The sequence below is a fragment of the Peromyscus californicus genome, unplaced genomic scaffold (genome assembly GCF_007827085.1).
Source record: "Peromyscus californicus insignis strain IS unplaced genomic scaffold, ASM782708v3 Scaffold_22__1_contigs__length_63687245, whole genome shotgun sequence".
In the NCBI taxonomy this organism is placed as follows: Eukaryota; Metazoa; Chordata; class Mammalia; order Rodentia; family Cricetidae; genus Peromyscus; species Peromyscus californicus.
Genome location: NW_026294525.1, coordinates 44,562,895 through 44,851,252, shown reverse-complemented (window position 1 = coordinate 44,851,252; position 288,358 = coordinate 44,562,895). Strand labels below are relative to the sequence as shown.

The 288,358-nt window shown below is 40.6% G+C and overlaps 3 protein-coding genes and 1 pseudogene across 5 annotated transcripts in view; 2 read left to right on the top strand and 2 right to left on the bottom strand.

Annotated features, from left to right (window-relative positions):
• The window catches only part of Slc35f1 (solute carrier family 35 member F1), a 415,476-nt gene extending 392,854 nt beyond the window's left edge, over nt 1-22,622 (top strand). Inside the window, exon 8 of the mRNA XM_052751337.1 lies at nt 21,002-22,622. Coding sequence (XP_052607297.1) covers nt 21,002-21,226 — 225 coding nt within the window. The 3' untranslated portion in view covers nt 21,227-22,622. The remainder of the gene's footprint in view (nt 1-21,001) is intronic.
• Nucleotides 22,623-144,703: 122,081 nt separating this feature from the next.
• Cep85l (centrosomal protein 85 like) lies at nt 144,704-264,363 on the bottom strand. 3 transcript variants are annotated; one of them, XM_052751334.1, is made up of 13 exons: nt 264,254-264,363; nt 244,881-245,039; nt 225,781-226,568; nt 183,878-183,999; nt 175,742-175,859; nt 170,110-170,289; nt 167,837-167,989; nt 165,875-166,029; nt 162,175-162,292; nt 161,675-161,725; nt 154,950-155,057; nt 152,569-152,800; nt 144,704-149,345 (listed from the first exon to the last, which is right to left on the bottom strand). In XM_052751334.1, exons 1-13 carry the CDS (start codon nt 264,288-264,290, stop codon nt 149,182-149,184), a joined length of 2,385 nt encoding a protein of 794 aa, XP_052607294.1. In that variant the 5' UTR covers nt 264,291-264,363; the 3' UTR covers nt 144,704-149,181. The 3 variants fall into 3 exon arrangements, with proteins under 3 accessions (XP_052607294.1, XP_052607293.1, XP_052607295.1); XM_052751333.1 differs by lacking the exon at nt 264,254-264,363 and adding an exon at nt 263,041-263,441; XM_052751335.1 differs by lacking the exons at nt 154,950-155,057; nt 264,254-264,363 and adding an exon at nt 263,041-263,441.
• Pln (phospholamban) lies at nt 210,633-221,173 on the top strand. The gene is made up of 2 exons (XM_052751336.1): nt 210,633-210,732; nt 220,221-221,173. The coding sequence occupies exon 2, from the start codon at nt 220,327-220,329 to the stop codon at nt 220,483-220,485; it is 159 nt and encodes a 52-aa protein (XP_052607296.1). The 5' UTR covers nt 210,633-210,732; nt 220,221-220,326; the 3' UTR covers nt 220,486-221,173.
• Nucleotides 264,364-270,452: 6,089 nt separating the features above from the next.
• Nucleotides 270,453-270,908, bottom strand: LOC128118594 (60S acidic ribosomal protein P1-like; annotated as a pseudogene).
• Between the last annotated feature and the right edge of the window lie 17,450 nt (nt 270,909-288,358).

Sequence of the window (288,358 nt, the reverse complement as noted above, 5' to 3'; positions counted from 1 at the left end):
CGAGTGCCACAGAACTGCTGCAATAATTAACATTTAAAGGAATTTCATAAGAAGATGCTGACATCACAGTTTGGATAGCATACTCTAGAAACTGATAGAGGAAAATTAACACCATAAACACTCTTCTAGTCTCCATCAAGCACTGTACTTAGGTCATCAGCTCATATGAGTCTTCACATAAAACATCAGGAAGCTACAACACCCGCCCTGCCAGAAGAGCAGTACCTTAGGATTATAAGATCTCTAAAAAACTTTATTCTTGCATCGAATGTATTTACCATCCAAATATTCACTAGTTAACAGGTGAAAGATAGTTTTTAATATGATGTATCCAAAAAAGTGACCTCAGCTGTTCTGCATAAAGTAATGGATGTCCATGTCATAGAATTTCATCTGTTTTCATTAGGAATCATTCAGAATATTTTTGTCTAAACCTTGTATGAGATAACTTATCTCCAAGACTTATAAAGCCATCAGAAAAGTGTCTTAATATAACCACTATGCTAATACCCCAGGTTGGATCCCTCAAGGTCAGGGACAGAGCTCTGTGACATCCTGACCCTCCCTTCAACCACGAGTGTTACAGCTACATGTCACCTTCCCTTTTAGTTTCACTGTAATTGGAAGAGATCTGGCACGTGAAATTTAATAACTCTGAGCATGATTCACTTTAATGATATATTATCATGCGTTAAATTTAAGACAGCTTCATCCCACAAATATTTATCCTGTGCCTGCTATGGGCAGTTGCTGCTTTGTGATTTGCCATCTTGTTGACAGACAAAGTTAACAGAAGCACTAAAAATCACCAGGCAGATTAATGCAAAAGATGAGATTCCAAACCCCAGAAACTCAAGTCGGCCAGCAATTTCCAATGTCCTTAGCATCTGAGTGCCCACGCCAGATAGATTGCAGGGATGGGACCTTTTCATTAAGAGTGGAATCTTTCATTAGACATAGGTCAAAACCCTGAGCTGTGTAGCCTAGTTGATCTTCTGTGGCAGTGAGCAATTTCAGTAATATGCCTAGTCTTTAGAAGCCAGGGCACACCAATTCTTCCCTTGACAACTGATAAGCATTAGGGCAATTCTTCACATTGTATGTATAAAAATACTCTCCCTCATATGCATTCCATTATGTTTCTTTTTGTAAAGAAAAGAAGAGAGATGGAGAGAGAGACAGACAGACAGACAGAGACAGAGACAGAAAGTAATGGATTTTAAGCTCATCATGGCCAAACATAAATTGAGAATATGAGATTTGAAAATTAATACTTAGCTTTTAATGACTATCTTAGGTACATTATGAGCTTGTCAGGTGCATAAAGAACTAAAAAAATTCATATCCCAGGTCAAAAGCATTTCACATGAATCACCACATAGAATGATGAAGCATTTTAACTTGGCTTCTCTGTGTCCAGTACCCCCAGCACAGCCTGTTCTGAGACTTCTTTCTTCTGGGAGGAGTTGGGGTGAGTGTTGCTGGCTTTAAGCATTGGGTTTCACTGCTCCCATGTAGTCACTCAGGTGTCCAGGTCTCATCCATCATCTGCCATCCTTTAGTGCAAGGATCAAAAATGACTTGTAAGCCATACACCGGCTCTTATAAATAAAGTTCTACTGAGGCACAGACTTGGCCTCTTTATACACCAACCATGTTGATTTGTGTGTAGTAGCGATGTTGATTTTAATTTACTAGCTAGGGGCTGGAAAATGTCTCAGTGGTTAAGAGCACAACTGCTCTTCCAGAGGATCTGGATTTAATCCCCAGCATCCACAGGGCAGCTCATAACTGTTTGTGACTCCAGTCCCAGGGATTCCAATACCTTCTTTTGGCTTCTGAGGACGTTGCATGCATGTGGTGTACAAACAAATATGCAGACAAAACACCCATACACACAAAGTAATAAGATAAAATAAAAATATTTACTAGGTATAAGAAATTTATTGATATCTGGGCTAGGCCTTCAGTGGGTATCTCTTGTGAGACAGACTCCACGTATGGCTGTGAATACCAAGTGTCTTTAACCTCGTCCCCATTCTATTGGTCAGAACTCAGCCACATAGCCACAGCGAGGTTGAAAATGTAGTCAAGCCATTTATGTAAGAAGAAAGGAAAATAGGTTTGGTTAACAAACATCCATCTCCTACCATATTAAAAATTCCCATTTACCAAATATTCTGGAAGGAATAGAAAAGTTGGGGACACATTGTGAAGCATTCCCAGAGTGACAGAGAGCAGTCAAAATTCCTTCTTCTTAAGTCTATTATAAACTCCATATCACAAAGATATTTAAAACTTGTTAACACAATAACAAATTTTGAGGGGAAATGACCAGGTTAGAGGTACTGTAGACACAATCAAAGGAAAGGCCTGCATTTGGATTGGCTATAGCAGAGAATAAACAGCACTAGTTATCTCCTGAGAGGATGTGGGGGGGGGGGGTGTTTATCATCAAAATGCATGTTCTGGCCCTATCCCTTACACTGAGATGCCTAATTTTCACAGCAACCTGTAAAGATTTATCTCCCATAGTCTAGGATATGAGTGAGCCAAGTTTACAGAAATCGTAGCATCCTTTATACTAAGATAAAGAACAAAGATTGGCTCCAACATAAAGGCTGAAACAAAGCATGACTTATGGCCTATCCCATTTTTAGAGGAACAGCCCCTTTGTCCCTGGAGCTGCTGGCCCAATGTCCCACAGAGCCCAGTAAATGGAAGCCCCAGTGACCGCATGCCTTCCCAAGAAACAGAGAATGGAGCTGAAGAGTTTCCACTCCTGAGGATGCTTCTTCACGTCCCTCGAGTTTGCATAACCACTACTCTATCAAGTCCCTCCACGTTGGAGAGACCTGCAAGGACCAGTGAGCCAGTACCTTCTTCCCTGAGTACCTTTCATAGTGAGTGTTAGGTTTACAACAGTAATGATTCATGCTGGAATCTTCTAGACTCTCCATTGACTACTGCTTGTCCAAGTATACGGATATTCAGTTTTATCCCTGCCCTTGAATAGTACTTTCATTTTTTCCCCCATTGGCTTTTCACTGAAGCACGGAGAAATTCTACAGTCCTGCTTCCTTCTGACCTCTTTACTAAGAAACAACTTTATTGGAATATTTAAACACATGCAGATGTGCAAGCAATCATGTGTCCATGTGCACACATCTGAAAGGATGTCTAGCTAGAGTTTTCCTGCCTGGCCCACAGTCAGGACAAATCTCTCTCACCTGCCAGTCCCACAGCCACTCAGACCCAACCAAGTAAACACAGAGACTTATATTGCTTACAAACTGTATGGCCATGCCAGGCTTCTTGCTAACTGTTCTTATATCTTAAATTAATCCATTTCTATAAATCTATACCTTGCCACGTGGCTCATGGCTTACTGGCATCTTCACATGCTGCTTGTCATGGCAGAGGCTGGCAGTGTCTTCCTTCTACCTTCCTGTTCTCTCAATTCTTCTCTCTGTTAGTCCTGCCTATACTTCCTGCCTGGCCACTGGCCAATCAGTGATTTATTTATTGACCAATCAGCAACACATTTGACATACAGACCATCCCACAGCAAGAACGTCCACCAAAAGATGAGCAAAGCTCAGCCAGAATGGCAATCACAAGCCTGAGCCTAGTAGAAAGTTCCAGCTCCACGACCTGCTCCTGGAAAGCTCCTATTTCCCTCCAGTGGATCCACTTGGCATTCTAATGATGCCCAAAGACCGCTTTTCACAATGTTTTGAGATTCATAAATAAGATGAATAGGACTACAAGACTAACTTATTAAAGCTATCAAAATATCGTTTGTTTGTTTGTTTGTTTGTTTGTTTGTTTGTTTGTTTATAGATGGGATTTCTTTATAGCCCTGGCTGTCCTGGTACTTACTATGTAGACCAGGGTGGACTTGAACTCACAGAGATCTGCCTGCTTCTGCCTCCCAAGTGCTGGGGTTAAAGGCATACATCACTACACTCACATATGTGTATTGGTTTTTGAGACAGCCAAAATATTTTTTAATGTGATAATATAGTAACGTATGAACCACAAGATCTAGACAGAGACCTAATAGTGGTTGTCATTTCAAAGCAGTGATGAGAAGAAGCAATATTTGAGGAGATCTGTGACATGAACATGTCACCATTATATTGGTCAAAAATCTCAAATACTGTTAAGGATGATGTAACATTAATGTTTAAGTAAATGCTAAATGTCAGTTTGAGGGAAATAAGAATAAAGGTCAAGGTTTCCCATCCAGGTCACAGACTTTTTTACATTAGAGCAAAGATCCCTGGGTAAGAGTCTCTGGTGTGTTCCCAGGCATGGTGACAGGTCCCTGAAAGTCCAGTACTTGGGAAGCAGGAGGGGGGATGCAGGGTTTGAGAGCAGCTGAGTTACATGCAGAGATTCTATTTCAAAATGCAGAAACAAAGAGAAAAGTTTATGATTTGCTTATAACAACCTTGAGCAGAAATTATTTCTCTTAGTGTCCGTTTTTGCATTAGAAAAATGTTGGTGATACTTACTTCCTAAGGATAGTTTGAGGAGTAAATGAAATGGTACATGCCTTTAGCATCAGGACCCAAGTATTTCCCCCAAAAAATGTGTTCTTAATAAGGTCTCTAAAAAGTAAAATAAATAAATAAGAAACATACTTACTATGTTACATAGTTATTTATGTTCAGACCTCTTTTCAAAGCTAACTGGAACTATTTTCACCCCATTTCAGAATACATAGAATGTCTGCCCTGTATTGGAGTTTTTGGCGGCATCTAAGGCTTTGTAATAAGGGTAGAGTGAGATGTCTTCAGCTCAGTCATTTATGGGTTTCATTTTGTATAAAGGAATGAAGGAGAATCAATGTGAACCAGCCACCCTGAACTGAGATGGGAAGGAAGAGACATTAAAGCCATATTTTACACCAGATAATGAACGATGGGTGAAGACAGGGCAAGCAGAGACAGGGAGAGCACTCCAAACAATACCTCTGGTGCAAGCCGGGAGCTGTGCTATCCGGCAATAATCACGTACACACATTAACTTGTCCAGAAAAAGAAAGCATTATCCACACTGCCTACTTGACAATAAATGTCCTTTCTGTGTTACAGGTATCTTATGATACTTTGTCATTCCCATCTATCTCTCTTTCAAAAATGGAGAGAGACGGGGGGGGGGGGGAGTCAGACAGATGGTTATGTATATATTGGTTCATGGGTGTTAAATTTAGAAGATACTTGTAGATTTTTGGAGAAAAGTTGTCTAATACTAGTAGTAGAAGAACACAAAATTCCATTTGAACTTTAGTCTTAAGAAATGAACTAGTTCTATTTTTATAAGAGTTCCAAAGTTTCATTTAAAATGTAAGAATTCTACCAGTGTTATTGAGTATCTCACATTATTACAGTACTCCAGAGATTTCAAAGATTAAACAGCCCTATGTAACTCAATAATTGTGGCATATAAGATTTTATTGAAATAATCCAAGTTTCTGCACCCAGAACTGATGCCCAGAGCCTGTATATATCTCTATTTTTAATTTTAAAGTGGATATTGAGGATTATTTAGTAGATAACGGCTATGTATCAGGAACCAAACTGCTATTTAGAAATAAAATAGCTGTTAAAACTATAATGTAATTTGTTCCTTGAACAGCTCCACACCAAAATTTTCTTTACTCATAAATTACTCATCCATTTATTTCATTCTTCTGTCCTTCTTGCTATTATCAGACACAGCAAAGAGAAGAAATAAAGAATCCCAGTGCGGCTGGAGGAAGTTATGTGTCACTTTGTCAAGAACTCTGCTCCTCCAGCTATCATCATAACATCCCTTAGCCATTGATCATTTCCATAAATTGAGAAAGAATGGCTTCCGTGTTCATCAATAACTCATACAGATGTTAAATGAAAGCTGAGTTCTCCCACTGTTCAATAGCAGTGTGTATGTGCCTACAAGCTTGAGCATAGAGAACAAAGAAAAAAATGTCTTTGTAGTACAGTCCACTAAGCAGCAGCTAGATGCCGAGCAGAAGAACAGACTTCAGCCAAGGGTCAGGGTCTGCAGGCACCATGTTATCTGTCACCGCTGAGCTTGCAGCATGCCCCATTTCCTGAGCATCAGGATGCTGGCGGTAATCTATGCTCCCCTGGAGGACTTTCCTTCCCCAACTAAATGAGATATATACAAGAGATATTTTGGATGAGGCTGACTGCAGTTTTGTTTGCTAAGGTTTGCATGCCTAATTTCGAAACCTTTGCTGTACTCTTCTGAATGCCATTTTCCTACGACATTTTCAGACTACTGGAAAGAGATTAATTAAATAATGAAAGAACTTTATGGGATAAATATTAGTAGGAATTATACCCTGAATAATACATAGCTTATGCTAGCAATGTAGAAGATAAATGTAAATCCTCAATGATTAAAGGGATCACATGTCCTCTAGGTGAATAAATACATTGTGAAAAATGCACTAAAGAATCATACTTGGCATCCAGAGGTAGCTCAGTCAGTAAGGTTCTTGCCTTTTAGGCGTGAGGACCTGAGTTCAATCCAAAGAACCTATGTCATAGGGGCCAGAAGTGCTATCATGCTCTTGTAATCTTAACACTGGCAGGCAGAGACAGGAAGAGACATCTGGGGCTCACTGGCCAGCCAGCCTAGCCTACTTGAGTTCTAGAACAGTGAGAGACCCTGTCTCAAAAAATAAATGGGAACAGCTCCTAAATAATGACAGCTAAAGTTTTCCTTTGGCCCTCACGTGCAAATGTGTGTGCATGCACACATTCATGCTCACATGTACACACACACACACACACACACACACACACACACACACACTCACAGACACAGAATCATATTTCCCAGAAGTAGTCTCCTTTGGTAACTGATCTCAATATCAACTTTTCTCTTTTTCATCTCCCACATTTCATCTGTCTACATCTAAAGTGGATTTTCCTCTTCTGCCACCATGAGTCCCAACCACACTAGACCATAGACTGGCATCTTGATCTCCCTTCTTCCTCCCACTTCTTCCTTCCTATAGTTCATCTTCCACCAGTTGCCAGAGCAATCCTTTTCAATTACAAATTAGATTATGCTCATCTGCTAAGCACCTAGTGACACTTCTTTCTCATTGCATTTGAGTAAAATGTAAATATTCAGCTAACTTCTGAACATTGCCCCTGTCTATGGCTCCAACATCTAACCTAAACCATTCCATGCCTCATGGTATTTCTCTTAGAAAAGAAGATATAATAATAATTTCCTTTTGGGATATTAAAAATGTGGATGGGTATAGTATAAATGTGTGTCTTGGAGTCACCATTAAATATTAGACTTGAACAACACTGGCTCTTCTTAGGTTCTTCATCTATGTAGGCCCCTGTGCTCCTTGGGAATTTTGTTCTCAATGTCCCTCTTTCAGGGCGTTCTTCCTCCAGATCCTAACAAGGATACCCCTCTGGTTCTTCTTAACATTTCCCTGTATTACAAATCAACCCCTAAAACTTATTTTCAGTCTCTGGAAACTAGAGTTATACCCACTCTACTTATCACCATAGTCCAAGCATTGTGTTTATTGAATTCAATTGTGTTTATTGAACTGATGGGTGGGTAGGTAGTATCCAGGGTCTTAGCTAACAGTTAATGCTCAATAAGTGAGTGAATGACTACTTACCAACCCTCTTCATTTCATACAGCCACTGGAATAGACTACCACAAATATGGTGGCTTAAAACAACATGGAAACTTATTCTCTCACAGTTTGGATACCAGGAGTCTAAACTGAATTTCACTGATCAAAGCTTAGGTTCAAGGGAGCTATGCACTGTCCTATGGCTCTGGGTGAGAATCTGTTCCTCTCCAACTTCTGTGGCTGCATTATTCCTTTGCAGGTCATTATCTTTAGTCTCCAGAGGACTCAGACTATCGTTCCAGAAGGGTCTGAGTCACTGGAGTCCTTTCTAGCTAGGGTTGTTGTAGTTTTTCATTGACTTTAATCACAGGATTAAAGAGGCATTCATAGTGATCCTCATCCCAGAAAAACTCCACATTACCTCCCTGTTCAGGTTTCTCACAGCAATCAGGATTAATCTCTGAGCCAGCCAACTCCCTTCTTTTCCTGTTGATTCAAAAGTAGAAGTCCAAAGTGGCCATGTGACAATCTCCATTTCCAGTTCAATGTAACTATTGTTCTGCTTCCTGAGCAGAGCTTGCTTCTCCTGGAACTAAAACTTAAGCCAGTGGGTCACCAGGTCAAATAGTAAGTAGTGGCACTTCTGTGTCTATCCCTTGATTCCACTGAAGTGGACAGTTGATCTTTTGGATGTGTGACCTGGAACACACATCTACAAACAAAATAGCCTTCACCAGTTTTCACATTTAATCACCTCCTAAATCACTCCAGCCCTGGGTATGTCTTCTGTTATGCTGAGGGAAAGAGATGTGTTGTGATGCAGGAACTCCAGTGGTGTGAAGGCCACTGCTCAATACATCTCCCACACATATGTAATCCCATCTTGGCTGCAGAGTGATATAAGAAGGGTTCATGGGAAAGGGTTGTAAATGAGCCATTGAGCACCCTTGGTTGAAACTGAGCCTATAATTAAACATTCCCACAGAGTAAGCCCCTTGACTACTATAGTCTTTTTTTTTTTTTTTTTTTTTTTTTTTTTTTTACTGGACTCTAGGAAATGGAAATCTACATGAACGGGGCTTTCTATCAATTCATCAAGCCAAGTGGAAATGTCTGTTTGTCATATAAAAGATAATGGCAGAAATCCATTTTTAGCTCTCTATTGCTGCACTCATGTGTGAAATTACCCACAGGGGAGGATATTTGCCTGGAAAGGAGCTTTATAGGGACTGGCTGCACAAACTGTAATACCAAATGAACTGGTTTTGCAAACCAAACGGAAGGCCTCATAAACCAAATGGGAACTGCGGTCCAGACAAAGGCTGCCCGTGGGTGACAGCGTTAGGCATGGGGAGAGGCTGGAAACCTCGTGGCCACTTCACTCCTTTCCAACAAGGTTGATTCCCAGAAGATAAATCATTTTCTGAACAGTAAATCTTAATAACACCTTGGTTTTCCAATTTGAATAGACAAGCCATTTGGCATTCTCCCTAAGGTACTTGGTCTTTTCCTTTCTGCCCTGATAGTATTAGCATGGATTTGGGTTTTAAATTTTCCAGAAAAAAAGGATAGCTGAAGGGCATTAGGAGGAAGTCTTCATGGTCTCTAGAAACAACTGATTTGGGTGGCGATTAGAAGATGGTGTGCAGTGTCCCCATTTGGTATCTTTCAAGGTATTTATAGAAGAAAGAAGTATTGCAACATTGAACTAGCAAGAGTAAGCTCTTTTGTTTTTCTAACAAAAAGTAAGAGAACGGAAAGAGGGAAAATAAGGCGAGATAACAATAGGGTACCACCTGGGGAGCTGGAAAGCACTTGACAAAAAAGCTTGTCTCTCACCAGATCATTTATTTCCATTTAGTAAACCCAGAAGTCAAACTTTAATATTTTTAATAGAGTTAATAATAACAAAGATGGTTTTGTTAGTTTAGTGCACAGACAAAATTAGACAGACCCACACCAGCGTGTTTGTGTTTGTGTTTCTCTGGAGCCGGGTCTGTCTGGCTTCCTTGGCTCAAATAGCAATTGGCACAGACCAGAGTGGTAGCAGATCAGGTCCAGGCAGAGCCTTTCATCAGAGGATTGCAAGCAGATCACAGCTTCCAGCATGCCCAGAACTGGCCACCAGCCTCTCATGGATCGGTACCCATCAACTGTCCCCTGAGCCCACTGAGAAACACATGGCTGCAGATGACTCCCATTGCTGAGCCAATTTCTCCCTCCAACCCCAGGACACACAGTAGATTGCCTATTTCCCTTTGAAGTGGACTCTCTTCACAAGGTGTCCACCTTTAATCCCTGTGTAAAGTAGGAGCTCAACAGACTAAGGACTCACCTTTAGCTGGCCTTCCCTAGAACAGCATCACATTCAATTAACAAGTCACATTTCATTGGCATTTTGTTTTACTTACTCATTGACGTGTCTTTATTCTACGCTAATACTCAAGACCAAATTAGCAATCATCCTTTACTTAAAAATACTTACATTTATTTATTTTGGAAGATGCACATGCCACAGCACATGTTTGGAGGTCAGAAGACAACTTTCAGGAATCAGTTCTCTCTTCCACCGTGTGGGTTCCAGGGATTGGACTTGAGTCTTCACGGTTAGTAGTGAGCTCCCTTACTGACGGAACCATCTCACTGCCCCCTCAACTTCCTTTTTAAAAGAATTCATATAAATATACTGAAAACAATTTCATCTACTCATTCTTCAAAATTAGACACGCGAGCATGAAAAAAGAACACAATATATTTGAGCATTGGTGAAGATTTACTTCTGTCTGCCATCCTAGTCATAGAAGATGCTGCCAGATCAGGAATGTCTTTTAAAAATAATATTTGTATTAACTCTTGAGAATGTTATACTTGTGTACAATGTATTTTGATCATACTAACTTCCTATATTTCTCCCTCGAACTTTCTCTAGTCATCCCAATTCCCTTCTCAACTTGATGTCCACTTCCTTTATTTTTTATATCCCATTAGTGCTGCCCATATGTGCATAGAACATAGGTGTGAGATTATCTGTTGAAGCATGGCAACCTACCAGTGGCCACATACCCAAGAAAAATGAGTCTTCCTCCCTTACAGCCGTCAACTTCCAATAGCTACTCAGCTCGGGGTAGGACCGAATGAGCTCTCTCCATCTATGCTAAGGTTTTCGTGATTCATGAGCCATTTTTCTTGAGACTTTCATACATGACTACACTATATTTATATCATTTCCACTCATCCCTCTCCCTATTTCAGCTCCTCCCAACTCTCCCCTGCCAGAGCCCCCTCTCAAATTCATGGCCTCCTCTTTTGTAATTGCCTGTTAAAATTACCAGGTGGTGGCGCACGCCTTTAATCCCAGCACTCGGGAGGCAGAGCCAGGCGGATCTCTGTGAGTTCGAGACCAGCCTGGGCTACCAAGTGAGTTCCAGGAAAGGCGCAAAGCTACACAGAGAAACCCTGTCTCAAAACAACCAAAAAAAAAAAAAAAAATTACCAGGTCCATCTATGAGAATAGCAGAATGTCGTTAGGAATCATTTTATTGACTCTCCTGCCCCCAGTTTTGTTTGGTTCTATCCTAGGTTTCTGGGGTATGCTGTCTCTGGGTCTTGGCCCTCAGAGGTGAGCTCCCTCTCAGGGTATGGGTCTCCAGCTGGGCTCATCATTAGCTGGTCAGTCTCACAATCACTGTGCCATCTTTAACCCCAGCACATCTTGTAGGCTGGACAAATTGTAGGTTGAAAGATTTGGGGTTGGGTTGGTGTCCCAGTCCCTCCACTGGAAATCTAGCCTAATTGTCATCAGAGAGACTTTACCCAGCAACTGATGGAAACAAATGCAGAGACCCATAGCCAAACATCAGGTGGAGCTCAGGGAATCCTGCAGAAGAGAGGGAGGAAGGATTGTAGGAGCCAGAGGGGTCAAGAGCACCACAAGAAAACCCACAGAATCAGCTAACCGGGGCTCATGGGGCTCACAGAGACTGAACTAACAACCAGGGAGCCTGTTTGGGCCTCACCTAGGCCCTCTGCATGCATGTTATAGTTGTGTAACGTGGTCTTCTTGTGAGACCCCCTAACAGTGAGAGAAGGGCCTGTCTCTGACTCTGATGCCTGTTTTGGGGACTCATTCCTTTTACTGGATGGCCTCATCTAGCCTAAATAGAAGAGGAGGAGCCCAATCTCACTGCAACTTGATATACCATGGCTGGATGATATACATGAGAAGCCCACCTGTGTATGAAAAGAAACAGTAGAAGAGGAGTGGATTGGGGGGAGGGAGTAGGAGGGAGGTGGAGGCAAGGAACTGGGAAAAGGAGAGGGAGGGCAAACTGTGGTTGGGAGGTAAAAACAAAAATAAATAAATAAATAAATAACAAATAAAAAATTTAGCAAGTCAACTTCCCTATATGAAAATGCTTATCAGCAGATCGTGAATTCACAGTAACAGCCTAGGATGCACAACCTTGGGAAGGAGCAGTCTCTGATATTTATTGCTCTTCTTACTCATGCTAGTGCTGTTTCCCGAAGCATCTGTGAAGCGAGCAGTTTCCCAGGTGCTACCCTCTTAGATGTTAAAAATATGAGGAGAGTATTCTTTTAAAAGGGTGAACTGGACCGTAACAAGAAAGTATATCATTATTGCCGTCACAGATCTACCACATAGGTAAAAGCATCAGAAGACGTATCTAAAAAGATTAATAAATGTCACTGATTTCAGTTTTGTGCAGCATTTTTACGTGGCCCCAAAGGGTGCTTCCTTGAACAGCATGCTCAGATCAGCCAGAACTCCAAAAGGCAGCCTGTCTTTTGAACTTTAACAGTATCCTTGAGCCACAGTGTAAAGATACTTGAAATGTCCTTCTTCTACTTCTCTATAGACAGCCTGGGGAGTACCTGGGGACTGGAAGCAGCATCGAGACAGGACAGTCTCCTCTCAAAAGGAGGCAGATCTCATCAGGTCAACAGCAGGGATATGCAGGTGTGCGTGTGCGTGTGCGTGTGTGTCTGTGTATGTGTGTGTGTGTGTGTGTGTGTGTGTGTGTGTGTGTGTGTATGTGTGTGTGTGCGTCTGTGTATTAGAGAAAGAGATAGACTGTAAATCAAATACATGTTGACTTAATTTAGATAAAACAATATTGTCTTTTATCCAGTTCTGCTGTCTCCTTTTCCTCTTAGCTATTGAGAAATTTTAAATACCTTTTCCTTTTTTAAAAATTTAACCTGATTTGTCTCCCTCCTTCCAAGTGCGTTATCCTGTGCTTCCTTGACCCCTGTGTGGGACATAAATCTCTCTTGTGTCTTCCTCATCTAGATCTTTTAAGACAGGGTGCCCAGGAGGACCTTGTTTGTCTTCACACCCCTATGCATTTCTATGTGTTGAACCCCGGGGTTCAAGCATCCTAGGCAAGCACTGAGCAAGTGAGCTCTATCCCCAGGCTCTCTCCTTCTTTGTCCTCCTCCTCATCAGTGTTATTGTCCTCCTCTTCCTCTGTTTCTTTATATCTATCCAAGAGCTCTACTCTATCTTAATTCCCTTTAGGACCTTTTGATGCTTGCCCAGAAAATCAGTAGAGGTCATCAAAGGAGAACATGGGCAGTCCTCAGAGGGGAATAAAGTGTAAGAGACTGCTTTAAGACCCACATTTCCTAAGTGTATGACGGTTTTCATATTCAAAATGATTGTTACTCATGAGGGAAGAAGGGGGATTGGAAAATAATCCATGCCCATGTTCTCCTTTGCTGACCTCTACTGATTTTCTGGGCAAGCATCAAAAGCAAAGCTATTTCTCCCTTCCTCACTACATTGATTGTAGTCGGTGTAGAATGTATACCACAAAGCATTTCACTATGCCTTATTTGGGTTTGTGGTGGGGGTTTTGTTGTTTTGTTTTGGACAGCGTCACACTATGTAGTCCCAGCTGGCTGGGAACTCACTACTTAGACCAGGCTAGCTGGAGCTCTACCTCTGCCCCTGCTTCCTGAGTTCTGGGACTAAAGGAGTGGACCATCATGCCTGACTCATTATGACATTTTGAGATGCATATATTATAAATATGATATAGTATATTATATGTCATATGTAGACTATGCTAGCCATCCCACTCTCTCTCTTGCCCCCATCTCACTAGACCACTTCCTCTTCCCAACTGTCCCCCTTCTACTTCCGTGTCTTTTTAAGGTCTGGATTTCTATATGATAGAAAATGAGTAATATTTATCTGAGTCCAGCTTATTATCTTAACATGACAACTCCCAGTTCTATCCATTTTTCTGAAAATTACATGATTTTTCTGTCTTTTTAATAGTTTAATAATGCTCCATATGTGTGTAACACACAGATGAATAGTATAGCTTGGTCATGCAGTAATTCTAGTTTTAATTTCATAAGAAATCTCTATATTTATTTTTATAGTTATGGTACTAATTTATATCCCCACTGACAGTGAATGAGAATTCTTTCCCTCAACATATATACCCTTGCGGCAGCATTTAGCATTTGCATTCTCTCTCTCTCTCTCTCTCTCTCTCTCTCTCTCTCTCTCTCTCTCTCTCTCTCTCTCTCTCCTGTGTGTGTATGTGCGTGCGTGCATGCGTGTGTGTGTGTGTGTGTGTGTGTGTGTGTGTGTGTGTGTATGTTCAAAGTCCACATGTCTATTTTATCTGTAATTTCTCTTATTGTTGATTTCTAGTTTTGTTCCACTGTAAGATAATTATTTTATTTCAGTAAGATTTGCTTTATGGTCTAAGGTATGGTTAAGGGAAGTACAATTAACTTTCAGAATTTAAATTATATCAGTCTATGCTCTCTGCTTGCCTGGTCTTTAGGGTTTCTTCGGGGGTCTATTGTCACTTAGATTTTCTTTATGAGTAATTTGACACTTCTCTCTTGCAACTTTCTGTGTTTTTTTCTTTATTCTATATTCTTACCACATTAACTCTAACAGCACTTGGGAAGACAACATCCTGGTCTTGTCTGTTTGGGGCTCTAAATGTCTCTCACAGTTGGCTGTCTGTTTCTCTACCTGGAGTAGGGAAATTTTCTACAATTTTTAGGGTGTGTTATGTATGCTTCTTACTTTGCATCTTAGTTTCCTTTTTCTGTATCACAGATTTGTAGGTTTGGTCTCTTACTTGTGTCTTGAAGATTTAAATATTGTTGTCAGGGCCTTTTTCTTCATTGCTATATCAATGCAGTTCCTCTTGTTTCCAATGCCTGTTATTGTGTCTCCCACCTGGCCCTGTCTATTCATGATGCTTTTCACTAGTCAATTGATTTATCGGACTTTTTAGTTCAAAACTCTGTTTTCCCTTGAATCTCGATTTTCACTTTGAATCTCTCACTCAAACTTCTGGATTCTTCATCTCCAGAGTTTTAAATTGGCTTATTTGCTTCGTTCATCTTTTCACTTGAATCCTTGTTGAGGACCCTGGTCATCTTTAAAAGCAGACTCTTAAAAGTTTATGTTCAGCATTTCAGCCATTTTAATACATTTGCATTCCGTTATTGAGGATTGTGAGGATTATGGAGTCTGCTGTTAGCTGGCTTTCTTACATTCCTTGTGTTCCCATGTTGTGACTTCTGTGCCTCTTGTGTCTTGTCTGGATTTGTTTGTGGATCTTCCTCGAGAGCAGCTTTCTCTTGAGGCCCCAACACCCAACACTGCCTAGTGAGGAGCAAAAAAAACTCTTGTACCAGCAACACCACCAAAGCAAAGTAGACTCTGTAGATATTTTTCTATCAGTGTAACAAAATTAAATTATTTTTTAAATTTATTTTTATTTATGTATATGAATGTATTGCTCACATGTGTATATGTGCAACCCATATGTGCCAGGTGCATGAAGAGGTCAGAAGAGAGTGTCAGATGTCCTGGAACTGGAGTTAGAGATGAGCAACCATGTGGCTGCTGCGAACCGAACCCAGGTCCTCTGTAGGAATAACAAGTACTCTTAACCACTGAGCCATCTCTCCAGCCCCCATAAAAATAAATTGAAGAAAGCTGATAAACCACCAATAATCATAGAATAGGAAGTGACAAAAATAATCTAAAATAAAGTAAGAAGCTAAAAATTAATAAGATAACAATAAAAATGAAATAGTGTGTCATAGAAATAAAAAAATGGGCGGGCGGTGGTGGCGCACGCCTTTAATCCTAGCACTCGGGAGGCAGAGCCAGGTGGATCTCTGTGAGTTCGAGGCCAGCCTGGGCTACTGAGTGAGTTCCAGGAAAGGCACAAAGCTACACAGAGAAACCCTGTCTCAAAAAAAACAAAACAAAACAACAAAAAAAAAAAAGAAGTAAAAAATGAAGCAAATTCAAATAAAGAAAAAGAAACAGAAGAACAGAAAGGAAGAGGACAAGAAAGGAGCAAGAAACTGTAAAAAATCAGAATACAAAACGAAAAACTCCATAGATGAAATTTGGTAAGAATATGAAGAGGACTAAAAATTAAAACATAATATTTTTAAAGATTAAATTTAAAAATACTAAGAATGATAGTACAAAGAAAAAAGTTTTCTTTTAATTTGAGGTGCTTATTTTTGTATCCTCTAATACTGGAATCTGCCGAGTCCAGGGGTGAGTGTGGTTCCTGCCTGTTCCCGCTCTATACATGGGTGCAGTATGTGGGCTGAAAGCTAGGCTGGTAAGAAGCGTTGTCCGGGTAGGTCATTTTAGACACTTTATGTTTAAGGAGCTGCTGTGAGTCTGTGGCTTGTGGTGACTTCCCCCACCCACGCCCTGGAAGCGGGGGCGGGCTGAACACTGGGGGCCAGCAAATCTCCAAGTCAGTGCATCAGAGAGGTGAGAAGGCAGAACATCTAATTCTCCCCTGAAGGAAGAGTGTTGAGGAAAGCCAGCTCTCTGCCTGCTGGTCTCAATGTTTTCAAATCCTGCTCAGCAGTAAACTCGCCGGAAGATAGGAGCAGTCTTCGAGATCTGGACTTATAGCATTCTGGGTCCCGCCCAGCAGCAAACCTCCTGTGGCAAGGAGGCAATTTCCAAGACCACATGGCCCACCAGCCAGAACTCTTAGTCACCGCAGTAACCTACAGATGGTAGGCTAGCTCCCTAGAGGGTCAGGCCGCTGTCAGGGGAACTCTTCAAAGTCCGAGTTCCCCACAGCTCAACTTCTCTTGGGGGTCTCTGTCAGGCTCTTCTCTTTACAAAAGCCTCCCATAGCTGTTGTAAGCCTTCCAGACTTTGTTGCAGGGTGAATCCAAGCCTCCTGACTTGAGGTTGTTACTTTTTTTCAGGGCCCAAAAGTAGTTGTGTCTCAAACAGCAGGTCCTCTCTCAGGGCGGTAACTGATAACAGCCCTCTGAGTCATGGGATGATGGAACGGATTTCTTTACAGTGCTGCCCTGGTCCACGGGAAAAGTCGATGCCAATGGGATTTGGTTAAAATCCCACTGGTTTAATGCTGGCAAGGACCATGGCTTTCCTGTGGTTAGGACGGTGAGTCTTGTCCTCGGGGTCACCTGCAATCATGGTTTACCTGTGGGGGTGATTTCATCTACTCTTTCCCCTGGGAAGCTATGGGCTGCTTTCTACATCATTATCTTTCTGTTTGTCCTTTCTTGTCATCCTTTTCTTCCTAGTTCTCAATCTCTCTCTCCCTCCTTCCTCTCTTCCCTCCATTCCTCTTTCTTAGAATACAAACTTTCTTTTGTTATCCCAGCTCTTCTCATTCACAGAATTTCATGGTGAAAACTCATAATTCACCACCTTACTCCAGAAACCCTGATATATTTATCGGTGGACTCTGGGGTTTTGAAATCTTTCTATCTGTGGAGGTTGAAGTCTATTGAATTTGTGGGTTTATTAAAATTCAACTTATACGTCTGATGCCAAAAATGAAGTGAAAATTTGTTCTGTCCTTAGCGGTGTTCTGAATGCCACATTAATTAAATACAACCATATGTTGGCTCTCTAAAGTCTGGATTTAGTGCCTAGCCCTAGAGGCTTCTTATCAGCCATGCTGAGTACTCCGTCACAAGGACTTGTACTGAGCAGTACAGGGGTATTCTCACCACACACAGGGCTTTCCAGACCTGTTCACAGAGATCTGTCAGGATAGAAACAGTGTGAAAGCCTTGGGAACTCTACTGCCAAGACAGGGCTTGTCCCTCTTCGCTTCTGTAAGCCACAGGACAAGTAAAATACTGGCTATCTGTCCTACCACAGAACACACAGGCCAATCTAAGGGTCTCCGTTGAGTAAGGAGATGACCACACAGCACACACAGGCAGTCCTGTTCCTCAGTGGAGACAAGCCTCTGCCTGGGATTCACCCTGCCTGTAGTGCTGAAAGCTCTTAGCCTCACTTGGTCCGGGGAAGTTCCTGTTGTGTTTGCTTCCAGAACAGAAAGTACACACAATTTGCAATTAGTAAGTTAGGCACCCTAGACCACATGGAAGTTTTGTTTGCCTGATTAGTTGTTGAAGCAAACGCTCTGTAAATGTGATGTCTGGACTATGGGTTGTCTCTTTAGGTACCTACATCGAAATTCTTACTATTTTTCTATGAGGCTAAAAAGACAGGAGAAAATGAAACATCTTGCCTTTTGAAAAATAAGTTAAATTTTTCTGTCGCCATTTGTGACATCCAGTATTTATCCCGATTAATCCCAATGCTTGCCTGGCTGCTCCCTTTTGGAGGAAATGGAAACTTTCTCTACTACCTATTAATAAAACTTCTTAGATGACTTCTAACATGATTCTATTATATAGAATTCCATGCTATCCATCTTTTGAAAAAAATTAGAGTGAGTTCTGGATGGATTAAGTAGAAATGAATTGGACATACACTATGTGCTGGCATTCAGAAGCTGTTCTCTGTTGTAGACTTAGGGCTCAATCTTATATTTCCACATCCAGAAGAGGGTTGGCCCTTATGAATGATATAACAGTGGCAATGAAACTAATATGAATTGAATGTCTGTTGCAAGGTGTCTGTTCCAAGTGTTTTGATGTTTGATCTAATATGACTTTTAGAGTTGTCATACACTGTACAGGCACTGATTGATGTAGAAGTGTGGACTGGAAAAGTACAAGAAATTTGCCAAGAATTATAGCTCTTCAGGGATAGAGCTAAGACTTAAATCTGGTTTGAGAGTTAGAAGGTAGCAGTAACTACAAAGTCCCATTGTTGGCCTCCCTATTTTCATGTGCAGCAAGAGCAGTAGGCACCTAAGACCACGACACAGTCTTCACTTGAAACAAAAACACATGAACAGAGTAGCAAAAGTCATTCATAAAATATTCAAACTGGTGACAATGTTAGAAGCAAAGCCATTTGATGCACTAAGGGTGAGCTGAAGGATGAGATTCTTGGATATGGATTTCAGGAGGTGAGTCTAGAGGTGAGCAGGCTCTCTGAGATCATGAAGAATAGCCCTGGGATGCTCATCTTTCCCTGGTTTTTTTTTTTAATTGTGACTCAAAGAACAAGGCACATTTATTTTCATTAAGGAAAACCTAATTAATTATTTCAAGTTAATTAAGTGGATCTGCTCCAAGTTGAGTTTAGTATATAAATCCACATTCAAACGTGTTACCATCTGGCCTGAATGTGAAAAATGAAGGGATTGGGGAGCAGAGTGAAGAGTGCTGTAGAAAGAAAATCAGAGCGTAGCCTTTAGTCTTAGCTCCCTTGGTCCTGCAGAAAGAAAAAGGTGGAGGGAAAAGTACATTATAGCAAGACTTTTAGCCACAAGGGCATTTTTTTTTCTGTGTGTCATTACCAAGATCGTCTTTTCCATTGTTGAACCAGCAACCTTTCAGCTTGTTTACAATCGCCAGGTAACTTACCTCCAAGCTCTCTGGATAACTGTGCTATCTTCTGCTCTTCTAGCCTTGGTACGTCTTGGTTTGTTTACCAGTTGCTACTTCTTCTAGAGTATGAGCCTAAAAAATAGACACTAAAACTAAAGCAGCTCTCTTCTGTAATAGATGGAAGATGTGGTGGGTTAGTGACTTTCCGTTGCTGTGATAAGACACTATGACCAAGGCAACATATAAAAGAAAGCATTTATTTGGGTCTTACAGTTGTAGAGAGGGAGTTCATGATCATCATGGTGGAAAGCATCGCAGCAGGCAGGCAGGCATGGCGCTGAAGCAGGGCCTGGGAACTCTCACATCTTGAGACAACACCCACGAAGTAGAGATAGCTAACTGGGAATGGCGTGGGCTTTTGAAACCTCAGAGCCTGACTGAAGTGACACACTTCCTCCAAGAAGGCCACACCTCCTAGTCCTTCCCAAATTGGGGACCAGGTATTCAAATACATGAGCCTATGGAAGCCATTCTCATTCAAACCATCACAGTGGCCAAGACTGAGTTGATAGGAATTGACTGAAATGAGGTCTGGTGTGCCCCAATTGTGTTGTATTGCTTTGGTCTCTCTGTACCTGGTAAGTCTCTGATGGGAAGAGCAAGACTTTTTTTTCCCATTTCTATTTCCTTTGTACATAATTGCATGTTTCAGGCACAGGAGATATTGTAAGAAACCATGAAGGAGTGAGCAAGTGAGTAAATGAATAAAGAATAAAGGAGTGAAAGTGGGTAACTGTCTTTTAACCTTATTCTCTTCTGATACACTACCCAATGAAACTCCTCAAGAAGGTCCAAGGTCGTAATTTTTCAAAAGTATTCCTGACATTATAAATCTGTACCAACCACTCTTCACACACACACACACACACACACACACACACACACACACACACACACACACACCGAAGTAACAAAACAACCAACAAAATGAAAAACTCTCTGAGTTGTCAAGCAAATTGTTGGTTTGCTTTTTGACGAGTAGGGCAGGAACGCCATGTTTTTACCACTTTTCTCTGTTCAAGGATAGCCTAATCTTGCCGCGATAGTTACTGAAGTCAATAACAGTTCTTACAGGGGAGACAAATCATGTCTGCATTGGATTACGGTGAAACGCAGTGCCCTGCCGCTGCTGTCAGTGAGGGCTTCTTTGTTTGTGGCTTCATTATGCCCTTAAATGAAATATCTATATTTCTTCTGGGTTTAATGAGGCCACAGACAACCGACTCTTTATGGAGTGATGTTGGAGATTTTTTGCTTTGAATTTGATATATTCTAATTTGTGCTTAACTACCCTTCCCAAGCAATTCAGGTTCTCAGATGGGCATTTTAGGGACAATTAGCTAACTGTTCCTCTCATTAGCCACGGAGCCTAGAAAAAGACAAAGGGAATCAATAAGACAAAGCCAGTTTAAGAGAACATTCACTTTTCATCATGAGGACCAGCTCCCTCATCAGGTTGCGTGTTCCTGCAGGAGACATCATTAATCTGTCAGTGGCTACACTTGGCTGCTCAATCACCTTTCTGTTGTGTTTTAGTTTTCAGGACTTTACCTCCTGTCTTACTTCACCATCCTCATCGGGCTGGTGCTCTACTCCTCCACCTCCACGTACATAGCCCAGGACCCCCGAGTGTACAAGCAATTCCGTAATCCTTCAGGACCGGTTGTGGACTTACCCAGCACAGCTCAGGTGGAGCCTTCAGTCACCTATACCAGCCTGGGCCAGGAGACAGAAGAAGAGCCCCACGTACGTGTGGCCTAGGGTGAAGCCCACCCTGCCCACTGAGGACAACTCAGAGGCCACGTGTTCGCTCATCATCTCTGTATTGTACATAGAGAAAGGTATTTAGTAGGTGCAGTTTCACCGGTGGACTGCAAGGTAGCTAACCCTCCTTTTGTAAAAGGAAGCAAGCTGAAGACCACTGGAAACACAGGCTTCAATCCACCTGACTCAGAGAGAGGCTTTGATAGTATGTACCCTGACCCCACCCCCACCCCTGCATTAATTACTGTGAAATTTTTTGAATCAAAAGCAAGTATGATTGTTACTATGATTTTTATTAGTGTTGTTACTGTTATTACACCAACTTTGAGAAGGAGGTTTTGTATTCCTGATGGGAATTATTGCCAGACCCTCGCGTAGTCAACTTACATCCCACTTTTCTATGGCAAGTCACTTTTTTGAGAATCATACTTCTTGTTTTGTTGTGCACAGACTACATGAGTGATGCATGCCACAGAAGCTCTACCCCTCAGAAGTCCCCTCATCCTGGTGACCTTGTGGCTAATGGTTTCCTCTGTCACCTGTTGGATTGCCTGCTCAATGAGGATTTTTTGTGCTATGACCCTTATGGGGAGGGGAAACTGACCATATAATTCTCTATTCTAGGAATAGATATAAAACAAACATTTTAGCCTTTTTATATTTCATTTTCTGCTTACTCCAGGCCACTGGCTTTCTTTTGGGCCAGGAGATTCGTCTAATTAAGCCCTGTGACTACAGGATAAGGATTCTCCCATTTTTGTGGCTTACAGGAAACACTCTAAAGAAAATCACTTATGTTTAGGGTTGTGTTTTTTAAACTTTTTCTGCCTTTCCCTATATCTCTCTCCTAAAAAATTAGTTTCTGTTTTAATTTTTTAATAATGTCATGGAAATTAATCAAAGTACTGGAAAAGCCATGGCCTCTGCCCTCTTAGTTATAAAGTACCTTTCTCAGAGGATGCCAACATGGACACTCTCTTTATTATGGGGCACCATTGTTTATACCACCTCTTGGAGCAAGGTACTGATGTGGAACAATCTCAGTTAGTAGCTCATGTTCTGGTCACTTAGTAGTGGGAAGGATGTCACCACTGAAAAGTCTGGCATTTTGGTCACAGTTGATACCCATCTAATAGTAGAATATAAGGATAAACATTCATACAGATAGAAGATGCTACATTATCCCAACAAAGCTTGATACATCATTAGTTTAATCAGTTCTATTATCTCAAGAATGTCTCTCTTAGCCGGGCGGTGGTGGCGCACGCCTTTAATCCCAGCACTCGGGAGGCAGAGCCAGGCGGATCTCTGTGAGTTCGAGGCCAGCCTGGTCTCCAAAGCAAGTTCCAGGAAAGGCGAAAAGCTACACAGAGAAACCCTGTCTCGAAAACCCCCCCCCAAAAAAAAAGTCTCTCTTTCCACCACTACCCCCGCAACATAGGAAATTGAGAAACACCATCAACCTTTATAATTTAGAATAGATTCCATGTGTCAGCTTGGCTGACTTCAATATCGTTCAAAAGGATCCTTGATGGAGTTACAAGCTTTATATAAATGTTCATGAAATTTGAGACAATTCAAGTCAATATTCTTTAATTAAGCAAGCAAAACAAAACACTAGCGGGGGTCTCATAAAGTAATAACAAATTGCAAAGTAAGGCCTAAGCATGGCAGGCAGAAGCTCCCATGCTGTCCACCAGCAGGCCTCTGGCCTCTTTGCCTGCCTTCTTCTGTGAAGAGTCATCATGGTCCACTTTGACAAATCTCATACGAACAACACATGTCCAAAATAAGTAATGTGCTTGAACACTGTAACTCAGTTAAAAATCTTTTTCGTTGGAAAATATAACATTTCTTCTAAAGTATTTTTGAATCCTGATCTAGGAGAAAGGAAGAAAGGTTGTTTTCTGATATGTATATTTCATGTCAGATTTCCCCATGGAAATAAGTTCTCTTTGCTGGGGTGTGGTGGGCATGGGGGAGAAAGGTTTGAGCTAAAGCTACATATCACATTCTACAACCTTGCCAATATCTGCTCTCTGCTACCTTTTAAGCCAATTAAATACCTTTCTCTGAATATTTTGTCCATTCAGCTCTGAAGACCTTTAAAGACTGTGCTTTTATTTTTGTGTTTACATTCCTTTGGTTTGCATAATTTACTTGATTTGTTGCATTTTTTTAGTATTTATTTTAAGCCAAATGTCTTTGTCTTTTTGATTCATTCTTACGACACGAATTTGTAGACACTCGGTCAACTCTTATGAGAAACAAGTGACTGAAATTGTTTTCAAGTCCACTCAGTGGGCTAGGAACATTTTCACATTTAAAGTTTGAAAAGGTTTGCAATTAACTGATGGCTGAAGGTTGCAGTCTAGACCACTTTATAGGATGTTTTAATTGACTCCATTGTATGGAAACCAAGTGTGACTATAAGATGAACGCACTGTATACTTTTTGTCATTGGATGTCCTTGTGATCAGACATTCATGCCACAGGGTTACTTCACCTGTGTTGGTTTATCTCCATGTATAAAGCTGGTAACATTGGCTGTCCAAGATCAATTTAGAATTGACCCTTAAGGAAAAACAAAGGCGAAAAGTTTCAAAGAACCATGTTTTCAGTGTGAAAACATTGGGGGTTTCAGAATGTGGGGTGGGAAGTGGGAAAAAGGGTAACATTAACTGTAGCAGTTTTAATTTCTGAGATTCTGTAACCTCAGTAGATACCAGGAAGAATATCAACGTCTTAATCCACCACTCTTCTCTCCTCAATGAATGAGAACAGCCCTTTGTATGGATGTTGACGAAGAGCAAACCACAGCTCTCTTCAACCTTGCCAGAGACGGGTAGTGGTTTTCACTTCCTCACTGGAAACTCTCACTGGGGACAGAGCTTGCCTTGGTCAGATCTCCCCACAGCTTCAAACACACATCCAGGTAGACCAAGCAATGGACAACTCTGCACCACTGTGTCCCATCCAAACGTTTCAATGTTTAGTTTAGGTATGGCTAACTTGTGCTATTAACCTTTTGACAAGCTTGTAGTCTTGTTTGTTTGGGATTTATTTTTGATTTGTAACCATTTAGTAGTTCCCAGCTAGCTATCAGTACAGATTTTACCCCATGGGTAGGAGTCTATCTTCATACCACATAACAAAGCACACTAATCCTGACACCACCATGGAAAATATGAACCCAAATATAAACAAAAAGGAAAGAAAAAGAAAAAGAAAAAAAAAGACCTTTACACTGGGAAGCTGAACAAGCAATCCACATTTTCTATTTGCATGCTCCCCCATGGACTGGCTGTGGCAATGTAACACCTGTACAATGTTTTCAAATAAAAATCAATGCTTTATGAAAGCACCCCGTTTCGGGCTCTCTTGTGTGTCTGTCTGCACGATGACAACCATGACAGCAGCTCCCTTGAGATGGTAGAAATAGCAACAACAGCAGAGAACCAGCACACGTCAAAATAAAAACCAGAGAGAAAATAGCTCCAAATTAGGTATGGCTTAGTCTCTGAACTGTAGTCTCAAGAAGTCGAATTAAACACATTTGTAATTTGCTTCAGGGTACTAAAAAAGGATGTTGGGATACAGCCTGCAAGTCCATATGGGAAATTCATTCAGGATAATGGAAACCTACCCCTGAGAAATGGTTTGTTATGAGGAAGAAAATTCTGGGTACACTGTCCTGGACATAGCAGCAGACCTAAACATGAGCATTCTTTCAGACTAGGACATTTATGAAGCAGAGGATACTCAGGTTCCTTGCTCAGGGCGCACGCCTTTAATCCCAGAACTCGGGAGGCAGAGGCAGTCGGATCTCTGTGAGTTCAAGGCTAGGCTGGTCTACAAAGCAAGTTCCAGTAAAGGCGCAAAGCTACACAGAGAAACCCTGTCTCAAAAAACCAAAAAAAACAAAAAAAACAAAACACTTTTTACAAAGTGCAAACTAACAGCAGTTAGTTAACACACATAAATAATTTGCTTCCAAAATACTTTTCCTTGTAAACCTTTCTCTGGAAACTATTTCATTTTATTTAAAAAGCTCCTTGATCAAAAATGAAGTGAAGTTGAACTTCAGCCCAGCCCTGTGTCAAAAGTTTCAAAAGACTGGGTCCAAATTATCACAGACAATTAATGTGTGTTATGTTCCATCTGTTTGCCCAATCAATCCTCATTTTCTTAAGAGAGAACCTGGTTTCCTCAATACTCCAGTGCTCCTGCAACAGCAAGACAAGGAAGCATCAGAATTTCGTAACTATTCATAAGATGGAAAACAAAACAAACAAATAACATTAAAATTCACAGGCCAGCTGTCATTGATTAGATTGTCTTTATGCCCTACAAGAAAATGAACTGTAATATGTGATAGAATAGCCCAACACAGATCCAGCTAATCTGTTCAGTGCCCAGCAAAACACCTGGCTCATGGTAGTTATTTATACATCTTATTTTCCAGAATCTACCTTCAAAACTATAAATATAAGGCATAAACATAAGCAATTCTATTACAAAATGTTGCCTTTCTTCTCTTAGCTCTTTTATTCCAATAAAATTCTCATTCTTGGCATTGAAAAGAATCAACACGTCCACTCAAGTTCCTGCTTCTGGGGAACTTTGAAAAAAAAAAGTCACTTGTAATGTTTAAAGTCATTCAGGTTCAGGGCTAAGGTAGGAAACAGCAAAATTCTTTCCTTTCAAATAGCATTTTATATTTATATTATACCTTCTTAATTGTGCATACCAATCACACTTTTTCATTCTTCATTTTGTCTTTGACATCCCCCGCCTTCTCATTTCTACAACCAGAGGGCTCACTAGGGCCACCCATGTATGAAGCGTTTAAAAAAAAATCTGTTGTAACTGAAAAGCCCTGTCAATTCCAGATGGCCTGTATTGAGGCTCAAGAAGACAAGACATTGAGTGTCACTCTTCAGACAGATGGACAAGTATCCTCCAAACATGGCAACGTGGTGAACAGGGCCAACAAATGATTGGAGGGAGTCAATCTCATGAAATAGGCTACAATATTAGCACCATCCATCTCAATGGACAAAAGGCTGGTGTGGGCAAGGAAAAAGTCTGTAGACACATGAAAATGAGCTTGTTCATTAAGTATTAGCAATGGGGCTAGGGAAGCCCCCCAAACTGAAGGGTCATTTCACAACAGGAAAGATAAATACTACTTTACATACTCTAAAGCAATCTTCCTGAACTCTTTATCTCTAACTGCTGGTGCAAGTTGAAATGTACCCCCTATCGATGCATGTTCTATAAAAGTATTAAGTAGGCTGACCACTTGATTCATTATATAATCTATTAACACTTTCAATACAAAGGCCGACATTGGTGGTTCTACATAGAAATCAGGTGCAGATCTGGTCTGTGCCAGTCAATCTGAGAATATAGTCACACTGACTTTAAGACAAATTGGTTTTATCCCTACCTACACAAGTTGGCAGCACAGCATATAGCCATGTCTTCCTGTCACTAGATGGCATTGAGTTAGAACAAGAGGACAAAGTGGCCCACCTGCTCACCATGGTACTCTGTTAGTGAGTTCTCTTTAGTGTCCCTAATCTTGTGTAGGTCCCCTGTGAGTAATCACAGCTGCTGGAAGCTCAAGAGAGCAATGGCCATCATGTCACGCCTGTGAATAGGGATCCAAAACAACTCTAAAATATTTTACTGCTGTTAGAGGCTAGCCCTTACTACTGATCTTGAAACCAAACCCTATTTTCTATAATGGGATCCAGGAGGGCATGTCTGGCCTGGGCTCTCATCTGACTATTCAGGTATCTGTAGTCAGAAGTGGTAGGAAAAAAAAGAGAGGCATTCCAATGGCAACAACGGCAAGAGCATCACTACTGTTTCATTGCTCAAGTGTGAGCCTAAAGAAGGATGCTTTGCTGGAGTTATTCAGAAGCAAAGTACAGCAGCGACTGACACACCCATACACTTCAAGAAGTGTGGAATGATGAATGAGCATGTGCATAAATGAATGCATGCTCCACGTGGGAAAGAGGTCAATTCCTGTAGGCCAAAAAATAGACAGTGGACCCAAACCACTCCTCACTTAATGTTTTCCAAACAATGCACACAAATACTATTTCTAGGACTTCAAGCTCAGATTGAAGCATGGGTGATAATATCTATTTTGTGAAAGGGGTGGGAGGTGTCTTCTTGCCTTGCTAGGTCATATCTCTGCAGGCAGGAATTACTCCCATGGTACCTGAAGAGGTTCAATAAATTTTGAGTAACAGCAATAATTGCAGTTTTACAGACGGTTGGCTACTTGCCAGTTTCCCGGCAAACTAGAAAGGCAATAAAAACATCTACTTGTTCTTAAAGTGACGACTGTTCTAAATGAAATTACTAGAGAGAGAGGAAATGGCCTAATCACTCGAGTAATCAAACCAGTCTCATTATGGGGCTCCCTGAGAGCTTTTGTTTGAATTTTCTAATGTAGTTTTTGGCATTAAATGGGATTTTAAAAGCTAAATAGGTCACACATGCATACAAATGGTTGAGTGAATCACATAACAGCTTTATGTTCCCAAGATTTTGCCTATGAGGCTCCTTTTTAATTAAAAGGGGAAATTGTCAGGGATAGCAGACAACTTAATGTGGGAAATTTAGCAGTCATGGGGGAAGAGTGATGACAGTTCGATTAATAATCCTAACTTCTGCCACACCATCGATACTGGGCCCTCACTGGGACCCTCCCTGGACATCCTGTTATTGCCATGTCACAGAGATCCTGCAGCTTTGGATCTGCAGGTCTGGGCCCCTCACGCACTCCAGCAATTCATAGATGTGAGTTGAAACTTACAAGTCCCTTCATGGCATGAGCTTATAATTAGAAGGGGAGCTATTTAGCCCTCGTAACCTAAAGCTGTATAGCCAATGGCAACATTCTACAGATAACAGAACCATCTAGAATCATGCATTCCTCAGCTAGACACCAGCATCTACAAGCTAGATGCAGAGCCTTCTTGTAAAGAGGCTAGGGCAGCTTCTAACGTTGTAGGTACTTCTAAGGTCCCTAAGAGATACTTAGGGAGAAGCTTGTAACCAACCAACCACTGAAGTGTAATCCCACAGAAGAAAGAACTCTTTTGGCCTGGACTGACTTTCTCTGGGAGAACCTGCAGAAAGGAAACTCCCTCGGGTGTGCTGACCCAACATGCAGCGTGAGAGAGGTCTCAGAACTGTCCTTGGCCAGAGGATCCTCCAGAATGAGCACACTTCTAAGCTTCAGCATTTGGTCTGTAAGCTTTGTCAGGAGACTCCTCACCTGTGCCATGTACTTGCAGTCACTGACTGCATTCACCAGGGACCTATGATGTTGGTGTCCATCAATTGCCTCCGGCTCAGCTGTCAATGAATGAAGGTCAATGACCCTAATGCAAAGGAGTCATATTCTCCTTAGAAGTATTGGAGCAAACTGAACCAAGACAAGTGGCCCCTGAAGGGTAAGGATGTGGGAAATCAAAACCCATGAGCATGGGATTGCTACCACTGAGTCACTCTGGAAGTTGCAAATGTGGGTAAATGAACAAGATTTCCAGGTGAGGGTGAATGTCAATCTCAGCAAGGGACCTCAGCATTTCTCTTTCTTTGATATTATTTGATCATTGTGAATCTGGAGCACACTGGCTCAGATTTCAGTTATTACACCTTAAAATGTTCTAATTGATCTTTATAATGTGGGGGGAGGGGGAACGTATGTTTGCCATAGGCTGTGTGTGGAGCTAAGAGGACAACGTTGTGGACTCATTTCTCTCCTTCCACCTTTATATGGATTTCAGGGATTGAACTTGGGTTTTCCAGGCTAGAACAGAGAGCACTTTACTGTCTGAGCCATGTCACCTGTACCAGCTAACAGAATTAAAATCATTGCCAATTGTGTGGTTGTAGCTATAGTTAGCATCATTTATTCTCTGTGCACAGCACTGGCCTAACTATTAGAAGAATGGTACCATTTAACCCTCAAAGCACAGGAAGAGTCATACAGTGAGAGCTCTTTTATTGATCAGTGAGTGGAAGCATCAATTGGTTACATAAAATGGCCAAAGTTGCACATGCAGCCAGTGACGAGGCCAGGACCCAAATCCAGTGTGTCTGCTTCAAAGACATTTAAGTACACAGCAGCACAAAATGTCTCATGGAAGTTCAAAAGAGCGGTTACATTAACAAAACCTTTGAGGGGCTGTGCATAAGAATCCTGTTCTTTTGGGTTTTTTTGTTTGTTTGTTTTATTGTTTTTAATGTAGGAAAAGCACAAACTTGACTATGTCCAAGTAGAAAAATTAGTCCTATTAAACCAGCCAGCATAAGAAACCTGAACTAACCACATTCATGGCTCATCACTGATGAAAGAACGGGGTGGCAGGCAAACTCATTTCTTTGCAGAACTGACAGAAGCAGTAGGTCATCAGTCAAGAGATGACATATCAACCTGCTCAGCTAATAGGAAGGAGTGGCCAGGGCAGTGTCCCGAGTTCTCCTATGGGCTCTATGTCTGCCTACGGAGGATGATCTCCTCCAGTATGCCTCTTGTGTTATCTGTGCCACACTCTGTGATTATTTCTGTCCCTCTCTCTGCTTAGCCTCACAGGAGCACGTGGCACACCTGAACCTTCCCTCTTTCCTCAAACAGCTCTTCTGAAGCTTCTAGAACCCCTTTTCCCTTGGTGTCCTGCCAGGAAACCCCCTCCTATATCTATGGCTATTTCTTCTTTTGCTTCTATGACTAAATGATAGAGCTGATTCGTGTCTTTGTCTTCCTCTCAAATCTCCTTCATGTCCATGCTCATTCCTGCTGCCTCACACACCAGCTTCATGTTGGTGCCCCACACTCAGGATACACCAGCATAGATCTCTCTGCCTGTTCATCGTGTCACGCTTGAACATCTAACAAGCCTCTCATATAAAACTATCCAAAAATATAACTCATGATCCCCACCAAACCCTGTCTTTCTTCCAGCCCTCCCCATCTCACTTCCTAGCACCACGATACTTGGTGACTTGGACCAAATGCCTGAGGTTCACCCTGGACACGTTCTTTGCATCAGCATCCACATTCTCTCCACCGGCAAATGACTGGTCTGATCTGATTCCCGGGAACAGACGATTCTGCCTGCTTTCATGCCAAATCTTCCCCTCCATCCTCAACTGCCTCCTACACACTCTCCACATCTGCCTCTGTACTTGCCATTCTCCACAGAGTGATCTTTTTAAAAATGTAAATTACATCCTGTCATTTCACTGCACAGAGATCTCAGTGTCCTTTTTCAGTATTAGAATAAAAATCAAACACCTCACCATGACTCTCAAGACCCAGCAGACCTGGATCCTGTCTTTCTTAGCAACTACATTTGTCTCCTTTTCTCATTAAGTTACCTCTGACACCTTAGTTCATTCCTCCTCATGGCCCTTGGAGCCATCAGCCAGGGATGCTCACACAGGTCATCCCATCTACTGACTCCACAAAGGGACTTCTTTCACTGTCCTTAACATAGTCACACTCTTCCATTAGCCTCTTCTAGTTTCTTCACGACACTTCCTGCCATTGAAATAATATTTATTTTTGTGAACACATAGGTAAAGCTGCCTTCCACTATAATATGTCTGCAGAGATTGTGTGCTGCTCATTCCTGTGCCTTCAGCACTGGGAATAGTTCCTGACACGTGGTTGGTCCATCCTTCAGCACCGGGAATAGTTCCTGACACGTGGTTGGTCCATCCTTCAGCACCGGGAATAGTTCCTGACACGTGGTTGGTCCATCCTTCAGCACCGGGAATAGTTCCTGACACGTGGTTGGTCCATCCTTCAGCACTGGGAATAGTTCCTGACACGTGGTTGGTCCATAGTAAAATGAGTTTAAGAGATGGCATCCAAACTTGGAGGACTGGTTAAGGCTCTAGAATAAGATAGTTAAGTACTAAGGCTCAATTCCTACTATTCCTAATCAATTCCTACAATCCATACAATGGATTCCAGGTAGTAGCCTAGTGCTTAAGGGAGGTATTGGGAGCAGGAAGTCTTCTTCTACAGGCTTTGAAATTCATACCAGCTAGGACAGCGGCTCTCAACATTCCTAAGGTAGTGACCCTTTAATAAAGTTCCTCATGTAGTGGTGATCCCCAACCACAAAATTATTTCCTTGGTACTTCATAACTGTAATTTTGCTACTGTTATGAATATTTACTGATGTAAATATCTGATATACTGGATATCTGATATGTGACCCCTGTGAAAGAGTCCTTCGACCCACAAAGGGGTTGCAACCCACAGGTTGAGAACCACTGAGCTAGGAAGACACACAATATATAAATGACCTTGGCTTGGCTATACATAAACAGACCAGAGATTTTTCTTAATTTCTATTAAAATTTATCCTTCAGCAACCTTAAAGAGAGAACATACAGTACAAAGTTTGAGTCACTGGCAAGTACTAAAGGCCTGATAGGTGAGTCCCCAGAAATAAAAGCATGTGATTTTTCTCTTTAGAGATATTCCCCATTTAGGCTATTCCCCTGCCTCCCAAGCTGAGGCTCTGCCTGCCTTCTTTAAATAATTGCCTTGACTCCTCAACAATATGTCCTCAGCAACCAACTACAGCACCTTCCTGGACCATTCTACGGACAATCAAGGTGAGCTTAGAAACTCATCAAGCCTCCAAATCTCCCTCTACATCGCACTGGCTGCTTAATCCTCCCACGGACAAGTGAAGGAGTGCTAAGTCCAAAGCACAGACGAAATCATATCCACAGATCACTTCCCTGAACGTGGAGTCAAGATGAGGAAAACAAAAAAAATGCCGATAGCCAAATGTGACCCGAGGGTAAGCAGCCACCTTCGATTTGACAACAACGGAGGAGGACCCCTATGAAGAGGTAACATTTCCAATCACCAGTGACTGATCACCTACTGTCTACCGAGCACGGATCAATGAGGATAACGGCAGTGGGGGAAGGAAACAAGGGTTTATGTTCTAGTGGAGGAAGATTAAAATAACAAGAGCGGTATCGATAAAAACAGTGCTATGAGGGAAATGAGTGATGAGCCAGCAGACGGCTCAATGGGTAAAGGTGCTCGCCAGCCAAACCAGACAACCTACTTGATCCCCAGGATCCATATGAGGGAAAAAGAGAGTCAATTCCCACAGGTTGTCCTCTGACCTCCACATGTATTTTGTGACATGTGCACACATAATTTTTTAACCATTTAATCATTTTTGAAAAAACACTGTTATGTGCACGCATGTTTTGCTGGCACGTATGTCTGTGGACTGCGTGTGGGCCTGGTGCGGGTGGAGTCCAGAAGAAGGAGTCTGATTCCCCAGACGCAGAATTAGAGAGTTGTGAGCCACTGTGTGGGTGCTAGGAACCAAACCCAGGTCCTCCGGGAGGGCAGCCAGTGCTCTTAACTGCTGAGCCATCTCTCCAAGCACTGTAATAAACTGTGTTTGAAAAGGAATGAAGTGGGGAGGTAGAGGATGGTGAGAGAAAGTGATGGGGAATGTCTACTTTGGCTTAGTGATGCAAGGAGGAAAGACCAGAAGGACGAGATACAGAAGAAGAGAACATAAACAGAGTCAACAGCACGTGCGGAGACATTTTAGGCAGAGGTCTGCAGGACACAGCCGCGCCACCCCCACGTCCAGCAGGATCAGCTCCGCTGGCCGCGCCACCCCCACGTCCAGCAGGATCAGCTCCGCTGGACCCGACGGCAGAATATCTTACAAGCGCTAGCACTCGTGTCTTAGAATTCAGTGTCATAACTGGTTAGGCACACGGGCAGACACTCCATCTCTCTACTTTGGGCAAGTTACTTAACAGGCCTGGACATGGGTTCCTCATACGTAAAAGGTTAAGCTGTCATCCTGACAGAGTTACCTCGCAGATTAAATGAGAAGACATATACCGCGGAACATGTCAAAGGTCGTAGCAAGGGTTCAAATGGTTCCACTGCCACCCTAAATTCTACAAGATTAGCTTTCTCCCTACTTGTAAATAAAGAATCCAAGTGCCAACACACATACCTTATGTTTAAATGTATCATTCGGCCACCAAAAGCTGTGGCCTTTGACCACTTTCTCTCCTCTCTCTCTCTCTCTCTCTCTCTCTCTCTCTCTCTCTCTCTCTCTCTCTCTCTCTCTCTCTCCCTCTCTCTCCCTCCCCTTTTCTCTCTTTCTCTCCCTCTCCCTCTCTCTTTCTCTCTCTCTCTCTCTCTCTCTCTCTCTCTCTCTCTCTCTCTCTCTCCCTCTCTCTCTCCATTTTGTTGTTGCTTTTGACTTGTTTGTACTTTTGAGGCAGAGTCTCATTATGTAGTCCTTGGCCCTAAACTCACGATCCTGCTGTTTAGCTTCCTGGGCATTTGGATGACAGGTCTATCTATGCCTCTGCTTCATGCCGTGCTGAGGTTTTCCACTGGTTCTGACCCCAGAGCTCATTCCCAGACTCTGCGTGGGAAGCCATCGCTGATGCCAAGATGCTGCCACCGGCATGATACAGAACTCCCGCCCCAGCATAAATGATCCCAAACAGGAAAATTTAAAAAAAAAAAAAAAAAAAGATCCTGCTGTTGCTGCAGCCCTGACACTGAGCTTTTCCCAGCCTCTGCCCCTAGGCAGGAAGATAAACATCTGTGTCAGTTAGAAAGCTCTACCCATAAATAAAGACCCTGTGCTGGGAATTTCATTTTTATTTAAAGTTCTGTTGACATGAGGTCAGAAAGGCCAACTTCTATTTCCGTAACATCCCAACAGCAATTATAAAAATACATACTTAATAAATATTTTTATTCACAAAAAAATGTTTGGATGAAGCCTTTTTGCAGACTTTCTAGTCAAACACACAGGGCCTTTAAATGAATAGTAATGTTTGTTTCTTCATTATACAACCAGGCACGGTTGATTTACCTCCCCAAATGTCACTGAGTCTGTCCCCATTTCCTCAAGCTGAACTCCTTGATTTTGATTTAGCTCATCCTATCTTTCACCTACCACCTGCTTCTCCTCAGCCCCCCTCTGATTCCTTCTCTACTCAGCATCTAAAACACTGCTCTGACCCTGCCATTGTCCCGGTCTCCGTCTTTCCCTGGCTCTCTATGGCACACTCTGCAGGAGACCATTCACATTTCTTCAGATCTGAATCAAGCGGACTGCACTCATAGGTCAGTGTCTTGCTCAGCCATCATCAGAGAAGCTTCCTTCTGCAGGAGATGGGAACAGATACAGAGACCCACAGTTAGACGATGTGCAGAGAGTGAGAGACCTTGGAATGCTCGGTTTTAAATGGAATGTCTCCATCAGATTCATCCCCTTGGTGCTCAGGGAACTCTGAAGAAGAGGAGAAAAAAAGATTATGAGTCAGAAGGGATGGAGGACACCAAGGAAACAAGGCCTTCTGTCCTGGCTAGTTTTATGTCCACTTGACACAAGCTACAGTCAGCAGAGAGGAGGGAGCCTCAATTGAGAAAATGCCTCCATATGATCAGGCTATAGACAAGCCTGGGGGCATTTTCTTAACTAGTGACTGATGGGGGAGGGCCCAGCCCACTGTGGGTGGGGCCATCCCTGGGCTTATGGCCCTGTGTTCTATAAGAAAGCAGGCTGAGCAAGTCATGGAGAGCAAGCCAATAAGCAGCACCCTCCACAGCCTCTGCATCAGCTCCTGCCTTCAGGTTCCTGCCCTGCTTGCATTCCTGTCCTGACTTCCTCTGATGATGAATAGTGAGTACCGTGGAAATGTAAGCCAACTCAACCCCTTCCTCCCCAAGTTGCTTTGGTCATGGTGTTTTGTCACAACAATAAAAAACCCTAAGACACCTTCTAAATACATCAGGACTGACCCACATGAACTCACAGATACTGTGGCAGCGTGCACAGCCCCTGCATGGGTCTAAGCCAGATGGGTCCGGTGCCCCATCTACATCTACAGCTGATGACCACTTACAAAGGAAAAATCAGTTTTCTCTTGTGTCGTCCGTCTCACTGGATATGCACACACAGACCCCATGCCCAGCAGTACATTGCTAACATAAAACCAACTCAAAGGTAATTTTGAAGGTTCCTTGTCTCATAATGTATTGTCTGGCATTATTTTTATTCTTTTTTCTTTTTTTTTTCTTTTCAGGTCTCTTGAGTATATATTATAATTTCCGGTGTTGTATTTTTATATAATTTATTATGTATGCAAGCGCGTGTGTCTCTGCATCTATATGTATTTCTTATGCCTTTTCTTTAACTCATCTCTCCTGGGAGACTGTCTGCTTCGTCCTGTTCTGATTTGTTTTTCTTTTATCTTACATTATTTAATTATTCTTATTTTGACGACTGTTTGTGTTCTAATGACAGAGAAAAAAGAAATGGTATGGACTTGGGTGGGAGTGGAGTCAGGATCTGGAAGGAGCTGGGGGAGGGGAAATCAATCAGAATAATCTATTTTCACAACAAACAAACAAACAAACAAAAAAGATCTAACTCTCAGCTCTTCCGATATTTCCATTCCATTTCCTTCTCTCTGTCATTTTCTGACAGATTATACTTTTCATTGGTTCATGTTTCATGTTTCTTGCCCAACTTGAAAGCTTTTGTTTTAGTGGGACAAGAATCTTGTTCATTTTCTCCCTCCTTATACCCCCAGAACACAAAGGATCTTCACCAAGTGAAGGATCTTCAGCAAGTGGGTTCATTCACATGGTCTACAAGAGGTCAGAATGGTGGAACCCTACCCTGTTCTCCAGCCTCATGCTTTGTCTCTCCACTAGGCTTTTGGATTTCAGAAAAACTGACTTCTGTTTAGTGACCCAGCTCCTTCCATCTCCAACAACCTGCTTTGGGCTTTCTTCTCTCCTGGATGTCTTGCCCCCTCTTCAGTCTAGGTGAGTCCCACTCATCCCGCAAGGCTCAGACGCAGCATTAGTCTACAGAAACAGCCCCCTGACTCCCAGAGGATGCCTTGCTTCTGTGGCTCTCCTTTTCCTTAGTGATTATTTTTCTCCAGTGACTGACTCATGCCAACATCCTCCCTCCAGATCCTGGGGGGAAAGCAATCCATTAGGTAAGCATTGGCACTTAGTAATAATCACTGAGATTGTTGAATGAAGAATGAGGACTTACTAATAATTGAGACACAAGTAATTGTATAAAATGACATGACCACTCCATGGTATGGTTAAGAGGAAGATTTTTACTGTAGATATGAGAGAACAGCTAGAGGCATCTGAAAGAGTCCAGAGCAGAGAGAGAGAGAAATTAATAGACTGCACATGGCCAGAAGATTGGACCTGGCCATGAGAGAAGCAGGAGCAGTGTGTGGGGGTGGGGGAAGGTAGAGAGAGGGAGATCACAGGAGAATAGAAAGGGGAGAGGAGACAGACAGACAGACAGACAGACACACACACACACACACAAGGGGAGGGGCTGAGAGCGCATAACTAAAATAGCAAGGTTATAAAGAGAATGAGTAGCTGGCGGGAGGGAAGGAAGCCCATGAGCTGGGGAAGTTTAGGGTAGGGGAGGAGGTTAGAAGAGCTAGGATGGACTTTGATGCCCTGGCCAGCGGGGTCTTCAACGGGGACCTAAAGGGAGGGCTGGCGAATGAGAGGGACAAGAGACACAAAGAATGAGAGCAAGACAGGACGTCTGATCAAGCTCCAAAATTTTATTTTTCTCTCAAGGCATATATAGGTAGGCAAAGGGAGTTGCAAGCAGGAAGGGACTTAACTATGGGGGTTGCAAGCAGGAAGGGACCTAATTATGGGCTATTTGGCCAGCAGGGAATGTTGCTCTGAAGGTTATCTATCTACCCTTGTCTAACTGCCTAATTGCTTGAATGCAGCTCATTCACCTGATATCTGAGAAGAGGTTCTGGTATCTGTGAGAAGAGGTTCTGGTGCTATGGAGACTTAAGCAAGGCCTCGATCTAAGAAAAGAGGAGAGCAGCCCAAGTATGGCAGCATGTGTGCCAAGGGTCGCTCAGGCTTGTGGCTCCCGTCACTTTGACACATGTAACAAGTACTTGTGATATTGAGGAGCCTGAAGGACATTCGCTGATATGCTAATAGGCACTACAGATACTCATTTGTCTGTCTGCCTTTTGGAATTTGGGGAATGGAGTTTCCTTTGAGCAAAAAGGAGGGAATTTCCAGGGTATGAAACTCAACCCATATGACCAGCTACCTAGTTCTTTCAGCTCTCAGCCAGCATGGGAGCCAACAGACAGTGGGTTCACATCAGCCAAATGATGCTGCAGTGGGTGAACAACGATATATTCTTAAACAATATATCCATCTGAAACTTGTAAATGTGATGTCTTTTGGAAAATAGTGTTTTTACAGATATAGTTAAATAGAGGATCTCAAAATCTCCTGGGCTACCTGGGCAAAGCCTAAGTCCAGTGACAATGTCATTATAAGAAACAAGAGAAGAGGCACATACCAACAGAGGAGAAGCCCATATGAATTTGGAGCCCTTGATTTGAGTGACGCAGTCATAAACCATATTTGTAAAACAGTACATACTTACTAGTTCAAATCCAAGTTGATGTTTAGGAGAATAATGCTTCCACCATCACAGTTTTAAAGTCAATCATCTGGATATGATTATTAGTATCTTGTCACCACCCCAAGAGTTTCCTCGTGACTAGTAGGTGCAAAGTCACTGAAATATTCTGGAAAGGAGTCTCTCACCCAGTGGCTCTCAAGGACTATCTTTAATATGGACTCTGATTCTTGATTATTTGATTCACTTCTGGAGCTCTACAGATAGAGAACTCTCAAGCTAGCTTCAGAGTAGAAGCTATCTAACTTTATTAAGTTGCCTAAATTAATGAGTTAATAACCAACAAAACATTCCATCTAAAGTGTTTTTGTCCAGTGTATTATGGTTAGGCACAGTAGGGATGCTGATTTCGTGATTAACCCTGCACCATCACTGACCTCTGTATCATTTCCTAGAGAAAATGGAACATAACTAAAGTGACCTTTTCTCTAGTTGTTTTATTTATTTATTTATTTCAAGAGAAAGACTCTGTTATGGACTGTATTATCACAATTCTTTATTGCAACCTGATTAGAGAGAATGGAAAAGAAAGGAAGACAAACATGAAAAGAAAATTGGCTGGAAAGAGGGCCCTGAGCAAACGGGCACTTGATGAGCAAGCCTGGTGACCCAAGGTACATCTTCAGAACCCACATGAAGGCGAAAGGACATAATCAGCTCGACAGAATTGTCCTCTGACTTCGGCACGTGCACCGTGGCGTGCAAACCACCCCACACTCATCATGTGCACATACATACCCACATGGTAACAACATAAAAGGAAGTATAGTATCAGAAAAAATGCTGGTTAACTCAGAAGACTCAAGAATCGGTTTCATAAAACCACAAACCCCACGGTAAAGACATAGTTTTTAACGTCACTTATTTTCTGTGTTTTGGTGACAAAGGCAACTTAAGGAAGGGTTAGTTTTGTCTCACAATTTATAGTTATAGTTAGTCATCGTTTGGAAGGGCTGGCAGTGGGAACACAAGGCCGCTCACTGGTCACAATGTGTCTACAATCAGGAAGCAGAGAGAGATGAATGCGGATAGGCAGCTCTCATCCCCTCTTCTTCCATTTTGGTTCACTACAAGACCCCAGCCTGTGGGATGCCGCCACTCCATTCATGGTGGGGTTTCCTTCCTGAGCTAATCCTCTGGAATCACCCTCACGGATGTGCCCAGAGGTGTCACACCTGGACTATTCCAAATGATGTCAAGTGAACAATAAAAATCATCACAGCTACACAGGAAGGAGCTGATGATACTGGCAAATACTCCCCTAGCCACTAACTGAGCTGTGGTAGGATGCTGTCACTAGCTGTAGTGACTAATATACCACCATTAAAAACACTGAGAAGGATCTGTACCTCATGTAAGTTAGAATGAATGAGTGGATGAACACTTGACTAAGGCATGTACAAGGAAAGGACAAGCCTTCCCAACTCACAACTTCCCCATTTGTTCCTATCATACAGTACTCTCACTATGAGGTTTCTTCACACTCAAATATATACAGCACTCAAAATCATTTCAAATGAGCTAGCTAATCTTCATTCCATGAATATACTGGTTATTTCTGCTGGTCTAAAATAGAACCTAAACCATAATGTTGGTTATATTGAGATGAAGGGTTGGAAAAAATTGCTTCATGATAGATTGGGTAAAGAATGTCCTAAAAATAATAAAAGCATGTGATCTGGTTCACCTCCTCTAACTTCTGCTTAATACCAACATTGAGGAGGAAGATATTTCACAGCACTATGCTTTTTTATTTATCTGAACAAAACTTAACATTCTCTTATATAGAGGAGGTTTGCCTTCATCCTCACAAGCTGTACTCGAATCCTGCTATCACATGTAGACCATGAACACTGTGACACACACTACTTATAAATGGTTGTTGGGATGCAAGTGTTCAACATGAGGTTGTAGAAGGTCTTTCTAGCTCTCTGAGGCCACTTCAAGGACTATGGAGAGAAAGATTTAGTTTACTCAAGACCCTCCAAATCTTTTTTTGGATTAGAGTGAGTTAGCAGATTACTGAGAATATAAAATGTGTTACTTTTACTGAGCTGAACTTTTAGACATTGCTACTAGTTTGTGTTGAAGGCAGTTAATGAGATACTGTGTAAAGATTCACTACTGTGAATCAGGTTGTATGGATGGATGTACAGGTTGAATGGATGGATGTTCACTAGAGCACACAGTATCCGCTCAAATACAACCCACAAGAGAACTTTCATCCTGGCTTTAATACCAAGAAAAGCTATGATATTGATATTTTATGTTATGTCATGGTCACAGTACTAGGAATCTTGTAACGGCTCTTATTTCCTTGCTCTTGCAGAGCCAAAATAAAATTGGAAGCCTTTCTCTAAAGTGCTTATGAGGTTCTTAGAAAGGCTTCCTCTGTACCAATCTAGCATGTTTGGTTATTTATTTATCTTCTTCAACATGTTTCTATTTATTTCACCCTTGTTATATTATTTTCTTAAACCACCTTTAACCATTATAGCAACACAGTAGAGATGGAAAGAACTGAGAAGGGGGAACAAGAATTGAAATAAAGAAAGTTGACTACCTTAACATACTAGAGCTATTCTATTACATCTATTTGTTTGGCCAGTCTCACCCAGTAGATAAGCTCCAAGAAAATGACATAACCCATTTTAATATACTCAAGCATATAGCTCTACAGAAATTAAATTATGGATTAAAAGTATTACAGTATGATTATATTTAATGCTACTGGATTATGTTCTTGAAAATGAATAAAATTATGTTATACATGTAAACTATGTTATATAAATTTTATATGTCATATAAACTTACATATTTATTATATAAAATTTTATATGCTATATAAATTTTACCACAAAAAAATCTAACCATTCTATTAAGATACCAAAATATTCAGTAGCCCTAAGTCTGAGGCATCTTAAAAAACTGTCTGATCTTTATGACATTTTTTTAACCCAAGTAGGACTTAGAACAATAAAATATAAATCTACTATTTGTTCTGTTTCTTGAATCAAATTCCAAGAACATATATATGTAGACATTATACACTGGCAATTGCTCACGTGCATGTGACTTGGGGTTCCCAAAGTTGCAAATTCAAATACATCTCTATCGTTTTTAATAACTGAACTCCCTACTGTTTCTTTGTGTTAAATACATACAAAAGACAGATATCCCAAGATTAGAACGTTTTTAATGCACTGCTGTTCAGGTCATTTGAGTTAGTAGGCATCAATCCAAAAACTTTGGACACGCTAGTTTGGATGACTGTTCTATGAGACAGCATGTGAGTGGCCCTCAATGCATTGTTTCTTAAACTGTCTAGCTAAGAATATGGGCTGGAAAACAGATACATTTGGGTGGAGGTAGGAGGCGAAATAGAGATAGTATTTCAAGCAGGATACACTATAGAATAAAATAAGGCTGGAAGGCCTGGTGAGGGAGGATTCACAAGGTGCTGTAGAAAGCAAAAAGCTTCCAGAAGGCACAAACAGTATGTAACCCCACGGAAAGACACTCTGAAAGATGGGGAAAGGGTGGTGAAATTTTAAAGAGTATTTTCATGAAGATGAAGACCCTGTTGCGATAGCCAATCTTGAACAGTTTGATTAGATTGAGAATTCCCAAGCAAACACACATCCGGGCATGTTCATGAAGGTATTTCTGGGGTGAGTTAATGGACTTGTGCTGCCTCTCACCAGGAAAAGTCTGTTCCATAACATCATTTAACCCCCATCTGTCCTGTGCTATTTCAATGCCTCCACAGGCAAGGTGCCAACAATTGTCTTAAGCCATAATACCCAGCCTCACCTGCTCCACCCACAGCTTAGCTTTAGAGCAGTTTCTAAATAGACATCAGAGTCTGCAGATGGGGCTGGATCCTCATGTTAAATGAATGGTTCCAGCCACATTCCAAGGTAGGATATTCTTCCTTCCCTAAATATCTCAGCTTTCCCTCTTTCCCTTGTGAGACGATGCATACCCATCTTCAGCACTAGAAGTCTGAGTTTATAGAAGAGTCTATACAAATAAAAACAGTCAAAACTACCAAATGCTTAGTATAAAATAGACACTGTTCTTAGATAAGGATCTAGACAATCATCTGAGGCAGGTATTTGTTATCCCTACTGTGCAGAGAGAAAAATGGAAACACATAAAGGCCATGGAACTTCCCAGGGCTTCATCACCAGCCAATGGGCATCTGAAGTCTGGCTCCAGGGCTAGAACCCATGCCCACCAAGGAAGGCACTGTAGGTGCTGCTTGGTTAAGTCTACCTTAACCCCACCTTGCCTACTGGCTCTCAGTACCTACTGCTGAGTCCCAGGGTTAGAAGACATTATTTACTCTTCCCCTCCCCGTCATCTTTTGTTTTGTTTTTTGAGATGCTGGGTATTAAACTTTGCACATGCTAAGCAAGCAGTCCACTGATGAGCTACATGCCTACCCCTTTCCCCTCAGTCACTCATGACTCTCCGCAATTACAAGTCATCCACCAATGGCTACCACTGTTATTTATTAAGTGGTGCAATGTTATTCATTAAGTGGCACTGTTTACCGTGCAAGAAAAGCCACTGGGTACAACAAAACCCACTATAAGAGTTTATTAAGGGAGGGGAACAGAAGGGGTGTGCATAGGCCTATGGATGACCGTGCAGGAAGAGAGGGAAGGAATAGGTGAAACCTGCTTTTATAGATTCCCCCACACACATACACATATGGGCTTACATAGCTATGCCACGCATGCTCATAGATCATGTGACCACGCAGCACACAGATTACATAGAATGTAAGGCCCTGGGATGATGAAGCATCTTGCCAGCGCATGTGCAGTCATGGGGGCGTGGCTAGGAATTCTAACAACCACCTTCTGAGAACCTGGAGAAAGACTGGGAATGTGAGGCCGATGGTATTTCAGGCTTCCTTTGTGCCATTTCTGTCACTCAGTGTATCCTGAGTCACTAGGCGTCTATGACTGAAAGATCCGGAAGTAGTGTCCTCAGAACTCACTTATTAACTATTGATTAACTTCTACCTTAGAAGTCAAATAAGAGATATTCTCTCTCTCTCTCTCTCTCTCTCTCTCTCTCTCTCTCTCTCTCTCTCTCTCTCTCTGTCTCTGTCTCTGTCTCTCTGTCTCTGTCTCTCTGTCTCTGTCTCTCTGTCTCTCTGTCTCTCTCTCTGTCTCTCTCTCTGTCTCTCTCTCTCTCTCTCTCTCTCTCTCTCCCTCTTTCCCCCTCTGCCCCCCTGCCCCCAGTTTGTGATTGTATTTTCCTTTTCAAATACCCTAGATATATGTTCTTCTTTAGGGGAATATTAACTACAATAGTCATTTCAAAAGTAGTATTTCACTTGGTCGCTATTTAGGCCATAACATTTGTAAGTGAACTCTATGGAGATGATTTTAATTAAATATTAAACGGCCAATTCAATTGTCCTAGTATTGAATTTGACTGAGGAAATGCGTCTTCTGTGAGCTGGGGAAATGAAGATTAGAAAGAGCTTTGGGGAAGATTACTCAGAGCCATCTGATAGTGAGCTGCCATATGCCTCACCAAGAAAATGAAAGTATCAAGCCAACTTCACATTTGTTCACGTTCTTTTCCTCTTAGGCAAAATATCTGAACTATGTTCATTCCCCAAGGGAAACAGGGTGAAAGCAACCTCATTATTCCTGAAGATTCCATCACTGAAACAGTGCATTGAGAAGAGAACTGATCATAAAGGGGGGAGGGATTTTCTGGACCTTTAAGTATGTAATTTTGCCCCAACTACCCTCCATCCATCATGATTGTTGGGATAATGTGTGATCCCAAATCCTCCATGTAAGAATGAGTGAGTCCTCTAAAACAAAGTAGAGTCCCAGAGATATTTCACTCACACTCTTCTTACGTATTCTATTTGTACAGTAGTAACAGGTTTTAATGCTAAAATTTCTAGATTTCATCAATGGAATAAAAAGAGAAATGCCACATGGATGGCCATCATGGATCAGAAAGTGATTTTAAAAAAACATCCATGTTAGCCAGGCATGGTGGTACATCCATGCCTGTAATTCCAGCCAGAAGACCACTAGCTCAAGGTTTAGACTATGCTACATAGTGGGATCCTGTCTAAAAAACACAAAGGAACAGAAGAAAAAAGAGGAGAAGGAGAACATTCACATCAAACTCCATGTTTTTAAAAAAAAAAAAAAAACAATGGGCATGTGTCTATATGTATATGTGGGGGGAGCGTTGCATTAGTGTAGGTGCCCATGAGGCCAGAGGCATCAGATCCTTCCAGAGCTGGAGTTATAGGCAGTTGTGACCTGCCTGATGTAGATGCTGGAAACTGAACTCAGGTCCTCTGCAAGAAGAGTATGTGCTCTTAACCACTGAGCTATCTCTCCCTCCTCAAGAGGTGATTCTCTTCCCTGTGATGAAATATGTAACACATCACCACATTTACCATTTTAGGTGTATTATTCTGTTACATTCACCACATTCATATTATTATACAACCACAGTCAGTTGCCAAAATGTTTTCATCATTCCAAAGAATAATTGTTCACTCAACAGTAACCTCCCATTCTCACAACCCCCAAGTCCCAATCACCTCTGCCTGTCTCTATTAATATGCCTACTGTCATATACCTGGACCTCATGTACATGGGCTCAGATGATGTTTGTCCATTTATGCCTGATTTGGTTAGTACCATGTTCTCTGAGTTCTGTTGGAATATGTACTAGATTTTTGCTCCTTTTCAAGACTAAATTGTACCTCATTGTTTCTGTACTCTTTCGGGCTGCAAGAATATATTACAGAGATTTAACTGTATATTAAAGCAATACTTTGACCAACCAAGGGTCCGTCAAATGGGAAGCCATTTATCACAGAATATTTGGTGTTATACAGCCTTAATATTCAGCTGCGCCTTGCTATGAGTTTCTTGTGGGCCCATATATTACCAGATGGTTTGGCAAACAGCTCAGCTTCTCAGACCTGCTGAACTTCTAGGTAACTAACTCCACTGCTGAGCCTAGGAGACAAGCAGACTCTTAGATGCATATCTTTGTTTCTTGTGAAAATGAAGCTCAGACCATCCCCTTCTAGGCCTAGGGGCATGGCAGATAGATTGACTGAGGACAATAGGGCTTTTTGCGTAACCAGGTGCAGTAAGGAACCCCAGAGGCAGACAGAACTGCATGGACAAAGAGAAGAGAGGAAGACAGAGATTCGGTAGAGGGTAAGGCAGATCTCTTGTAGAGTTTTCTGAGAGCCTGGAGTAAGGAGCTAGGAAGGCAAGATGGAGGATGAAGGGACAGAGGACGAAGATGAGGCCAAAAGCATGGGAGCTTACTGAAACTATGAGGACAGGAAAAGTGGGCACCGAGAGCAGCTGAATGCGAAGACAGAGCTGAAGCTGTATAAATAGAATTTTGTCATAGAGGAATAAAGTAAACGGACAAAAAAGCCTGGTGTATGTAGATTCTTTTCCCTCAGATAACCCCACACTGGATGTAGCATCTTTCCCAGGACTCTGGGAAGAATTTTCTCAGGGCTGGAACTTGGAAAAATTCTGTTCTCTTTACTGTACCACATGCCATTTATTCAACTCTTGAGCATTTTGGTTGTCTCTACCCTGAGCTATTGTGAATAACACTGCTGTGAGCATGTTTATCTGCTGGAGCATTTTAAACAAAAGAATAATATAGTAAGACTCATATTTCAAGGGGGAAAAAGTCCCTTATATCAGCATTATTTCTGCCCCTATAGCAAGGGGCAGAAACCATACCAGTGATTCACAGAGACAGTTCTTACCAAGTTAAATGAGAAGGCAAAAAAGAGAACAATACATCATCACAGAGATGGGAATGTCAGAAAGCAGCTACTGCCTGAGGGCTGCAGAAAAGTTAGAATCAAGCATTGAACCCCAGGGGAGGTGGCCGGGGAGCCAATGCTCATGCACTGGAGAACAGGACACAGAATGGAGGTGTTCTGTCTTTGCATTCAAAGGAAAAGACCCTTGCATCAGGAGTCTCCGCACTCCAAAATAGGCATCGCCTGTCTGCTACTGGTGCTGATGTCTGAGTGCATGTAAAAGCACTGTTTCTGTGAGCATTGAAAAGACTGGAAATTAATTCAAATGCTTCTAATGGAATGAAGTAGTGAGCAAAGAATGGACAGAGGTAATACAAAGACAGGAAGCTGCAAGATGGAGCAAGTTCCTTCCCACCCCCTTTCCTGTGGGCTTCATCCAGTGCTTGCCCCACTGGAGTAGATGTGGGCTGCGGAGTCCCAAATCACAATAGAGAAGGATGGGTTCAAAGATGCGATACAACTCACTGCTAGAATAGTTCTAGAGATGTGTGAGAAAAGAAAGGCAGAGATGAGCCTGGAGTCTGAATAAAGTGCAAGTTGGGCTTCTTCTCAGGAGACATTCCATGGCGGTGACCCTGAGTTTGATGTCCCTATTTGGGATTAGTCATTAGCTATCCCTGTCCTATGTGACAGTAGCTGATTAACCCACTGAACTCACTTGATTCAAGCAACATTCAGATTGTCTTTCTGTGCTTTGAAATTTTTAAAAGATGCATAAAATGTGGAGACCATTAGAGTTGGGGTCAAGTAAATGGATCTGCAGACACCTGCTGCAGAGGTCATTAGAGCTGACCTTTCCCCTGAGCTAATCAGAATGACCACCCACCACTTCATGTGTTATCTACACTCCCAGAGCTTACATTTCAGGGACATTGCAGGCGCTTTAGCAAATGCCACCACTCAGGAGTGCTAAGTGTTGTCAAAGAAGGAAGTAGAGTGGGTGAACTGTGGGTACCACACAGCAGGGGCACTCGGGTATGAACTGTGGGTACCACACAGCAGGGGCACTCGGGTATGAACTGTGGGTACCACACAGCAGGGGCACTCGGGTCTTTGGGTTGGGACCAAACGTGGAGAAGCAGGGAAAGGGTAACTATGGGGGAGAGCCAAGCATTCCAGATGCTGATCAGTTTGGAGACCCAGAGGCAAAAGATGTGAATTTTGAGGAAATGAAAGCCATCTAGCAAGGCTAACATAAAGAAGGGGGTGGGAGTTGGACTAGGTGCTGGCTAGATTTGTGTCAACTTGACACAAACTATAGTCATCTGAGAGGAGAAGACCTCGATTGAGAAAATGCCTCCAGAAGATCGGGATGTCAGCCAGTCTATAGAGGATTTTCTTAATTAGTGATTGAAGGGGAAGGGCTTAACCCACTGTGGGTGGGGCCACCCTAAGGGCTTGTGGTCCTGGGTTCTCTAAGAAAGCAGGCTAAGCAAGCCATGAGGACCAAGCCAGTAAGCAGCACTCTTCCATGGCCTCTGCATCAGCTTCTGCCTCCAGGTTCCTGGCCTGTTTGAGTTCCCATCCTGACATCCTTCGATAATAAACAGTCCTATGGAAGTGTAAGCCCAATACATCTTTTCCTTCCCAGCTTGCTTTTTGGTCATGGTGTTTCATCACAACAATAGACACCCTAATTAAGACAAGTTGGTACCAAAAGTGGGGTATTGCTGTGATAGATCTGACCGTGTTTTAGGGCAAGATTGTGGAAGGACTTGGGAACTTTGGGATAGAAAAGCCATTGAGTGTTGAGAGTTCAGTGGGATGTTATGTTGGAGCTTAGAAGGCAAGAAAGTTGAGAGCAGAACAGAAGATGGAGTCCTGGCTTGTTTCAGAGAGAAGCTTAAAGACTCTATTGGGGCATTTTCTATTCTTGAATTAAGATTCTGTCTTTCTGGTCAGCTGGGCTGAAGGATCGGTGTGATTAACAGGAGACTGGCACAATTGAAGTGAAACCTTTGCATTATTGGGACGATTGATGTTGGTTAGTTGCAGCTAAGAAATAACGGTGATGAAAAAGAAGCAGCATAGTTGAGGTGAATTCTGGGAAGTGTTTCTTAAGAGTCAGCACACAGGGGCTGTGTTCCAGAGGTGACCAAGGTTGTATCTCCCAGTGACAGCCAAACTTAGTAGTGTAAAAGTCATGCAGGTGATGTTGGTTTTGAAGGCATACAGGGGTCGTGGAGAGCACTGAGGCTCGGCACTGTGAAATGGAGGAGAGGCCACTGGTGAAGGTGCAGCCTTGGTTGCAGTTGAAGACCCAGGATTGAAGGGGTCGTGCAGAGACACTGAGGCTTGGCACCATGAAGAGAGCCTGTGAAAAGCTACTAATGAAAGTGCAGTCCAGGTGCAGCAGAGGACCCCAGCATCTTAGAGATGCCAGGACCAAGGGATGACCACCGAGAACAGCAGCAGCAGTGAAGTGGAGCCAGCCAGAGCCTAGAAGACAAGCTCTGTGTGCTGCAGAGGGCAAAGCTGGAGAAGCGACCCAAGCCCTTTGGAGGAGCCCAGAAGATTGTGAATAGATCCCAGATACTGGACATTCTGTATTTACACTGTTGCCAGTTTGGTTTTTGCTTAGTTCAGATGGTGACTGTGCCTTGATTCTTTCCTCTTGAAGCGAGAATGTATTTAATTTAGTTTTAATTTTTACATAAACCCACAGCTGAAAGACTTTGAACTTTTCAAAAGAGATCTTGGATTTTTAGAGAGATTGTATATTTTAAAGAGACTAAAATTTTAGCTTGTTTGAATGTGCAAAGATTGTGGGACCTTTAAAGTTATTTATGTTTTTAATGTGAAAACTTGGGGATTAACAACAAAGGAAAGATTGTGACTTAACAGCAATGTGTTTGTGTAAAGTTGACAAGGGTTCAGTTGTGCTGGCTAGATTTATATCAACATGACACAAACTATGGGTATCTGAGAGAAGAAGACCTTGACTGAGAAAATGCCCTCATAAGATTGGGCTGTGGGCCAGCCTATAGAGCATTTTCTTAATGATCAATAGGGGAGGGCCCAGACCACTGTGAATGGTGCCATCTATGGACTGGTGGTCCTGTGTTCTATAAGAAAGTAGGCTGAGCAAGCCAGGAGGAGAAAGCCAGTAGGCAACCCCTCCCCCCCCCGCCTCGGCTCCCCTGCCAATGTATCAGTTCCTGCCTCCAGGTTCCTGTCCTATTTGAGTTCCTGGCCTGACTTTGACGATGAACATCAATGTGGAAGAGTGAGTCAAATAAACCCTTTCCTGCCCTACTTGCTTTTTGATCATGATATGGTATCACAGCAAAAGAAACCCAAACTAAGACAGATTGTGTAGGGACAATGGTTCATTTCTTGAGGGTTTGCATGCCAGGCACCACTCTAAATCATCACAGGGAGTGAGAGATTCATCCTCACAGCAATCCAAAGGCATAGGTAATATGGTTGGGAGACATCGCTCCACAGTTGTCTTAAATTTCTGCACATTTCATGAGCAAAAGCACTAGCAGTTTTTCTTCCAGGTTGTTTTTTCCAAGGACATTGGGATTACAGACCTTCACAAAGATAATGCCTTCTTCCGAGCAGAGAGCAAACTTGTTTGCTGTCTATTCGAAAAATAATGTTTCCCGCTGGAGCAAAGTTCGTGCGTATTTGCTCATAGTCCATGTGAAAGAAGTTAGGAAGCCTAAGGTTGGGGTTTGCTAGCTGTGAAACAAGCGCACTGTCTGCAGGATATACCTGGCTTGCATCGCCCTGGAGATGTTGGAGGACTAGAAGAAACCATGTAAGCATGAAGCTGATGCTGTCTGCTGTCCTCTCGTATGAACTAGGAGCCTCCTGGCTTCTGCTTGCACCTGTGAAAGTGGTCAGCCGTCTCCCGGGTAGACTGAAACTTCAGACCTTCATGACTCTGAACAAAGGTTATCTCCTTTTACTAAGGGAGAAATGGAGACACAAAGAGGTTAAGCACTTGGCCCTCTAGGGAGGGAAGGATCTGAAGTCATTGTGGAACCGCTCTGGAGCCTGTGGACATAACCACAGCAGTGAGACTGGGGACCTCACAGGACCTCATCAGCCATATTTAAATGTAAAACCTGTCTTGAATAAAACAAAGAATTTAAAGTCTGTCTTGAATATAACAAAGCTACCAGAACCTCATCAGCTGGTACAGATTTTAAATTCTGTCCTAAAGATAACAAAGCTGCTTGCTATGGGCTGCCTAACTACTTGGACAATTAGGCCACCACATGTATATTGACCCAGACACAAGAGAAACTCACTCTCAGATCACACAATAGTTTGAAGCCAACTGGTCGGTTCCATGGGCAGCTTTCTTCCACAAGGAGACTCATGAGTTTAGGTTTCTTCCTCCTTACAGCTCCATCAATCTCACGAGACCTATCTGTTTCCAACAAGAAAACATGAGATGTCAGCATGAAAACCACACTTATTTCCTAAAAGTCACAGCATAAGTGGTGGTGGTGGGGGTGCCCTACACTGCTTTTGCTGTTATTGCTTCCACAAAGCTGCTCACACACTCAGGTCCAGAAACAAGGGGGTTGTAATGGTCTTGGTTGTCAACTTGACTGGATTGAGAGATGTCTCAGACTGGTGAAGCATAAGTTACAGGAGAAAGGTAGGTTGACTTCCAGAGAGGAGTGATACATGCGCCTGCCTTGCATGTGGCCAGCAACTTCTAGCAGGTTGGTAGCCTAGATAAAACAGGAAATCAGAGGAGAGCAGCTTGCAGTGCCCACAAGCCCCTTTCCAAGTGTGTGTGTGTGTGTGTGTGTGTGTGTGTGTGTGTGTGTGTGTGTGTGTGTCTTGCTGCTGCTGCTGCCTGCTCACGTCCAACTCCAGCTTCTTGGAACTTTTTCCTCTTTCTCCATGAATTCAATCCTTGAAGCTCTCCAAGGGGCTAGGCTTTCAAGGCCAGACTGGGACTGCTGGGATTTCCCGACTTCTAGATTGAAAATCTGGGTCTCTCCTTTTCCAACTGTTGAATGATCTACCCCTTAAGGTGTAAGCCAAGCCAACAAACCCCCTTTCATTAAACACACACATGCAAACACATACACACACACACACATACACACATGCATGCACACATGCACAGTATTGGTTAATCACTATAGAGTACCCTGCATAATACAAGGCACTTAGCAAAATGCAGTTACTGCTTTCTAAAGGTAGTTCTATGCAATAGAAAGAGAACATACATGTTGGTGGATAGCTTTCCAAATGTGGTGCAGGAATATGCTCAGGGATTTAAGCAGGCACAGTGAAATATGCCAGATTTCTACCACAGGTCACTGGCTGAAATATCAGGTCTGATGAGAGAGTAAGATAGGAGGCAGAACATAAGCCATGGATCTATTATAGTAACCTGGGTAAGAGAAGGAGTTAAACCAGGCAAGGGAAATGAAGCTGGGGATGGGAAAGTAGGGGAAGTCAAACAACATTCAGAAAAGAAAATCTTGAGGATGTTGTCTGTGCTGAACACATCCATTCTCCTAGATAACTGGGTATTTGTGGGCCTCTTGTGAGCCTGACCCTGACTGTATTTCTGTGTTTATCTTCACAGTAGAATAATACATCTTAAGATGGGCAAGATAGGAGCATGTAAAGGGTCTCAGAAGACACTTGAGATAAACATGCTTGAGGCTGAGATGAGGGAGCCTGAGTCGTGCTCAGTCAGCTCTCAACAGATGCAAACAGCACGTAACAATTTACTGATACAATTTGTACAACAATGTGTGGACCATATTTCACAGCATCTCTTATACTCTGATGTGAGTATGTGATAACTAGCCAATGGAGCATCTGGAGATGTAATATATGCCACATCTGTGGACATGACCTGCTGTTCTATATTGTCCAAGACTTGAGGTTTCCCTGGGTGTGGGTTTTTTCTATACTAATGTAGTATAATTCAAGAAAAATTAGGTCAAACTGGTCACTCTACTTCTTGCTATAACCCTTGAACAGATTTGCATACTGTGGTAATGTTTTGCATTTTGGGTTCTGTTTGTTTGTTTTTCCTCTCTTCCACCTCCTTAGATAGACACATCTCAATGGTTGCAAGCTGTGTTTTGAACATGGCAGAGCCCAATGCCGACCTCAGTGGCCACAGTAAAAAGCATCATGCTGTCACTCTAGTGGCAGCCATATCTACCCTGTACTTTACTTGAGTGAAAAATAACTTGGTGGCTACTGACTCCTTGTTTCTATTTTCTTGCCTTTATTCTGACTGAAACATACACTGCAGCATTAAACTAGATACATATTTTGCAAACTGTCCAAGTTAGGGTTACTGCTATTGTTGTGAGTGATGAAACACCATGACTGACAGAACTTGAGGAGGAAAAGGGTTATTTAGCTTACACATAGCTGTTCATCATCAGAATAGGAACTCCAAAAGGGACAGGAACCTGGAGGCAGGAGCTGATGCAGAGGCCATGGAGAAGCGATGACTCTAGCTCATGTTAAGATGTTATAAAGCCAACCAGAACACTAACCTCTTGTCAGCTTTAACACAAACACATCACTGTTAAACCATAACCTTTCCTTTCTTGTTCATCCCCAAGATCACACATTTATAAAGATAACACACTATAAAACATTTTACAGTCTTAACAAGTCCCAAAGCCTTTAAAAATTCAAACACTTAAAAATTCGGTCTTATTGGACGGTAGTGGCACACATCTTTGATCCCAGCACTCTGGAGGACGGAGCAGGAGGATCTCTGTGAATTCAAGGCCAGTCTGGTCTACAGAGTGAGTTCCAGGACAGGCTCCAAAGCTACACAGAGAAACCCTGTCTCAAAAAAAAATCAGTCTCTTTATAATATCCTGTCTCTTTTAAAATTCAAAGTCTTTTAAAATTCAAAGTCTCCCAACTGTGGGCTCCTGCAAAATCAAAAATAAATATCATCTTATGTCAAGAGGGAAGAACCAGGATGCAGTCACAACCAAAGCAAAGCAAAACCAAACTCCAATATAAATAACTCAATGCCCAATATCTGGGATGTATTCACCAATTTCTGGGCTCCTCCAAAGGGCTTGGGTCACTTCTCTGGCTCCACCCTCTGCAGCACACACAGCTTATCTTCTAGGTGCAGGCTGGCTACATCCACCACCACTGCTGTTCTTGGGGGTCATCTCATGGTACTAACATCTCCAAAATGCTGGAGTCTTCAGCAGCAACTGGGTTGCACTTTCACCAGTGGCCTCTCCTGGACTTTCTTCAGAAAAGTCTAGCCCTACCTCACAGTATGCCAACCCTCAGCTTCTCTCCATGACCCCTTCGTGCCTTCAAAACCAGTACCACCTGGATGACTCCTACAATACCAAGTTTGGCTGCCAATTGGAGGTACAACCTTGGCTGCTTCTGGAACACAGCTTCTGTGTGCTGACCCTGAGAAAACACTTCTCAGAGGACTTCACCTCAATGGCACTGGTCTCTGTTTAATCACAGCTGCTTCTTCGGTCCCCACAGACCAGCAAAAGCAAAGGTCTTACTTTAGCGGTTCTGGTTCTCTTATTAATCACATCCATTCTCCAGCTCCAGCTGACCAGACACCACAGATTTTTCACACAAATGGCACAGTAGAATCATTACTTCCCTCTGAAACTTCCCAAGCCAGATCTCCATCATCTGCACCACTCTCAATACTCAATGACTTTTCTAGCCCAAAGTTCCAAAGTCCTTCTACAATCCTCCCCAAAACACGGTTAGGACTTCCACAGCAATACCCCATTATCCTGGTACCAATTTGTCTTAGTTAGAGTTACCATTGCTACGTTGAAACACCATGACCAAAGCAGCATGCGGGGGTAGGGGGAGGGTTTATTTCACTCACCATCCCATGTAACAGTTCATCATCAAAAGCAGAGAGGGTAAGAACATAAGCAGGGCAAGAACCTGGAGGCAGGAGCTGATGCCGAGGCCATAGAGAAGTACTGCCTACTGGCTTGCTCACCATGGCTTGCTCAACTTTCTTATAGAACCCAAGACCACCAGCCCAAGGATGGTACCACCCATAATGGGCTGAGCCTTCCCCCATCAGTCACTAATTAAGAACATGCCCTACAGCCTGATCTTACGGAGGCATTTTCTCAATTTAGACTCCCTCCTCTCTGGTGACTCTAGCTTGTGCCAAGTTGACATAAAACCAGCCAGGACACAAACTAATACTAAGGCACATCGAAAACATACAGGCTGATTCACTGGGGAAGCTTTTATAAGGAAGAAGGAGTTTTAGAAGAAATGAACGACAGGGAAGAATGAAACCTCTAATAAACCTAGTTTAAGTCCACCACGAAATATTCTCAAGTCTACTCTCAAGATTCATAGTCTAATCATAAAATGCCCCATACAATCAGTCTGACATTGAAGAATGTTATGGAAGACAAAACAGGGAGTTAGAATTTAACACACATGGGAGCAACCAACTGCGCCAGAGCCGCTGAGTGAATGAGGACAGGCCAGTGACCTCTCTGGACCTCAGATCCCATCTGGAATGCAAAGGTTACCTTTATGTCTGATTGTGCAGAAATCTTCCACAGGCCAGTTCTAGGACGGCCACTGGATTTATTAGATCAACTTACCCAACACGTGCCAGGTAGTCCAACAATTTCTCTCTGCACTCTGGAGAGGCTGAGAATCCCGGTAACTGTTCAGTAGTGCACGAGGCCAGCGCCGAAGGCGTGGAGGGTCGCTGGAGAGCTGCAGTCCAGCTGGCTTTCGGTGTCAGCAAAGGATGGCTGCACAGAGGCAGCAAGATGGATACATTCACAAGCAGTAGACAAAGGCACAAAAACTAAAACCAAGAGGTTGTTTTTTTTTTTTTTCCCTCTCCAATCTTCGTATACCTGGGCCACCAGATATTGCCCACTCTAGGGGACAGTCTTCCCCTTCGGTTAATCTCTCCAGGAAATCCTTGCACAGATTCACTCAGAGGCATATCTGTTAGTTGAGTACAGGTTCAATCAAATTGACAGCCATGATTAACCAACACGGTAGGATAGAGCTAGAATGTCTTAAAAGTAGATCATCAACTGAGGTCAAAGCAAGGGAAAAGGTGAAGGAAACTGTTTAGACAGCTCTTTGTGTTCACAGGCAAGAGCAAGCAAGTGAATGATCTTGTCAGATTGCCATCAGTAGAGTGCCAGAGAATGAGGCCACTATGCTATAAGAAGTGACATACGCTTCTCCAACAACCATTCAATTATTTATTCATTATTTACCATGTAGATTCAAGGCTAAGGAAGCTACTGTCTCCTAGTGCCTCATAGCTCAAGGGAACATGAAATAAATACATAATACAAAACGGAGTCCACGTAGCGACAAACAAGATGAACTTACAGATGTGAAGACATCTCTGCTGGGCAGAATTTACAGGCACTGGGGATTGTTTACATCTTGGGCACGTGCTAAAAGAACCTGAGACTCAAGAGGTACCGCTTATCCAGGGACTCAGAAGGTAAATAGCAAGCTTCAGCCATCAAAGGGCAGAGTAAAATGGAAAATTGAGTGGAAATTGAGTTCATCAAAAGCTGTGAAGATGAAGGACTAACTTAGTGATACCCTGCCGTCCAAGGAGACAGTCCTGGGAGTCCTGGTGACCTCGGGGAGGATGGCTTTACGGCAGGGGAAGGGGAGCGGGGAGAATCAACAGTGGAAGGAAGACTTTCACAACTCAACCACTATCTCTCAAATGCTTAGCAAGGACATTCGCCTTTACAAAGTGCAAAATGGTCCCGATATGGTCGACGCACAGGCCCCATGCTGGCTGACCGCCACAGCTGGTGAGGTTACGATTTGATTAAGTAGTTTAAAGGATAGTTTATATGAATTGGAGCCCTCTAGACTTCAGAGTCAGATGCACTTAAACTGTTCTGTTTCTTGTCAAAAGTTCACAGAATCATTCTCTGATCATTTATAATTGGAGGCTAAAATAAAAGGCTAGAGATATCATTTAACTGAATGAGAAAAGAAAAAATGTTAACTGTGTCTTAAGTATTCACCACCGTCCCTGGTAGTAAATGGCCATCCTTCCCTTTTCCTCATGTTCAGAAAATTATGAGGGAGTGGACTTGCAGCAGAAACTTGAGAACACAAATGACTTAGAGAATTTAACATGTCATTTGTAGTTATTTAAAAAAAAATTTTTTTTTTTATCGTACAGAAATGTGTCTCCCAAGTCAGAGGAAACCTGAATGTATAACATTCAAATTCTTTTACTAGAACAGAGCACTAAAGACACTCTTAGCTTTATGCAAGAGGTCAACTGACCTGCAGATGGCCATGCCATGGACAGAACAGCCCCCTGACACCACTACCATGGTGCAGAGGCTGGAGGGGTAGGGAGGGAGAAGAGGCCAGGCTCTGTTTTCATGTGAGTGGACTTCTGTCCCTAACTAGCCCATCAGCTTGGCCATATCACCCAGCCTCATTTGGCTTATGAACCACTCTTTACCTCACCAAAATGGCACAAATACTTCCTTATTAGGAAGAAATCTAACCACATACCTTTCCCCCAACTGGTCCATGTAATCTAAGTGATACACGTGTTGTTCCCTCTGGGGCTAGAAACTATTTGGCTTTGCTATAATTACTATTTAAAGTTAACAGATTCTACCAACAGAAGATGTTTATCTTACAACCGTTGGGAGGCCCTTTGGAATTCTGGTCCTGGTTGATCTACTCTTTGCTGTCACATCAAAATGTCATTAAATGAGTTGAAAATTCCTCTAGGGTGTTTCTTTAAGAAGACAAAGGAAGGTTCCTAGCCACAGGGAGATACTGCAAGGATTGCATTTTGGAAAATATGTGCTGCATCATAAACACAATCCATATATTTAGCCCCAGCTACTGCCCTGGACAAAGACCAGAAGGGCACATCCCAGATAAGAGGCTCCAGGAACCCATGGGGCAGGCAGGTTTATATTAGAAAATTCTGAGCACATGAGTTTTGTTTATCCTCATTTATAAAACTCATCCTGGCTGAGATACAAAAGCACATTAGGAATCTACAGGGCTCCCTCAGTTGTGAGCTGTGTTGCCTGGGTGCCAAAACAAAAGGCAGGTTTAATGACTATAAACAATCAACCAAATCTAATGTTTGACATCATATAAAACTATACAGTAGCATGTGTTCCAACAAAGGCAGAATCTGCCAGCTTTCCTCTTTTTCTTTCTTTTTTCCTTCTTTCTTTTTAAAAGAAAACTTATTTGGATACTATATAGATAATGGTCAGGGTCTAAAATTTTAGCTTCGTGTGTGTGTGTGTGTGTGTGTGTGTGTGTGTGTGTGTGTGTGTGTGTGTGTAGCAGAAAGAAAGATTTCTTTCATTTACTGCAAGGGGCAGTGGGTTGGGCAATAACCTCTAGCAGCCCTTCTGTGCTTTCGATAGGCTTTATAATTTGAGGTCTTTTACTTTTTATAAAGCTGTGGATTCAATTCTTGGTTGCAAAGGAGAGTCAGCAGTAACCATCTGAACACACAAGAAATCTCTTCAAGATTACTGGATATCTTTTCCAGAATCCATTTAAGCACACAGAAATGGGAATTGGTCCAAAGCTGCCAGGACCGATGGAGAGTGCTGAGCAGAAGGCACAGTGAGGCAATGCCCCTATAACCCGTTCCCTCTCACTGGGAAGTGGTTCCACTCTCATCTCCTTTAAAAAAGAAGACTTGAGTTCATTACAGAGTCCTAATTCAAGAAAGACTGGAATCTAGATTCTAACTCCTACATTAGGGAAGTGGGAACTCAATAGGATCCCTAAATATAGAAGAGCTAACTATTCAAAACACCACGGTCAACTAAAATATGACAGGTATTGCCACAACACTAGGAAGGATTTCTTCTACTTTACCTGTTTACAGGGATGAATAGAGTAGGGAACTGGCTGGTTTGGATTGACTAATGACCAGAGCGTGAACTCTAAATGCAAACAAATGCATGTGTCAGTAATAATCATCTGTTCAAGGCAGATATGAGGGCCAGCACGGATATAGTTTGAACGGCACTGCTAAATCAGCAGCTTAAAAATGGAAGAGGCCTTTCTCAGCTAGCATAGCATTTCATCTTGGTGACATCATATGGGACTTTATTCCAGATATAGGAGAAACCTTCTTTCTCAGTCAAATGGTTTATATTTCATGAAATATGCCTCTACTTGTATGACCCCTTTTTCCCATGTTAAAAAATAAGATTTTTTTAAAACTGTAGTCTAAAATCAAACCAGCCTATGAATCAGGAGGAAAGCATTCTATATATTTACATCCATCAGGTTTATAGCTGAAGTTTTCCTGTGTCCCAGCCTGCCGGTGGTCAAGACAAATCTCTCTCACCTGCCAGTCCCACAGCCGCTCGGACCCAAGTGAACACACAGAGATTTATATTATTTATGAACTGTATGGCCTAATGGTTCAGGCTTCTTGTTAGCTAGATCTTACATCTTAAATTAACCCATTTCTATAAATCTGTACCTTGCCATGTGGCTCATGGCTTACCGGTATCCTTACATCTTGCTTCTCATGGCGGTGGCTGGCAGCATCTCCTGATTCAGCCTTCCTGTTCCCAGAATTCTCTCCTCTGCTTGTCCCATCTATACTATACTTCCTGCTCGGCTACTGGCCAATCAGCATTTTATTTATCAACCAAATCAGAGCAACACATTCACAGCATACAGAGCGATATCCACAGCACAGGTTTGTAGATTAAACTACTATGAATTAATTATAACCGACTCTCCTTTGAGTGCTCCATGAAAATAGTCATGAATTAAAAACACAGCTGCATTAGTCCATGAGCCATCTATAGACTAGGTAGGACATCACTGGAAGAATTCCCATTAGTGTAAGGAATAAGAAAGGTACATCAATGTTCCATCACTACTCAACATTGTTTTGGGGGTTGAGCTCGGGGGAAACTAGGTAAAATACAGATGATAGAGTAGAGAAGTGAAAGAGGCTGGTGTGACAATGCACACCTTTGATCCCAGTACTTAGAAGGCAGAGGTAAGCAGACGTGTTCCAGGTTAGCTTGATGTACAGAGTGAGTTCTAGGCCAGCCAGGGCCATGTACTGAAATTGTGTTTCAAAAAATTTTTAAGTTCTAGAAAAAAAAATCAAATTCTAGGAAGAAAGAACCATCATTTCCTTATAGCACAATTCCATCCCACAAACCCGAGAAAAGAATAATTTTGTTAATAGTAAGAGAATTGAATAACATGACCAAGATTAATAAATTAATGATTTGGCAAGAAAACTGAGGGATGTCAGAGGGGGAAAGTTTTATTCATATAACAAAAGTAATGAGAACAACAAACATATTAAATAAAAAAATAGTATACACATAAAATTTACAAGAAAAAAATGTAAAGCCTCCTGGGATACAGGAAAGAAGACTATAAAAATGATGTATTTCTCTTTGTGAAAATTATTCATGAGTAAGTGAAAAATCGTGCCATTGCTTTGGTAATAGAGAAGTCAAGTCTCCTCAAATCTACTCACATTTAGAATGTTCCAAAAGGAAGATTTACCAGGATATCTTTTATCTAGATATCTATTCTAAGACATTCACATGCCAAAATATCCTGAGAAATTTCTGTAGCTATGAGTAATGGTAAGGTATAATTCTGTTAGAGTAAAAAGATAAAGATAAAAATGAGAGTTGATTCGAAACAGTGGAATCCTAAACATTATAAAGTAGTTGATAAATAAATATGACTCGATTTTTAGTAACAAAATATAGAAATATAAATAAATGCTTTCCTTTTTCTTATAAAAGGAAGACACATGTACAATGAAAATAATGACAGTGTGACCTGTAGCAGTGTGGTATTTTGCAGTTCTAAGTACTCACTAGGCAGAGTCTCATGCTGTTTCAGGAGCTTGATGAAGTAAGATATTTCTTGGAAAGTATATTCACCAATGTTGTATAGAAAAGCTGAACTGACCAATGACAAAGAATGAGCAGAAATGCTCCGAAGGATTACATTTCCAAAGTGTCCAGGCTATGATTAATTTCCAATGAACTCCTTTCAAATATCACAGCATCACAAATTCCCACCCTATATTTGGTACAGATAAAATGATGGTCATTTACTATATCATAAAATGAGCATATCAGTTTACACATAGTGAACTACATCCTGGGATTGATTTGGATTTTGAATATGAAAAATAATATACTATAAGTGAATTTGTTTCATATATAAGGATAAATTGCAGAAAAATAAACTCAAAATGTATTTAAAATATAATTGTTTATATGCTAAAATATAAAATGCTCAAGAAATCTACTAATACATTGTATAAGTAAGTGAAATATGAGAAAATGTAGTTTTAATTTTCTTAGGCATTCTAAATTGAGTAGTTAAATATCAATGTCAATGCCTTTTTTTAAAAGAATATAGGTACCAAGAAATAAAATTACTATCTTAAGATCACAGAATAAATAAATAAATGGGCAACACTATATGCACCTATAAAACATCAGAGGCATGGAATTAAAAATCAGAGATGAGCATCCTTGCCTAGATGGATATTTGAGCATGTTCTATTGACCTTCATCCACACAAAGAAAAGAGTAACCGAAATAAGTGGTTAAATGATTTAATATAAGGATATGACATCATAATTGCTTATAAATTGTGTGTGTAGATAATGACTCGGTCTGAGAAAATTCAATAAAACTATGTGAATTCATTAAAGATTTTTAGCAAAGCAGTTAAGTGCAAAAACAGCTTTTCTTTGTAACCGGAAGCAGGAAACACTATGTATCTGTGGAGCTGCCTCTACTTCTGTTAAAGGCACAGGAGCAATGCCTTAACTGTAAACATAGAAGACATATGTGACAAGAGCTATAAAACCTTTCATTGTAAGAACAATTCTCTAAGTTTGAAAAAATAAAAGCAAAATTAAAAAAACAGGAAGGATGAGTATTCCCACTTTTCCCCGGTCAATAAACACTTTTACACATAAAACTAAACTATAAGGGAAAAGATTGATATAATTTACTGTCTGAAAGTTTGAAATGTAAAAATTGTTAATAATTTAGCATGAAAGAAAGCCCATAAACAGTTAGGTGTGGTGGTCATTCATATAATACTAGCACTAGAGAAGCTGAGGCAGTGGAATTTCTTGAAGAAGTGTCTGGGCTGTATAAGAGAGCTCAAGGCCAGTCGGGACAACAGAGTGAGCTCTGTCTCAAATTAAACAAAAATACCATTAAACAAAATTGAAATATAACAGCACAAAGGAAAATACTTATAACATGTAACAGCTCTAGTTCTTATGAGCCATGAGACAAATGACCCAGGAGGAAAATGGGCAAAAGACGGGGGTGGGGTGGGGGTGGAAGTATACAAGAAAGACCAACACCACTGAAACAAAGACTTCAGTTTCTATAACAAATGATATGATTAACAACAAACATTTGCCATTAAGCAGGGACTCAAATACCTCTGACAAATGCAAAAATTTGCAGTAACGTCATTGAAAGAAATTCACAACTTTTTATGAATCTTGAAATAAAATCCATGCTGACTCATTTTGCTACTAATTGCATTTGCTGAGGAGTTACTTTTTAAATATATTCAACAATAATGTTCTATCTGTGCAAAAGAGAAAACAGATGGATGATAATATCAGGTATCTATGACAACCAGTTGCTGGGGGAAAGAGAGCCCATCCCTATGGAATTCATGATCAATCTATTTGGGAGGTACTGGAACAGGGGTAGGATGAGTGTCTGTTGATGACCCAGATTGGCTATGAAAGGACCAAGCAGAGCCATAACAGGCTGTCAGTCTTCTCTCAGAGATCAGGCCTCAATTTCAGTTTCCTGAAACTCAAGCAAGCAGTATCTGTGGGAGCCATGAACAAAAGACATAGTCCTTGCAGTAGCTCCCTTTCTGCATGTACTCTGACTGCTCAAGGTTTAACCAGTTGTTTACTGTTTGGCACACCTCACCAACTTAGAGCTATGTGCATGTGTGGGGCCAGCCAGCCTCCGTGTTATCAATAAACCCCTGGGTGTTTTGCATAGGGTATCAGCTCTGTGGTGGTCTTGCTCGGGGGTCTCATGACATGGGCACAACAGCTAGTGATTTCTTACAGTGGAAAAAGTACTAATGACATGGTAGATACTTTACACATTAAAAGCATAAGGTATTTACCAGTATAAATTCAAACAATAGAGGTAACAAAATCTGAACTTTGAACTGTTGCTCATTAACAAGAGAAATTAGTAGCAACAAGAAATGAAGCCCAGGCTGGGGCTGTAGCTCGGTGGTGGAGCAAGCTCCACTTTGCAGGCACAGCCCTTAGGCTTGATCTATACATCACAAAATAAACACAAATGAAAAGAAATAAAACCCCATTGCCAAGTAAGCATAGGCTCTAGACAACAACATCCCAGGTAGAGGCCAGCATAAAACTTTAAGAGGCTTGTTGGCATAGAGTTTAATGCAACTTTAAAAATAATTGCTACAATTAAGAGCTTAATTGTTCCCCATGGCCCCTTTCTTAAAGGCCTGGTCCCAGGATGGTGCTATGTGGAGATGATAGCACTGTGAAGATGGACTGCGGGAGGTATTTAGGTCATTGGGAGCTGCTTTTGAAGGGGACTCTCTGGTCTTCTCTTCTTCCTTCTGTTTCCAAGTCAAGAAGTGAGTGATTTTTCCTTGCTGTACACTCCTGCTGTTACATGTCTGCTGCCTACCCAAAAGCAACAGAACCAAACGAACATGAACCAGAACCTCCAAAATTGTGACTTGCGATAAACCTTTTCTCTCCATAAGTGCCTTCCCGTGGGTATTTTGTTAAAGTAACAGAAACCTGACTAATGTGGTAATGTTTCTGTTTCTCCTAATTATTATTAGTGGGGGGTAGTGTGGGAGCAACAGCATGTGTGTGGTGGGCAGTTAAAGGACACTTTTCAGGACTTGATTCTTTCCTTCCACCTTTACATGGGTCCTGCCAAAGGGTGGCAGGCCCTTTTACCCACAGAGCCACCCCTCCAGCTTGCAATGATCTTTTTTGTGCATTCTCCTGTAATTTCTTGACTAATGCTCCACCCTCCTAATCTGTTCTCTTTGACCCACCTATACAATCAAGTTCCATTGGTATCATCTGGTGTTGGGGGTGGAGTCTTGGTGGGGTGAGGAGATTGAGGGGTAGGGGATACGGTGCTGTTAAAAAGTACTGGTGCTAGGTCTCATTCTCAGAAGCCTGGTTTACTATGACTAGCATGTAGTCTTGGCACTTAAAAGTTTTTAAGTCCATCCTTTAGGTCATTCCAAAATGGCTGAATTTGAGAATCACTGTCCTATGTCCTAGATCTTACCACCTTGCTTTTTTTTTTTTTCTGTGTAACACTTTCCAGGCTACAACAGTTATGTGCTTGTTCATTTATTATTGAATGCTAACCACAAAAGTTGGGCTTATGCATCACCAAAAGTATTTGACAAGCAAATATATAATAGAATGGAAAATCTGTGTGAGCATTTCGTATTCTAGATTTAAAACACTAAAATAGCCCCCAAACAAAGCTGCTTTGAGAATAATGTGTCTGTGGATACCCCCTGGAGTCTTATTTAAATGTGGGTTCATATTCAGTTTGACTTGGAAGAGAGCTGACTCTAACTAGCACTCTTAACGAGCTTCCAAAGGAGAGATGGCAAGGGCCTCATGCAACATTTGACAGAGTCTCCTTAAAGCAAGAACCACCTGGGGCTTCCAACTGAAAGAGCAGATAATGGATGGGCTCCTACTTCAAAATCATGAGAACAGGATTTCCACAGAGGGAGTCTGGCAGTCCACATGCACAAAAAACATCAATAAGCTGGTATTTGATGTCTTCCTCCTGATCCATTCCATTGATGATACTTTCCACTGAACTTTTCACTCAACCGATTGTGTTGCTCACTTCCACCTCATTTCAGTTAAGATTTCTTCAGGATTTCTACATCTTTATTTAATTCTATTTTCATATGTTGAATTGACCTCCCTACTTCATTGAGCTGTTTGCTTGTGTTCTCTTAAGTGTTCATGTTCTCTTTGAAGTTTTTAAACATATATGTAAACATTCTTTTGAATTCTGTGTCCAGAATTTCACCTAAGTCATTTTCATGGTGGTCATAACTATGTATTGGTAATTTTTGGAGGAAGCAAGTGGTCTTGGTTTTTCATGTTATTGTGGCTTTGCACTAAGATCTGCCCATTTAGAGTTAAATTGTTGGTTAAGATTTTTGTTGTTCTTTTTATTTAGGTAGACTGTCTTCTTTCAGTGGAGGTGTTCACAGTTTTCAGAGAGACTGGATTGTAGTGAAGTTGTTCCTATGTTTCCTCCTATTAGATTGGTATTGCCGCACCAAAGTCTATCTCCAGTCTACTCCTGTTGGTTCATTAAAATCTGCAGCAACAGTCACTGTATTAGTTAGGGTTCTCTGTAGGAATAGAATTGATACATATACATATGTCAGATTTTACAGGCTGTGGTCCAGCTAGTTCAACAATGGCTATCTACCATCAGAAATTCCAAGAATCCAGTAATTGTTCAAGTCCATGAGGCTGGATGTCTCAGCTGGTCTTCAATAAATCCTGAAATCTCAAAGAAGTAGGCTCTAATACCAGTGAAATAATGGACTTGCCATGCAGAGTAAGGGCAAGCAGGCAAAGAGCAAATGTTTGCTTTTTCCACGTCTTTTATATAGGCTGTCACCAGATGTGGCCCACATTAAAAGTGGATCTTTCCACCTCAAAAAAAAATCCAGATTAAAGGTAGGAAGACCCATTTCAAATGATTTAATGAAGAAAAATCCCTAACAGGTGTGCCCAGCCACTTGGGTTTTAGTTCCATCCAGATGTACTCAAGTTGACAACCAAGAATAGCCATTACAGTCACTATCCAGTGGTTAACCTACTCATAACAGAGTAGCAGCTAACAACAAAATAAACACTTGCTGAGTGCCAATTCTTCTAGGGAGCAAAGGGACCCCAATAATGTGTATTGTGTATCCTAATATGGGAGATAATGTGGGTGTGGGTGAAAAGGGAAGAGTAGAAGAAAGTAAATAATCAGGCAGGACTCATGGTTAGTATGAGGTTGCTAGATGGGAGGTGGAGGAGATGGGCATATGTAGGAGTGGGAACAAGAGAGGCAAAGGGAAATATGGGGAGGAGATGTCCAAATCTTGGTTAAGGTAGACTAAAAAGAGGAAAGTAAAGTTATGTACTAAAATACCATACACTGGGTCAACCTTGTGGCTATGGGCAATGTAGTGTGAAAGGAAATGGCACAGTGAAAAAGAGAAAAGAAAAGGAGAACATATAGAACTCTAAAGGGGCACCCAGGATGGGACAGCACTGGGATGCTGCACTGACCTGGGTAAGATAAGGAAATCACTCCCCAGGTGGTGCTGGGTCTCAGACTCATCTTCCTACTGCTGGCCCAGACTCTAGTCCATGCTGATTCTCATCAATCTTGCTCTTCTCTTGTGGATTCCCAGCTCTCTTTCTGTGTGGAGTTTTCTTGTGGAGCCCTTTGGCTCTGTTCTGTCAACAGGGGACAGCTGAGTCAAACTGGCCAGCAGCAGTTGCTGGGATCCCACAGGGCCAGCACCAGGGGTAGCTGTCCAAAGCTCGTGCTTGACTCCAAAACTTTGGTGTTCTAGTTTCAGATGCTGATGGTGGTCCTGGCAGCAGGCACCAGAGACCTCTTCTGTAAAAATCCCTATCAGAGAAGCTTTTGTAGATTTCCTGAAAGAGATTTTTTAATCCAGTTTGCAGTCCACTCCTGGAGTCTGCCAGATCCTGCACCTGTACCATCCACTGTACCATGCACTGGCTGAATACTTACAGTGTGAAGCCTATGACAGAGCTTCCTTCCAGTGGAAGCCCCAATGTCCTTCTCCACATCAAGCCCTTGCTCCCTTGTCCCTGCATGTGGAGAGAGGATCTGACTATCCATATCACTGAAACACAGGGGAGTGGAAAGCTAAAAGCCAATATCCTGAGTAGGGTGGCCCAGACTCCTAAACAGATAAATAGTGACTTGTGCCCATTTAAGAATCTCAGAGAGGTGCAGAGTGCTGTCCAAAGAGAAAACAGTGCAGAAGTAAATGTATCCTGTGTGTGTTTGTGCCTACAGAAGGAAGGTTGGACTTGGGGAAAGATTTCCATGTTACTGACAATGACATTCTTAAACATAGAAGGGCAGTTGGAGACCTTTGAGTAATATTCTCCTTGACAATGAAATTGCTTGACTTGATTAAAGTTTAAAAGCAGGTGCTCTTAATGTCATGGTCCTCTCTAATTACCAATGCTTAGTTTGAAAACAATGTAGCATCTTTGTAAAATCCACTTAGATCGATGGGTATCTTCAAGAATTCTAAGTGGCAGGTCAACTCCACAAATCGTGGCCTTCAATACAAAGGGCGTGGCAGTGCCACGTGAACAGTTACAAGAGGGAGCAGCTCACTGAGAGCCTCTACCACCACTCCTGTTCTGGTCTCTCGGGTCTCCACTGATGCTCAGTATCCCTGAAGTACCTCCCACCCTCACTGAAGCCATTCTGAGGAGAAGGTTGAACTTCCTAAGAGCCAGGGACACCCTCAGGAACCAGACAGAGTAGAATCTTCTAGAACCTTCTTGATGCCCACCCCTACCTAGATGAAGAGCTACAGACAAGCAGGCCATAAATGACTCTGAAGAGGAAGACTCTGTTTTCTCCAGGGTTGAGCACAGATAGATTATCCAATGCCAAGGGGTCAGCCCTAAACATGTGCACATATGGACAATGAACTCAGTAGTGTGTGTGGTGTGGTGTGTGTGTGTGTGTGTGTGTGTGTGTGTGTGTGTGTGTGTGTGTTTCGATATAGATAGATAGATAGATAGATAGATAGATAGATAGATAGATGATAGATATTGATATAGATATTGATATATATGTATATTCATAGCTTTGAGAGGGAGTGGAGGGAGAGCATGAGAGGACTTGGAAGTGTGGAAGTGATATAAACTCATGTATGAAACTCTCAACAAAATAAATTTTTTAGAGTAAAAGCAGGATAAATATTATGTCTACTGGATAATGAATCATTTACTACTGCCTCTGAGCAGCCAAACATAATGGTCAGAGAAAAAGCAGGTGCTGTTCTGGTTTGATAGAAGTCGTTATCACATGCTATTTAGAGTGTGTAGAAGGGTTTCTTGGCTCTGCTGGAATCCTGGAATTCTGTTTCCAACAGGCTTTCAGCAGCCATGGCTCTGGATCACCTGTCTGGTGACCAGAAACCTGGATCCAACATCGTGTGCCTCCCCAGATAATGAGGTCAAATGTGCCAGATCTGCCAGGGGCCTGATAACTGGCTCATTAACATCATCTAAATGATAGTACTTTGATTAAACTTCACATCTCTGCCTGGTCCCCATCTTAGCCCTTCTAAAATTAGAGCTGGTATTTTGCTAATCATGCCCTTGCTTAAACTTTAGGCTGGTTCATGGGCAGTAGAAACTCATGATGTTCCTGCACTTTACTCCCAAGGACAGAGTTTTTCTGGATCATGAAACCTTAGGTTTTCATTCAAATGCTTCTAGCTAGTCATTTTCCTCCCTTGGAATATACTTGGGCGTTTAATGCCAACAAAATATCACATGAAGCTGGAGCTTTGAACACCAGAACTCTGTGACTTAATGATACTCCTGTCTCTAAACTAGATGCATAACAGTCACTGTGTTAGCATGGTACTGATGTTTTCCATCTAGTGTAAGGAACGAGTGTTACTCCTAAAACAAGTAGAAAGAACAAAAATATCAGGGTGGAAAACTTTGGATAGTAAGAGACCTATTCATGTATCTGAGCAGTATTATCATGATTATTATTCCCATCCCGATGTTCTGTTGCACAACAAGATTGTTCTGTTTGAGAATTTCAGTTACCAAAGTCACTTTGTCCTATTTTTATTTCAGTACTCAAAATATAAAATTTCATGAGACCTTGGACCTAGGAAATGAAGATCTTATCAGAAGGCAGATAGTTTTAGAGCCCCACACAAACTGACTGAGGAAAAGCCAAAGGGCAGACTACTGAAGACCAGAGGGCGCGTGAAGGAAGCTGAGAACAGGATGCCAGTGCCAGTGCCAGCAGGGAGACTCTGGAAATGAACATCTACTTGCTGAGGCCCAGGCTCCAGCCCTTGGTTACCTACAGGAGGACAGCGATGAGGCTACACAGGTGATGGGAGTGAAGATGTGAGGGAACTAGAAGACAGAAAATGAAGGCAGCATGCACTGGTGGACTTGAGATCTTGGAGACGGTGGTTATGTGAGCATTCATGTGGATTTTGAAAATGAGAGAAGAGAAGCAACGATGCTGAACCCCAGGAGGTTGAGAGTCGTGACTGCTGTCTTCACTGTCTGTGCACATTATGAGTAGGACCTCCCGAGATAAACGTGGGGCTCAGAAAGACAGGAAGGTCATGATGTGCTGAAAACTACACATTTGGGTCCTGGAAACCTGACTGGGGTCATGAGGGAATGAGGAAAAAAACAGACATACAGACATACAAATAGAAAAGCTGGGGTTAGATGGGCCATGTGCTCTAATGGATGCACACTAGTAGCAGTTTGGAAACTCAATATTTTTATTTTATACACTACACTTGATCTAAGAGGTGAGTTTATTGTTCACAGCTGAACCGGAAGGACGTGGGTTTGCTATCCCCGGTAGGAATTCTCTGTAGGGGGGCAGTTTCAGGTTGCAATCATCTAAGTGGAAGAAGTTATAGGCCATAGTTTCTGCACACACTGGTTTTAGCTAACGGTCAGTCATTTGTCAGCACTCACACTTGGACTACAGCAAGGCTCTGCCGTTCCTCCAGCCTGACCAGGGGGAGGCTTTTTTCCATGAAACTGAAGGAAAGAACCAAGCATTTAGAGAACTGAGATTGACTAGGAAGAGAAGGAAATATGAGAGTCTGAATGACAGGGATCTCTACCTAGGATAAGAAGGGTGTTGTCTGGGGTGTCAACTGTCCCGTTACTTCTTACCTTTTGTCCTCGTCACACCCTCAGACCTAGGACCAGACCTGGTAATGATGAAAAAAGATGAAGAAGCAGTTCCACTTCCTCCTGGAAAACCGGTGAGACTAGAGACCCTTTTACCAGATGATCCGAGGGCGACACAGGAAGAGGAAGTAGAAGGAATTGATCTGTGATGAGCATGCGCATGATGAGGACAGACAGGAACACATGTGGACTCCAGAGTGCTGGCAGCAGGGGCTGGGAGGGATGGCAGCCATGGAAAGATGAAAGGACATGCAGATGACAGCCCAGAGGCAAAGGTGTATCTTGCATTTGGGGCTGTCTAGGTAGCACAGGTGAGAAGCTGGGTGAAATGAAGCAGTTCTGAGTGGTTCTGAGTGGGACTCTAGGCAGGCTGAGACCTCAGGCCTTTTCATAGCTCCATAGACAATGTGAAAGGATGTGTTATGATGGAGACTAGCCCAGGAGCCCTCTCACATATAAGCCAGGAAGTGCGGCCTTTCCTGTGTCCTAAAGAAGTGGTATTTGCAGGTATCTTGACCTTTTTGCCCACTTGGGTAGGAGGCAGCTCCTGTGCCCTTCAGCCTACAAGTGGGCCTGCCAGCATTCCCTCTGAAGGGTGATAGCCTGAGCTCAGCTTTCAATTATCAAAGGCTAACAGAACACACGCCTTGTATTGCAACACCGAGTTCCTAAATTGCATAATGGTGTACATCGACGCTCATCCTCCTCCTGTCTCTGAAGCTCTGCTTTCTTCCTCCATTTCTTCCTATTACTGGTGACCTTGAAAAACTGTTAATAATCTAAACATGCAACAATGGAGAAGCTAAATAAATGATCACACATTCATGCTCTGGAGTACCAAGGGGCAGTTTTGAAAGGGGGTGGGCATGTATGCTGCGGTGGGAGGGGTTCTAGAGTAATAGATGGAATAGGATCTCAATGGGGACAAAGGAAGAAAGAAAAAGAGAGATGCACTAGGAAGAGAAGTGGGGACATTCATACTTTACATATATATATGTATATGAATATGTATATAGAGAGAGTGTGTATAGAGTTTTGTGAATAGAGATTTTTAAAAGATTCTGAACTGATAACTAGTTACTCCCAGGTGTGGGCCTGGGGTTGGGGTGAGAAGAGAGGATTGTGCAGTATCATTTCTATAACTCTTGAATGTTTTACAACCATTACTATGCATGACATTAGTCATCAAAGATACAAACAGCTCTATAAATGATTCCATGGAGAGCTGCCTGAGCTCCGGTGAGCATTAGAGTTTTATTAACTTTGGATTTGGGCCTGATAGAAGCAGGCAGCAAATGTTTGTTTACTCATTGAAGACCCATTGTTTGGGGCCAGGAGGACGGAAGCAATTTGCAAAACCGCTCAGCAGAAACAGAAGAATGTTGTCAATGAGTTGGAAAATTGTTCTGAACAATGCGTGATGAAGGTTAGCGGCTGAGCTGGAGCTGAGAAATTTGATCCTCCATTTGCAGTCTCCTGCTTGCAAATGAGAGTGAAATTATTAAAGTATAGAAGCAGCCAGTTTGCAGATTAGAAAGTATTATACCTAAAACCTACTCCATACGGATTTTGAGAGCAAATTCAGTTTTATTTTAAAATACTAAAAGGCAAAGATCTATAACTTTAATATTTTATTTGTTTTTACAATTTTCTACTCAAAGGCCAGGTACACGACCTTCCCACTTAATCACTCCAAACTGTTCAGGTTGATGCCTATGACTTCACTTTCCATTAGCTGCCGGTCTAAATATACCTCAGAACAAAGTGCTGCAGACAAGTCCAGTGTGAAACCTTCTCTCTCTCTCTCTCTCTCTCTCTCTCTCTCTCTCTCTCTCTCTCTCTTTCTCCTACAAACACCATCTTTCAAAGAGCGTGAGTGAGCTGCACTTGGGAATTCATCCCCTTGTGTGACTTTCCTGAATCAAGGACACTTCACTCAGTCTCTCTGGCTGGAGTCTCAAGGGGAATAAAAAAGAATGGCGGATGACCAAAGGAAATTCTCTTGCAGGTTTTCTCCCTGAAGCAGTCATCCCTGGAGGCTGGTCCTCTCTCTCCTGGGACTCCTGTTTTGTCTCACTCTGCAAGCACTGGATTTTTCACTCAGGATCAGTACCCAAATTCTCTATAAAACTGGGTAGAATATTTTAAAAAACCAGATCCAATGATACACACACACACACACACACACACACACACACACACACACACACACACTGGGCATTTTGCATTACAAGACAGTATGAAAAATAAATTCAATTTCCCTACTACTTTCAAATCAAATTCAATTCAGAATTTTCCAGTAAGCCATGTGACCAGCCCAGGCTAAAGGTTATTTTGTGGTCAATTTAATGCTAGACACAATGTCTATAGTTTTTTAGTGATATTCAAAACATGATTATATGGACTGCAGCAATGGCTCAGCAGTTCAGAGCACTTACTGCTCTTACAGGCGACCTGGATCCAGTTCCCAGCACCCACATGGAGGCTCACAATGGTCCATGACTCCAGTTTCAGGGGATCTGACACCCACTTCTGACTTTCGTGTGTACCAGGCATGCTGCACACATACTGTCTTTCTTAGGGTTTCTATTGCTGTGAAGAGACACGATGACCATGGCAACTCTTATAAAAGAAAACTTTTCATTGGAGCTGGTTATAGTTCAGAGGTTCAGTCCATTACCATCCTGGTGGGACATGGCAGCATCCAGGCAGACATGGTGCTAGAGAAGGAGCTGAGAGTTCTACATCTTGATCTGTAGGCAACAGGAAGTGAACTGTGTCACTGGGTGTAGCTTGAGCACAGGATACCTCAAAGCCCACCTCCACAGTGACACACTTCCTTCAATAAGGCCGTACCTGCTCTAACAAAGCCGTATCTTCTCATAGTGCCACTCCCCGTGGGGGCCATTTTCTTTCAAACCACCATACACATATACATACATAAAGATAGTATAAACAAATATTTAAAACACAATTATATATAAGAATGTGGAATATTCATGTAGCTTATTATAAATTACAACTTCTTGGTATCTATCTGGGTTGTTTTTGTTTTCTTCATACTAAGACTTAAGTATTCATCTATTCATTCAGCAAATATTGAATTCTTGTTACATTCTGAGCAGTGTTTGGGTGCTGACAAAGGTCAATGGAGATTTTCAAGAAAAGAAAAGTTATAAGCTGACTTACCACAATAAATGGCCAGTCTCATTGTTGTGTTAAAAATAGACCATGAGGAGGTGGACAGCAGGGAAAGGCGGAGGCAGGAAACTCAGTTAGAAGACTCTGCTATAAATACGAGCATGGTGGTGAGGGTCACGCTGGTAGGGGGGATTAGCGGCATTCTCAAGGAAGAGACAACCGGATTTACTAAATGCACTAGGTGGGACCAGAAGGGAAAATTATCAGAGGGGGTTGCAAAACATCTAGCTTCAGCAACTAAAAGAACAAAGCCGCCATTACTTGAAAAGGTGAACATCGAAGATAAGAAGTAGGGGATTAAAGAAAAGTCTAGAATCCTGCCTGGGGCATTTCGTGCCCTCAAACTCTGCAAGACATTCGGGAATGATATAAATATGTACGGATGGGCCCAGGAATGCAGAGTTCAGCGGAAGTGCTGGAGAGTTTCTAAGTCGGACTTGGGAGCTGGACTTGAGAGGTTTATTTGGAGCTCGCCACCCACATGGCCTGGAAGAAAGCATTTCACGGGGTGCTTGTAGCTGCTCCATTATCTTGATTCAATCCACTTCTTATTTATTTGGCAGCAGCTACTTTCCCAAATTCTGAGGGTCTAAAGTTGGGTATGGTCCACGTTCTGTGACTAAACCCAGAGGTGGAGACAGAAGACACACAACTTTTTAGCGCTATAAATGCTGCGAAAGCTTGCTGGAGCTGCTCATGAACACACAGATGCAGATATAAATAACGATAAGCAGGAAGAGCAGACAGAGTATTTGAAAAGTTATCTTGAGGGTTCAGAGTTCACTTGAGGGTAGTGACAGTCATCCCAGGCAATGTAAATAGACACAAATGAGGCAAAGAAGAAAAGAAAAAAAAAAAAAAAACGAAGAAGAGAACTCATTCTGGGAGCCACAGCTCAGGTAGTATGTAGAAGACATTAGAGACCCTGAGATAAAGAGAAATGGTGGTGTGAGGGGAGTGGCCCAGGTTGGGTTTGCTGGGTCCCTCTGCTGCCCCCTAAAGGAGGAGGATCACACTTGCAACAAATGCATAAGGACTCAAGGTGCTGTGTGTGTTAGTTATTTGCGGCGCTCTTACCCTGTAAGGAAATGTCACGAAACACGACAGAATCCTCTAATAAGAGTTTTATTGAAGATAAAGGGACAGAGAGTGCGCAGGCCTGTGGAAGAGACACGTGTGTGGAGAAGAAGAAGAACCGGGAACATGGCGCCGGTTTTTAAAGGCTGGGCGTGCACAGGTCGATGTCACTACTCCACGCATGTGCAGAGATCACATGGCTACGTTGCACGCCTACGTTGCCATGCGAAGTCACAGATCCTGGTCACTCGAGACGCCTTGACCTGGAACTGGCTGTCCTGACCTGGAACTGGCTAGGCGGAAGGTCCGCTGGGCATATGCAAACATGCCCCACCGTGGGGGCGCGTTGTGAACCTTTCAGTGTGGGCCCTTCTCTACTTTGCTGATCTTCTTCCTAGCAGCAGCTGAGGTGACCCTGCTGTCTGGGGATGAGAGATAGGTGCCAGGAGGTGAGCTTGGCTTGAAAGTGTGCCCTTCATTGTTTTCCTGCAGCTCCTAAGCTCTGCCAGCTGCACACTGTGCATGAAGACTGCTTCTGTCTGAGGGGACAGAGTCACGGGAGTCACAGGAGAGCCTTAACTCAGCGAGGCTCAGTGAGTTGTTCCTGAGAGGCTACCCCTTCCCTAGAGACTGACAGGGAATGATGCATCCACCAGAGTCATCTATCTCAGTTGGCACACAGACATGATGGCCCAGCAGCCCGTGCAGGGAATGCTGATGGAGACACACACCAGATCCTATCAGCTCCTTGTCTGCTGAAGTCGTGACTGAAACAGTGACTTCTGTGTGGCCTTAATCTTCAAGAGTCAAAAATGACATGTTTTTACTTAAGATATTTCAGAAGGAAAGAATGTCTGGATGCTTATCACCTCTGAACCACGTGGAAAAAAACCTCTCGCAAGGATCTAAACAACACGTGTGTATGATAGATATACACAGATTTTGACAACGAAACATAAAATGTTTAACGTGGTGTGTGTATATGTGTGCGCAGGGGGAGGTTGGCACTGGGGGCATCTAGAGGGAAAAATCTAGGATTATAAAAGAGGACATTCTGCCAGCTGTGATGACACACGCTGGTGGGAGATGGCAAAAAGACAGAGGCAAGAGGGTCTCAAATTTGAGCCCAGCCTGGGCTACACCTTCAGGTGCGGATGTAGCTCAGTGGTTGAGTGCTTGCCTAGGACATGTGGAGTCCTGAGGACAACACCACCATAACACACTAAGAAGAATCTGCAGTCTCTTATACAAGGTGAAATTTTTGATGTAGCTGTTTTTGCTTTTTAGAGAAAAGGAAGGCTGTAAAGAAACTAATATACAGCTGAAAAAATTTAAAAAGGCCATAAGCAACAGTGTGTAGGGGTTTTGAAAATGTGTTGCTCTGATTGGTTGATATAAAGCTGCATTGGCCTATGGCATGGTAGGATGGAGTCAGATGGGAAAATCCAAGAGATAATAAAAAGAGAAAGGAGAGTCAGGGGAGACGCCATCCTGCTGTCCAAGGAGCAACATGTAATGGGACTCAGGGAAAGCCACAGAACACGTGGCAATACATAGATTAATAGAAATGGGTTAATTTAAGATGAAAGAGCTAGCTGGCAAGAAGCCTACCATGCGCCATACAGTTGGTAATTAATATAAGCCTTTGAATGATTATTTGATAAGCGGCTATAGGACCGCGGGGCCAGGTAGGATTGGAGAAACTTTGCTACATACATGTTCACACATTTGTGTGTATGTGTGTGTGTATGTGTGTAGTCAGAGAGTCCTGTGTGTGCTTTAAGGTCTAGAGATAATACAGGCCAAGCATCTCAACTCTACAATTTACAGAAAGCCCAGTGCCCTTATCAAGGACAACCTAATTCTTTGTTGGAGACAGTGCTTTGACTAAGTTGTTTTGTTGGTAGCATCGGCAGCCCTACAAGTGGTAAGTCTGGTCCATGCCTTGTAAAACCATCCACGGGTTCGGTCACCAACCAAGCTACCCTACCCACAGTCCTCAGATGTGAAATTAATTTTACTACAGCATTGTGAGAGACAATGGGACGTTGTATCACAGAAATTAATACAATTGTATGTGTTTGTGCATGTGTTTGTGCATGCATGCCTGTGTGAGCGCATGTTCATGTGAGTGTACATACACATGTGTGTGAATGCCCGTAAAAGCCAGAGGTCAACCTTAGATATCTTTCCTCAAGGGTCACCCACCCTGTTTTTGGATGCAGTGTCTCCCGTTGCCCTGGGGCTCACTGAGCGGCTGGACTAGCTGGCCAGCGAGCCTGAGGGGTCTGCCCATCTGCCTTCCTAGCCCTGTAATCACTAGTGTGTGCCACCACTGTCAGTGTTCTTGTGTCGGTACCGGGGATCCAACTCAGGTCCTCATGCTTTCATGGCAAGCCCTGTACTGGCTGAGCCATCGCCCCAGCCTTGGCAACTTCCTGCCTTATGGCTGAAGAGTATTTCATGGTGGATAGATACAACTTTAAAGATAAACATCCTGTGGCCTCTCCATTGTGTTGCTCTTTCAGCTGATCCCTTCTCTCTCTTCCTTCCTTGCTCCTTCCCTTTTTAAAGGAAATTACCTTTAGATTTTTAAACACGTGAGAGAGTTTTCTTACATTCTGGAGAAGAACTGTAGATCCCCATCACAAGCTGCAGCACACTTAACTCTACCCCTGTTCCTTACTCTGAGACTCAGTTACCAAGGTCATCACTAATTTGAGCTAGAGGAGGCCCTGATGCCCAGGTATGACCTGGTCAACCCTGGATGACTGAGTCCATAGCTGAGACCTTCAGTTAGTAATGTCACAGGTCAATGCCATAGTCCTCTGCACTCACTCACACTTTTCAAAATTGTCAACCATGGTTTCTTGCAGGTAAAATAAGTAAACGAATACCTTTAAAATGTTTTGGTCTTTAAGGGGCTGACAAGGTATCCGATCCTGATGCCAAGGTTGATGGTCTGAGCTCTATTATACAGTACCCACTTAAAAACACAACCCATATTCCTAAGGCATGGGGAACTTAAAGGAAAAGGGAGCAGGAAGATTATAAAAGCTAGAGGACCAGGGAGCTTGCAAAGGAGAGTATCTTCTAGATATGACAGAGAAGGTGTATCCATGAAACCTCTGAGAGCTGAACGATTACACCACCAACTGACATATCAATGTATGGAGAAGCCTCACCCCAGATAAAGAGCTACAGGAATTACCAACTGCTGAGAGAGGAAGAATTAGTCTTTCTCAGGAATGAGCTCCCTAATTGATTATCCAATAGCCGTCACCTCTAAAAGCATATATACAAGCAATATTAAACAGACTCAGCAGTTGTGTTTACATATTTATTCATGTGTGTGTGTGTGTGTGTGTGTGTGTGTGTGTGTGTGTGTGTAATGACAATGATTGAATTAAAAAGGCCCTGAATGTGAGAGGGAGCAGGAAGAGGGTACATGGGAGAGCGTGGAGGAAGGAGGGTGAATGATGTATTTTAATTAAAAATAAAATAATTTTCAAAGCTTTTATAAGTATGAGTGTTTTGCCTGCATGGATGTCTGTGTACTGCGTATGTGTCTAATACCTGGAGAAGCCAGAAGAGCACATTAGATCACCTAGAACTCAAATTACAGACAGTTGTGAGCTGCCATGTGGGTGCTGAGAACCAAACCTGTGTCCTTTGTAGGAACAGCCAGTGCTCTTCACTGCTGAACCATTTCTTCAGCCCCACAAAATAAATGTTTTTAAAAGTGAATGGAGAGACCCAGTTCACAAGATTTTCCTCTGGTACACACACACACACACACACACACACACACACACACACACACACACACAAAATACACACAATATCATATTCTCTCTCTCTCTCTCTCTCTCTCTCTCTCTCTCTCTCTCTCTCTCTCTCTCTCTAAGATTTTATGTGTTGCACACTTCCCACAGGCCAGGTTACCTCTGCATTACTTCCTGTCACAGTTTACTGCTGTTAGATATGTTGAATTGAACCTGAAGAAACCAGGCTTCTTTGTGGTTGGAGGACAAATAAACACATATATTAAGAGTGCGACCTACTCTTTCTGGGAATAATAGTCAGCCATGTCATCACAGCTACACACCCCATCTTTATATCACAGCTACATACACTATATCACAGCCACCTACCTCATCTTTTATCAACAGAGGAACCATGAGCACTGAAAAACAGATCCTTCTTCTGGGAGTCAAAAATGGGAGAAGTCAGTAGAAAACTTCCAAAGTGTATAGGGGAACCCTTTAAAGCAAGAGCATGCTTATCATTAATTAAAGGTAATTTCCCATAGAGGCCTAAAACTAGGTCAGAAAAGGACGAGTTGCTGAAAAGAGTGTGAAGGAGGGCCCAGGTGTCAACTCCAACCCATACCTATGGGACCCAAAAGGGAACAAGGTTCCACAAAGAAAAAAGACATGCATCCTTCAACTTGTTTCCCAAAACTGGGTCAGCTTTGTCACATTTGTGACTGTGTTTTACAAAGCCAAGATGGTCCACCTGGGACAAACATTCTCTGAAAGAGAAACAGGTTCTGCATCCTCTTCCTTCTGCCTCATGACCTCTTTGTAGAACCTAAGGAGAGTCAGTACATTTCCTTGGATCTCACAGAAGCAGAGCCGAAGGGGAGGGAGTGATGTCTCACTCACAGAAGGAAGCCAACACTGTCTTTGAAGATGATTTCCTACATGGTGTGTTAGCTACTTTTTCATGGCCGTGGTAAAGATTTATTTCGCCCTGTGGTTTGAGGGTACAGTCCATCATGGTTCTGACATCATAATGGAGTTAATGGCAACAGGGGTGTGAGGCTGGGACTCCTCATTTCTTGGTAGACCAGGAAGCGGAAAGAGGTAGACCGAACCAGAGGTGGGATGTAACCCTCAAAGGAGTGGTCTATGTCAGTCATCAAGGCCTCATTTCCTAAAGGTTCCACAACCGTCCCACCACCACCTAGGAGGCAGGTGTCTAAACACATGAGTTGCGAGAGGTAGGGGGGCCTTCAGCCTCAAGCTGTAACACGAGGTAATAACCAGTGACAAGCTTTTGTTTTTGATAGTGGTCTTGGACTTTTGTTAGGAAATATACTCCTTTTCTTTACTCTGTGTGTGTGTGTGTGTGTGTGTGTGTGTGTGTGTGTGTGTGTGTGTGTGTTCAAAAGTTGTATTAAAAATAGCTTTATATAATCCTGTAAAATCAAGTAAATCGTATTGTGGCTGACCGAAGTAGGAGAGACCATTACAGGATGTAGGTGACAATGTGCTCAGAAAATCACCTGCTCATTTGGAGTCAGGAGTTATGATGAACAGACACACTTCCATCATCAGTGCTGATGTACCTTTTGGAGCATCCTAACAAGGAAGTAACTAGTTAGTCAGAAGGAAAACATGTCAAAACAAGTCAAATCGAGTGAGTTTACTGGGAAGAAAGATGAATGAAGTAAGGATAGACAATTATCCTTCTCAGCCAATAGGGTCAAAGACCTTGATCAATATTCATATTCCGATAATACATTCAGCTGATGGTTTCTGGAACAGTTTGGCATGTGGGTGAATGCAAAAATGAACCAACTGTTTAAACGCGTGAGTTTATTGGAGGCACTTTTCACTCTCAAACTATAACACATGGCAATGACAAGCTTTTGCTTTCAATATTAGTCTTGGACTTTTGTTGGGAAATACATTCTAGCCTTCATTTCCAGAAAAGAATATAGTGTGTCATGTCTCACCTGGCTCCCATATGCCCATCCATTTCCATGAGCAATTTCAAGGTAACGTACATTGACAGGTCAATCTATCTGGATGGCTGAAATCTCCTAAGTGTCAACAAAAAAACAATTTTGTCTATTTTTAGGAACCAAGACATTCCAGTCCACTCGCCTGCCTCTTGGGTTAAGATCATGTTTTGAGAGAGAAAGCTAATCTGTACTTTTATATCTTGTAAGCTTTAAGTCATCAGTATAGTTTAGTGACATTATTTCATGGTAAGTAAGAAACGAGATGAGAACATTCCTAAGCTGACCATACCTGTCAGGATACATTTGAAGCAGAGCACATTGGAAATCAGACCCTGTATTCAAGATCCATGACTAGATGGGCTTATCACAATTACACAGAACTGAAAAGGCCCTGTTTCGAAGCTGTGTTTGGCAAATGGAGAGGGCCTGCCAGGTGAAGGGGGTTCAGCCGGGCTCCCCACAGTGCCTCGGAAAAAGCTACAGAGCAAGCAATTCCAATCCCACTGTCTTCCCTCCTTACAGATCCTCTTAAATTCTGTTTCAACACCCTGTGTCATCTGCCCACACTCTGTGCCCTCTCCCTGTGTCTTTTTAAGAGTGCAACAGTGATACAAAGTCAGCTTAGATCCTGTGACCCAAGTACTTCCATTTATCAGATTTTTCTGGCTAAAGTGACAATTGGAGAGACAAGTGAATGAGGAAAATTTCTCCCGTCTGCTACTTTCCCTGGCCTTCTAAGCCACAGCAGGACTGAAAAGATGGCCCAGTCAGTGAGAGCCTGCCTCTCAATCATGACGACCGTGTTTGGATCCCCAGAACCCACATATAAAGTTAAACATGGTGGCTTGAGCCTGGAACCCAAGTACTGGGAGGAAGAGGCAGGGCAGAGCCCTGAAGCTCAATGGGTAGCTAATCTGGGTGAATCAGTGAGCTTCAGGCTCAGCAAGAGAAGACCCTGTTTCAAAAAGTAAAGTGGGTACTGATTAAGAAAAGATCCCCGATACCTCCCTCTCACCTCCACACACATACATATGCACATACCTACCCTAACAAGCACATACAATACACATGTACCACACATACCATGAAAAGAGGCATAGTAAGAACATGATAACAAATGTTATCTGTGTGGTGTGCTCTGCTTTAGGGGAAGGGCAGCGTCTAGCTCTAGAGATTTATTGTGTGTTTATAAAACATAACCATGGCCAGGGATTGTGATGCATACCATTAACATGGCACTTAGAAGGCCGAGACAAGAAGACTGAGGATCTGAGGGCCCGTCTCAGAGCAATCCTGTCTCAAAAACAAAACAGAAGAAACACAAGAAAGCGATCCACTTAGCCAAGGCTCTGAAGGCAGGAACGCACAATTGCTCTTCAACTGTGATCAAGTCTTTGAAGAAGCATTCTTTTTATTTACGTTGTATTTATTTCACTTTATGCATATGAATGTCTTGCCTGAACCTATGTATGGATGCTATGTGCCCACAGACATGAGAAGGTGGTATTGGCTCCCCTGGAACTGGAGTTACAAATGATTATGAACCACCATGTGAGTGGAGACAGGAGAAAATCCGGAAGCTTGCAAGCCAGCTAGCCTGGTGTCCACAGAAGGGGACAAAAAGAGACCCTCTCTTAAATTACATAAATGGTCAAAACCACACTTGAGTTGTCCTCTGATCTCTACTCATGAACACATGCATACGCACACAAACATACACAAACATGCACATGCACACAAACACACAAGATTTTTTTTTTTTTTTTTTTGGTTTTTCGAGACAGGGTTTCTCTGTGTAGCTTTGCGCCTTTCCTGGAACTCACTTGGTAGCCCAGGCTGGCCTCGAACTCACAGAGATCCGCCTGCCTCTGCCTCCCGAGTGCTGGGATTAAAGGCGTGCGCCACCACCACCCGGCAAGATTTTTTTTTTAAGGAGCTCCTTTGTTACCTTGAGAACTCAAGAAACCTCCAGCACTGAAAATGTTTAAGCAGATGGTGGTCTGAGCTGTAATCATCAGGGAAGGCTAAGCTGAAGTGACAGGTAAACATTAGAAGTTCACTGTCTCGAAGAACGAGTTCATTAGTCTGTTTCTGCTTCTGTCCAAGGCAAGTTCTCAGTCAGTGGTATGCTATGCCTGCCCCCACACACACACATCTTTTCAAGGAGGCATGCCAGAACTGTACTGGATATCACCATCTCAGTGCCATGAATGAGGAAAGAACACAAATCCACATAGAGAGGGTGTCATAGAGGAGGCCAGCAGGCCCGCCCCTGGCCCTTTCTGCACCACACTCATTGCTATGATGGTTACTGTAATTGTCACCGTGACAGAATCTAGGATCCCCTGGGAGATGGGTGTCTGGCCATGTGTGCTGGTTGGTTTTTGTTGTTGTTGCTTCAAACCTAGCTATGTATGGAAAGAGGAAATCTTAATCAAGAAAATGCTCCCCATAAGATTGGCTGGTAGGAAAATCTGTGGGATATTGTCTTGATTTAATGGCTAATGTTGGTCGGCAGCTCACTGTGGGCAGTGCCACCCCTGGGTAGGTGGTCCTGAGTTGTATAAGAAAGCAGGTTGAAAAGGCCAAAGGACCATGCCAGTAAATAGAATTCCTCCATGGCTTCTACCTCCAAGTTCCTGTCCTGACTTCTGGATGGTAGACTACAAGCTGTAAACTGAAACAAGCCCTTTCCTCCCTAGGCTGTTTTTGGAATTTTATCACACTAATAGAAACCCCAACCGAGACAGCATGCCTGTGGGGGAATATCTTGATTGTGTTAAGATGGAAAGACATACTCAGGATGGATGGGACCATTTCTTTGCTATAACTTTGGAGAGTCTAAGTGGAGAAAAGAAACTGGGTAGCAAAATCCTCAATCTCTGCCCCCTGGTTATGAAAGCAGTGTGACCAGCGCTTCCAGCTCCTGCCTCTTTGACTGCCCCATCATGACAGACTGTACCTTGAACTGTGAGCCAGAATAAGCCTTTTCTCCCTTAAGTTACTTTTGTCAGAGTATTTTATCATAGCAACAAGAAAATAAACTACAACTAGTGCATTGGTACAACTCAGCCTCGCGGCCCCAAACTAACAACAAAGAAGAGGAAGAAACATAGTCTACCCCATGACCTGGAGTAAGTGGTTTAGCATCTCAGTTACGTTTCCTTCCTCTGCAACCATCAGACTGTCTCAAGGGTTACTACCAATGAAGTGAAAAGACAGTCCACAGTGTGCATTGTAAGTATGATAAGGACTTATATCAAGATGATTATAATTCAACAATTTAAAAACAACTAAAAATGATAACTTTTCCCTTAAAAAGTATTTAAGTGATAAATGAGCACACGCAAACAGCAGCACTAGCCCCAGGGGACATGAAAAACAAAACCACAACGAAGTACTAATTCAATACCTACCTGGATGGCCAGAATCAAAAAGTCACACAATACTAAGTGTTGACAAGGGTGTAAAAAAATTGCACTCCTTCTGTATCGCTGGGGAGCATGTAAATTCTGGATGCTTTAAAATTAAAGTTGACAGGTGCTCAGAAAATTAAATATAGAGTTACCAGATGGTCCACTAATTCCACTCTTAGGTATAGAACCAAGAAGGATATAAGCAAGTGTCCATAGAATAGAAATACTTGCACACAAATTATTCTTAGCTGAATTATTCATAAAATATCCAAAATGTGGAAACAACACAAAACCCAAGTGACCGTCACTCATAAATGAATAAATAACTGTCAAATAAATATAATGGAATTAACTCTTGCCATGAGAAGGAATGAAATACTTATGTATGCATATATGTCATATATACATATATCATCATATATAAACACATATATAGATGAGACTTGAAAGCAATAGGCTGAGTTAAAGAAGCTAGACACAAAGAACTGCACTTTATATAATTTTGTTTGTAGAAAATATCTATAATAAATGTATCTGTAGAGAAAAATGGCATATTATTGGTTCCCAGATATGGAGACCAAAATATATATCTGATGATAGACACTGGGTTTCTTTTTGGGGTAACAAGAAGGTGATGGGTACATAACACTGTGGCTATACTAAATACATTGAATTATATAGTGTAAAAGGGCAAACTTGGTTGTACGTTAATTTAAGTAAGGAAGCCATATCATCAAAACAATACCTTCCAACATGAAGGTTACAAGTTATTAGCTCTTTAGAAATGAGATTATAGTTGACACATGCCTGCATTAACTAGATGGCTGTGAGATAAAGTCCCACCAATAAAAAATGCTGGAATGTCAGTAACTACGGGAATCATGGGAGCCAGATCATGTCAAAAACAGAGCCACTGCTACAGAGCCCAAGAGTATAGATGACATTTGGAGCTGTGCTCCAGATACTCAGAAACATTTCTAAACTATTACAGGAAAAACACACTTAAGCCAATCTATTTTGTTATAGAAGCTAGTGCTACTCTCATACTAAGGCAGACAAATGAGGTAATGTGCTATATAACAAAGATCTAATATATGTGGCATTGGCTTAACAGTCACATAGTGAATGGAAAGAAAACTGCTATTACAGATGAAAAAGTTAGAACATTTGTTTACCACTCTCCTCCTCCCCCCCCCCCCCCGCAACACACAAACATTCTCCTGAAATAACATGCCTACTGAGTCAGTAGCTCGAGGGAAAATACTTAAATAAAACTGAATATTTCTGTGTGCTGCCTACTCCTTGTTATTTTTAGCATGCCTTTATAAAACTGAGAACTCAGAAAAACATTGGTTGTTTTCCAACCAAAAAATGGAAAGAAATAGAAAAAGCCCAGAAAAGTATAGTTTTACATTTCTGTATTTGTTCATTCATTCAACAGATATGTTCCAAACACTTGAAATGCTTCAGTGAATAAAAACACAAATAATTTATATTCCATCTGGAAAGACACAGAACAAGCAATATGCATGCTAATATGTTATCTGTGTCACGAATAGGTTATGGACATTTGTCTTATGGCTCACTCCTGCAGTCCTGGCACTGGGGAGGTGGAAGCCGAAAGATCAGGAGTTCAAGATCAGCCTTTGTTATAGTGAGTTTGAGACCAAGGATACATGAAATCCTATTTCAAAAAAAATCAAACAAACAAAATGCTACAGAGAACAAATTCATGGGGCTGGGGTAGAACCCTTGCCTAAAATGTATGAGGGCTAGGTTCCATCTTCAGTACCGACCCCTCCCCCACAAAATCAGAGAGGATGGTAAGGACAAGAGAGGAAAATATTTATGATTCTGCATAAGGACGCCTTCATTGAAAAAAACAATAGCAATGATCTACCCAGGGTGGGCTAGATGTACAGATGATGTCTATGAAAACTGTGTACCAGGCAGAGGGATTCGAGGAGCGGTGCCTGAGATGCAGATGGGCCTAGCAAGTTCAAGGAGCATCAGAGAAGCCCGTGCAGCTAAAATCAACAAAGAGAATTACCAGTAAACATTAGTCATGGTGGAAAGGGGGCAGACTCCATGACAGTCTTGAATCCTGGGGAAAAGACAAGGCTTTCCAGGGTGCTCCAGAGTGGCAGTTTAAAGGACTCAACCTTGCTGTGAAGGGAAATGCCAAAACAGGTGGGTCAGGAGGTTCCAGCCACAGGCCATGCTGAGATGATAGCTACTCGCTATGAGATGGTACCACGGGGGCTAAGAGAAGAGGAAGGTTCGGGCTCATCTTGGGAGGGGCATCCTTATAGAAAGGATGGAGGTAGCATGTAAAAGGAAAGGAGGTATGACTGTTGGCTTGGATGAGAAATGTCCTGTATAAGCTCACGTATTTGAACACATGGTCCCCAGTTCATGGCACCGGTTGGAGAGGAACCTTTAGGAAGTACGTCACGGGGGGGGTGGACTTCCGGGTCACTCTCTGCTTGATGTGATCTCTTTGCTTCCTGTTCTACTGCTTGCATTCCATCCACCCCACCCCCCACCCCCACCGTGTAGCTGCCATTTTGGACTCTCCTTGTGAAAGCATTGGCAACATGAAATCTCTTCTTCTTAAATTGCCTGTGGCCATGGTATTTTATCACAGCAACGAAGAAGTAATTCCGAAGTCATTCGAAGAACATGGTAAAGTGATACCAATAAAAAGAAAAGAACAAAGCAAAGTGTAAACGAAATAATTAAGTTACCCATCAGGCACCACAGAGAACTTCCCATGGACTGTGTTAGAAGTGTGGCTTAGGTCTAGGTCAAAATAGAATTTCCTGGTACCTTCGAACACTACTGAGTTAAACCAGCTGTCCAAAAGCTGAACGATTTAGGGCTTGCTTTTTCTCCCTAATCCTGTTTCCGTGGGCCTCACTGAGAAGGGACTTTTTAGGGAGGGCTGGTTAGCACATAGAGATAGGGAGGGCCACTGGAGTCTAATGCCTTTGAAAACTTGTGAGCCAACAGAACAGGAGAGAGAGAGAGAGAGAGAGAGAGAGAGAGAGAGAGAGAGAGAGAGAGAGAGAGAGAGAGAACCTTTTTATACTTTGTTTTTTTGCAATGCCAGGAATTGAAATGAGGGCACCAAACATGCTAGGCAAGTACCCCGCCATTAAACTACATCTGCAGACCCCACTCACCTTGTATTGCACGAGCCTCCCCACAATAGCCTACCAGGCAGGGTGCCCTTGGCCCCTGTCCAGTGCCCACTTTCCTTCTGTGGGGAATGAGAACAAGGTATTAAAAAGAAGTCAGACGTTTTCCTTGGAAACATACAGAAAAAAAAACCCCAAGATATTAATTTTCCGCCATAATAATGAAGATTATTAAGCAATACACATAGAAAAATATTAAATCTTGAATCGAATAATTCTTCAGAAAAAAATGTCTTTAAAACATCACTTGAAAGTTCATCATAATGAACTAGGTCATTCTACTTTCACAAGGTGGCTTCTCAGCCAATGATTTTCTCCCAGAGGTAGCAATATGATAAAAGCAGTCTGCATTTAGGGGGAATTATTACTTAAATTAGTCCTAATCTCAGCCAATCCACCTGCCAGCTGTGTGGCTTGGAAAAAGCCACTAAAAAAATTTTAAATTCAATTGCTCTGAGAGAAGCTATGGTACTAGATAATGGAGATTGCACAGGGAAGGAAAATATTATAGGAACCATCCCACAGACAGCCCCAGCAGGGCTAGGTTCTCCTTCACATAGGAGGCTCCACAGCAGTGTGACAGCAGCTTCCTGAAGACCTGGGAAAGATCTCTCCAGTTTGCCAAAATCAAAGGGGGAAACTTTGTTTTCTATCCAGACGCTTTTGCTTCATTTGCGGGACATCTTCTGAAAGCTTGTTGACCCCAAGCACAGTGCTTTCAAAGAGGACCCATCTTCAAGAATTGGATAGAATGATGAGAAGAAACATCTTAGGAAAGAAATTATTCGTGTGATGTCTTCTGCTCTAGCTCAAAGTCTTACAGTTGCCAGTAGATCAAATAAATAAAGCCTGTGATAAAAATAACACGTCTGTGGAGGTTTGTTTGTAGAGTCCAACCTGTTCAGAGGCTACACTTCTCTGTGATTTTATGGTCTGATATTTCCATCGATGGCATTTCAGTTGCATGTAGTCAATTACAAGCTTTGCTAGCACCACAGCACTGGCTCAAAGTTCCTGCTAATTATAGGAGATGCTGTGGAGAATCATGATAAGGGGATTGCAAATGCTTTGATTAAAATGACATTTACAGAATTGACATTTAAATGGCTAATTTGGTTCCTCTTCCATGCTATAAGTTGATCCATCTTTCGTGGTGTTTATAAAAGATAGTTTGGAGAACTCTTGAAGCAAACTAGTGGCAGCAGCTGTCTATGAAATCAGAAAATCCTGTTGCTACTTAAGTGGTATGAACTTAATACTGGATGAGTAAATTGCCTTATAGCATTCTTGGACATATATCAGCATTTCTCCTTAGTAACCTCTACCTTTGCATAAAAAGGGGTTGAGAGAAAAGGAGTAGAATTTAGAATCTAATAAAGGTTCTTGCTTTTATTCTCAAATCAGCTGGTTGTTTGATCTTGCATATTGGAAAGAAACCTATTTTTCTCTCATGTAATTTGGGGATAATGCATAAGACTTCTCCAGGGTCTAACAAAACAAATGTTAGAAAATGTCTGTGTCGGGAGTAGTATCCAGTAGTCATTCAATAAATGGTCACTATTCTTTACATAAATAGCTATCATGATTCTTTTAATATTTAAAGATCTTGTCAAGGAGAATATGATGTGAGATATTTGTCAAATTACACACCTGTTGGAGAGAAATCTTTATATCTACGGGGGAAAGAGAAGCAAAAGAAAATGGAAGAGCCGGATGTCAACAACCAGCCATTTTTGGTGTTAGGAGATGCACTGAGACATTGACAAGTGGTCTCATTCAATGCTCACAATAACGTTTTTCCTTTTCTATGTCAATAGATAATTCATCCACCCAAAATGCGCCAGTTTGAATTATACAATTCAGTGATTTTTCAGTGAATCCACAAGACTGTGCAGCAACCATTACTATCTAATTCCAGTATGTTTTTCATCATGAAAAGTAACTACAAATCTATTAGCAGTCACACCCTACTTCCCGTCCCCCCAGCCTTTATGAACCACTATCTCTTCCAATTATGCTACAAAAAAAAAACACACACACACACAGACAAGGTAAATTTATAAATAATAGAAAATGCCAGTGTTAGGTAGCTCATGGAAGCCTTCGTGTTGAGTGTTTATATGATAGACAAGGTGGAAATGGGGCCTTCACTGAACTCTCACTGCTTAATCACGGCTCAAAGGACTTAGCTCTTAGGAGCACCTCACCAAGGATTAAGTTTCTCTGAAGGGGACACATTGAAACCATAGAAACTGCTGATCCGCTTTCTATCTCTATGGATTTGTCTGGTTTGGATTTTTATTTATAAATCATGCAATCTGCAGCCTTTTGTGTCTAGATTTTTTATTCAACATGTTTTCCAAAGTTCATCTGTATTATAGAATGTTCAGTATTAATTCCATTTTGTGGAGAAATAATGTTGTTTTATAGATACCCCACATTATTTGTTTTTCCATTAATGCAGGATAACAGTTTACAGTTGAGAATACATCCCTATGTGTTTTACTTTTTGTTCTACTGACATTTTAATGTCTTTATATTTTAGAGATTATTAACACAGATATTATTTTGACACTAACATTTTATTTTATTTTATTCATTATTAGTATGGGGGCAGACAAGGGATGCTGGTGTATGCCATGGCCCACTTGTAGAGGTCAAAAGAGAAAGTCAGGTTCTCCCCTTCTAGTGTGAGTTCCAAGAATAGAATTAGATTCTTTATGTTTCTAAAGCATCTAAGATTAACTGTGTATATGAAATGGTAAAAAGTTCTAATTTCATTTTTCTTTCAAACCTTATCCTACCTATGTATTTCATCGGAAGAGAAGCAATAGTCATTAAATATTGAAATGATATTTGACTTCATTAGTAATGGAGGAAATATAAATCCAGAGCACAGTATGACACCATATTAAGTTCTTTCAAATAGTAAACACATTTGAAAGCTTAACAATATTCAGCATTCAGAAGTCCATCTTGGGTTACTCCCTCCCTGCGCTGGCTAATTTTGTGTCAACTTGACACACGCTAGAGTCTTTTTGAAAGAAGGAACCTCAGCTAAGAAAATACCCCCCACTAGACTGGCATGTGGGCCAGCCTGTGTGGTGCCTTTTTAAATTAATGATTGATGTGGGAGGGCCAAGCTCATGGTGGGCAGTGCCACCATTGGGAAGGTGGTCCCAGGTGCTATAAGAAAGCAAGCTGGGCAAGCATCAGCAAGTCAGTAAGCAGTGTTCCTCCATGGCCTCTGAATCAGTTCCTGCCTTCAGGTTCCTGCCTTGAGTATCTTCCCGGGCCTCCCTCAGTGATGGAGTGTCACTTGAAAACTGTAAGTTGCAATAAATCCTTTTCTCCTCAAGCTGCTTTTGGTCATGGTGTTTTATCACAGCAATAGAAACTCTGACTAAGACGGCTCTCTACACTCTCCCTCATATCTTGTCTATAAATGGCCTCCATTCTGTTCAGACCATCACTGTAGGCCTTGGATTCAGAGAGAGTGGGCTCCTTTATCAAGTGGCAGTCCCCTACTCTTTTGCCATGTGGTCTCACTTCTGCCTTGGCGCTACCCTGCCTGCACCTGTTTTTATTCCCAGAGACCACTAAGTCCAACTTGAACTTCTCAGGGTGTAAAGCTCCCTTCTCCTGTTGCCAATGGCACCATTTCAGCCTCATTGTGCTTCCAGAACTGAAATCTGCAGACGCTGGGAGAGTCTGTTTCCACGTTTCAGCACTCAGAGCTGAGAAAGAAAAATTAGCTTCCATCCAGAAACTCTTGTGACTAAGAATCCAAGGAGTTGTATAATGATGGACTTCTGACCTCACAAAGAATCACCCTTTCTTCTTCACAATATCTTGTCTTCCCATAAATTTCTCACAACCTAGAATTAAGACCCAATAACGTACTGGACTTTAAAAATACACCTTGAGGGGGTTCAGAAATGAGTGTTATTGCACATATTTCTGAAGCAAAGTAGGTCATGTGAACATATCAAGTCAGTCGCTTCCTCGCCGAAGTACAGCAGCTCTCTTCTGGGGCATTTAAGAAGGATTTTCTTTTCTTTCTTTCTTTCTTTCTTTTTTTTTTTTTTTTTTTTTTGGTTTTTCAAGACAGGGTTTCTCTGTGTAGCTTTGCCCCTTTCCTGGATCTCACTCTGTAGACCAGACTGGCCTCGAACTCACAAAGATCCATCTGCCTCTGCCTCCCAAGTGCTGAGATTAAAGGTGTGCGCCACCACCGCCCGGCTAAGAAGGATTTTTTAATTTGTGAACTACTTCTTGATTTCTTTTGTCTTAAATGACATCACTAGGCTATCTTTATAACACCATCACCATTTCCCAAGCAACATCCTGAGCAGCAGTAAACTGAACGTTGGGGGACACTAAAGCCATAAAGTATAAGAATGTTGGTCAAATACTATATAATAAAAAATACTTACTGAAAAATAAAGGCAGGTGTTTCTGTTGCTTATAGACGACTCTACCGCATAGAGAACAAATGGTACAGATAACTCTTGACTCTCAAAATAATGTGATCGTATGTAATTTTTCCCACTACAAACATTCTCAGTTACAGATAGGAAACAACCCTACACTTGCTAGTTTACCCAGGAAAGTGACTGGCACCACTTGAGAATTGTAGAGATGTAAAGCGAAGGTTAAAACTAAGAGTTTTCTGCCAGACCAATGAGAGCTCATCCTCACTTTAACTTCCTTCCACACTCTTGGTTCTAACGCATATTAATTAAAAATAACTTACTTGGCAATACAAGCTCTTCTCTCTCTCTCAGACAACTTTTCTCACTTTTCCCTGAGCACTTTCAACCTATCCATGCGGGCTGCAAGGATTTGCAGAACATGTTGCCTCAAAGGTACTTCAAAAGAAAATGAAGTCTTTCTGGCCTCTTTTGGATCTCTTCATTGAAAGGGGGACAGGAGTTGTTTGCTAGCAAGATTTTGAACTTCTATGTGTCCTTTTCTCAAAATGTGGTCCCATAAAACGTTGCATTGATTCTTATTTTATCGTGATATCTATGTAGAATTCTTGTTTTTTAAAAAATACTGGCAATGTGACTTCATATTTTGTTCTTCTAAAGCCATATTTTATTCATTTAATGGAGTACAGTTTTTGTTCTATTTGTGGTCTCTGAAAATATCTTTTTATTGATTTTTAAAAAGCTTATCTAAAAGAAAATAAACAAGTGTCTCTCATTTTTCAGTGAATCTAACCCTACTGGTATCCTGCCCATCCCAAAGAGTTATGAATTAAGAAAATAACTCTTAGCTTTGCATTTAAAAATAGAAAAGGTAAAACATTTGGTTCCATAAAAAAAAAATCAAACTTCGATAATCCAAACTCTCTATGTCCAGACAGGTAAAGGTGGAAACTTCCTGAAGGAGGAAGTGACTGAAAGATTGTGGATTTGAACTCAGAGAAGCTAGGCAGTGAAAGCCGGTTTTCAGAACTGATCTTTAGAAGCATATGATATGAAACCCACAATTACATGCACCATACGAAAGCTAATGTAATACACACTCAGTCTTCACCAGCTCCTGGTTATTTCACCATCATCAACTTTCTGTGCCCTTGAGATGTGTAAACATTGCATCTGTGTGATTGAAATGCCATACAGTGATGTGTGCCTTACTGTACGTCTCTTCCTAGTTTCATGAGCACTGATGTGGAGTTAGCAGATTGAAATGGGCCAGCTTGGAATATTTACATCATGGAGTCTGGCAGATGACACAGATCAGGGAATTTTCTCCAGTCTTCCAATTTTTTCCCCAACATTTATCAGGGCATGGCTACTAAGCAAAACAAGAATCTCAATGTTTGAAGTGTTAAGTACACTGGAAAGACCTATGCTAGAGTGGACTACCAGGCTCACTTTTTGCCTTCCAGCATCCTTTCTGCCTTCATCTTTTACTATAATTCCTTCATCTACTAAATGAGCTCTTCCTCATTCCATTTGCTTGGGTCAAAGTCTAGGATTCCCACACCTTCCTTGCCTTAAGGGTAGGCTCAAGTCTCAAGGCTGACCAGTTGTCATACTTATCATTGATCAAAGCAGTTGGTTCAGACGTATACATATAGGCTGATCAGTTGTCATACTTATCATTGATCAAAGCAGTTGGTTCAGACGTATACATATAGGCTGACCAGTTGTCATACTTATCATTGATCAAAGCAGTTGGTTGAGGCATATACATATAAGCTAAATTAGAACAGGATTCTCACTAAGATAAAGTGGATGGTTGCTGGCTGAGATGAGGAGTTGCAGCTGTGGGCCTAAGCCACTGTTGGCTGTCTCCCCCAAATTTGATGATACATGAAGGGAAGTAAGACTCTGATGCCATAACTTGGAACTTGCTTAAAGCCAGATGCTGCTTAGACATCCCTTAAATAAGAGGCTTTGTGCCAACTGAGCCTACACTCGGCCACCTAACACTTTGTCAGTATATTCCCCCTTTTACATGACCAATAAGCATTTCATCCAGCCCTTCTTATACAAGCCATGTACTATTGACATATTCATATGGAGAGTATTGTTTCCTCATGCACCACGTTCACACAGACACATAAGACAGGCAAAGCTGATCTATATTGTGACCAGATCTACAGACTAATAAGATATTCTTTAAAATACCTCATTTTATATTTATTGGCTGAAATTTATATGAATTTATAAAAAATATTGTATCATAAAGACTTCATGTGAATAATTACTTGATACTTTGACGTTTATGGGTATTCATAAATTTTGTCTTACTATTATAAAATACCTTAAGTATATTATAAAGAAAGAAGTTTTGGGGCTGGGGATTTAGCTCAGTGGTAGAGCACTTGCCTAGCAAGCACAAGGCCCTGGGTTCGGTCCTCAGCTCCGGAAAAAAAGAAAGGTTTATTTAACTCACTTCTCTGAAAGGTCTAGTCAAGATTAAATGGACCCACTAGCTTGGGGGTGACAGATAGTAATAGTGGGGTACACATGGGAGGGAAACCCCACTTAATTGTATCATCTGGGAAGAAAAGGAGAATGAAAGAGGGAATGGGCCAGCCTCCCACTCCCCTTCCAGAGCACACCCCCAATGGCCCAATGATCTCCCATAAGGCTTCCTCTCTGAAGGGCTCAGCAATTCTTACCAGTATTTTCCTTGGGGATCGGGACTTCGACACATAGACTTTTGGAGAATGTTCACCATCCAAATTACAGAAGAAGGTTAGGGAAATGCAAAGCCTTTCACTATGTTCCCAGCATGTGCCGGCATCCTAAAGAACGAAGTGAACAACCTCTGAGGAAATGTCTGTAGACCTTCTGAGAAGCTGCCACCTAGAGGACCGTGCACTCATCAATGCCACAACAGTGACTCAACAGAGTATGGAACACTTCATAGCTTCCTTTGTGACAATGGCGTACAGACAACACCGTGTGACATGTGCCAGAGTAAACAGACCCAATAAACGGAGGCACTCTACTTTGTCTGCATGCTAATTGACCTTGAAAGACAAACTTGTTTCTGTCTAAGCCACATCTCCTGTTTCCAAGACTCTGAGCCCAAAGGAACCAAGAAAGAGAAACACCCCACCTTGCTTTATAATAAACTAAACAAAAGGTTAATCCATTGACTATTTACAAAGGAATCCAACAGCTGAAACAGGGCTTCCAGAGTTTTAAAAATAGTTTTCTAATATATTTTACATTTATCCACGCGACATTAGGTGAGGGAGCTTATGGTCCACACAAGAGGCCTGTTGGACGAACAATAGTCTCCCTTTTTCAAAGTCACATGGTACTGAAGGAATAGTATCAGAATAAATATCTCTAGATCCTCTTTCTAACCCTCTAGTCATTCTTCCTCACTGAAATAAAAACAAATCTGCTTGGGAAGACCGAGAACAATCTGACATGGATTTTCCATGCTGACTGGGATAGGGATGACAACACATTGAAAGGACAACTGTGTGCCACTCACTCTTGTGGATGGCCTCCCTGTCATAGCAGGCACCGGGATACAGAACAGCCATGCCACTCTGTGTGGTCCGCTGGGAAATGTATGTTCTCCAAAAAGAAAAAAAAAATCTCTCCCTGCAGGTGGGGGACACACCTAGACTGGGAGGAAGGGAGAAAATGGAAGTCCTCATTCCAAATATGTGTAAACTCAGTCATCTGATGCTGCTTTCTAGGGGCTACCAAGCCTACAAGGCTAAAACTCTGCGGCAAGGAGAATTGCATTGCCTTTGCTGAGTTCAATGTATTCAGAGCTCACAATGTTACTTAGGGTGATCAGTACCTCCGTCCTGAGGCTTTTGAATTTGGAAAAGCTATACCTAGTCAATGGAAGCAGCATTTGGTTGATGAAGAACTACCTGAGAGCCCAGTATCTTGATGCCTTTTTTGCCCTTGGGATGTTGGAATTTAATTGGCATGGCTCCACATGTGTTCAGGTTACTGTTAGTTACAGCTTTGCCTGATAATTTGAGACACAGACTTCAGTTTCTGTTTGTAATGAAAAGGATTCCTTTGGGGATCAAGATAGGTTTTTTCTAGAATCTAAAATGAAATAGACTCTTGCAAATTTAGAGATCCACATGTAGATCCAAGGGAGGGTCTTTTTGGAAATTGATTTTCTTTTGCTTTTTGTTTCTTTAGTTGGTTATGTTTTGTTTTTCGAGACAAGGTTTCTCTATGTAACAGTCCTGGCTATCCTGGAACTCACTCACTCTGTAGACCAGGCTGGCCTCGAACTCACAGAGATTCACCTGCCTCTGCCTCCTCAGTGCTAGGGTTAGAGGCATGTGCCACCACTGCTTTTAAAAAGAATGGTAACTTTATTCCTTTAGAAAGGGACTTGGGAGGACAAGGCCCCCACATCTTCTTGGTAAAGTCTGTATTCTAAAGACAGATGGAGGTAGAAAGAACAATTCTTGATTATTAATTATGGTTTTTTTTTCAAGAAAAAAGTCACTTGTTAATGAAGACTACAGCAAAAAATTGATGGGTTTCCATGACAAGGGGTGGAGACAAAACCTTAATGGAGCAAACTGAAACAACTTGACCTTAGATATCCAGGACCATCTCTGCTTAGTGACTTTAGTTGGATCTGAATTAATTGCCTATGTCCTGAGTATGATTTTCAACTTCCTGTTTAAAACACTGTAGTCAGGAAAAGTGTGTTATATATATATTTTTTTTAAAAAAAGACAAATAATTTCTTGGTAGTGCAGGATCTATATTAACTCTTTGAGTTGCAGTACAACAAAAATCTCGGTGGGCAATTGCATCAGGGGCAGGACATTTTGAAAACCTATGTGGGACCATTCCATCTCTAGGAAGGTTTTGTTTTGTTTTGTTTTCTAGACTTAAAAAGAAAGAATATCAGTGCAAAATATGGGTCTGAATCTTTACATAATCAGAGGGAAAAATGTGGAAAAATGATAACTCCCTTCAGTGAAAAGTTGCATTAGCAGAACCAAGGCTAGCAAGATGACTAGGATAGGGAAAAGAAAAATCCTTATGTCCCTGTCTACAACTGAGAATCTTTTTCATATGCTTCTAAAGATGAAACCAGGAAAGATGTGTGCTGTGATGAGCACAGTAAAAGCTGCCCTGTAGACATGTGAAAGTAGCTTAAGCAGGAACCCCACTATACCCAAGGTTGCACCTGATAACCAGAACCCGCCATCACTTATTCAGGATAACCAGACCGTCCTAGAACTCCGTGAAGTTCACTGGACAGTATGCGAGCAGAAACCAAGAGCAATGCTCTGCTCTGCACATCTTCAGGGCTGCTGGGGAGACACCACCTTGCTCTGTCCTGTGACTGGAGAGTCTCCCCTGGGATCCTGACCCTCAAACCTGGAGACTACTGTGAGAGACTGGACCCAGTCTTTGGCTAAGACATGTCACAAAGGTGAGCAGCCTTGGGAAAATAGGCTGAGGGCTGTAGTTAGGAACTTGTGTGATGACGCTCAGCATAACATAACTTTTGTTATAACACCTATGTACCTACCGTCTTGCTTGCAAATGGGCACTTTCCTTGGTAGATTGAGATCACATGTACATTCACAGTCTGCCCATTCACAGAGCTCTAGTTGCAGACCTCCGGTCCCCAGTCTTTCTGTGTTGCTGCTTCCAGTTCCTGACAATCCAGAGAAATCATTAGCAGAACCACCAAGCTGACCGCTTGGCCATCTCTCCTTCTAGATACAATGAATAAGTGGGTGTGCTCCTCAAAATCCCACTCTCTGGGCTGACTTTCTATTATTGTCCTTTAGGATCATCGCCTGCTGTAGTACAGACTTGAGTATCATCCTCAGCAGCACACAGACTTTTTCTTTAGTTTTGGTCATATTGCAGTTGGGAGAGATAGATACCATGAGTGGAGATCATGGAAGTTTGAAGTCATCATTCATGAAAATTATCTGGCTCTTTTGGACTTACATGAACCAGCTATAACGTTTCCATACAATGACTGAGTGCTACTATTCATGATAAACTTCATAGTTTCCTGGGTTAGAAAGTATCTAGTTCATGAGTGGCAGTCATGCACAGTGGTCTCGCAGCAATTTGGTGGTCCATGATCACAGGCATTCAGCATCTGCTGGTGCTCAGAGACAAGCCAACAACTGCTTCTCAAGAGAAAACAGTTATCAGGGCTGGAAAGGTGGCTCAGTGGTTAAGAGCACTGGTTGCTCTTCCAGAGGACCCTGATTCAATTCCCAGCACCTACATGGCAGGTTACAACTGTCTGTAACTCCAGTTCCAAAGAATCCAACACCCACACAGACATACACGTAGGCAACACACAAATGTACATAAAAATACGTTTTTAAAAAGAATACAAAAGAATTATGAGAGAGAAAGATATCTTCAGAGGATGTCATTCCTCAGCTCCACATTGTAATGATCTGGGTGGTCATCTACCTACAAATCTACAACTTAAAACTGTCTATTAAACTGTCAGATTAGGTGATCAGTGGTAGTGTACATCTTTAATCCCAGCACTCAGGAGGCAGAGGTAGGTGGATCTCTGTGAATTTGAGGCCAGCCTGGTCTACATAGCAAGTTCTAGGACAGCCAAGGCTACACAGAGAAACCCTGTCTCAAAAAACAAAAAACAAATATATATATATATATATAATTAAAAAAACAAACCTGTCAGATCTGCTGGATCATGCAATACTTTTACATGTGTGTAGTATTTATTGCTCAAACCATCTGTTACATGTATGCCTTTCCAGGATTTTTAGAGCAGTTGGTAGACTTGCTCACCAAATTCTATGAGCATACCATTAGTGTAATGGATTACCCTGGTATCCTGGGAAAAGGTGAAATGACAGGGGTCCCTATAGGGAAGATTGACACAGGACTGGGGAATTGATGTGGAGCAAAGGTAAAACGGGTGATAGCTGACTTAAAATGGCTTGATCTGCGAGTTTGGGGTTTTACAATGGTACAAAAGCAGTGTGTGATCAATAGAAACCTTAATTCAAAATTTGAGTTTAGTTCTTCTTCTGGATTAACAGTGTTATTCTCTTAAGTCGGGCTCAAGTAGTCATGGCTCCTTATCAGTGACACCAGCATGACAGTAAATCACCAGATTGCTCTGAGTTGCTAAGCTGTGATGGTCAGTAGGCTGAAAGAATTGTGATCGTTTCCATGTATTAAAACGTATCCCTACAGTAAGTGAGAAAGCTTCTTCTGTACATCGATAGTCCTGCCAATCGAACACAACATGATTGGACAGCTTTACTAATAGGCATTCACCAGATCAATAGCTGCTTTCCAGGTGCTTATGACATGTGTTGATTTGCTCCAGAATGGAAGGAACATCTGGAACCGTCACTATAATTTGCATCAACATCTGATTAAGTTTGTAATAATCAGCTCTCTTTCTCCAAGATCCATCTGTCTCATTCACAATCTTGATAGCAAATAGCAACTTACTAGGAATCGCCACTTGAGTTTTCTAAAACCTGGATGGTGGCAGTGACCTTGCCGTCCTTCCAAGGCTGCGGGATTACTGCTGGTTTAGCTAATTTTGGAAGGAGAGGTGGTCTTGATTACACCAGCCTCTCCTAGCATAACAGCTGTCGCTTCACAGAACACATAACTAATTTGAGGTTTCTCCTGTTGCTGAATATGTCTTTTCCAATATGGCATTCTGGAGTTGGATTGCCAGAGCCCCTGCCAAAAATTTGAGCTGAGAGAGGGAATCCAAATTTGTGGCTGATATCAACAAATTTTTTCCAAACAGTTATTTTTACCTCAAACCCAACCCTAAGGATCCAACCTCACAAATCAGCGATTCTCAACCTGTGGGTCACAACCCCTTTGGGGGTCAAATGACCTTTTCACAGGGGTCACCTAAGACCATCGTAAAACACAGATACTTACATTGCAATACATAACAGTAGCAAAATTATAGTTATGAAGTAGCAACAAAAATAATTTTGTGGTTGGGGGTCACCACAATATGTGGAACTGTGTGTTAGGAAGGTTGAGAACCACTGTCACACTGATTTCCAGGTTTCTGATCATATAAATTGTCAAAAAGAAAAATCCTTGCTTTTTTCCCTCCTGAAGATGTGAGTTATGCTTTAGTGTCTCCTCAGAGGGAAGTTTTTTTTTTTTTTAAATCTTACTATCTAGAGCCTGGATGAAATTGAGTCATATCATCAGGCGAGAAACAGTAGGATGTGGTAGAGTTATAGCCTAAAGGAAGATTAGGGGTCCCCTCAAACTCATTATGGCTTCTTTTAGCAAGGAGGCACTAGCTTTGTCAGATGAGAGAGGAAAGGCTAACTTCTGCAGGCACACAGGCTCAGCAAAACACAGGCATGTCAGGCTCCCATCTTGAATAGCATCTTCCTGTGTGCCCTCATCAGGGTTTCAGTCTCCACTCCCCCTTAACTTTAGTAGATCCAGAGCCTTCAATTCTAGTTTACAAATGAAATTTAAGCAACTGCTTTGCTATGGCATACCATGGCTTGCCAGTACTTCCTTGGCCACTTGATTATGGTTGATTAGGGTTGTTATACTGGTGTGTGTGTGTGTGTGTGTGTGTGTGTGTGTGTGTGTGTGTGTGTGTGTTCATGGAGGGGATGTAGGACTGGTGATTCATGGTCATGTATGAGCACTCACGTGGAGGCCAAAGGCCAACCCAAGACTCCGTTATCTTATTGTGAGTCAAGGTCTCTCCTTGGCCTGTAATTTGCCGATACAATACCATTCTGATACACCAGTAAGGCCCAGGGATCTGGTTGTCTTTGCCTCCCCAGGGCTGGAATTACAAGCATGTGCCTCTATGCCTGCCTTGCCTTTTCTTCACATGGATTCTGGGGATTGGACTCAGATCCTCAGTATAACAAGGCCTATTACCAACTGAGCTATCTCTCCTGACTGAACTATTACCCTTTGAAGTGTGACAGACTCGAGAAACTATTCAAGGCAACAGAACCAAATCGTAGAGGTTACCTATTAGTTCCTCCAGACTGGCCCAGCACCACTCAGGGTTTTATGAGTGGATGAGAACTATTCTGAATGGTGTAGTGTAAGAGAGTTGCCACAGGGAATGCACATGACTTCATGTTCAGTGATAGCCCCTGTAGTGCATATAGATCATCTTGCTGGTGGACAGAGAGGACAGTCAGGCACATGCAGGCTGCCTCAAAGCTAAACGTCCTCACCAACCCTTCCAGCATAGACATGGCTGGTTCTTTACCTGCACCCTGCCTTCCAAATGCATGCAAATTTCTTGCGCTGCTAAGCTCCATTGAAAACCATGCAAGAAGATGATTCAGGGACTTTTTTTTTTTTTTTTAAGCTGAGCTAGGTTGATTGAGGACCAAAGTTTTCTTTGGAGGTCATGATAGCATTGTGTGTGTGTGTGTGTGTGTGTGTGTGTGTGTGTGTGTGTGTGTGTGTGTGTGTCTTTTAGAAGCTGGATATGAGTCAGGGTTCCTCATATCTGGCTTTTAAATTGTTCATTGATCTACACATTTCTAATTTATGTGATTTAGTTATTACCCAAGTAATTTTTATATTTTAAAATGTTTCAAATAATTTACATTCTACCTATCTATAGGTAGATGTGTGTGTGTGTGTGTGTGTGTGTGTGTGTGTGTGTGTGTGTGTAGTTTTACAAGAGTTTGGGATAGCCCAGACTGGTCTTGAATTCCTGAACTTTCTGCATCAGCCCCTAAGAGACTGTAGCACAGAAGTAAATAACTTCTTAAAATATTTTTAATAGGTGCATATTTCTACTAGCCTTCATACTTCCAATGAGAGAAAAGAACATTTTTCTTACAATGCCAGGGGTTAAATTCTTAGAGAGTGTGGAGAAGTTCTCTTCCACCAACTTGCATGCTCTGCCTCCATGTAGAAGAGAGAAGTTCTGATCAGATCGACAGAGGAGAGACACTGTGTGGTCCCTCGGATGGGAAGACTGCTCATGTCCTAACCCTTCCCCTGGGGTTGATACCCAAAGCAAAGGCGAAGCAGAAGGAAGACACCTTTGCTCTGTCTGGCCTCAGCCTTTTGAGATACTTATGACCAGGTATGGAAGCACGTATTATGTTTCTAGACCTTGTGCTATAGGTCCCTGAGTTGGGCTCCCTGTTCTCTCACTGAAGGAGCATCCATTCCATGGTTTCTCAACCTGTGACTGAGGTACACAGTCAGGGCTCCTCTCCTTATTGGCCTGTCTATTTTCAGTTGAGGAGGGAAACGCAGAAAATTTTATCCTATATTGGTATCAGGTACAAGTCTTATTTTTTAATTCATCTTTAGCAGTTACAAGTTGAAATTTCAGGAGCCAGTTCAGACATTCCTGTATTTAAATTCTGTCATAGAACTCTGAAGTTTCTTCCAGCATTGGGGTCTAGGATTATTTTTAAACCTAAGATTCAGAGAAAGGAGACTCCAAGTGTTAGCAACATTTCAGTACCAATTTAGTCATAAAACAACTGGGACCAGATGGCAGGACTTATCTCCAATGAGCAACTGGGGAAGGGTTTTAAGGCTCATCATTTACTCCTTCTAACACCTGACTACAGTATACGCCAATATATCTAAGCCACATAGGGACCAGAATTGTCCTTCAAACATGCAGAGATCTTCTATAAACTCTGAGACATGGATCTCTGACTATAAAAGCTACATGGGAACACATCACATCTGTTGGGGCTTCAGTAGAACCCTATCTACTAAATCCAGATGTTAGAATCTGCGTACTCCCAGAGTAGCCTGAGGAGATGAGAACACATTTGAAGAACAAAATCTGAATCCTGTTGTCTCAGTGATTGCCGAGATCACTGCCTGGACCTTGGTTCAATCCAGGCCTGCTCCCTGATTGGACAGCAGTGGAAAAGGAACTCAGTTCTTTGGCCACAAAGTAGGGAGGTAATCAGTTGCCAGCTTCATCTCCTTTGGAAAAGAGGAGAAGAAAATAATAAAAAGAGACAACATTTCTAATCTAAGTACTCAGTTGGGTGAGAAGAAGGCTTTCCAATTAGTAATGAAGATATGGGACAAGAGTATGGGCTACAGAATGGTATGCTAGTTTAACATAACAGAATCAGAAACAAACAACCAACAAAAAAACAGGTTCAAGTGCTTAATTTACGTGGAAGAAATAAAGAAGTCCAGAATAAAATCCAGGCGTGCCCATGGTGATGGTATGCAAAGCTTATTGTGGCAGATCTAGGTAGGCTCTGACACTGCCCAGTGGGCTACTTATGAGACCTTCTGTACCAGAAGGAGGTAGGTAAGATGACATAGCCTGACCTCAGATAGGACGTGGATAAGTGTGCAGGTCATTAGGAAATGACATGTGAGCGCAGAGGCTATCACTGAGGACAACAGACGCAATTTCGAAGCAACTTCTAATCCAGGCAAATCCATTTCCTAAAGGACCTCCAGCCTTTCTGCCACAGTTTTTATTTATTTGTTTTATTTTTGAGTTTTCACATGTAGGGTCTAGGGCAATGGCTCATTAATTAAGAGCAGGTACTGATCTTCCAGAGGACCTGAGTTCAGTTCCCAGCACCGACATAAGGTGGCTCACAAACATCTGTAATTCCAGCTCCAGGGTAATCTGATGTCTCCAAGACACCTGTACTCATATGCACACACTCACATGCAGACACATAAGTAAAAAGAATAAAAATAAATCTTAACAAAACAACTATTTTTTTAAATTTCACATGTGTTTTGGCATCTTTTTAAAATAGAGATTGTATTTGTTTTTGTTTTATATATGTGTATTTTGCCTGCATGTGTCTTAACATTTACATATAGTGCCTGCAAAGACCAAAATAGGACATCTAATCCCCTGCAACAGGAGTTACAGATGGTTGTGAGCCACTATGTGGATGCTGAGAACTGACCCAGAATCCTTTGCAGGAGTAGCAATTAATCTTCACTGGTAAGCCATCTCCTCATCCTTTGTCGTGTTTTGTGTATGAAGCCCCTCTTGCATCTGAGACTTGGTTCCCAGCCAGTGGTGCTATTGAAGTGATAGCACAAGGATGATGGAGATAGATGGGTTTCAGGGGGAAGGGGGGTAGAACATAGGTGATATTGATGGAGTGCCAACCCTGTAAAGCAGGATTCTGACAAAGTTACAGATACTCTTGTTCAACCTTACTGGGTCATCCTAGAAAAGAGTATCTATTGGAACAGCCTGTCTCACTTTGGGTGGGCAACTGTGGGAAGGAGGGACTGAAGACAGGAAATGTGAGCTACGAGCTATATTCTAAGGCTCCTTACGCCGGCCCTATAAAGGGTTACAACCATCTTTTTTTGTCTGGCAGACAACTCAATGTCCTGCAGGAGAGAGTGTGCCCCTGACTATGTGCTCTACTATATAATTTTGTCCATTGAAGATAAAGCTTCTGTCTCTTTTTCTGACTCCTGTCCATTTGAGCTGCCCCAGAAATCTAGCATATGGTGCCAATACCCAGAAAGAGAATCGGGAGCCTACCAGAGGCCGGGCCCTTCCACTGATGAACCTCGCTTGCTTTCATCCAATCACAGCCCCAGCCTGAGTGGGCCTGGCAGGGCCACCTGTCTCTCTCAGGCCGCCATTTTTTTTTCACTCTGTCTCCACCCCTCTCTCCTTTCATTTTCTCTGTTTTATTCCGACAAAGCAGATTAGAGACCAGTCCTCTATTAGACAAGACCATGCATCCAATACAGCCAAAGGTCAGGACAAGGTAACTTGTGACCCCTAACAGGGAAGGAACCCAGTCAGGTCTCGGGGGCTCCAGGAATCCCTCCCCTTTCTGTCTTGCCTTGAGATTTACACAGCCTGGTGACCCCACAAGCCTCCACTGTCTCCCCACAAGACTAGTTTGGGACAACCCAGAAAGCTCTTGACTCCTGGAAATGTAGAAGTTTAGGGGTGCTTGCTCTTCTTTCCAGGCCTGTTTAGTCAATCCCAAATCCAAGGTATGCCTCCAAATGATTGGATTTGAACCCTGTTTTGACCTTGGTTCTGCACACACCATGGGTTCCAAATTGTCTGTTCCGAAGGAAGAGAACCTGTTTGCAACTACGCCTAGAACCAGAATGCCTGCAGTTTCTACTGGGTCTCCAAGCCTGCATCCCTCAACTGAGACAGGACAGTCTTACTGTTTCCCCAATGCAGTCATGGATCTCTTTGAAGCTCATGCTGAAACCTAGACTTTCTTTATTGCAAGATCTGTAAGATCATTGGGGGTTTGGTTTAAAAGGCTATAAAATCCCAAGCATAGAAAAGGTTAACTTAAAACCTGTAAGAAAAAAGTTAATAATTAAAGGTAATTACAGGCAATCTTAATTTGCTACAGCATGTGATATATGTAACTTGGATTCAACTCTTGTTTAGGAAAAGAGAAAGAAACAGAGTGGGTTTGAGGAAAAAATGTTTAAATGGATGTGGAATATAAGGTTATATTGGGGGGAAATAGAAGGTATAAAGGTCCACATATAATATGTGAGATATGTGGGTACCATAGGTACTTGTGCCTGAAGGGAGATGGGCTCATGTTATCAGGGAGCTTCTCTCACCATGAACAAAAAGTAGCCATGTGACTCATCACCATCTTGACCGATGACTTCATCAAGATAGAAGCAGCCATGTGACTTGGCCTCCATCTTTGCTAATGTGTCCATGTGTCTTCACTGCCATCTTGGCTAATGTGACCACATGGCATAAACCGACTTTGGCAGCACTCATAAAACGTTTTAGTCCTACTGAGCCCTCTGCTTATTATTATATCCCTTTTTTATTAGACTAAGGGGGCAACTCCAAGATATTTTGGACTAAGATGGATTTTTGTGTGATGTTTTATCTTAAGAGTGAAAAATAACAGATGAGGACAAAAACCAAGAACGAGGTTTACAAAAACAGGACTTAGGAACTACGTATGTTTGACAATTGATGTTTATAATGGTCTATTCATGCTAACAGAAACTGACTTAAATAAGTATGCTTAATCACTTATGTCTTTGCTAAATTTGTTAAGCTTTAGCTATTTGAAGAAACTGAGTCATAGAGAAAAAACTGTGATATTTTGTAAAAGCACACTATTAAAGGGTCAGGAGCATATCCTTCCACCCATTGCAGCCCCAGTTGCAGACCAGCAGGCAGGACTCCTATGGGCGGGCCTTCCCACCCCCACCCCCACATTGGATACTGCAATCGACAAGACCCACTCTATCTCCCAAACCCACCCATCCCCTGAGACCATAGCTGCTCCTTGAGACACAGACTCTGCTAGCTCAGACCGGATCAAGAGGTGAGTCGCTGTTCTCCCAGCTGGTCACCACAGTCCCTAGGCCCTAGACTCGGGGGCACAACCCCTGCCCCCTACCCCCACCCATTGCAGCCCCAGTTGCAGGCCAGTAGGCAAGACTTCTTTGGGCAGGCCTTCCCACCTGCACCCGCCACTGGACCCTGCAATCTTTAAGTCCCACTCTGTCCCCCAAACCTATCCATCCCCCCAAGACTCCAGCAGCTCCCTGAGACACAAACACCACCAGTGCTGATTGGACCAAGAGTGACTCTCTGAGACACAAATACTGTTTGAAGAAAGAGACTGGAGAAAGAGATAGGTAGATGCCAGTGCAAGAATACATTCAAGCTGGGTGGTGGTGGCACATGCCTTTAATCCCAGCACTCAGGAGGCACAGCCAGGCAGATCTCTGTGAGTTCAAGGCCAGCCTGGTCTACAAAGCAAGATCCAGGGCAGGCAACAAAAAAGCTACACAGAGAAACCCTGTCTTGAAAAACCAAAAAAAAAAAAAAATACATTCAACAACATAAAGAGCAATATGGCACCACCAGAACCTAGCAGTTCTGCTACAGCAAGACTTGAACATTCCAACATAGAAGAAGCAAAAGAAAACTACCTTAAAATGAGTTTATGAAGGTAATAGAGGTCTTTAAAGAAGAAATGAAAAATACCTTTAAAGAAATTGAGGAAAGGACAAACAAAAAATTGGAAGAAATCAACAAATCCCTTAAAGAAAACCAAGAAAAGGTCATTAAATAGGTGAAGGAAACAGTTCAAGACCTGAAAATTGAAACAGAGGCAATAAAGAAAACAAACTGAGGGAATGCTGGAACTGGAAAATCTGAGTAAATGAACAGGAACTACAGATGCAAACATGACCAACAGAATGCAAGAGATGGAAGAGAGAATCTCTAGCATTGAAGTCATAAGAGAGGAAATAGATTCAGTGGTCAAAGTAAACATTAATGCCAACAAAGTCATAACACAAAACATCCAGGAAATCTGGGACACCATGAAAAGGCTAACCCTAAAAATAATAGGTATAGAAGAAGGAGAAGAATACCAGCTCAAAAGAAAATATATTTAACAAAACCATAGAAGAAAACTTTCCCAATCTAAAGATGAAAATGCTTATGAAGATACAAGAAGCTTACAAAACACCAAATAGACTAGACCCCCACACAAAAAAAAGCCCCCTCACCACATAATAATCAAACCACTGAACATACAGAATAAAGAAAAAATATTAAGAGCTGCAAAGGAAAAAGTTAAGTAAAATATAAAGACAGGCCCATCAGAATAACACTTAACTTCACAATGGAGACTCTGAAAGCCAGAAAGTTGGATAGACATTATGCAGACACTAAGAGACCATGGATGTCAGCCCAGACTATTATACCCAGCAAAACTCTCAATCACCATAGATGGAGTAAACAAGATATTTCATAACAAAACCAGATTTAAACAATATCTATCCACAAATCCAGCCATACAGAAAGCACTAGAAGGAAAAATTCAACCTAAGGAAGCTAGATACACACAGGCAATAGATAATCCCACATCAGCAAATTCCAAAGAAGGGAAACACACACACTACCACCAAAAAAAAATAGCAAGAATTAATAATCACTGGTCATTAATATCCCTTAATATCAATGGACTCAATTCACCTATAAAAAGACACAAGCTAACAGAATTGATACTAAAACAGGATCTATCCTTCTGCTGCATACAGGAAATAAACCTCAACTTCAAAGACAGACGTTACCTCAGAGTAAAGCATTAGGAAAAGACATTTCAATCAAGTGGACTTAAGAAGCAAGCTGGTGTAGCTATCCTAATATCTAACAAAATAGACTTCAAACCAAAATTAATCAAAAGAGATCGAGAAGGACATTACATATTCATCACAGGAAAAATCCATCAAGATGAAGTCTCAATTGTGAACATTTTTGCCCCAAATACAAGAGCACCCACATTTGTAAAAGAAACATTACTAAAGCTTCAATCACACATCAAACCCCACACACTAATAGTGGGAGACTTCAGCACGGCACTCTCACCAATGGACAGGTCTGCCAGACAGAAACTTAACAGAGAAATAAGGGAACTAACATCGTATGGCTCAAATGGACTTAATAGATATGTACAGAACAATCCACCCTAACAAAAAAATAATATACCTTCTTCTCAGCACCCCATGGAATCTTCTCTAAAATTGACCACATACTCGGTCACAAAGCAAATCTCAACAGATACAAAAAAAAAATTGGGATAACCTCCTATATTTTAAAGGACCACCATGGCTTAAAGTTAGAATTCAACAACACCACAAATTACAAAAAGCTTACAAACTCATGGAAACTGAATAATGCTCAACTGAATCACCACTGGGTCAAGGAAGAAATAAAGAAAGACTTCTTAGAAGTCAATGAATATGAATGTAAGACATACCCAAACTTATGGGCCACTCTGAAAGCAGTGCATAAAGTTCATAGCACTAAGTGCCTACATAAAGAAGTTGGAGAAATCTCACACTAGTGACTTAACAGCACACCTGAAAGCTCTAGAACAAAAAGAAGCAAAATCACCCAGGAGGAGTAAATGCTAGGAAATAATCAAATTGAGGACTGAAATCAATAAAATAGAAACAAAGAGAACAGTACAAACAATCAATGAAACAAAGAGTTGGTTTTTTGAGAAAATCAACAAGATAGACAACTCTTATCCAAACTAAAAAAATGTAGGGAGAGAATATCCAAATTAACAAAATCAGAAATGAAAAGGGGGACATAAAAACAGACAACGAGAAAATCCAGAGACTCATCAGGTCATACTTTAAAAACCTGTACTCCACAAAATTGGAAAATCTAAAAGAAATGGACAATTTTCTAAATAGGTACCACATACCAAAATTAAATTAAGACCAGATAAACAATGTAAATATACTTATAACCCCTATGGAAATACAAAACCTCATTAAAAGTCTCCCAACCAAAAAAACCCAGGGCCAAATAGTTTCAGTGCAGAATTCTACCAGAATTTTAAAGAAAAGTTAATACCAATACTCCTCAAATTGTTTCACACAATAAAAACAGAAAGAACATTGCCAAACTCTTTCCATGAGATTACAGTTACCCTAATACCCAAACCACACAAAGATGCTACAAAGAAAGAGTTACAGACCAATCTCCCTCATGAACATTGATGAAAAATATTCAATAAAATACTGGCAAATGGAACCCAAAAATACTTCAAAAAAATCATCCACCATGGCCAGGTAGGTTTCATCCCAGAGATGCAGAGATGGTTCAATATATGAAAACCTATCAATGTAATCCACCATATAATCAAATTGAAAGACAAAAACCACATGATCATCTCATTAGATGCTGAAAAGCCTTTGACAAAATCCAACATTCCTTCATGATAAAGGTCTTGGAGAGCTCAGGAATACAAGGAACATACCTAAACATAATAAAGGCAATTTACAGCAAGCCGACAGCCAACATCAAATTAAATGGAGAGAAATTCAAGGTGATTCCACTAAAATCAGGAACAAGACAAGGCTGTCTACTCTCTCCATATCTATTCAATATAATACTTGAAGTTCTAGCTAGAGTAATAAGACAACAAAAGGAGATCAAGAAGATACAAATTGGAAAGGAAAAAGTCAAACTTTCACTATTTGCAGATAATATGATAGTATACATGAGTGACCCCAAAATTTATACCAGGGAATTCCTACAACTGATAAACACCTTCAGTAATGTGGCAGGATACAAGATGAACTAAAAAAAATCAGTAGCCCTCCTATATACAAATGATAAATGGGCCAAGAAAGAAATCAGAGAAACATCACCCTTTACAATAGCCACAAATAATATAAAATACCTTGGAGTAACTCTAACCAAACAAGTGAAAGACCTATATGATAAGAACTTTAAATCTCTGAAGAAAGAAATTGAGAAAGCTCTCAGAAAATGGAAATATCTCCCATGCTCATGGATGGATAGGTAGAACCAACATAATAATTTACTAATTTATGGTGATCTATTAAAGATAATTAAGACATACAAGTTAATGATCAGTCACTTTACAAATGATCAAATGCTATAACATGCTCATAACTATGTTTATAGTCATGTTACGTACAAATGTAATTCAAGCTTGGAAGGAGGGGCCAATTTATATATCCCATTATGTAGCCTTCTATATATGTTGTCAAAATTTAAACCTGAAGGAAGTAATACAAGTAAGTTTAAAGTAAACTTTGATTAATGTGAAATATTATTCAAAATCAGATATATTTCTAAAAACTGGTTATGAAAAATTGAATGCTTGAGTAATACAGATTAAATTTACAATACACTTGCATGGCAGAATGCCATGTATGCTGTGGGATGTTCTGTATGTTAAATGTGTTGCTCTGATTGGTTAATAAATAAAACACTGATTGGCCAGTAGCCAGGCAGGAAGTATAGGTGGGACAAGGAGAGAGGAGAATTCTGGGAAGTGGAAGGCTGAGGCAGAGAGATGCTGCCAGCCGCAGTGATGAGAAGATGTTAAGATACCGGTAAGCCACAAGCCATCTATTATAGATTAATAGAAATGGGTTAATTTAAGATATAAGAACAGCTAGCTAGAAACCTGCCACGGCCATACAGTTTATAAGTAATATAAGTCTCTGTGTGTTTACTTGGTTGGGTCTGAGCAGCTGCAGGACTGGCAGGTGAGAGAGATTTGTCCTGACCCTGGGCCAAGCAGGACCAGAAAAACTCAGCTACACATGTAGTTCCAAGTAGTTCCCTTTGATGGGCACAATCCCACCAGACAAAGTCTCAGGTTAGCCTTATTGTAGGATAAGGATGTATGGGAAATAAGACCTGCCTTATTTCCTTCTTCCTCCATCTGTATAGACCTCACCAGAGAAGATGAATTACTCCTCATGTCTCACATGACAGGGGGATGGATGGATTCTCTCTCCAGTGGAGAATCTACACCCAAATTTTAAATGCCTCCGACAATAGAGGAAAATAGCAATTGGTCTACCTCAGTGTCTCCCAAACTGACCAATGAGCATACTGTGAACCTTGTACCTAAGCCTACCACTTGACTGGTATAGGACCTGTATGCTAGTTCAGTTGGCCATGCCCTTTACCCTTGCTTTCAGTTCTTCCTCTGAGACTAAGCTTATTCCTGGGTCCACACCCTAACCACCTATGTTCCCTTATTAAAGGAGCTGCCAAATTCTGTCTTCAAACTCATAGCTTTGGAAAGTTATTCAGAATAGACAAGCACTATCTTTGGAATTTAGTCGCTAGAGTATACTATAAAAATGACTCAATAAGGATTCTATTTCTCTTTTAAATTGTCAATTAGATACTGAATTTAACTGAATTCTTTTACAAATCTTCTAGGTGCTTGTTCCTTAAGTAGGGCTCTGATGTAACAAACAACTGATTACAGTTAACTTACCCTTCTAAGAACTCTGGTACACGGTCCAACCAGTTGTATGATTGCATTTAACCATATTAGCTTTATACTTAACCTTATATTAACGTATGTTCATCTTGATATAAAAAAGTTTGCTTCATTAACTTTGACTCCTAAAGTTCCCCCACACAGCTGTACAGTTATTACCTCCTGACTTCTGTTCTGGACCTTTGTCGTCTGTTGAGTTTTATTGTGTCTCCTTGGACAGAGCCTCCTCTAAGGCACTCTAGCTGCTGCCCATTCTCATTTCCACTTTTGTCAGCTTAAAACAGTTAAAGAGAGATCCACACGCCCAAGTCCCTGGAAGCAGTTCAAGTAACCTCTGAAAGGGAGAATAACGGGCTATGGGCCATCCAATTCATCCCTATTCTTGCCACCCTAGGCATTGTTTGCAGGACTCACAACTAAAGCAGCTGGACAGAAACCTTCTTTGTAGAAGTCATCTTCTCTGTCCCTCCAGCTCTCAAAAAAAAAAAAAACCTTAGAGAACTTTCAGATCAGTTTAACATCCTCCATGACCAACTCTATTATTTGGCCATTGTAGTACTCAAAATTAAAAAGGGACTAGATCTGGCTTCTGCTAAGGATGGGATTTGTGGCCTCCTCCAAAAATGCTGCTGCTTCTGTACCAACACATCCTGACTGGTTTGAGACAGGGACCAACACATCCTGACTGGTTTGAAATAGGGACCAGACAAAAATTCAACCACAGTCCTCTTTCTATATACAGGCTTTGGTTTCCTCACACTCTGGCTCCTCCCCCTTCATCCCTTCTTTTCTTCTTATTCTCACCATGCTCATGCTTTTTCCTTGTCTTTTAAATGTTTTATTCACTGAACTTCCCCCTACACCCAAACAAAATGTTCCATGTAAGCTCTCCCAAAGGTCCTCATCCTACAACAGCTCCATTTGTTCCTGATACATCTGAAGAAGTACATTTTAGGCACCATGGAGAAACTCTGGCTGCAAGGGCCTACCATCCCTTTCACCCCAGGCCAGATGTAATTCTTTACATCAATCCTCTATTTTCTCTTGTGCAGCACTCCTGGCAGTGGGACTATTCACTGTCACCCCGAATCAACTCTATACCCACTTCCTCTCACTGGTTTTCTCTGTTTCTCCCACCTCTAGTCCTTCCCTTCCCTCCACCTTCTTGGGAAATCTCTCATTTTGCTCTGTAACCAAATCATCTGCTTACAATCCTCTAACGATTGTTTTTCAAAAGTCTTCCCAAAAATGTATGATGACAATCACATGATCCATCACAGATGATCAAGTTAAACTCTCCTCTTGCTAAGTGACCAGAGGACCTCCTCTTCAATGGATCCAGGACTACCCACTTCTGATAATGACCCTCTGCAGCTAAGAAAGGATCTATGCCACCACAGACACACACCCCATTTTCTATATTCCTTTAAGGTTTGCAATGATAGAGTGCCTCATTTGTAAAGCAGGAGTCCTACAAGGTCACAGATAATCTTGTTCAGCCTTCCTTGGTCATCCAAGAAAGAAGCATCTGTTGGGTATAGTTCTTACCTTTTTCTGCCTCCTGTTTTTTTTAAACTGTCTCTGTGATCTAACAGATACCAATTGGAGGAGGGGAATAATGAACCAGTAAGGGTTAAAATGGGGTGGGAGATAATTTATAGATAGAAGAGAAAATAAAGTGATTGAGGTATCAATAACTAATGACAAGACCTTTGAAAAAACCACATGGGGACCTATTTCTGTAGAAGCTTCCTAAAATACGTACATATACACATAAAAGCAAATTAAAAATAACAGATGGACATGCCTCTCCCAAACACCATGGACTACCAATAAAAAGCCCACTGCCAGGTATGTGTTTCCTCTTCTTGAGTTTTTAGTCACTGGGATTCCATAGATCCTCCCAAAACATTATAGGCTATTGCCATTGGTCTTGGTTATCCTCAAGAACTTGATGTGAGTCCCTGTTTCTGAAGATACCACAGACTTGAATCATATGACATAGAGAAATCAAGCTGGTGCCAATCTGGAAGCATTGTTCCTACTGACTAGCTTTCATAGTGCTAAAAGGTTGTATGTATACTACCAGGGGAGAAAATTCCTCAACAGTGTTACCCTGCTGTTACTGCAATAATGGCAAGATAGGCCTGCTGGTGCAATAGTGGTACAAATGTTATAGTAGTAACCAACCACTTTCTAATTGGATTCAAAGGCCATTCCATAATGCATGGTACTGATAACTGGGCCAAAAAAAAAATCCTGCAGTTGACAAGGTCTTGAACTCCAGGAAAGAACCTAATACTATTGTTCTGTTTAATGGACATACTAATAAACTGTATCCTATGTTCTTATTTTTATACTCACAGATAGTATATCTTTCAACCTCATCAGAGGAGCTTACTTTTGTAGTAGATGGCAATTAATAAGAATCCCTACAAATGGTCAATGTACAGAGAAAAGACTGTGCAGTGCTTAGCTCTAAATGGAGTATTTGTATCACCACCTCCCCAGGGCTCAGGGCTCAGGGCTCAACCAAACAGTACTTGCCTGATATTACAGGGATGTTGCACACATGAGCTCATAGTGGCTGTGACTGCATGCAGAAGACCTACACAAGACCAAGCCAGCCAAAATACCAGCCAGAGTCAGGGAGGGTCTACGCTTAGTTGAGTTGTTGGCAGCTGATGACTGTTAGGTGTAGTTGGAGTTTTCCTGTGTCCCGCTGGTCCTCAGCCACTCAGACCCAAGTCAACACACAGAGGCTTATATTAATTAAAACTGCTCAGCCATTAGTTCAGGCTAACTACTGACTAGCTCTTACTCTTAAACTCAGCCCATTTCTGTTAATCTCTATGTTGCCACGTGTTCCGTGGCTTTAACTGTGTGCCATTACATGTTGTTCCCTGGATGCCAGGCTGGCATCTCCTTTTGCCTCTCCTTTCTCTTCCTGTCTATATGTTTGGATTTTCCATCTGCCTCTAAGCTGCCTTGCCATAGGCCAAATGGCTTTATTTATCAATCAATTAAAGCAACATATTTTCACAGTATACAGAAAGACATTCCCCCACTAGCTAGGGGAAGAAAAGTCAGCTTTCTTCAGGGATACAGCCCTTGAGAGACTACTTGTGCTCTACTTGGTGATCCTACATGCATGCACATACAGGCAGCACTAAGTGGACACATTGAGTTTAATAAAAGTTTGTGAAGTTGGGAGGTTTTGCAAAATGGGGAGGATTTGATGAGAAGGGAGGGGAGGGAGATAATCAAAACACATGATATGTGTGTGAAATTCTCAAATGGTAAATAATCATAAAAATATTACAATCCCATTCTTAGATTTTAAAACAATTATCATTAGCTGTGAGTGTTTTATGACTATCTTTAATTGGGGAAAGAAACAACCATTGTCTTTCAAATTTCTCAATTTGTTGCCATATGTGGGCTTTGGATTTTTCTGTTCCTATGGGATAACTCTGTTAGCAGGGAAATACAGTCTACCTTTCTCTTTAAAGACAAGAATAAGACAATACTGTCTATTCTCACCATTTCTAGTCAACACCATATTTGAGGTTCTAGCCAGTACAATGAGGGATTTTTTTTTTAAAGAAAGGGAGGGAATAGAGTCCAGATTGGAAAGAAACAAATCAAATGATTTTTATGTGCAGGAAAACAATTTCATATTGATTAGAAATGTATAATGGATGGGGAAGCTAGAGCTGTAAAGTCAATATCTATTTGACTATGCTGTATTTAAACAACCCTGAGTTATATTTAGATCACTCACATTATTTTGTCAGTGACAAATGCTATGCTTGATTCAAAGAAAAAAACTCAAAGGTTAAAACATGCTGATTTGAATAGCTTTTTAAAAATGAAATTCTCATTTTTACTGAAGTAAAATTACTGAAGAAATAGAGACACAATCTTTTTATTCAAATACATACCCTTCAATAATGAATTACATTCTCAAAAATAATAATTAATAAATTGATACTTTTCGGAAGAGCAACAAGGAAACACTTAATTGGAGGAAGTAGATGATTAGGGGTGTAGTTCTGAAACTCCATCTGTGACCAGCATCTTCCTTGGGGTCTCTCTGTCTCTCTGTCTCTGTCTCTGTCTCTGTCTCTGTCTCTCTCTGTGTCTCTCCCCCCCGTATATACCAATGTAGCAACCCAATTGCAAGCTTGATCCACTGAAACCATGAGACAAAAATCAGTCCCCTCCACTACCTTCTTCTGCTCATGTGTTTCATTTTAGTGATGGAAACTAACACACCTTTAATATAAAGAATTAGAAGCTATTTTCTTACAAGATGTAAAAATGAGACTTTTAAAACAGGTATATTCTGAAGCTGGCATTATATAAACAGTTAACAGGAGACAATGAGAGTTGCTGATAACTGTTTCCAAAGCTAACTGCTTCTGCCGGAACTATTTGTATGGTATTTAAAATCCAATGAAACCCCACTCATTTTATTTTTTTTTACAGTTTTACACTTTTTTATGATTTCCAGAAAATAGAAACAAAACAGCAACATGATTTATGATTTCCAGAAAAAAGAAACAAAACAACAAACTGTGTTTCCTGGTATCAATCCACAAATTCAAGCTTAGTTCAAGAAACTGAAAGACTTAGGACCCTCCCCTTATACAGGTGCAGAAACTCAAGGGGCTCAGCCAAGAATAAAGCAGGCCCAGGAAATGAAAGTTCTAGGCAGGAATGAAATCAGCCAGCTCCTGCTCAAAATAATTCTACTGACTGGTAAATCCTGGGGTGACAAGCACAATTCCATCTCTCCTTTTACAAGCAGGGCTTCCTGCCATTTTCTGAGTAGCAGAAGCATTGCTGATTGCAAGGTGATTGAGTTTTTTTGACAGGAGCCAGAATTTAAAACTGGCATCAAAACTAGCCACCTTGAAGCCAGAAAGAGCACAACATTGCAGGGCTTATACAGAGATGGGCCATTCAGTATTTCAGTAGAATGATGCTATGTTTGTCTAAGAACAGATTCAGGAAGTCAGGTTGCAGGGGACCACCTATGTGTGACTTCATCTGTCTCTGACTAGAAGGATGGATGATTAATGAAACAATCACTAGGAGCTGCTGCCATCAATGCAGTGCAGCGAAGTTCAACAGCACTTCCGTAATAGCTTTCTCATAATGATTTGGACCATGGCTATCTTCCCCAGGCCGATAGAAACCTTGGGAAAAATGTCCTTACGTGGAACTCCATGTGATTGGCCACATTCAGAAGGCTGTGGGCAAGAGTCTTATTTAAGGAGAGAAAATGGGCAGTAGTGCAGGAAAGGGATTATGGGGGATGTATGTTAGGTTTTTAAAACATCCTAAAAATCAAAGGATAGATGTGCATTTACAAACTCATTCAGGATTACCTAAAATAGAAGCACCTACTCTCCTTCAATGCATCAAATGCTTTAAAATGACGGGGAAAAAGTGAAAACTCTCTTCCCTTTGACACATTTTCATAGCTTTCAGTAATAAAAATAGTGGCTCCTTTGGCAATTTCCAAGACTTAAAGGAAAGCTTGTAATGCCATTAGCGTGGAAATAGTAAAGCCTAAGCCCATCAAGTATTCATTAAAAAAAGGTTAAAATGACATTTAATTTTAAGATTTAACCTTGAATGGAGGTTCAGTCCTCTTCAAACATATTCTAAAGACTGGACACCCTGATCTGCTCATCATATATCTGTGAAGAAGGTTACAGGCTTAAAGGAACACAGGCTAGTTTTTAACCTAGCCATAAAAAAAAAAAGCAAGTTAGTTATCAAGGGGAAAATACTTGTGCTTTGGGTTGAGAATCCAGCAAGCAATATCTACTAAAATACAGCCAACAACATGGTACGCTCAAGAGACATGGCCACATGTTCACACAGGAAGTGTGCTACAGAAGGTTTATGTGTCTGAGACTTGATCGAATTTGGTGAGTCCGGTCATTAGAGATGACTGGATTGTGAAGATAGTCTCATGGGGGGCTCACCACTGATGAGTTCATACTGAATGGATAATTAGGAGACAATGTCTGGTTGGAGCAAATAGGTCCTTGGAGGCATGCCTTTTAAGGGTGTATCTTGCCCTGGTCTGTCTGTCTGTCTCTCTCTCTCTCTCTCTCTCTCTCTCTCTCCCTCCCTCCCTCCCCCCTCTCTCTCTGCTTCCAAGTTGCTCTGAGTTGAGTAGCTCTACTCCTCTGCAGTTCTTGGCCATGATGTATTTGCCTCACTGTCAGCCCAGACACAACAGAGCCGTCTGCTATGCTAATAGACTGAAAACTCTGCAACTGTGAGCTCAACTAGCTACTTTTTGCATAAACTGCTTCCTGAATTCAGGCATCTGAGGTCACGACAAAGAGTCTGGTGACACATCCCAGTGACTGGCCTACTGGCTTGCTTTCATGTTTCTCTCACTACAAAGGCCCATACACCTGAGTTAAACAATGTATAACTTATTAAATGGTCTAAATTCTTAAATTAATCTGATGTTTACCTATTTTAATATTTCCGAGGGTTAATTCATTACTTTAGTAGAAACCATTAGAGAGGTTTTTTTTCAAATAGAATATTTGAGGCTGGAGAATATTTAAAGCACAGTTAGAAGTTGTCTTAGTTAGGATTTCTATTGCTGTGAAGAGACACCATGACCACAGCAACTCTTATAAGGGAAAACAGTTAGTTGGGGCTTCTTTAGAGTTTCGGAGGTTCAGTCCATTATCATCATGGTGGAACATGGCAGACATGGTGCTAGAAAAGGAGCTGAGAGTTTTATGTCTTGTATGCAGGTAACAGGGAGTGGCTGAGACACTGGGCATGGTTTAAGCATATAGGAAACCTCAAAGCCCGCCTCCACAGTGACACACTTCCTCCAACAAGTCTACACTTACTCCAAAATCCACACCTCCTAATAGTGCCACTCCCTTTGGGGGCCATTTTCTTTAAAATCACCACAGTAGTTAAGAACATTTACTTGAGTTCAGATCCCAGCAACCAAGAAACAAGCTGGGCATCCCATGAACTCCTGTAACTCTAACTCCAAGGAGGCAGATCTAGGAGAATCTCTGGGGTTCGCTGGCTTACAGCCTATCCAGAAAAGTGGGAGCTCCAGGTCTGGGAGAGACCCCGCCTCAATGGAACAGGCAAAAAGTGATACAGGAGGACACCTGACACCCTCCTCTGCAAGCATACACCCACACAGATGCATACACACAGGGACAAGAATAAATAAATATTTTAAATATGTTTGTATAGAGACAAAAGATATAACTACATTCATGAACGAAGGTCATAAAAGGGCCTCTGAGCAATAAACATTGGTAGTTTGGCTTTTCTGTATTCCAAGCAGTATCTGGTAAAATATTGTTTGGCTTAACCTGAAGTCCCTAGAAAGCAAAGCCCTCAGAGACAGAATCTTTCCATTTTATTATTTTGTTAGTAAAAGAAATACCATGGGAACCAAACTGAGGATAAGGGCTTTTGCGGGGAAAATAAAGAGAACCATCTTTATTCTGCATACCTCTCAGCACAAATACATGCTTCCCCCATGAGACTGTCCTCTGCTATGCATAGAAGTTAGAGTTTAAGACAGTGCCCCTTACATTTCCGAGTTTGCAGGCTTGGGAGCTGCACAGGTATTCCCCATGCCTCATCCCCGCAGCCATTAGGAAGACAGCAAATAGTTCAGAAGCGGCTCCTTGTCCTGGCATACGATGGTAAGAGTAACAAGAGATGGGTGAGGAACACAGAATCTGAAGTTCTGCATAAGGGGAATAAGATACCACATACAATATATGTTTTCCAAAGGCCTGTAGCTCTATTATAATAATCTCAGGTATTAAAGAAGAAGTTTGAAAGTTGATAATCATGCCATAACTATCAATGGTTTAGTGAGGAAAACACACGGGTTCTGCTCTGAAAGAGGTAGTTTCATGAGTGAGTTTTAACTACTTGATTCTTCGCAAGCACCCCCCCTCCCCATTGTTAGCTTGACATAAAAGGAACTGATTAATGACAAAGCCATCACTGGTGGTCCTACTCTTCCTCTGAATTAAAGGAATCTTGTTCAAAAAAAAACATGGGGCAATTTGTGTATTTCATAGCATCAAGGGTAACAACTATCTCGGTCAGTGTTCATGTTTCTTAAACTTATCTACTCTCTTATGCACTGGCCCTTCCTTTGTCCTACCACCCTTCAAATACCAACTGGGAATTCGCTGCTACCAAGACACCTCCCCTTACTCATTGTCTCCCTCCCTCTGTCTTTCTGTTTCTTTCTCCTTTTCTTCCTTCCCCCTAATATTTTTCAAGAGCTTTGAAGTCACTCAGTCACCTGTTATCGTAGCATTTATAGTCTACTGAACTTTGGACTCTGTCTTTCCTCGAGATGGTCAGCTCTCTCAGCACCGGACTGAGACATTTCTCAGCCTAGGATCCAACACATGGGAGGTGGCCAGTAAATTGCAGGTGAATGAAAGACTAAGTAGGTCACTTAGTATGGAGGGTTTTGGCAAATGGGAAAAGTAGGTAGTAAAGGCTGGCTAGTCAGCGAAACACTGCAGGAACTGGATGAGGGATGAATACAGAAAAAATCTGGGATTCATGGGTGTGGAGAAAAGAGAATTACATTCCAAGCAGGGTACTGACTATGAGGCAGAAGTGCACCCAACTGACTCTAAAGAAGTAATGGTTATGGTTAAACTAGTACAGAAGGTTCTAGAAAAGGCCAAGAACAAAATGGCAGACTAGCAGCCTTACCTGCTTTCTCTATTGTAGAGTTTTGACCAAATGGAACGATAGGATGATGGTAGGTGGAAGGTCTGGTGATACGTGCCCTTCATCCTAGGTATTCAAGAGGTTGAGGTGAGATGACTACTTGAGGTCACAAGTTCAAGACCAGCCTGCAGAACATAGTGAGCCCCTCATCTCAACAGCAATTAAACTAGCAAAGGAAAGCATAAAAAGATATGTAGACGAGTAATTAGGATGAGAAAGAAAAACAACTCAAGTGGAAGAAAAATATGTCTCCTCGTCAAAATATGAACCAAACAAGTAAGACAAAACTTGGCTTTGAAAAACAAATGATCTCTAGAGGATTTGCAGACTGTTTCAGCAATTTTCTACCCTTCATTTAGAGTGTGCCTTTTCCATGGCGTAGTTCAAGTGACAGGAGCTAGGCTACTGCCCTGTCCTACTAAGTGACACCCTTAGCTGTCTTCACACATGACCTGTTCAGTCACATTCCTGAGAAACCCTTGGGCCTGGTGTGTTTTGCCTTCAACCCCTTTCTTTTTGTCAGAATTTGACCCGTGTTTCCACCCTCTCTTCCAATGCTACATCATAATAAGGAGCACACGTGGAAAAGTCACTCTCAAGTGATACAAGCCCCTTGTATTTGGACCTTCTGGTGACAAGGTTTTCCACTTTGCATGTCTGTCCCCCACACAGGGGATGACACTAACAACATCTCTCTCGAGTTTTTTATTTGGAGAAGAAATTAAGTGTGAGTGTATCCTCTAGGATTCTCTAGATTATCCAGTGTTCTCTAGAAAAAAAAAAACAGAACTGATAGGAATCTGAGGAACCAGGCTTGCACATCAGTGAAGGTATGAACTTGCCAGTGGGAGTGAGGGCAGCAGGCCAAGAGCAAGCACTTCCTTCTTCTATGTCCTGTATATAGGCTGCTGTGAGAACATGCAGCCCAGATGTACGGTGGAGCTTCCCAACTCAAAAGATCCTGATTTAGGGTGGGTCTTCTCACTTCAAATGACTCAATCGAGAAAAATGCCTCACAGGTGGACACAGCCACTTGGGTTTAGTTAATTCTAGATATGGTCAAAATGACCACCAAGAATAGCCATCACAGTGATGTAAGTAACAAGTAGGGGAAGATCTGGATTTTAGTTCTCTTCTGGTCTATGGGTCCCACACTATACAGGATTGTGGATTCCTCATTAGCAAAACAGAAGATTTGGACCTTGTTATTTTTAAGATGTTTCTCAACCTTAACACTCAGTAACCAATAGCAAGAACTCTAAATAGCATAGAGGTGGGCATATTGAAGGCTGGTAGTATGGTGGCTTTGGCAACTGTCACCAAAGAGATGCCTAGTAAATATTTCTTGACTAATGGATGAATAGGCCCTTTTACTTACTCTAGCCACATGGGTTTATGTATTTGCCTGTGTTTGGAGCTGGCTGATGCTATTGTTATGGGGTGTCCACCAGAAAAGACTTCTCAAACAGGGATTTATTATTAATCAGAGTCTTTATTAGCCAATCAGAGACTACACTGAGTGCTCAGGACCCCAGTGTTGCACTAAGTCTTTCTCAGGATGAGCTTTTAAGCATAAAACCCATGTTCTGGGTTGAGCTGCTGCAGTTAACAAGAACAGTTAGCTAGCCAGAAGCAGAACTGCAGAAGCCAAGGAGCAAGGGTAGTGCATTTAGAGACTTTCCCAGAACTATGGATTTTGATGGATTAGGTCATTGTTTTCATTTCGTGTGGTGGCACTATGTGCTGAGTTTTACAACCTGAATGGTACTTCCATCATGGAGTTAGTTATACTGGGGTCTGAAGACCTTCTAAGGTCTGGGGGCCCTGTTACATTATAGCAGTGACTGCAGTACTTAAAGGAACACTGTAAACTCCAGAACACATGTGCATCACCCAGAGATCTTGTTCACAGGCAGATTCTGCTGTAAAAGGTCTGAGTGGGTCCTTGGATCCCATGTTTCTAACAAGCTCCCTTGATGCAGATGGACAGTCAGTCCCTGGGCTATACTCTAAGTAGCAACATATGCACTGTGTTAGGATAGTGTGCTTGTATACAGGACTCGGCTGTATTATTCCAGTCTGTGAGTTACAAATCAAAGCTTCTTGTCAACATTAGAAGTGAGAGTCCTTCCATAGGTTAAGGTTTAACTTTACAGCACACATAATATTAATAATTCTTAAATTCTAGAATACTAGTACATACTTCTGCATAGAAGTAGCAGTTTCTCCTGGGAAGGTCTGATTATTTGTAGTTTTAGACAATAGTGCATAGCGCATTTATTCATTTGGCAAGTATTACACAATACTTCTTATGTGCCAGGCATAGATTTAGGCACTAGGAATCCATCTGTATCTACCCTCTCAGAGCTCACATTTTCTCAGAGAAAATTATAATACACACACACACACACACACACACACACAGAGAGAGAGAGAGAGTTACAATCTATACTTTTTAGAAACATTTCCTTCTATTAGACATCATCAATGCTTTCTCAAACCAATTGTCATTAATGCATTTTATATCAGTTTAGTTCCTAGACCCAGACAGAAAATGAAGAGATAAAAATATCCTGTTATGTTTTCCTGACTGGTAGTGACATGTTGACATGGTAGTGGAACATTTCCGTTTGAGCCCTTCTCTCCCTTTGGATGGGTCTGGAAACTAGGGGTTAGCAGTGTACAGAACAGTGGATGTCTACGTGTCCCACTTATACTCTTATTCGTGTTAACACTGACTTAGCTGGACCGTTTTGTTGAACTCAATGGTAAACAGTTACAAGTGTCAGCACAGGTGACCCGTGTACCCTTCCCTTAGCCAAGACAGTGGGAGTGCATGTATTTGAGGCTCAAATGAGCCATCCACACCTCAAAGACTAAACAGGCATTTTGTTGTTGTTATATTACCAAATTCTGCTAGAAAATGTCACTTGCTTGAAAGGCCTACTTCCACCAAAAGAAAAAATGGCAGGGGGTTGGGGAGGGAAAGGCCATAGTATTTTCTAGCTGCCATAATGTTTATCAAGGAGAATCATTTAGCATTTTAAATTTATGAAGATGCCAGCCTTAATCAAAGGTCTCTGCCACCTGGAGTTTTACAGTCACTATTATATGCAAAACATCCTAATGTTTCTCTAGACTAGATGATTGCGGTGGTCCCTCATGAGTTTCTTGACTCCTACTTTTTCTCACTACCAGAATTGTTCTTGCTTACATAATTTTTGTCTTGAAGACTAGGACAAGGCTTTTTTTTTCAAATTTGAATATTTAAATTTTTTTGTTTCCACTATTTTGTGCTTGATCCAAATACACTTTGTTCGGGTAATCATTTCGAAGTCAATAAATGTTATTTATATATGTTAACTGTATTTTTTCACTTTGAAAATACACAACCTTTTTCATATACTCCACAATAAGTATGTTCTATTGTATAAGCTAAAAGATATTTTTAAATGAGATAAATTACCGTTGTTAAAGACAATAAGCATAGTCACTTTTAAAATAATTGTTAATAGCAACATAGATAATAGTGTATGATTCTTTTCTGGCTAGTAGAGAAAATATCTGTGTGTGTGTTTTTTTAATTTAAAAAAATGAGTAAATCCCTACTACCTTGAGAAAAGTGCATAACTGGACTCATTACTCTCAGAGACTTAGAAAAGGGCCCCTCTCTTCGGAGCTCTGAGAAGTGGCCTGGCAATGTGTTTACATCTGGAGGAGAAAGCCCATTTTCAACTCAATTTTCCCAGTCCCCCAGTTATTCTCAGACTGTGGCTTGAGTCAAAAAGGATTCCACAGACCCACAGAGGCATCCATATGCATTTCAAGACAGCCTGTGACTGAGTCTCCAAGCTGGTTTGTGAGCACACCTGGCTGGCTGGCCGTGTGCCTACAGCTGCTCCTATCTACAGACCTAGCCAGCCTATGTGTGTGGCTACAAAGCAGTATTTATACTTTCTGTACACAGTTAACCCCTAGTTTACAGACGTATCCAAAGGGAGACAAAGGATCAAATGGAAATGTTCCACTACCCTGTGAACATCAGCCTGGAAAACCTAAAGGATGGGAGACAAGATTTTACCTATACCCGCATCATTTTTGGCTACATTGGAGAACTAAACTAATATAAGGCAGATTAACAGGGGAAAAGGAATGCAAATGTGTGTGATATTAAGTTCCATTTAACGTAAGAGCCCTTGTGAAGAAACATAGACCTTGAGAAATGGCAAAACCTCAATGTTTTGTACTAGGTGGGTGTCTTAATTAGAGTTTCTATCTCTGTGAAGAGACACTATGACCATGACAACACTTATAAAGGAAAACATTTAATTGGGGCTGGCTTACAGTTTCAAAGGTTTAGTCCATTATAGGTAAGGAAAGGTGACAATATCCCCTCCATGAAGTTCCATACGTTCTGGAGTGTGAATGTTTGTTGATAGTATTCTAAGTAAAGCTTCTAGCAAGTTTTGTCCTTGATTTAGACTGCTCTGTACATTTCGGCTGTGCATTCTAGTGGCCTGCTACCTGTGGAAGATACCCAGAGATCCACAGGCACCATGGTGGTGTCAAAAAAAAACAAAAAAATCTGCAAATTTTTTTTGTTGGCAATAATCTAAACATCTAGATTTACATGAATAAATACTCCAGTGGAAATAGCAAATACTAGTTGTGGTGGTTTGAAAGAAAATGTCCCCCAAAGAGAGCAGTACCAATGGGATGTGTGGCCTTGTTGGAGAAAATGTGTCACTGTGGGGGTGGGCTTTGAGGTCTCCTATGCTCAAGCTATACCCAGTGAGAGAGTTCACTTCCTATTGCCTGCCTATCAAGATGTAGGACTCTCAGCTCCACCACCATATCTGCCTGCACACTGCCATGTCCTATCATGATGATAATGGACTAAACTGCTGAAACTGTAAGGCACCTCATTAAATGTTTTCCTTTATAAGAGTTGCCATGGTCATGGTATCTCTTCACAGCATAGACAATTGAACTAAGACACTAGTGATATATTAATGGTAGAACTCTGCTGTGGGATGTTCTGTATGTCAAATATGTTGCTGATTGGTCAATAAATAAAACACTGATTGGCCATTGGCTAGGCAGGAAGTATAGGCGGGACAAGGAGGAGAATAAAGCTGGGAAGTGGAAGGCTAAGTCAGAGAGACACTGCCAGCGCCATGATGAGAAACAGCATGTGAAGATGCCGGTAAGCCACGAGCCACGTGGCAAGGTATAGATTAATGGAAATGGATTAATTTAAGCTGTAAGAACAGTTAGCAAGAAGCCTGCCACGGCCATACAGTTTGTAAGCAATATAAGTCTCTGTGATTACTTGGTTGGGTCTGATGGGGTCTGAAGATGGGGTCTGTGGGACTAGCAGGTGAGAGAGATTTGTCCTGACTGTGGGCCAGGCAGGAAAACTCTAGCTACAGAACTCTTAGCTCATTAATGTGTGGAGAGCTCTTACCCCTTCATTGCAAACCTACTGTATACACAAGCTGGGGGGTGGATATGGGGGGGCTGTGAAACTAGCCAATCAATAATAAGGTGAGAAAAATCAAAGAGTCATATTTCAAAAAGCAGAAGATAAAATCTGCCAAGTGATGGTATCCCATGTCTGGCTGATATACATGGAAGGCCTATACTTTTTTGAAGGACAGGGAGAGGGAGTGGAGGGGGGAAAAGGGGAGGTTGGGGGAAGGGGTTGAGAGGGAAGGAGGGAGGGAAAACTGTGATCAAGCTTAGAAAAAATTAATTGATTGATTGATTAATTAAAAAATAAAAAATAAATTTTAAAAATGTTGAAAAATCTGCCAAGTGAAGTAAAGCTTTACTTTCCTAAGGGAAAATGCTTTTACATAACATATTTATAACTGGCTAGATTTTGCCCATCTACCATCTCTTTCTCCATCTGTTCCTTTTTTCTCCTTTATTTGTAGGTATTTAGTGAGGAAGCATCGAGTGCTCTAGATTGGGTTCTAGGAGAATTTATAAAAAGTCTCCTGTGCCACAAGCCTCCATGCTGTCCATCCCTCAAGCCAAAAGAAAGACAAAAGCCCGGAGAAGTTTACAAGGAAGTGTGTAATATGGAAGCAGTCACTGAGTATTTGCAATAGGAAACAGTACATCCTTGGATGTCCACCATGGTGTTCTTTCAGCTTCTCATTGGCCTTCAGCCATTTTACAATTCTTATAATGTAAAGAGAAATGATAATTATGAACAATTCTTGCCTAGCAACACACTGTGAACTGCGTCTAGTGGAGATTAAATTGATGCCCCTTTCTGCACATGGAAAGCCACATCTGCAATCGCGTGCATATTCATTTCAGCACTGCTGAGTTATAAATGTATCTGTCCTTTGTGTTCTCCTTACATCAGTTGTAACAACACTCTCAATTCCCTCATTAAATTAATGAATTAAATAAAATATTTGACATATGTTCATTTTATATTCATATGAGTCAGAAAGTTACTTTTTTGGGGAAATTACCCTTTCACAGATTTGGGAAATAAAATATTTCATCACTTTCAATTTGAAAAGAACTTCAATTTTTACTGAAAATTGAACCCAACCAGTAGATTAAATTTAACTGAATTTACATTTTCCTATTATATATTCCTAACATAGAACTCTTCTATGAAAGCATTGATTCCTGCAGAGATGGATTGACAGCTGAAGGCCATTAAATGCACAGTGTTTCTATAGTATCCTCATTTTGATGATTTTTGGCCAGAAGGTTTTTCCATATCAGCCCTGTTTTACTCAAAAGAAAAGCTGGGATTAAGCCACACAGAAATGCAAATTAATTTGGCTTGCCTTGCACACTAGCACATCAAAGTAAAGGTAGACAATAGTGTGATTCTAAAAATAATTAGTTGCTTGATGATAATGCAATAGTTATGTTTGGACAATAATTGCACAACTTATACATCATGGAATAAGAGAAGGAATAGAAAAGGGAATATACTCTTCAGCTCAATACTTCATCTGAGAGATAGAGAACCCATTTTGGACCAACCTGGTTGGAGCTGACTTTCACATTCAGTCCTCAGATAAACCTGAGACCAAATCAGATAAAATGTCTTTGGTTTATTTTAGTTGTCAATTTCTGCCATGCCAAACTGCTACCACAACAGTCACTTGTTTTGGTTTGATGTGAAATGTCTCCCCATGGGCTCGTGTGTTCAAACGCTTTGTCCCCAGCCAGTTGAACTGTTTGGGAAGGCTGTGGAACCTTTAGGAGATGAAGTAGGTCACTGAGGGTGGGCCATGACAAGTGGAGTCATGAGAAAGGCTATGTGTGCCACAGATAACAGAGCTGTGTGGGTAGGGCTTCCCTCAGCCTTTTGGAACTATGATGATTTCATGAGAAATCCCAGATGCATGACAAGGAGCTTCAGGATTTGGTATCTTTCCTTCTGTGTTTCTGACTTGCTTTAGTCAGAACCCAGACTTTCCTTGCTGTGTTCCCAGTCCTCAGTTTTGGAGTAGAAATGCATATATGTGACATTGCATGTTAGAAGTTTGTATAACTTACTGTTTTTATTTTTCAGAGGTGCTCACAGTTCAGACATTGTCCTGAGTCTCAGATGAGATGTGGACAATGTTGAGGCTGGTAAAGACCATGGAGACTTTTCAAGTTGGATTGAATACATTTTGCATTTGGAGATGGCAGAATGTGCAGTTTGAATATGAAATGCAATGCTTCCCCAATGGACTCAGATCTCTGAACACATTCTTCCCAGTTGGTGATGCTGCTTTAATTGGGAATGGCATAGGGTTTTGAAACCTCAAAGCCCACTCTCTATGACACACTTGCTCTAACACAGCCACACCTCCTAACCCTTCCCAAACAGTTTCACCAACTGGGAACCAAGTATTCAAACATATGAGCCTATGAGGAAAAGGAGCATTTGCACTAAAACCACCAGAGTCTCCATGGAGGAATTAGGTCAAAGGAGACAGACTTCGAAGCTCTGTAGCCTGCCTCCCTTTCCTGTTCACTTTCTGCTTCCTGAGTGCAGATGCAGCATGACCAGTCAGCCTCCCATTCCTAACACTGTGCCTTTCCTGTCTATTGCCATGTCTCTCTCATCACGATGTAACTGTAACCTAATTATAACCTCAAACAAACCTTCTCCTGTGTTACTAATCCTCACCTTAGCCCATCACAGTAATAGAAAGTAACTAGGGTACAACCTTTGCCAATAGTAGACTCTAAATAACTTTCACTTACCTTTTCCAAGCAAATACTATTTTTTTTCAAAAAAAAAAATGAGGCTGGTGAGATCACTCCATGGGTACAGGTGTGTGGTGGTTTGAAAGAAAGTGACCCCCAAAGGGAGTGGCACTATTAGGAGGTGTGGCTGTGTTGGAGTGGGTTTGGCCTTGTTGGAGGAAGTGTGTCACTGTGGAGGCAGGATTTGAGGTCTCATATATGCTCAAGTCACATCCAGTGTCTCAGACCACTTCCTGCTGCTTGTGGATCAAAAATTTCAGCTCCTTTTCCAGCACCATGCCTGCCTGCATGATGCCATGCTTCCTGCCATGATGAAAAGGGACTAAATCTCTGAAACTGTAAGCTACTCCAGTTAAATGTTTTCCTTTATAAGAATTGCTGTGGTCATGGTGTCTCTGCACAGCAATAGAAATTCTAAGACAAGGCGTTTGCCGTACAATCTTGTAGACCCAAGTGTAATCCCAGAACCCATGTAAAGGTGAAAGGAGATGATAGACTTAGCAGAGTTGTTCCTCTGACTTCCATACATGTGTTGAGCACATGCAAACGCGCATGTGCGCGCACACACACACACCATGCCACACACACACACACACACACACACACACACACACACACCATGCCACACACAATAATAACTGATAACTAACTGCATTAAAAAAGAAAATTAAAACCATGCAAATAGTTACTCAGTATTTGACTGAGAAAAGGCAAATTAGTGGAGAAATGACAGCCTCTTTCCCTTTCCAAAACATGTTCAAGGTAGGTCATAGACCTAAATGTATAATTCAAAACTGTAAGTTTTCTCAAAGGTAGCGGTGAGAAATTTATGTGACTTTATTGATGACTTTTTAGGTTAACAGCTAAAAACATGATCACTAAATAAGAATTTGCTAGGTTGGACTTCATAAAAATAAGAAGTCTCTATTTGGGGGAAGGTAAATATAAGCCAGAGACTGAGAAAATATTTGCAAAACATATATCTGATAAAATATTTGTTTCCAAAATATACAAATGACTAAGAGCTCAGCAGAAAGAAACACACCACCCAAGTGAAAAGTAGGAAAGATCTGAAAACATGTGCATCTTATTGCATCCTTCCAGAGGATGCACACACAGCAAGTGAACACAAGTAAAGATGCTGGGTACCGTGTCCTTAGGAAACTGCAAGTTCTAATAATGGGGAAAAACTCCACACCTATTAGAGTGCTTCAAATCTCAAACACGATGATACCAAATGACAATGGACTCAGATCTACCACTGAGGCAATTCATCCCTCACTGGGGTGGGAGAAGCAAAATGAAACCCAGTTTGGCAGCTTTTTATCAGCTAGAGATAATTTTTATCGCATTATCCAGCATTCACATTCCTACATTTACCTAAATGGGTTGAAAAGTCATATCCATACACTCTTATATTCCAACTATGTAATATTTGAGAAAAACAATGAAAAGATCAGTAGTCTACATGACAAGTTCTAAGCCAGCCATACCTACTTCATCCTGTCTCAAAAAATGAAACAAAAAAAAATAGTGGTAATTAGGGGCTTAGAGAAGAGGGGGAAGGGAGAAAGAAATAGCTAGAGCACATTTCAGAGGAAACAAGTCTGTGTGACACTGGAAATACAAAACAGCTCAAAGGCCCTGAAGGCATACACCAGGTGCCCTGAAGCAGTGTGCTTAAAGCCGTGTTCAGTCATCTATTGAAAATAGTAACCAGTAGCTGCCATGGAGGAGCCACGGCCACCACCAAAACCCAAGCTAGAGTCAGAGTACTGTCCTGCTGCAAGAAACTCCAAGAGTATGGGACCACAGGTGGGTCCTCAGTCCCCTGCTTGGGCCAACAGACCCAACCCACAGTATGGATCTGCCAGTGCCAAGGAGCTGCCTGCAGCCTAATCAGTCGGCCTTCACCAAGGGCAAAGAGATATGCAGCGAGTGACCTAGAGCTCTAGCGGATCCTGCCCCCTGGATTGCCCTGCCTAGCCAATAGATTACCCTGATTTTGGGTAACAACAGGATATCTATGAAGAGTCACAGTGTCAGTCCAGTATTTATAGTGCTTCAGAAATCAGAAACCTTGAGTGATACCAATGACTCATTGCAATAAGTGTTTGCATGTAAAGCCGTGTGGACAAAAACATATACTGTGTGACACACTGCAGTGTGCAAAGCCACTTTGATGAATAAAGACGTGATGGAGAGAGGTGGGAAGGATGGCGGGACAGAGCGAGGTGCCTGTGGCAGAGAGGGACAGAACTAGAGATGCAGCAGCAGTGACGGGGGCGAGAGCATAGATGTGGTGGTGGCGGGGAAGCATTCATTGTCAAGGAGGGCTGGCAGGGTGGTGAGCAGCAGCCTGGAGCCCCCACAGGCACGGCCCCAAGGGCGCTGCCCAGTCCCGTGATCGCCCTGCCTCCGAGCATCTGTAGGATGCCTGAGAAGGAGAACGGTTCATTTTCAGGATTGGGCCATCTCCAAAAACCTCCAGGGTCTGCACTGCCACCAGAGGCCATGCTGCTGTATGTGGCCTGTTGTTGGGGGGCTTTTTCTCTTTTTCAGGGGGCCCACCACCCAGCTCCCAAATAAATCACACATAGATTATTCTTATTTATGAATGCCCAGCCTTAGCTTGGCTTAGTTTCTTGCGAGCTTTCCTTAACTTATCCCATCTACCTTTTGTCTCTTGGCTTTTCCCGTTATCTTACTTCTGTAAATCTTACTCTTAGTCTATTGCTGTTTGCGTAGCTGGGTAGCTGGTCCCTGATGTCCTCCTTCTTCTCTGGTTCCTCCTTTTCAATCCCTCTCCCCAGATTTCTCCTTCAATATATTCTCTCTGGCTGCCAGCCCTGCCTATCCTTTCTCCTGCCTTGCTGATGGCCGTTCAGCTCTTTATTAGACCATCAGGTATTTTAGACAGGCACAGTAACACAGCTTCACAGAGTTAAACACATGCAACATAAACAAAAGTAACACACCTTAAAATAATATTCTGCAACAGTGGCCCTTGCTACAGCTGGGGCAATGCTGGTGTCTGGCATCCAGACTGCCACTGCAGGCTGTGTTGATGCCCATGGACCATGCTGCTACCAAAGACCTTGTGGAGGATGTCTGTGGTCCGTGCTCCCAACAGGGGCCATGTTGATGTTAGTAGTCTGTGTTTCCTCCGGGGGTCAAGTTGATGTTCGTGGTATGTGCTATCTCTGAATTCATGTTAGTGTTTGTAATTGAGAAGCCAACTTGGCCATGTTGATGTCCTTGGTTGGTGCTACTGCCAGAGCTCATGTCAGCTTCTGTGGTCAGTGCTACCACCTGAGGCAATGCTGATGTCGGTGATCCATGCTGCCACTGGAGGCCATATTGATGTGCATGATCTGTGATACTGCCAGGGGCCATGTTGATGTCTGAGGGTCTGTACTGCCACCTGAGGTCATATTGATGTCCCTCATCTGAAATGCTGCCAGGGACCATGCTGATGTCTGTGCTTCATGTTACCACCAGGAGCCATGTTGACATCAGTGGTCTATGCTACTTCCAGAGGTCTTGTTGATGTCCATGGTCCCATGTGCACCAGAGGCCTTTTTGGTGTTCATGGTCTGTGCTGCCACCCAACAGTACGTTGATGTTCTTGGTTGTACAATTGCCAGAAGACATGTGGATGTCCGTGGATTGGGCTGCTACCTGAAGCCATGCTGATGTCTACGGTCTGTGCTGCTGTAGAGGACCAGATTGCTGTCTGTGGTCCCTGCTGCTAATGGAGGCCATGTTTATGTCCATGGTCTACCCTGCCACAGGGGGCTGTGTTGATGTCTGTAGTCCATGCTGCCACAGGAGACCATGTAGATAGATGGCTATGGTCTCTGATGCCACCAGAGGACATGATGTCTGTAATCCATGCTGTAGCTGGGGACCATGTTGATGTCTGAGATCCATACAGTCACTAGAGGCCATATTGAGGTGTTGTGGAATATTAGTTTAAGATGTGCTACATTCGTTTATGCTGTGGAATATTTGTGTAATGATGCAAAGGTGTGTTGCATTCTTTCATATTGCATTTGTTTAACTCTGTAAAGCTGTGTTACTTTGCCTGCCTAAATACCTGTTTGGTCTAATAAAGAGCTGAACAGCCGATAGGTAGGCAGGAGAAAGGGTAGGTGAGGCTGGCATGCAGAGAGAATAAATAGGAGGAGAAATCTAGGCTGGAAGGAGGAGTGAGAAAAGGAGACGGAGAGGAGGACACCAGGGGCCAGCCATCCAGCCACACAGCCAGCAAGAAAGATCTATAAAATAAGAAAAGTAAAAAGCCCAGAGGTAAAACATAGTTAAGTAGAAATGGAATAATTTAAGTTAGAAAAGTTGCCTAAAAACAAGCCAAGCTAAGGTGGGGCATTCATAAGTCTCCATGTATATATTTGGGAGCTGAGTGGTGGGCCCCCAAAGAATTTAAAAAAAAAACTACAATGAGGTCCATGTTGCCCCCAGAAACCATGTTGATGTCCATGATCCACTCTGGGGCCATGTTGATGTTTGTGATCCATGCTGCCACTGGAGTTCATGATGAGGTCCATGGTCCAAGATGCCACCAGAGACCATGTGCTTGTCCATGGTTTGTGCAGTCATGGAAAATCATGTGGAAGTTCACAATCCATGCTGCCACTGGTTGTTATGGCCAAGGAAGCATCTGTTACAGTGGTGTCAATGATTCTACACTCATAAGTGAGAATGAGAGACGTTGAAGGATTCTGCAATACACACACACACACACACACACACACACACACACACACACACACACACACACCAACAAAGAAAAAAGCAACAGTCTAGACAGGAAGCTATTGAGGGAAGTCCTTAAAAAAGATAAAGATGCTGAAGTGTAGCTCTGTGAAGTTGTTGACTTCTGGTGGGGGTGGGGGGGACGGTGTGGGAAAGGTCTTGGTTATCTTTAAGGGGATGGCCACTGGGAGTTTGACCAGGCACCAGTGAGTATATGGGCAACACAAATTTTACTTGGTGAGAGTGTGGACCTGGGAGGAACGGGAAATGAGTGTGATCAGTGCACTGCATGAAATTCCCAAATAACTGATAAAAATATTATGTTGGAAAGAAAGAAAATAGTAACCACTTTAATGATACATTTCTTTGTAATTTTTCTGTGCTTCTATTTTTTTTAATTATAGGACTTCAAATCTTTTCAAGCTTTAGGGAGAATTATTGTTATGGTAGACTTTTGTTCTTCCAAAACCCAATCAGATAAGACATATACTATGGATTTTTTTTTCACAAGTTATAGTATAAAGCATTCTTTAAAACAAGAATGCTATCCTAGGAATACATAGGAGAAATATGTAAATGTAGTTACATTTCATATAATGGATTCAGTTTTAAGTAAAAATTTAAGGCATCTTTCCCACTTGAAAGTGACAAAATATTTCATAAAACTTGTCATAAATCTGTGAAGTAATTTTCAGAAAAGTAACTTTTGGCTCATAAGAATATAAACTATATGTAAAATGTATTTTCAAAACTCCGCCTTGTTCAAAAATATAGGATAACATGTATTTTCCAAAATTCATAGGATCAATCAGGGATCAACTAGGGTTTTTCAGTTAAAAATCACAACAAATATTAGTTTACCAGTTATATGAAATGTACCTTACCAATGCAAGATGTTATTAAGGAAAACTGTATGCAGTGGCAGGAGCGAGTGCATCTGCTGTGCAACATTTATGTAAACTTAAAACGTTTTACAAGCCAGGTATATAAAGAGAATCACAGACCAAGCAAGACACTTACACAAACAGATCACTATTGGTAGAGTATTGGCAGATGACTTGAGCTCAGAACTCCCCCAAACATTTCTAATTCATATCACATAGTACTAAGCATTCCAGTACCCCTGAACCTCATGGCTTTCTTCTCAAGACCTGTTCCTTTTATCTGTGCCTATCCCAGACTTTGATGGGATATCAGTACTACTGCCTTAACCATCCCCTTGCATTCTTACATACAAAGTACTAACACTTTGACGTCAAAACTATACACTGACACTTTCTTCTCTACTATAGGCTCTGGCTCTTGGTGCCCCTCTGATATTTAACTTATTTTGCTAATTACTGGTCACAGCCTACCTCAACATTCCTTCCAGCCATTTTCTCCAACTCTACCCCAGAAGCACCTGCTTTGTCTTTGAGTTCTGCTTGGCAATATTGGCAATGTAATTGAAGGCAACTGTCTAAAGGCACCAACTGAGTTTAATTGTTCATCTCAGACTCAAATATATCAACAAAAAGGTTGTTTAAGGGAAGTCTTGGGAAGATCCTTGTGTCACAGTTTAACACTGGACATTTTAGTCTATCTCAGGATGTTTTAAATTTCTTATATTTTTAAAACTTAGTATGCACAGCATTAGGTTTAATTGTGATGTTAAAAAAAACTTAGTTTTGATTCTTCATCTTCACCCACATCCCTGACCCTCTCCAAGAAAGCATTTCTGCTTTCATGTCATGTCACAGAAATCCTGTCACCCTTACTAGTTTCATATCCTATTCACTAGGACTTATACATGTAGACATTATGAGCTAGGATCTGCATATTATAAAGCATATGCAATTTTTGTCTTTCTTGGTCTGAGTTAGCTTGCTTAATGCAATATTTTTCAGATCCAATTTTCTTCAAATTTTATAATTTCATTTTTTCTTTACAACCAAATGAAATTCCCTCATGTCTTTATACATTTTCATTACCCATGCCTCTGCTGATAGACCTCTAGTCTGGTTTCCATTCCCTGCTATTGCTACAGCAATAAGCTTGGATATGCAAGTGTGTCAGCGGGAGGATACTGAGTCCTGTGAGTGTATGTCCAGGAATAGTATAGCTAGATCATACTGAAATGATCCTTATTTTTAATCTTTAAAGATTTATTTTTACTAGTGTGCATGCACACATACACACACACACACACACACACACACACACACACACACACATACACGTGCACACACTTTGTGAATGTATACTACTTGTATGCAGATACCCACAGAGGCCAGGAGGCATCAGATCCTCTAGAGCCTTACTGTCCCCTTTCTTGATCAAAGCTGGAAGATGGAATTCAAAGTCATTTTAATTTGCCTTTCCCTGGTGGTTAAGAATGTCAAACACTTTTTTTAAAAAAAAATTCTTCTCTCATATAATACATCCCAACCACATCCTCCTCCTCCCTCCATTCCTCCCAGTACCCTCCAACCTTCCTCTTTCCCAGATCCACTCCTCTATTTCCCTTCAGAAAAGAGCAGGCCTCCCAGGGATATCAACAGAACCCTCGGACAAAGCAACCCAATAGGAGGAAAAGAGTCAGAGTCAGCCCCCACTCCCACTTTCAGGAGTTCTCACAAAACCCCAAACCACCAGAACATATTTGCAGAGGACCTAGCACAGACCCATGCAGACTATGATTGCCCCTTCAGTCTCTGTGAGTTCCTATGAGCCCTGCTTGTCGATCGCAGAGACCATGCTCTCCTGGTGTCCTCAGAACTTCTGGCTCCTACAATCCTTCCTCCCTCTTTTCTTCGAGATTCTCAGAGCTCTAATGTTTGGTTGTGTGTTGTTGGATTTTCTTTTACTCTAGCCCCACGTTGGAATGCCAAAATGTTGGGTCTTTTTTTGTTTGTTTGTTTTACTCTTTCACTCTTAGCTCTTTGTGGAGCCCACCACCCTACTCCCAAATAAATTACACACAGAGGTTTACTATTACTTATAAATTCCCAGCCTTAGCTTGGCTTGTTTCTTGCCAGCTTTTCTTAACTTTAAATTATCCCGTCTACCTTTTGTCTCTGGGCTTTGTCTTTTCCTACTTCTGTATATCTTACTTTCACTCTTACTCCACAGCTCGCTGTGTGGCTGTGTGGCTGGTCCCTAGCATCCTCCTCCCTTGTTCTCTTGCTCTTTCTTACTTTTTCCCAGATTTCTCCTATTTATTCTGTCTGCCAGCCCCACCTATCCTTTGTCCTGCCTCACTATTGGCTGTTCAGCTCTTTATTAGACCATCAGGTGTTTTAGACAGGCATAGTAACACAGCTTTACACAGTTACAACAAATGCAACATAAAGGAATGTAACAGATTTTTGTATCATTAAACAAATGTTTCACAGCATAAAAAATGTAACACATCTTAAAATAATATTCTATAACAGCTGTGGGTCTCTGCATGTGATCCCATTAGCTACCAGAGGAAGCCTCTCTGTTGGTGATTGGAATAGGTATCGGTGCCATCCAGGCAGTATCTGTCATGGACTTCCTCTCGTAGCTTAGGCCTCAAGTTAGACCACTCATTGGTTGGTTACTCCCACAAGTTCTGAGCCACCATTATCCCAGCACATCTTGCAGGCAGGACATGTTGTAGGTCAAAGGTTTTGGGTCTGGGTAGATGTCCCAGTCCCACGGCTGGAAGCCTTGCCTAGTTACAGAAGATGGCAGGTTCAGGCACCATATCCTCCATTACTAGGAGTCCTCCCTAGGGTCATCCTCATAGGTTCTAGCAAGTTTGCACTGCACTAGGTTTCCACATGGACCCCCAAATGCCCTCCAATTCATCTTTCCCCATACTTTCTCCCTTCATGCCCCCTCCCTGACCTGATCCCTCCTATTCCCATCCTCATCCTCCCTCAGTCCACCCTCAACATCTATTCTATTTCCCCTTCCCATGGAGATCCATGCATTCCACTCTAGAGCCCTCCTTGTTACTTAGCCTTTCTGGGTCTGTGGATTGTAGCATGATTATCATTTACTTACAGCTAATGTCCATTTATAAGTGAGTGCATATCATGTTTGTCTTTCTGGGTCTGGGGTACCTCATTAAAGATTTTTTTTCCTATTTCCAACCATTTGCCTACAAATTTCATGATGACATTTTTTTTAACAGTTGAATATTACCTCATTGTGTAAATGCACAAAATTTTCTTCATCCATTCTTCAGCTGAGGAATATCTAGGTTGCTCCCAATTTCTGACTATTATGAATAAAGACACTACGAACATAGTTGAGCAAGTGTCCTTGTAGTAGGATGGTGCATCCTTTAGATATATGACCAAGAGTGGTATAGCTGGGTCTTGAGGAAAATTGATTCTCAATTTTCTAAGGAACAGCCACATTGTTTTCTACAGTGGCTGTGCAAGTTTGCACACCCACCAGCAATGGAGGAGTGTTCCCCTTTGTCTTAGGGTTTTCTATTGCTGTGAAGAGACACCATGACCATGGCAACCTTTAACATGTAATTGAGGTGATTCACTTATTGTTTCAGAGGTTCAGTCCATTATCATCACACAGGGACCATGGTGGTGTGCAAACAAACATGGTGCTTGAGAAATAGTTGAGAGTCCTATATCTTGCAGGCAACGGAAGTCAGCTAACTCACTGGGCAGTATTCCAAGCATAGGAAACCTCAAAGCCCACCCCTACAGTGACACACTTTCTCCAACAAGGAATCGGAGGAACATTCCCATTCCAACATACCCATTTCAACAAAGCCACATCTAATAGTTTCCCTCCCTATGAGACCATGGGGACCAATTACATTCAAACTATCACACCCTTGATATATATATATATATATATATATATATATATATATATATATATATATATATATATATATATATCCTTGCCAGCATGAGCTGTCATTTGTGTTATTAATCTTAACCATTCTGACAGATATAAGATGGAATACCAAAGTAGTTTTGATTTGCATTTCCCTAATGGCTAAGGATGCTGAACATTTCTTTAAGAATTTCTTGGCCATTGGAGATTCCCCTATTGAGAATTCTGTTTGGAACTGTACCCCATTTTTAAATTGGATTATTTGGTTTATTGATATCTAGTTTCTTGAGTCCCTTATATATTTTGGATATTAGCCCTCTGTGAGATGTGGGGATGGGGAAGATCTTTTCCCATTCTGTAGGCTGCTGTTTTGTCCTTTTGATTGTGTTCTTTGCCTTATGAAAGCATCTCAATTTCATGAGGTCCCATTTATCATTGATCTTAGTGTCTATGCTATTGGTGTCCTGTTCAAAAAGTTATCTTCTGTGCCAATGCATTCAGGCTATTCCCTAATTTCTCTTTTATCGGCTTCAATGTGTCTGGTTTTATGTTGAGGTCTTTGTTCCACTTGGACTTGAGTTTTGTGCAAGGTGATAAAAATATGGATTCTTTTGCATTCTTCTATGTGCAGACATCAAGTTAGACCAGCACCATTTGTTGAAGATGCTTTCTTTTCTCCGTTGTGTATTTCTTGCTTCTTTGTAAATATATATTGCTAAAGATAATTGTCATTTTTAATAAAACATTGGTGTGACCAGAAAAGGGGAAGGTTCCCACTTTATCCACCTATTCTTACATGTCAGTTTCCATCTCTAGATCACCTCTAAACAGACATTTAGAGCTAAACATATACCATTCTGACCAAGAAAGAAACTCAGGCACTTGAGCTATCTAAAACCACCTTTTCCTTGACATAAATAAAAGTAAATGCCCATGAAGAGACTTGTGATACTTTTAACTATGGAGTTTCCTCTTAGAACTGTTTTCAGCATATCCCACAGGTTTGGATATAAAGTGATTTCATTTTCAGATGATTCCATAATTTAAACATTTCCCCCCTAATTTCTTAGATGGCCTATCAGTCATCATTCCATAGTATGTAGTTAGCTGTCCTGGAAAAGCTACCATGGACCCAAAGATCAGCCAGCTTTGTGGAGATAGTGAGCCTACAGCATAAGTGAAAGTGATTTAGAACAAGACTGCCATTCTTAGGACATACCTGTGTCTCCACTGGCAAACCAAAATGAAATGGAAAGCCCTATACTAGGCTTCATTTATAACTCTCTCATCAAAGTCTCACTCTCTGATGAAAAGATTTGACTCATCAGCCCAACTTGGAAAACCGAAGCTAAATCTATTGGATAACTATGATGACTTCTGATGTCAATAGAGATTATAAAGTCCTTAAGGGAGCACGGTTGTTGGTTTTTAATCTTTTGGGGTGGGGCTGCCACCCAGCTCCCAAATAAATCACTCACAGATGCTTATGTTTAATTATCAATGCTCAGCCTTAGCTTGGCTTAGTTCTTGCAAGCTTTCCTTAACTTAAATTATCCCATCTACCTTTTGCCTCTGGGCTTTTCCCATTTTCTTAGTTCTGTAATTCTTACTCTTATTCCGTGGCTTGCTGTGTAGCTGGGTGGCTGGCCCCTGAAGTCCTTCTCTGGCTCTAGATCTTCCCTTCCCAGATTTCTCCCTCTATATCTTCTCTCTGCCTGCCAGCCCTGCCTATCCTTTCTCCTTTTTTGCTATTGGCCAGTTCTTTATTAGATGATCAGGTGTTTTAGACAGGCACAGTAACATAGCTTCACAGAATTAAACAAATGCAACATAAACAAAAGTAACACACCTTAAAATAACATTCTACAACATTTCCCCCTTTTTGTCTAAATAAAAATGAAAGGTTTTAACTTAAACATAGTAAGACTATATATAATAACAATTATCAAGTAAGGACTACATTCACAATATCCTGTCCATTTGTAGTTAGCATATTCAGACAAAATAATGCATTATCTACCCTGTGTTGGTGAATCCAAAATTTTATACCTAACTTACTTTCTATCATAACTAAGGAAAACTACAACTATAACTATTTAGTCTTCAACTCCATCAAAGACCTAGAAGGATGTAATATAATCTAACAACAGATATTTGGCTGACTGGAGAATCACCCAAAGTTCCTCTACAATGTTGGGTCATCCATCTTCAACCAAGAGGGCTAGAGTATCTGGTAGACTTTTCTATGATGCAGGAATTTTGGACTGTCGGGCCTTGTTGTGGCAATTTTCATCAGTCACTTTCCTCTGTGTCCTATAGAATATCTGACAGACTCTTCTGTGAAGCAGAAATTTTGAAGAACTGTCCTGCCTTGTTTTGGCAAAGTTCAGCAGTCATTTTTATGTGGGTCCTGCATGTCCAGTCTACACAGGACAGTCAGCAGTCAGAGGCAAAAACAGTTTCTTTGCCTAGTGGCTAACCTTGCCACAGTGAAAGCAAACTCCATAAGAAGTTTCTTCAATGCTCATCATCTTCTCTGAAGTAAATTAGTGCTTCTGGGAGCAGATGTGTCTCACTGTCATGAAACCCTTAGGCTAACAAAACATTTTAAATGCCATAATCTGTATGAAGACCATCTGTCTATCTAAAGTATATCTTTATATGATCTCAAAAGCATACCTAACATATCTACGATCTTGCTTGTTATAAATGACTGACCACTAACCTATGTTCCTGATTATCCTATATAGTTTATAATAATAGCTTTCAAAAACTAGAATTTTACCTTACATTTTTAAATAAACTTCATAGGTATAATACAATAAACAAGAATAGAAACATATATACAATATCTTGTAATAAAAATAACCTTAAATTTTTATCAATATACAAAAATTCTTTAAACAAGAGTAGAAACTTATATACAGTGTAACAAAAATAATTTTAAATTTGTATCAATATACTATATTCTCCTAAATGATACAAACATCCATAATCCACTAAATAACCAAAAAACACCCATACCCCCTAACTCTTGGAAATGTGGTATTAGTTTTCTCCATACTTCTTCCTGCTGTCTGTGGATGAAGTATCTTTAAGGTCCCAGAGAGAAAATTTTGAGATAATGGCCAAATCCTGGGAAGACCAGCAGTAACTTTTGCTGATAGATATCACCTGTCAAGTTTCAGGAGGTCTTGCCTGATCCATATTAAGCCTGAAGAAATCCACAGCTTCTCATCTCCTGTGGGAACAAAACTCCAAAGCATTTTTGATTTCTATTTGACAAATATATTTTTTGACTTCTTTTTTGAAGTTAAGGCATTTCTAACATATCTAGATTGGTTCAATTTAGCAGTCCAGTTCACAATCTTCTGTGCCCTAGCAGCTGTCTTTTGCTTCTCAACAGTCAAAAAATTCAAAATCAACACAACATACAGGATCCAAACTACCTGTGTATTTCCCATCTTAGGTGACTTATTTTTTTATCATTGTACTCTCTTTATAGAATTTATTTATTTATTTATTTTTATTATTTTTAAACTATTTCTTTCTACGACCATCCATACCTTTTTTCTTTCCTTCTTAAGCCTATGCATATTGTAAAACACACTGGAACCTGTTTAGAGGTTCTTCTGTCTGGGTCTCTTTTACTGCCTATCTTTTAGCCTTTCTTGACTGCAGGAGCAAACTTTTAAACTGAAAAGGTATACCTGGATTCTCCGTGTGAGTGGCTTTCAGTGGGTTCCATCCACTTCTTCGGTCATGAAAGCCAAGTGTGAATCTTGCGGCCAGTTGGTTGGAGATTTGTCTGACCAGGAACTGCATTTAACCTTCCTAGAGCTCTAGAATGTCAATGCTTGCACTGTGGCAGGCATTTTTACTTAGTTTTTTGTTCCTAGTTAACATACTAGCTGCTCAAGGGCTCACTGACCTGAAGAAACTGTTCAGCCGAAACTCTTAAAGGAGCCGTATACTCTTGTTTGTTCAGCTTTCTCAGGCTCTAGATGGATATTTGAGAGCTCCAAGTTGGTACACCATTTTGTTGGTGGTAGTTTTTTACTCTTTGGGGGAGGGGGCGCCACCCAGCTCCCAAATAAATCACTCACAGATGCTTATGCTTTATTATCAATGCTCAGCCTTAGCTTGGCTTAGTTCTTGCAAGCTTTCCTTAACTTAAATTATCCCATCTACCTTTTGCCTCTGGGTTTTTCCCATTCTCTTAGTTCTGTAATTCTTACCCTTACTCCGTGGCTTGCTGTGTAGCTGGGTGGCTGGCCCCTGAAGTCCTTCTCTGGCTCTAGATCTTCCCTTCCCAGATTTCTCCCTCTATATCTTCTCTCTGCCTGCCAGCCCTGCCTATCCTTTCTCCTTTTTTGCTATTGGCCAGTTCTTTACTAGACTATCAGATGTTTTAGAGAGGCACAGTAACACAGCTTCAGAGTTAAACAAATGCAACATAAACAAAAGTAACACACCTTAAAATAATATTCTACTACAGAGCACAGCATTATCAGCTGTGGTGTACACAGTCCCCAAGGGAGCACAGTATTATCCACTGTGGTGTACACAGTCCCCAAGGGAGCACAGCACTAGCAGCTGTGGTGTACACAGTCCCCAAGGGAGCACAGCACTAGCAGTTGTGGTGTACACAGTCCCTGAGGGAGCATAGCACTAGCAGCTGAGATATACATAGTCCCCAAGGGAGCACAGCACTATCAGCTGAGATGTACACAGTCCCTAAGGAAACACAGCAGTAGCAGCTGAGATGTACACAGTCTTGACTTTGTATTTATGACACCTGTTGTGGGAAATCTCTCTACCAGGAAGATGTTAAGGAAATGCTTTTTAGTTAATGAAATAAGACAGACTTAGAAAGCAGAAGTCTTGTGTTCTGGTCAAAGATTCTTCTATGTATTTATGGAAAGTTTTTACTTAAAAGTCAAGTTAACATATTCTTGTCATTGAGAACTTGGGATGGAGAGCCGGAATTTCAAATATATTCTTATACCAAAGGTCCAGCTACAAATTGGCGCCCAATATGGGGCAAGAGTTTCCATGTAAAACCTGAGAGAACTTAAGAAGAGATTCTTGAATGGAGCTAAGAGCAGCTTCCTAGTTTGTGTCTCTTATGTGGGACATTATACAGAGATGCTGCGGCATTCAAGCTTGAGCACAGCATGGGGGGGGATTCCTGCCACGGTACACAGAGGCATCTCCAAGCCTTGTAGCATGCTGCATGATAGATTTACCTTTTGCTATAAGGTTTCTGGGCTTCATGTTGCTTGGTGGAGGCACAGAACCACTGCCTCCTAGAGTTGGTGGTGAGCATGGCTCCCAGAGCTGGTGATAAACATACCTCCACTATCCTGAAAAAAACGAGTGGGGTGGAGCCAGCAGTCAAAAACGCAGCTTCAGTCCTAGCCATGCAGCTTCACAATTTAAAAACTCTCCTGGTCAGAAAAGGATTATAGATACACAATAGGACAGATTCAGATGGAGAAAAAAATCCTCTAAATTGTTTACAGTGTGTGTAAAAATGTATGTAGGCTTGGAAGAGAGAGGAAAAGGAGTATAGGTAGCTATATAAAGAAATAAAGTTTTTTTTTTTTTAGAATGAAGGGTATTTGTTTTTTAATTAAATTTCTAAATTTAATTTTCATTTTACATAAAGCCCCATAAAACAAAAATGTAAGAACATTCTAGAGAGAGAAATATGTAAACACACATAACTATCTATCACCTCCACCCATGTGGATGCTGTCATAAGAACTTCCATTCTTCCAAGCATTAGTTTTTCCATTCAGCTTAGTATTTTTGTTACTGTGACAACATGCTGTGTAACAATAACTACACCTTTGCTCTTTCCCCTCTTCTTTTTCTGAAGGCATTGTGCTAAGGATTGGTTGAAATCCTGTACTGATCATGACCTGGCTCTGGATTACACAAATCTATCTTTTACACTTAAGACCTTCTTTGAAATACTAAGAATGAGAATTTTTCTGATCTTATATGTCTGTTTGAAGATCAATAAAAATTTGGTGACCACAAAAAAAAAAAAAGATATTGAGATATAAGAATAGATAATGCTCTCATTTTATTCAACTGGTAAAATCATTCTCCACACAGGTCACAAAATTAAAAAAAAAAAATTTAACTTGTAACAAATAGTGATCTACTGGCTCTATGTGGTGTCTCCTCCCTTCAGGCCCAGGTGCCCCACAAAGGAGATGTGCTGTTTACCTCTCTAGGAACCAATGCCTTGTCATCTATCCATCAGCAAAGCTTTCAGAGTAAGAGTCCCTCACCAACATAATCATCACAACATGGCTCTGTCTTTGCTAATGTTAATTTATGATGGCTTTAAACAGAATTTCTTAAGTGAAATAAATAGTTTTAAAAAACAAAGTCTTTAAAGAGACAGTAAAAGTAATATAAAAAGAAATAAGCCACATAAAGAGAGCCTGGATTATGTATATGATTGTGTTTTGAGTTCTTTGACTGTTAATGAGCTAACTGCTAAGGTAAACCAACATATATACTTTAAAGGTATCTTGACTTCAAAACTTGCATCTAAGGATATGTTGCTTTAAAAAAAGAGGTTCTGCTCTTGTTTCCACAGAGTATGAGAAGCTGTGGATTCCTTCCAGATTAATATGGTTCCATCAAGGAAGACCCCCCCTTTGAGGTCTCCAATGGGAGCTATGGCCCACATGATCCAATATCCAGAAGAGTTTCAAGGCAACAGGCTGAGATGATGCAGCCTCATAGGCTACTATAGTCAAGACTTGACCATAATTCTAAATTTTCTCAGGATCCCCATAAGATTGCCAGCACCCTCAATAGTATGGAAAGCTACAGCCAAATTCCCAAAATATTGTTTATAAATGTTTATTTTTATTTAAAGGGGGTTGATTATAATGGTTAATGGTCATAGCCAATCTCTTTCTAAAGAAAGATGGGGAATATGATATAGAAATGATAAAATGGTTATATTACTGAATCTACTTTCATCCCCCCAAAAAACCTGTTAATCTCAAAATACTTTACATTGGTATGGATTTTGGCTTATTGATACCAATTTAAGGTCATGTATATTTCTACTCTTGTTTATGGTATTATGTTTATGCAATTCATATATAATTGTAATGTATCATTAATACAGATTAATAGTCATCTAAAATAATCAAATTTACAGTCATGATAGTTAAGTTTTTTAGATATACAAAGATATATTTCAATTACATAGGTAATCTTGAAACAATTTAAAGACTTACAGAATATGGCATTTAAAATGTTTTAAGAACTTGGACTTTTCTGGACAGTGAGACATGTCTGCTCCTGGCGGAACCAATTTAATTTGAAGAGGATGATGGGCATCGAAGACACTCCACATGGAGTTTATCTTCTTTTGGCTAAACTGACCATTTGGGCAAGAAACTGCTCTTGCCTGGACTGTTTGACAGTATTTTGTATAAACTGGACATTCAGGACAGATAGGAAAGTGACCACTGAACTTTGCCAAATCAATGTGAGATGGTCCTTCAGGTTCCTGCTTCACAGAAGAAACTGCCAGACATTCTTCAGGACACAAAGGAAAGCAACTGATGAACTTTGCCAAAATAGCTGAACAGTTTAAATTTCCTCCTTCACTGAAAAATCTGTCAGATATTCTAAGTCTATAGGCTTAAGATGGATGCCCCAACATTACAGAAAAACTTTAGTTGACTGTCCAGGTAGCCAGATGTCTCTGTCATTTCTAAAATTATGGAAGTTGCTTGCAATATACTTCCTGTTCACTTAGGTAATATTATATCCTCCTGGGGTCTTTGATGGAGTTAAAAACTAGAGAGTTATAGTTTTCCTTAGTCATGATATAAGGTAAATTAGATATGAAACTTTAGACTCACAAAATAGGATAGAGTATTTTCTTTAATTTTGCTAAATACAAATAGACTAGATATTATAGCTATAATTCTTGCTTGATAACTGTTTTATTATATGTAATTTTACTATGTTAAAATGAAAACCTTCCTTTTTGATTAGACAAAAAAGGGGAAGTGCTGTGGGATCGTCTTTCTGTACACTATGAATACATATTGTTCCTATTGGCTAATAAATAAGCTGCTTTGGCCTATAGCAAGGCAGCTAAGAGGCAGGTGGGAAATCCAAGCAGAGATACAAGGAGAAAGGCAGGGTCAGAGGAGATGCTGAGAGCCACTCAGGGAAGTAAGATGTAATGCAACACAGGTAAAGTCATGAGACACATGGCAATACACAGATTAACAGAAATGGGTTCATTTAAGCTAGCTAGTAATAGCCTGAGCCGTCAGCCAAGCATTTATAAGTAATATTAAGCCTCTGAGTGATTATTTACAAGTGGCTATGGGACTGGGCAGGACACAGAAAGGCCTCCATTTATAAGCTACCATGAAGACAAATATTTTTGTAAAAAATTTATTTCTCTGTAAATACAAATTCCAACATCAACAAACAATAGTCCAGTGGAAAAATACTAGCCATTAACATTGAAAACTTTTTTTCTTAGTTTAATAAATAGAACTTTGGCATTCAAATTTCTAGCTGTAAACCCTACTTAAAAAACAAAACCACAAATAACTCCTTTCCAAAAAGGAGGAAAAACAAAAAGTCAGAAGGCATAAGCCAGCCAGTGGCTTCACATTTTTTTTTTTTTTTTACAATAACTGTATTTCAGTTAAGTCATGAACACTGTATTTACACATGAGGTATTCTGGTGGTTCAAAACCTGAACCTAGTTTACAAGCCCACCAGTCAGTGACTGATTGCACACTCCACTGTGCTTTTTAGTGTGACCAGCTAGCACCTTACTACTTCTGGTCACCAGCCAACATGATGTTAATCTCACGCTTAAGTGTTTAAATTACTACATATATATATAATATATATAAATACACACACATACATACAAATGAATACATTTGAAAGGAATTTCCTGCTCTCTATAAAGAAAAGGCTGGGCTTCAAACACATCCAAATATGATACATCCTCTCATGTCTACTAAGGTAACTATCATCTAAGAAGAAATGGCTCGTTTTAGAAAAGTTCTTAAGTCTATTTACCAAAGAACAAGGTGCAATAATCAACATTCTTATAGCTCATGTAAGAGAAATAAACAGTGCAGGCAAAAAGGCACGAAAGGTTCTCTCTGTATGCAGCCGCAACAGTGTTGCCGATGATACTGATTTCAAAGTACATTCTATTATAGTCAATATTTCATTTCAGTAAGAAGAAATCTCAAATCATCCCCTTTCATGATTAGATGTATGATATATTCATACAGCAATTACCATCAATGTGTTTGGGAGGTGAAGCTGAAAATTTTACTTTTTATATCAAATAGGAGACAGTGTCTCTTCATTTGTGAACACTGAAAAGAACTGTCAGAAATGGAAATAAACGGGATGCAAGAGCTATTGGTGTTTCCAAATGTCATCTGCTCTGTATGGTCATTCAGAGACCACCCTATCACTGTAATTACATATCCAGTGACAGAGATCTAGACAAGAACTCCAGCAATCCAAACCAGAGGCGTGCTAGAATTGAACAGTACTGTGCAAAATAGCCCAGTGCTCAGCTCCTGTTGCTCAGTGACTATTACAGGTATTTAAAGAGCATTCGCCAATGAAACAGCCCCTCTACAGACATCCTGTCAGAGATTCCTACTGAAACAAGAACAGCATTTCCTCACAAGCTTCTATATCCAACTGTCCAATATTCATTTTAGCAACATTTCTAGCTCTTGAATTTTTCTAACAAGCAACTGAAAGTTAAATTCAATTTCACAAAATTACAACCCACAACCACTAAGAAAATAATGCTAACATTAACAGTGAATCTTATTCTAAATATTAAAAGGGACCATGCTCTTAAAAATAAAATCCTTGTATATTTACCTAGTCACTTGAAATCTTGAAATCAGAGGTCACTGAAAATGTACTAAGTTTAAGTCTATTTTTCTGACATCAAATGTAAGGATGGTGCATTATTGTGTCCTTCATTCAGCTAGTTTTACCTGCATAGGTAACAGGTGTCTTTCCTGCGGCAACTGATAGTCTACTTCTGTTCTATGTGACTGTGTTCGAATGGCTTCAGCTTGAACAGACTAAAAATAAAATACTGTGTAACACTTTCTAAGAGAATAAAGACTTTATACACAAAAGCATAAACGAAAAGAAAGTTCATTACATATGGAAATTTACAGATAGATTTACTTTAGAATTTAAGTTCCCTTTTATTTTAGGCTATGTTATTATAGTAACTTCCATGTACACTCTACTTCGAAATGGGGATCAAACACTATAGAATTGCTATTTGCCATCTTACTTGACCTAATGGTAAATTTTTGTTTTCAATGTGATGTGATATTATTACTGTTCTAACAAAGGTGTATCTTAAGGAAGGAGATGGTTCTGAAAAATGAAATGCTGACTAACTAGCACACAACTAGTTCCATCTTCTTCAAAATTCCCTCCAAAGTGGACTACTTTCTATCAAAGCCCTTCATTACTCTCTAGACTCTGGTAAGAGATTGGTATTTTGTAGTCCATTATATCAAATCTATCACATCTGAATGTCTTTTAAATGGTAGTATACAATTTAGAAACTGAAATGTATCAGTAACAGTTTGGTAATTTCTTAAATTTTTTATTCTAAGATACATGAATTAAATTCTTTAAATTTTAGAAAACTAGCCAAAACAAAAATTATTTATTGCAAGTGGCCTGAAAAAAAAAAAGGTATGTGTGTCTTTCTCTATGTGTATATGTATGTATATATATATGTGTGTGTGTGTGTGTATACATATATATTAATATATATGACCATAAATTTGTTTAAAAAAAAACAGCAACTATAAAACCTAAAAACCTAGGACTTAGGAGACATAAGGAGATGCTAACACAAATCAGCACTGGTTGCTCTATAATGCTATAGTTTTAGGTGGCTTTATTTCTGACATCATGATAGGATGGTAAGGACTCTAGCCAAAGAGAAGTTAATCTGTTACTTGCTGCACTGTGGTTGACCCATATAGATGCTATCATCTGACTTTCCAGCTTGGGACTATCTGCACAGACATTACCTTTTGCACAGCATATATTTTTGCAACAAACAATTTCTTGATTGTCATCAAAACATTAGTCTTAAAACCCAATGAATTCATTTTTAAAGGACCATTCTTAGAGTGGCTAAGATCTTCTCTGGGTTAGAGAGTTGGCATGCATATTCACTTCAACACATGGATTTATTAGTAGCCAGATCCCAGGAGAAGGAATATAGTGGATTCAGCACTAAATAGAAGGGAAATTTGTCATCGTGATGTAGTATGACTAACTACTGGAATATAACTATCAAATGACTATGGACAGCAGAATACAGGCCCGTTCTGAACTGAGTATCTTTCTGAGCAATCTCCTCAAAGGCCTGTCCCACTAAGTTTTCATTGTTGAGATTAAGAAAAATCTTTTCTAGGAGCAAGCTCTATACCAGAATAAGCTTAGCAAGAAAAATGGGTATTTGTGTGATCTCAGTCAACAGTACTATCCTGCTGGTTCCACACCCTTTACTCTCCCACCTATGAAGTCCTGCCTGAAGAAAACTGGGCTGCATTAAGAAGGAAGGGAGGGAAAGAGGGAGAGAGGGAGGAAGGGAAGGAGGAAGGAAGGAAAAGAAAATCAACCTATAAAGGGCAATGCTTTGCCTGTATTAAAAAGACTGTAATGAATTCTCAACCGGCAATAAAATATATAATCTTTCTAAAACATAAAATGATACACAGACAGTATTATTTGAAGTTTAAATGGCTGTGTATCTGCTCAAATGATTTGCATTTCATAGTAGTACCCTGTGCTCCAGATGAACTAACCTAAGTAATATCATAATCCATGACAAGCTGTTTGTAATTTAACAAATCTAATAAAAGAAATTAAAATATCATTGAGACTTAGGTTTTGTTTTATGTTACTGTTAATTCATGTATGAATGAATTGGCTTTCTCTTATATTTTAAAGCAGGCACAGAACTGTTTAACTGTGAATGCTGAAATGTGGATAAAAAGCAACTCTGCTAGAGTTACTTTATCATCTTTCTTTTTATAATAGTCATTGAAGGCCACAGAGGGCTCCTATTAATTTTATATGGCTCTGCTTACATATACATCATAGATTACACAGCCAATGAAAAAAACCATCACAGCAGAATTTTACACTGTGAGATAATCTATGACCACTCTGGAAGAAATAGCTGTGCTCAGTGCCAAAATCAGCCTAACTTCACAATCCCACCATCTCAATACATTCACTTTTAAAAGAACTAATGATTTTGCTCCCTATCCTTCTGCATTAGAACATTGCCTGGGTATTGGGTCTAGTCAGCCTGCCTATAAAATTCCAAAATGAAGATTGACAGTGTGTGACTTTCAAAGCCTTGCTTTGACCCTTGAAATCCTCCACAAAGAGACAGACTGAAAGACAGACAGAGACAGAGTGATCAAGCGAGAGAATGAATGAGCAGTCACATGTATACACAGAAAATGATAGGATTAAGGAAACCCTATGCCTTTATCTGAAGAGCACTGTTCACAGCTTGGTCCTACAATCAGTAGTTTGAACATGCAGATTGTTTTGCTCTTTTTCTTGCAGACATTATCTCATTTTTCAAATAGTAACATGATTGTTTGCGTGATTTCATCAGCCCCTTCAAACTTCCTCAGTAAAGCAAACCGAACAATACCAACACCAACACGAACGATGACGACGACAAAGCCGGAATACACCGCCAGGAGCTTCGCCTTTCCCTTCTAAGTCCTACGGAGAAACAAAGGAGGCTAACACAGCAGCATTTCACAACGGGTCATTGTTGCTGTGGACCAACACTTGGTCACTGGGTAACGCAGTTATCTCCCATGTCCTGAGCATAGCGGTCTGATATTGTAGTCCTTAATTCATCAATGTCCCTCCGTAACTGGCACACATCCGAGAGCTTTTTAGTGAGTGCTTCTGGGCTGTGGTCATTTTCAGTCTCTTCAGCTGAACAGTTCATTGCTGTGTAAAGAAAGTATGCAGAGAATGTCTCACCTTTCTAAATAGACATTTCAAGATTCTCACCTTCATCATGGGAACATGATGTTGTACAATGAACACCAGTGAGGCTTCAGTTCAAATTATACATCATTTGATATTAAATAGAACCTGCCTATGTACACTGCTAGTTAAAATATATTAAATTCATATAGCACGCACAAATTCAGCATGCTTGGTGGAAGGCAATATTAGCAAAGTGAAAAAGAATGTGCTCTCATCTTTTCAAGCTCTACTAGAGTACTTAATTCTTTCCCATTGACAAAATCTAGGATAATTTGCATAGAGAAGATGTCTTAAATTTTATGATTACAAAAGGGGGTTTTACTGGCATGCAGACATTAGTTTCAAAAGATACAGCCAAAGTATTAGGACTCCATCATCTCAAGTGAATCAAGTATATAGAGAGTGGCCCGATGTCTGACTAATGAGGGTGAGGCTCCAGTCAGCTAGCTTTTAATTATCTACTCTAGTTTCTCCTTTTAAGCATGTCCCAGTAAAAAAGCAAGAAAACTGTGAAATAAACCCCTTCCAGCTCTGGCATAGCAGTCAAATAACTTTGTTAAACACTAACGAACATTTGCCATGATCAAGGTGTGACGCTGGATGGAGAAGTCAATGACTTATCCTCAATGCTTTCTAAACAATCCCATAAACAACTGAATGTAGAGCATATTGTAGATAACTCACCACTACCCAAAACATACAGAGGCACAGACAAAAGATACAGAGAGCTAACTGGAGAAATGGCTGGGACTTGTTTATTGGTGGGCCATCAAAGCACAAAACAGTCTGATAGAATCTGAGAAACAAGACAAGTACCTAGCCATAAAATAGTAGAACAAGGATTACATCTAAGAGGCATAAGAAACAAGCTACAGAGATAGGTAGAATCTATTCTATCACAGGGAGTATATTAGGAAAATCAATTTGTGGTTTGGACAAAACACTGGCAGTAATACGAAAAATGGGTAGAGAAAGGAGGATGAATATGATAGGTAACAGTCCAGTTCAGGTTATGTGAGCCTGAATTAAGCCTGATACAATGGAAGGAGTAAGTATCAGCTCTAGCAGAGCTCAACTGTCATCAAGTTGAGTAAGGGTCAGAGACTGGGAACAGCTCACAGAGGAAAAGGCAGGTAGGGGGTGGTGGTGGTCATCACCATGAGGAGTGGGACTAGTTCAATCACACTACATCTCTGATGCCTAGCTGAATATAGAGAGAGAAAGAGTTGACTATAATCCAGAGACCAAAGATGCCTTCTAGACAGGGTAAGAGATCAGTATCTCTATGGGGGAATATTGTAATAACAGAAAAAGATGTGAGAAAACAAGTATTCAGAAAGAATAGGGACTAAAAGTAGAAACAAATGAAAACCCCCACCAACTAATAGTCCTTGTGTTCCCCAATATGATTTTTTTCCAAGACAGAGTCCCCTTATGTAGCTCTGCCTGTCCTGTAACTCACTCTGTAGACCAGGCTGGCCTTGAACTAACAGAGATCCACTTGCCTCTGCCTCCCAATAAGGTTGCAGAGAAGTCTATAGAATACTGAGGCTAAGCAGTCATAAAGGTGGATGCAGAACTTGGAGAATGATGTCATGAAAACCAAGGAGGCAGAGAGAATTTTAAGAGAAGTGGGGTAGGTCTGCCAATAGATAACTGAAGGAATCATGAGACAGCAATTCAAGTGAACGCACTGGTTCTTGACACAGCAGCTGGCTGGACAGAATTTCACAACACCGAAGGGAAGGAAGGGAAGGACTCGGAGTGTGAACCTGAAAGCCGGAAAAGAGCATCCACTGGGGATTAGTGTGGTGCAGGTGCTCAGAGGCTTGAACCTCCATGGCATTCATATTAGCATAATTCTACCTATGTAAAGGTTAATAAATGCTGTACTAAAACGCAGATTATAAAATAACTGAAGGGAAACCAATTTTAAATCACTGAAGTCTTTTATATGTGAACTTCTGGTTCTTCCTCCAAGGGATCCATTCTATCATCTGGCATCTTCTCTAGGATCCATGAGGCCTTGGCAGTCCTTCCCGTGTCTATTCAGCCACTTTTCTTCCCTGTGTTCCCACTGTTCTTCAACCACATCTCAATGACAGCACTTACTGCACTGATCTACTCATTCACTGTGGGAGAGGACTTGTTTAATTATCTGCACTGACAGGACCGAACTGAGTACCCACACCACTGAGGTGTCTGATATTCACTGACTAATACTGACCAGTGTTTGTCACATGCCTACACTGGGCATGTGAACAAACCTCCCTCTATGAAGAGAAGGTCAAATTCTGCTGCCCTTGCTTAATACAACATAAGTTTCATTTAATGGGTGACATTCTTTAAGAGCATTTGTTTTAAGCCAAAATACCTATTATGAGGTAATACAGTAGAATATTGTTTGGAGAAAATAGAAATACTCTTGTCACATACAAACCATACTTAGGCAAGCATTCGCTAGAACATGTTCAACAATAGAATGTGTCCAACACAAACTTTTTAATGTAGCCTTACCCTGTTTTAAGCTTTTTATTTATCTATTTCTTCTCTGTTAAAAAGATACCAACAAGACAATATTCTATTCCTGGGAACTACACAAAGAGATGGGCATTCCTACAAAAGGAACTCCCAAAGGAAGGCTCATATCACTTTACTACTGCGGCAGCTCTTGCACAATCTCAGGTAGAAGGGGAAAGAACTGAGACAGAGGAGAGGGGATGTCACAAGAAAGGAGAAAAGCCATGTGTGGCCAAGGCAGCACACCTGTGGGAGAGACTCTGGCCCCCGTGAAATGACTGGCTCACAGTCAGCCACAGGACACACGATACTTACAAAAGCAACGAGTAGTATCTTACCAATATTCTAGCAGCTGATCCACTCGCCTGTGTAAATGCCACAGAAGAGCAACAGTAAGGATCCTTACTGTTAGCAGAGCAGATGGGAAATCCCTGCTAAGCAGCACTGTAGGCACACAGTCACAGACTCAGTGTGGGGAACATCTCTAGGCATCCTGCAACTATGCCCTTGTGGCTTCCCTTATGTCAGTTTTCGTAATGAACTGGTGAGAGGTAAACCTAAAACCAGCAACTGAGTCAGAGACTTATAAAGCCAAAGCAAAGGAGAGCACAGAGCAAACATGGAAAGGGCAGTGAGAATAAAGGAAGGCATCGGCACTTACATCTGATTCCCAGTAACAATGAAAGGTTAGGCTCCTTGCCCTGAGCTCGCTGATTAAGAATACTACACAATGCTTTCAAGTCAAATAAACAATAGGACATTTCCTTGAAGAGCTGGTCAATCACAGTCAGATCAAAGAGCGGCCACTTAGAAAGGAGGGTCTGCAGCCCAGACTGCTCTGCTTCCTGGTCCTGGTCCAGTAACGAGAATGTTTGTCCTATTTGTCTTTGGTTCTGTAAGATAAAAGAAAACAAAGGCCTTTTGTTAGAACCAAGAAAAGGTATTCAAAAGTCATACAGCTTAACATTTTCCATGAAGTCTACAAATAAGTTTATTATCAAGCATCATAGTGTATTTATGTTAACCAAATTCAATCTCACACCATCAGTACAAAAAAAAAATTGACCTATATTTACAGGTCTGACTGCTGTGTGTGCCATCGGACACCCATAGTAAACAAAGGGAAGGATCACACCCCAGCAGCCTTGGGTTCTCAGAGTTCCTTCACTAACAAGCAGACTAGCTATGTATGCATCCCCCACAATGTAACCCATTTGGATGAAAAGAACAAGGATACCTTAATCCTCATTCCATGGTGTTGTTAAGTAGCAGAAGTGACTTAACTATACTGGAACTATTTCCTTTTTTTTAATGGAAAACAAAAACCTTTTTCATACAATATATTCTGATCACTTTTCCCCACCCTGAACTCCTCCTAGACCCTCTCCATGTCCCCTCCCCACCCACCCAACTCGAAGCCCTTTTTTTCTCTTAAAAAAAAAAAAAAAAAACACAAGACAAACAAACAAAACAAGAAACTCACACACACACCAAATCCCCCCAGAACAAAAGAAGCCCTCCCATAAACCAGAAGTCCAAATATATAGGCAGAAGACCACTAAGACAAAGTGCTCCAGCAACCCAAGTGAGACACAAAGTCAACAACAAAACCACTGGGTGTGTTTCCTGACGGTCATCTGTTCCCGGGCCTATCGGGAGGTGTGGTTAATACACCCAGGGAGACTCCACTGAGAAAACCGGAACTATTCAGTTTGAGAAAAAAGTGCTTATGTTTTCATATGCATGGAATTACATTTTATGATTTAAGACACAAAGAAATATAAATATGTCATGAAAGGGAAATGCTAGCATCTCAGTATTGTTTGACTAGAACTGGAAGTATCAGCATAGATTCATGAGTTACCTTCAGAAAACGCTATCCTTATCTCCAAAACTATCTCCCCCTCCTCACCCTGAAAATTGCTAGTGAAACTTAACAGGATTTCCAACTGAAACTGCATTTAAGAATAACTAATCGACTGGGGTGATAAGAAAAAGATGGCTTTTATATATGACTGCTAACTACTACAGGTAAAGAAAATGGAGGACATGTGAAAAACTAACACTTTCAAATCATCTACTTATGTAGGCAATGAACTTGGGCAGAAGCTAAAGCCATCAAGGAAACAGATGCTGGCAAACTGCATATTCACCCCGCCCCACAAATCACCTGCTGTTTGTAGTGGCTGTACCTTTATAACAGGAAGGCCAGGCTGTCACCACCTTAACCTAGAGAGATTAGTATTTGCATGCCACTTGGGAAGGATAATCAAATACTGTACAATGTCAGCAATACAAAGTGTCCATAGCAAAACAACTGACACGAATATCATATAGCCTTTAGCTCTACCAGCTAGCTTACTAGAAACAGAGGGTAAAGACCAAATGGTACCATTAAGGAAGCAATTGGACAAATCTAAAGGGTGTGACAATCTGTAAGTCTATGAGATGAATGTGCTTCTAGTTTCTTCAAAAGGACAGTAACACGGGAAGAATGGCACCTTGGATTTATAAGACACCGTAATGAAATGCATGGGTAGCCCTCGAAGGAATAATGTCTTCCACAGCCACTGAACAAATACTTGGTGAAGTGGAGCAATGTGAATACAGACAAGACTATTATCAACATCAAGGAGTCATCATTTTGATTGGGCATGATAATCGTACTGTGGTTAGTAAGAAAATGTCCTCCACTTCAGGAGGTTCCCATGTACTGTATGTAACATGTCCTTAGACACAGGTCAGGACAGAGTGTGATCTGCAGCAGCTGTGCTGCAGTCCCTTGAGGACTGTGCTCATGTTCAAGCTATGCCGCCTTTGTGCACTCTGGGTCTTAGTGCATGTGTAACATTTGACTCTACCTAGTTAAGTCATGAAAACTGGATATATAAAGCCTGTCTTTTTGTTAGCATTTTCTTATGAAGCCTGATAATTTTATTAATCAACACATCAAAGTCAAACCTCCGGTTTGAACATGTCCCACATCGAACATGCACAAAGCAAGCATTGACTTTAAAGGGCTGGAGAATCGGGGTGACTCACTTGGAGCAGGGCTTCTGTTACCCTGTGGAGGCTGCCTTCTTTCCTTCCTAGCTCCTCCACCATGCTCTTGGCAGTCAGCTTCTCTTTACAAAGTCTCCCTTGCATAGACTAAAATGACAACAACGTCAAAACTGTAGAGCAAATACGTTAGCACATAAAAGTCACATGTCCACCTAACAGACTCCAATACTTCAGATCTTCCTGCCTCCCTAGTCCCTTCTATGACAAAGTTGTCACCTCTAAAACAATTCATATTAGATCCAAAGAATAGGGAAGCAATACCAAAGAAGTTTTTAACCTGTGTAAAACATGTCAAATTGAGCTTTCTATCTAGTGTTATACTACAAATAACTCTTATTTTATTAATTGGTGTTAGGAGTGTATTGGCAACAAAGTAATACTTTGTTACGTTTTTCTTATGCGTGAAACAGTAGAATAAGACAGTTTTTAAAAAAATTATTTTTAGCTAAGCTCCCCATTCTTTTTAGACTGTCCTGAACAGTGAACATGAGCCCAAACTCAGGCCAGAGGAAACTCTGAAAACTGATCTCTTTACTCCATTATAAAATTGCATATCATGTAGATAAGACAGTACTGTGAAAAGAACTCCTAGTGTGCCAGAGCAGCATAGAAGGCACCTTAGGCATACCTGAGTCATCCCAGCTGACTCCTACAGAAAGACCTTGTCATAAACTCAATAGTTTCCTAGGGTTCCTAGGTGTTTCTATCAACTTTCTCCCCTGTGGTTAGACCATGAAATCAATAAACTTACAACCGACCAGGGAAGAGAATTCACTTTTCTACAAGTCTGTACTTATTCTCAACTACAACTGCTTTAGTATACTGACTACCGAATAGCACACGCCCATTATGAATGTGTACCATCCTAACATCTCCGCATGTAAGGGAAAAAGAGGCTCACAGAGGCAGACTTGACACTGACTGTTTTGTAAGGGGCACATATTTAACTTACTGTTTTTAAATTTCATTTGATAAAACTCGGAAAGACTATTTAAAGACTTAAAGGTTACATAAAAAGGAATCAAACCTTTGAACAAGTATATTTTATTTTCTTACACAAACTTGTTTTCCATTCCCTCAAAATGCAGTTGACAATACAACCCCAAAGGAAAGCTCTCTATTTTTTTTCTGACACTGCAACTGTTTTGCAACTTCATTTGACTGAATGATATATGGAGATTTATTATCTACTTGGAGATTTATGCTTCCTGGCCCGACAAGATTATTTATCTACACTCCAGAATTCAATTGATATTTTCTTAAGATACATGGCTTTATTAGAATTATAGAGAAAACTAGCACAGATAGACTCTTTAAAGCTCACATTTTAACAATAAAAACTGGGCCTAAAGAGGCTATTTTCATAATGCAATCCCTTAAAAGCTTAGTGTTTTGCCCTCTGATCAACTCAGAGCCAGGTTGACTAGGAATGACAATTAGCTAGTGACGAATGTGTTTCCATGTAAAACTGAAATCAAGAGAGATGCAAAACAGGCAGACTTTTCTATCAGGACCTGGAAGTATTTAGCAATAGTGTCACAAGAAGGAAAACTGCAATAACCTCAGGCTCCCGTGTCGTACTGGCTGGGTTTCAGGAAGCCCCGTGGGAGAGTGAGTTCACACTCTCCTGTCTGCTTCCAAGGATGACTCTAGCTCTGGTGCTGAGGCTGGTAGACCATAGCACCTCATCCACCACAGCAGTTAATTTCTCCTAAATTGTGTGAAGACGTGTATACATAAGGGTTAGGAGTGGAATAATGCTATTGTCTCAAGAGATGAAAGAACAAACCATGACTGTCACCTACATCTCCAAAGTCAAGCACGGTTCAGGCAGTAATCAACATCATGCTTATTTCCTTTTCAGTCACCCACCACTGAACAGAAAAAGGGTTGTTGAAGTAGTTCGGATATTTTACCTAATGCCCACAAGGGCTCTTGTAATACTTTCTAGTGTTTATAAATGCAAATGCACATTATATTTATTTTGATGTAAAAATTCATAATACCAAGTTAATAGTTATTTTTCTATGCAGAAAACCTAGAAAATTTGATAGACATTTCAGCTAATTTGTTCTATCAGGAATGAATAATAAATATTATTTCACAAAGAATTTTCAAAGCAGTTTTGAAATCTTGTGACTTTTAAAATATAATTGCTACAAATAATGGCTCCCTAATATGTATAAATGAATGATCCATATTTTCTGAAATAAACATTTGGCTGTTGTGAAATGCAGAATGCCAATCTATTTGTGTTTCATTAGCCATGTTAAGGATTAATAAATTAAAGGATTGAATTAGGTTTGAAATGTCAAAAACCTTCCTTAAATTCCAGACTTAACAGTCTTAAGACTCTGCTAAGTTCATAACCTCTTGGCATTAACTATGAGCATTTCTGAAGTTGAAAAGTGGTTTTAAGTGCATGTGTTGTTTAGATATAAGAATCTAGAAATACACAAATAATTCATATGAAGGAAATCTGTGCTTTTGCCAATAGACTCTACATAATCTGGAACCCAACTTAAAAGGAATCATTTGAAAAGAAAAACATACTAGTATTGCACACACACACACACACACACACACACACACACACACACACACACACACACACGAATGCATGTGCATACATACATACACACATGTCCCACAAGAGTTACCCAAACAATACTACTTCATGTGATTATCTATGAACAGATTGTTCTTTGTACTAGGTGATACATCAGTGAACACAGCCAAAGCTGTTGGACTTTGTGGAATTTTTACTAAGAAGAAAAAGACGAAATAAATTATAGCTGGATAATATTTTATATTAGTTTGTTTACTGTTGTAGAGAATGAACAAGAGCATGGTAGGAAAACTGATACGAAATCTCAAAATAGGGGACAAGGGTCCATGGAAAAAAAAGCTGATACTGATGCAAAGGTTTGATGTGATCAAGGGCCAGCTACTGAGAGAGCTTCAGTCGGTGCAGAAATGCTGGGGCAGCTATCGCCTTCTGTTTGAGTAAAGGAAAGCGGAGCAACAAAAGCAGGGTGACTACAGTTCCAGAGCAAAGCAGGACTCAGAAGAGTGTTACAGGCGTCATACATTTATGGGAGAACTTGGATCATTACTTTGGTTAAGAGAAACTACTGACGAGCTCTGAGCAGAAATACGTGATCTGATTTCTGTCCAACAGTATCACTCAAGAAGAGACAGACTATGAGAACACAAGGGTAGAGGCAGGAAGAGCAACACCACAGGAGAAATAAAAATAGCTTGGACGATGCTGAACAGGCGGAAGGTGGAGAGGGATATATTTTAAAGGTCATGGAATTTCCTGAGAAACATGTGCTAAAAATTAAGGTTAAGTTCAGAACTGGGAGGTAGGGCAGGGTTTTCGGTGGATTTTTTTTTTTCAAACAGTTTTGGTGTTTTTGTTTTTAATGTGTTATGTCAAATGTGTTCAATAGTGTGGCAATACTGAACAGGAATCTGGACACACAAATATGAAAGGGAGAATTCTGAGTTGGAGATAAAAACGGGGGGTTTATTGGATGTATATCATAAAAATTCTGAATTATATTAGAGAAATACTTGCACATCCATGTTTATTGCTGTCTACATGCACATCAACAGATGAATAGATATGAGAAAAGGTGGTACATAAACACTCTGGAACTTTATTTGACTACAAAGAAAAATGCAATTGTGGCATTTGCAGGAAAATAGATGGAACTAGAAACTATATTAAGCAATGGGACCCAGAGTTAGAAAAACAAACACTACATGTTTTATCACATATTTGGGTCTTATATTTTAGTTTTTGTGAGAATCCATGTGAGCATGGATATAGGTAATGAGGCAAGGAAAAAAACGTAAGAGGGGAAGGAGGTCTTAAGTAAAGGGAGAATAAAAAAGGTAATCAAATCCATGCGACATGACTTTCGTGAGTAAACTACATACTAAGCCTATCCAGGACCTAGACAGACATAATTTATAAATGAGATGCTAAGGGCAAAAGAGAAAAAAATAAGCCATCACTTCAAAATGTAACAGAAATTAATGAATATACTGTCTGGGCCAAGATATTTGGAAATAAATACTTTATTAATTTGATTCCAGTTTTCTTGAAGAAATAAAAAAAAAAGTATGTTCAAGTATTTAAGGTAAAAGAAAAAATGGCATGAATCACATTCTTCTACATACTTAACTTACATGCAATAATAATATATTTACATGTGACTAAAGATTGGAATAAAATGGAGTATGCAAATTTTAATTTACACAAATAAATACTGCATTATCATAATGTGAACAAATGTATGTAACATACACAAACTGCCAGGTATCATGGGCTCAAGTTTCATGAAAAAAAATTCATGTGACATGGCTCAAAAGTTAAGAGGGATGGCCACTTTTGCAGAAGACCCAAGTTCAGCTCTCAGCACCCATTTCAGGTGTAACTCAGATTGTAACTTCACAATCACCTGTAACTCCAGCTACAGGGTAGCTGACACCTTCTTCTGGCCTCTAAAGGCCTTTGCATTCATGTGCACAAGCCTACACACAAATAATTTTAAAAAATAACATCTTTTTAAAAATCCATGCATCGATTATTGTAAATTTAATGAAACCTTGCTAGATCCACTTTTTGGAAGCACCTAACAGTTCCGTGGTTCTAACATGTAGAACAACAGAAGCTCTGTTAAGAAACATAAAGGTCATAACCTTTTGGGATCAACCCATCAATGAATTCTTGAAATTATTTAAATCATAGATCAATCATTTAACACAGGCAACAGAAGACAGAATGCATTTAATTCTGATACATGAGCGTCAATGAGGGTGATATGGCTGTGATAATTGTTATGCAATGACTAGAGTTCATTCTCTCATAAGGCTATCTGGTAGTGGGTCCCCTCCCTTCCTTACTGATCCATGTGGGTCCTTCCCTAAGCTACATAGTCTATCAACAAAGATGACCTTCCTCACAGAGGACCTTTGTTTCCCCTAGTGTATATGAGTAACTGTGTTCCCTGCTAGAACCTCCAAACAAGCTCTCAAAGTATTGTTGGAATTAGGATGTATGACTCTAAAAAATTCTTCAGTAATATCTGTCCAATGGCTTTCTGTCATACAAAGAGTAAAATCTACACACTGGTCAACTTGTCCAGGCTACTTTCCTCCATTTCATCCCATTTCACTGCTGCAATCCCCTCTCTAGGACAGCAGCCTCCCTGCTGGTACTGGAACACACCAGACAGCTTAGGGCATCTGTTGCTTCCTTTCCCTAGCTTGTGCTATCCTTCCCCCTGGTTATCCTCATTGAAGACTCTTCTCACATATTACCTCCTTTACAAAACTTCCATGGTCACTCTTTCATGTGGAGTCCTCTCTGTCACTGCCCTCTATCCTACTTATGTTTCTAAATAGCACTTTATAACAGAAAAAAATAGGACTTGATGTTTAATTTCCATTTTTTCCAACCCAACCCATTAGACTAACTCGAGACTTGGTTTGCTCACTAACGAAATTCAAGAACTCTGTCCACCGTACAGGTAAGGGCTCCATTAAATATCTGGCAAATAATAAAGGAATTAAAGACCCATTAGCTTCCAAACTTATAAAGTGTACATTATGTGTCCAGAGTTTTGATAAGTTCTAACTCCTCAGCTGAGCTACCAGAGTATAAACACGTAACATGCTATCATTTGGTAATACAGAAAGAGTAACAGTGTTATTAGGAGGAGAGGGAAACTAAACAGAGCACTGTCAATTCTGCCTAAAGGCTGGGGACCATGTTTCCATGCTGTATTAAATACATATTAAATACGCTGTATTAAATAATGCTCTGTAGAATCTTCACAGCTGAGGAGGTTATGATATATGCACATTCTTGGAAGGGCATAGGCACTTAGGGGAACAACAATTTTTACTCAAATTTACTGAGGCATCATGTGCACATATACAAGCACGGTATGCATGCTCAGGATACATAGGTAGGAAGAAACTATAAAAACAGATTGTGGGGATGTCATACTTAGAATCTATTGTTTAACTGGTACATAACAGAAGTATCCTACAAATGACAACATTACATCATCTCTGTAATGGGTGAACATCACCTAACTAGCACTATAGGCACTACAGTACAAAGGCAGTAGGGGAGAAACTCAGAAAACCAAACAGGAGAGACAGCGGTATTAGAGATCTCGACATCAGGCAGCACCAATGGGGCACTGCGGAGAACATTATAGACGTCTGGAGAAAATTTGATGGAGGAAAACAACACAAAATGGGCAGAGTTGGGTTGGGAATATGTTTCTAGATGTTTCTAGTATATGTAAATTAAATGATACGTAGACTAACACCATTCCATTCTCTCTCATGATTAGATCTGACAACCTGAATCAAACGCATTCTGTACCTGAGAGAGATTATGGCCAATTACTGAAGGGAGCAGCAAAGAGGGGAAGAGTCTTCAAATTCCTTTGGAGAACTGGTTCACCAAATTAGTAAATTCTGGTATTTCACAACTGCATACATGCACATTATGCATTCTGCTCAGATTACTAGTAAATAATTTATAATTATCTCAGGTACTACTAATATTATATTTTCATACAGATATACATGTATGTTAGTACTGTTAGGTAATAAAGGCAGTAAGAGTAGATTAGCATACAGATACACTAAAATATGAACAAAATATTCCTTACCTGAATTTCTAAAATCATTCTGTTAATTTCATCCTGCTGGCTCTCTATTATCTAAAACACAGCAAATAAATTAGTCTGAATCTTTTTCCATTACTTTAAAAAAGCGTCAATACCTCAAGAAAATTCAAAAGAGAAGAGTTTATTTGTAAATGTCTTTATTTTACAGAAGCATTCATAGTTAAATATCCTTCAAAGTGCAAGATGACTTGGAGCACCCATAAGTAAAAGTGAAACATTTTCCTGTAATTCCTAATGAAACTTGTTTATTTATAAAAATAACTTTGAGACAGACTTCAAATAATTTAGGGGAAAATATCTCCTTTTGTTTTGGCTTTAAGTTTAAATAGGTTATAATATATTAAACTGCTACTTTCTAAATCAAAGCAAGCTAACTATTTTTGCTATTAAATATCACTAAAATTGTAAACCACACAGAAAACTCTAAGATTCACGTACTCAACAGGACAGATCTGACCTCTGCTCTCACAGCGTCTACTCACCTTACTAGCGGTTGCATTCTGCTCTCTGAGATTATCATTTTCACTTTGAAGCTGTTTTGCATCTAACATGGGAAGGCGGATTCCATCTTCAAGGCATTTTTCTACTTTTTGTTGTAAACTGTTATTTAGAAAAAAACAATTTCATGAAGAAATATCTTAAATCAAACAATTAAGATTCATAGAAAAATATACAAATAGCTATGTACTTACAGAAAAAGAGCCCATAACTAGATAAGAGAGGCTGGTCATTATTTTAGAAATCTGAAGTCAGAGCTGCTTATAGTGTGGCATCCCTAGTTCCCACTGAAGTCCATTTCATAAAGCTGAACTCTGTAATCTAAGCCTGTTCCTTCCTTCTTCCCTACATGAGCATTTCTTGAAACACTGGTTCAGTAGAGTATTACTTGACCAAGATGAGTAGGGTGGGGAGATTAAGAATGTGGATATATGTTCCTGCCTTTTCTCTGAGCATGGCGAAACTTCGGTTGTAGGGATTGCTGTTTCCAACCCAACAGAATTATTTTCTGCCTTTTCTCTGAGCATGGCGAAACTTCGGTTGTAGGGATTGCTGTTTCCAACCCAACAGAATTATTTTCCCTTCATTAATAAGAATGTGGCTCTACAATGCCAACAGCTTGCTCAGGTTTGTCATGCTGTCTATGACAAAGGAGGCTCTTTTGGCATATTAAAAACCAGTCAGTTTCTTCCAGTGCAGTCTCACTGGGTAGATCAACCCCACTTAAGGACAGACTCCATGCCTAGGGATGGCTGGCAACACAAACTCAACGGTATTCTTTTGGACTTTTCGTCTCATTTTGCTTTGCTTGGACATTTTTTATCTTACCCATCTGTTGCTTGTTTATTTTGATTCTGTGTGTGTGTGTGTGTGTGTGTGTGTGTGTGTGTGTGTGTGTGTGTGTGTGTGTTTGGGTAGGGAGGTAAGAGGATCTGGGAGGAGCTGAAGGAGGGAAAAAACGATCAAAATGTATTGTATGAAAAGAGCTTTCTCAATAAAAAAAAATAAAAGATACAGGGAAAGGAGGTGTTAGCCATCAGAATGGAAGATTAGTAATTGGTAAAAGCAAACCATGTCATTAACAATAACAACCAACACCCAACAATAACAGCTGGGGGGAAAAAAAGAATTATTCTCAAGAGTTGCAAAGTCTTCCAGGCATGGTAATGCATAATTGGAAACCTTGCACTTAGAAGGCTAGGATAGAAGGACTACTGTGAGTTCTAGGCCATCCTGAGCTAAATAGTGAGTATCAGGCCAGCCAGGGCTACATATGGCAAGACCTTCTGTCAAAACAAACAAGCTGCAGATTTTGGTTTTTCTTTTTTCTCTCTCTTTTTTTTTAAGCATTATAGCAATCTGAATCCATCTTCTTCAATAAGAAGAAATGACACTACTTAGGTTTGGGAAAACGAACTGATAACACCAGGTGGCAGAATAAGGGCTGTAGATGTATTCATACCTAATGGCCCCAGTGATCATTCATGGGGTACTGATGTGGTGTACTGTTTCGTGATACATTGTTGACTGTTGTAAGGTACTTACTTTTTCAAACTACAACTGTATTTGGCCAACCTGGTGTACGACACTATGTTCCGTGTACTTAACAGCATTACAAAGAGGATAAAACGTACTTTACATTAAACTCTTTTCGTTTGGGGGATAAGTCAGTCTGGACAAGCCCACGGACCTGACTTGTATCCCCAAAGCCCACGTTAATAAAGCAAGCACGGTAACCAGGCTTGTAAACCAGCAGTGGGGAGGTGGAGACAGGCAGGTCCCTGGAGCTCATCCATAGCTAGCCTCACTCAAGTCTCTGACCACTGAGAGACTCTGTCTCCAACACCAAGGTAGATAACTCCAGAGGAGGACACCAGAAGTTGATCCCTGGCTGTCATACACCCACACACACCCACATGCACATACAAAACCTTTAAAACGTAAAGAAGAGCCAGCACTAAGGAGGGAATGTACCACATTGCTGCACACCACCAAGTTAACTTTCATGCATACATGTTTGGATTACGTAGCAAGGCCATTTCCAAAAGTAAGAAAGTTTTTGAAAAGTGGAACTAACTTATGCATTATTATATATTTTACCTTTTCATTTCTAATGAAAATTTTTACTTTAATTTTTCTTAAAAATTAAAAAAAGTTCAGAAACATTATAAAATGTAATGATATCATTCGTAGTCATATGTACATCTGAAGTTCTTTCAAACTATAAGAAATTTCCTAGACCCAAGTAAATACCATTACTATCCCTCAACAATAAGTGACTCCACTGCCAATATAAATACTGGAGAGTTAAAAATAAGCTTTTGCCGGGCGGTGGTGGCACACGCCTTTAATCCCAGCACTCGGGAGGCAAAGCCAGGCGGATCTTTGTGAGTTCGAGGCCAGCCTGGTCTCCAAAGCGAGTTCCAGGAAAGGCGCAAAGCTACACAGAGAAACCCTGTCTCGAAAAACCAAAAAAAAAAAAAAAAAAAAAAAAAAAAAAAGCTTTTACCTAAAAGCAAGAGGAATCTTTAAAGATATTATCTCTGTCAGCCTCAAGATCAAATTGAAAGTGGAAAATGTTTTCTGGAATACATTATACTAATCTTTGCCAATTAAGCGTTTGTGGCTGGCTCGGTGTTCTATAAAACCCTAACAAAAGAGAACACAGAAAGCACCACAAATCTCCACAAGCAAACATGGGACAAAGCAGCACTCCGCAATCTTCCACAACTGCTACGACAGCTCCAACTCCACAGTTTAAGTTTCCTCAATTACTGCGGCCTACGAAACAGAACTCATGCGCTGTTTTCATTTTTGACAACAAAGATAAAATGTTTAAATTAGTGAAGACCAGGAAGTACTTTTAAGACTAAAGAGTTGGTATAAATTATGGATTTCTAAAAAAATTAAAGTGCAAGAAAGAAAAAAATACTAGGATAAAAATGTAAACTCCAAACTGTGACAGTTTTGGGAACTGACATCAAGAAAAGAAATCAGAGAGTTCACAGTACTGAAATCCAAGAGAAAATAGTAAACCAAGTGTATTTCAGATTTCAGGATTTCTTGCCCGCAGTTTTTTGCTGTTTTATTATTTGACTCTTTCAGATAGTTCAATCTATTCACGACTAATAACAATAAGATTTAAAGGTTACAATAGAATATAAACTGATGCATGCAACAGTGTTCTAGGTTTATAATAAAATTTTCCACATTTGAGCACAAGCTGAGGAGGCCAACAAATGCTAGTCACTGTCACTGGAGACTTGGATTTTAAAGTGCAAACTGCTGTGAGATGTGCAGGGAGGTCTGGAAAGTACATGAAAATTGGCCCTTCAGAGAGATGAAATCAAAGCCCATCAATCCCCTACAGTGCACTCTCTATGAAGGAGTGTAGTGTATTTTACAGGTTACTTTCTGCTGTTTAGAATTTTTACTTGTTTTGATAAAACTTTCAACTAAAGAGTTTGCAATGGTATTTTCAGGCTTTAGTTGTTGAGTTGACTTTCTTTGTTCATTGTTTTGCTATTTCCATCTAAAATTTTTGGCAAGATGCTGGTATAATGCTTAAAAATATCAAATTACTACTGATTCAATCAGCTTCAGTGAAATCATATTGCACCTTCCTAAGGTAACAATGATGATCCTGGCAAGTTAAAGAGCATGAAGACATGAAAGGTTCCTCACCTCTGAACAGAAGTCACCAGCTCCTTTTCCTTCTTCTTCTGGCACAGTAGCTGCATTTCTTTATCTTGACATTGCTTCTTAATCTCCTCAAGCTTCTTCTCTGTGTCTATCAAAGTCTCCTGCAAATTCTTGTTTTTTTCTTCAAGGACTTGCAGCTAAGGAAAAATGTTTACAGTTTGCATTGCATGCAATACTAAATATACTGCCATTAAAATTACTACTCTTCTCAGGGTTAAATAGACTGTTCGCTTATAATCATTCTATATCTAAAGAACTTCACATTGCCTCTTCCTTTATTTGAAAGAATTGGGAGAATGGATTACGAAGCAGAAGACTAGATAACATTTCTGAAACAGAAAGGTTCATAATTTTTAAATTTTTTTAAGTGTGGTAAAACATAAAAAATATATAATTAACATCATAACATAACCATGTCTGCATGTATGACTCTTTACTATTAGGTACATTCAGATTGTTAGTGTGACAATTCCCAGAACTTATCTTATGCACCTGTAGCCATTAAATTTCTTTCCAATTACTATTTACCCCACTCCATGGCATCCTACAATACTACTTTCTATGTCTCTGTAAGTTGACTGCTTTTGGATCTCATACAATACAATTATACAATATTGCCTATTTATGACTGGCTTATTTTACTATTCCTGTTTTATTATAAAATGTTCTCCAGGTTATCCATGCTGAAGAGTGTGTAAGAATTTCCTTCCTTTAGAAGACCCAACAATAGTCCATTCTATGTATGTACTATCTACTGTGTATCTACTCATCAACTTGTGGACACTTTACTGGTTCTGTACTTTGATTCTTGTAAATAACACTGTTATAACCAGGGTCTATGAGCACCATGACTCTTGGCAGTGGCTATCCTACTGGGTATTAGGTATTATGATCCTATGTGTTTTAATTCTCTACTGCTGCCTCTTTCTGCTCATGTAATCTCCTATGGTCCTTTAGTGCCTTCCTATATTAATCTCTCTTAGTTTTATAATTTATAAATTAATTTTCTTTCTATATACATCCTGAAATTATATAAACAATTCTCAACCGAAGATGATTTTTACCTCCACAGACATTGACAAATGTCCATTGTTTGCGTTGGGAAAGAGAGCAGCACTATGATCATCTAGGAGGTAGAGGCCAGAAGGACTGATTACAAGAACTACTTCTCCTGCAGTGTACAAGGCAGACTACACAGAACAACTGCTCCCCAAATGGTGTTGGCGCCTAGACTGAGAACCTATGGCTTGGAAGGTCTGAGATAACTGGAGTGAATCCATGTTTCAAGAAGCCTTCACCAGAACTGGTAAAGAGACTGAATGAGGTATTAAGAAAGGAAAAATAGAAGTCAGAGGAGTGAAGAGAGATTACAGATCAAGGCATATTAAAAATTACAGCAAGATTAAGAACTAGTGAAGAAAATAAACATCTATAAACATACTCAAGTCTTGACCAGCCTTGAATCCCAGAGAACATTAGACAAAACCAAAACTAGAGTGAATGTGGATATAAGGTAGAGTAAACAGCTATGTTTAGAAACTACCACCTTTTAAAAATAGAATAGAATGTTAGAGGCCAAAGAGATGGCTCAGCAGATGAAGATAAATGCAAGTCTGATGCCTGAGTTTCATACGTGAAATCTACATAGAGATAGAACAAAACCAATTCCACAAAGTTCCCTCTGACCTCCATACATACATCACACATACATACATACAATAAAAAATAGTTTGAAAAACAGAACACTAAGTAAGACAGTTACCATGTAGGTTTATTACAAAGGTAATCACATACTAACAACAGAAGAGAGATTTGTTTATTCTTTTTGAACAGTTTCGAGTCAATTTATATCTTAGGAGCAGTAATTGAGTATGTAATTTCTAAGTAGCTAAATTTCTAAAACATTTTGCAAGCATTTCAAAGTTGCATGTTTAACCACGTTACCTGTAGACTCTGACTCTGTACATCATCTAGAGTTGGAAGATCTGCCAGGTACTTTTCCAAGGTCTCAATTCTTCTCTGCTTTTCTTTGTTTTGCTCAGATTCCTTCTGGCATTTCTTTTTCAGGCTGTTGATGTATCTATCTCTGGTTTTCAGCTAAAGGAAAACATTATGAATCCTCAATTGTTTTGAGTTACTAAAATTACAAAATCAATGTTTCATTCTTGGGTATCCTGAATTTATCATTGAGTCTCAGCTTACAGTAAAGATCACCAACTGAGTTAAGAGCTGCCTTGTATCATTCAAATAGTCTTTCTCTTCTCCTCGAAACTTGTATAGGTCTGAAATAAGGAATCTGCATGATATCTGTTTGCTTTTACAGATGGCATTTTAAAATTGTACTAAGGCATCTGGCAGTAATGATCAAATTTTTATTGCCTATACATGTACAAATTTGGATAAGGCTATTCATTTCTTTATCCCGTAAATAATGTTGTGCTCATGTTGAAACTGCATTGAGATTAAATTATGTTAAAATTATTTAATTATAACTCTGTATCTTAAAAGGTTTATTAGGTACCAAAAAAGACATAGAAACAAAGCTATACATATTTCACATATTTTCTTAATCATCAAAGCAAATATTCATCTCTAGAGGACAGATTCTAATTTCTAATTTTCTAGAGCTATATCAAAATACTTTACATGAACTAAGAAAAGAAGATACATCAGTTATTTTGTTACTAAAAGCTTGCAAAGCCAGGAGAACTTACCAAATATTTAGAAACAGAAAATGGGTTAAGTGAGCCAATTTACATACTTCAAGCAAAAATATTTTTATATCATACCATAAGTGAATTTGTACCACATTTTCCTTCTTAAAATTCTAATGTAAAGGTGCCTCACTACTGAGGTCACTCTAGGGTTGAGGTATTATGTGAAGTTAACATCTACTACAGAACAAGAGCAGATCATCTTAGTAAGCCCCAGTCTGTAGAGGTTTAACTGGAGATTTGACAGACTCATTTGACTCTACTAACTTTAACTTGCACGTCCCACATTCACAAACTCTTTCACAACTGAGATCAATTACAAACAACCAACCCAGTCAACGAACAGGCCAATGAAATGAATCAACTGGCTATTTTCAAGAGATGAAGTAGAAATGGATAATAGAAGAAAACAAAAGGTTCAACGCCCTTAGCATGTAAGGGAAATGCAAATTAAAACTACTCTGAGATTAGATCTCACCCTGCTCAGAAAGGCTCCCATAAAGACAGCGAATGACAGAACCACAATGAGGATGTGGAGGAAGTGGAGAAAATGTAAATTAGCCCAGCCACTATGGAAATCAGTACAGCAGTTACTCATAAAACTAAAAACGGAATTATAACTCAGCCTACACTGCTCCTGAGCATATACCTGAAAGACTCTAAGTCAACACCCCACAGAGATACACATCCTTGTTTATTACAGCATTATTTACAACTGACAACCTATAGAATCATCCTAGGTGTCAATAAGCAGATGAATGGATGAAGACAATGTGATGTTTTAATACATACATACACACATATCACAAACTCTCTCTCTCTCTCTCCTCTCTCTCTCTCTCTCTCTCTCCTCTCTCTCTCTCTCTCTCTCTCTCTCTCTCTCTCTCTCTCTCTCTCTCTCTCTCTCGTGTGTGTGTGTGTGTATGTGTGTGTATGTAATGAAGTTTAATTCAGCCATAAAGGATGGGGTTATGTCATTTGAAGGAAAATGGATGCAAATGGAGATCATCGCATTAAGTAAAATAAGCCAGACTCAGAAAGTTAACTACTGAATGTTTTCTCTCATTTGTGGATCAAGGTCTTTTATAGATACATAAAACCACATATGTATGACATGAAATCTACCGATTCAGAGTAAGGGGCTCCAACTTACTAGCTTGAGGCAAGTGTCTGAAGATAAGCTTCACTTCATTCCTCAGTACTGTATAGTCAATGAGACCAAGAAACAATTAGAATAAGGAAACGAAGGGTCACTGGTGTAGGCATCTGGTTTTAGAAAATTCACTACTAGTTAGAGAAGTATACTAAAGACTTTTATTCCTCAAGAAGATCCGTAAATCTCTGCCGACGGCACAAGTTTCTTGAAAGTTGGAGCATGTAGCACTAATCACTCTAACACAAATGTATAACCTGACAGAGCGCCTGGACTAGGGCAAACGACGCACAAGCATGCTCTGCTGAAGAAAGCTGTTGATCCACCACAATCTCACACAAAGTACTCACCTTTTCCTCCAGCTTCTTCTTCTCCTCACTAAACTGGTTTAGTTTTTGTTTGAGGAACTCGTTGAGCTGTGAAACTTCCTTCTCAGTCGATGCTAGTTTTTGCTCCAGTTCTTCCTGTTGGGGATGGGATAGTGACTGCTCTGAAAATGGAGTCTGGACTGAACTGTTCTCATATTGTGGCTATTGGGAAAAAAGAACAGCAGGTAAGTCTTCAGAAGTTTGCTTGTCTTGAACAAATAAAAACAAAATGGGAAGGGGTCACAGTGCAATAAATACCTATAAGCTCTAAAAACAGACTGTCCTCAAACTAAATCCTCACTCTTCTGCTTCCTAAATAAAGGCCATGATTAAAGCAAATCAGTATCACTAAGTCTTGGTTTATTCATCTAAAAAATAGAAATAATAAAGCTATTTTGCAATGTTTTTAAATAAGGTATGCAAGCTCCTAGCACACAGTAAAAATTCAATGAAAGGCAGCTACTATTTGGTTTAAAGGTATACTGAAAAACACAAATAATGTATTACACACCTTCATCCTATAGAAGTGAAATTTTTAGAGAAGTAATTAAACACAAACAAAAAGCTGCGTGTGGTGATAAATTCCTATAATCCCAATGCCCTGAAAACTAAGGAGGGATTTGGGAGACCAGCATGAGTTAGACAGAAAAGACAATGTCTCAAAAATGCAAGAACGTTTTCTTCACAGGTGATCATTTCAACTATTTAAACTCAATAAGCATTAATAGACTGGTTCTATAACTAAAAGTAAGATCCGTAAAGTCAGGCTTTTTGTCCATGGTAGGGTGTGACCATATACTTGTCCAGAATTGTGCCTGGTTCCATACAAGTGCCCAAAGATAATCATAGAATGAAAAAAAAATAGTAGTGCTTCTTCCATTTAGAAAGAAATTCTCCATTCTAAATTGATGGAAATTCTTCTATAGAAAAAGATGAGCCTTATGGGGTGAAAATTTGGAAGGGATAGACAGAAAAATACATACATTCCTTTAGATGAATCAAAATGAGTATCAAATTAACAGAGAATCTACTATGCATTCAACCTATATTTATTTACAAAGTATACCCCATTGGCCAAAATTTTAAGGCTAATAAACAAGGTTACAGAAAAGGGTCCAAACCTACAGCCAACACTAAACTGCTAGGACGGTGGCAGGTGTAGTAGTTAGGGAGGTGGTAGAGAAGTGACTTTGAACAGGTCTTAAAGGATGAGTGCTTTGCCAAAAGGTAGGCATCCATTCAATATGTAAGTAAGATCTGTCATACACAGGAATATTTCATTGTTGCAGACTCTGGCACTAGCCTTAAAGAAATCAAGTTTTAAAGGAGAAGCCCTTAGATAATTATAGCACAGGAAACAATAAAATGAGGTACTCAAATAGAGGTCACAAAGTACAAAGTGTGGGAAAGAGGACAATGAAGGTATCATTGGGAAAATGAATAAATGGGCATTAGTGGGATAGTGACTTTTGAGACATTTCTTTAAAAATAGGTGGATTCTGCTGTGGTGATTGTTTTTGGTCAACTTGATACAAACCTAGACATATCTGGACACTGGATTTAAGACTAATTTCAAATGAATATGAATGTTCTAGGGCAAACACTAAAGAAAAATTATTGAAATAAAGGAAAATACTCATATAAAATGTTTACTTAAAATGACAAAAGAGAAAAACCGTGTTACATCGGAACATGGTAACACAAACAAGACTATAAAATATTCACATATGTGGCAGTTATTAAGTCAACTATACCCATGATCACTATGAACATCCCTGGTTTAAGTGCACCAAGACAGAGATCATCATAGTAGATCAAAGAGCAAGATCCCTATGTGTCTTCTATGGGGAACCCTTACTAAGAATACAAAACGGTCTTTAACTGCAGAAAAGAGTAACAAAATACTTGACAGAACTGCAAGAAGAAATACATGAATCAACCATAGTCACTGAAGACTTTCAACAGCTGATCAGGAATGGCCAGCCACAGAAGGCAGAAGATCAATGAGGACGCACTTGCTGGCACAGGCCCTCAAGCAGCCAGGTGACCAGTATCTAGACTACCCATTCCTCAGCTGCACCACACGCTTCTCAAGTTCCTTTGCAACAGTCACCAGGAAAACAGCATTCTCGTTCATAAATCATATTTTATAAGCTGAGAACTCATCAGATACCTGCCTTCAGACCACAGGTAAATTAAACTAGAATGCAAACACACACACACACACACACACACACACACACACACACACACACACACACATACACACACACACACACACACCAAAAAAAACAACAACAACAACAAAACCCTGGGACATTTCAAAACAAAGCACTGCTAAATAATATATGGCTTAAAAAGGAACTCTCAAGGGAAACTTAAAAATGGTCTCAGCTAAAAGATAACTGAAAATTTGTAAAATCTAAATAAAGTGGTGCTTAGAGGAGAGTTATACCACTGAATATATTTTACATAAGAAGGGTTAAATTCATCTAAGTCTCCAATTCCAGTAAACTAGAAAAAGTAGAGAAAATTAAATTCAAAGTAAACAAAAAATAGAGCAAAAAACAATGAAATTAAAAATAAGATACAGGTCCAGGCGGTGGTGGCACACACCTTTAGTCCCAGCACTCAGGAAGCAGAGCCAGGCGGATCTCTGTGAGTTCCAGGCCAGCCTGGGCTACAGAGTGAGTTCCAAGACAGGCACCAAAACTACACAGAGAAACCCTGTCTCAAAAAACCAAAAAAATAAAAAGTAAAAAAATTAGATACAGGAAATTCAACAAAACAAAAGTTGAGCATTTATTAAGAGCAATAAAAATCAGTAAATCTTCAGGTAGACTAAGAAAAGAAAATGAAAGACAACCAAGGTTACTAATGTCAGAAATAAAAGAAGTACCATAATAGAATTCCTCCAATCCCAGAAAACATAAACTCAATGAAAAGGAATGATACCCGCCAAAACTCACATACAAAAGAAACCTGGAGACCTTTAGTATATTATTAAAGAAGTTAAATACGTCATTAGAACACCCTAAAACAGAAACCATCATTCCCTAAATTAACCACCGAATGGACGCCCCCACACACACATACACATACACACACAAATACTATAAAATTACCAAATCAGAACAAAAGGAAGAAAAGTGGTGAGAATCTAGAGCATCTGAACTGGAGCAGTGACAGTAGATCTGACAGGACAGGAAGAGCCACAAAGGAAATCATTGATAAACTGACTTAGAGAGCCATCTACTGGCCTCCAACACTGCTCAGATACCTTTTTTTAAAACATGCTGTGTGGACTGGTGGCTGTGGAGCCCCCATGGGATTGGACTAGGCCCTCTGGATATGGAAGATGGTTGTTTGGCTCAAACTGTTTGGGGGGCACCCAGGCAGGGGGATCGGGATCTGTCCCTGGTCTATGGGCAGGCTTCTGGGAATCCGGGGCCTGTGGTATGACACCTTGCACAGCCTTGGTACAGTGGAAAGGGGCTTGGACCTGCCTAGGCTCAGTGTGCTGGGCTCTGCTGACTCCCCATGGGAGACCTCGATTTGGGGATGTGGGGATGCGGGGTGGCTTGGGAAAGAGGGCTGGGGGGTGGGAGGAGGGAGGAGGGGGGAATCTGTGGATGGATGTGGAGTAAGTAGAAAATTTCTTAATAAAGAAAAATGAAGAAAAAGAAAACATGCTTTTGATAATATAATAATTGTATAATCCAAGAATAACATTTATTAAGGAGGGAGTTAGTTATAAGGAGATATTGAATGGTTCTATGAAAAATACTGTTTCCAAGACAAATTAGTTATTTAGCACAAGAATACTATTTTCAAATAACTACACTATCAGTCTCAGCACTATCCCAGAGGGAACTGCTGTTTTGTAATTGAAATCAAAGTAGAGTACAAGGTAATGAAGTATTATGATACATGTGTAATCAAAGTAAAAAAAAAAGCTAGCTAGATAACTATGTTAAATGCCCCTAACTTAAATTATACCTACTTGGTTTTTACTATTTCCTGATTTCAATGTCTAATTAGTTTAATTTTTACAAATAACACATTTGAGGGTACAATGAAGGAAAAAATCCACTTCAAATGAGCTTCTGACATCTGAGAATAAAGGCCTTAACAAAAAAATAGCAAAAAATAATTCCACAAACAGAAGCACGCATCTCTAGGAAATGTTCATATCTCACTTTTTAATCCCAATAAAAAGACTAACAGTATTTTTCTTTGGGAAATAAATAGGCCCATTATAAAGTGTATACAGTAAAATATACAAATGAGTTTTAAGGAAAAAAAACTCTTAAAAGGAGAGAGAAATAGTTGAAAACAATGGCCCTATAAGTTTTAAGACAGCAGAGACATTATGTCTATATTCCCATAGGATTGCATAGGCAAACAAAAAAAAAGTCAAAATAAATCAAAACAATAAAATCATACCAAATTAGCCAATCAATAAATGAGCAAATGAACAGTTTTCAAAAGAAAAAATACAATGGCTAATACTTGAAGAAATGACCAAAACCTTAGTCATCAGGAAATGCATACAACGAATTCTATCTTACCCCAATCAGAATGGCTATCTTTTTTTTTTTTTTTTTAAGCCAGCAAGGCTGGGAAAGAAGACCCATTAAGCACAGCGGTGGGAATAAAAACAGGTGCAGCTACTATGAAAATAGTTTGGAGGTTCTTCAAAACAGTACAAACAGTGCTGACATGTGATCCGGCACCACCACCCTGGCAGGAAGGAAGCTAAGCATACCAGAGACCCTGTCATGCCATGTTTATTGATGCACTATTTGCAATAGTCAAAATATGGAACTAATCGAGATACCAATCAACAGATGAGTAAGGAAATATATGTACACAAGACGGAGTTTTGTTCAGCTCTAAAGAAACATGGAACTGTTATTTGCAGGAAAATGGATGAAATGAGATCATCATGTTAAAAATAAGCCATATGTAGAGTCTCCATTTAAACATACACACATGCATATATATAACAGAAATTTCCTTTCTCAGAACTTTAATTTACAAAGATAAATATATGTGAGGAGCAAAACAATATTTATAAAAGGTTACTCTTCGCAACATCATTTATAACATAACCAAATGGCAAACAACCTTAATTTTAGTGTGTAAGAGATGGTTGAATAAATCATGATTTTTATAAAATAAAAAATTATATAGCTACAAAAGCAAATGAAAGTGGAGTGGTTTATGTAAAATGATGTAGAAATAGTTATTATATTTTGTATAATTATTATATAAAGAATGATACCAGGTACAAAACAATGTGCATATTCTTAGGGGCTTTTGTAAATGTAGAGAACTAAAATGCACTTTTATTTGTTTAGGATATGCATCAACTCTGGAAGGACACCCTAGAAACTGATGATATAGCTTATTCTGTATGTGTGTTGGAAAGGGATAAAAAAAGGACAAAGGGAAGGAAGTAGTTGAGCACCTTTTACAAACAAACATGAACTATGCAAATTCACTGTTGTTTCAACACATTGACTTAAGGTGCTCTCGTGTTATAAATAAAGCATACTGTAGTACAGACTGATTAATCGGCTACAAACTATGACGAGTTCTCTAGTCTTACCTGCAAACTGCTCATGTAAGAGTCCTCACAATTTACATAATGTCCTAGCATGGCTTGTTGTGCCCGCAGTTCATTATCCCTTATCCTTTCGTGTAGGTGGTTAATTTGTTGCTTCTGCCTGTAAAACATAAATTGAAGTCATATTATATATATATATAATATATACTCTTATATATTATACTCTTCTAAGAAATAGTGAAGAGAAATTTTAATATTCTACTACTTTTCAAAAAGTATGTAAAAATTTTGTCTCATCTCAACCACTGGGGGAAATTAGTTAATTAAATACTTTTCCTGTGTGAAAGAAAAGAAAACCATGGGGTTAGAGAGATAGCACAATATATGCTTTCCACCCAAACATGAAGAACAGAGTTCAAATCCCCAAAACCCATGTATATGTAGCATTCAGGATAGAGACAGAGTCCCCAGGGCAAGCTGGCTAGCTAGACAAGCTGGAATTGGGTAGCCCTTGGTTCAGTTAGCCATCCTGCCTCAATAAATAAAGTGAAGAAAGGTCTAGGAAGACATCTAAGATCTTCAGGCCTACACACATACACAAATACATTTAAGCATACCAAGCACATATATGCACATATGTAAGTAAATATGCATACACCACACACACACACACACACACACACACACACACACACACACACACACACACACACAAGAGGAAAAAGCAAGACTGGAAGAAGTTGCCCACAACACAATAATAATATGTGTAATATATGTGTGTAAACAAATGTTTCAATTCCTGAGCAACAGATTCAAAGCTCCTCAATAGAAACTATTACTCAGAGAAAATTTAATAGATACTCTTTCAAAAAATTAACAGATGTTTATTGTTTCTTTTTAAAAATTTTCTCAGAAACTAAATTTTTACATATTCTAATTCTTTTCCTTTACCGAATTCCAAGCTAGGTTAGGTTATTTTTTTCTGTTAACATAGTTGTGGTAATTGCCTGAGGCATGTGTGGCCTGAGGTCTCACCTGTGGCTAGCATCTGAAGCAAAGGAAGGATTGCTGGGGACCATGTCTTTGATGCTGTGGAATCTAATGCTAGTTCACCAACATTAGAATTGACCTGTAAAGCTGACCAGTTGAGATTGGAACAATACACTTAAAAAGAATCTACAGTTGATTCAGTGATGCTATGTACCTGAATATAAACAACTACAATGGAAAGTAAACTACCAGAGCTGTACTTAGATGTTGAAATTTAACTGATCACGTGATGCAGAATAACCACCACTCCTCCACTAGAGTGTCCATCTCCAGACAGACACTTAGCCTAAGTCACCATTAATACCACTTTTCCTCTTCATTTTCCCTCTCTGGTTAGCACAAACATTGTGGGTTTCATGACGGCATCATCATACACGTGTCACACTTTGCTCGCATTGGTTCCCTTCCCAGCATCCCTCTCCCAGGTCTCCTGAATCCCATGTCCGTTCCTTACCTTCCCTCCTTGAGTTTCTCATCACATGTATTCCATTATTCTATTTCCTCCCTCACTTAGGATCTCTCATGACCCAACTCCCAGTTTCATGAACTACACACACACACACACACACACACACACACACACACTTTTAAATTTAGGTTCCACACGAAGAGATTCCATCCATTTTTCTGAATATGCTATGATTTCACTTTTTGTTGTGGCTGCCTACAACTCCAATGTGTGTATGTATCATCACCCATCATTTTATCCAGTCATCTGACAGACAATCCAGCTGGTTCCATGTTTGGGTTACTGTGAGCAGTGCAGCAATAAACATGACATATGACAAGTATCTCTGTGGTATGTTGACTTAAGAGTTCTTCAAGTATATGCCCATAATGGTATGGTTGAACCCCGTGGATTTCTATTTTCAGTTCTTTAAGGACCCTCTACAGATCCCTGCAGTGGCTGGACCAGTTTACACTCCTACCAGGTGTGAATAAGAACTGGTCTTTCTCCATATTTCCTGTATCAGTCAGAGCTCGTCTCACCATAATTTTGCCACATAATTTCTTGAAAACAGGCATTCTGACTGTAGTGAGATGAAATATGAAAGCAGTTTGAATTTATATTTTCCAAATTTTTCAAGTATTTATTGGCAATTTGTGTTTTTCCTTCAGAAAATGGTCTATTCAGTTAATTAGGCCATTTACTAACGGGATAATTTAGTTTTGTGATGTTAATTTTTACGATACTTTATACTAGTAGTTTTTTTTTTTTAATTTTCCGGAGCTGAGGACCGAACCCAGGGCCTTGTGCTTGCTAGGCAAGCGCTCTACCACTGAGCTAAATCCCCAGCCCCAAAGTTAGTAATTTTTTTTCATTCTGTGGGTTGTCTATTCATTCTTCTGGTCATTTCTATTGCTGTGCTTGTTTTTTATTCATTTGTCAATTGCTGACACAGCCCAGCCAGTGAGGCTAAGTCTCCCAGAGCACTTATCACTTTTATTACTAAAGCAGGTAATACATGAGGTGATGTTCACAGCTAGTTTAAGCGAATACAAGTGCAGCAGGGAATACACCTAGTGTTAATGGATTATGGGTGTTATCTTTGGTCATGTGAAAGAGCCAAGAATATCCCTCCCAGGCCTTTGTCTTTCCCTCAGAGATAATGTGACCATGCCAGGGCATTCCCTTCATGTCTTTGCTTTCAAGAGCTTCCACTTACCACAAGGTGCTGGATAGTTTTATGTGAACTTGACACGAGCTGAAGTCATTTGAGAGGAGGGAGTCTCAATTTAAAAAAAAAAAAAAAATGCGTCCTTAAGATCTGGCTGTAGACAATACTGTAGGGCATTTTCTTAACTAGTGATTGATGGCGGAGGGCCCAGCCCATTGTGGGTGGCTCCATTCCTGGGATGATAGTCCTGGGTTCTATAAGAAAGCAGGCTGGGCAAGCCATGGGGATCAAGTCAGTAGGCAGCACCCCTCCATGGCCTCTGCATCAGCTCCTGCCTCCAAGGTTCCTGCCCTGTTTGAGTTCCTGTCCTAACTTCCTTTGATGATGAACAGTGCTGTGGAAATGTAAGCCAAACAAACCCTTTCCTCCCCAAGTCGCTTTGGTCACGGTATTATGTCACAGCAATAGAAACCCTAACTAGGACACACAGTTCGGCAATTCTTCCTAGGACACTTTGTGGAAAGAACATTCTGCACTCTGCCCCATCTAGAGTTTAGTTTTCTCACACAGGCTCCCACAGAGTGGGATTCCCTCTTCTTATGAGCAAATCCTTCCTTATGCCTGTACTCTACGTCCTCCTCTGGCAGTGAGATGCAAACTTCCAGGTTTGCATTAAGGTAGTGAACCCTTCTTGAACTGCTAGTTTCACAGGGTGAGGGATCTAATCTTATTCTTCTACATGTAAAAATCCAGTTTTCCCAGTACCATTTCTTTGGGGGGGGGGGAGTTGAAAGTTTATATAAATTTAATTTATATAAATGTTTTAAAATGAGGTAAAATATACCTCTCATAAAACTTATCATTTTACCTTTTTCAAGTGTACGATCCAGTGGTCTTAAGCACACCCACACTGCTGTGTGTCCACCACTACCGTCTATCTCCAGGCCTTTTTATCTTGTAAGGCTGTATATGAGACTTTTCTTTTCTCTTTATTGACTCTGGGAATTTCACATCATGCACCTTAATCCCACTCATCTCCCAGTCCCTCTGTATCTGCCCCTGTCTCTTGTGCCCCCCAAAGGAAAGCTAAAAGAGATTAAAAAGAAGATAAAAATAAACAATAATTTTTTAAAAAGGAAGAAATACTTTGCTCCTCTGTCTTTCCTGTCTCTCCACACCTCTTCTTTCATCACAGTGTCATCAGAAGCTGCTATGTGTCATGCAGTAGACCCTTTTGTCCAAACAACATTACTTACAAATGTTCATTGTGTAAGGAGTTGTTGGTCAGATTCAAGGCCTCTCTGGCTTTGGTACACCATCAAAACTGGACCCCACCAGCATTCCGGCCCAGCTCCTAATGGAGCTCTGCCCACCTCCCACCCCCATATTTGGGAAAGCTCATCCCACCCCTCACCATGGGCCTAGGAGAGCTGGCTCAGTCCCTCACCTGAGAGGAGCCAGTTCCAATGACCTAAACTGCCCAACGCACCTGCCACCCAGGCACACATCTAAGGCTTGGAGTTGGCACTCCCCAACATCTACCCCATCTATGACCTACTGGAGTATTTTAAGGGACTGATCCTGCAGAACCATAGCGGCAGGATCTCTATGACTCAGGGCAGCAGCAGGATACCAGTACCATTTCTTAACAAGACTAACTTTTCTCCAGTGTATGTTTTTGATACTACTCTGGTTGTAGTTGTGTAAGTTATTTCTGGGTCCATTATTGGTCTACATGTCTATTTTTGTGTCAATACCATGTTGCTTTGTTACTGTGTTTCTGTAATAATTTGAAATGGGGTACAGTGATACCACCACCATTGTTCTAAGGATTACTTTGACTACTAAGGGATTTTGTTCTTCTAAATGTTCTTCCTTAGGTTTTTGTCTTGTCTTATTGATAAGAGACAGTTTTAAGTATACCAGGTTGGTTTTGAACTCACTATGTAGCCCAAGGGTGGTCTTGAACTTTTGTGTGTATTTGTTATTCTTTCAGAATTTCATACATGTATACAATGTACTTTGATTACATCCATCCCCTCCCCACGCTCCTCCCTCTAATTCCTCCTAGACACCTCCCCCACAATGTCTCCATCTCTCCTTCATGTATTCTTTTCTGAAAAATAACTGAGTCCAATTAGAGCTTCCCATGTGTGCATGAATACAGGGCCATCTACCAGAGGACGGGCAACCTACCAGGAACAACATCCCTGAAGAAAACTGACTCTCTTCCCCCAGCAGACATAAACTGTCAACAGTCCTCTGCTAGGGGAGGGCTTTAGGATTCCACCACCCATGCAGGATTTTGACTGACTTGATCTTGAGCAGGTCTTGTACCGGCAAGTTACTGTGGATGCATGTGTGCAACAGTCCTATCATTTAAACTGTTTTACAGAAACTTCTAGCTCTTACATCTTTCCACCCCATCTTCCATAATGATCTCTGAGCCTTAAGGGGGAGTGAAGGAGGACAGAACTCACACTTGGAACTGTAAACTGGGTGAACAACCCATGGCTACACAGGTCATAGGCCCCAGGGGAGAAGTTACTTTTATTATTTTGGTAAGTGGACATAATATCAAACTGCCTTCTTAATATCGATAAAACAGTGTACTCTCTAACCTCAACAAAAAAAGATTCACACTAAATGAGACCTTGAACTTCTTACCCTCCTGCTCCTAGGTCCAGAATGCTAGGGCTACAGGTACAGATACCACACCTAGTTTATATGGTGATGGGAACTGAATTTGGGGCCCTGTGTATGCTAGGCAAGCATTCTACCAAGTGAACTATATTCCCAGCCCCAAACTGAATTTTAGAATTTTTTTTCTAATTCTGTGTAAGAATATCATTGGAATTTTGATGGCAATTTCCTTTGTAGATTGCTTTTGGTGAAGCCATTTCTATAAAATTAATTCAGCTAATCCATGAGCATGATAGGTTTTTCTCATCTTCTAAGTATATTCTCCAATTTCCTCAGTGCCTTAAAACTTAAAACTTCATAGTAGAAGTTTTTCATTTCTTTGGTTAGGCTTATTTCTAGATATTTTATTTTTATTAATGCTATTGTGAATGGGATTTTCCCATCCCTTCTTAGTGTATTTATTTATTGGTATATAAAAACATTACTTATTTTTTAATTTTTTGATTTTGTTTCTACTACTTTGATGAAAGTGTTTTTCTGGGCCGGGTGGCGGCAGCGCACACCTTTAATCCCAGCACTCGAGAGGCAGAGTCAGGTGGATCTCTGTGAGTTCCAGGCCAGCCTGGGCTACAGAGTGGGTTCCAGGACAGGCTCCAAAGCTACCCAGAGAGACCCTGTCTCGAAAAACCAAAGTGTTTTTCAGGGCTAAGAGTTTTAAGAGGACTCTTTATAAGTGTAGGATCCTCCCCTACACTAAATGAAGTCATGTCCCCTACAAAGAGAGGTGAGCTCTTCCCTTCCTGTTTGTACCCTCCCATTACTACACGCATGACTCAGCTAAAGTGATAATGTCAACTCCCCTTTGTAAAGCATTACTGCTTCAATCTCTCTGAGGGTTATAGGTCAATGTAAGTCATCCTAAAATGCTGAGTATTTGAACATCTATTTCATTTTTAAGCTTGGGAAATTTTCTGCTATAATGGCATGGACTAAATCCGGTATGTCTTTAGTGTTTATCTCATGACCTTATTCTATCCCACGGGTTCTTAGGTTTGCTCTGCTCATACACAGAGTTCTGAGAACATTGTGCTCCTGCTCATTTGGTTTTTCTTTACTGATGTTTGAATGTGCATTTTATCAACCTCACCCTTCATTTTTGATGACTTCTTCTGCCTGGTTAATTCTATTAATGTTGTTTTCTGTTTGAGTTTTTCATTTCCAGGACTTTTTTTTTTTTTTTTTCAAAACTTCAAATTCCGAGTTCAGTTTTTCCCCACCCTGATGAATTTTCATCCACACTGTTGATTTCCCTCCATATTGATGACTTCTTCCTTTGTGTTGCTTACTTTCAGAGGATTCCAGGACCTCTGTTTATATTCTCTTTCATACTTGATCAGACTCACCAGGAAACTCTTGCAATCTTCATCTGTCATTTCACTCAATTCAATGTATTTGAGTTCAACAGTTGAAGAATTATGATCTTTTAAAGAAGTCATGCTGCTTTGCTACCCCACCCCCATCCATGTTTCTGGTAGATTCTGTGTTACAATTTGTGTGTTGTTGGCTCGGGTATCTCTTCTGGCTTGTTCTTACTGAGAAGTGTACTGTTTTCAATTCTTCTCTTTCTCTCTCTCCTCTTTCCTTCCTTTCTCTCCTCTCCCTTCTCCCATGTAGCCCAAGCTGGCCTCCACCTCAAGATATAGCCACAAATAGCCTTGAACTCATGCCTTTCCTTCCCTCTTGTCTCTACTTCTAAGTCCAAGGGATACAAGCATTTAACTAACTCATTTTAGATGGCCCTAGGGTACTATTATTCCAGGCAAGTACTCTATCAACTGAGCTACATTCCCAACCCCCTTAAATTTTGACCACTGGGGAAATACTAGCACCCCCACACACACACTTTATGGTATTGGGGATTTGTGCTTATGAGACAAGCATTTTACTATTGGACTGAGCTGTAGCTCCAGCCCTGAGCAGCCTACCCTGGAAGGCTCAGTCCCAAGTTCAGCTCCACAAGGAGAAAACACACCACTGTTGGAAGTAGCTACCGCTTCTCCTCCCTCCTCGATAAGAAACTGGGCAGCTCATGATGTTAAACTTCCTTTTCTATTTCACCCCATTTTTTCCAACTCTTTTCAGCTATCTTTTTACTTCCTTTGTTTATTCTATCATTGCACACAAAAATAAGCAACAATTAACACTGGCTACAGAAAAAAAAATCCTCCTTAATTTCTAAAGCATCTTAATATGAACACCCTTGACAATCTTAAAAGTATATATAAATGAAGTATATCCATATAATTTAATGATAACATAGCCCAATAACCTTATGATTTATGCTCAGAACTTTCTATTAAATCTAAATAAGATCTTCTGGATAACTCCAGTAATAAAATATTAAAAGTTTTAAATGCTGTAAAAGAAATCTTTCCATAATTTTTGCTCTACACTATATAAACTTTAAAATATATCCTTTTCATATTGATATGGTCTCAAATATAATATATAATAGTCAAAAGATCTCATGACTTCAGTGTGGCTGTCCAAATCTGGCAGTATCCAAAGGCAAATATAAAGATATCACCTTGCAGCTCTGACAGTTGGATGTAGCATGTAGAGAAGGGGAGAGACTGTCTTCCAAACAATGAGTCTCAGTAAAGCAAATGTAGAGCATGTCAGAGACCAGAGAGACACACCTATCCTCAGTTCTGACAGCTTTTGCATGCCGTGGGACTAGAGAGGGCATACACGAGGCATTAATTTGTTTGTAATTTCAAATTCTAAGTAGTGATGCAATTGTAATTATTTCATTAATCTACATTTTTACAGTCTGAAATAGTGAGTAATTAAAAAGCAGACTCACCTATCAATTACAATTTCCTTCTGCCTTAGAAGTCCTTCTTTTATTTTCAACACTGATTCCCACTTACTGAAATCCTGAAAGCCAGAAGGTGAGTAACTCTGACGAGATGATCCAGGTAAAACCTGCACAAAAAAAGTTTATACATTTAGTATGCTATCTAAAGGGGACACTTACAGATAATACAGTATTTCCCCAATGGTTTCCATTTAAAAAAGAAAAAGAAAAATAGATCTTTTTCTCTTCCCTCTCTTCCTCGTCCCTAAAAAAAGACTATCTAAAAGCACATACACAGAGCAAGCCAGCAAGCCAAAGAAGGAGCCAGCAAGCAGTTCCTCCATGGTTCTGCCTCCTGGTTCCAGCCTTGAGTTCCTGTCCTGACCTGTAATGATGGATTCGCTTAGGATGTCTTCCTTGATCAGGTATTATTTAATACAATATAAAAGCTCTTTAGTAGCTAGAAGTAGTAAACTATCTAAACCTTTCCTGCCTACTTCTCAGTCTCCTGAAGAGGGCTATTTAAAGGAGGGTGAAGACACACTAAGAAGTACAAGATCTCAGAAAGACCAGCTTTGCTAGCACTTCTACCGAGTGCTTCACAGAGTGTAGGATGGAGACACGCCTTCAAACTGTATTATTTTCTCTATGGACTTTTAAAAGAGAGGCTCTCCAAACTGACGATTCCCCATTGTATATATACTCTATGGAGCAGTATACTGTGAAACATTCCTCTCGCACCATAATCATGCTTTATGAATCTATCAAAATACATTGCGAAATGCCCCTAGAGGGTGCACTGGTGCTAATGGCTAAAGAACTGAGAAGGTTTTCCCTGAACAAAGCACTGGAACTTCTGAGGGCAACTGAACTAATAGATAACTTCCTGGTCCAGGGTCACCTGGCCAGTTACTCTGTGCTGTCTAGCATTTGGTATCTTCTTTTCCTGTTGAATGAGGGGAAGCATTTTTACAGGGACGAGCTGGACCTGCTCGTAGACTACATAATGACCAGGAAAGAGCACTTGCAAGGACTGGCCAACCCAACGGTCTGCTTCCAGTGCTTCCCCTTCTTCAGACAGCTCCTTTAGGAAGTTCCTTTAGATGGCTTACCATGACTACCAAAAGACCACTATTTTCAGAGAAACCAAGCCCTTTAATACCACTGACAGATCTTTCCCGGTCATTGCCACACAAGTGGGCAGTTCAACCCATATCCTTTCAGAACCAAAGGGTGAATTGTGAAGCCTGAAGAACAAGATGGCTGTGGCCCAAATGGCAGCTTCACCTCCTTCACAGACGGGGCCCTTGCCTTGCTGCAGCACTCATGCCTAGGCTCTGAACACCAACACCACTGCAGCTTTCTCTGGCATACAGTGCCAAGGAGACTCTCTCACCTGTGGAGGGTTTTAATGACAAGCTACATAGTTGTAGGAATCATCATTAAAGACATTGGACCTTAAAGATACTCAGTTATGTATTAAAATGCAATAAAACTTACATAAAAAAACATACTAACAAATAAGAATTTCAAGTACTTTCCAAAGTATTTAAGTCCAATGAAGAATTGACAATAAAAGTTTCAAAAGTTCTGGCTATTTGTAGCACTATATATATGATCTTACATTCATCATCTTGTCTAAGTAGAAGTTTACTGAAAACAGGTCAGTTATTACCTCAGGAAGCAGTACAATGAGGAAACGTTCTATGGCTCAGACAAATACTACCAGGAGGGTTCCCACAGGAAAGACATAAACACAGTACCTGAGTATCCAGACTCTAAACTGTCATGATCATATCATCATTCAATTTCATTAAAATTTCAAAGTCACAAATATTTTCCCAAGGTATAAAACATTACTCACAAATAATTATTATGCAGATAATTTAGATGGCTATTTGTCTCCATTATAATTACAGAATCTAGCAATAATATATTTAGACTTTAAGAAAATTTTCAGATACTTAACATATAGCAACAATAATAAAAATCAATATGGCAATGCCAGAAAACTGGAAAGCAGTCCTTGAGAGGGAGGTAAAAAGAGGCTTTAGCTGGGCATGGTGGCTCACGGGAGGCAGAGGCAGGAGGAGCTCTGTGAGTTCTAGGCCAGCGTCATGTACAAAGTGAGTTCCAGGACAGCCAGGGCAGTAATACAGAAACCCTGTCTCAAGAAACAACAAACAAATAAAAGAGGCTTTAAAAGTGACATGAACGTAGAAGGGGGTACTGGGAGTAAAAAGGTCAGCAAGGAGGAAGGGGTGAGGAGACGGCGAGGAGGAACGGGGGAGGAGACGGCGAGGAGGAACGGGGGAGGAGACGGAAAAGGTGCGGAGGGAGGCCTAGTCAAAACTACATGAATGTATGAAAAACACACAATGAAGCTTGACACTTGGTAAACTGATTAAAAAGCAAGAGAATCAGCTGGGCAGCGGTGGCACGCAACTTTAATCCCAGCACTCGGGAAGTAGAGCCAGGCGGATGGATCTCTGTGAGCAAGATCCAGACCAGGCCAGGCACCAAAACTACACAGAGAAATCCTGTTTTAAAAAACAAAAAAATGAAACAAAAGGCAAGAGAAACTGAATGAAATATTCTGTTTGGAATATATAAAGTTGCTACCAAAAAACATGGGTTATTAAATAAAATTTCAGTGCCACAGGTGGGTTCTCTCTCTACAAGTTGTTGGTTTGGGAGATTCAAGTCCCCTAAAATAATACAGGCAATTGCCGCCACCACTGTTTGCCCACCAGACGGGAAACCTCTGTTGCTGAAGATACCATGTGCTTTGTTTGCAGGACAGAGAATCAACCTGGACCTCACTTTAAGCTCCCTTCCTGCTGACCAGCGTCCATAGTGCTAGAAGGTGCTGAACTGGCTGCTGAAGGTAAACTGTCATCCACAGTGTTCATAGACCCTGCATGCTACACTAACACTAGCTAGGCAAAATGTACCCACTGGTGCAAGAGTGGCAAGTCTGTTAGGGGAATCCAACCACGTTTCGATTGAATCTAAGGTCTAATCCACAGGAGAAAATTTATGTCTGGCACTATAAACACGGTCACAGCTTATGTACATCTGCTATCGAAGCACTCAAGTATTTTCCTTGTGGTTGATGACTTAGCTCCACCCACTTCCTTTCATTTGCTCTCCCCATGGCCTAGCCCACTGTGGAGAACATTCCCACAATGCAACAACTAAGGAGCTATGTCCCAGCATACCAAGGATCCTTGAGGACTCTATTCCATCTACAAATGGCATCCTCTTTTTGACTAGCTACTTCTTGCACAAATCAGCCCTCCAAACACTTTCAGTAGACAGAACTACAGATTCAGGCAGCCCAACAAAGAATACCTACTCTTCACACAACATAGCCTCAGACAATGCACTAACTAATGGCTTATAGCATACAATCTGAGAACTGTGTTTCAGTGTTTATATCCTCTGCCTGCTTTATAACAAAAGAAGCTACATAGCAGATAACTGTCTCCTCACAAACCCATAACACTACTTTTTACATATCATTGGCTGAATTTTCTCTCCATAGCTAAGAATATCCTTCAGGGAAAGCCTTTGCTTACACTGTTGTGCTTTATTTTGTTTTAAATGCCTGTTGGCAACACGAAAATAGGAATTAAACAGAAGGAACAAGGGGTCTGCGAGAAGATGACACCTGACAACACTACTTGATCTCACACACTGTGAGCCAGTGGCAGAATGGACCACTAAAGGACCTGTCATGTACTTTCATGAACATACATAACTAAAACTAAACATACTGTCTGATTCTCACTTATAATCTGTGGTGATATACTGTGTACCCTAATAAACTTTGCCTCAAGATCAGAGGATGGAACAAGCCACTAGATTAAACATACAGGCCAGGTAGTGGTGGCACACACCTTTAATCTTAGCACTTGGGAGGGGGAGATCCCCCTGGACTACATGAGATGAACTCAGTGTAGGAGAGAAACAGAACCAGGCAATGGTGGCACACACTTTTAATCCCAATACATGGGAGTCACACGCTTTAATCCTAGCACTTGAGATCTCATGCCTTTGCTTGGGAAGCACACACGCCTTTAATCCTAGGAAGTGATAGCTGGGCGGAGAAAGGTATACAAGGCATGAGGAGATAGGACTAGACTCTTTTTCAGGCTGAGGAGTTGGTGAGGTAAGAGGTGGTGGCTGTGGCTTGTTCCTTTGTCTTTCTGATCTTTCAGCATTTACTCCAATATCTGCTCCAGGCTTTTTATTATAAGACCATTAGAAATTCAAACAACAGTAATCCTTGATCTAAACCCTTCAGAAACAAAATGAATAGAAAATAGCTATAAAATGAGCAAACCGGGATAAGCAAAACATGTGCCTTTCCCTGTAATTAAGAAGATAACATTATATAAACAATAACCAAAATTAGCAGGAGTCTTCCTTACTACACTTTAACACTGATAAAAAATAAAACACACACACACACACACACACACACACACACACACACACACACACACACACACACAAGTATAACAGCAAAGAACCAAATGTGGCACATAAACTTAAAGGTCCTCCCCCCGTCCCGCCTCCCCCCAAATCCATACCTCCTCTGTTTCTGTTCAGAAAGGGGCAGGCCTCCTATGGGTATCAACAAAGCATGGCATATCAAGTTGAGGTAGGACTAAGCTCCTCCCCTCATATTAAGGCTTGGTAAGGCAATCCATCATGAAGAATACATTCCTAAAAGCCTGTCAAAGCATCAGCCCTCGCTCCCACTGCTAGGAGTACCACAAGTAGACCAAGCTACACAACTGTCACACATATGTAGAGGGTCTAGGTCACCTCCCATGTGGGCTCCTTAACTGCTGGTCCAGTGTCTGTGAGCTCCTATGAGGCCAGGTTAGTTGTCTCTGTGGGTTCCCTTGTGATGACCTTGACCTTCCCTGGCCCATACACTCCTTGCTCCCTCTCTACAACAGGATTCCCGGAGCTCAGGTCAGTGCTTGGCTGTGGATCTCTGCATCTGCTTCCATCAGTTACAAGGTGAAGGCTCTCTGATGACAATTAGGATAGTCACCATTCTGATTACAGGAGATGGCCAGGTTCAGGCTAGTATCCACTATTGTAATGAGTGTTTGGTGGGTATCCTTATAGATTCCTGGGAGTTTCCCTTGCACCAGGTTTCTACCTAACCTCAAAATGCATCCCCATCAAGACATCTCTTTCAATACTCTCCCCCTCTATCCCACCTTCAACATGATCCCTCATGTTCCCATTCCCACCCACCCACAATTTACCCAGGAGATCTCTTCTACTTCCCCTTCCCAGGGAAATCCATGCTTCCCTCATTAGAACTTCCTTGTTACCTAGCCTCTCTGGGTCTGTGGATTGTAGCATGGTTATCCTTTACTTTACAGTTAATATCCATTCATGAGGGAGTACATGCCATGTTTGTCCTTCTGGGTCAGGGTTATCTCATTCAGGGTGATTATTTCAAGTTCCACCCATTTGCCTTCAAATTGCCTGATGCCACTGTTTTTAACAGCAGAGTAATACTACATTTCAAATACACCACATTTTCTTTATCCATTCTTCCATTTAGGGGCATCTAGGTTGTTTCCAGGTTCTCCTTATTACAAATAAAGCTGCCATAAAATTAGTTGCCCTTGTGATTTCAGTGAGCATCTTTTGAGTATATGCCCAAATGGTATGTCTTGAGGTAGATTGAGTCCCAATTTTGTGGAAAAACTGCCATACTGATTTTCAAAGTGGCTGAACAACTTTGCACTCCCACCAGCAATGGAGGAGTGTTCCCCTTATGCCACATCCTCTCCAACATAGGCTGTCATTAGCATTTTTTATCTTAGCCATTCTGACAGGTATAAGATGGCATCTCAGAGTCACTTTGATTTGCATTTTCCTAATAGCTAAGTATGTTGAACAATTATTTAAAAATGTCTTTTAGCCACTTGAGATTCTTCTGTTGAGAATTCTGTTTAAATCTGTACCCCATTTTTAAAATTGGATTATTTGGTATTTTGATGTCTAGTTTCTTGAGTTCTTTATATATTTTAGAGAGCTGCAGCCCTCTGTCAGATGTGGGGATGGTGAAGATCTTTTCCCATTCTGTAGGCTGCTGTTTTGTCTTACTGACAATGTCCTTTGACTTACAGAAGCTTTTCAGTTTCAGGAGGTCCCATTTATCGATCTCAGTGTCCATGCTACTCTGTTCTAATCATGAAGTAGTCTCCTGTGCCAATGCGTTCAGGGATACTTGCCTCTTTCTCTTCCATCAGGTTCAATATAACTGGATTTATGTTGAGGTCTTTGATCTACTTGGATTTGAGTTTTGTGCAGGGTGATAGATAAGGATCTATGTGCATTCTTCTACATGCTGACATCCAGTTATGACAGCAGCATTTATTGAAGATGCTTTCTTTTCTACATTACATAATTTTGGCTTCTTTGTCAAAAATCAAGTGTCCATAGGTGTATGCATTTATATCAGGGTCTTTGATTCGATTCCATTGATCAATTTTATGCCAATGCCATGCTGTTTTTATTACTATAGCTCTGTTGTAGAGCTTGACATCAGGGATGGTTATTCCTCTGGCAGTTGGTTTATTGTATTGTTTTTTGTTTATGTGTATTGTATTTGTTTATGTGTATTGTTTTTAGCTATGCTGATTTTTTTTCCATATGAAGTTGAATATTGTTCTCTCAAGGTCTGTAAAGAATTATGTGGAAATTTGATGGGGAATGCATTAAATCTGTAGATTGCTTTTGGTAAGATAGCCATTTTACTATGTTAATCCTACCAATCCATGAGCATGGGAGATCTATCTTCTGATATCTTTTCCAATATCTTTCTTCAAAAACTTGAAGTTCTTGTCATATAGGTCTTTCACTTGTTTGGTTAGAGTTACCTCAAGGTATTTTATAGTGTTCGTGGTTATTATGAAGGGTGATATTTCCCTGATTTTTTCCTCAGGCCTTTTATAGTTTGTATATAAAAGGGCTACTGAAATTTTTTTAGTTCATCTTGTATCTAGCCACTTCGCTGAAGGTATTTATCAGCTGTAGGAGTTCACTGGTAGAGATTTGGTGGTAGCTTATGCATACTATCATGTCATCTGCAAATAGTGATACTTTGACTTCTTATTTTTCAAATTGTTTCCCTTTGATCTCCTTTAGTTGTCTTACTCCTCTCGCTAGAATTTTGAGTACTATATTGAATAGATGTAGAGAGAGTGTACAGTCTTGTCTTGTTCCTGATTTTAGTGGAATCACTGAGTTTCTCTCTATTTAATTTGATGTTGGCTGTTGGCTAGCTGTATATTGCTTTTATTATGTTTAGGTATGTTCCTTGTATCCCTGATCTTTCCAAGAGTTTTATCATGAAGGGGTGGTGGATTTTGTCAAAGGCTTTTTTATCATCTAATGTGATGAGCATGTGGGGTTTTTCTTTCAGTTTGTTTATATGGCAGATTACATTCACAGATTTTCATTTGTTGAACCATTCCTGAATTTCTGGAATAAAGCCTCCTTAATCATACTGGATGGTCTTTTTTGATGTGTTCTTGGATTCTATGTGCCAGTATTTTATTGAGTATTTTTGCATCAATATTCATGAGGGAGATTGGTCTGTAATTCTCTTCCTTTGTTAAGTCTTTGGATATCAGGGTAACTGTGGCCTCAAAGAAAGAACTTGGCTTCATAACTATGAAATGTGATCAGCTGCCTAATAATAATAATAATAATAATAATAATAATAGTAATAATAATCCTACTGCCATGCCTTCCCTACCATAGTGGACTAGACGTCATGCCCTCAAACTGCAAGATACTACATTCACTCTTCCCTTACCTTTCTGCTTTTCAGACAGTCACAAAACTTAGAAAAATTATATTAGTGCCAATTATCTATCAGGCTCCAAGCATTATGCCAAAAGCAGCAAAGGAAAACAAACAAACAAACCTGTCTCTTTGACAATGAAGCTATAGACAGCCTGAGTATACATAACTGCACACTGGACCATGAAGCTATAGACAGCCTGAGGACACATAACTGCACATTTGATAATGAAGCTACAGACAGCCTGAGTACACATAACTGCACATTTGATAATGAAGCTACAGACAGCCTGAGGACACATAACTGTACATTGGACAATGAAGCTACAGACAGCCTGAGTACACATAACTGCACATTGGACAATGAAGCTACAGACAGTCTGAGGACACATAACTACACATTGGATGGCTCTAGATACTTAGCACTGACAACCTGATAAATGTAAAAGGAAAGGTATATACAACTGCATTAAATCTTCAAACTTCTAAAATGGCAGCTCAACATAAAAATTAATGTCTTCTTTTGTTTTACTGTGGATCAGGAGTATTTAGACTTCCAGTGTATCTTCTTACACAGTACTGTTTATATCATCAAAAAGTATGTAGGAGTGGTTGTTTCACTCTTACATGTAATGAAATTCAGTCCCACCCAAACTCACACACATAATTACGTGCAAATCTTAAAAAATACATTTTTAAAAGTTTGGGCTGGTAAGGTTACTCAGTCACTAAAGTGTTTTCCTTGCAAGCATGAAAGTCTGAAATGAAAGATGGCTCAGCAGTTACACTCTTCAGAACCCCCTAAAAAAAAAAAAGCCATCATGGCGGACAGTGGCACAGACAAGGGATGGCATTCAGAGGCACAGACAAGCCATCTCTGTGAATATTCATAGCTGGGGCTATATAAGAGACCCGGGGGGCGGGGGGAACGAGGCAAACTGGAACATGCTGTAATTCAGGGACAACAGATAGACACAGGTAGATCTCTGCTACTGAAACAGTCATGTTCATTCTTTTATATATTATTAGACTTCTTTCTCAACAGCAAGGTAACAGCTGGAAAACATTAGCTAGATATATGGATATGTTAATATAAATACCTATTTAAACATCTATAAATGTATTTAAAATTAGTACACAAAATGCTTCAAAACTGTATGATGATGTACAGCATATCCTATCTAGCATATCCTTCATTTTTCTGAAAATATCTCAACTCCAAAAAGACTAACTCTTCCCAAACCTCTTAGCCAAATTAATTACATGCCTTGAGATCATTTAACACTATGTGTTTAACCAACTGCCCTACTGTGTGCTCAGTCTGGTTAAGTTTAACCTGCCTTTAGAGAACAATGTAACCAACCCTACTATACCTTGAACTTCCCACACAATGAGTCTTTACAAGCTAAGCTTAATTCATAGTTTTAATCCTAGTTCTATACTCTTCCATGCCCCTTACTCAGATTCTATGTATGTATACATGTATATGTATGTTGTGGTAATCATTTGCTAAAGCAATGTTAAACAAAACAAATATTGGAAGTAGAGAGAGGTTGATAACATCTGTGTGAGGATTTGAGAGCTATTCTGGGTTAGTTAATTTCTTCACTTGCTTTTGCAAAGATTTGTTAAAGATTTCTGTCAGGAATCCCTCATTCCTTTCTCATACCATGTTTTCTGTACTGTTCAATAAACACAGAGCAAATCTCTTTGCTAGAAACAGGCACAAGACAGAGACACAAGCACAACAATATAGGCAACAGGGACAGACAGATCAGATGCACACAAAAGACAGACTATCCATATGTCAGTCAACCCAGCTATGGACAGATGGAAGACACACGGAGAGAAGCGAAGAATTCAAATGTGGGTTCACTCTTAATCAAAGTAATGAAAGAGGAAGTCTATGGTTTTAGTTCTTATTGTGCCATGGACATATTTTGTCCCTACTCTGAAGTTTCTCTAATGCATTTGTTGACACATCAACAAGTCTAAAATTTTTTGTAAAGTTAATAATTTTCTAAGAAATTGTCAATTTCCAAATATTTCTTGAATAATTTTGATATTAGAGGAATTGGGAGGATTAGGAAAAGAAGGAAAGCATTCATCAAACAAAGCCATAACTTTATAGGTAGTTTCTATTTGAATCTAAGGAAAAGATAAATACAACTTCCAAGTAAGGTAATGTGGTGGTTTGAATGGGAATGGCCACTCCATAGTCTCACATGTTTGAATTCTTGGTCTACAGTTGGTGGAACTGTTTGGTAAGGGTTAGGAGGTATGGTCTTGTGGAGGAAGTGTCATCTTACTGGAGGAGGTGTGTCACTTTGAGGTATCAAAAGCCACATCCGGCCCAATCTTTCACTCTCTGCCTCCAACCTACAGATCAAGATGGAAGCTCTCTGCTACTGCTCCAGCACCACACCTTGCCTGCTGCCATGCTCTCTACCATGATGATCATGGACTTATCCTCTGAAACTGTAAGCAAGCCTCCAATTAAATGCTTTTTTTTTTAAAGTTGTCTTGGTCATGCTGTCTCTTCACAGGAATAAAAAGGAACCAAGACAAGTAATTAGCCAAAGTTTGAGCAGCAATGAATGTTACAAAATTACAGTTTAAAATAATAAGACATTTTATAGATGTGGAAACTCAAAACACCATCATTATTTCTGGCATCACTGAAATTAAACTTCTTATAAATACAATGTGAATTAAACTGAATGAAAATATCAAAGGGTGTAAGAAACAGCTAAAGATGGAACAGAGATGGAGTGGGAAAGCAATGAGAGATACCGTGATGGAGGGAGATATCATGGGGATAGAGAGAAACCCAGTGCTAGGGAAGTTGCCAGGAATCCCCAAGAATGACCCCAGCTTAGACTGCTAGAAATAGTGGAGAGGGTGCCTGAGCTGAACTGGCTTGCCTCAGTGATCACATCGGTGAATACCCTAACTATCATCACGGAGCTTTTCTCCAATGACTGATGGAGGCAGATGCAGAGATCTACAGCCAAACACCAGGCAGAGCTCCAGGACTCCAGTCAGAGAGAGAAAAAAGGGATTCTATGAGCAAGAGCATCAGGATCATGATGGGAAAACCTACAGAGATGACCAAAACAAACTAGTGGGAACTCATGAAAGTTGGATCAATGGCTGTGGAGTCTGCATGGGACTGGTCTAGGCCCTCTGCATGGAGAGACAGTTGTGTAGCTTGATCTACTTGGGGGCCCCCCAACGGTAGAATCAAAATTCATCCCTGGTGCATGAGTGGGCTTTTTGGAGCCCACTACCTATGATGGGACACCTCATGCAGCCTTGAGACAGGGGGAAGGGCTTGGATTTGCCTCTACTGGATATGCTTCCCCATGAGAGGCCTTGTCTTCTTGTGGGGGGGAGTGGGGTATGGGTTTGGGGGGATATTGGGGAGGATGTTGGGGGAGCAGGAGGGAAAAGGGGAATCTTTGACTGGTGTGTTAAATGAATGAAAAAAATTTTAATAAAAAAATATTTAAAAAAAAAGAAAAAGCTAAAGAAAGTAAGAAGGTATCAGAAGTAGAATATATACCTGTATTAGTTACATTTTTCTGTCCCAATGATAAAATATTCTGTAAAAGCAATTTAAGGAAGGAAGGTTTTACTTTGGCTCACAGTTCAAAAGCATAGTCCATCACAGTAGAAAAACTATGGCAGCAGGAATTTGGCCCCACTGCATCCAAAGTCAGGAAGCAGAGAGCAATGATGAATGTTGGTACTTAGCTCACTGTCTTTTAATTCAGTCCAGAATCCCATCTCATCGAATAATTCCAGTCATAGTTAAGATGGGTCTTCCCATCTCAGCCTAATCTAGATACCTCACAAGTATGCCCAGAAACTTTTCTCCTAAGTAACTCTAGATCTTGCCAAGGTGGCAATTAAAATGAACTTACATAACCCTTGAATTAAGCATGTAGAAGAAAATAAGTCCCAAAGCAGACATCAATGAAGTTTAAACCAGAAAAACAATAAACAAAAATCAATATGGTAAAAAGCTTGTTAGGGGGTGACACTCAAAAGCATGAGGCCAAGAAAACAAGAGAAGCCTCTGTTAGGGAAATGTTCGTGGCTGCCAGTGTGCACCATAGATCAAGCTGAAGTGGGCAGTCCTGGCTACAGCTTCCTTTATTGCTTCACTTCAGTTCTACCCTTCACCTTCAAATAACATGAGATAAAAGTCAGGTGAAGGAAATAACCACCCCGTGAAACACAAGAACAGACTTTACTAACAACCAAAAGTTAAGCTGGCCTTTCAGACCTACCAATGTTCTAGGAGAACAAAGTTGTTTTCTATTAAAGTAGAGGATAGTCCATGCTCACGTGGAAAATAGCCCCTCTATAATATACTATCAATAATATATTTTCCTCAGAGATTGGAAAACAATAACAATTTATGTTAAATAAAACCATAACTAGCCATGATACCCATGTGTAGTAGGTATTCATAGTGACAGCAAAATGTAGTTTTATCAAATTTAGAAAACTTAGTTATTGTTTGATAGAAAAATATTTATCAAAATTTACATATTGATAAAATAGAAAAAATACTACTGTTATGCTATTTTTCTGAGTTTATTTCTATTGACTGGAGACAATTTAAGTAATCAAGAGTATAAGAAACTTATGAATATGTAACTTGTGCATCTCATAAGTAATAAAACTTTACTGAACAGGAACATGAAATATAAAGGTAATCATAAGGGCTTGTAACTGTGTCAGCTAGTCTGAGAAAGGAACAGAACATCTGTCACTAAAGTGATGCCTCTGAATTTAAAAAAGAGAAGCAAAGGGTTTTTGTTTTTGTTTTTTTTAATAAGCAAACGTTATTATGAACATATTTTATAGTTGTCAAATTTAGGGAAGGAAAATAATTCATCATTTAGATGTTTTACCTTAAAATGCATAAAATACATTATTTTTTGCTAATTAGAGAAGAAAACAGTATTTCAAGGGCCAAAGAAAAATCATAATGTCTCTGTATATAGGCCCTAACTAGACTCAAATATTTGAGTCTATACATTTATAGATTCGGGACACACACACACACACACACTCTCCCCCCTCCCCTCCTCATTGGAAATGTTAAATTCCACTCTCCTAATGGAATAAGGACAGCTCACATCTACCACAATAGCAAACAAGCTACTGAGATGAAACCCAGATGCCATGAGAAGTTGCCAAAATCTGTCACTTAGTGGGCAAACATGATTCTAATAAAAGTTCCTCTAGTGCATCTGAAAATAGCTCGTGGTCTCTGGCTGGACAGACAGTGCCGAGCCTAGATATGCAGTGCTGCTGGCCTGGCTCACAGCACCTCTGCAGTTCTTCAGGGTGTTATCTCTCCTTCATGTGCCTTTGTCCCCGAGCTCACACATCACTCACAGCACGTCAACCAGCACAGCAAATCTCCCTCTTTCCTAGAACAGTCTATCTGAAGCAGGACTTCATAAATGCATTTTCGTAGAGGAATGATACCTCAGCCAAAAGAAGCCCATAAAGCTCAATAAATAAATAAAATGAAAATAAGCTACAAACAGCACAGAATTTAACAGCTTTTTATTTACTGAAAGAAAAAAAGAATATTAATAAATAAAATCTATGAATTTAGTAGAAAGTGAACGATGCCTACGTTATTATCTGTGCAGTACATTGCCACATCTTTCAACAAAACCAAGGCAAAAACACAATTTCAATAGTGTCATTGGTCATCTTTTGCAATCAGAGTGATCCCAAGTCCTCAAATCTCTGAATTCCATAAGGAACTATGTTTGTACTGTGGAACTGTTCTTCTTTTAAGGGTTTCTTTTTTGAAAGGTGGGAAGATAAATCCTTTGGTTGGTTTTCTGAAACAGGGTCTCACATAGTCCAGGCTGGCCTGGAACTCACTATATACAGCCAAGGATGACCTTGAATTTCTGATCTTCCTGCCTTTGCCTCCCAAGGGCCAGAATTACTGGGGTACACAACCACAGTTGGCTCAGGAACTGATACTTCTTCAGTTTACTTTTACTAATTCTATAATGCTCTCCTGTCATCCAAATACACTCTACTGAAATAAAACTTCAAATGGATTGAAGTATACAAAGGGTAAAAGAAAACAATATATCTTACATATTATAAAGTTATGTCTTAAAATATAAATAAACTTATATCTTAAAAGTATGTGTACATGAAAATAAAATCTTAGAAGTTTTTACTTTCATAAAATACCACAATACAACTACATCACCACTAACTTTCATTTAGAGGAAGAAATGATTCCTCTCAAACCTCAATCTAGGTGTTGTTAGCTCATCATGTATTTGACTTTTAAAGTGTCAACAAAGAAAAGATAGAGAACACGGAACATGATAACACTCTAGTTCTAAAAATGGTTATTTGGTATGTCAACCATTTCGGAGTGAGGGCGGAGGAGATGGCTTCGTGAGTAAAGTACCTGCCGTGCATCCCGGGTTCTAATTCAGATCTTTAGCATCTACATAAAAAGTCAGGCACAGGTGATCAGCGGTGACTAGGAACAGTTGTTGCTGTTCCTGGGGACACAAGCTCAGATCCCTGCACCCACGTCTGGCTCACAGACGTCTGTAACTCCAACTCCATGGGGATCCCACACCTTCTTGTGCTCTCCTTAGGCACCTGTACTCTTGTACTTACGTGCATAGATCCACACACAGAGACATCCATATAACTAAAACAAATACATTTTGTCAATGCAGACATGGTGGTACATGCCTCTAATCCCAGAACTAGGGAGATGGAGACAGGAGGCTCCCCAGAGCTTGCTGTCCAGCCAGTTTAGCTGAATCTGTGAGCTGCAGACTCAGTGAAAGACACTGTCTAAAAAAGTGAGGAAGACAGTGTCTTTCACTGAGTCAGAGCCGGGCGGTGGTGGCGCACGCCTTTAATCCCAGCACTCGGGAGGCAGAGCCAGGCGGATCTCTGTGAGTTCGAGGCCAGCCTGGGCTACCAAGTGAGTTCCAGGAGAGGCACAAAGCTACACAGAGAAACCCTGTCTCGAAAAACCAAAAAAAAAAAAAAAAAAAAAAGTGAGGAAGAAAGTGATTGAGAAAGGCATTCCATGCCAAGCCCTGGCCTCCACATGCACAGCCACACATATGCATGCACACATCCTCAAATTGAAACATCACTTCCCTTAAAAAATCAAACATTTACATCTTCAAATAAAGTTAACTATGAATTTCTCCCCCAAAACTGTTATTGCTCTTACTTCCAAGATTTGTTAACAAAGGAATTCAATTAATTTACTTTCATTAATAAATTAGACGACTACTACTTAGTCAAATTGGACAAAACTCACTAAAAGTATATTTGTAATTCACAATAAAGTTAACTATAAAATGGAAATAGATACAACATGTGGTACCACACACCTGTAAACCCAGCACATGAGAGACAGAGGCAGGAGGGTTAGAAGCAGAGCAGGTGATCTTCCACTACATAGCAAGTTTGGGGCTGGCTTTACCAGAGGCCAGACTGGATGATCAAGGGACTCAACACCCCCAAAACCCCAGCGGAGACACCCTATTCGACCTGAAAACTCATCAGTCACCAGAACCCTTGGCCACTTAGGAGAGAAGACCAGAGAAGAAACAGAAACCAAAGAACAAAACACCCAACCAACAAAGACAAACAAAAAGAAGCAAACATATCAAAGAGGAGTAGACTGCAGGAAATAATCAAACTGAGGGCTGAAATCAATAAAACAGAAACAAAGAGAACAATAAAAGAATCAATGACACAAAGAGTTGGCTCTTTGAGAAAATCAACAAACTAGACAAACTCTTACCCAAACTAACTAAAAGGCAGAGAGAGAGCATCCAAATTAACAAAATCAGAAATGAAAAGGGGACATAACAACAGACAATGAGGAAATCCAGAGAATCATTAGGTCATACTTCAAAAACCTGTACTCCACAAAATTAGAAAGTCTAAAAGAAATTCACAAATTTCTTGATGCCACATACCAAAATTAAACTGAGATCAGATAAACAATTTAAATAGACCTATAATCCCTAAGGAAATAGGGGCATTCATTAAAACTCTCCCAAGCAAAAACAGCCCAGGGCCAGATGGTATCAGTGCAGAATTCCACTAGACTTTCAAAGAAAAGCTAATACCAATACTCCTCAAATTGTCCCACACAATAAAAACTGAAGGAACATTGCCAAATTCTTTTTAGGAGGCCATAGCTACCCTGATATCCAAAGACTCAACAAAGAAAAAGAATTACAGACCAATTTCCCTCATGAATATTAATGAAAAATACTCAATAAAATACTGGCAAACAAAATCCAAGAAAACATCAAAAATATTACCTGTCATGATCTAGTGGGCTTCATCCCAGAGACACATGGATGGCTGAACATAAGAAAATTGCTCAATGTAACCCACCATATAAACAAACTGAAAGAAAAAAAATGATCATCTCATTAGATGATTTAAAAAAAAAGCCTTTGACAAAATCCACCACTCCTTCATGATAAAACTCTTGGAAAGATCAGGGATACAAAGAACATACCTAAACATAGTAAAAGCAATACACAGCAAGCCAACAGTCAACATCAAATTAAATGGAGAGAAATTCAGTGATTCCACTAAAATCAGGAATAAGACAAGACTGTACACTCTCTCCATATCTATGCAATATAGTACTCAAAGTTCTAGCTAGAGCAATAAGACAACTAGTGGAGATCAAGGGTATACAAATTGGAAAGGAAGAAGTCAAAGTATCATTATTTGCAGATGACATGATAGTAACACATAAGTGAAGCCAAAATCTCTACCAGTGAACTCCTACAGCTGATAAATACCTTTAGCAAAGTGGCTGGATACAAGATTAACTCAAAAAAAATTCAGTAGCCCTTTTATATACAAACTATAAAAAGGCCGAGAAAAAAAATCAGGGAAATAACACGCTTTACAATAACCACGAACACTATAAAATACCTTGAGGTAACTCTAACCAAACAAGTGAAAGACCTATATGACAAGAACTTCAAGTTTTTGAAGAAAGATATTGGAAAAGATATCAGAAGATAGAAAAATCTCCCGTGCTCATGGATTGGTAGGATTAACATAGTAAAATGGCTATCAAAAGCAATCTACAGATTTAGTGCATTCCCCACCAAATTTCTACATAATTCTTTACAGACCTTGAAAGAACAATATTCAGCTCCATATGAAAAAAAAAACCAGCATAGCTAAAAACAATCCTGTACAATAAACCAATTGCCAGAGGAATAACCATCCCTGATGTCAAGCTCTACTACAGAGCTATAGTAACAAAAACAGCATGGCATTGGCATAAAAACAGACACATTGATCAATGGAATCGAATCAAAGACCCTGACATAAATGCATACACCTATGGACACTTGATTTTTGACAAAGAAGCCAAAATTATGTAATGTAGAAAAGAAAGCATCTTCAATAAATGCTACTGTCATAACTGGATGTCAGCATGTAGAAGAATACACATAGATCCTTATCTATCACCCTGCACAAAACTCAAATCCAAGTAGATCAAAGACCTCAACATAAATCCAGTTATACTGAACCTGATGGAAGAGAAAGAGGCAAGTATCCCTGAACGCATTCGCACAGGAGACTACTTCATGATTAGAACAGAGTAGCATGGACACTGAGATCGACAATAAATGGGACCTCCTGAAACTGAAAAGCTTCTGTAAGGCAAAGGACACTGTCAGTAAGACAAAACAGCAGCCTACAGAATGGGAAAAGATCTTCACCATCCCCACATCTGACAGAGGGCTGCAGCTCTCTAAAATATATAAAGAACTCAAGAAACTAGACATCAAAATACCAAATAATCCAATTTTAAAAATGGGGTACAGATCTAAACAGAGAATTCTTAAACAGAAGAATCTCAAATGGCTGAAAGACACTTAAGGAATTGTTCAACATCCTTAGCCATCAGGGAAATGCAAATCAAAGTGACTCTGAGATGCCGTCTTACACCTGTCAGAATGGCTAAGATCACAACCACTAATGACAACTTATGCTGGAGAGAAGGTGGAGCAAGGGAAACACTCCTCTATTGCACCTGGGAGTGCAAACTTGCACCTCCACTTTGCAAATCAATATGAAGGTTTCTCAGAAAATTGAGAATCAATATACCTCAAAACACAGGGATACCACTCTTAGGCATATACCCAAAGGATATTCAGTCATACCATAAGGACACTTGCTCATCTATGTTCATGGCAGCTTTATTTGTAATAGCCAGAATCAGGAAACAACCTAGATGTCCCTCAATGGAAGAATGGATAAAGAAAATGTGATATATTTACACAATGACATCATGAAATTTGCAGGCAAATGGATGGAACTAGGAAAAAAAATCACTAAGGTCCAGAAAGACAAACACAGCATGTACTCATAAGTGGATATTAACTGTAAGGTAAAGGATAACCATGCTACAATCCACAGACCTAGAGAGGCTAGGCAACAAGGAAGTTCTAAAGAGAGATGCAAGGATATCCCTGGGAAGAGGAAATAGATGAGATCTCCTGGGTAAATTGTGGGTGGTGGGAATGGGAACATGAGAGATCAGATTGAAAGTGGGATAGAGAGGGAGATGTTTTGATGGGGATGCATTTCGGGGTCAGGTCGAAACCTGGTACAAAGGAAACTCTCACAGATCTACAAAAATGACCCCAGCTAAGACTCCTAGCAATAGTGGGTATGTAGTCTGAACTGGCTGCCATCTGTGATCAGATTGATGACTACCCCAATTGTCATCAGGGAGCCTTCGTCCAGTAACTGATGGAAGCAGATGCAGAGACCCACAGCCGAGTTCAGGGAATCCTGCTAATGAGAGGGAGGAAGGATTGTAGGAGCCAGAGAGGTGAAAGATACCACAAGAAACCCCCCAGAAACAACTAACCTGGCTCATAGGAACTCTCAGAGTCTGAACCAACAACCAGGGAGCCTGCATGGGACTGACCTAAGCCCTCTACATATGTGTGACAGTTGTATAGCTTGGTCTAGTAGTAGGACTCCTAACAATGGGAGCAAGGGCTGTCCTTGATGCTTTGGCTGGCTATTGGGAATCTATTCCTCATACTGGATTGTCTTGCTCAGTCTAAATACAAGGGGTGGTCTTAGTTTTACAGCAACTTGATATGCCATGTTTTGTTGATATCCATGGGAGGCCTTCCCCTTTCTGAACAGAAAAAGAGGATGAGTGGATGGGAGGGGGAGGGGCGGAAGGAACGAGAAGAGGGAGGAAAAACTGCAGATGGAATGTAAGATAAATAAAGTAAACTTTAAAAAAAGAATAACTTGGAAACCAGCTTTTTGTGAAATTTGCATGTTCATTTTAAAATTAACATAACTACATTTTCAAGCTAGTCTAGTATAATCAAAACTTTGGACCTTTGATTATTTATGAAAACACTAGAGTACAGGAAGATTCACTCCCCAAAAACCGTTAAGTGTAAGTAGTTTGGGAAGAAGGAAGATGGGAGGAAGGGCAACTGAAAACAACACTGAGAAGCCATGAGTGACAGAATGTCACTACGGCAGCCGTGGGACAACTGTTCCGACTGCACTCCTGCACCAGACCCCACGGACACCAGACCCCACGGACAGACCAACAGGGATGGAGTCACCCCACTAGAAGCCTCATGGGCAAACTGAAAAACCGAAAACCCAGGACCCTGCCAGCATTCAATCAGAAAGGGTGTGGTTTACTTGAAACCAGAGGTAAGGAAGCCTTTGCCAGTTCTTTGAGATTAACTAAAAGGATCGGTTTGCTTTTCTGAACCTCTGCCTCTTCTTTCAGCCTTTTCCTGCCTATAAAGCCCACCTCTATTTATCATGAGGGACATTTCTATTTTTGTAGATGGACTGCTGCTTGATTCATGAATCACTCACAGTGTTCAAGACAATTAGATAAGTGAACTCAATGTATTGACAGCTTTGTTTTGATACTGCATCTATGTCAAAATGAGACCAGGTTAGAGATGGAGTACATTTAAAATCCCAGGTTCTCAGGACTGCTAAGGAGAAAGGAACCAGTTCACTTAAAATCTCTGAACCTTCTTTCCCACTCTTGTCCGACAACGTATCTTTTAAGAGCTCACTTGTAGATGGCAAATAGTATTGCAGACATCTGTTAGCTCCAAAAATATAGTGAGACCTCTAAGGGCTAAGAGGTATTAAAAGGTTAGAAAAATCACATTCTGTTCCTAAAGCTTTAGCTAACTTCTGGCTACTCTGAAACATAAGCTAATCGCTTGTGATTTCTGTAAAGCTCTGGACAAACTGAGCAGGCCTCCTCCCTCCTTACTCTGTAGGAGCTGCAATAGAAAGACAGGGGAGAGTGGTGATGACGTAACCCAAAACGACAGAACTGTTCAACTGTGCTCTGTGAATGGATGGCAGTGGTCAGGTCAGGAAAGACATCGAATGGGTAGGCTGTAAGAGGTAGTTTCAATCCTGAAGTGACAGCATGTGAAAGGCGATCACAGTTGCACTTGAGAAAGTAAACTTTGATATGACATGACTTAAGTGAAGGATAAACAGAGAAAGGTCAAAGCAAAAGGCAATCTAGTAGTTCATATACTTCTATTAAAAAAATAAAAAGCTCAGAAACCTGCTGAGGTCATGTGAACACAGATTTGCATGTGATTATCTATCTTAGCAAATGGTGATTCTAACTTTAAAAAAAAAAGGATGAGCCTAAAATTTCCTTTTTTTTAACAAATCACTATAAATACAGTGGAAGCAAGGACCAAGCACAGTGAACTTAACATCTGTAAGAATGTGCTACAAGTCACTCAACTGGAATATTCAAGGTACAACAGCCCCCTGGTCTACAGAATGCTGAAGCAAGTTTCTGGAGAGCTCAGGGCCGTTTGCTTTTGTTTTCTTCAGTCTGGTCCATGTGACAAGCTTCTTCCTTGTATTGGCACTGGTTCTGTCCTCTTCTGCAGATTTTAGAACTACAAGTCACACTACTTCTTACATGTGCTCTTCTGATGCTGAAGCCTCAACCTTCTCTTCCTCCTGAGTGGTCACTTACTCTGGTGTATTTAACTTCTACATATTCACATATATTAGTTGTATACTAATAAACATGTTTCTAGAAAACACGAAATGGGCTACAGTGCTTCTATCATTTAGGATTCATTTAATAAAGTTTACAAATTGGGCCCTGGAAACCTAACTACCTACTTAGCACTAGTGAAAGCATGGTTATTGGAAGAGAATCTACAACCGCCAATTTACTAAACACAATTGATTACCCCAAACAACAATCTACAGACATTTGTCATTACAGTGTGGTTTTCACTCCTCGTCAATGAATCTTCTCTTTGCAACAGACAGTGGCCACTACAGTAAACCACAACCAATCAAAATGCAGAGTAGTGGAACCTGTCCTAACAGACAAGTCTACAAAACACTCCCACACCTAATGCTCAGGGAACATTGGGGAAGAGAGGGCAGAAAGGTTGTGAAGCCAGAGGATCAGGGAGTTTGCTATGATTATGTCTCCTGGTAACATCAGAAGCTATAGCTATAAAGTCTCACTAACATGACTGCTCAAACATAATCTGAACAAGGTGGACACCAAATATGCCAAACTGGACAGGGAAAAGTTCACGTGGCCTCAACCCTACACAAAGAACTCCAGGCAACTGAGGAAAGCTGGGAGCGGGAAAGGTGGCCCTCCCCAGGAAAGAGCACACCAAAGAGCACACCAGTGCCAACTGGTCAGCCCTGAAAGCACATACAAATAACATTCTATGAACAAAATATGTTATATTTAGAATATATATGTATATACAGATACATATATGCATGCAATAACAACTGAAAAAGGAGGCCACAAATTTGAAGAAGAATGCAGAGGGGTAAATGAGAGGGTTTATGGGAGAAATGTTGTAATTAGAATACAGTCTCAAAAATAAAACAAAAATTTATAAATTGGTGTACAACTATACAAACCATTTTCATCAACCATCTAGCCTGTCTTAATGTCATACACTTCTTTATTTATATGATATTTAATAATAAAAGAGATAATCTGCCTACAAATGATTGATAGCTGAGAAAAAATAAAATATCCATAAAGCGGTCCTCTGGTATCTGCACACACACACAGGGATGCACATAAATAAATAAATATTTGTAAAGCAAAGGGCAAAAGCAAAGAAATAAAACCAATTACCCAAGTTCCAAGTAAGCATTTCTCTGAGTGAGGAGGTTAGGGAAACAAAGCAAGATGGAAAGGCTGCATATAAGTTACTGTTAACATTAGTGCTTTGGGGTCTTGTGGCAAAGGACCAATCTGTTTACCTGTAAGCTTTTGAGACAGTTTCCTTTTGTAGGTCTGGCTGGCCTCAAACTCAAGATCCTCCTCCCTCAGCCTTCTAAGTGCTGGAATTACAGATAGGCAAACACCATGCTTTTGTTCTAGGTAGGTATTTCACAGACATGCCTTACTAAAATTCACAAAAGTAAAATGTACATTCAAATAAAAGCTAAATTTAAGCCGGGCGGTGGTGGCGCACGCCTTTAATCCCAGCACTCGGGAGGCAGAGCCAGGCGGATCTCTGTGAGTTCGAGGCCAGCCTGGGCTACCAAGTGAGTTCCAGGAAAGGCGCAAAGCTACACAGAGAAACCCTGTCTCGAAAAACCAAAAAAACAAAAACAAACAAACAAACAAAAAAGCTAAATTTAAAAACTGTATAAATAAAATGTGTGTAAGAAAGCCAATGTTAAGAGTTTATAAAGTACCAAGAAATATTGCAAATCCACTGAAGAAACAAAATAAAATCTTAATTTAAAAATAAAATACAAATCAGACTTATTTAGTATGGTCTTTCTTCACACTTACCCTCCAAGCATACTTGCCTTTTCAAATAATAACAAAATATATTTTCTTGATTACACTACTATCCTATGTGTCTTAATCATTTACATTCTTTCCCCTAAAGGAACATTAAAGAAGATTTAAGAATTGTCCCTAACAGTTCTACCAGGTAACTCAAAATCACCTGATGATCTTTCCCAATGCTTATATTATCATATTCTTGTGTTCAACTCTTCCTTCAGTAACTATGTAAGAATCACCACAGGCCAGTTCTCCAGCAGATAAGTGCACTACAAAGAATAAGTGGCAGTTGGGCACACCTACATACACCTGCAATCCCAGGACTGGGAAGGCTGAGGGAAGAGAATCGTGAGTTTGAGGCTAGCCTGGGATACAAGAAAAGACCTTATCCCTAAAACAAAGAAAAACAAATAAAATGAGTTGCTGAACTGGCTCTCAAAGAGCAGACAGAACTGAAGAGAGGAATGTAAAATGCTTTAGTAAAGGGCAGGGAAAGGTTCACAGTGAGATAAATTGAGGAAGCACTCCATGGGACATTCCTGTGAAAAGTACCCTGGCTTAAAATAGAACGGTAACCTGTCCACAGGGTCACAGGAAGCTGCACAGAGTCAGAGCACAAGACACAGAGGAATGTGATAACAGACAAGACAAAACAGATACGGCCTGAAAGGCCGAGCTGAAATGTCTGATTTCAGCCTGCTGATAATCTTACAAGGCCTGTCCCAACCACAGAAACTTCCCATCACAGGAATTCTATTTTGGGTCCCACAGACCCTTTTAGAAAAGTGATGAATCCTAACGCTCTGTTCTCAGAATGTTTTTATAGGCATAAAATAAAATATGTAGACTTCTAACTAATTTCCATAGATAGTCCACACTTCAGTAGTACAACATAATATAGCACCTTGGCACCAGAAAAAAGCACTAGCAGGAAAGCCACATTCACCTTCCTCTTGCCTCAACCCTGAGCAAGTCATGCAACCTAGAGAAGTCCCCCTGATTATCCCCCCTTACCCCACTAAAATAGATCCTATGATCCTCACGGGAGAGGTGGTCCCCCAGCCCAAAGGAAAGGGAACACTGTCACTACTTTAATATGACCATAAATAGATCTGCCTAGAGAAGTGACCTAACGCGCCTGGCATGGCAGTGCATACCTGCAGGATCAAGAGACCAGAGAAGAATCTAAACAGTCGTGCCTTGCTAAAGGCCCCGTATTTTATGATTATCACACCCCTGTTATCTAATCGTACTTCTCCATCACTACCTACTTTTCTATTGAACCTAACATCAAAAGTGCCAGCTTATCTGTTTCTTTGGGCTGTTTTCTTATAAAGACTCCATGATATGCAATACTTAAATTTGTGTGCTTTTCTCTTGTTAACTTTCCTTTTGTTCTAACAGCCTCAGTCATGAATCTAGCGGTGAGGGAAGAAAAGATGCCTGTTCTCTTACACTTCCAAAGAACAGTTCAGAAAGAGGAAAAGGAGTCACTTTACAGGGGGAAAATACCTGAAAAGCACTACACTTCTGCTAGGTGATCAAGGTTAACAACCGTGACCACTATGACAGCTTAGAGAACCTTGATAAAGACAACCATGAAATGGCAGCCTACCCTTTGACCTCAATCCCTGACAGGTCCTAACAAGTTACAGTCAAATTATTGTTCCCTAAAAACAATTCTGTGACACAGTAATATAGGTTCTTTGTCAGTGCATTACATTTTGTAGATTATTTTTTTGGATTTTTATGACAGGGTTTCACATAGCCCAGACTGGCCTGGAGCTTACTTTGTAGCTGATGGTGACCTTGAAACTCCTTTCCCTCCTGCTTCTCCCTGCCAAGTGCTAGGATGCAGGTATATGTATACCTGATACCACCAAGCCTGATACATTAAGTAATATCTATAGGCAGGTCTAATTATGGCAATTTCAAAACAGTGCTAAATACCATATTTCAAAGTCTCAAATTGCCATAATAGGTTTCTCTTTGTATCTTTAGGGTGTTACTTCCAGATCCTAATTTGAATACCAAAATCTGCAAATGCTCAAGCCCCTTATAAAAATGGCACACTATTTACATACAACATATACATTCTCTTGTATACTGTAAATCATCTCTAAATGACTTATATTAAATGTAATAGAAATTGTATCTAAGTAGTATTAGCTATTCTATTTTCTCTAAGCTTCGTCCTCAAATAAATGTGTGTATCTGACAGACAAAGCAGACTTTGCAAAAACAGTTAGTCTTGAATAATTCATTAGAACTATCTTAAGAACTTATTTGCTGTTGATAAGTGCTATTGTATGAAAGCTAAGTCCAAATTATGGCTTTGCCCTAGAGTATGCCAGTTTCATCAGGAACTATAATTGAACTCATCTTCATCTCAGGTCGCATCTGCTCTTTACCAGCTGGGCTATCTTGAATAAATTACTATAAGCCACGGAGGCGGCTAAGGTTTCCCATTACTAGCAGTATTTACAACTGATAACACGGTATTTTATCACGTAAAGACAGAGAGAAAACAGTTGTAAAGCATCGAGGAAAGTGTCAAACCCTGACACACTGGGCACTACATACACTGGTAGGGAATTCTTGCAATAACAGTCTGTACTTTACTCTTAAGTGGTAAATACTTGCCTAAATAATATTTATAGAAGATCTTTGATAAAATACTTTCCAGTTGGTTTTAGCTAACCTTTTAAGTAACAAGAGATTTGTTCAAGAGAAGGATTTCATCTTGCTTTGCAAGAAGCCAAGACCATATCCATTTAAGGACGCATGAGAGGCTGCAGTCACACATTTTCGTTACCCACAGGAAAGAGGAGCCAGAGTATATTCTGCTATAAGCACTTTAAAAATTACAAATAGGTTCTCCAAAACTAAACAGTCAAGTCTAAAACTCAGGATATGCGAGCGTGCTGATTTACGTACATGGAATGTAAAAGCAATAAAGTATATGAAGAGAAAGCAAGACAACCATGCTCGGCTCTGCAAAAGAACTCAGTTCTATCCAAAGACAATCAAATTACAAGTGTCATTCTACTTTCTAAAATTTTACTTACATTTCAGACAAGAAAATGCTAGATTCATTTTAAAAATTGCTCCAACACTTAAATTTCAGCACTTGAAAACCTGGTCAACAATGCCTCATTGCCATAACAACTGACAAGAACCTACAGTCATTTCTTTCTAAAAAGCTACCTTTGGTACTATACCAGTTTATTCAAAATCTATTAGGTTTTTGTGGTAATATAATGTAGCTATATAAAAAAAATCTTAAGTACTTAAATTTATATTTTACTATCTTTCTGGGGACAATACATAACTATGGAAATATGGAATCATTTATTTAAAACATTGTTAAACTCCTAACTGAAGAAAACATAATAAAGTCAATACATTTGCCCCTCCTCAACTATAAGAAAAATCTTTTCTTTTTCAAAACCCAAAGAAATTGTTAACCTAGTTTCCTCACCCACATTCTCTCCCCTATACCTAGACAGGTATGAAGCACAAACATAAAAGAGGACAGGAAAGGCATCAGATGTCGCCTAAGGATGTTCACTGGAGAAGCTGCAGCCCTAACGCCCCCGCAGCTCCATGAACACTGCTCCTGCTAAGTCCACACCATTCCTCTCACCGTGCTACTTGCATTCCATTACATAACAACTATTTCAGTCTTCTAGACCACGTATATAAATGTCTCCTGGTCTGAAGATGTATAACTCTTTAAGGAAAGCTATCTACTATAAAATGTACAATCTACTATAACAAAGCTTACTCATTTTATTCTCAGTTATCTGCTACACACATTTTAAGATTAAAACCTAAAAGTGGAGCATAAAGTGTTAATGACCTTTCCAAAGCTAAAGTAAGATAAGTTCTAAGGTTAGGTTGTGATAAGAACATGGCTAACCAATCGTAACATTAGAATTCCTGTGTGACATCATAAGACCTCCCTAGAACACTTTTTCTCCTCCACCTACTTCAACTGTTCCCATAAACCTGGGAACAGAAAACTTCCCAGCTAAGATCACATAAGACTTCACACAACTTAATACTCTGCATTGTGATGATCACAGAAGTCAAGGTAAGACATGATTATCACTGATTTGGGAAACTCTTACTTTCTGTAATTCAAACTTACCAAACTTTAAAAGAGTCCTATCTTCCAAATTCCAATTCAAAGTTAGATAATAAAAGAACCTGTTATGAATGACAAAATGCTTAATTTCTAAATACATGCTTACCTATTTACTGACAGTAAAAATTAGGCAACTTTAAAAGAGATTATTTTGGTTTTTCAAATATGAACTTCTTCCAAATTAAAACCCTCTCAATTATAATAGCATATATGGTGGTAGAGATAAGTAAGTTAATTTTCATGCAAAAGAAATGGTTTCATTTGTTGTGTATTGTTCTGCTGGGACAGTGCAGGACAGGGCCACTGACGCTGTGGGACACAGTTTATTTATAACTTATCTCTAACTGTGGACACGCACACTGCTAGCATACCTACTCTGATGTTATCATTATGGATCTTAAGGTAACACAGTAAAAGAGTTTTGAGAATAGATAATAGAGCTCCTTTTCAAATGCTTGGAGATTTTACTCTCTAAAGAGTCCAGTCAACTTCTAAGCACTTCTAGAACTTCCATTTTCATAAACAGAATGGCTTGTTTTAAGTTTCGTACTAGAAAAAAAAAAAAGCTAGAGATTTTAAAAACATTTATCACAAACAAGATTGTTTAAAGCGACAGAAAACTAATTTAACACTTTAAAAAAGGAAGCTTTTTGGTATCTAAGCATTTCTAAATAGGAGAAAATTCGATGAATGTATAGTCAGTCAGTCATCTAACAACAGAATATACTTTTGTCAAGTTTTTATTCTCCAGTGTTCCTAAATTTCCTGTTATAAATTTCTAAGTAACACAAGAAAAAACAAAATGCCCAGGAATGGATATGCCACAAAAAAATTTATTATTGCCATTTGTTACAAATCTCAACTTACTAAATAAAATGTTTTCTCATTCTTAAATCTATTAGATCACATAGAAAATTCTATCAAACTTTACTTCACTATTTATATTTGTAACATACTTATATGCTAAAATAAAACTTTCTCAATTCCTGTAATAGCAACTGTTGCTTATGACAAAAACAACTTTGGAATATTCTAGGCAGCATTTTTAACATGTAGAAACTTTTCCAGCATGTGTCTCTAATGCTGAGGAGCCATACACTGCCTCTTACTCCTTTAGTATTCTTAAAATTACTTTTCCTTTGATAGTATACAAATGACACTTGGTGCCAAGTTTTGATAAGCATATTTCTGCATTTTTTACGTTTTTTGTTTTTTTGTGTTTTTTTTTGTTTTTTTGTTTGTGTGTGTGTGTGTGTGTGTGTGTGTGTGTGTGTGTGTGTGTGTGGAAGAGATAGATGGGGGAAGAGCAACCATGGCATATGTGTGAAGGTCATAGAATAGTTGGTAGGAGTCAGTTCTACCCTTCCACCATATGGGTTCCAGGAATCGAACTTGCATCATGAGGCTTGGCAGCAAATGCCTTCCTTGCCTTTACCCACCGAGCCATCTCCCTGCCCTCTGCACTTTTACTCTAAAGAATATCAAATAACATTCTCAAACTTCAATGGTATGTGCAAAAGATTTTCTCAATGGTGAGAGAGGGGTTTTTTCCCACCAGAATTTCCATACATCATTTTGTTCCAAAAAGTAGACAACTTCTAGAAAAAAAATACAATTTCTGTTATTAAAGTAGCTTTAGCAACATAAGAGGATAGCATAATTAGTGACTGTGATTAAAATTTTCATAAAATTTAAAAAAAATAAAATTTTTTTATAAAGCATAATACCCAATACATTTGAACTATGTATTTCTACATAGCTTTACGGTGACATTGAAGTATTTTGTTTATAAAGATATATTCTTTAAAACAAAGCACTAAAAAAGTCAGATAAAATCAAATGGAAGAAATATAAAAGATATACAAAGTATGAAATATAAACTTTTTAACATGGGGAAAGGAGTGAGATCATTTGCTTTTCCAAGAGGAACTGCATCAATGTCATTTCCTAAAGCAAATCAAAATTATTTTAACAGTATTTTGGTAGACATAAAGGAAAATCACTGCATTTGGGTCATATATTAACAAATGCTGTTTCTTAATGTCACCAATTTATTAAGACATATTATTTGCATTTAAAAGTTCAAGCGATTGAAATCTTAATGTATAAAATATATCAAATAAATTATAAATTACAGTGGTTATATAATTTAAATTATATATTAAAACACGAAGTGAGAATGATTAAAGTATAGATCACACCTCTACAGACTAGACAGTATAAACTTCCTTACTCTGACGAACAATTTCCTAAGTGCACTTACACAAATACTTTCTTTCATCTTAATTCTTGGTGTGTTTGGCTCTGCATCTCTACATCACAATTTAGAAAACAGACTCAAAAAGGTGAGCTGGTCAGGTTCACAGAGCTACATGCAAATAGGCGAACTTCAGCAGGGGAGGCCATGTGCACATCACAGCCTATTCACTGTTACCATGGTTAAGATAAATCAGTGTACTGACCAAGTTCAGTAAAGAAAGTGCTAAATGCTGTAAACAGTACTTTCTAAAGACAAATGTAAAGGATGCAAACTTCTGTTAACTTCAAAAAAGCGCTCCATTTAAGGTCCATCAAGTGTTGTGTCTCTACTACTCTGTATATTATCCTAGATATCATTTTCAAAGCCAGGCATAAGAAAATTAGGGATTTCTTTATAGTTATCAAGCAATAAGTTCTAGTCAAAAAAGTTCAAAATAATCACACAGACATTAACATACCACAATCAGTCAAATTAAAATCTTCAATTATTGCCGGGCGGTGGTGGCGCACGCCTTTAATCCCAGCACTCGGGAGGCAGAGCCAGGCGGATCTCTGTGAGTTCGAGGCCAGCCTGGGCTACCAAGTGAGTTCCAGGAAAAGGCGCAAAGCTACACAGAGAAACCCTGTCTCGAAAAACCAAAAAAAAAAAAAAAAAAAAAAAAAAAATCTTCAATTATTTAGCTTGCTTCATTGATAAAAATATGCCTCCAATCCATTTAGGCTTGTTACCTAAAAATCAGATTAATTTTTCCCCATAACTTTGCACAAAAACTTCAGTACTTTATTCCACTCCCATAGTCAATCCCTACATTTCATCAATTTCATTTCTTACTCACCCACTCTCCCATTTAAAAACTACTCAAGGTCATTGTTTTCAAGGTTCATGAACAAAGGAATCTTGCTTTGTTATTTACATTAAGAAAATAATTTTCATCTAATATGTGAATTCACACATTGACCATATCAAGAAAAGCAAAAATTTAAAACTGGGAATCAAGAACATAATCCTTCTAAGTTCCAGCAGCATGAAGTGGTAAGACTCAGTCTCTTCAGACATTTCCAAGAGGGTGCATCAGTACCCTCACCTGACACAATTCTGAAGCAAGCATTACCACATAAACACATGAAAATAAAGCCTGAGTGTGTATGTGCCTCCCTCCCCTCAACAGAGTCACGGTCAACTGAGGACCTCTAGTGCTTTATAGCATGTACTTCTCCAGGGCTTTCAAAAAGAGCAGGGATATATTTGCTAAGTGCTATTCAATTTTCCTTAGTACATCCATAATACTCTCTCCCTACATTCTCTTTTTAAAGAATACAGAATCTGAAACCTTACTATAATCTTAAAAACACGTTCATGGTGGCACACACTGGTAAATCCCAGGTTGAAGCAGGACTGTAGAATTCAAGACTAACCAGTGAAACACAGTAAGTTTAAGACGAGCGTGGACTATACAGTCCCAAAACAGGATTGTGTTAATACAAACAAACACATGTAGTTTTCAAAATCAACAAAAATAAACCTACAGACAAAACAGCCATAGCCATGAGCCAATTTCAGAGGGAAGACCTCCATCCAGTTGTTGAATGAGTCCTCTTCAAGACACAAATGTAAACAGGATATCTCTTTATTGGGCCAATTTGGTAATCAAAGACCATTTTATTATGACCAATTTTTATCACAATCAGGTAGAAGCAGCTGAAGGACTCTTTGAAGCTTCAGTCTGCACAGCAAAGCTGGGGTGCTGCTGCCACAGAGGAACTGGGAATAGAACTTACCAGTTTACAATTTGGTAAGCTTAAACTTTTATCTCAGTGAACTTTCAAAAACTAACAGGTTGATTTTATAAATCAACTGTCCGAATTTAGTTTAACAAGTCAAAAAAAACAAACAGGGAAGAAAGCAACTTCTAGCTTCTTGGTAAAAATGGTAATGAGTACCTGGAAGAAAAACACAGAAAACAAAAACCTCCAAATCTTAATAAATTATAAGACAAATCATACAGAATTCTAATCGTCTAAGTTAATCAAATGGGAAAAAAATACTAAATCTGTCTGCCAGACGGTGGCCCTAGGTATTTAGTATTTGAATTTTCAAGCATAATGTAGCCAGTTTTCTTAAAGGCATAATAAACAAGTAGACAAAAACAAGAGGACAGCCAAAGCCTCCAATTCAAAACTAACGTGAGGAATCTCAAGAATGTGACTTTGACAGAAGCAAGCCCCCAAACGCTAAAGTTCAGAAAGTTCTACAAGGCAATGGAAGCGTTTACAGTGGGGATTCCTACTCATCATACACAAAGATGTTAATGTGTCAGTTACCTGTACATCAGAAGACAGGCCACCCAAAGTTTTCCAAGTCTACTGAGGTTTCTTTTTCCCAAGAATACATCTAACACACTGTTGAAGTCGAATTTATGCAAAGTTAAGGATTCCTGCAGGAGTTGATATGTATGACTTCTACTCAATAGGTTCCTAAAAAAGTACATGACACCTTTTTGTTTGTTTTTGTTTTTGTTCTTGTTTTTGTTGTTGAGATAGGATCTCATTGTGTAGCTCTGGTTGGCCTGGAACTTGCTATGTAGACCAGGCTGGCCTCAAACTCACAGAGCTCCCGCCTGCCTCTGCCTCTGCCTCTCCCTCTGGAGTCCTAGGATTGGAGCATGCACTACCACACCTGGCACTATGACACTTGAAGGGTTATGGATGCCTGCAGTGTTCCTCTTTTCTCCTTCTATTAAAAAATAATAGTAAAACACTCTTTGGAACTTAATTTCTTTGGTTCCAATTTTAACTTCTTTAAAAAGAGAGACAGAGGTCATACAGCTTCAACTAAGAAAAGTAAAGAATTGGTGATAGCATTCAGTCCTTCCAAAAATGAGAGCAGACCCCACATACATACAACACAACACTGGGTACTTTTCTGCTCCTTCCATACAGCTCAAAGACATGATCTGGTATTTCCCACAACCAAACACACATCTTTCCTATTTCCAGTACTCTAGTACTAAAGTCAGGATGATTAAATTTTAAATTAGTCTGGAAGTGAATAGGCCCAACAAACATATATGGCCTTCCTTTTAAAAAAGGATGTGGGAGGCTAACTTGACATCCTAACACAATCTATTTCTGACTATCCTAAAAGATGCTCTAAAAGGATCAGCTAACAAACTATTTTTCCAATTGTCCATCAAATATTAGTATATTAAAGTGCTACTATAAGAAAGAGACTATGGCATTTCCACTTACAGAGTAGTCATCAGTGCAGAACAGAAAAGACCACCTGACCCCCATGTTACAAACACCAGGCCGAGCTCCAGTTGTCCAGTTGAAGAGAGAGAAGATAGAGGGATTCTATGAGCAAGTGCATCAGGATCACGATGGGGAAAACCACAGAGTCAACCAACCCAAACTAGTGGGAACTCATGAAATTTAGACCAACAGCTGTGGAGCCTGCATGGGACTGGACTAGGCCCTCTGCAGAGTGAGACAGTTGTGTAGCTTGATCTGCTTAAGTGGCCCCCTGGTGGTAGGATCAGAATGCATCCCTGGTGCATGAGCAGGTCTTTTGGAACCCACTTCTATGATGGGACACCTCCCACAACCTTGAGGCAGGGGGAGGGGCTTGGACCTGCCTCTACTAAATAAATGTACCTCTCCATGGGAGGCCTTGCCTTCTCTCTTGTAGGAGGGAATGGGGGAGTGGGTTGGGAGGGGGAGGCTGGAGGGACAGGAGGAGGAAAGAGGGTCTTTGGTATGTAAAATGAATTTTAAAAAAATTTCTTCATTTAAAAAAAAAACCTGTAATGTCTGTAGTCAGGTACACATAGCTCCAAAGTTAGGTCTGCACTGTTCTTAACTCTCAGCTTTCCAATTCTCAACATATGAGAAGAAGCCTCATTATGAAGGAATATAGCTTAATCACTACCCTACAGATTTTAGAAACCCAGCAAAATACCAATTATAGCACTATAAAATAAACTAAGAAAAAACTTACATGTACACATAGCATGGACACTTCCTCATATAAGGAAGATATGCTTTCAGTTTTAGTCAAGATTATACATTTACTACAAATCACTTTATAATTATGACAAGTTTCTAAGCTCTCCAAGACGCATGTTAGTTGGTCTGATCACTATGTGTCCTTTATATCCAGTTCTCTTACTTACTGAACAAAACTGTCAATAAAAAGGGTTATGAGGTGACGCTCAAGTGTGTCACTCAAGTTTTATTTGGTTATAGACTTATTTTTATTTGTGTGTACATGTGTGTCTGTGTGAAAGTTTGCCACATGGGTGAAGGTACCCGAGGAAGCCAGAGAGGATGCTTTAGTCCCTGGAACTTGAACTGCAGGTGGTTGAGAGTGGCCTAGCCTGAGGGCTGGGGGCAAACCCACACCCTGTGGGAGGGCAGTCAGTGCTCTCACCACTGAGCCATCTCTCCAGCCCTGAAAGCACATTTTCAGGAGTTAATAGCACATCTCTCTGTATCTCACAAACACCAAATCCCCACTTGTACAAAGCCTAACTCAGTTTAATGATGAGTTAAACAGGAGACCATCAATTTGGAAACTCCTCCTCTAAGCCATATTTTCTTCATCTATGAATAGAAGAGACTTAAGAAAAATATTAGTGCTGATGAGTTTTGTATCAAATCCTATGAATCAAAGTGGTTAATATGGTAATTACAGCTCTGCATTTTTTAACTATTTTCTAAAAATTTTAGTCATAAAAGTCTCATTCAACTTTATGGATTGAATTAAATTATGCTAATTTTATGCACAGAGATACAGAATGAACATACGCTTCCTTCACTCATATCCTGAAGCTCACGTTGGGGACACTGATGCATAGACTGAAATGAGCACAGCCAGACATCCCGATTGAGCGACACAACATACTGTTAAAACTCAGCAAAGGTGATGATGGTTCTACTGACTGGCTGAAAAGGTCTAATTAGAAGTATTTAAACTGGGCTTTAAGGATTAATTTCATCCAGCTGAGAATCAAAAAGTAAAGGGGTAGATGTGGCATTCCAGGTAGAGGCAGAACAGCCCGTCAAAAGGCACAATCATAAGAGAGAATACAGTGTTTACAGAAATGGGACATTTCACGGGCCTCAATTACCAAGTGTCAGGCAGGCAGAGAACAGCCCCTGTACATGCTTTATGATGAACTTCTGGAAAGTTCATTCCTTTTTCTTGTGTGTGTGTGTGTGTGTGTGTGCGCGTGCATGTGCCTGCATGTGTGTGCTGTGACAGTTTCACTTTGTACCTAGGCTGCCCTCAAATTTACAATCCTGCTACGGCCTCACACATGCTGGAATTACAGGTATGAACCACATCTTTTAATAGCCACTGAAATATTACAAAAAAATATATAGGCTCAAATAAGAATTAGCAATACTAATTCTCATTTCTCTCAAAACTATACTTCATTATATATCTTCCTATAAAAGGACTTGTCAAATACATAAATGCTCCAACACTATAAATTCCCTTGACCAATAATAAACTAAGAGAAGCACATACTACTTAAAGGATGCATTTTCTTAAAAAAATTACTTTATTCCTGTAGCATTTTATCTGGAGATAAAGTAATTAAATATACCAAGTTTGAGTTCCCATCTTTTAAATGTGAAGTTCTATAAATTCATCCACCTGCTAGACAATAGAGACCACATGCTAGACAAACATGAGCTGCTACTAACTCCTGAGAACAGATTTAGATGTGAATTGACTCTGTGTGGCTCCTCATCACAGGCACACACACAAAGGACAGAGACATACACTAAATGAAAATCCAGTCTGTTACACAATTCAAATCCTAACAGAGCCGAGTTGAAGAACTGAGACTACAGCATCTGACTGGCTTATAGCACACAGCTTCTCTATAAAATAAACACCAGGTTCTAACTGGGTCTGCCGGATGCAGATGCTGCCCTTTCCCAATCTCCTCACTCCTCTCCTCAGCACTTGTCTCACGTATAGGGCCAACAGGCTGAGGTGATTCACAAGGAATGTAGAGCGCCTAGGGAGGAAATCCAAGCCCGCAGCTAGAGTCTAGAGTAACATCCTGCTGACAAGGATGCATCCACAAATTAGACACAGTTGTCTCTAGACAGTAAATGATCACATTTTATTTCTTTCTATTCTTGTTTTAAAACTGACACAAAAGTGTTCCGATAAAAAAACAAAATATCAATATGCAAAGGCAGAAAGGTGGCCTCCAGTTTGAGGCCAGACTGGTTATGTAGTAAAATCTGGGCCGATCAGGACTGCATAGCAACACCTTGTCTCCAAACAATAAATAAATAAAATTTTAGTGATAGAACAATAATAATGTCAAAGTTTAAGTAGCTGCTGCCTTCAGACAGTTCACTTTATTTTAAACCTGTATCTAATTTCCTATTAGTAAGATTTATCTTGTTGTGTTTATTAATTATCCAAGCTTTAGACCATACATATTCAGCAATGGTTTAGAAACCTTGAAAGGAGGCCAGACACAAACCCACTCCTGGTAAGCTCCAAGAGTAGCTGAAACTGGAACTGTCCATGGTAGTTTGTACAATAATCATTACTGTGCCTTCCAAGCCTGGCAGTCTTTAGTACTCAATAACACGGTGTTAAAGTGTTTAAAATAACATTCGACAGGGGGCTGGCTCTGGGAAGAGACAGGAAGAGGATGTGAGTATGATCAAAATACACTATGATTCTACAAAGGTGTAAATCATAAAGGAGAATGGCAAACAGCTGGAATCTGTTTTTTATTTCATATTCAACTTCTCAGTAAACTGTTTTACTTTGGACTAAAACTAAGATCCAAGATATAATATACTATATGCATCTCTGTTTTATGATATTAGTCCTGAAACACTTATAATAATAAATGTTCACATCAATTGTGTTTACAGAGAAACAGATTTAAAGAAACTACAACATTCCCTAAACCAAGTAATACCTGCCAAAAACTACAGTTCCTACAGCTCAAACAAGACAAATGAGACTGTGCAGTAACATATGAGATACAGAAGCAGAAGAGCATGGAGACAGGAGACAGTTGATGTTATAAAGCACAGAGATAAGGAAGATGAATTAAGGCAAACTTGTGCATACCTATCCAGAGAACGTGTTTGGGTATGAGCCTAATCCATTTACTGTTTTTACATTCCAGGCCTCTTAAAGAAAGACAGCTCACACTTGCCTGCCTGCTACCATCTTTTTATCTCCCTCTTGACCACTCAAAACTTCAGTCTTCCTGCTAGTGCCTCCCTGACACCATGGAAAAAGTCCAGTACCTCACTCGCTCTGCTATCAGGAGAGCCTCAACTATTGAAATGCCGCAGCAAGCACGGCAAAATCTTCAGAATCTATTTATCAATTTCTGTCTCATCTTGATCTGTCTCCTGCTGATCTGCATCATTGTGATGCTTCTGTGAAGTGCTGCTGCCACCTCCACATCTGTAACATGCCAGCTCAGCTTCAAACCCTGCACTCCATCAAGAGGAGAAACAATACAGCCTACTCCCTGCCCAGAACGTCTTTGTGAAGGTCAAGATTAAGAGTGAAACAAATTGTTAGCCAATGTATTCATCTACTGGATCTTGTAAACAAACTTTACAATGACTAAGTATGCATGATGTAGCTGCCAATTTCCTCAAAATGGCTCATAAATTTCTTTCCTAATTACTTCTGACAATGAAGTATGAGTTTTAATTTTGAAACAGCACTGCAAAAAAGTTCACTTTCTACATCCAACACTAGTTTTACTGCTAAGAAGCTCACTTTATAGCTTCAGTTTGAGGGATAAATGAAATTTATACTGCATTACCAACACTTTTTTTTAAACAGGAACTAAGTATTCTTCAGGTCTCCACAAAGTAGAAAAACAATAATTTAAGTGAAGTGTTCTTATTCAAAATAGCTCACTGAATCCTCACATGTATGACTATCATTATTATTACTATATTATTATACAGAAGTCTTAGTAGCTAATCTGTCAGAATAAATACCTTGAAATAAAGATTGTGCCTTTTATCTATACACTAATATTTTAAGCTTATAAGAATCAAATAGGGAAAAGATCATATCATATAAATAAAATTCCTTATCACTAAGTTTTCTCAAGGATTGTGGAATTCAAGTATATTTAAGTTAACCACATATCTGCTCTCTCCAGGGCTTGGTGATCAACAAGCAAGAATACCTTACTGTGTGGCTGTGATAATTACTAACAAAGCAGAATCTCACCTGAATTTGACATTGACATGGATATCCTTGGTTTAGAGGGTTTCTCCTATTCCAATCAGATTTCCAATAAGGTATTATTTCAAGCATTATAAAATTTTAAATTCTGAATTCTTTCTCTCCAAATAATAATTCTTCCATTATACTAAAGTGTGAGCCTTTATTCTTCATATTATCTGTAATAAGATTCAGCTGTCTTCCTCTAATGCCCAGAGAATAAACATTTACTTTACTAAGTTTACTAGAGCTAGTAACAGTATTTTATAATTCTTACTGAATATGTTTTCAATCTCCCTTTCTAAATTTTTAAATATCTTTCAATAACTACTAAAAAAAATAGGAGCACAAAATTATGTTGGAAAATATATTAACCAAAACTTAGTAACTTAAATTGGCTAAAATAAAGAACAGTTTAGACCTCTACTTTGTAATCCCCTAATTTTAAATCCAGTTCAAGATATGCTACTAATGCAGCAATTACTAAGGAAGAGAACGTGTAGACACACTTCCCACAAAGATTACAAGGATATAAAGCATCAATATTCATGTTGGTTTCTAACATGAGTATTCTTAACCGAGATGCTGAGTGAAACTGTCTGAATTCCTGGTAGAAAAGGAGATGTTTGGGTTCAGGAGTTATCTAAAGAGCAGTCAAAAGGAGTCCATGTGAACAGGGTTCTCTTCAGCGAGGGCTGGAGATTCCCATCACAGCCAGAAAAAATATATAAAGCATGGATGACAATCATCTAAATCAGTGGTTCTCAACCTTCCTAATAATTTGACCCTTTAATACAGTTCCTCATATTGTGGTGACACCCAACCCTAAAATTATTTTCATTGCTACTTCATAACTAATTTTGCTACTGTTATGAGTCATAATGTAAACATTTTGGAGATAGAGGTTTGTCAGGGGCCACAACCTATAGGTTGAGAACCACTAATAATGGTCTGAGTAATTATCTATTCAAAAGTACATAAGTTCTACAGTTGGCTGTACTGATAGAAAAAGTGAAACCGCGGTTGAAAAGTCCTGTGTCCTTCATTATATTGCTCACTACTCCATCAATTTCAAGACTAATCATCAACTTACAGGGTTTCTCCTCACTCTGTCACATGAGGATTCCAGAATAGTGTAGCTCATTAAAGTGAGGAGAAAGCCCATTCTATAACTGGGAGCTTAACTGTCTAATCATGATACACAGAATAAGTTGTAAGGAATAAAACTCTGAAGACAATGAACATTCAAATACTTCATATAATGAAGTAAATTATCTTAATTTACAGGATACTAAAAGTAAACTAATTTTTAAACATCTAATATTATCTTTTACATTTTTAGTGGTAAAAATTTTAATCTATAAAATGCAATATTTTGCAATCAGAACCACCTATATTCAAATGAATATTTGACTTTGGTGAAATTGCTATACATTATATGCTACTGGCTATAAAATGTTCTAATTATAAAGAGTTTTGTATTGCAAAGGTCCAAGAGAGGTACTTTTCCCAAATAAAGTAAAAATCAAGATTTTCTAATACAAACACAAGAGGGGGACCTCCATAAAATAATGAATGGTTATATGCTAATACTCATTTTAATGTCTTGAAACTACATGCTAGACGCAGAGATCCACAGTCAAGCACCAGGCCAAGCTCCGGGAGTCCAATCGAAGAGAGAAAAGAGGGATGATATGAGCAAGGGGGGGTCAAGATCATGATGGGGAAATCTACAGAGACAGATGAACCAAGCTCATGGGAGCTCACGAACTCTAGACCGACAGCTGTGGAACCTACATGGGACTGGACTAGGCCTTCTGCACATGGGACAGCTGTGTAGCTTGATCTGTTTGAGAGGCCCCTGGCAGTGGGATCAGGATCTATCCCTGGTGCATGAGCTGGCTTTCTGGAGCCAATTACCTATGGTGGGATGCCTTGCTCAGCCTTAATGCAGGGGGAAGGGCTTGAATCTGCCTCAACTGAGTGTACCAGGCTTTGCTAACTCCCCATGGGAGGCCTTACCCTTTTTGAAGAGGAGATGGGGGTGGGGGGGGGTGGGGAGGAGAGAGACTGAGAGGGAGCGGGAGGAGGGATGAGAGGGAAAATCTGTAGTTGGTATGTAAAATGAATAAAAAATTTCTTAAATAAATAAAAAAAGAAACTACATGCTAAATTATATAGACAAAATATACATATAGACAAATAAATTTTTAAAACATGCAAATAAAATACTAGATGCTTTTCAAGCTACCTCTTGTGTCACAAAATGTAATGACACTACATTGTGTCATAATCTCATCTCTCAGTATGTAGATTATCTCAGTCAAAAAGTCAGACACAACAACATGCAAAAATAGTGAAAATAAGAAAAATTACAAAGAACATAATAAAATTCTTCCAAGCTAGAAGCCAGACTTTTTCATTCACAACTCACTTTGAAGAAATTGTCTTTTATGTTACTTAATCAAAATCTTCATTTAAGTAACAGAAAAGCCTCCACTAACATGTTAAAAGTATTAGTTGCCAATACCTTGACTGATCAAACCACTTTATGATTCATATAGGCACAAAATTTCATCTTCCTTTTTAAACAACTATAGCCAAGGGAACATGAAAATTGTAACGTTAGCCATAGGATTTACTACTTAATCACCATGGGGCAGATCCACCGTGAACTTAAGAGAATCTAATGATTAATGCACGTAGAGGTCCACATTCTCCACATCCCACTTTGAAAACAACGAACACAAAGGGCACATGTAAATTAAGCATTCTTCCTGGATCAAAGTCAAGAATCTGTCACAACCCTACAGAGTCAGTTTGGGGTATCATGGGTGGGGTATCAAAACAGAGAGGAAAGAGCCAAGATTAGTGCTGAACAGTGTGCACAGAGTCCTATATCCTAAACCAATGAAGGCAGATGGTTTTTCTTCAACCACAGAGGAAAATTCTTCAGAATTACACTACCTACCCTCTCTGGATGGTTTAGCACAGTGGTTCTCAACCCTCCTAATGCTGTGACCTTTTAATACAGTTCCTCATGTTGTAGTGACACCCAACCACAAATTTACTTTCATTGCTACTTCCTAATTGTTATTTTGCTACTGTTAGGAATTATAATGTAAATATCTGTGTTTTCTGATGGTCTTATGCTACCCCTGTAAAAGGGTTGTTCAAACCTCCGAAGAGGTCACGACCCACAAGTTGAGAACCACTTCTCTAAAGCATATAGGAATGTCTCTCATTAATTGTGCTCTCCCTCTACTATGTTCTAGAAAGATTCAAAACTGAGTTTTTTCTCCACAGTGTACATCATATCAATCCCTTTTCCAAATCAAGAAATTTACCCATTAGCATGTTATTCCACATACTCAATGGGGATTAATACACTACGTTTCTCTCTATGCTGTATTATCATAAAGTGGTTCCTTTAAACTGATTCAATGATGGTTGATTCACTTAACAATTGCAGCTGACTTAGAGGTTAAATCCAAAGAAACCATTACCAAATGGTACAAATCACTGGGCTCCATCTTCTCATTTTATAGAACAAGAAACTAAGGCCCAAAGAAATGAAGTGACAGGTCACAGACACTGGGTTCTCAGCATCTAAAACGAAGTCCCACCACAGAAGTGGGTGAACGGCCATGTTTACTGACATTCAGAGCAGCTAGAAATGAACCCAGCCTAGAAGTTCATCACTATATGAACGGGTGAGAAAATGTGTTACAGGTACACAATGCAATTTTACTTGGCCATGAAGGAAAATGAAAACATGGCATCTGCATAAAATGAATGGGACTTGAAATTACTCTATGAAGTGGAGTTCCCCAGACCCAGAAAGACAGATACCATGTACTCTCTCTCATATTGTAAGCTAGATTTTAATTTTATATATGTGAGGGCAACAATTACCAACTAGAAAGGGCTATGATGGAGGAAGAATAAAAAAGAGAGCAGAAAATATACATGACATAAGAGCAAGAAGGCTCTGTGGGACGAGGAAGGGAACCAACAGGAGGGAACTGGACTGGGGTGGGGAGAGCAGAAGATGAAGAAAAACAGTAAGAAAAATACATAATAAAATCAACATTTTGTGTGCATGTTAAAAAAAGTTATTAAAAAAAGAAAAAAATTAGGTCCTAAATGTGATATGATCAGGAAAAACATCCAAGACCTATTTTTTCCAAATCAATTTTCTTTCTCTTATGCCATGTCAGCTTCTGTTTTTGTTTCACATTTCTTTAAACATGTTTTCTTTTTATGCCTACTTAACAAATGAGAAAGTAAAGGTCAAGTTAAGCACAATGTTTAAGGGTCTCATGTTAACTTATCTCAAATGACTTTGTTTTTCTAATCAACACAACATGTCAAATTTATAGCACTTACATTTATTAACTTGTGAGAGACGTGGTGTAGGCAGTCATATACTTACTGCAATAAACAAAATGTCCACTGGAGGGAAGCAAACACTAGGTTTTGAGCCTTACCTGCATTGGCGTTTCACTTCCTTGTTGAAACTCTTCAATTTGCGGCTGTTGCCAAGGAGCTAAACTGTAAGAATCCTCTGTAGTTCTGCCTTCCAATGGGTTTGTCCGTAGCTGCTCTGTAAGCCACATCTGCGTCCTCACAGAAGGCTGAATGGGAACTCCACCTACTGCCTGCTGGCCAAGCATTAAATACTTTGGAGACTCAAAAGCCTCTGAGCCTGTCACAATGGGCTTGCTCTCAGGTAAGGCACTGTACGTCATGTCTAAGGTCTGTCTCCTGAGAGCAGAGGCAGCGGCTCTGATGTCCTCTTTGTTGTAGCTCTCAAATTTATACTTGCAGTCCAGGGTTGACGAGCGCTTTTTACTTATTTCTTTGTCATCGAGCTTAAGCATCTCCATACTGTCATGTAAGCAACTAGGCCCAAAGGTCCTTAAGTGGGATGGGAAAGCCCTGCCCTTCCCTGCCTTTTCCAAATCACTCCTCAACTCTTCTGTGCATACAATGCCACTCTGGTTGCAGTTCTCCTGGGCAGGAAGTTTGGACAAAGATGACCATTTCCGCAGGGGCCGGAAGTCTTTCATGTCTAGTGAGGAGTCCTGCTCCCCTCCCCTGTGGTCTCCCAATGTCTGCAGGAGGCTTGCACTCCATTTAGAGCCCTCTGATGCCAGAGAGTCCCTGTGTTTGGAAATTGAAGTACTGGAGTTGGATGGCATCACATGGGCAGTGGGAAGAGTAACCAATGATGGACTAGGTTTAAAAGAGAGTGTGCCACTTGAAGTTGAGTGATCTGGAAGGAGAAAAGATCGCCAAGTCAGTTTCAATTAACAGGTTAAAAATGTAAAATGCAAACTGCCAAAGTAAAAATCTGAATGCGGCTTCCTAGTATTTATTTCTGAGTTTCTTCCTCAAAATGAGGAAATTGTTAGTACTATTATCCCTCTACAGTTATCGGAAATAATTCACTATACTTTCAAACATAATCCCCACACCCATTTCTCTCCTCTGTTCCCCATCTGCTCCCAGTGATCCCCTCCACAGTCATCTTCTACTGCTGTGCCTGTTTGTTTATTCTTGATAAGCAAGTGAGATTCCTTAGGGTTGCTATAGGGACCCAGGAGAGGGATAATTTACAGAGCATACACACTCCTCATCAGTGCTACCCATTGAAGAAAATGCCTCTCCCTCCCTTAATGGACCACTAACTGGCCATAGATCCTCAGGGAGCAGCGGAGTCTCATGAGACCTAGTCCCTTAGCTACCATTATCTGCCTATAGGGACAGGGCATGGGATATTCATGGGTCCTTCTTCCTCTTCCTAGCCCCACCCATGACAGAGTGTTGGCAGGCCCAATCTTGTATAGGTCTTATGCTAGGAATCATAACTGCTATGAGATCAAGAGTGCAATGGTAATGTCATTCTGAGGAGTGTTCCAATGCATTCCACTCCTTTCTCTCTCTGGCTCTTATGTTTTTCCCCCCTTCTTCTGCAATATTTCCTGAGCCTTGAAGTGGGTGATATATAACTCCCATTTATGGCTGAGCTTTCAGCAAGCAGCCCCTTATTCTCAGCATTTTGACCAGTTCTAAGTCTCTGCAGCTATTGCTACCCACTGCAAAAAAAAAGGGGGGGGGAGCGTCTCTGACGAAAGCTGACAGTAGCACTTAACCAAAGGTACAAACACAATATTTAGACAGCAGTTTGATGGACACATCATGTCCAGTTAGCAGGAAAATAGCAGTAACTTCCCCTCTAGGGCCTATGACATCCCTAGCCAAAGGCATTTGACCAAGTTGGTAGTAGTAAATGTGGATTCCCTCCCATTGGGCAGCTCTAAAATCTGTTCAGAGAGCAGATGGTTCCCCTATTACTTAACTTGCCACTATCCGACCTGTGGGCACATTTTGCCTGGCCAGTCAGTAGTGTAGTGTTGTGGAATATTAGTATAAGATGTGTTGCATTCATTTATGCTGTAGAATATTATTTAATTGTGGAGGCCTACAGAGGCTGCCTAGTGAGATCTTACTCAAGGTCATGGAATCTGAGCTTGCTTTACCCAGCAGAGCTGCATAATGGAATAATTTGGCCAAGGGTGTGGTTACCAGGTGTTTGGAAGGGTCTACACTTGGCTATACGATGTGCTTTGATCTTGCAAGGGGGAGGTCTTTTGCCTCTCCCCTTGGCATATTATAAAAAGCCCTTTTGAATAAAGCTCTGGGCGACTAGGTATTGACCCAGGGCCCTCCCAAAGCTATTCTGTGTCTCTGTCTTTTTTACTGTCTCTTTCTACCTAATATTTCCTCATTCATCACTCCTCCACCCAGGAACCCTTTTAAAGGTGGGAGGAGGCCAGAGGTAGACTCGGAAAGACTCTCATATTTAATGATGCAAAGATGTGTTGTATTATTTTATGTTGCATTTGTTTGACTGTAAAGCTATGTTACTGTGCCTGCCTAAAACATCTGATTGGTCTAATAAAGAGCTGAACGGCCAATAGCTCTTTGGAGAGGAATAGACAGGCTGTCAGGCAGAGAGAATAAATAGGAGGAGAAATCTAGGCTCAGGAGAAGAGGAAGGAGCAAGAAAAGAAGAGGATGCCAGGGGCCAGCCACCAAGCCACACAGCCAGTCATGGAGTAAGAAGGAAAGAAAGATATAGAATAAAGAAACATTAAAAAAAAAAAAACCCAGGGGCAAAACATAGTCAAAGAAAACAGGATAATTTAACTTAGAAGAGCTGGCCAAGAACAAGACAAGCTAAGGCCGGATATTCACAAGTAAGAATAAGTCTCCATGTATTTATTTGGGAGATGACTGATGGGCCCCCAAAGAGTAATAAAAACCAACTATAGTGTAGTCCTTGGGGTCTGCAGCTCCCATCAAAAATTAAGACTTTTGATGACAATTCTCTACAGCCTGCCTAACACCCTCTAGCAGTAGTGAGCTAAAGCAGGAAGGAGGCTTCCACCCCAGTTCCAGCTGGATTTCTCCATATCCTGAGACCAAAGCATAGGAAATCTCTTTAGCAACACAGTTTCATCAGTGCTGAGAAGTAACCAGCAGTGAGAGTAAATAACTGTATCCTTCTGGGGGCCCTAGTGGCCTCCTAGACCAACCATTTGAGCCCACCCCTGGTACTGAGACTTCTGTTGAATAGCCTATGGTTTCCAGGAGCATCGTTATCTGTTACCAGGTTTTCTCTCTGCTTTTGCATACATCCTAGTGGGTGAACTACCATCATCACCTTCTTTTCTTCCCCCACTTCATGTTCTCCCTCTGCTTACACCTTTCCCTCTCCCCAGTATTGATATTTCCCCTTCCATTCATATCACATGTGTTCTACTATCCACTCCCATCCCATTAGTCTCTTTTTCTTGCCTCTCATCTGCCACTTTCAGGTCCACTACACATACTCACTCTCATGTAATTACAGATAGACAGACAAACTGATGTACATATGTATGTAAATTAGTAGCTGAGATATGCGAATGACAGAGAACATACACTGTTTCTCTTTATTATTTTGGTTATCACACTTTCCAGTTCCACCCATTTTCCTGCAAATTGCACCATTTACCTTTCTCTACAATTGCATAAAATCCCCATTGTGTCTATGCACAACATTTTCGCTATCTATTCATCTGACAGAGAGGTCTTCTGCTTCCTTGGGTAGGTTTACTCCAAGGTTTGGGGATTGATTTACTAGATGGTTTTAAGGCTACTGTGAAGATTATTTCCCTGATTTCTTGATATGGTTACCATTAATAAACATGTGTATGCGAAATTTGTATCCTGCTACTTTGCTGGGTGTGTTTCTCAGCTTTAGTTTTCCAAAGTTTTAAGGTTTTATGTGTATAGAATCATAAAGAGTCCTTTCCTATCTGTACCCCTATAATTTACTCTGCTGTCTTATTGTCCAAGCACTACACTGAGGAAGAGTGGGGAGATGAGCACTCTTGTGTTGCCCCCAATCTTAGTGAGAATGCTTCAAGTTTCTGGCTATTTACCATGTTACTGGCTACAAGTTTGTATATAGGCTTTACATTCTTGTGGTTAATTTGGCTAAGAATTGACAAATTTCATAGATTCTTTTTAATATTTTTAGTCTATTTCATCAATTTTTGTCCTGATACTCCTTGCCTCCTTCTGCTTTGGGTTTTGGTTTTTCAAGGCTTTAAGCCACATCTTCAAGCTCTTTACTTGAGCTCTCTCTGACTTTGGAGTGTAGGCACTCGGAGCTATAAATTCCCCACTTGGCACTGCCTTCACTGTACCCTGCTGGGTTGGGTACTCACACAACTGCAACGCTCCTCTAGGTTTTGGTCTGGATGACCTGCTCTTGGTGACAGTGAAGTATTATAGTCACCCACTATTTGTCAAACACTACTTTCTAAATATGCTTAAATTATTAAGTGTATGAAAGGATGACAGTTATACTTGAAAACATTCATATTTATCCTAGTATTGTGTATTTTTCAAAGTATTGTACCTTTAAAAGAAAAGTCTGGTTAGTTCAGTGGGTTCTAATATAGCACTCAATAAAGAAGGAAAGTCTATGTCCCTACATAGAGGTCTTACTAATGATCCAACACTAAAGTCTCAGACATAATTCTATCAGAAAACTGGAATACTGTATCATCTAAACTATGGAAGTCTATGCCAAATCCAAGCACTTTGGCAAGAGAAGAAAGAGACAGCAAAGAGAATCTGGCTTTCACATTTTACTTTCCATGAGATCTTAATTTTTTTTTCAGGTAACATAATTGTACCTCTTGGCCATATTTCTACAAAGGTGTTTTTATGATTCTCAGAGAGTCTGAAATATCTCAATAACATTGTTAGAGAAGTGTGAATACTATATTAGCTGATTATCTACTTCCCATGCTACTCCAAACACTGAAACATAACCACCAGGCCTGGCTGCTGCCTCGGGGCTAACAATGTGCTACTTTCCTACCTGCCTTCAGTTGCTTGGGATTTTTCAACTGCATAAAAGATCAACAATTGGTGATAAAAAGCCACTTCATCAGATTTTTTTTTTTTTTTTTTGGTTTTTCGAGACAGGATTTCTCTGTGTAGCTTTGGAGCCTGTCCTAGAACTCACTCTGTAGCCCAGGATGGCCTCGAACTCACAGAGATCCGCCTGCCTCTGCCTCCCGAGTGCTGGGATTAAAGGCATGTGCCACCACCGCCCGGCAGATTGCTTTTTTTAATGTCTTTTATGTGTTTGAGACAGAGTCTCATGGAGCCCCAGGATAGGACTGAATTATCTATGTAATCAGCTTCTGGACTTCTGACCCTCCTACTTTCATTTCTCAAGTGCTGGGACCACAGGTGCTGGGACCACAGGTGGACAGCACTCTATGTGGGTTCTGGGATGCTGGGACCACAGGTGGACAGCACTCTATGTGGGTTCTGGGATGCTGGGACCACAGGTGGACAGCACTTTATGTGGGTTCTGGGATGCTGGGATGGAACTGAGGGTTTCATGCATATCAGGCAAGCACCTTACCAACTGGGCCACTTCCTTAGCATTACCCTTGAATTTGTTACTATAAATCTGAACACAACCAAGAGACAGTGTTTATAGAATATGATCTTAATTAAATTAAGGGCAGAAGTTACCCCTAGAAGTTCCTTACTAAAAAGTCTCAAACTATAGCATGCAAAAAAGTTACCTGGAATATGCTACCATACATCAGCAGAATATGCTCAGCACTGGTAGAAAGGGGGCTCAGAAATACCACTTTTAAACAAGCATTCTACTGCTCAACTCATGAGAACACCCATCATCTGGGTATGACTCCAATTCTGAAGCTTTCAAGCTTACATATTCCAAGTTCAACTATGACCAGTACTCAGAGTTTTATGATAAAATATGACTTACTGTAACATCTGGAATTCATTACTGTCAAAAGTAAAAAAATAAAATAAAATAAAAGGCTAGTCTATTTATACACATATGTACATCCATAACATGCACATACAGGACATGAATAAATAAACAAGGCCTCAAATATCTGACGTATGAGTGTCTTGGGGGGACTAACTATTACTTCTGAGTCAAGAGAAGCATCTAGAAAATGTTAACTGTGTTAATTGTGTTAACCCTTTAAAATTATTAGTTTGCCCAGGGAAACTAAAGATAGATACAATGTATTTCCTAATGTGCTTAAAGTTACCTGACTGTAGTCACAAATCTCAAACTACAACAGTGTAATCTAAAACTAGCTGAGAAGCAGTCATTTTACAAACTAGAGAACAGCATCTGTAGCATTCAGGAAACCATAAAAGAGCTAGTGACAGATGTTAAAACTGTTTAAGGACATCACTATAACCTAGCAATGTAAGCAAATTACATTTAATTCATTAATAACATTTCTGAATCTTTAACAAAATCTCAACTTTCTGTTATTTTTATCTATGAACACATTGATTCTATGTTCTTATATAGAACCTCCCCGCCTCCACATCTTCTCTGATCTACTCTCCCATAACAAGAAGGAATTAAATGCAAAAGAGTTTCTATCCTAGATCCAAATGATAATAATAAATCATAAGTTTTTAGTTAAAAATAAAGCCCCAAATCAAAACATTCTGGTTTAAAATATAGGAGCACAATTATTAATCAATATGAATTACAATATTTTACTTGAACCACAAGGCAATCATTTTTACATATGATAGGTTTTTTTTTCTTTCGCTTTCTTGTTAATACCATAATCACAGTGTACTGTAACAAATGGGCAAAAAATTTTTACATCATAAGCAATTCCTTTCTTTTTAAAATTAATATTTCAAAGTAGTCTATATATCTTCGGTAAATATTTTAAAATAGTTTATGGGTACTTTGACTTACAACCATGAATTGAAGAACTGGCCCACAGAGGTTAGTAATCTTACTTAACCAAGAGCAGAACTCAAAACAGACGCCTGGGCTAGTTCTCCATCTACTGTTAGCTGGACAACACTGCCCTCACTGTTCAGGCCTTCTCTCCTCTGTTCTTTCTAAGCATAGGCATGTCAGCGTTCAGAAAGGCTTTGGAGTGAGAGGTAGACAATGTCACTTCCACCATCTGGAAAACTGCAACCTCTGGACACATTACTAAACTGTTCGAAATTAAGATGGTTGAATTTTACCTCAGGATTTCACAGTTTATATGAATTATATTATATTGCAAATGTATGGGTTTTCTGTTGACTGGTTTTAGATAGGGTCTAGCTATTATACCGATGATGCTTATTTTCAATTTTCTATATAGCCCGTTCTGGTCTGCATCTCATAATCCTCCTGCCTGGGGCTTCTGAGTACTGACACAGATGTATGGCACCACACCTACCTTACAGAAGACATTTTTATTCACCTTAAGACCACGAATGTTGTGATATCTCAAAGTCATAAGTAATGATGAGGACACATGCCTGTAACACCTTGGCTATGTATTGTGATCAAGGCAAGCCTAGGATACACAGGACCTTGTCCAAAAAAGCAGGAGGGTGAGGGAGAAGGTACTGTTTTTACCTCCTGAATGACCTCAAGCTCTTCTTCTCCTGTCTCTCTCTTCTTGTGAATAAGTTACCATCAACTCCTACTCAAATACAGCAAGCAGTCCCTTGACATCCAATTCAGCTTTTCTGTGTTCTTACCTTCCCATTAGCACATACACCACAGTACTGACTGACTCTCAGACTCTGACCACGCTGACCTCTCCACCTAGATTGTCTGTACTCCTCTAACCCTGCCCAGCCAGCACCTCCCACCTTCTTGGACTCTGTTTAAATGAATCCATAAGACATACACTTACTCCACCTCCCCATCCTCCCACTGCCCAACATCATCCTTACCTCCCAGCATGCTTCACTTACAGATTGCTTCCTTATTTTACATCACTTGCTGTCTTCTCCACTGGATGGCATATAGACAGGAGAAACAGCTGCTTTGTTTCTACCACTAGCCCTGTCTAACACACAGGAGACACTAAGTAACCCTTACCTTAAAGAGCCCTTGTCTTTTTCCTAAGATGAAGACAGCCTAGCAAGTGACTCCTCTCATACAAACACACAGAATGAGCTCAAAACATAAAGTATTAAATGGTCTATTACTAGTAAACCAACTAATGAAGGTATGATTAAACAGTTCATTTTATTGGACCTGTTTATTTAAGATAAATGAAATTAATTGGAGAAAATTATCATTCCCCAAAGAAAATTAGCAGTAGGAAATTGTCAAAAGCAAAAACTTACCTCTATCTGTACCTTTCTTAGTATGCCTAAAAAATAACCCAACACAGACTACTAAACATAGTTCAGTACAGTAAGTCAAAAGGGGGTTTCTGTTGTTGTTTCACAGATAAAGGAACTGCCTGAAATCTGCCTATCAGAAGCCCTGTAATTTGAGCTTAGTCTTTGTTGATTGACTTTATACATGCAGTATTAAAACAATATACTATAGAACCAAAATAAAAACTATTTCACATACTTTTATCTATACTCAAAAATTAAAATGGCTGCCGGGCGGTGGTGGCGCACGCCTTTAATCCCAGCACTCGGGAGGCAGAGCCAGGCGGATCTCTGTGAGTTCGAGGCCAGCCTGGACTACCAAGTGAGTTCCAGGAAAGGCGCAAAGCTACACAGAGAAACCCTGTCTCGAAAAACCAAAAAAAAAAAAAAAAAAAAAAAAAAAAAAATTAAAATGGCACTTAGTGTATAGATAATCTTCCACCTTAACTGTCTTACAAAGAGAAATAATGACTGGAATGTATCAAACCCAAAATAACTATAATAAGTTAAATATCTGGATTATATAACATGTTATAATATTATTTGGACATATCACCAACAAAAGGCTTGAAGACAGCTTATTAAAATATTTTGTAGAATATTTTATTTGAATTTTTAAAATAAGCTCAGATTACATTTGCTAATACTTAAACAAAATATATATTGTTTAGAAATTAATATAATAGGCCATGGTAGGGAATTCTCAAGTAAGGGGCTATAGTAAAAAGGAGCTGAATATTCTGGAGGTTATTCTACACTGTCCAGAAGTATATGTTTAACAAGGGTAGATTAGCCATGGATATAGCTTAATGGTGAAACATTGCCTAATGTGTGCAAGGTCCTAGTACAAAAGAAAGAAGAAAAAGTAGGTAAACAAGCATAGTTAATTTTATAAAAGACAAACAAAGCAGACTTCTGGCTAACAGATGACTATTCCAGAACCAAGGATTGAGTGTGTAAAGCACACACGTCACATTCATATGACACTTTTATACAGCAGTCCAGCAGACAGCACACTTTAAAGCTCACGTTTACTGTGAGCATCGATCTATCAAACTGTGTTCTACTGCTAAGCTATTTGCAGCATTCAGCAATTCTCCACAGTAGTTCTTTCAGTCCCTTTACACTACAAAGACAGGCCAGGAAGCAAATCTCACAAGGAAAAACAGAAGTCTATAAACCAACCTCTGGACTCTGTGGGGACATTTGCCAAAGAACACAGAGGACACCAACACACCAATAGTTCTCATGCAACAGAAACCACAGAGGGCACAACAATTCAGAAGAGAGAATGTACACTAAGACTCAAGGGTTAAGTCAAAATACAGTAGCCTTTCCTACTGAATAAGTAGTCTTAGGCAACTTGTAAGAGAAAAGTTTTTGGGCTTACAGTTCCCGGGGGATAAGAGTCCAGAATGGCAAAGTAGAGTCATGGTGGCTAGAGCTGAGAGCTCACATCTTAAACCATAGGCACAAACAGAGAGAGAGTATGAACTGGAAACAGCTCTCGGCTTTGAAACGTCAAAACGCACCCCTGGCGACATACCTCCTCCAGCAAGGCCACATCTCCTACACCTACCCAAGCAGTGCCACCAACCGGGAAGCAAGTGTTCAAACATCTGAGCCTGTGGGGGACATTTTCACTCAAACCACTACAGTAAAGGTCATCATTCAAACCACAATTCCGATTCATGTTCCACAGAAATATCTCTCTTATCCACAGTCAGTCTTCTAGCATCCTATCTCCTTCTTAGTCACAATTCTTCACAACCTTTATTGTTTCCTAAAAGTCCTGCCCTACTTACCCTGGCTTCATATTTTGACAGTTTTACCCATATAAAATAACCTTTAAATAAGACTATCTTCTAGGAACATGCCTTACATTAAATGATTGTCTTTTAGAATATCTTTATAGTATTATACAACATACCATAAAAATTAATGAAACAATTGATTCTTGTATTAATAAAAATCTGGCAAGGAAAGGAGCTGAAGTTTAGCTTGGAAGTGAAAGCACAAACTAATGCAAGTTTACCAGCCCCTGCAAAAGAAAAAGATGTCTTCAGTCAGCCTGTTCAAGGAAATAGGGAAACTCATGCTGTCTATCCCTGAAAGATCACGGGAGCTTGTATTTCGTGCAATTATTTGGTGAGAAAAACAGATTTGCTACTACTAACACAAATTGGCTTCACATTAATTCACAGAATAAAAATAAAAAACTTTAAAGAGCAGTAGAAAAGGGTTATTATATAATATGCAGGCAAATCCAAGAACATCAGGAAATTATGAAAACTACAGACTTCACAGTGAAGGATGTTCAGATGTTCTGCTGGTCACCGTCATGAAGAGAACAGCACCCCATTTTCTTGGGTAAACTGAGAAAAGGCTTCCAGCAGGGAGCTGGAGAGTTTCCTGATTAATGTTATACTATTTTGAGCTTAAGTAATTCACTATAGAATTATCGAGCTTTTAAGTCAAAACTTCAAAACCTACAGAATTTCTCTCTGGATCTCCAGTGATTATCTGAGAAGGAACTGCACAGGACCTCTAAGGTTAGGGAAGTGAATGAGCTGCTTAAAGCAAAACTTTGAAACAACCCTAAGAACAGGGCACAAACTCCGCAACTTTAAATCCCCATCTGTTTTCTTCGCTAGTATCTAATATCATTATGACATCACTAAAACTAATATCATTATTATCACAACAATAAAAGTTATTATGTTCACTAATAACTTTTAAATTTTGTTAATGAAAATAACCAAAAACATTATCTAAAGCTCTGAGTACAGTTCCCTGGCTTCCTTTTTAGATCCAGTTTCATTCAAGCTACTCTCCAGCACTTTTTTATGCCTTTCCATTTACCCTCACAAACTGTACAGAACGTTGTAGACTGAACTGTGTCTCTTTTGGTTTTTCGAGACAGGGTTTCCCTGTGTAGCTTTGCGCCTTTCCTGGAACTCACTCTGTAGTCCCAGATGGCCTTGAACTCAGAGATCTGCCTGCCTCTGCCTCCCAAGTACTGAGATTAAAGGCATGCGCCGCCGCCACCATCCAACTGAACTGTGTCTCTTAATGTGTCATATCACATTTAAGATAAGCTAAAATCATTTTTTCTCTCAATCTCTCTGTCTCTATCACACACACACACACACACACACACACACACACACACACACACTAGTAAACATGATATGAGTGAATTTGAAAATCAGTCCTTTGCAGACGTAGTCAAAATTAAGGTAACAGTCATACAGAATTAGGTAGGAGCAAATGCCATAGACTGGTATTTTCAAACATCGTTTCCCTTATAAGGAGAAGAAAGAGAAACATCTGAAGACAAAGGGGACATGAAAAGGAGACAAATATCAGGAGAGGGTGCAACGGGTTGCCAGGAAAAGCCATGCCTTTTGCCTGAGGCCTTCAGAGGAAAGGGTTTTCCAACACCCTGGTTTTAGATAGTCTAAAAATCTTCAAGGCGATAAAGGTGAACCTTCCCTTCTGATTTGGGGAGCTCACTACAGAAGCCTTGCAGACCTGGAACTGCAGCTCTTAAGCCTTTCTGAAGACCCTTAGGGTCGGCTACACTTTTGTGAAGCTAACTTAGGGTCTAGCTACTTGGGGCCTGCTAACAATTTTAGCAATGGGAGGAGGGGGACAAGGTTCACTAGGTAGCCCTGGCTGGCCTGGAACTCAAGTCTGCCTGCCTCGGTATCCCAAGTACTAGGATTAAAGGTATGGGCCACCATGCCCAGATGCTAACAATTGCTAGTTATTAATCTAATAATTCCCATAATTTTAATATAATTTTCCTATTATCTTCATATAGCTTTTGGTTCTTTTATCTAAGTTTTAGCAGAGTTTCAGGGGGCAATAAAGAAGTGTATTTAATTTGGCATCCTAACCTAAAAACTTGCTTGAATTTCTTCTTGTAAGGTATAGAAATATATAGGAATAAGTGTGTACACATACACACATAATTAATTTAAATGGATACTTAGTGAAATATTTAATCATTTTCCTTTCTTGTATAGACTCTTAAAGTTGCATCACACTTTTCAGTATGGCAATAAATATTCTTGTACATAGTATATAGTTTCACTACACAAGCCTATGCTGAGTGAGAACATTACATGTTACCTATGATTTGGTTCTGGTGGGTTGTTTTGTTTTTGATTTTCTAGTTGGCTAGTTTGGTTTGGTTTGGTGATATTGAAGATCGAATTCATAGCCTTGTACATGATCCCTAAACATTTTACTACTACACTCCCAGCCCTGCTTACTTATGGGTAAGTTATCTAACCCTTTTGTGTCTCACTTTATCTGAAAGATGGGAAGAAGAAGAAGAACTATTGTGCCTAGAATAGAGTAACAGCAATACAGATGTTAACACTGCCAAGCTTCCTCTCTAAGGAGTAATATTTTTCAGCTTTGCTCAGATCTGGATATCACTGTGTATTTTGGAGAAAGGAGGGTCAGTTTCATGGTGAGAATCAGCATCTCATCTTGACATTCATTTCACTATGACTAAATCTGATCATCTTTTCAATGCTATTGGTCATCTGCAATCCATCAAATAGATTTCTTATATTTTTTTACCTGTGTTAAAGTACTAAATACATAAAATTTTATATATGAATACCAACTTTGGGCATTATATTTGTGGCTCTTTAAGTGTTAACAATATTATTAGTTTTATTTAAAAATTTTACTCTGTGTTATCTCTTTTACTTTATAACTTTAAGTAGTATTACAATTTAAAAGTTAGAAATATTCTTATGCAAACTGACAATAAAATCAATATCCTATGGACTGACAGCCAAGTTATGAGCTAGTAATATTTAAACATGATTTACCAAAAAAGCAGTGGAAAAAGAAAAAGTATTTTCCTAATACTATGTCTAAATACAACTAAAAGTATTGAATATTACATATAAAATGAACAGGAGACCTGAAAGGTTAGAGGAAGAAGGCAGACCATGCAAGGACCATGGAAAGAGGGACAAGGAAATAGGGCATTCTTTGTTTCCTTTTTGCCTTACGGCTCTAAGACTTCGGAACAGCAAAATCAGAAATTCATAATGACCAACAGGAATGTCCAAAAGAACCCCAACAAAAGCTCATTCTTGCTAGCCCAAAAACAAAGAAAGAATACAGCAAGAAGACAGAAAAGGTCTGCATGGTTAACTCCATTCACTAACCAGCCAGCACAGAAAGCAGTGTAGCCCAACCTGCACCCTTACCAACTAACGCCAAGTGAGAAACCTAAGCTTCCAAACTTGTCAAGTTGTAATAAAGTATCCAAGGGCCTTACAACAGTGACATCAAAAAAGACCACACAGGGAGACAGGAGCCTCATTCCCTGTCTGTGAGGATGAATTACACACACACACACACACACACACACACACACACACAATGACAGAAGAGATCTGCCCTAATAGAGGTTCTGGACATCCATCACCTCCAGATGTATGAAGCAATCCACATTGGGATCAGTGATGTTACCAAGGGAAACCTAGACCAGCAGGAAGAAAGTGCTCTCTTCTATCCCGTGGGTATCAAAAGAGGCCATTTAATTTATCCAATTGAAAATAAAAGAACCAGTATTCCATTCCTTTCAACGGAAGAACAATATCTAATTAAGCCAGGCAGCAAAATATAGTTAAATAAGTAAATACACTCTACATAATCCTAAGGTGCAAAGGAGAAGTCACCAAGTATAAAACATACTGAACTTGTTGCTCTTGCAGATGACCCAGGGTTCAGTTCCCTGTCCCTACATGGCAGCTCATAAGCACTGTAACTCCAGTTCCAGGGGATCTGGCACCCTCTCCTGAATTCAAAGGCATGTGATACACTTACATATGTGCCAGTAAAACACATATATAAAATAATAAATATCTAAACTATTACACATGCATACACTCAACTGAATAAAAATGAAAATATGAACTTCCAGCTCTGTGGGACATAGGTAAAACAGTTTCTGAGAGTGGAGATGTTGCAATTTAGATCTTCAATGTCCCCACATTCAGCTATTTGTTTAGGGGAAGGGCAAATGCCTCAGTGTGTAGAGGTCAGAGGACAACTTACAGGAGTCAGTTCTCTCCTCCATATGAGTTCAAGGACTGAACTAAGGTTGGGCTTGGTGGCAAAGGTCTCCATTACCTGAGCCATCTCACCAGGTATCCTGTTTTAGAGGCTTGGTCCCCAGAGGGCAGTATTGAGAGGTTCTGTAAACTTGAGTGGTATTCAGGACATAAGGAAACCATGGAATCCTCTTTCCCCTCCCTCCTCCTACCCACTCCCAGACTTCACAGTAAGGAGGTGAACAGCTCTCTCTGTGACACTCCTCCCATGTTGTGCTGCTTTAATTAAAACGATGACCCCAAGAGGTCTTGGGACGAAACCTCTAAAATAGGCAGCAAAATAAACCTTCCTACTTGTAAGCTATTGGTTTCAGTATTTGTTACAGTAGGGAAGGGTGGCTTTGCATTGACTCATATCTGACTGTGGACAGGTTTCGGAATTACTCTACAGGTACTCAGAGAAGGGGTCTCTATCCTTGCCATACATTTCACACTTTAGAAAGGGATGGGACTGTCCTACATTAAGAGTTTCTGTTTATCTACTTATTTGCTTGAATTTCATTTGTTTGTTTTGTTTGTTTGTTTGTTTGTTTGTTTGTTTGAGACAAGCTCTTATTACATAGTCCAGGCTGAGCTCAAATTCATGGCAATCTTCCTGCTTCAGCCTCCTAGTGCTGAGATTACACCATACCCAGCTCACAGGAAGACAATCAGGCTAGAGAAAGCTTTGGGTCGTACAAGCCATGTTCAAGAAGCAATTCCAGAAAAGAGCTCCAATCAGAATGCTGACAAGAATGTGTCAGTGAAGCCTGTATTGTGGAGGTTTCGGGTGACAATGAGGATATGGTTGGGATCTAGATTACAAGCAACTCTTGTTATCCACAGCAAGAACCAGATACATTTTGTCCATGCCCTAAATCTTTTTAAGTATCCAAGCATAAAGGTGATAAGGCAGCTTAGGTGCAGAAATTTGAAAGCAGCTAAGTACTTGGGCACTGCATGCATACATCTAGATGCTTTTAGCCAAATGCACATGAGAACAGGAAGCAAAGAACAGCCTAGAAAGTGTGTGATATAGACAGTATCCCTACAAGCAATCCCCAAATAGTAACTAAGTCTTTGAGGGATGAAAACCCTAGGAAAATGATGACAGCAATGTAGAATACCACTAAAGAAGGCTGCTGGCAATGTGCAAAGCCAGATCAAGAGTGGCCAAGTGGCTAGCAATACAGCTGTAAGCTTGCAGGTACTCTGGCCTTGGAAGCCCACACCTAATATGTGTCCTAAATACCAGACATGGAAGTTTAAGATTCAGTGTTTGCCACACTGGCTTCCAGTCTTGCTTTGGTCCAATTTCTTCTGATTTCTCTATTCCTCGTTTGGTATAGGAATATTTGCTCTTTTGCCTCTTATTTCAGAGAAGCTGAAACTTTATTTTTTGTTTTTTTTTAATAAGGGCTCACAACAATATTACAGAAGAAAGCTTTGAATTTAGACCTTTGAGCAATGATAAACAGTTAAAATCTAGGGAACTCTTTAGAGTTTAAATATTTTTAACAGTATGAGATAAACATAAACTTTTGGGACCAGAGGAAGAATGTACTTTGCATCTCAAACATACCAAAGCTCATGTGTAAAAGTTTGTAAGATCCCCAGCATGGTGCTACTGAGAAGTGGCATAAACTTTAAGTTTGGGGGCGGGAGTGTTCCTAAGACAGATATTTGTACCTGCATTCCAGAGGCTTATACGACCCTGGTCTCCTCCAATTCTCTTTTAGTTCCTGGCCATGAGGTGAGCAGTTTTGCTCTACCATGCAATCTGCCATGGTGATCGCCACTAGAGGCCTAATAGGCACAGGCCACCTAATCATGGACAAGAGCCTCTAAAACAGTGAGTTGAAATAAACCTTTACTCTGAACAGTCTGATTTTCTCATCTATTTGTTGTTGAGAGAGAAAGACAGACGGAGAGAGAGAGAGAGAGAGAGAGAGAGAGAACATTTAAAAGAAGTCTCAATAATCTAACTTCCTACCTGAAGAAACTAGCAAAATGGGGGCTGGAGAGATGGCTCAGCGGTTAAGAGCACTGGCTGTTCTACCAGAGGTCTTGAGTTCAATTCCCAGCAACCACATGGTGGCTCACAACCATCTATAATGAGATCTGGTGCCCTCTTCTGGCCTGCAGGCATACATGCAGACAGAGCACTGTATATGTAATCACTAGATAAATCGTAAAAATAAATAAATAAAATATTTAAAAAAAAAAAAAGAAACTAGCAAAATGAACCAAATCTATGCAGAAAGGAATTAAGAAAAAGCAGAAATCATTGACACTGAAAAGAAAAATAAAGATATGGTTATTTTAAATGATCAATAAAATTGGCAACCTAGAACTAAGACTACGAAGGAAAAAAAGACACAAATTATGCAGACAGAAATAGAGCAGGGACTATTACCATAAAACCTACAGATATCAAACTGTAGGGATGTTGGAACTACACTACATATACACAATGAGCCACTAGGAACTTTCCTTTTAAAAAATATCACAGTTCATCTAATTTGAAAAATTTGACTAGCTCTGTAAATATTGAGAAAATTTCTCACTTAACTCAGAAATTATCTGTAGCTTCAGACTGAAGAAAATGATTTAAAAATAAACAACTTTTTCCATGTCTTTCAGAAAACATAAATACCTAACCAATTCATTTTTAAAGGGTAGTATAAAGCCTGATAGCAAAAATAAAAAAAGGGAAAGAAAAGCATTCATACACACACGTACATACATCCTTAACAAAGTATAAGCAAACAGAATTCAGCAATACATACTTTTAAAAGCACATGATGATACAGGGCGTTTCCTGGTACTGCAAAGCCAAGTGATGCATGCTCTTTGGTAGCACATCTCTGAAAACTTGACACATCAAGCAGGAAAATCCACCACCAAATTAACAAGCTTATGGTGAAATCCACATAAAATATTTGATAAAATCCAATAGCCATTCCTGGTTTTAAAATAAAATCTTTTAGTCATAACATGGCTCTTACACCCATGAATACAGCACAAAACTTGCACAAAACTAGAGTTGGGAGATGTGCACAGGGAGAGACAAATAGGCAGAAGATTCATAAGGCACTAAAGCTACGCTTATGATACATTACGGTGACTAGACACATTAATAAATCCCTCCAAATTCAGAAGGCATACAATTCTGAGTAAACTTTAATCTTAACTATAGATCTGGTATATCTTTGCTACTGTTCTCATTGCCCTTACCAAATCCCTGACAAGACAAAAGAGATGAAGGATGCTGCGTCGTGAAGGGTCACTCCATCAGGGCAGGTGTTCTACCTTCATTTCTGCTGCCAGGATAAAATAGCCTGACAGAAAACACTTTTGGGGAGAAAGTGCTCATTTGGCTTATACTTACAGACTACAGTCATGATTGAGGGAAATCACTGTGGCAGGAGCCTAAGACGATTGCTTGTATCATATCTACAGTCAGGGGCAGAGTGAAACAGATGTACCCAAGCTGCCTGATTGCTATACTGTGCTTACACTCAACTAGCTTTCTTTACTCCTGTACAATTGGAGGCCCACCCTGGGGAATGGTACCACCCATGATGGGCTAGGTCTTCCTAGAGCAGTTAACAATCCAATTAATCCCTCACAAACACACCCACAGAGATAAAGACAATGAGCTCACCTGAGACTCTCTGCGGGAGATTCTAAGCTGTGACAAGCTGACATTTACAACTAACATAAGAGCTGAGAAGACATGGTAGCATAAATGGCTTACAGCTGTGGCTGGGGGTATCACAGCTGGGCAGATGAGAAAGCAGAGAAAGAGGGATGCCAGGCTTCATCTGCCTTTCATTTTCTTTTGTTTATTGGGTCCAGGACCCAGGTCTGTCTGCCTCAGTTAAACTATACTGAAGATGCCCTTGAAGATCTGCCCCCAAGTGGTGTGTCCCCAGTGTAATTCAAAAGTCCTCTCAAACCGACAGTGGAAATTAATATCAGCATGTGACTGTGATACGCTCAAATGAGAATGGCCCCCATAGACGTGTATGTCTGAGTATTTGGTCCATACTTGGGAACTGCTGGGAAAGGATTAGAAGGTACAGCCTTGCTAGAGGAGGAGAGTCACTGGGAGCAGGCTGGAGGTTTCAAAAGATTCTCATCCTTCCCAGTGTACTCTCTGCCTCCTACTTAAGGCTCAAGATGTGAGCTATGAGCTACTATTCTAGCAGTTTACCACCTCTGCTCCCTCTTCAGAGACACTGTAACCCTCTGAAACTGTAAAGCCAAAATACGCTCTTTCTCTGAGAAGTTGCCTTGATCATGGGATCTTATCATAGCAACAGAAAGTAACTAATACAGCAATAAATGGCAATACAGGTTCATCAAATAATAATGAATGCATTACTCTGGTCAAACAGCAATAATAGGGGAGGGTGTACATGGGTGGGGACAGGGTGTACATGGGGAATCACTTTCATCTTCAGTCAGCTTTACTGCTGCTCCGAAAATACACATAAATAAAAACAAAAATCTTTTCTGAATGCAGGGGAAAACCAAATATACAGAGAATTTGATATTTTATATGTAGCAACACTGACTACTACCAACAACACAAACACTACCTTATAATCTTTAGAATCACCTCTTGAATAACCTCAGTTCATACCATTCTCCATCACCTTATCTTACCTTACTCTACATTAGCTTACCTTCCACGCTGTCAGAACAGGAAGTGCCAATGCCAGTGTCTCCACTGTCAGAAGTTATACTGTGTCTCCTGATATGGCTATTTCGATGGCTAGATGGAACAGTTGTGGCCTGCCACAATGACTCATTACCAGGTAACCATGCTGATGAATAATCCAAGCCTATACAGGGAAAAAAATACAAAATTAACACATGTGCAATATCTGTGAAAAGGCAAAGTTTTTTTTAACCTTATAAACAAATATACATATATTTCGCCCAAAATAAAAATAACCAACAAGATTCAAATTCATTGAATAAAAACTACATATCACAGGGATGACTACTGAATGGTGACTCTGCGCCTTCTGACCTCAGAACCACTTTCTGCTGCTAGTTACTCAACTTTTAAAGATGGACTGCTATCTGATTTAAAATCACAACTGAGACTGGGCATGATGGCACATGCCTTTAATCCCAGTACTCAAGAGGCCGAGGCAGGCAGATTTTAAGGATCTCTTTGAGTTCGAAGCCAGCTTGATCTACATAGCGAGTTCCAGGACAACCAGGAATACCTAGTGAGACCCTATGTCCAAAGAGTAAAATCTAAAACTACTAAACCAACCCTATGCTGCCAGTGTGCCGGTGCACAACTGTAACCCCAGCACTCAAGAAGTGCAGGCAGGCAGGAAGACTGAGCCCGCAAGGACAGCTTCAACCACACAATGAGGAAGCCTACCTAGACCACCGACGCAAGGTCTCGAAAACAAACAACCCAGAAAGCTAAATCTATCTTCAAATGTCAACAGTCTGCCCTAGAATATTTCAATCAGACACCTCGGATTCCACATACAGGCCTTAGCTGTGAGCTGACCTCAGCGGGGGTCTAGATGAATCCTGTTACATGACCAGAAGATACTGAATGTACTTGCTCATCATGAAAGGTTTCTTTAAAAAGTTTCTACTGTAGCCTAGCCACTTAAAATATAGTGTATCTCTTCGCAGAATTTTTGTTTCCTTAATTATCTTTTGCTAAATTGTTCGCTAAAACTTCTTTTAAAAGTTTCAAATAGAGTCAGGAGGTGGTGGCCCACCCTTTTAATCCCAGCACTCAGGAGGCAGAGGCAGGTGGATCTCTGTAAATTCAAGGCTAGTCTGGTATACAGAGTGAATTCAAGGATAGCCTGGTCTACAGAGTGAGTTCCAGAATAGCCAGAGCTGCTACGGAGAGAAACCCTATCTGGAAAACAAAACAAAACAAAACAAAAGTTTTAAATAAAAAACATCACACACCAAAATTAAGCCAACCGAAGTCTGTACATCTCAATGAACGTCTACACAGTTAGTACAGCCACACAGAAGCTGTGGAATTCACACTGGATTTTACACTCCCGTATATTTTCATGTACTTACCCACTCCCCAAAACAAAAAACTCATGACAGAATTAGAACAAGAAAACAATTAGCTTTTGCTAAAATTTAACAGCCAGTAAAATAGTCTCAAAAATTCAACTGATTCATAATAAATGACTCAGTCTGTTCATTCTTCTATTTGGAAGAAAGGCTTGCTCATCCCAGAGCACATAATAGCAAGCCAAGATGTTTACAATATAGTAATTCCTAAAAGCCTTACTAAGGGGATTTTTTTTTTTTTTAAGGATTAGAAAGATACACAAGTCTTTCTTTCAGATCTCTTTTTCCACAGTAAAACAATCTCAGTTTAACTATATGGTAGATAAACCTTGAACGATGTCAAATACGAGTGATGGTTAATTTTGTATGTGAACTTGACTATGTCACTAGACCATAGGGTGCTTATATATTTGGACAAACATTTCTTAAAAGAAATATTATTACACATATTAATTTAGAGAAAGACTCTGTGTGTGTGTGTGTGTGTGTGTGTGCGCGCGCGCGCACCACAGTGTGTATGTGGAGATCAGAGGACAATTTGCAGGGGTTGCTTTCTCCTTCTACCATGTGGGTCCTGAGGAATCACACTAAAGTCTCCACGCTTAGCTGCAAGTGCCTCTACCAGCTGAGCCAGGTCACTGGCCCTGGACCAACCTTTCTGTAAGGGTATTTTGGTTTGAGGTAGCAAATGCATTGGTAGATATGGTGAATGACTCTGCTGTCCTCAATACGGGCAGACTATATCCAAGCAGCTGAAGATCTGAATAGACAAAAAGCTTAGAGATTTTTTTTTAAATGCCTGGTGACCTCTGAACTAAAACACTGGCTTTTCCTGTGTTTGGACTTGAAATGCAGCATAGGTTTCCTGGGTGTTGAGCTTACTGGCCAAGACTAAAACAATACCCTCAGCAACTTGCCACTTCACCAGATCTGGGGTCTTTGTCAGTGTGCATCTAAGAGAGTTCTTAGAATCATAACCTACTGGATCTGTTTCTTTGGAAAGCACTAATACAGTTTTGGGAGAACTAGAAAAACTATGAAAATAATGACCAGAGTCTACAGTTTCCCTCACTGTACTTCAATGGTTATATCCTTATAAGCCCATCATGAATTTAAAATATCACAAGTGATGAATGAATTTCAATACTCCTACCAAACATCCATGCTCAGTGACACCATATACTGTAGAGTATCACTATGTATCCTTGTGAAAAGACAGCTGACTGAGCTTTTCCTACAAGTAACCTGTCACTAGAACAGGGAAAGATCAACTTTGAAGGCAGTCTCTACTACATATGCACCATTCTTGCGTTATGGTCAGTCATCACACATTAGGGACTTTATATGCAGAAGAGCCTCTCCTGAATTAGCTGCTCAGAGAAATGGCTTCAGAATTTCCTTCAGCAGCCTGCAACCTTATAAGCTGTACTTCTCTTATTCAAACACAAAAACAGGCCACTATGAAGTGGATTTAAGTCATCAACTGCTATCTAAAATCATCATAAATGATGATGGTTTGGGTATACTCACACACATACACATTATAAAAGGTATAAATAAACTTCAACACCCCCAAAAAAATTTTTTTAATGGATAAAAGAGAAATCTAAGAAATGCACAGATAGATGAAAAATTATTGTAAAAAAAAAATCCAAGTTCGCTGTCAAATAATTAATGTGAAATCCAAAAGGTAACCTAGCCGAGATATTGGAACAAAGAACAAAATACTCCCATATACTCCTAAAGACAGTTTTAATGTGTGCATTACAAAAAAAAAAGGAAAAAAGAAAAGAAGAAAAGTCAGGCAGTGGTGGTGCATACTTTAATTCCAACACTCAGGAGGCAGAGGCAAGAGGATCTCTGTGAGTTCAAGGCCAACCTGACCTACAGAACAAGTTCCAGGACAGTCAGTGCAACACAGATACCTGTCTTAAAGAAAAGAAAAAAGGATAAACAACTTGAAATGGGCATAGTATAATCCTAGCAGTCTGAGGCAGGAGGATTGGAAGACGAATTAGCCTGGAGAACCTAAGGAAACTGTATCCAAAAAAAACAAAAAACAAAAAACCCACAACCACTTTAAAAGAGCAAAAAGAAATATGTAAATCTAAACTCTGGAAAAGTAGACCTCTAGACAGAAGACAGTTCCTTAAAAACTGTTTCCTATTAAAGAAAGGGCAAAAGGAACAGAACTTTGACTATTAAAATAATGTCCATGCAGGGGACCAGATGGCTTAGCAAGGAAAGGTGCTTGCTGGCGTACCCGACCCCCTGAGTTTGGTCCCCCAGACCCAGAACCCACATGGTGGAAGAACATCTGACTTCCATGCTTGCACTGGTTTGGGTGTACTCACACACATACTCACGCACACACAATAAATAGGGAATTAAATGTAAAAGACAATAGTGTTAACTAAGGATCTAAAATGCTTACTTTGTCAATTTAAAAGGATGGATTTGACACGAAGGGAATTCATAACCTCAGGCTTCAACCTGTCTAGGGAGTCTCTGAACTCACAACCCACTTCAAAGCACAGCCACCAATCTCTGTACCTAGTCCCCTAGGCAGGAACACTGGCTGGGCAGAGCCCACTGTTCCCAGTCCTTACTTCAGTCTGACTGGAGAATCAAATGAAGAAAACATAAGGGGACTGGAAAGAACCTCATCCAAACACTGCTGGGGACTGCTCTGACTTCCATGCTTTTATTTTACATGTTCTGACTCCATGCTTTTATTTTATATTTTGACTTACCACAGTTTAACTTAGATTTTTAGAAAAATGTCCTATTTCTTAAAAATGCTTACCACTAATAAGACTAATAGCTTAGCCATTTAAATGCTACTTAACTAAAGTCTTAGGCATTCTCTCCTGGAAAGGAAATAAAGTATTGGCCTCTTCCAAAATAAATGGATTATATCCTAACATAAACTACTGAAAGTCAAGTGTTTGGAAATACAAAATTGGGGGTTGGGGATTTAGCTCAGTGGTAGAGCACTTGCCTAGCAAGCACCAGGCCCTGGGTTCGGTCCTCAGCTATGGGGAAAAAAAAAGGGGGGAAATACAAAATTGGTGAGATGCTGGTTTCCAGATACGGCATCATCACTGCATTCCTGAACTCACAGTTACCTGCATAAGACCAATCAATAATTCTAGCATACGGTGGGGAGGGGGATCGTGAGGTTCCGCCCTAGCTGAGAGATGCGAAGACACTGTTCTTGGGGATGTGGCCATTGCTAGGTTGCCCATGTGCAGGAAGTAGCACTAATTGGACGTCCTGGGTTATGAACAAAAGGAAGATGACATGAAGGTCGGAGAGGCACATGTTAGGGGAGTACTGGGGGGTAAGTGGGAGGGAGAACTGGAGGGGATATAATCAAGACACATTTTACATATTATTAAATTGTTAAAAATACAAAATTCTACATGAATACACACAAAATAACCTGAAACAAAAATGAAAAAATTAGGGACTGAGGAGACGGCTCAGCCAGTACAGTACTTGCTCCATAGCCTGTGGGCCTGAATTCAGTCCCTAGCACCCACACAGAGCCAGATGTAACCCACACCTGTGAGCCCAGTGGTGGGGGGACAGAGACCAGAGGGTGGCTGGGGCATTCTGACTCCTCTGTCACCAAGACGGAAGCACTGCTTTAAGGATATAAAAATCTCATGACCCCACCCACTGGACTATAAAACCTTATGTTTGATTTTTTTCAATACTAATTTCACCTCCTGGGAATGCCTGGGGACAGGACAAAAAAATAATATTTCTCACCCTGGCTATACAGGAAACTGGGCACCAGAAGATGTTTTATTTTTCTGAGGCTTGTCTGAAGCACAAACGTGTTAGCACCAAGTCTTCATAAAGCATGAGCACACCTATAAGTGCACTTGGGATAACAATGCATTTCCTCCTCAACTGAAGACAACAGTAAGCCACCGAAAAAAGGCACAGCACATGGCAGAGCAAATACACACGTTTACATTAAGAGCTGGCTTGCAGCGCAAATCATAAATATTAATTAGTCGAGGGTGGGGGGTGGGGGGATAAGGGGGGGCGCCATGCCTCACTAGCCCAGGCCTGCCTGGGACTCTATGCAGCTGAGAATGGCCTGGAGCTCTTTGAATTCTCAATCCTCCTGCTTCCACCTCCACCACACTATTTTTCAAAATGTAAGTTGCTAGTCACTAATGGGTCCTCAAATCAATGTAGACACCAATATTTTTAAACAAAATAGAACAAAGTGGAAAATATCAAAGTACACTGATCATTATACCACAAAGCATAAATATCTTACATTTTAACAACTCTGAATTGTTTCCAAAAAAAAAAGTACTTTGTCACAAAGTCCAAGCAATAGCCTTCAACTCCCTTAACTCCTCTGTTGCTGTGACAGAAATCAACATATGGCACAGATCCAAGAATAAGACCCCGAAATAACCTATGCAGCCAACCAACCTGACTCAAATGCTTCACAGCATTTCTGAATCCACCTCCACTGCTGTCACAGACCACACTTTGCAGCTGAAGAGCTGTAATCAGTCCTGGGAAGATCTGCTCCTAAGAGACTAACTGCCAAACCAACCACCACCCATCTATCAAACTTAGCTTCAGAATCAGGGGTGTGTGTGCCATGCTCCTGCTGACACGCTTTACGGGTTCCTGCTGGTACAGCAAGAAAACTCCAACTCACGTTTGGGAATTCTTCACCAACTGGACAACATCCCACTCGAACACTCTGCACTCCAACCTCCCTCACCATCTAGCTCCCCACCAACCCAGAACAGCTAGGCACGCTCACCTCTTCTCCACACAGACAAGTCTACTCTGTAACTCCAACCGCCTCCCTCTTCTACCTTTTCAAGGACTTACTTGCTTTCTTCCTGGTTCTTCCACAAGCATTAAATGACTACTGCTTTGTTCATGTCCAAACTGCAGTTTAAATTCTATCACAGCATTTACTGAAGTGTATTAACTCACACATATGACTGCCTTCTACTTCACCACACTGGAAAGTGAGGAACAAACTTTTTATCTTAGTGTCCCCAACTAGCCCAGGAGCTGTGCGCTCAGGCAGAGTGTCAACAAATGAAGTCATTGTGAGCACTGGATATCCAATAAATGTTCACAGAATAAAATTAGAATTTTGGAAGCCTTACAATTAGACCTACAAAAATATCCTTCCCTTTAGAAGCAGCATTAAAACAAGAACTCTGTTAGGAAGTTCTGTTTATTTTAAAATCCAAGATATTTTCAACTATCCCTTGACCCAGTACTCATTTACATATCTATTTAAAAACCAGTAAATATTTGTCAAAGTAGCTTTTAAAAAGTACTGTAAAATAGTTAAAGAACTGATGCTCAAAATTCTTAAGGGTTATGAGAAAGTAGTCTCAAATAGGTCAAAAGACACAAAAAGTCTCTCTCACACACAAGAGCACTAAACTGTATAGAAAAACAGTCTTAATATAGGGGAGGGAAAGGAAGTTTTCCTTAGGGGTGTGGATACTGGCAGGTCAACCCTGCCCCACACTGGAGAGCCCCACACCCAAACAGCAACACAAACGGGACTCAGTGAACTACTTTTAAAAAGGAAAAAAGAGGACCCAAGTTGGGAGAGGGGGGGAGAGAGAGAGAGAGAGAGAGAGTGTGTGTGTGTGTGTGTGTGTGTGTAGATAGGGGAGTTAGGTACTGGATCTGGGAGGAGTTAAAGAAACAAGGGGTTAATATGATCAAAATATATTATATGCGCATAGGAAATGGTCAAAGGATTAATGCAAAGAATATTTTTAAAATATTTATGAGGGCTTAAGAGTTAAAAACACTTGCTGTTTTTGCAGAAGACCCAAGTTCATTTCCCAGCACCCATACCAGATGCTCAGTCTCCTCTAACTCCAGAGAACCCCATACCTCTGGCCTCCTCAGCAACCTGCACTCACATGCATGTACCTGTATATACACACACAGCAAAAATAAGTATCTTTAAAACTGTCAACAAAAAAATCAGGGAAAGAGGGGAAGATCATTAGAGGCTGTGTGCCTCCAATCACAAAGAGATCGAAAGATCAGTGCAGAGATGAACTGTGACTGGGGGTCAAATTCTAGGTCAGAGAAAAGAACTATGAGGAAAACAAGATCAGTTCCAGAATGGGAATCTAAGTAGTCCTTGAAAATGGCTCTTCACTCAGTTGAGAAAAAGTGAGCAGCATCCAATTAGTAAGTGGTCTGTTCATATAAACACATTAGCTAGTCAGAAAGTGACTACATTAAAATCTAGTTATCTGGAAGCTAACTGGCTTTCTTACATGTAAAGATTTAGGTCAATGTTTAAGTAATCAGTAACTAGTAGATGTGGCTTTCTAAATATGAAAGGGAAAGAGGACAGAGAGGCTAATGCTGATCAAAGGTACAAAGTTTCAATTAAACTGGAAGAGCTAGCCTTGGTGAATTTTTGTTCTTCATTGTGATGAGTTAATAATAATGTATACATCAAAATATGCTAAACATATTTTGACAGTATCATTACAAAAAAGTGAAGAATGTTAATTAGCATGATTAAATATTTCTACAGAATGTATTAGGTCAAAATGTGTTGATAAACTTATGTATTTTTCCCAATTAAAACTAAAACTTAAAAGCCAAGAATGGTGGGTGACACATGCCTGTAATCTTCACTTAGAAGATGGAGGTGAGATGATTAGGACTTGAAGGCCAGCCTCAGCTACATCATGAGTTCGAGACCAGAGTGAGCTCTATGAAAACCCTGTCTCATAAAAACAAAAATAATTCATTGTTTAACTGATTAAAATAAAGTTTACATTAATGTCTTAGGGTTTTTATTGCCATGACCATGGAAACTCTTATAAAGGAAATCATTCAATTGGTCCATTATCAACACGGTGAGAAGCATGGAAGTACCAGGCAGACATGGTGCTGGAGAAGGAGAATCCTGAGTTCTACACCTGTATTCACAGGCAGCAGGGAGGGAGACACTGGGCCTGGCTTGAGCATCTGAAACCTCAAAGTCCACCCTCAGTGACAGACTTCCTCCAACAAGGCCACACCTACTCCAAGGCCACACCTCCAGTAATGCCACTCCCTATGAGCCTAAGGGGACCATTTTCATTCAAAGACCCACAATTAATAAAATGTAAATATGAAAAAGCTGAAAGTTCCGTTTTACTAAGTACTGCAAATAATTTTTAAAACATGACCACAAAAAGGTACTACAAGCAGATGCTTTGAATATGATTATGAATTTCCTTTTCTTTTTTTTATTTTTTGGTTTGTTTGTTTGCTTGTTTCAAGACAAGGTTTCTCTGTGTAGCTTTGCGCCTTTCCTGGATCTCCCTCTGTAAACCAGGCTGGCCTCAAACTTACAGAGATCCGCCTGCCTCTGCCTCCTGAGTGCTGGAATTAAAGGCATGTGCCACCACTGCCCGGCTCCTTTTCTATTTTTTTTAAGACTTATTTATTATGTATACAGTGTTCTGCCTGCAGGCCAGAAGATTACACCAGATATCATTACAGATGGTTGTGAGCCACTATGTGGTTGTTGGGGAATTGAACTCAGGACCTCTGGAAGAACAGTCAGTGCCCTTAACCTTTGAGCCATCTCTCCAGCCCCTAAATTTCCTTATTTTCAATTCCACTATTAATGCCTTAAAGTTGGTCTAGGCTGTTGTTAGCTCTATCTAAAAAGAATCAGGTAAGCCAGGTGGTGGTGGCCCATGCCTTTAATCCCAGCACTCAGGAGGCAGAGGCAGCTATGACTAACTCTTCTTTGACAACACTACCTGCTGTTGACAGCAGCGTATGGACAGGAAGACCACCACCTTCTGGTTATATGAAAACACATATTCCAACAGGTATTTTGGCTGTTATGCAGAATCAGAACCATGTACATTTCTTACAGCCTCTGGTTCTGTCAGGAACTAAAAAACTGAGGTACACTGGCAATCCCTGAGAGGCTGTTAATGAAACTACCCCATGTGTACAGGAGCACAGCAGTGGTGTTCCATGGGCTTGCGCTTGTCTTAGACTATTTCACAGCATCACCTCATACAGAAAGCATTCTTTATGACAGCAAATTATGTCTGTCCACAAAAGAAGATAAACACTAAATCAAAATCAATTTTCCTAAGAAATAAAACTATTCAAGCAGGAAGTGCTATGAAAGCTCCCTGCATTATATGTAGGCAAGTTTTTCCTCAATTACTCTTAATTTCCTAATTCTTAACAACATAAGTACTACAGATAATAAATCTAAATGCAGAAGTAAATCAAAACTTAAATTCTAGAAAACCTAAATAGCTATACTTTTTCAGTTCCCTAAATTTAAGCATTCACTTTCCAGGGAAGCTTTCTTTAAAGTTCCTCCTCAACCAAGAAGAGAAGTTCTGCAGCGACAGGACCATCAGAAAAGCTTCAGAGCCAGTGCCACACTGCCCCAGGTGTGACTCTTAAGGCGGACAGGCCCCTGATCTTTTCTGTCATAAATAATGCATCCAACCGGTAGAAACTTTAAACAGGACACATAGTCCACTTCTAAAAATAACTAAAAGCTGCGGTTCATTTGAGATCCCAAAGCTTTTAATATTAAAAAAAAAAAAACAAGCCGGGCGGTGGTGGGGCACGCCTTTAATCCCAGCACTGGGGAGGCAGAGCCAGGCGGATCTCTGTGAGTTCGAGGCCAGCCTGGGCTACCAAGTAAGTTCCAGGAAAGGCACAAAGCTACACAGAGAAACCCTGTCTCAAAAAACCAAAAAAAAAAAAAAAACAGCTAAGTAGTATTATCAATAAATTTTTTACTTGATACCTACCATGTAAATAAATGCATAGGAAGAAGTTTCTGAGTTCTTTCTCTTTAGAGTATCTTAAAATCCTATCAACTATCTGAAATATAAGTTAGCACTACCTAGTAAATTTATAATGAATCCCTGGGAAAAAAAGCAAAAGAGAGTATAAGTCCAGAGGACAGTTAATAAAAGCGTGAGATAAAAGTACACATCAAAGTCAGTGTGATGGTGCCCACTTTTAAACCCAGCTTTTGGCAGGCAGGCAGATCTCTGAGCTTACAGAGTAAGTTCCACGCCAGCAAAGGCTACATAGAAAAATCTTAATCAAATAAAAAAAGAAAGAAAGGGGAGGGAGGGAGGGAGGGAGGGAGGGAGGGAAAGTGGAAGGGAAGGAGGGAACGAAGGATCTCCTATTCTGATGGGAGGGAACACTGTTAACACCAGGCAGATGGTCTGAGATACAGCAGTCAATCAAGGCATCTATCCCAAGAAACTCTTTTGTCCTAGGAAAATCCAGGACACTTCTCTACTTTAAAAACTGGATGTCACAGGCAAGCCCAGGGAGGGGATGGCTTTACCTTAAGTACTCCAACATTTTTTGAACACTTATGTATCAGTCTTAGGCAATGAAATGCGCTAATTTTTGCCAGTTTAGTATTTTTAAATCCCTCACTAACAGTGGCTAGTAGCATTCAACCACTTCCTTCTGACCTATCGATATGACCTCTTAGATGTATGAGACTTTGATGATCAAACACCACATTCTCCTGGTTTTGCTCCTATACTCCTTAATCTCTTTGGACACTCATCTTTCCCTGCTCAGTCAGAAAAACTGGTGTCCCAGAGTTCAGTCCTCTGCTGGCACCTCTGTAGTCCCCGCTAACTTTCTATACTCTCTCCATGGGACTTATCCAGCTTCCACATCTATACCATTCATACACAGGAAACCATTGCTCTCCAGATCCAGTAACCTCCACAGTGGCCTATATCTGTATGCCAACTTTCCACTCATCACCTCACCTAAACTCTAAAATGGTCGTCAGACTTTACACTTGACGTTTCCGGTACTCCTCCCCCACCTCCAAGAGCTGCCGTTGCAGAAAGAGGGGACCACAAGCCATTATAATTATTACTGAAGCTCAATTAAGAAGTCACCTTTGATTCCTGTCCCTTGCTTGCCACCTTCAAACCATCAACAAATCCTATCAACTTTTCAATATTTCTCACAAATATTCTAAGTTCTCTCAACACCCCATCTAACTGCCCTAATCCCAATCCTTATCTCTTACCTGATAACAGTAAGGGTATAAACACTGGCTTTCTGTTGCTGTTCTTGCTTCTACCTCTTCACAGTGTCTTCCCCTACACAATCACCATGTGATTCAGAAACAACAATAGTGGATGTTTATTATGTGTCCCCAGTACACATAACGATGTCTACTTGAGCGCTGAATAAAAGAATGAACAGCCCTTTGCCCTTACTCAGGTGACTTCCTTTCACATAAAATCCAGCCCAGTGTGGCGGTGCACACCTTTGATCCCTGGGGAAGCGAGGTAGGTGGGTCTGTGTTTGAGGCCAGCCTGGTCTACACAGCAAGTAGGCCAGCTAAGGATACATAATGAGACGTCTCAAAAAAACAGGAAAATGAAATAAACAAAACCCTGCTCCTGAAAAAGCCTTACATTACTATCAGACCCTTCCCATTGCACATCTGGGCTCACCAAGCTCAGGACTGCTTGCATTCTGACAATCCTGAAAGGACCCAAGCCCCACCCTGGAGCCCACACACCTCTCTTCACGTGAAGCACCTTCAGGGGGCTCCGCACAGCCTCCTTGGAGAGAGGCCTTCCCTGACCAGGCTGCCCAAAGTCAGTCTGCCCTCACTTCAGCTGGTTCCCTTCCTAGACAGCAACACAAACTGAACGAGCTTCCTATGTATTACTTACTGCCCACTGCTGTGGGATGTTCTGTATGGCAAATGTGTTGCTCTGATTGGTCAATAAATAAAACACTGATTGGCCATTGGCTAGGCAGGAAGTATAGGCGGGACAAGGAGGAGAATAAAGCTGGGAAGTGGAAGGCTGAGTAAGAGAGACACTGCCAGCCTTTGATGACAAACAGCATGTGAAGATGCCGGTAAGCCACGAGCCATGTGGCAACATTAATGGAAATGGATTAATTTAAGCTGTAAGAACAGTTAGCAAGAAGCCTGCCACGGCCATACAGTTTGTAAGCAATATAAGTCTCTGTGTTTACTTGGTTGGGTTTGAGCGGCTGTGGGACTGGCAGGTGAGAGAGATTTGTCCTGACTGTGGGCCAGGCAGGAAAACTCTAGCTACAAATGGCGCCCAACGTGTTGGCAAGAGTTTCCACCTAAAACCTGAGTAAAAAGATTCTAAAACAGAGCTAAAAACAGCTCCTAGTTGTCTCTTTTAAGCTAGCGGCAGCCTGCGTGTTTGAGCTACTATGGCGGGTTCCTGGCGTGCATGCTCGACCTGCAGTATGGCAGGAATGAGGCCTCTGCAAGTGGCACATTAAGCTGTGTGGTAGATTTAGCCTTTGCTAGTACAAAACAAAACAAACAAAAAAAAAGAGGTTTCTGGGCTACACGCTGCTTTGATAGAAGCATAGACCCACTATTTCTGAGAGTTGATAGCTCCCAGAGCTGGCGGTAAACCACCGCCATGTTGGGAAGCTGAGGTGGGCGGAGCCAGCAGCCACAGCTGCTGCAGCTTAAGGCAATAGATTCACAATAAGACAGATTCAGATGTAATAGTTTACAATGTGTGTGAAATATACATAGGCTTGAAAGAGCCAAAAAGGGTGATATATACAGTTATATAAACAAATACATAGTTTTAAAAATAAAGTCTTTAAAGAGACAGTAAAATTAATATAAAAAAATAAGCCATGTAAAGATGAATATTACACAGAGAATCTGGATTGTGTTGTCTTTGGGATTTTTAACTGCAGAAAAACATTTGATCATAAAAGCTGTTGAATTATGCCAATATGTATATTTTAAAGATACCTTGACTTCAAAATTTGGATATAAGGATATGTTGCTTTGGAAAGGAGACTCTGCTTTTGTTCCCACAGAAAGCCAGAGGCTATGGATTTGTTCCAGATTAAGATACATCAGGTTTGACCAGCCAAGACCCCCTGAAAGGTCTCCGATGACACCATGGCCCAGATGATTCAACATCCAGAATGGTCTCAAGGCAACTGGCTCAGACGATACAGCCTCACGGACTACTCCATGATCCTAAAAATTTTTTTGTGTCCCCATAAGATACAGCACCCCCCTCCAGCAGGAAGTAGTAAGAGAAGCTACGCCCAAATTCCCAAATTATATATAATTTTACTTTGTTAAGGTTAAAATCTTCCTTTTTGAAAAAAAAAGGGGGGGGAAGTGCTGTGGGATGTTCTGTATGGCAAATGTGTTGCTCTGATTGGTCAATAAATAAAACACTGATTGGCCATTGGCTAGGCAGGAAGTATAGGCGGGACAAGGAGGAGAATAAAGCTGGGAAGTGGAAGGCTGAGTCAGAGACACTGCCAGCCGCCAAGATGACAAACAGCATATGAAGATGCCGGTAAGCCACGAGCCATGTGGCAAAGTATAGATTTATAGAAATGGATTAATTTAAGCTGTAAGAACAGTTAGCAAGAAGCCTGCCACGGCCATACAGTTTGTAAGCAATATAAGTCTCTGTGTTTACTTGGTTGGGTCTGAGCAGCTGTGGGACTGGCGGGTAAGAGAGATTTGTCCTGACTGTGGGCCAGGCAGGAAAACTCTAGCTACAGTCCATCTCCTCCCCAGGAGAATTACGCTCCCTTATAGCAAGGACCTTCGCCTTCTGGCTCAATGGTATAGGACCATGTCTAATACAAAGCCTTGGCATATTTAATAACAAAAACATGTACTTAGGTGGAAAGCACCATACTAGACAGCAACAATGCACTATGTCAATTAAATAAAATACAAGTATAAAAAGCAACTTGGTGTTATTATTATACCAATTGTTCCCTGTTCTTTGTTTTGTTCGTAGGGGGTGGTTGAGTTTGGATTTGTTTTGGTTTGGTTTTGGGTTTCTTGAGACAGGGTCTCACTATGTAGTCCTGGCTGGCCTGGAACTCACTATGTAAACCTGGCTGGACTTGAACTGGTTACAATCTTACAGCCTCTACCCTTCTAGTGTTGAGATTACAATCAGGCAGCACCATGTCCAGTATTTCTATTCTTAATTAGTGACCTTCCGCAATAAGCTGCTCTCCTCTGAATATTTTTAAAGATTAAAGCATATAATATGAAAACCTTAAAGCAGTAATAATAGTTAATATGTTGGGGCTCACACGTTACCTGGGTGATCACATTCTTCTTCATTAATCCCAATTTGTGGGAACTAATTAAGCTATAATTCAATAAAACAGTATCTAAGAGACTGCAAGTCTTCATTATCTTCTCAGGGCACATATTTCTTATAGACAGAAAAACTGTAACTAATATCTTTCTGTTCATAACATACATAAAAATTTACAATAATAGGTGTCATCAGCTCAACTCACCATTTATTTCCTGGCCTCAGATTAACATACCAGTTTCAGTCAAGCCAAGAAGATCAAATTCCAATCACTAATCAAAGTCATTTCACAAAAGTCATCACTCAAGTTGGGATTCCCCCCTCACCCCAATGACTACTATGAAAGACCATGTCCAGTCGGGTTTAGCTGACAGAGCTGTTACCTTGCATTGTTACCAGAGTGTTCTTAGGTCCATCTAACTCAGAACCATAGCAGAGAACATCATTTGTTGCAATCTTACTATCTATGACCACTATCATTATGACATCACTAAGCAGCTTGTAAGCGATGTATGACTCTGCAAATGCAAATTTAAAGCTCACAGCAATGAACAAGTGACATTGTGCCAGTGTTAACTGGAGCATTTTTAGCATGTTTTAAAAGTATAATATTCTACCCCAAAATATTTTAAGGACTGGATATATTATGTTTTAAAATATGACTTACAAAACTAGAAATGGTGACTCATATCTGTGATCTCAGAACTTGAAAGGCTGAAACAGGAGGATTGCTGTAAGCTTGAGGCCAACCTCAGCTACATGTTTAGACCCTGTCTCAAACAAAATAAAACTCGTGTGTGTTTGTGTGTGTGTGTGTGTGACCTATTTTAAAGAACATACCGATTATAACTGGAAGTACTCAACATATCACTGCATAATTCTAGATTTCAAAAGCCCAAGGGAAGTATACCCACCTTTCGACCAACTCTGATGATAGTATACATTCTGAAAAAGAGTGATTTCAAACACACTCAAGTGCTCAAAAGACACACCGCTTATCCCATTTTAAAGTAGCCTTCTAGCAATGTTTGAGTGTAGGGGGAAGACTTTATGTGATCTTGCATGAAAATGTAAGAAAATTTTCATTTTAGTTTTTTTAGAACATGGTTAGCCATAAACCTGGGAAACCGAATAAGGACAAAACACAATGGAATCCTAAAGGAAAAACAAATGCTTAGTATTTTCTAAAGTATGCATGCTGTTCCCACTTGTCACTTCATTAAATGAAGCAGCAGCAGCAGCTTCCTCTCTGCTGCAGAAAGCTGACATCTTAGTACCTTTGCCTTCCCTTTAGTCCAATTACCTATTTGTATAATCCAGTCTCAGAACACCCAGAATTAACTTCGTGCATACGAAGATAGAATCTTTTTAATATCAGAAAATTATTGACTGTCTCAGAATCAAACAGACAGCTAATAAATTCCATCGGAAGACTGGGTTGACAGACATCACAAGCCTGTGATCCCCCAGCACTTTAGAATTGTTGGCAGACCAGTAACTCAAGGCCAGTCTTGGCTTCATTGCAATTTCGTATTTAAGGCCAGTCTGGGCTACATAAGATCCTCTCTCAGGAAAAAAAAAAAAGAAAAAGAAAAACTTAAATTTTGTTTGTTATCTTCATACAGGCCCTAAAATTGCTCAAATTAGCCCAAGGATGTATTTGTTATCCAGTATTTCCAAGACACAAATTTTCTTTCACAGCCCATACGTTATCTTGACTTTCACTGGAATCATTTGCTAGAGATACCACAGGTTTATCTAAAGAATAACTTTTTAAAAATAATTTTAAATAATTAAATATTTATATTGGCTCAAGGAGAAAATAATTACATCACCATTACTATAAAAATAATCCATTCTCAGTGCATATCTGAAAAATATTCATATTTCACTGGAAAGAAAAGATGCAAATTAAGGCTTATTGCTGCCAATGCTAAGGAAGAACTTTGTTTTAGAAGTCTATATACTATCCAAATCCCTTAAATCTGAGTAATATTTTAAAGTATTTTCTTTCTCTGTGTTCTACAAATAGCAAATGTCTAAAAACTGCAGTGTAACATCAAAGTCTCTCAATTACTTAACTTCTAATTCTTGGATGCATTCTTAGTAGAAAACAATGGAAGTGGATATACTACGTCTGTGATATACTTCCAACACAGGCCATTACCACCAATAAGATTTTAGAGGTTAGGTTACAGAGACATCACAGATGGCTTTTGACACATAGGAATAAATGGAAGCCACTCTTTCTGGCCCCCAGGGATAATGAGTATCTTCTCCATCACTAAAGCCACTTAGATACTAGGACCTGCGACAACTGGGTAAGCATCAGAAACCCCTAAACTGTACTCTCCTCTTGAAGACAAACAGTAAATATTTTAACATTTTAGAAAGTAATTCCCTGCATGTATTTTTACTAAATTCACGGGTAGTCTAATCTCCATTACTTCTAAAACTATTATGGATCTAAAGTGTAAGAGAATAATTTCAAACCTAATGTGTATGTATGTATGTATGTATAGCACATGCCTGAACCAGTGGTTCTCAACCTGTGGGCCGTGACCCCTTTGGGGGGTCATGTATCAGACAGATATCCTGCATATCAAATATTCACATTATAATTCATGACAGTAGCAAAATTACAGCTATGAAGTAGCAACAAAAATAATTTCATGGTTGGAGGTGACCACAACATGAGGAACTTTATTAAAGGTCGCAGCATTAGTGAGGGTGAGAACCACTTGATGGTTTAGAATCTAAACTATCACAGAATTGCATTGTTTGAAATTTCAATAGCCATATGCCTGCCTGGTAGCTTCTAAACAGCAGAGACTATCACAAAAGGACCCCCACCAAATGTGTCTAGAGCTTTGAAAAACGATACACAAACGTCTCTAAGTCACACAAGTTCAAACTCTTCGTAGAACAGGGTTACTACCGAGGGGCACCCCAAAAATATCTAAATTTGCAGGAGAAATTTTGCATACAGGTATGTGGCTTTTTCTCTTGGAGGGGGGTGGGGAGTCCATGTATATCTTTCAGCTTTTCAAAGACGTTCAAACTCAGTTAAGACGAAAGTGCCCTTAAGGGACTGTCATCGTTAGATAACCTGTCATGGTCAAGCCAAGCCTTCGTCTTCTATTCCAGGTTAGATTTATTCTAATCTGGTGGCTCCCACACAAACTTCTGGGTGATGATGCAGGCATGAAATGGTTGTCCGACCCCCTCCGACCACGCAAAGCCGCAGCAATCCCCGAGTTCCCCCGGAGCCCCGCCGCTTCCAAGGTGCCTGGGTTCTGATGGGACCCAGGAGGCGGCGGCGGACAGCCGCGCCACCCCGGCTTCCTAAGAGCTGCCGACCCCCCGGGGGGTGCTGACGGCGACCACGTCCCCCCGGACCAGGGGCTGCGGGCGACCCCGCAGCGACCTTCCCGCCCGCGTCCCGCGTGGGGCAGCCACGCACCACCCGAGAAACAACAAAGCCCGGCCGAACGGCCCTGAAGGGTCGAGTTGTCACCCTGCGGGGGTCGCAGGCCTGAGGGCGAGCGCTCCCGAGGCACCCCCGGCGGCCGCCACCCTACCCGCCCGCCGTCCCCCCTCTTACCCGCAGGGAAGCTGCGGGCCCCGCCGGGGCTGTCCCGGCCGCCAGCCTCCGGGGCCAGGAAACGGCCCCACATAGCGGGCGAGCGGGCGAGCAGGCGAGCGGGCCCGCGGTCGCCTCGGCTTCTGGGCGGAAACTTGAGCGGAGCCTGGGCCGCGGCGGCGGCGGCGGCGGCGGCGGCAGCAGCGGCAGCGGCGCGGGCCGAACCCGGGCGGGCGGCTTAACGGCTGCTCAGCGACGGCCCGGGACCGCGGCGGCTGCCATGGCCCAGCCCGCTTGCGCTGAGGCCCGGGCCACGGAAGCGAGCGGCTCCCCGGCGACGGCGGCGCGATCCCGGGCTGCGCCCAGGCTCCGACGCTCCGAGCGGATTTGCAGCAGCGGCTTCTCTCTCAGCACCCTCCGCCCCGCAAGAACCTTAGCCAGACAGGCCGGGCCGGGAGGGGCGGGGCCTGGGGAGCCTGGGGGCGGGGCCTGGAGGACCCGGGGGCGGGGCCTGGAGGCGGGGCCGGGGACGGTCTAGGCAAAAGCCAGAGGCTTCTAACCTACAGCTTGCAGGTGGTCATCTCTGAGGCCGCTCCGGTACCTCCCTACTTCTGCATCCTGTTACCTACAAGCAGAGAGAAGGGACATAATTTGACCCCAAACCCTGTCTTCCTATACACGCCTTCTGGGGCACGGTTATCAAAGGTGAGAGTCGTCTCCGCAACCCATCACCACGAGTTAAAATTTAAGAGGCCAAATGGGGATGAGGAGCTCCCCATCTGACTCAGAATGGAGATCAGATTTTAAATTGTCACCATGCATTCCACAAGCACCGTCCATGGATCACGGTGGGAATAGAAAAGAGGTCACCCCTGCTTCCCAGATCCTGGAGCCCTGTTCCACTTTAGTTCTTAGCCTTCTCAGGAGCAGACACCCTGAGAAAAGACAAAGGGATAGAGCATCTACTTTAAATTCTTCTTGTTGGCATAACGATCTTTCCAATATTTAGATACAAAATAAATACCGGTCAACCACTGTAGCAGGAGGCAGGCTCTGTGCTCAGTGTATCCATAAAGTAAACCAGAGCTCAAGTCCCTTAGGCTTTGAGTCCAGGGCTGTTTTTCCTAATGTGGAAATTGGCAACAAAAGCCTCATATTTACGTGTTTTCTCAAAAAAAAAAATACTATTTAAAACTTGGGAGGTTTAAATTTGGAAGTATATTCTATCACTCACCACATTTGTTGACAAGTATCAGACTGCGGTTGTACATCTAATCTCCTTTCTGTAGACTTGCAGTTATTTCTCCAAATCCTGAGATGGTCAAGTGTCAACTGATTCTGATGCTAGAAGATGACAGAAATACCAAAAGATAAATGAGATGCTTCTTTTTTCTGATTTAAATATGTAGCACATTAATTATGGTCCTTGAAAAGGATAGGTTTACAAAAATTTATTAAAAGTTCCACACACAAAAAAAAAAATCATCAAAGCCCAGTGTGGTGGCACAGGCCTTTAATCTCAGCACTCCAGGGGCAGAGACAGGTAGGTGAATCTCTGTGAGTTCGAGGCCAGCCTGGTCCACAAAGTGAGTTGCAGGACAGCTAGGGAGAAACCCTGTCTCGAACTCCTCCCCTCCCCCAAAAAAGAAAGACGTCAAAAGTAAAAATACTATAAATACTATAAATACTATATACATTCATAAATTTGATATGAATTCCTGGGTTGAGTCAATTGAATTTTCTTACATTTTTTTTGCTGATTCAAACTTACCAGCTTGCACAAGCAGCAAGAAGCTAAAGAATATAATCACGGATAACGGTGGATTTTTTAATATTAGAATAAACTCTCATAATGTAGGAAACATCAATGGCTTTTATTTACAAAGCTATAGTGTCTATCAAAACAAGATGAATAATAAATAAGAAAAACTCCCAACAAAAAAAAAAATCCAAGGTTGGGTGGTGGTGGCGCAAACCTTTAATCCCAGCACTCGGGAGGCAGAGGTAGGCGGATCTCTCTGAGTTCCAGGCCAGCCTGGGCTACAGAGGGAGCTCCAGGAAAGGTGCAAAGCTACACAAAGAAATCCTGTCTCGAAAAACCAAAAAAAAACAAAAACAAAAAAAAAAAGTCCAAAGAGTTCCTCAAAAAAGATAACCAGGGCCAGGTGGTGGCATTCGCCTTTAATTCCAGCACTCGGGAGGCAGAGCCAGGTGGATCTCTGTGAGTTTGAGGCCAGCCTGGTCTACAGAGAGAGATCCAGGACAGGCACCAAAACTACACAGAGAAACCCTGTCTTGAAAAACCAAAAAAAAAAAGATTACCAGTAGATAAAGATGTGTGGATGATGTCTAAAAATCGCTATAACTAGAAAATTCTTGTGTCTCAAGGGCATACCAATGACTACAATGGGTAGCCTTTCCCACACAAGAGAAATGATAAGTCATTCAATTTTGTATGGGTTGTTGTGACTCAAATGATCCTTCATAACAGTTAAAAAAAGAACCCTTTTCCCAGCTGGATTTAAAAATCTTATTTGGTTTCTGATTTGCTGTGGATATTGCTCTGTATAAATAAACACTGATTGGCCAGTGGCCAGGTAGTATAGGTGGGACAAGGAGAGAGGAGAATTCTGGGAAGTAGAAGGCTGGGGCAGAGAGACCTGCCAGACACCACCATGAAAAGCAAGATATAAGGTACCGGTAAGCCACGAGCCACGTGGCAACTTATAGATTAATAAAAATAGGTTAATTTAAGATAAAAGAACTAGATAGCTAGAAGCCTGAGCCATTAGGCCAAACAGTTTAAATAATATAAGAGTCTGTGTGTTTATTTTATAAGTGGGCTCTGGGACTGGCGGGATTGGTGGGAGCTGGAGAGAAACTTTCCAGCTACACTGATTCACAAACTTCATCAATCCAACAGTAACTAGAAGGCAAGTGGGTTGCTGGTCTAGTATATGCCTCAATCTCTTCACCTATAATTTGGAATCGGGAGCAGTGACTACCTTGAAGATTTGTTGTAAAGATTTAATTGCTTAATAATTTTGAATACTGCATGTGTGACCCACATTTGCAATACAAACATACACTATAGATATAAAATGGTTACGTCTCACTAAGAAAAAAAAAGTAACACTAATTGTTGTAGGCCAGATAGGTTGTGGATCCTGTTTTACGTACACGTGTCTAAGTGGAGTCTTTTCCTGGCCATTTGCGGTTACTAATTAGCTCAGGAATTATGGTGAAGCACTATTGAGAAATACTTAGCGAACTCTCCAGGGCCAGGTTAATAGTAGCTTTCATCTAGGCTGTGAATCCCTGAGCTCCCCATGTGGATATCTCCGACCTGCACTACCAAAATAGAGGAAGGAATAATGAGAAAGAGAGAGCCAGAATTCCTCATTTCAGGAATGAGGAAGTACAGGAAATGAATTCTACCTCAAGGTTTGCCTTGAAGTTGGATTGTGGTGTCCACAGAGAGAGCAGGTAAGCTGTAGAACACTGGCGGAGTGCTCGGATGACTGAAGGGGAGGAGAGGCACGATTCAGCCAACAAAAGGGACACCAATGTTTACTGGAACTGTTTGTCCTGATGTCCTGGTCCCAGGAACTTGTAGTCACCAACTCATGTTACTGAGCTTATGAAAGGCAGAGAGATCACTTACAGTAAAGAGAAACAGCGGCCTGGATGGTTCCTAAGGAATCAAACCCACCCTCCCTGTCCTTCCTTTTCAGATAATGGAAGATACACAGAATGGACAACACTGTGGGGGTCGAGAAAACAAATCATGCTTTCATTACTCTCTCTCTCTCTCTCTCTCTCTCTCTCTCTCTCTCTCTCTCTCTCTCACACACACACACACACACACACACACACACACACACACACGCAAATATATATGTATATACACACACTACACACACACATACACGATACCAAATACATACACACACATTGCACACACTGTACACACTGAACACACACTACATACATATGCACATACTACACACATACATACACACTGTACACATTGTACACATGCTACACACACCACATACACTACAAACACAGACTACACACATACACATAGCACACACACACACACATACACCCTCTGCGCTGACCTGCAGTAGTTCACAGGGGAATTATTTAACAACTCAAAATGTCCAAAACCTTACAGAATTAGGTCAAAATGTTCTGAGTGGCAAATGGGGTTATCTCCTGAGTATTGTTAGTAGCATCTACTGAAGGAAAAAATCTTTAATTATAAACTTCAATGATTTGAGACATCTCAATAATGCAGCTACAGACTTTATATGATCTTCAAAATAATCTGTTGTGAGGAGCTAGCATAAGCTCCATTGCACAGATGAGAGGAAAGACCCAAAGATACTAGGTATAGCCAAACAGAATCAAAGAGTGAGCTTTCAAATCTGATCTACGTGACTCCAAGGACCATGCTTTTTCTACCGGGCTCTTGAACGTGTAAACAGAAATTAGAAGATTATTCTTCGGATGCCATGTGAGAAGGAAGGACCTAATGACAGGATCCCTGTGTATTGTGTACACTTGTGCTAAGATCCCCAGCAGGGACATTAGTCTGCAATACTGTGTGAGGATAGTGGGGGGTGGGGGTGAAAGGGAAGGCAGGCTGGATTTTGCAGTATGGGCACTTAGGTAGCGTGGCCAAAATGTTGGCTGGAGAATGAAGCAATGGGATGCTGAGTTTTGGGAGGGACTAGGGAGCCGAAGTTTAACAATCAAAGAACAAACACATTGAGAGTGAGGGTGTCCACACCACAGAGCCTTGAATGAGGGCAAAGAGAAATGTGTTTCAAGATTTCAGAGGCAGGGCAGTGGACAAATTAATCACTCTGATTTCAATGAATCACGCTGATTTCCTTCAACCAAGACCTGGATGTCCCAGTGTACGGACAGCAGTTGCTCACAGCCTGCAGCTCCTGCCGCCCACAGGATGCGCCTCCGCTTCTGACTGACCACGGAACATAGTGAAGAGCCCCACTCTTTCCGATGGACAGCCCCAGTGATCAGTCTTTGTCTCTCCCTCCTCTGGGTGGACCGAACCCTTTCCCTTCTGTGCAGTCTGAGCCTTTGTTTCTCAGTCCCGCTTCCTGGTCCTGACATCTTCCACAGGTCATAATCTATAACCCCCTCACCCTTCTCACTCCCTTCAGCATCTCCTTCCTGGAGCATCCAGTGTATACAGTCTGTGAAGAAGATAAAAGCAGAAAGAAATTGGGATTTTGTTCATTTGTTTGAAATTCATAAATTCTAGAGAATGTGACAAAAAATGTTTTCAGGGGAATGCGATATCCCACGTATTGCGGTTTGGATGCTAACTTGCTCTCATAGGCTCATGTATGTGAACACGTGGTTTCCAGCTGGTGGTGAAGTTTTGGAAGTGCCAGATCAGTTAGGAGGTGGAACCTTGGTGAAGGAAATGGGTCACTGAGGGTGGGCCTTAGGGTTCCTGGCTCTGCCTCACTTCCTGCTGCGAGTTGAGCTTCCTGTGGCTCTGCTGTGACGCCTGGCTCCTTCTGCAGTGACACCTGGCTCCTTCTGCAGTGCCTCCCTACCGAGAAATAGCTTGCATTCCCTCAAGAACTGTAAGCCAGATAAGCCTCACCTCCCTGTGATTGCTAGTGTTGTTACCGGGACAAAAATCTAGTGTTAAAGATGTGAGATGGGCCTGGAACGTGCCTGTAGGGGATGATCTCAATTGCGTTAATTGCTGTAGGATGCCCCGCCCACTGTGGATGGCACACATGCCTTAGGTATGGAATCCTGGACTATATTTCAAGAGTGCAAGAAAGCAAGCCAAGCATTAGTATGCACGCACTCGCGGGTCCTCTCCTGACTGTGAACACAGTGCAACCATCTGCTTCAAGCTCCTGATGCCTTCGGTTCCTCACCATGAGGGACTTCTAAGCCGGAACTGTGAGCCAGCAGAAATCCCTTTCTCCTTACACTGCTCCTGCTGTATTCTTTCACACCAACAGAAAAGATACTAGGGGTTGGGGATTTAGCTCAGCGGTAGAGTGCTTGCTTAGCAAGTGCAAGGCTCTGGGTTCGGTCCTCAGCTCCAGGGGGAAAAAAAAAAAGACACTAAGATGCCCGTTTAGGTGGCTTCCTCTTGGGGTATTTGGTCACAGCCTGACACACAAGGAGGGCTATAGGAAATGCAGCAGACAGCAAGTGTAACATAGACAGTGAAAACAAGCCTTCCTGACATTTCCAACAGGATCAGGGGAATGGCAGGCTTAAGAGGCTCCCAAACTCCATCCCAGTGGACATGAGCCCCTGGGAAGAAGGCTCTCCCTGCTCCTGACTGAGAGGGGCCTGGCAGCTGCTGCCCCAATTTTAAAAAGCCGCTGCTACCCAAAGTACTCCCAGGAGCATATTATAAACTTGTTAATATATTGAGTTCATTGATGCCAGCAAAATTTTAATTAGTTAATTAGGAGTAATTAATTGGTTATGACGTCACTACTCAAACAGCAAAATCATTAAGGTAGCTTTCACGATAAAAAGTTACTTCCCGATAGCAGGAGAGAATTTAATGTATTTTGTTAAGTTTAGAAGCCAGCCATGTTGGCACACCCCAGAAACCCCTGTACTCCAGATCTTGAGACCAGAGGATTTCCAGGAGTTTGAAGCAAGCCTGGGCTTCATAGTGAGTTCCAGCCATGGTTAAGTGACAGAATGGAACCCTATCTTAAAACATGACCCAGTCGGGTGGCTGTGGCGCACGCCTTTAATCCCAGCACTTGGGAGGCAGAGCCAGGCAGATCTCTGTGAGTTCGAGTTCGAAGCCAGCCTGGTCTACAGAGGGAGGTCCAGGACAGGAACCCAAACAATGCAAAGAAACCCTGTCTCAAAAACAAAAACAAAAACAAAAAACAAAAAACAAACATTACCTACTTAGACAGACAGACACACACACACACACAAACACACACTAACTTTAGCAAGTTTTCTTTTCAAGGAATTTTCAGGGTCTTCTCTGCACAATGCAAGAGTGTGGGGATCTCTGGAATTGTACAGAGCGCTATTATCATTGGGCCAATCCCTAGAGGGCCTGGACTAGCTCGTAGACTAGATCTTTCTCCTGAGTTATAGAGGAGCCAGAATTTTAACAAGTATAATGACAGACTCAGAAAAGCAAAGAGAAGTACAGATACAATGTTCATGTTATGAGGAAAATAATTTCTTATATTTTTTCCTAGTTACACATATAAAAAAATTATAAAAAACGGAATGGCCATATAGAAAATACTCATAATTATTCCTCTGGTAATTATTGTAAAAGCTATCAATGGAGTAAAAAAAAAATTAAAGCTGGAGACAAGTATGAAAGATGGCTACTTCCTATAACTGTTTTTTTTTTAAACAGGTTCATCTTTTTATTGGACATGTTAACAAAAGAGGTTTAGTCCAAAAGACCAAAGCCCATGTCGTCATCAGACTCCTCAGACTCTTCCTTCTTTGCTTCCACTTTCTTCTCCTCAGCTGGGGCAGCAGCAGTCGAGGGGGCAGGACCGCCTCCTGGCGCGGTTCCAGCTGCTGGAGCAGGCCCACCAGCCCCGACGTTGCAGATGAGGCTCCCTCCCAATGTTGACATTGGCCAGGGCCTTTGCAAACAAGCCAGGCCAGAAAGGTTCCACATTGACACCAGCCGCTTTAATGAGGGCATTGATCTTGTCCTCCATGACCGTCACCTCGTCGTCGTGCAGGATGAGGGCGGAGTAGATGCAGGCTAGCTCGGAGACGGAAGCCATGTTGCGGACTGCCGGCATGGTGCTAGGCGCCGGATGAAGTGAGGGCCTCACCCCAATGCGGCCTTAGCTTCCTCGGAAGAACCGAGCACCTTGGCGGCAGCTGAGGAAAGCACTATAATTGTTTTTAGCTATATAACTTGTTTAACTCGAGATTTCCCAGAAGACAGTCCTTATAGTCTGTTATATTATGGGTAATTCTCTTAATTACTGACTTTTGATCAATGAGGTACTCATTGGGGAAGTCATTTAACCTGACACAAACTCAGTCTATAAAGTCTAGCTTCTACATTTAAAAGTAAACAAACTTTTAAAGGTCCTTTTCAAGACAAGCATGGTAGAACACGCCTGTAACCCCAGCTCTTAGGTCGTCTGCTTTATCCCAGGAATTCAAGACGAGCCTGGACTATGTAGTGGGCTTTATTTCAAACATCAAAAACAAATCATTTAAAACATAATAATTACGTGACCAGAGAGGTAGGTTAGTGGGTAAAGGCACTTGCCACCAGACCTGATGACCTGAGTTCAATCCCTGGAACACACATGGTGGAGAGAACTAACTCCCACAGCTGTCCTCTGGCACACAAGCACCCACACATATACATATACAAATAAATAGATAAACATTTTTCCCCAAATAATAATGACATAATAATGATGATAAATCTACCGTTTGGGATTTCAGATTTTTGAGATGAGCTTCCAGTACATAGCACAAGCTGGTCTTAAATGCAAATCCTTTTACCTCACCTTCCAGAGTATTGGGATTAAAGGTGTGTGCCATAATGCCCAGCTTAGCTCTTTTCTATAGATGAGTATCATAAACTGAGAGCAGGCTTTTTTATGTGCAGTGTACCTTGACTCATCAATTATAAAACTGCATAATGCAGATGAGAATAGCCCCTGAATATCAAAGATAGTCCTCATCCTAATGTTCACAGAGACCAACCAAAGTGAATTAACAAAGAACAAAGCCTCAAAAACTAATTCACATTTATTGTGAATGACAACACAAAAATTACAAATCTGTATATAAGGTTTGTATTCATTTGTTGGCTAGTTCCCTAATTCAGACATTCTTAAAAATCTTTGCATTGATCTATCTCTATATGGATAATTAGGCAAGGTTTTCCAATAATAAATGTTCAAGGCCCACATTTGTCTTAAGAAAGCTGGGCAAGGTATTTTTGTTGTGATGCTACCTGAAGGACACGTATTCAACCCAGACCCAAAGCCGTGGTGATTAGCATTTAATTCCCTCATGTTACAGAGGTGTACAGTCTCATAAAAATCTCATCAAGAGAAGACTATAGAGTCCCTGAGGGTCACATTATGGAGACCATAGGAGCTGGCGTGTTTGAACAGAAAGGAGGAGGAAGGACTGGAGAGGCAGAGGGAGGGGATTTGCCAGGCAGTTGTCTGGATGTCACTCAGTGCCTTCTCTACGGTCCTTTGAAGGTCAGTCTGATTCTGGCCCAGAACCAAGGTCTAAGTTTCAGGTCATGGCAGGCTTACCAGGACAGCGCAGCCTGGAACATCTAATCCCACCCTGGCCTGCCTTAAAAAGGCCCTGTACTTGCTGGGTTGGGCTCCAGAGCCTGTTGCAATCCTCTCTCCCTGGGGGCTGTTTTCCAGAAAATGAAAGCAGAGAAGAGCAATGCCACATTTGCTTCAGTTTTGATTTGGGGCTTTATCACATTAATTTTTTTTTTTAAAGACTTTTCGTCTTCCCACATACCAACTCTTAGAACAGATGGCCTAAAATGTCTGCTAGGAAATGAGCTGTAGTCAGCTGCTGAGCGGTATATGGCGGCCGCGCTTCCCTGGCAGAGGCTGCCAGTGCCCCTAAGTACCTGCCCGCTAATGTGTCCTGCTGCCTCCGTTTTATCCAGGGGATAGAGGCCTCCGTAGGATGGTTACAGTGTGTAGGGGCGTTCGCCTGTGAGTATACTCGCTGTGAAGAGGAAAAATGTTATCAGCGGTAAGGTGCCTTTGCTGGGGCAATTGCGAGCCTCTGCCAGGAAAAGGTGTCACCCTAGAAAAGGTGTCAGCTAAAGGAGGCTGCATGGAGCTCAGAGGCCTTGGTTCCATATCAGATGCTGGCAAAAGGCCAGGCCTGCAGTACAGCTCCAGGGAGTCACTGAGTGAACCGGCAGATGGCCAAGTGAGGGGCCATCGGTAGGTATCATCTGCAAGGCAAAGGCTTGCCTAGCACTCATAGCCAACACTGCCTTTTAGGTAAACCCCCGGGGAAGGAGGTCCAGGAAGTCAGATTACTCTCTTGGTGGCAGAAAATAAACACTTTGAGTTTGTGGGATTTATACTGAATGTCGTTTTATTTTTTTTAATTTAATCGTTTTTATAAAATATGTTTTGATCATGTTTTCCCTCCCCCAGTTCCTCACAGATCTCCCTACCCAATCAATTTCAATTCACCCCTCTGTCTCTCTCTCTCTCTCTCTCTCTCTCTCTCTCTCTCTCTCTCTCTCTCTCTCTCTCTCTCTCTCCCTCTCAGTGTGTGTGTGTGTGTGTGTGTGTGTGTGTGTGTGTGTGTGTGTGTGTGTGAGAGAGAGAGAGAGAGAGAGAGAGAGAGAGAGAGAGAGAGAGAGAATATGTGCATGTGAGTGGTCTTTTTTGTTTGTTTGTTTTTCAAGACAGGGTTTCTCTGTGTAGTTTTGGTGCCTGTCCTGGTTCTCACTCTATAGACCAGGCTGGCCTCGAACTCACAGAGATCCACCTGGCTTTGCCTCCTGAGTGCTGGGATTAAAGGCGTTTGCCACCACCGACCGGCATGAGTGGTCTTTTTAAAACACATTTCCACTTATTTCAGTATACCTTTGCATAATCATGCATCAGACTCTTCCTGAGTCTTGGGATGCCCTTTATCATGGGTCATGTTGTGACTGTCAGTTATCTCACACCTTGGCTCCTCTGCATCTGGTTTTCTTAAATCTAATAAGGAAATGTCACTGAGTGTGAGAGGTGACAAAATATTCAAGTAAAAATTGAATGTTGATAAATTGAGTAAAAATGAAATTACCATACAATGTCATCTTCAAATTTTCTTGTAGCTTAATACTATATAAACAAAACTGATATGTTCTACTCATGGATAAAAGATTTCATTTTATTTCCAGAGTACTTTTTTCATACCTTGAAAAACAATAAAAAATGATGTCTTAGACTATATTTTATAAACACATTCAGACAAAGCTTATTATAACTTTTCTTTAAAAATTAAACTTTTTAAATCAAAAAAATTTAATCTTACTATACAAACTACTAATAAATATTAAGAATTATCATGAAGTGGTTTTAGCTGAAATGCTCAGAACTAATGCATTAACGTACTAAAATTAGGATACAGAAATTGCTTAGGATCTTTACTTTTTCTTAAAAATATTCAGAAGAAAAAGTAATACCAGCTCTATGAGATTCTAAATCTGACAATATAAGCATAATATGTTATTAATGGCAAGACTATTAGTCTTATACAAGAAATATAGAAAATTCAGGGAAAAAACAAAGAAGGAAAAGAATTACAGTAAGGGAAAGGAGAGGCTCAGCAGTTAAGAGCACTTACTGCCTTTGCAGAGGACCTGAGTTCAGTTCCCAGCACCCACACTGTGTGACTCACAAATGCTTGTAAATCCAGCTCCCGAGTGTCCAACACCCTCTTCTGGCTTCCTTGGGCAACTGCATTCATATGCCCATACTCACATGGGCACACACATGTATAGACATAATTTTTTAAGAATTTTAATCAGAAAAAAAAGGGAATTACAGATGAGGAGATACTAGGGTCTAGCGACAATATTGTTAAAGAAAATTACAAAGCCATCTCATGTGATGGACTGGTTAAGTTCCTAGTTGATAGAGCATCAGCAAGTAAGAGCAAAAGTCGAGGATCTGGAGCTGTCTCTGCTCCACAGTAGCAGAGATCACAGTAGTACTTGCTCAGACAGCCACCAAGAGGACCAAATATGACCACGCCTGAAAAACTACTTCATACGTTTAAGTGATTCTGTACGGCTTCCTAAGAAGGACAAGGGGCAACTAATTCACACAGAAAGACTGAAGCAGCAATAAAACATGTCCTGTGCTGACCTTCATGCCAACACTATTGCATGCACTCCGAGTTTAATCTCCATTACAGCATGATAAAGAATAGTAGGGCCCATTCTTCTCACAGCTAAAGAGACAGAGGGATTCAGAGCTGGGTATCAGAGGGCAAATCGGCACTTCAAAGACAGGTGTATCTGACTCCAGAAACTGAGCACTTTAGTATTAGTTCTGTTACAGAATATCATTAAGCTTTACTCATCATTAATGATTTGACAACCAACATTTATGGAAATAGGAACAAAAACAAATGCTCACCATCAAATCACAGCTGTCTTTGTAAAAGGCAGCGGAAGTGGACCTGAGAAGGGGAGCATGAGAAGACTTCAAAATATATCATATTTTTAAAAGCCAAGGAAAAGATGGAAATTTGTTAGGGTTTGATAATCTAGTGTCTGGGGTTATCTGTTTTAATCCACATTTTTTCAGCATGGTTAAAATAATTCAGTCAAAAATTAAAGAAGATGGCGAATGCTATATCTTTCATGCATAAGAAAACCAAATAATTATGGTGAAGGCTGGAGGAGCTGTCATACCCAATACTTCAGGTAATATAAATTGCTCCAACCCTCATGGAACGCATTTTTGACAATATGTGCCACTTCCTGTCATAAGAATAATTATATTCTGTGGTTCAGAAATTTTCCTTTGAGGACACTATTCCAGAGAAAACAATACCAAATATATACAGTATAAACATACTGTAATACACATAAGCCACATTGTTTAGAAATAAGGTGTCAACTGTAATAACAATCTAAAACTTTAGCTATAGATGAATCATCAACATTTTGCAGCCATTAGGTTTTCCAGCAATTTGAGTAAAGATTATGATATAACATTAGTTGGCAAAATCAGTATATATATATATGACCACTAGGATTAACTCAATGGAAAAATAAGTGTAAAAAAGGCTCAGGAAGAATCATTGAAGAATGATGGGTACACACTTTATATTAAGGAAATGAGATCAATATTTTCCTTCTTTCTCCCAGATCTTCGGCCATATTGATCTGGTATATTATTTTTATGATATAAATATATTACACAATACATTCTTAGGCTTTAGAAATAGCAAGACACTGCTCGAAACAGACTGGAATGGATGGGGGGTGGGGCTTCCAAGAAAGAGTGTAGAGGCCAGTGGCAAGGGACATCCATCAGCCTGGCATCATGAGGAATGCTTCCTGAACACAAGCCATCAGTGGGCTTAGTCCAGAGAGGAGCACACACAGTATAAACTGGATCTAGAAGAGAGCCTGGGAAAGCCGGCAAGCACGCTACAAAGTGGAAGACATCAGACATACTCAGGAAATAGTACTCTGTGGTGGCACAGAATGTCTCATTTTCAGTTTTGAATCTCTGAGTTTTTTTCAGAAACTGGGATGACTTTAAGGTTTTCACAGTTAAATTAATTCCACAAAACAACTGCTTGAAGATTCATAGCAACATAATTATGAGTTGTGTTTCAGGCTCCAAATCTTTCGTCTAAAAATAATCGCAATGACTACATCTTGGGTAAACAAAGCCATTACCTATTCTGTGCTCTGGCTATATTGGTAGTCACTTACTGGAAAACAGATCACTAGTTAAGTAACTGCATGTTCAGAACACCTGCTTATCACTCTAACCGTATTGACGAATGAAATAAATCAAACATTTTAAGTCTGCAGGGCATGAACATGACTTTTAAAAACTCTTTTACTATCACACGCGCCTACCCTACATCCCAAGTGGGCACTCCTAGAAGCCAACGCTGTTCTGTAAGGAGAGTGGTTTTGTATGTTTGCATGAAGCACAGACAAGCGTATGGTGAGATGTGGGGAGGAAGAATGGGTTGTGGGATACTCCACTGTCCCCACGTGGACCAGTTGCTCTTTCCCAGCTTCCTTGGGTTAGATAAATATTTCTTGAATAATACATGACTCAACAGGATGACTGATGATAGCTGCCATTTATCAAATGATTGCTTTGTGCTGGGGGTTTACATCCATTAACTTTAATTGTCGTGAGACTCCTGCCAAGTCTGTAACTCAAATGGCAGGGTTCTCGGGATCTTCAGCTGACTCTCGTTTTTCAGCCTTTGATACTGGTGCAAGATATAACTTCTTGATTGCCATCTTGAGCACTGGCAAGAAATCAATGGTTCACCTACATCCCCATGGTTCTCATGTTTGTTTTACATTCCATTTTCCTGTGTGAGCCAAATTCCCTATGTGTCCCTCATAGGGAGCTAGCAAAGTCTTGAGTGAAGGCACACTGTTGATATGTCGTGTCAAGGATCCCAAGGCCCAGCCCCATGAGAGTGCCAATACCTTCCCTGACTGAGGCTCAAGGGAATGATAAAGCCTTCCTTGGGTCTATGCGTGAATGTTGACAGTATGTGAAGAAAATGTCCACCATAGCTTCCTCCCTCTGGATCTTCAGTGCCTGAAGACTGCTCCCCCACAGAGATTGCCCTAATATAATTAGTTGAACTTGCCTCCCGGTTCAGCTGTATATAATAAAACTACCTCCTTATCTGTATGCCATAACCTCGTCTCCATGTTCAGGATGCAATAAAAGCAATACCTCGCCTCCTTGTTCAGCTTTATAACCATAAACATGCTGAATTCTGGGGTGCTGTGGCTTCTCCATCAGAGCGAACACGTCTCATCTGACCTCGGCTCTTTTGTATGTATGTCCATGTATCTGTCACTTCTTCATTCCTCTGCTGTCTCTAGCCAGGGTTCTGGGATTCAGCCCATGCAAGGACACAGCAATCCCTTTTCCTGGCCCTCTGTTGACTTTCTCTTCAGATGCAGCGCATCACCTAATGCTCACCCAGTCCTTGAAGTGTCATCTGCTTTGAGGAGCACCTATTTAATTTTGGAGAAGATAAGGATGGCCCATTCTGGTGCCAAGTAACAACTGAATATTGGACATCTCCAGCTCTGGGGTGGCCAAACACACACACACACACACACACAGACCCGCGCACCTTATCCTGTCTCCCTTCCCCTCCCCCTCTCTCCCATGCACACTAAACATCAAACCCAGGACTTTACAGATGCTAAGCACACACTCTACCCCACCACACCCCCAGGCCCATAATCAGTTTTTGAATTGAAGGCGGTGTCCCTACATTGCCCAGGCTGTTCTGAAATCCCCAGGATCCTCAGGGATCCTCCTTCCCGTCCTAGCCTCCTAAGTAGCAAGTTGACAGGGCACTGCCTACCAGATTTTTATTAATTATGCAAAACAATATATCCTCCACCTAGGGCTTCCCCTTCCTACTCAAAGTGAACTCATAAAGGCATTTCCCTAAATTTAAGAGGCGGAGACATCAGAAGACTACAGTCTGCAGTAGCTTAAGTACCATTTTGTTCCTCTGCTGTATCATTATCCTCATTTTACACAAGACCAAACAAGTTCAGTGAAATTAGAGAAGAAGGGCTGAGCTTGAATTAAAAGCCTGTTTTGCTTAACTCAAAAACTTAGGTTCTTTCCGCTACACCCAGAGGAGTGCATGGGAGCCGGTACTTATTGACGGCAGCCCGCCTGACTCTGAGAGCCTGAGCATGAATTCACCGAATCTTCACACAGGGGAGTAGCCATTTTCTAGACACCGATATAGCAACTTGCTCAGAGCTACATAGCAAACAGGGGAAGGTCGGAATGAGAGCCCAAGCGGGCAGTCGCTCAGGTTCTCATCAGGAGGGGTCCTCTGCCAGTCTCTAGCCTCAGCGCCCTCAGTCCTTCCTGGGCTGGAAGTGAGGCCAGCGGGCAACAGTGCAGCCTGCACCCTGATAACAACCCCAGGGTGCTTTGGGAACTCCTGCTTTCTAAAAGCCCTCCGAACGCTGGGTTCATTCTGTCGACAAACTGAATTATAAACGCGGGGTAATGACTGCTTTCGAAAACCATCGTGGAATTCAGTCTTCCCTCATTTAACGAGTTGACAGAAAAAAATCACTCAATTCATTTATGCTGTCAGTCACTCATTCCGCTTGTCTTCTGTTTGTCACTGAGCTAGGACGAAGCAAGTACAGTCGTGCATAGCTCTGAAACTCGTAGGGAGCACAAGCTATCAGCCTCGCTAATCAGATTGTTGCCCACTTGATATTTGAAGCTACGGAGAGTCATGTTTTACATCACTGTGTGGGGAGAAGGAATGAGAATTATTCTTTTGAGAGAACCAACAGTTTTATCTCCAGCAGTAGCAAAATTCTGATATGGGAAGTGGGTAAGCTAAGCTGTGGGGAAGAGCTGCCTGGCCAAACTTCTTAAAGAGCAATGTGAGCATCTGATAACCCGAAACAGTCCCACCTGCGAAGTCTGTGACCCCTATCTGACTGATCAGAGGAGACTTGTAGCAGGACATGTGTGGAGTTCGCTATGAAGATATAAAAATACATAAATAAAAAAATCAAGTGAAGATTGTGTTGAGGGTTTCTTTTAATTCCAGTTTGGAGAAGTTGGAGCTGAGATTCTAAATTACCAAGCAGTTCCTTGTTTGTGATGGGGCCTAACACTGTACCCTAGGCTGTGATGGAACTTACTGCATAACAGAGGCTGTTCTGGAACAATGGAATCCTCCTGACTTGGCCGCCCAAGTGCTGGTGTAACCACTGAGGATGGAACACTTCCCTCATGGTTGACTTTGGACCATACCTCATTTCCCTTGTAACACTAAAAAAGGAAGCCTTTCCATAAGATTTAAAATAACATATGAAAAGGAAGAGGCAGCCGGTCTTTGTTGAGGCCATCAAGAGAAAGCCACTTCCCCGTGGTCAAAAAAAAAAGTTAAAAAAAAAAAAAAAGTTCAACCTCTGGCCCTCAATGGAAATCTAATATTTTTTTTTTATTTTTTTATTTTTTGGTTTTTTCAAGACAGGGTTTCTCTGTGTAGCTTTGCGCCTTTCCTGGTACTCGCTTTGGAGACCAGGCTGGCCTTGAACTCACAGAGATCCACCTGCCCTCTACCTCCCTAGTGCTGGGATTAAAGGCGTGCACCACCACCGCCCGGCCGAAATCTAATATTTTAAGCTTAAACACAAAGCACTATGTCTCACTGTTTCCTCCATTTAAAAGTCAACCCATCCTGTCAATCACCTAGTCAGAACTCCATCCCCAGGAAATCTGATTCACCTGAAGACATACCCAGGCCAGGGGAGGACTAATTATCCCCTCAATTAGATAATGCACTTCTTCCCAGAATCCCCTCCGACAGGACAGTAGCCAACAGAACATCCATCTTGGCAATACCGTTAACCTTATCTATTTTTTCAAAGCTAGTGTCTGCTTTTCTAACTCAGAAAAATGTAATATTTTTTCTTTTTTCATTCTTTATCTTTTTCTTTTGGATGTTGGCCAAACCCTAATCATGTTTGTTTGGGATATTCTGGTCTTTCTCACATATTCTCTGAAACTCCCCATGCCCCCATCTCCTTCCACCGCAGAGCTAACCCCCATTGTTAAACCTGCCTGCTTTCTTGAAAGTGTGACTTTCTGTCTTCTTCTGAAACCTCTCTCTTTTCCCAGCAGATGCCAAAACTCACAGCCTGCCTACCTTGTTGTTTTTCTCTAAAACACTGGTAAAAATTGTCCCTCAGCATCCTTCTGTGTCTATTTTTAAATTATTTTATTAACAAGATTAAGGACTCAAAAAGGGAACCCCAAGGTTTCCCAGTAAGCTGGTGCATGCCCCCATGCCTGGCTCTGGTCCAGTCTTTAAGAAAACTATTAAGATCATGAAGAAGAGTGATTGAGTCACCATTGCTTGCTGGCATGATTCCTTGACAATATAAAACCTGTTCTGACTCCTTTCCATTCACAGTTCTGACTCTGAGTTGATTTTGTAAGTGGACATGACCATCAGGGCAAGAAGTACTTTGTAAGTGGCACTTAGCAGTATTTGGACAGGAATATGCCTCACTGAGAATTAATGCCTGGACATTTTTGTGTAGAGCTGAGTCTTTATGTGGAGTTAGGTCCCTAGCATGAACTGAGTCAGTGGCTTGTAAGCTATGCCAGGGCATGATTTGTGCCCACTGAACATTCTTTGTTTGTTTGAATTGTGTTTGTTTTATTTTTTTTTTACAATGAACATATTTTAGCTGCATATGGGAGCTGTGGCTTGGGGTTATCTTATTTATATATTGAACTTCTGTCATCCAATTCCATTTAGGAAAGAGAAAAAGAGCTCAATTACAAAATCATGAACACCTCTGCAACTTGGGTCTGTTTCTCTATTGACGAAAGGTTGAGGTCCAGGGAGCTTCGTTCAGAGAAATTGCAGAGGTAAATCTTCAACCTAGGTTACCCCTCCAGCCCTGCCCACAACCCACTGTGAGTCTGGGGAGACATAGCAGTAGCCTGGGAATGGAAAAACACAGAGAAAGCAGTGGCTGGCCTGCCACCATATATTAAATGCTGCCTTTTCTAATTTGACCCTCAGAATAAACTGCTGAACTGGTCTGAATAAGCATCCTATGAGCTCCAGCTTAAGTAACTTTTCCAGAAGACAAAAATGTTCTCAATAATATTGAGTTCCTCAAGGAAATTATATTGGTAGATAAGAAACAAATAAGTCAATAATCTAATCTTCTCCCTTAAAGAAATGGAGCTCTGTTTATTATATCATGTCCTAGCTGAGCCAGTTAGTAAGAAAACATAAGGCCTGTCGGGGGAGGAGAATAATAATGTCCCTAAATAGAGCAGCTCCTCAAATTGACAGGTGTAAAAGACAATTTAGATCCCAACCTGTAGACCTGGGATCTCTGGGGAGTTTTAAAATTGTTACAACAGGACCACAGTGCCCTCAAGGACACTTATCTGTACGCTAAATTAGGTGGATTGCACTAATTTGCATACCCAATCTTCAAATGAGTGTATTTTTTTTTGTTCAGTACAGTCTGGCTTTATAAGCATTCCTGAGTCATGAGTATGTGTTTTGCCATATGTATTTCCTCAGTAAACTCCTACCACAAATTTTAGTATGCAGAGATCTGTGAATTTTTGTTGTTAAAAACTAGATCACAGTTGGAAATTGGGGACCATCTGTTTGAGGCTAAAATAAAGAGAACTCAGCAATATGAGGATAGGAAATCATTATTTTAACACATATTTTACATCAGTCCCTGTTTTTCTGTTTTAAAGCTGTATATCTAATCAATGCCTTTTGTTTTTCATGCTGGATGGCCACTAATTACCTAGCTTATTATGTGTGGTCAGATCATCGAGTCTCAGAAAACTACCCTGTGGCTGTGGCACGGCCCTACATCCCTCCAAGATGATGTCATCCTCAGGAGTCAAGTTTCTGGCCAGGGGAGCTGATTTGCTGAAGGGAAGTAAATAAACTAGAAGCAAAACCATGAAACATTAAAGAGATTCAAATTTACAGAGCGTATGCATAACAGATAATCTCAGCTATGAAGTGTCTCTTAAAAATACAATATCCATTCAAACTGACCTAGGGGATTGAAACAGTAAATAATGTAGAGAAAAACTGTCAGCAATATCATCTAGGAACAGAGGTGAGGACGGCCTCCCTGTCTGCCCCAAAGGGACAGCTGTTCCCTTCTCTCAAAGCAAACCATGCCCAGCGCGTCTCAGCTTCCCGATTGCTTACCAGCTCAGATCTGCTTTTGAGGAGTAAGCCAGACACACAGCCGCTGGCGATTACAGTGACTTCAAAATCAGGACTAACTGCGACAGGCCCTGCTTGAGATCTGCTTTCCATCTCTGGCAATCTTCCACTCTCGTTCCACCTAACCACCCCATCCCTCCACCCCCAGGCCTTCCTTAAGTTTGATTCTTTGTGAGATGGAACCTGGGGACAATGGAAAGCATCTGGGAAAGAAACCAAATGTTCCCTTCTGGAACTATTCTCTATCTTAAATGAATAACCCAGAATCTGTAAATATCTTATTAGGGATCCAAATGAGAATTTCAAGTCTCCTGGTGGTGAATTACCAAAGGGCTTTCTACCTGCAACTGACCCATGCTTTGACTTCTGGAGGCTGACCGTACTCACCACAGAAACCAAAGCCACAATTGCATTGTAATGTTGAGGTTTGGAGGTGGGACTACAGGGAAGAACATTGTAGTTACATCATTTGGTTCAGTGCAGTAGAGCTGTACACAAATGAGTAACCTCAGCCCAGTCCCCTCATCTCTCTGGGCCACATCAACTTCTCATCCATAAAAATGCAAAGACTATACAAAGGACCGTGAAGTTTCCTGACATGTCCAAATTTACCCGTTTTAGAAATGCAGTCATGTGTGTTACAGCAGTGTTGGCAGCTGATGAAGCACTTGAAACATGTAACAGTGGCCCTGGAAGATGAGAAGGGATAGAACAATTCACAATGTCGTAGCCACCACATCATTCATGTTTGTGGTGATATTGGTGTAAACGAAACCATCACACTGATAATTGTAAAAGCATAACCTAAACAGTTACACATGGTACATAATACCTGATAATGAACAAATGTTTCCTAGTTTATCTTATTACTATATCATATGTTTTATCATTATTCAGAGCATGTGCCTCCTACTTACATATATTTTTTTAAAGTTTACTTAATGTTATTTTTATGTGAGTGTGAGTGAGTGTGTGTGTGTGTGTGTGTGTGTGTGTGTGTGTGTGTGTGAGAGAGAGAGAGAGAGAGAGAGCAATTAAAGAATGAGAGGCCATGAAATTGAGACAGAAAAAGGGTGGATATATGGGAGAGGTTGAAGGTAGAAAAAGGAAAGGGGGAAATGGTGTAATTGTATTTTAATTTCAAAAAACAAAAAAATTAAAAGTTCACTTAAACCATATGCCAACGTCACACCGACAGCAGCCTTCAATATCTTGTCTACTATGTCCCTTCATTGCATCAAGATGCTACCTTGAGTGATGTGGCTGTCTCATCAGGGTCTGTGTAGGCTTGTGCTCCCCACAATGTTGGCATGATGATAAAAGGGCCTGTTGGTAAATTCTTGGAATGTAGCCTCATTACTCACTAAGCCACACGTAGCTGGACTAAGCAGAAAATTCAAGGGAAAGAGAATAGCAATGGAACTGTGGATTCAGCCGTCAGGTACTTCAAAGTTCCTCAATCCCTCTACTGTACAGTCGCACATGTATCAAGACCCTTGGCAGTACCTTCCATCCAAGTAGACAGAGACTGTCTCCCCACCTACTTCCTGTAGGACTTGATCACGTGGCTTGCTTTTAGCAAAGTGAAGTTATGTGTGACACAAGCCGAGGGGTTGTTTGTTTTTAACGGCTTTACGCAAGAGCTCACTGTACAGCCCGGGTTGCCCTGGAACTCAGTATGTAGCCCAGGCTGGCCTCAAACCTACACAGATCCTTGTGTTTCATCCTCCTGAGTGCTGGAGTTACAGCTGTGGGCTACCATGGCCTGCAGCAGAGGCTTCTTTTTTGTAGTCTACTGACTAGCCACTGATTTAAAGATGGGGGAGTGGGGGAGATAGAGAACTGACCAAAACCTTGAAATAAAAATATTTGCTGTGTTAAGCTTCTAAACTCGGGGCATGCTTGTTAGTACTATTACAATAGAAACCCAGCTGTACAAAGAACTCCCCACCCCACTCTCCTTTTGCATGCCTTTTATCCAATAGTATGTGTCAGAACAATCTAAATGGTTGAGGTTGTCTATGGGAAATAAACTAATTGATGGAGGAATGTTCTCATTGGTCACCGCCATTTGGACTCTTGCTAGTGCAGAGAATGCCACACAACCAGGAACGAGTTTAGTCAACTGTCTTGGTAAAAGAGCCGTGCGCCTGTAGCATGTACTGATGACTCATGGAATTGTGCCACACTGGCCATGAAGACAGTTGTCCTTGTCTTTTCCCACGAGGTCTTTGTGTCAGCCTACTAGGGACATTTCTCACTGGATTCAGTAATCTGGGGGCAGGGGTTTTTTTGTCCAGGGCAACTGAGTAATTCAGGTTTTCTAGACGCTGTTATAACTGGGGTGAGCCTCTAAAAATGGCTTTGAAAACTCAGAGCCAAGTATTCGGCTCTAACAAGTAAGGGCACTCAGGTTACCTTGCAAGTTGCATTTCGTTTACCAAATTCCCTCCCGACTTCATCGTCCGATTTTCCTTTTGTCTTTTCCTTATGTTTTGTTTCTACTGTTGTCTTTGAGGAATGGGGGATGTGGGGAGTTGAGACAGGGTCTCATTCTGCAGTCCAGGCTGACCTGGAAATCACTATGTAGCACAGACTGGGCTCCAATTTGGGGCCAATCCTCCTGTCTCAGCATCCCACGTGTGGGGATTGTAGGCATGAACCACCACACCTAGTTCATAACATTATTATTATTATATAAGTATTCACTTTAATCTTTTCAGCAAAAGACTTAAGAATACATAAAATTCTGCTTGGTAAAAAAAAAATCCAATTTCAATTAGTATAATGAAGACAAAAATACAATTTCACAGCTCATTCGCCCACTCCTAATCAAAAAAAATATATATAAGGATGAAGGCAGTATTTCTTTAAACTGTTTGAAAAATAAATTTCCTGGAAGTGGTGGCACATGCCTTTAATCTCAACACTTGGGAGGCAGAGGCAAGCAAATCTCTGGGAGTTCAAGGCCAGCCAGGTCCACGTAGTGAGTTCTAGGACAGCCAGAACTACATAGTGAGAAGACCCTGTCTCAAAACAAAACAACAACAAAAATTAAAGCTTTTTCTTTACCCAAATTAGATACATTATTCTTTTAATTACGCAGGGAAGGTTCTTTAAAGATATTTATTGAATCCCTCCTAGATGTTTGTCAATGCGATTATCAGCTGCAAGGGTCAGTGATAAAAATACCTTCAAGGGACTCCTGTGTGTGTTAGGAGCTTCTCAGTTATTATAGTTGTCATTGAGAGTCACTGTGAGATAAGGGAAGGTGAGGCAATGGAGGCTGAGTATGATGATATTTTATTAGTGCTGAAATGTGATTTTATTTGTATGTTAATAAATATAGTTGCCTAGGGGTCGGAGCTAATAGTAAGCAATTTAGCAGAAGTCTGGCAGTGGTAGCACACACCCTTAATCCAATCACAAGGCAGGCAGAATCTGTGTGTTCAAGAACACAGACAGCTTGGTGACACATGCCTTTAATCCAAGTACCAACCATAGAGACCTGGAGGTCTGTATAGACAGGCAGTGATGAAGAAGTCATGTAGTTGGGTTTAGAACCAATAGGAAGGCAGAACAGAAAGTCAATAAAAAATACAGACACACAGGAAGTAGGTCTCTCTTCTCAGGAGAAGGACAGCAGCTGCTGGTAAGCTAAAGGCTATTCGATAGTGCTCTGACTTCCTGGGCTTTTAACTCTTTATTTGGCCCTGTGTTTCTTATTTAATAAGATTGTTTAGGGCCGGGCGGTGGTGGCGCACGCCTTTAATCCCAGCACTCGGGAGGCAGAGCCAGGCGGATCTCTGTGAGTTCGAGGCCAACCTGGGCTACCAAGTGAGTTCCAGGACAGGCGCAAAGCTACACAGAGAAACCCTGTCTCGAAAAACCAAAAAAAAAAAAAGATTGTTTAGAATTGCATCCACAGCTGAGCATAGTCTGGGACTGGGGAGATGGCCATAAGTAAAGCCTGATTTTATCTTAGTGTGTGTGTGTGCGTGTCAGCATTTAAAATCTAATCTTTAAGGGCTAGAAAGATGGCTCAGAAGTTAGGAGCATTTTTACTCTTCCAAAGGATGCATGTGTGGTGCCCAGCGCTCACATGGTGGCTCCCAGCCATTTGTAACTCCAGTTCTAGGTGATCCAACTTTCCCTTCTGAACTCCATGGGCTCTAAGCCTTGCAAGTGGTGTATATACATACATGCAAGCAAATTCTCATGCACATAAAGTTAGATAGACCTAGAGAATAGTTTTAAAATCTATTCTTAGCAATTTTGAAATGTGTATTGACTCCGGGCACGGTGCTGTACAAAAGATCACTAAAATATTTCTAGTGAACTTTTGGCTTTTGACCAATATTTCATACTCCCCATCTCCCTTCCCACCTCAGGTAATGAATGACTGTTCTGTTTCTGTGGATTTGAGATGGCTTTAGATTCCACGTGACAATTCGTGTAGTGTTCATCTCTCTGTGCTCGCGTTATTTAGCTCAGCTTAACGTTCCCCTGCCCCTCTGCATTATAGCTGTCGTGATTTGATTGGAAAATGCCCCCCAGAGGCTCCTATGTTTGAAAACTTGGTCCCTGGGTGATGGGTAGCATTGTTTCGGAAGCTTGCAGAACTCTTAAGAGGTGGAGCCTTGCTAGAGGAAGTGGGTCATCCCATCCGGGGTGGGTCTTGAGATGCTACAGCCCGCCCCCACTTCCTGTCCTTGCTGTCATGCCCCTGTCACCAGATCTTCCTTGCTCAAGATGGCATTTATCCCTTCAAGCTGTAAGCCAGAAGGAACTCTTCCTTCCTTCAACTGCTGCTTGTCAAGTATTTTTGTCAGGAAAATGAGAAAGCTGCTAATACAGTAGCTGATGATAGACTTTCCCTCATTTCAACAACTATTGTACTGGCAAGTTTTGGAGCGGGGGTGTTGTTTGTTTGTTTGTCAACTGGACACAAGCTAGAATCATCAGGGAGAAGGGAGCCTGAATTGAGAAAAATGCCTCCAGAAGATCTGGCTGTGTGTGGGCAAGCCTGAAAGACATTTTCTTAGTGATTGATGGGGGAGGGCCCATCCCATTGTGGCTGGGGTCATTTCGGGGCAGGTCCTGGGTTCTGTAAGAAAGCTGGATGACCAAGCCATGGGAAGCAAGCCAGTAAGCAGTACCCTTCCATGGCCTCTGCATCAGCTCCTGCCTCTGGAATCCTGTCCTGTTTGAATTACTGTCCTGACTTCCTTCAGTGATGGACTATGATGTGGAAGTGTAAGCCAAATAAACCCTTTCCTCTCCAGCTTGATTTTGTTCATGGTGTTTCCTCATAACAATGATAACCTAACTAAGACAGCTATATAGTATTCCACTGTATACATAGACCCATATTTTTAATAGACACTAACACTACTTAGGTATCTTTATTGTAAACATGCACATTTCAAGTCCCTTGGATAAATACTCAGAAGTAAAATTGCTTCTATCATATAGAAACTCTGTTTTTAGTAACTTTTGGACTATTTTCCCTATTTGCTGTCCTAGTTTACATTCCCACCAACAGCATTTGGGGTGCCCTTTTACGTCATTTGTCGTTTTATGAGTCATCCAACAGGTGTGAGCTCCTTGTGGTTTGAATTTGCACTTCCTCCACAATTAGAGATGTAAGCATTTCTTCATGAATCTAGATCATTAATTGATTAAGTGCTTTCAGCTTTTTCTTTTTTCTTTTAAGTCAGGTTTTACTTTGTAGCTCAGGTTAGCCTACCCCTCCTGACAAGCATGCCTTTATTTGAGAAATGTTAGTTTG

What these genes read in the sequence shown, in the direction of transcription:
- Pln (XM_052751336.1), top strand. Translation starts at nt 220,327, where the DNA reads ATGGAAAAAGTCCAGTACCTCACTCGCTCTGCTATCAGGAGAGCCTCA.
- Cep85l (XM_052751333.1), bottom strand. Translation starts at nt 263,113, where the DNA reads ATGTGGGGCCGTTTCCTGGCCCCGGAGGCTGGCGGCCGGGACAGCCCC. An exon ending in AAGGAAATTGTAATTGATAG is followed by an intron (nt 175,860 to 183,877) that starts GTGAGTCTGCTT and finishes TATGTTTTACAG; the next exon opens with GCAGAAGCAACAAATTAACC. An exon ending in TACAGAGTCAGAGTCTACAG is followed by an intron (nt 166,030 to 167,836) that starts GTAACGTGGTTA and finishes ATTTTTCCTTAG; the next exon opens with CTGCAAGTCCTTGAAGAAAA.